Genomic DNA, 288358 nt, shown 5'->3' with positions numbered 1-288358 from the left:
TGGGGCCAGTTTTGCAGCATAGTGCAATATCAGCCCCTTGTAACAAAAGCAGTGAAACAGGAGTGTTGCTTTCCACTAGCACCTCCCTTCCCCGGGGGCCGGATGAGCTGTTTGCTAGGGCCGGTTTTGGTCGAAGAGGTACTCCTCCACCATCCAGTGTCAATCTGATGTCATCAGAGTTTGTGATAAGGGTTGTCACTGTCACCTGAGCTTGATAAAACTCAAATTGGGTGGAAAAAGTTTGGAGCTTCCTGCCTTTTCCGAGGTGTTGGCTGGTAATGGGAGGAAAAACATTGGATGGACATCATTTAGAATGAAAGGATCAGCAAAAGTTGTTTTTAGTGAAGGCCTCAGACTGTTGGAACCTCGGCAGTGCTAACAGAGCTGTTGGGATTATGGCACAGAACTTCTGTCAAAAATGTCGACATCTCTGGGGAAATAATCTAACGCCCCCATTAAAATAGCCCAGAAATAGAAAAGTCAGGTGATCAGGGTATACAGATCATATGGGTGAGATCAAACAGTGGTAGAGGCTCTATGAAAAGTACTTCTTTTTTTTTTTTAAATATCTTTATTCAGAAATTTCCCCCCCCCCTTTTTTTTTTCCCCGTTACAGCCAATATATTTTTATCATTACATAGTCTTTTACACCAAATACAGATTTGTGTTTTTAAATAATTATATGCAGATTATAACGCTAAACATAAATATGGTACATCATACATCATATCTAATAATCTTATATTCCATACAAATTTTTCAACTACTACCACAAATAGTGAAGAAAGCAAAATTTTTTAGGTTTTCCTGCTTTTCCATTGCTCAATGGGAAACCATATCTTGCCCCCCAGAGCTTTTGCCTTTCTTCCTTTTCTGTCATATATGGCCCTCTCTAAATTATATGTAGATAGTATTCTTGCTATCCAAATCTGAAACGACGGTGCTGATTTCTCCTTCCACGCTTTTGCAACTACTATCCTGTATACTGCTGTAACCATAAATAGGAATTCTGGATAAGTTGTATTTTCCTCTAAGCTTACCCCCAGAATTATCAACTCGTCCGTTAGTTTAGTTTTTATTCCCAGCGATTTTTCCAGAAACTCTTCTATTGCCAATTTTAAGGTGTATAGTTGCGGACATTGTGCGAACATATGTGTGATATTAGCATGTGTTGAGTTGCACCGTGGACAAATTATTCCAGTGGAGCCCCCCCATTTGGCGATTCTAGCAGGTGTGTAGTATAGTGAGTAAACTGTTTTGTAGTGTTGGGTTTGAAGTGTAGATGAGCACAAAATAGTTCGACCAAGATCTAAGGAAATTTGTAAGTCTTCCGGTCGTGCCTTTACTTGTTCTCTCCATTTATTACTATATTTCTCTCTGTCATCTGTTTTATAAACCTGTAGCTCTGCATACAACTGTCTTATTGAGCATAAAAGGCTGCTTCCCAGGTAATCCATTATCCTACAAGTTGCCATCCCTCCTGCACCCCCCACTTTTGTATGGAAGTAGCTCCTCACTTGTAGATATTTAAAGAAGCTATTCCCAGCTATTTTATACCTGTGCTGTATGTTTTGGAACGTTAAGAATGCTCCTCCTTCGTCCATTAAGTCCCCCAATTTCTTGATCCCTTTTTCGTCCCATTCTTTCATAACTGTGTCCCAAAAGATTTCCATAGGAAGATCATTGTTCATATAAAGTCTTAAATACCTGTTATACCTTCCCAGTCCCAATTTTTTCTTAATGCATTTCAGTCCCAAGGAGCAGAGGCATATCTAATGTTTCCAGCTAAGCTGAAGGTTATCGCAGCGGGTCGCACTAGAATGTTTTTCTCTGAAATTAAAGCGGGGGAATTTCTGACAGAGCTAAAAGAGCAAGGGGGGGCTAGAAGGAAATAGTCAGGGAAGGGAGCAGAAGAAGCTCAAAATCAAGTAGATACAAATGTTGGATAATTTACTAAGCCTGACAATTAGAAGTAATAGAAGATAAGATGGGAGGAGAGGGGGAGCGACTCTACAACGCTAAGCGGGCACGCATAGGTCAGGGATGACCTATTTGCCTGTCACAGGGGGGGAGGGACAGCAGGGGTGGGGGGGCTTAAAGGGGGGCTTAAAGGGGGGGGAGAAGGAAGGGAAGAAGTCACGGGTAGAAGGTGGTGGTGTAAAATGTTACAGATTTGTAAAGTTTGCAGTGAAACAGAAAAAGAATGTACAGAAAAAGATAAAAAAGTAGTTGAGGTGTTGGCAAAAGCAAAATTAAAATCATGGCAGTTAGGATAATGACGATCAATATCTGTGGTCTAAATAACAAGGAGAAAAGACAGAAGCTCTCCGCACTGTTGCGATTCTGGAGAATAGATATAACTTGCATACAGGAAACACACGTAGCAGCTGAAGATAAATTCTTGCTTGGTCAGATGGGACTTGAGGTTCTTGCTAGCACAGGACAAGAGGGGAGAAACAAGGGGGTGGCAGTTCTGGCTAGAAAAGGTGCTGTTAAAATTAAAAAGAAAAAAGAGGATTCTGAAGGGAGATGGGTGATACTAGACATAGAAACAGCCGCGGGAAGATGTACATTGTCCTCACTGTATGGTCCAAACGAAGATGAACCTGAACTATTAGAATTTATTGACAGGGAGTTAGCATTGTGGCCGGAGCCTGTGATTTGTTGCGGGGATTTTAATATCAACGGGTTGAATGGAGTAATAGGTGCGAGTGGAGGCGGGTATCAAGGAAGGAAAAAAAAGGTGCATAAAGCAGTACAAAATCTCGCTCGACATAATGCGCTGGTGGATATATGGCTGGAATTTAACCCCCTAGGTGTAGGTAGTACTTTCTATTCAGCACCACATCAAACAATAGCCCGACTGGACTATTTCTTTATCTCTAGTTCATTAGTTAGCAGGGCTAAAATAGAATGTCTCCCTAGAATAATGTCAGACCATAATCCGCTGGTGTTAAGCTTAGCAGCCTCACAAAAAGCAGAAAGAATAAATTCGACATGGACGTTTGAGAGAGGATTACTGAAGGAGGAGGAGTATATTATAAGGATGCAAGAATGGATAACCCAATTTTGGGATATAAATAGATACTCCGCCTCAGCAGACATGGTGTGGGACAGCTTTAAAGCAGGAGTAAGGGGAGAGACACTAAGCTACACCCTGGTAAGAAGTAAAAAGGAAAAGGAGAAGGTGGAAGAGGAGATCAGAAATCTGATGGGTTTGGAAAAAATGCTAGTAGATGCAATTGAAAGACAAGACCCTATTGAACAGATCTTAGTGGCTATAGAAGTGCAGAAGTCAGAAACAGGGATCACTTTGGCACAGAAAGCAGCAAGGAAATACTTAGCAAATAAAGAGAAATGCTACGAATGCAACGAGAGGGTGGGACATCTGCTCGCAGTTAGAACTAGGCAAACGCTAGCAGCAGGCGAGATTAAAGAAATCAAGGACTGTAATGGGGCAACTGTCAATAAAGTGGAGGAGGGGCAGGAGGTGTTCAGAAGATTCTATGAGAGGCTATATGAGCAAGATAAAAACAATGAAGAGATAGAGGCAAAAAGTCTGGAATACTTAAGGCAAGGCCTACAGGAGGGGTTGAGTATAGAAGAAAGGGATAAACTAGACACGCAGCTAACGGTCCAGGAGATAAGAGATGCGATATTTAGCTTACCATCTGGTAAAGCAACTGGACAAGACCAGATCCCGGTAGAATTCTACAAAACTTTTTGGGATGTACTAGCTAAAGATATTTGGATAATCTGCTGTTTGGCACAAGGGGGCAGAATAGTTCCTCAATCTTGGGCGGGTGCCGATATAATAGTGATCCTGAAAAAAGATAAACCCCCCACCGAGCCAGGCTCCTATAGACCGATTACATTGCTTAATGCCGATGCAAAGATATTCTCCAAGGCACTGGCCAACAGACTGAGTAAGGTGATAGAAAGGGTGGTCTCCCCTACACAACATGGATTCATACCAGGCAAAGGAACTACTGAACACACTAGACAGCTGATTACTATATTGGACGCTGCAGTGGCCTCAGGTGATCCTGTCGCGGCTATCTTTTTGGATGCCGAGAAGGCTTTCGACAGGGTCTCTTGGGTGTACTTATGGAAGGCTATGGAGTGGGCCGGTATAGGTCGAGGATATATAACAGCAATCCAAGCACTATACAAACACCCTAGTGCTAGGATACGTATTAACAGATCGTATTCCAATGCAGTACAGATCAGACGGGGGACCAGGCAGGGATGCCCAGCTTCACCTCTACTATTTGCGATATATCTAGATCCCTACCTGAGAAGGCTTACACAAAATAGGGGGATTACTCCAGTTATACTGTATGGGAAAGAGTATAAACTATTTGCCTATGCAGATGATGTGGCTGTTATAACGCCGACACCAGAGGAGTCACTGGTCGAAATAGAGCAGGAGGCAAGGAAATTCGGGGAGGTGTCCGGATATTTAATAAACAGGGGGAAAACACAGGTAGTTCAGAATAGACACACTACATTTGAAGATGCAAGAGTTGTCTCAGACACAAAGTATTTGGGTGTTAGGGTGACTGCAGATTTAGAAAAATTAGTAGAGATAAATCTGGAACCATTGCTAGCTAAGGTCAAAAGTAACCTGGAGAGGGTCAATAACTTACACCTGACTCTTATGGGCAGAATTAACTTTATTAAAATGGTTACTTTTCCGAAATTTTTATACTTGTTTAGGGCAATCCCACTCTTTATTGAAGGTATATGGTTTAACAAAATAGAATCAGTAGTAAATAAATTAATTTGGGCACAGGGGAAGAAACGTAGAGCGTATCGTTTTTTGACATTATCACGAGAGAGGGGAGGTTGGGGAGCACCTGATTTTAGATTCTACTATTGGGCAACAGCTCTACAATACTCCAAAGGATTATTAGGTGGAAGTGCTCAGCAGGAAGAGAGAAAAAGTCCGGCGAATGTATATGAAGCACTTTTAGGTAAGGCGGCAGAAAACGCCTTAGTAACAACTGTGGACTATGCATACTTTAAACATACAAGATTTAAGACTCTGAGTGCGATATATAAAGTCTGGAGAGCAATAAAGAAAAAATTATGAAAAGTACTTCTGATGGCTTTTTATTCAGTATGAAAAAAGAGTAGAGCTTATTGCTGAGTGCTTGTGATGGGAAAACAATTGGTTTAAGGAAGGGGGGTAGCTAAGAGGAAATATTTTTTTTAGAAATGGGTGCAGAGCAGATGCAGTCTCTTAAATATGTACAAAAAACAGTTCTACATGCTGAAAGATTAGAGTGATATTTGTCTTTATTTAGCTGGACTTACTTCTTGCAGCAGCTTTATTCTGGTTTCTTGCTGGCAGATATCTGGGTTCATTATGAGCCCCTCTGTAAATCTGATGAGACAAGAAACTAAACTTGCGTGGAGAGCTGCAGGAAGCCAAAGATCATCTAGGTTTCACTCAGAACTTGTGACATTCTGGAGAAGGAATGAGGAATTACCAGGAGAATCAGTTGTGATATTCCAGGTTCCCCATATATTTCCACCTGTCTAAGAAGACCATCTAGGCCTCACTTGTAATCCTACAATTCCCCACTTCGCCACACCTTTGGAGTTTGCAGTACCCCCAGTATCATTATTCCAAGGACAGAGAAATACTGGGACAAATAAAGGAAATACTGGGAATAAATCCCCTAATAGTAGCGGGCTCTGGTGATAATATTACACTTGAAGAGGAGGGGTCACTGGTTAAAATCACTGAAGGCATGCATGTGCACATGTTGAAACATTTATTACCAAGTAGATCAGTAAAGAAGTTAGGCATCCAGGTATATGAGTTAGGGCCCAACCAGGAGCTAGGCATTGATTGCTAAATTTGAGCCAGTGGTTTCCGGTGCTCCGCACCGGCACCTAATTGTCGAAACCGGCAACTCTGACAGTTTGCCAAATGGTGGCGCTGTCTGTCTTATTTAGAGATGAGGACAATAACAGTTGTTTGTTCTTACATTATACATTTAAATGACTAATAACTGTTGCCCAAGCCATTTTTATAGGTTTGGAGGCCTGGAAAAGTCTGAATTGTTACACTTGTATGAGTGCAATTGTTATTAATTGTGTTTGTGGTGTCATTGGTATCACAGGCAGAGGCCATTGGTAGTGCAAGCTGCAGTGGCCTCCTAACGAGGGCCCTGACACTTATGTTCTTTACAAATTAGGCACTGGAGCTACTGAATCTGTTCCTGGGTAGGTTCTGCTTATAAGGACAGACACAACCACAAAACATTCCACACAGAACCATGACAGTACATGACATCAAGACAAGAAATGAGGCAAGTGGCAGATACAAGTTACAAAACATCTCTCCTATCACAATGAAAAGAAAGAATAATGCACCTTACCCACCAAAGAAATACCAAACAACACAAATTACCATTTAACTCAAATAGTCCTGCCACTCAACTGCCACAACTAAAACCTTCTTACACAACAACCCTCTGACTCCATGTTGGAGAGCCCCACGCTGGATAACACTTTTTAAAGGGTGGGAACAGTTTGCCTGCCTAGCCTCAAGTGGAGATCTATCCCCCTAAGCAGCCTCCCTTAAATCCACACAACCACACTTCCTTCTGTCCTCAACTAGCTAATCACCATCCTGCAAGAACAGTCACAATAGGCACCACTGTTCAGCCCTCTGGCCCACACATGACAACCCAAGTAGTGCAGCAGAAAATGGATACAACAAGTGATCTCACCACTGACCAGCCAAACAGAAAGAAAAAATAACCAGCACATCCTACATAGCCCAGCGCTCCTTCCTACACATAAGCAATCGCCCTTACAACATGGCCCAAGGCTGCCTGCACTGCCGCTAGACAGCTTTTTTAGCCTCAGTGCTAGGGGAATCGCAGGGGTGCACCATATTTTTGCAAATACAGCGCGTTGCCATATTTGACGTAACACCACGCTCAGCATTTTTTTGTAAATATGCCGGGAAGCCTTAAACTCAACCTCCCTGAAGAATACCTGGGGAAAAAACAAACATTGGCAACCGAAACATCTATCGACATGCACACTTTTCTGTCCATTTGTCAAGAGATATGTACACAAGAAGAGAAGCAAGTATACACTTACAACTCACAATGTGCCACAAACACACATATAGCAGAGATCAATCATCAGTATGAATAACAGATGGGAACAGTAAACAATCTAAAACCATTTCTGCACAGGACAGAGCCACTCCACGCATTGCCTTATTCAACCGAGATATCTGCCCAGCATTGAACACCTCTCCACGCTGCACCATAGCCTGCCTGCCAATTTCCCAGGCACTGACCCTTCTTCTGCTAAGACAATGACCCACAGCCCTGGTGGGGATCATACCTTATTTAGGTCGAGCCTGGGCTGCGCATGCGCTGCTCAGTGAGGCATGCTGTATCCAGGTATGGACTTGAAGCTCCGCCCACTCTCCGTCCATATTTTTCTTCACAATTCCTGTAGCACATCCTTGTAGCCTGTCCTGCCTTTCACTTCCTCCTTAGGCTCTGGCAAATACCAGGGGGTGGAGAGCCTGAATGTCTTGAAGTGGGTTGCTTTAAGCAGGAGGATGCTGTCGATGGCTGCACAAATTGTGAATTGGTTTGTTCTAGCCCCTGGATCGGGTCCCTGGGTCCGGTCACAGTGAGACAGACAGTGAAAATTCATGCAATGTCTGAAAACTTGTTAACTTTTTTTATTAAATCAAACAAGAAACAAGTGATCAAATGGATTTTGTGTACAATTGTTTATTCAGCGAAGGAAGATCACTTTTGCCAACGGTTCCATGAAAATCAAAAATGTGTATTCCTGCTCCATGCGACAGATCATGTAAGCCTTCCCTTCAACATAAGCTGTCAACCCCCAGGTGAACTGCAGTCACAGATGCCCACACAACACAGCATTACATGAAAATCTAAAATAAAAGTATACAAACATGTCTCTGACATCCTTATTGTAGATAAGTTAAGACAGCACTAAGAGACTTCTTCTCTGCTGTAATACATTGTTGCAGTTGAGCTCTGAAACACAATGCTGTTTCTAGGGCCAGTAAACTGTCTAAATGGCTGGTTAGTAAATGGACTCTCAATGGCTGTTTACACAAGCCTTTGTGATGGCCGCCATTTTGGCTTTTGTAGTTTGAAAACGTATGTGTAAGATTGAGAAACACACTGAAGACATAGCACAGTAGCAGATGCTTACTTCTCACCAATAGAAAGGCTTGCATTGCTGCTGCCCATTCATAGGGTGCTATTGAAGCTCTGAAACTTGGTATATGCTGCATTAGTATAAATGTTTAGCACTATTTAATGGAGAGGTATGGGAAGGAGAGTAGGAGCCAAAGAGGAAAAGTAGCAGAGGTTCTTACGGATAAAGGGGATGAGCAGCATGAGGTTCAAGAGGGATTAACAGTGATAGGGGAGCAACACAGGCTACAGGGGAGCAGCTGGTAAGAGTTCAAAGAACCAGTAGGAGTAGCGCAGGGTAAAGCCTCTGTGTCTTTAATGCAATCTCGACTCTCTAGTGATTCCGGTATGAGAATCACAGTTTCACCATAAAACCAGGGTTTACCCTGATGCATGTTCAAAGACCCTTAAAGTTGCACATTCAATATGCTCCACTGGTTTCTTGTTGAATCTCTAAAACCTGCTCTCGTTTGACCAATCTGTGGCCATTGGAATCTCCTCCAATCTACCTTCTGAAAAGAGTACCTTTGATGCCATAGCCTCTCTCACAGAATGAGCCTCATATCTTGATAGATCTCCGCCAGTCTGCTGCATCACCATCTTTACCCATCTCACAATAGAAGGTGATGCCATTGGCTTGTAAGGTCTTATAAAACAAATGTAAAGCTATTCAACCCTGTCCCCTCTAATGCTAAAGTCTGTCACTCATAAATCTGCATACATTGCAACACACAACATTTTGAATACTTTTAAAACCTAGGATAGGATAATGATTTGGATGTTGGTTTTATCCTCTGCCAGATTTCGTAGCCTGCCTTTGTCAGTCTCTTTAGCCCTATCCCTTTCATAACCCTACAAATTAATATATCACAGCCAACTGATGTATTCTCAACCGACATGTGACCTGCCACTTCAGTCAACTGCCCTCATCGCACCCACGGATGACATCCACATGACTCTGGACAGAGGAGGCACTGCAGCCCTTATCCTCCTGGACCTCTCCTCATCTGTTGCCTACATGGCATCAAAATCCTAGTACATGCACTCCATTGGATCTTCTCCTCCTGACTGGAAGGACCCAGTCAATCAGCCTGTCATTGTGCACCTCGGACACCCTCAACATTATCTGCGGAGTTCCCAAAGGATCCTCCCTGAGCCCGAATCTCTTCAACGCATACATGATTGCTCTAGCCAGCATACTTCGCTCTCACGGTATCAATGTTCTCCAACAACATGCAAGTCATTCTCTCCCAAATGGAAAAGACAGCCAATACCCGGATCAAGTTCAGTGACTGCATGGCTGAAATCGCACAGTGGATGACAAACAACTGTGTAACACCAGCAAGAATGAAAACGTTATTGCCAGGAAAAGCACTCCACTTGGTGGCCAAAAGTGCTAGGACCAACCCCCATCCTCACCACCCATGCCAAGAACCTTGATGTCATCATCAACAGTAAACTCGACATGACCACCCAACTCAATGCCGATACCGCCTCATGCTTCAATACCCTGAATATTCTTTGAAGATTTTCAAATGGCTCCCAATCAACACCCATAAAACCAACATGCACGTCCTGAGCACAAGGAAGGTGGACTACAAAAAAAAACTCTATGCTGGAATCAACAACAAAAAACTCACCAGGGGGCTGCAGACCAATCAGAACTCGGAGGCCAAAATCACTCTCAGCCTCCCATGCTGCACTCACATCACACCATAACTGAAGGAGCTCCACTGTCTACCCATTCACAAACAAGCTCAAGTCAAACTCCTCACCCACACCTTCAAGGCACTACATAACACTGGTCCAGCTACCTCAACAATAACATCTGCTTTCATAAAACTTCCAGACACCTCTGCTAATCCAGACTCCTACTTGCACAAATCCTAGTCATACAGAAAACCAGATCTGTCGGTTGCGCCTTCTCCTATATCACACCTAAAGCATGGAACAGCCTGTCACTAAACATAAGAACCTCCTCCTCACTTTTTAAGTTTCACAACATGCTGAAGGCCTCCATTTTGAGTCATCTCATGAGGCCCTAGGTGTTTCTAGGCTCACACCTGCTCAGCACCAGGATACCCTCCTGGTGATAGTGCACACATTTGCATACCATGACATAACATAACAGTCAGAACCCCTTACAGAGGCCCAGGGGGAAAGAAGGGGTTACTGCACCCAACCATAAGGGTTGAGGTATTGTACTCCTGGTGTCCCAAGGCCCATCCTACTATGGAGAAGTGTGGCTCACTGGTTAGAGCAGGCAGACCCTGAAGCAAAGGTCAGACCCGGGACCAGGGTTCAATTCCTGACGCGGCAGGGTGCTGAGCTCAAATGTCCACGGACTCGATAATTCTCGCTTCGGTGCCTGACCTAATCATGGGTTCACACTCTGCAACTCTGGACATTAAGCTTGCTTAATCTCCACAATGGCCCCCTGCTGCGGGATGCCTGGCTTTCACCTTGGGGATGCCCTGTAGGGGCTATCTCACAAGGAAAAACCAGGACGGGTTCCCAAGGCAAGCGCGGAGATACCCCTTCGGGGGTCTATTCTGGCGCTATATAAGAAATATAATAATAATACTTTGAGCAACCGGGCCAAGTGCCCCTTCTACACTTGACTCTCAGGATAGCGTGGTCCAAGCAGGCCAAGGCTCTCTCGGGCATAGGTGGATATAGATTAGTAAACAAGGGCTCACAACTCAATATGTGTGCAGTAACAGCAATAAATCACTGCCAGCCAAATACTAATTTTTATGAAAAAAGAGAAGTCTTTTAATTGTACCGCTAACCACACAAAGGAAAAATACGACGTTCACAAACAATTCCACAGCCCTCCCTTGAGTTTGGGGTTCTAGTGTCTCTTTAGCTGTTCCCTGTCCCTCTCACTCCTCATGTTAGTGACCATCGTTATTCCTCATTCACTATTGGTAACATCCAGGGCATGCCCACTGGTAGTCCGAGTCTCAAGAGTCCAGTACGACTCGGATTTAAAGACAATAATGTTCCAGCGTAAAGGCGCTCAAATTAGCAGCAAATTTCCCCATAGGCAATCAGGCCCAAACAAGTCTTACCACCAGGTGTGGATTGCCCAGAGTTCCAAAGTGTGTCTTGCCCATGGGTGCTCACAGTGGCTGCAGCCAAGTTCCGGTAAGTCTGCCACACGCAGCCCGGCCCAGGCAGCTGCATTCAGCTGGTGCAGATTGTCTCACATGTGGTCACGCTCCTGAAGCAACCAAAGTGTCCTGCAGCTCCTTCTGCGGGGTAAGTATTTCTTTGACTCTTGATCGGGCGTGACTATGATGATCCTGTATTGAGTCCCTTGCCTAGGTGAAGGTGAACTGGTGCTCCCAATGTGTCCTCACTTCTCCGGTATGGGGGGGAAGAACAAGTCGCAGTCCTTTGTGTTCCAGGTGACCTGCTCCAACATATGGGGCCACCACAATGTACTGTCCAGGGGCTCTGGCCCAGTCAATACAGTGAATTTAGCCATGGTAGTCCCTACTGGCATCCGCGTTCACCACAGCGCTAGCACACATGCTTCAGCCCTTACAGCGCAGCATTTTTTCCTCTGCTGCCTCTCCTGGTACAAGCGATCGCTGCACCACTACCAGGCAAAGTTTTTACCATTACTGCACAGCAGTATTTAACACGTCTTTCTGTCCTGCAGCCCTCTCCTGGCATTTGGGGTCCACCTATAAAATTCTGCACACCAACAATGACCCAGTAGGTGCCACAGCCGTTTCTACACACTTCGCACCAGGAGTCTACTCCACAGGGCTCCCCACTGGACCTCACTCTCTCCCATGCTCCCCTCTTCCTCACAGGGCACACTGGTCTTGACAAGCATGCAGGCACTGGTGCTCCAGGCTCCAGGCTCCAGTGCAGGTGTTCATGGATTCCATGGGTAATGTCCCCTCACCCTGCAAGGAAACTAGCAGGTCTTCAGCCCCAATCCTTGTCACAGGCAGACGTTTTGCAGAGCTTCCCCTCCTCACACAACCAATCTGACAGCTCAGCAGATGAAAATGTTTGGGGCCTAAAACTCCACTTCTTATATTTCAATTCCAATACAGTGATCCACAAATCTGTCTGAATGGATCTCCCTACCTCCTCTCCACATTTCACCATGCAGGCCTGGGTATCCCAAAATGGAACCCAGGGCCCTCCATGTATTGTACCATCCACAAGCACACATAAACCCAACGCATGTATACAGCATACACACTGCGCAGTACTGTATCCTCCATGTGCTGTACCATTCAGGGATACACATGCATCTAGCACTTGCATTCAACATACGCAAACCTCCAAGCACTGTATCCTTTATATATTATACCACTCAATGGCACACATACATCCAGCATATGAATTTAACATGCACACACTGTACCCTTCATGCATTGTACCAATCACAGGCCCACATACACTCAGCCCATGCATTTATCCTGCACACACTGCACAACACTACATCCTTCAAGTACTGTATCACTCATAAGCACATTTACATCCAGCACATGCATACAATATGCATGTACTGCTCAGTACTACAGTATCCTTGTATTGTACCCTTCTCAAGCCCACATACACCCAGCACAGATACACCACTTCTGCACTGCACAGCACTTCACACCAATCTCATGTAGGCCAAGGGTAAGTTATGGACACAGCAGCAAAACTTTAAAAAGTGAGTGAGCCTGTACACCTCACTCCAGTGACACAGGTTAAAAAGGACCTGTTCACTCCTTCTGATCCCTACACGGTATGCTACCAACCCAGCACTTGTGCTGCTTTACTCCTGGTGGTCAAGTGTGCTACAGGCTGTAACATTTTACTGAAACAATATGGCACCAAAGAGGTCAAACAGTACACATGCAGACTGGTACACCAGTTTCCTTCATCTGACCTAAGGGAAAGCGTTTCTCTCCACTGGCATCAGAACAGTAAGCATCCTTTAGATCCAATTTCACTAGCAAATTGTCCTTCTGGAGAATATCCCTTAACAGATGTATCCACAAGTATCTTTATACCAGACAAAAACCCATCTCTCTTAGATTTATGACTGGACGCAAAGCCTTGTCCTTTGTTTCTTCTGAAAAGACTTAGGGGCATATGTAGGAAGGTGTTTGCAAATCACAAACGCTGTAATTCGCAGAATTCCGGCGTTTGCGAATCACAAATGGCCAAAAATTGCAATTCCTTATTTTGCTCAAGCATTTAAGGAATCGCAAGTTTGCGATTCCTTAAATGCTATGTAGGGGTGACTTTTAAAATGCGATTTTGGCTTAGGGAATCGCAAAATACCACCTACTCCAAGTAGATGGCATTTTGCGATTTCCTGTCAAAATGCTTTTTTAAAAAAAAATTCAAAGTGCCATGTGGTGCACAGACATGCTCTTAGGGCATGTATGTGCGCCACATGTACTTACAGGCACATTCCAGGGGTGCCACAGGTGTCCTTTGGACACCCTGGCACCCTTGGAATGGCGATTCTCAAATTGCGATTTTCTCATAGAAAATCACAATTTGAGAATGTATCCCCATTCATTCCTATGGGCCTCTTGGACCATAGGAATGAATGGGACACTCATTCCTTAATTGCGATTCTCAATTTGCTAATCGCAATTAAGGAATTTTAGGGATTCGCTAAAAAATTGCGATTTATTACCTACATTCCATTTTGCAATTCTCAAATAGCGATTCCTTAAAAATCACGATTTGAGAATCGCAAAATGTAAATTACCTACATATGCCCCTTAACTCACAACACACCTTTTCGGTATATGAAAATGTCCTTATAGCACACCTGCTCAATATCTCTTTTCATCTCTTCACCTACTATCCTCACTTTCTCCCCTGCCCAAACTAAACCATATATTTTGCGAAACTGCATTGTATCCCTCTGAATTCTATGGTGTAACTGATCCATAGGGTATACATACGTTGTTCATGGGTTATTATTGGATGATGCATTATCGTTAGGCATGTTTACACTTGTATTGTGGGAGCGAGGGTTAGAAAGTGCAGGGAGGATAAAAGGAGTAGGCAAATCTTTGTCAAGGCTATGAGAAAACTCCTTTGTTGAATGCACGGGAACAGAGATGCTAGATCCCTAATCCACCCTGGTATCAACCCAGAGCTCGATTTTAAAACGAGTCTCTAGATTGCTACCTCTGGGGCAAGGGGGAACATTGGATAAAATAACAAACAAGAAGAGACTTTCTTGGCTGGTTCCTCTCGTCTATCTGACCTGCAGACAGCTGGCGACGATGTAGAAACCTAAGGGGAAATCACACTATTAGACTAACCTGTTACTCTCTATTCTACTCCTGTTCTTTCAGCTTTTCTCTCTTACTTTAACCCACCGTTTATTTTATTTATTTATTTATTTATTTATTTATTTACTGACATTTATAGAGCGCGAACGAATACCCGTAGGCGTCTCGGCGCTAGACTACAGTAATGTCCCTCCCCAGTGATTGAAAGCTCATGCAGATTGATGTGCTATGTTATTGGTTGAATAGCCACGTCTTCAGTCTTTTTCGAAACTGCAGGAGTGAAGGACTGGTTTTTATGTGGTGTGGCAGAGTATTCCAGATCTTAGGAGCCGCAACTAAAAAGCGGCGGTCACCCCAGGAGACTGTTCTGGAACGTGGGACCACTAGTTGATTAAGGGATGTAGATCGGAGCTGTCTAACCGGGTTATAAAGAATAAGCTGGTCTTTGAGAAAGCGAGGTCCTTGGTCCTGCAGTACTTTATAAACTGTGCACAGAGATTTAAACTTAATCCTGTTTTGGATGGTCAACCAGTGGTAAGTCCTCAAGGTGTCAGAGATGGGCGCGAATTTAGATGTTCTGGACAGCAGGCGTGCCGCCGCGTTCTGTATAGTCTGCAGCTTTTTTGTGACTCGAGATTGTGCATTAAGAAAGAGTCCATTACAATAGTCTAAAGATGTTAAAACCAAAGAAGTAACCAGGGTCTTGGCGGCCGCGTACAGCAGAAAAGGAATGATTTTTCTTATCATTCTGAGTTTATAGTGGGCAGAGGCCCCTACCTTATTTGCATGTGCCATGAAATTGAGCTGGTCATCGAAGGTTACTCCTAGGTTCCTGACCTTAGAGGTAGGACATGGGGGGGTGCCAAAAGCTGGGGGCCACCAGGTTGCAGACCAGGCCGGGAAGAGAGTTCCGAAAATGACCACCTCCGTTTTATCGGAATTGAGCTTCAGGCAGTTGCCCGCCATCCACTCACCAATAGCAATCATTCCATTTTGAAAACGTTCTGCTACCTCCTGCCCATCACCCTTGATGGCCAACACCAATTACGTGTCATCTGCGTATGAGGTTAGGCTCATCCCATGTGCTTTGATGACCCTAGCAAGGTCCGACACATAGATGTTAAATAGTGTCGGACTTAGGGATGAGCCTTGGGGAACCCCACACGGTAATGACAATTTGGCCGATTGGTATGGTCCCAGTGTGACCGCCTGTGTTCTGTTGGCCAGGAAGGAAGCAAGCAGGTCTCTCGCAGTGAGCTGAACACCCATCCTTCCGACACGGTCGACCAAGGTCTTATGGTCGACCGTGTCGAAGGCTGCCGAGAGATCTAGGAGTACCAGTAGTGCGGTTCCTCCTTGGTCACGGATGATTCGGATATCGTCCGCTGCTTTGATAAGGGCGGTTTCCGTATCATGGTACTTACGGAAACCAAACTGAGTGTCATCAAGCAGATTATTTCTTTCTATATGTTCAGATAACTGCTGGTTCATGGCCTTTTCCGTCACTTTAGCTAAAAAAGGGAGACTCGCTATAGGCCGGTAATTTTTCAATTCCTCCTTATCTAGATTTGGTTTTTTGAGCAGAGGATTGATCAGCGTGTTTTTTAAAGAGTCAGGATAGGTCCCAGAACTCAATATCGTATTACAGACATGAGTAATAATTGGAATAGTTGTATCCGATACCATGGAGAGTACAGAGGTGGGACAGGGGTCCAGAGCTGATCCTGATTTGATAGACCTCACAATGGCCTTTGTTTGATCAGTGGTTAGGGTTTTAAAACTAGTCATGGTGTTTCCCAAGATGATAGGGGGAGTGGAGGCACTGCTGATGTTAGATTCTGAAGTAAAAGCTTGATATATGTTGTTTACCTTAGAGAAGAAGAACTCGGACAAAGCGTCGCATAATGATTGTGACGGGGGCAGATATAGGTCCGGTGTGTTACCAGATAGGGTTTTGGCAATGTCATACAATTGCTTGCTGGAATTTTTCGCTTTTTCTATATGTAGCGAGAAAAAGTGTTTTTTGGCTACAGTTATCATTATTTTGTAGGTGGCGAGTGCTTCTTTATATTTATTCTTACTTTCACTATCATAAGTTCTACGCCATTGCCTTTCCCTGTTCCTAGTTAGTTGTTTTGGGGTTTTTAACTCCTCTGTGTACCACTGAGCAGTCGGCGTACTCCTGTTCCTTGAGTGGGATTTGGTGGGTGCTAGTTGATTAGTAGCATCACCCAGCCATTCGTGGAAATGGCGAGTAAGCATGGGCAGAAAATCCGTTTCGCTCGCGGATTTTGCGGATTTTCGGTAAATTCGCATTCCGCGAGATTCGCGAATCTCCCGCAAAATCCGCAAATCCGCGAGCAGCGGATTTTATGGCTTGCTCGCACTGTTCGCGTGAGTTCGCGGCTTCCCAGTACAACTTCGCGCCCCGCGAATAAGCGCTAAATTGCAGAAATACGATCTTAGCAAAACTGAAACTACTTACCAGGTTCAAAAGTTCAGGCTCATCATTAGTAGCCATTTCCTGTAGTGCTTCCTGAGGGGCCCCTCCAGAGTTCAGTTGCCAGTTGCAACTATTATGTGACCCTGCTCTGAACCTCAGAATAGTTACACATATGCCACAAAGGTCCTGAATTACAGCTAAGGGAGACAAGCAGGAGCCAGGCTGGAAGTTCAAATCCATTAATCAGCCCCTAATTCATTATTGTCAGTTGGGGCAGGGCAGGTGTTGTAACTAATTTTGCATCAATGAAAGCACTTAGCAAGTGCAAAAGATCACTAATCAGGAAGCACTAAGGAAGCAGGTGCCAGCTAAAAAAATATTCTGTGACACATTAATCAGCCCCAAATTAATTCAGGTCACTTGAGGCAGGGAAGGTGTGCTTTGCTTTGCCACAATAATGTACACTGACTGGACAACCAGAGGGTGCTGTGATGAAACAGAGGGTGGCATGGGTGGGCCAGAGGGTGGCATGAGTAGTAAGAGAGTGGCAGTGGTGACAGAGAGTGGCAGTGATGAAGAAGAGTGTCCCAAACAGGCTGGACACGTAGAAACAACAAGTTCGCAAAACTTGCGACCCGACAGGTAAGTTCGCGTTTGCGAAATTGTACAAAACCCTGGCGACCTGGCAGAAACCCGCGCGAACACAAAAAAATAAATCCGCAAATTCGCGAGAATTCGCGGATTTTGCGGATTGCGAGTTCGCAAATCCGCAAAATTCGTGAACGCGAGATTCGCAAAATTCGCCCATGCTTATTGGCGAGTTGCGGTATTAGGTTCATTAGATAGGTCAGGACTAGTCTTGTTCAGGAGTATATTTAGATCATTATAGTTTATGTCCTTCCATGCTTTAAAAGCACCTGGCTTCGAGGATGAGACCTTCTTCCTCAATGATCCTTTAATAGTTAGGCTACTGAATATGGCAGAATGATCTGTCCAGGTCATGGGGAGAGTTTCGGTTACATGTAGACCTTCTACGTTGGAAAATATGCCATCCAGCGTGTGTCTTATGCCCATTATTTCTAGGTCTGATGTGAGGGAGATAGTGTACCTATCATTTTCTTGTTCTAAATAAAAATTAAAGTCACCCATAACTGTGGTGGACTCTTCGGTGGCTATTGATTCCGTTATGGTACTTAAATTGGTGAGAAAGGCTGCTCTAGTCCCAGGAGGGCGATATAGGAGCACTCCCTTAAAGTTAAAAAGAGGTGTGAATTTTATATTAAAATGTATTGCTTCACATGACGTGACAGGAATAGGTGATATGCGGACCTCAAATTGGTCTCTTGCTATAATGGCTAGACCTCCGCCTTTCTTTCTGGCCCTATCCTGCCGATAGGCGTTATAGCCAGGTGGGACTGCCGTTACGAGGTCGGGGGCGGATGCCTCATCAGTCCATGTTTCTGTAATATAGAGGGCATCTAAGTTGTGATCAGTAATAAGGTCCGCTATCTCTTGGCAGTGTTTGCCCAGGGATCGGGCATTGATGAGGGCCATCACAACGACCATCTCACTGACGCCTTTTGGTACTTTAGCAGGGGTACTGGAGGTATTAAAAGGAATTATACTGTCGCAGTGAGAGCATTTTGAGTTAATCTCCATGAGATTTTGAGATAAGTCATGTTTTATACAACGGGGGGAGGGGGTTGGGCGAAGCTCCATTAAAGCACTGCGGTTTTAAATAACCGTACAAACAGGGGTCATGGCCCTGGGCCCGGTCCAGGCGCGGACGGGCGCAGACGGGCGCAGACGGGCGCAGACGGGCTTGCCTTTGGCGCGCCACCGGCGCGCCCGCTGCGCCCGCCTGCTGCACGGACGGTAGTGCATCTCCTTATATCCGGTGTGAGGAGGGCGTGAAGCGTCCAGCAGCTGCAGCGCTACCCCTCCCTCACCAAAGATGGCCGAACCCCTTCTTTCCAGGCGCCAGGAAGTGTAAGTGCGCTCTGGGAGTCGGTTCAAGGGGGCAGTAACCCGTGCAGGAGCTTTTAAGATCAAAGTCCTACACAGTGCAAATATTGTTTTTAAAAGGTTATAGACACGTGCGGCGTTTTTTAAAATCAAACAATCCAACACAGTAAAATAACGATAATGAAAGTGCTAAGTGCAATGTTGTCATTAAAATGAGCTAAAGACAGCGCACCTGGCTTCCGCCTCAGGGGAAAGACATCGGTAGAGTCAGCGAGCAGCGCTGCTTACCGGATTAAGTAGTGTGGGAGGGCGGGGGGCGGGAAGCGGCCAACAGCTGCAGCGCTACCCCTCCCTCACCCAAGATGGCCGAACCCCTTCTCTCCAGGTGCCAGGAAGTGTAAGTGCGCTCTGGGAGTCGGTTCGAGGGGGCAGTAACCCGTGCAGGAGTTTTTAAGATCAACAGTCCTACACAGTGCAAATATTATTTTTAAAAGGTTATAGACACGTGAGGCATTTTTCAAAATCAAACAATCCAACACAGTAAAATAACGATAATGAAAGTGCTAAGTGCAATGTTGTCATTAAAATGAGCTAAAGACAGCGCCCCCGGCTTCCCCGCCTCAGGGGAAAGACATCGGTAGAGTCAGCGAGCAGCGCTGCTTACCGGATTAAGTAGTGTGGAAGGGCGGGAAGCGGCCAGCAGCTGCAGCGCTACCCCTCCCTCACCCAAGATGGCCGAACCCCTTCTCTCCAGGCGCCAGGAAGTGTAAGTTAATTAATTAATTGTGTGCTTATATAGCGCAGGAATCACTCCCGAAGGGGTACCTCCGCGCTTCGACCGCTGCGAAACCCTTCCTGGCTTCCCTGAGAGATGGTCCCTTAATGGGTATCTCCAGGGTGAGACCAGGCATCCCCGGCGGTCTGGTGGGGCCGTTAGTGAAGATGAGGCAAGCTAGTGCCCAGAGTTGCCGAGTGTGATCGCTGATCAGAGTGGGCACCGAGGCGAGAGAATTATCGAGTCTGCTGACCCTGGTCCAGAAACCTGCCACGTCGGGAATCGAACCCTGGTCCCGGGCCGTCCTCTGCCCCCTGGGTCTGCCGCCTCTAACCAGTGAGCCACACTACTTCACTCACCATAAGTGCGCTCTGGGAGTCGGTTCTAGGGGGCAGTAACCCGTGCAGGAGTTTTTAAGATCAACAGTCCTACACAGTGCAAATATTATTTTTAAAAGGTTATAGACACGTGCGGCGTTTTTTAAAAATCAAACAATCCAACACAGTAAAATAACGATAATGAAAGTGCTAAGTGCAATGTTGTCATTAAAATGAGCTAAAGACAGCGCCCCCGGCTTCCGCCTCAGGGGAAAGACATCAGTAGTTTACTTCCAAGAGTCTTGCTTTCTCTTCTATTTTTCTTTTGTTTGACGCTGGCTGTGGCATTTGACTTCCAACGTATTTCCTGCAATTCACAATGATATTCACTTTTTTAGTTTTATTTACTAGCTCCTATTCTCTAATGAACCCAATCTATTTATTACTCACTTCTTTGTATTTCTCCTGTTGTCTTTTTCTTTCTGCTTTTATTGTTTTCTACTGCCAACCTTTCCTATAAGTTAATGACACACCATTATGATTTTAGCCCAACCCCTTGTGTTGTCTACTGATATTAATTTTATTTTGCCTCCACTTACTAGTTAGCCTCTTAGTTGGTCTTGGGTTTTACCTTGCTTTTCTTATTGCAAAAACCACAGTTGATGTACAGAATGCAGAACAATGTCATACATTCACCCCAGTACAGAGATCTGGGCCTAAATTCATCGTTTTTTTGCACTCCACACCACCCCAGTTCAGACATGGCCATATGCAAATCAGTCTGACCCTGTGCCTCATGGGAACAGTCCAGCCCGAACTGACAACCCATGCCTTCCCTGGACCGGAAACAAGCTTCCGAGGATCGGTTTCTGGCATTCCAGCCGTCTTCAGCCCAGCTTGCTCGAATCCAGTGGTGTGGAGTGCATGGGACTCACGTCTGAGCATACCCATCCCACTCGGGGTGACAAATGCAAAAACCACAGTTGATGGACAGAATGCAGAACAATGTCATACATTCACCCCAGTACAGAGATCTGGGCCTAAATCCATCGTTTTTTTGCACTCCACACCACCCCAGTTCAGACATGGCCATATGCAAATCAGTCTGACCCTGTGCCTCATGGGAACAGTCCAGCCTGAATTGCCACGCCATGCCTTCCTTGGACCGGAAGCAAGCTTCCGAGGACCGGTTTCTGGCATTCCAGCCGTCTTCAGCCCGGCTTGCTCGAATCCAGTGGTGTGGATTGCATGGGACTCACGTCTGAGCATACCCATCCCACTCGGGGTGACAAATGCAAAACCACAGTTGAGGGACAGAATGCAGAACAATGTCATACATTCACCCCAGTACAGAGATCTGGGCCTAAATCCATCGTTTTTTTGCACTCCACACCACCCCAGTTCAGACATGGCCATATGCAAATCAGCCTTGACCCTGTACCTCATGGGAACTGTCCAGCCCGAACTGCCAAGCCATGTCTACTTGCTGCCTGACAACAGCATTATGCTGATCACGCAACTCTGGTATTTCAGTTTTGTACCGCTTTTGGCCGCCATAAGTGTGGCAGGGTATGCTCAGACGTGAGTCTCCTGCTCACTTTGCCACTGGATTCAAGCAAGCCGGGCTGAAGACGGCTGGAATGCCAGAAACCGGTCCTCGGAAGCTTGTTTCCGGTCCAGGGAAGACATGGCTTAGCAGTTCGGGCTGGACTGTTCCCATGAGGCACAGGGTCAGACTGATTTGCATATAGCCATGTCTGAACTGGGGTGGCAGAGTGGGCTAAAGAACGGTGATGGATTAAACCCAGATCTTTTGACTGGGTGTGAGTGTTTGATTGATTCAGATGCTCCGTCCATCACCATCCCCTTTTGTACCGCTTTTGGCCGCCATAAGTGTGGCAGGGTATGCTCAGACGTAAATCCCTTGCTCACTTTGCCACTGGATTCAAGCAAGCCGGGCTGAAGACGGCTGGAATGCCAGAAACCGGTCCTCGGAAGCTTGTTTCCGGTCCAGGGAAGACATGGCTTGGCAGTTCGCGCTGGACTGTTCCCATGAGGCACAGGGACAGACTGATTTGCATATAGCCATGTCTGAACTGGGGTGGCAGAGTGGGCTAAAGAACGGTGATGGATTAAACCCAGTTCTTTTGACTGGGTGTGAGTGTTTGATTCAGATACTCCGTCCATCACCACCCCCTTTTGTACCGCTTTTGGCCGCCATAAGTGTGGCAGGGTATGCTCAGACGTGAGTCCCTTGCTCACTTTGCCACTGGATTCAAGCAAGCCGGGCTGAAGACTGCTGGAATGCCAGAAACCGGTCCTCGGAAGCTTGTTTCCGGTCCAGGGAAGACATGGCTTGGCAGTTCGAGCTGGACTGTTCCCATGAGGCACAGGGTCAGACTGATTTGCATATAGCCATGTCTGAACTGGGGTGGCAGAGTGGGCTAAAGAACGGTGATGGATTAAACCCAGATCTTTTGACTGGGTGTGAGTGTTTGATTGATTCAGAGCTCCGTCCATCACCACCCCCTTTTGTACCGCTTGCTTTTCTTATTGTCTTTCTAGTTTAATTCTTGTTGACTCTTATCTTTTCTTTCCTAGGCTTTAAGCTGCTGTTCCAGTATTTCAACTTTGCAACCACGTAGTTCTGTTCACTTTCATAAACTCAGGTAAGTATTTATTACTGAAACTGTTCCATTTGCTCATTAACTATTTACTCATCTTTTGCAATAGTCACTTATCTCTGTACTCCGTTGTCTCTCTTTTCCAGCCGCTCCGCTCCTGCTTCGCTGCCTTCAGACTCTGGTGTTGGCTGGATGAGGTGAGACGAAATACCGCTTGTGTTGTTTCCGTTCTCTCGTCGGCTGTTGCTCAGTGTACTCGTTCTTCTCCGACCAAGTTCAGTCAGGAAAGATTTATCGATTCACTCTGACTCTAAATTAGGGCACTAACAGGTCGATACTCCTTATTACGTGCGACTTACTGTTTAAATAATAAGCGCTTCTCCTCAGGGTGACTCTAAGACTTATTACCACACGGACTCGGGAAATAGCCTCCTGCTACGAGTCGGAACTTCAGTGAAGTGCGCAGATTCAATTCAGCACGCGCTTCACCAGGACTCTGCAGCACCTGTGGCCACATACACTAGTCTGCAAACCTCAGTCTTAGAGCGGCGGCCATCTTGGAATTCCGGTCCCGTATTCTCTTGGACCAAGAACCCCGTATTGGCCTCAATGTTTCAGGGGAATGATCTTTGTATTGAACCAAAGCTACCTGTGGTCCTGACAGTGTTCAGCAGGATCAGTTGCTGGGAAAAAAACTCAGACCGTTGCTGGGTTTTTTATTTTTATTAAAGCTTTTAATATTGTATTTCATTAATAAGAAAACGAGCACAGGCAGAGAGTTGGTGCATCCAGAAGGGATTGAGTCATACTCAACAATTCATCTAAAATACATAATGGAACTAAAGATTTGATAAACAAAAACAAAAAATTACAGACCATATGAGCTGAATTCATATCATAGTAAATGTAAAAACAATACGAGACCACATAACTGATACATAGCTCAACAATTTGGGGCTGCATAACACAACATGTAAATGCACCACTGCAATCTCAAAGAAAAACAAATTTATAACTCTTCAAAGGATTAATTCAGCCCATCCATGTCATGCAGCCAATAACCAGTTCATTTTATCAAAAAGTGCTATACTCGTTCATGTACAAAACCCATAAAGTGCATAAATCGTGCATACATTTAGGGCCCGATGTAGGTGGCTCATTACCGGTCGGTAAACCTGAAAGTCGGTAAATTTCAGACGTACCGACCGGTATTGAGCCATTTGCTATGTAGGTGATGATTCGGTAAATACCGAAATCGGTATTTACCGATTCTGTATTTACTGAATCATTATTTACCGATTCGGTATTTACCGAATCTGTAAATGGCATGTAGGAAGCACATTTAAGAGTGCTTACTTATGTGCTTTAAGGATTCGTTACTTACCACCAACTCCAAGTTGGTGGTAAATACCAAATGCCTTTGAAAATGCAAATCTGTGCATTTTCAACCGTGCCATGTGGCAGACATACATGCCCTTAGGGCATGTATGTGTGCCACATGTGCACACAAGCACGATTATGGGGTGCAACACAGTGTCAAAGTGACACCCTGCCACCCTTCAATGTGTTCCCCCTTTTACCGAATCAGTATTTACCGATTCAGTAATTCACATTCATTCGGTAATTACAGAGTCTTACCTATTCGATAGTACTTGCCGAATAAATACCTACCTCCCATTTACCGATTCTAAAATACAGAATCTGTAAAATTCGGTATTTCAGAATCGGTAAATCTTCATTATCTACATCTGGCCCTTAGTCTCTATTGCAAATCATCCTATGGAGGAACCCGAGGCCAGCCGGCAGGCATGAACTCAGTCTGACAGGGGCCCCAGATTTTCTTCCTGTTCTGCCTGGCCTTCCTTCCATTGCACTCAGAAAGTGCAGATTCCCAGTTAAAGATAGACAAAAACCTCCCTTGCCATTGCTGAAATGAGGGGGACTGTAGGTCCAGCCAAACTCAAGCAATATACATTGGATATACTGCCATGGCTTGCCACATAAATTAAAGAGTCCCTCACAAATTAGGCAGAGCTTTGAGTATAGACTCCCTCCCTGTTGAATTGCCTGAAGGACCATGGAGGAAGTTGGAGTGGATATCATTGCTCCATTTGCAGTTTTGTCTAAGCAAGGGGCATTTGGCAAAGTCATTGTGGATTACTTTTCTAAATGTATTGAAAAAGATAGAGAGAAAGGGATATTTATCATAGTGAATATTCCAAGTCCCCTTGAGATAAGTACAATAAACAAATGAAGGAGTATACCCTGAAGAAAAAGATCAAAGAGATATGTAGAGGACGAAAAAAAAAGGAAAAAAAGATTATTTAAAAAAAAAAACCCTCACTCACCAACCTAGTTGGTGACATGCTTCCCCAATGGGGTCCCCCTCGAGTAGTCGTATGCCACCCGGGTGTGCTTCAACGCCTGATTGCAGCGGAGCAGGTTTTATTTGCAGTGATAGTGCAAGTGAGTGAGAAAATGGTTTAAATATGTCTTTATTGTACTCACTAAAGTTTAATATGGATCAATAAGACAAGATTAAAAACAAGGTGTGATACCTAAACAGGTTAAATTGACCTATGGTATCTATGTAAAGTGATGGTTGTGGTGGTCTACATGTTTCAACCTTTCATGGATACTACTAGGTTTTCATCCGGACCTATGCAACGACCTGGCGGTATACACACGCTAAGGTGCACCCGTCCCTGGGTCAAACATAAATTATTCCGTATACTCATATATGACACCTTTCAGCCGTCTGTGAAAGGGAAAAATGTGAGACTCGCTTCTGTCTAGCCCCATGGGAACAGTGTGGGGAGGGTGGGCGCTGGATGAGTCACACAGTCTTCAAACCATACCGCCCGCCTTAAAACCTAAGGAGACGACCTTCGTTGGATTAGATTTCAAGACTATGTTCTGAAGTGAATTATTCTGTTTTGTTTGCAGTTATTCAGATTTTCAGTTATTATCCTATCATTTTGTCTTGTTTTATTTAGGGGAAGATGTGTTACATAAGAAATACATAGGCTATTTTTGAATGATGCATTATCGTTAGCCATGTTTACATTTATTTTGTGAGACCGAGGGTTGGAATGTGCAGGGAGAATAAAGGGAGTGGGCGAATGTTCAATGGGACAGACTCAGACCGATGTTGGACTTTTATCTGAACCATTCAAACATTGTGGCTAGATTACCATTGCTCCCATGAGATTACTGAAGATGTTACACTTACCTCACACTTGCTCATGACTCAATCCAACACCCAAAAGGTCCTTTTGTGATTTCCTCCACCTTTCCTTTCACCTTTTCTAAGGAAGAACCTGTGCTAATCTGCAGAGAAGCAGCAGAACAAAGAGGAGGAATGCTGGAGATAGCCTGTTTCTATTGGACGGTTTGGACATTCTAGTTCTGTTCAGAGTGTTGAGTTGTCGCTAATGCTCTTGTAAATGCTGCAGAGGAGCAGCATTATAGAGATAATGCACAATGCTAGCTTCCGTGCCTTGCAGTGAAATTGTTGTGGAACTGTTGGGTCGAGGGCAAAGTGTAGGGTACTGTGAGGCAATGTAGGGTCGAAAGGGACAATCAGGGATCCAGGGTGAGTAACACAGGTTCCGGGGGGCTGGAGGGAGTAACAGAGAGCCTGTGGGAGAGTAGCAGAGGAGGATACAATGTTATAGCAGTTGAGAGTACTAAATGGGAAAGGGGGCCGGCAAGGGTCCAAAGAGTAGGGGTCCGAGCTGGAGCTGATGTTCAGTGCAGAGCCTCAGGGTAGCAGCACTGAGTTCAGAGGAATCGGTGTAAGGTCCAGGCGGGGTGAGCAGGTCAGCATTCTGGAGGAAGGCTCAGTACAAAGTCCAGGTGATGAGCTGCACAGGATCCCGGGCCAGGAGCTGCCTTGGGCCGGAGTTCAGTAACCATGCAGCATCAGGGTAACACTCGCCTCCTCCCAGACCAGGTGCAACAGAGCAGCAGTGCGGGCTTCTATTCTTCTCAGGAAATGTACATCTCTGACCACAACACGGAAAACTCCCCTCTCTCCCAGAACAGGTAAGCATGGCAAACAACTATAGGGATATGTCTGGATGAGAGAGCATGTGGTGGCTCTGACATAATGGTACACTGGTGGGGAAGCTGGGATTCTCATCTAGATTTTCTTACCAATCTCTAGAATCCCAGGTCCGGTCGACTGGATCTTTTTTCCTGTCTTAGAAGCGTATAGGGAAGATTTCTACAAACATTACTTTAAACAGCTTTACAACCCAATTCCAAATTAGACTCAAAAGGACCACTGACTATGAACTGAAAATTTGAAGATTTAGTACAAAGCCAAAAATAATTGAACATACAAACATCTCAGCAAGAGATTCAAGAAATAAACTGGCACTAATACAAACATAATCCTACGCAAAAGTCACAGACGAGTCGGAATAGAGATCAAAGTCAATTCAAGCAGCATTAGACATGCTACAATGGTCCCTACTGAAAGTTGGGACTGCATTTACAGAAAGGGAAAGAATTTGATTAGACTGTCCCTACTCTAACTCTAAAGTGACATCCCTACTTAACAATTTACCCAGCGAGAACAAAGGTGTCAGCAGTGAAGACTTCCTAAGAAGTACACTCACTTTCCCTTAAGTAACCTCAGTTACTGAGCTCGTTCTAAGATGCTTCTTCTTACACCTTACTCTGCCTTTAGTTCACAATCTACCTACATCTTGCCTTCCCCAAGCCCACTCTATAACTCCTAGTCTGCTCTCTGCTCCGGACTGGCTCTCCACCCTCGGGTGCTGTCTCTAATACAAAATCCCAGAAACAGTCAACACGCCCAAACGCACGCCCCTCTGGCAGGTACCGATCCATGGATTTTTCCAGCATGGCACCTCTCCATCAAGCGTCCGTTGTAGTGTCCTTGGGTCCCAGGCACCTTCTTCGCTGAAGGTTGCACTCCCAAATTCTTTGGCAGCTTTCCTGCACTCGCGTCTATTATGCTAACTTCTAAACAATGGATCCTTCTACCTAACGAGCCTTGTGGCCTTGCACCTGCAAACTGGAATACATGAGAACATCCTTGCAAACATTCGAAGTTACAATTCAATATTCGCTGAGGACTGCATTTCCCAAGAAGAAGAAATCATTTTCACTCCGACTAAGGCTAACCGGAGAAATTACAGTTACGCCTCTACTGATTTCAACATATTCCAGGCCCTTGCACGTTTAAATGCATTTCTAATATGGCAGAACATTACATTTCATCACTTTAAAGCATTAATTCTATTTTCAATGTAAATCATATATCTGACATATCAAAAGCCTATGTTAATTCACTCATTTATAAACAGATGTATATTTCAATAAGGCACATTTGCTAATACGACATTTCACATATGATTACATTTCTACATTATACAACAATTATCTCAAATCAAGGCACTACATTAGTCTACGATTAACTAAACACATCACTGCATATTGCACTGATTCTCGGTCTAATGTTACATTTCTAACCTATATTAGTAAACCCCTCTAAATATGTGGGTGCTGGCTACTCGGGATTATGATGCACCCCTACAAATCTTTCAAAATAACATGGCGCTCTCTCACTGTGTATCAAACCTCGATGTAGTAACATATAACCAGACCCACTGCCTCAGTTCACCCATGGAGTCTCTGTCTCATCTCGGATAGCTGAACGTGACGAACACATTTGTATTCTTGGGCAACATAACGCAAAGAGATGCTATAACAAGGTGTGTGAGGAGCAGACACCCTGGAGTGACACATGGAGGCCCAAGAGAGGTTGCAGTGCGTGCCAGACGTTTATCGTTACTGCGCATGCCTGTTGATCACTCATGTTATTCGCTGGTGGCTCGTGCTCAATGGTGCTCACTGAGTCTTGCCCTAAGGAACCCGGAGCTGCCAGATATTCAAGTGGTGCTCCCCACATCCCTCTCCTCGACAGATGCTGCGTCACTCCTGCGCGGACAGGACCAGCTTCCTGGTCGTGTACTTTCTGAATAATAAACTCAACCTTAAGAAGCCGAGCAGCTTGCCATCACCTGTCTGTCACAGGTGTTTGTGAGGGGAACAGAGACATAAGGAGGCGTAATTTATGCAGGGCTCAAAGAGGGAGTGAAGGGAAGTGTATGCAGCAGAAAAAAATAAACATTTGTATGCTGGTTTTCACATCTAGCTACAATACATTTCAGGCCAACTAAATAGTGCCACCTAGTGGTCGAGATGCGGAATCCTAACTAGAGGGTCACCGTTTGAATAAAGTCATCTATGGTACATTGGCGCAACAAAGGGGTGATAGGATTGGGGTGCGCCCGAAATTTCTGCCTCAAACATGCAAACATATTTACAACAAGGGGTGGTGAGGGACAGAGTCTCTGAATTAAGCAGAAAGCTCTCACCCAGTCAAGAGATCAGGGCTAGATCCAACACCGTTTTTTAGCTCACTGCACCATCCCAGTTTCAGAACCCGGCTGTATGCAAATTAGTCTGTTCCTGTCCCAGTGCATGATGGGAACAGGGCAAACCAAACTACAAAAGCCAATTCTTTCACTGGGAAGGAAACAAGCTCCCGGGCTCCCGGGCTCATTGCACCATCAGGATTCAAGCAAACCGGGCCGAAGACGGCTGTAATGCCAGAAACCGGTCCCCGGGAGCTTGTTTCCTTCCCAGTGTAAGAATTGGCTTGTGTAGTTTGGTTTGCCCTGTTCCCATCATGCACTGGGACAGGAACAGACTAATTTGCATACAGCCAGGTTCTGAAACTGGGATGGTGCAGTGAGCTAAAAAACGGTGTTGGATCTAGCCCTGATCTCTTGACTGGGTGAGAGCTTTCTGTTTAATTCAGAGACTCTGTCCCTCACCACCCCTTGTTGTAAATATTTTTGTCCACCCTAAGCGTGGAAGGGTATTCTCAGATGTGAGACCCTTGCTCATTGCACCATCAGGATTCAAGCAAACCGGGCCGAAGACGGCTGTAATGCCAGAAACCGGTCCCCGGGAGCTTGTTTCCTTCCCAGTGTAAGAATTGGCTTGTGTAGTTTGGTTTGCCCTGTTCCCATCATGCACTGGGACAGGAACAGACTAATTTGCATACAGCCAGGTTCTGAAACTGGGATGGTGCAGTGAGCTAAAAAACGGTGTTGGATCTAGCCCTGATCTCTTGACTGGGTGAGAGCTTTCTGTTTAATTCAGAGACTCTGTCCCTCACCACCCCTTGTTGTAAATATTTTTGTCCACCCTAAGCGTGGAAGGGTATTCTCAGATGTGAGACCCTTGCTCATTGCACCATCAGGATTCAAGCAAACCGGGCCGAAGACGGCTGTAATGCCAGAAACCGGTCCCCGGGAGCTTGTTTCCTTCCCAGTGTAAGAATTGGCTTGTGTAGTTTGGTTTGCCCTGTTCCCATCATGCACTGGGACAGGAACAGACTAATTTGCATACAGCCAGGTTCTGAAACTGGGATGGTGCAGTGAGCTAAAAAACGGTGTTGGATCTAGCCCTGATCTCTTGACTGGGTGAGAGCTTTCTGTTTAATTCAGAGACTCTGTCCCTCACCACCCCTTGTTGTAAATATTTTTGTCCACCCTAAGCGTGGAAGGGTATTCTCAGATGTGAGACCCTTGCTCATTGCACCATCAGGATTCAAGCAAACCGGGCCGAAGACGGCTGTAATGCCAGAAACCGGTCCCCGGGAGCTTGTTTCCTTCCCAGTGTAAGAATTGGCTTGTGTAGTTTGGTTTGCCCTGTTCCCATCATGCACTGGGACAGGAACAGACTAATTTGCATACAGCCAGGTTCTGAAACTGGGATGGTGCAGTGAGCTAAAAAACGGTGTTGGATCTAGCCCTGATCTCTTGACTGGGTGAGAGCTTTCTGTTTAATTCAGAGACTCTGTCCCTCACCACCCCTTGTTGTAAATATTTTTGTCCACCCTAAGCGTGGAAGGGTATTCTCAGATGTGAGACCCTTGCTCATTGCACCATCAGGATTCAAGCAAACCGGGCCGAAGACGGCTGTAATGCCAGAAACCGGTCCCCGGGAGCTTGTTTCCTTCCCAGTGTAAGAATTGGCTTGTGTAGTTTGGTTTGCCCTGTTCCCATCATGCACTGGGACAGGAACAGACTAATTTGCATACAGCCAGGTTCTGAAACTGGGATGGTGCAGTGAGCTAAAAAACGGTGTTGGATCTAGCCCTGATCTCTTGACTGGGTGAGAGATTTCTGTTTAATTCAGAGACTCTGTCCCTCACCACCCCTTGTTGTAAATATTTTTGTCCACCCTAAGCGTGGAAGGGTATTCTCAGATGTGAGACCCTTGCTCATTGCACCATCAGGATTCAAGCAAACCGGGCCGAAGACGGCTGTAATGCCAGAAACCGGTCCCCGGGAGCTTGTTTCCTTCCCAGTGTAAGAATTGGCTTGTGTAGTTTGGTTTGCCCTGTTCCCATCATGCACTGGGACAGGAACAGACTAATTTGCATACAGCCAGGTTCTGAAACTGGGATGGTGCAGTGAGCTAAAAAACGGTGTTGGATCTAGCCCTGATCTCTTGACTGGGTGAGAGCTTTCTGTTTAATTCAGAGACTCTGTCCCTCACCACCCCTTGTTGTAAATATTTTTGTCCACCCTAAGCGTGGAAGGGTATTCTCAGATGTGAGACCCTTGCTCATTGCACCATCAGGATTCAAGCAAACCGGGCCGAAGACGGCTGTAATGCCAGAAACCGGTCCCCGGGAGCTTGTTTCCTTCCCAGTGTAAGAATTGGCTTGTGTAGTTTGGTTTGCCCTGTTCCCATCATGCACTGGGACAGGAACAGACTAATTTGCATACAGCCAGGTTCTGAAACTGGGATGGTGCAGTGAGCTAAAAAACGGTGTTGGATCTAGCCCTGATCTCTTGACTGGGTGAGAGCTTTCTGTTTAATTCAGAGACTCTGTCCCTCACCACCCCTTGTTGTAAATATTTTTGTCCACCCTAAGCGTGGAAGGGTATTCTCAGATGTGAGACCCTTGCTCATTGCACCATCAGGATTCAAGCAAACCGGGCCGAAGACGGCTGTAATGCCAGAAACCGGTCCCCGGGAGCTTGTTTCCTTCCCAGTGTAAGAATTGGCTTGTGTAGTTTGGTTTGCCCTGTTCCCATCATGCACTGGGACAGGAACAGACTAATTTGCATACAGCCAGGTTCTGAAACTGGGATGGTGCAGTGAGCTAAAAAACGGTGTTGGATCTAGCCCTGATCTCTTGACTGGGTGAGAGCTTTCTGTTTAATTCAGAGACTCTGTCCCTCACCACCCCTTGTTGTAAATATTTTTGTCCACCCTAAGCGTGGAAGGGTATTCTCAGATGTGAGACCCTTGCTCATTGCACCATCAGGATTCAAGCAAACCGGGCCGAAGACGGCTGTAATGCCAGAAACCGGTCCCCGGGAGCTTGTTTCCTTCCCAGTGTAAGAATTGGCTTGTGTAGTTTGGTTTGCCCTGTTCCCATCATGCACTGGGACAGGAACAGATTAATTTGCATACAGCCAGGTTCTGAAACTGGGATGGTGCAGTGAGCTAAAAAACGGTGTTGGATCTAGCCCTGATCTCTTGACTGGGTGAGAGCTTTCTGTTTAATTCAGAGACTCTGTCCCTCACCACCCCTTGTTGTAAATATTTTTGTCCACCCTAAGCGTGGAAGGGTATTCTCAGATGTGAGACCCTTGCTCATTGCACCATCAGGATTCAAGCAAACCGGGCCGAAGACGGCTGTAATGCCAGAAACCGGTCCCCGGGAGCTTGTTTCCTTCCCAGTGTAAGAATTGGCTTGTGGAGTTTGGTTTGCCCTGTTCCCATCATGCACTGGGACAGGAACAGACTAATTTGCATACAGCCAGGTTCTGAAACTGGGATGGTGCAGTGAGCTAAAAAACGGTGTTGGATCTAGCCCTGATCTCTTGACTGGGTGAGAGCTTTCTGTTTAATTCAGAGACTCTGTCCCTCACCACCCCTTGTTGTAAATATTTTTGTCCACCCTAAGCGTGGAAGGGTATTCTCAGATGTGAGACCCTTGCTCATTGCACCATCAGGATTCAAGCAAACCGGGCCGAAGACGGCTGTAATGCCAGAAACCGGTCCCCGGGAGCTTGTTTCCTTCCCAGTGTAAGAATTGGCCTGTGTAGTTTGGTTTGCCCTGTTCCCATCATGCACTGGGACAGGAACAGACTAATTTGCATACAGCCAGGTTCTGAAACTGGGATGGTGCAGTGAGCTAAAAAACGGTGTTGGATCTAGCCCTGATCTCTTGACTGGGTGAGAGCTTTCTGTTTAATTCAGAGACTCTGTCCCTCACCACCCCTTGTTGTAAATATTTTTGTCCACCCTAAGCGTGGAAGGGTATTCTCAGATGTGAGACCCTTGCTCATTGCACCATCAGGATTCAAGCAAACCGGGCCGAAGACGGCTGTAATGCCAGAAACCGGTCCCCGGGAGCTTGTTTCCTTCCCAGTGTAAGAATTGGCTTGTGTAGTTTGGTTTGCCCTGTTCCCATCATGCACTGGGACAGGAACAGACTAATTTGCATACAGCCAGGTTCTGAAACTGGGATGGTGCAGTGAGCTAAAAAACGGTGTTGGATCTAGCCCTGATCTCTTGACTGGGTGAGAGCTTTCTGTTTAATTCAGAGACTCTGTCCCTCACCACCCCTTGTTGTAAATATTTTTGTCCACCCTAAGCGTGGAAGGGTATTCTCAGATGTGAGACCCTTGCTCATTGCACCATCAGGATTCAAGCAAACCAGGCCGAAGACGGCTGTAATGCCAGAAACCGGTCCCCGGGAGCTTGTTTCCTTCCCAGTGTAAGAATTGGCTTGTGTAGTTTGGTTTGCCCTGTTCCCATCATGCACTGGGACAGGAACAGACTAATTTGCATACAGCCAGGTTCTGAAACTGGGATGGTGCAGTGAGCTAAAAAACGGTGTTGGATCTAGCCCTGATCTCTTGACTGGGTGAGAGCTTTCTGTTTAATTCAGAGACTCTGTCCCAAACCACCCCTTGTTGTAAATATTTTTGTCCACCCTAAGCGTGGAAGGGTATTCTCAGATGTGAGACCCTTGCTCATTGCACCATCAGGATTCAAGCAAACCGGGCCGAAGACGGCTGTAATGCCAGAAACCGGTCCCCGGGAGCTTGTTTCCTTCCCAGTGTAAGAATTGGCTTGTGGAGTTTGGTTTGCCCTGTTCCCATCATGCACTGGGACAGGAACAGACTAATTTGCATACAGCCAGGTTCTGAAACTGGGATGGTGCAGTGAGCTAAAAAACGGTGTTGGATCTAGCCCTGATCTCTTGACTGGGTGAGAGCTTTCTGTTTAATTCAGAGACTCTGTCCCTCACCACCCCTTGTTGTAAATATTTTTGTCCACCCTAAGCGTGGAAGGGTATTCTCAGATGTGAGACCCTTGCTCATTGCACCATCAGGATTCAAGCAAACCGGGCCGAAGACGGCTGTAATGCCAGAAACCGGTCCCCGGGAGCTTGTTTCCTTCCCAGTGTAAGAATTGGCTTGTGTAGTTTGGTTTGCCCTGTTCCCATCATGCACTGGGACAGGAACAGACTAATTTGCATACAGCCAGGTTCTGAAACTGGGATGGTGCAGTGAGCTAAAAAACGGTGTTGGATCTAGCCCTGATCTCTTGACTGGGTGAGAGCTTTCTGTTTAATTCAGAGACTCTGTCCCTCACCACCCCTTGTTGTAAATATTTTTGTCCACCCTAAGCGTGGAAGGGTATTCTCAGATGTGAGACCCTTGCTCATTGCACCATCAGGATTCAAGCAAACCGGGCCGAAGACGGCTGTAATGCCAGAAACCGGTCCCCGGGAGCTTGTTTCCTTCCCAGTGTAAGAATTGGCTTGTGTAGTTTGGTTTGCCCTGTTCCCATCATGCACTGGGACAGGAACAGACTAATTTGCATACAGCCAGGTTCTGAAACTGGGATGGTGCAGTGAGCTAAAAAACGGTGTTGGATCTAGCCCTGATCTCTTGACTGGGTGAGAGCTTTCTGTTTAATTCAGAGACTCTGTCCCTCACCACCCCTTGTTGTAAATATTTTTGTCCACCCTAAGCGTGGAAGGGTATTCTCAGATGTGAGACCCTTGCTCATTGCACCATCAGGATTCAAGCAAACCGGGCCGAAGACGGCTGTAATGCCAGAAACCGGTCCCCGGGAGCTTGTTTCCTTCCCAGTGTAAGAATTGGCTTGTGTAGTTTGGTTTGCCCTGTTCCCATCATGCACTGGGACAGGAACAGACTAATTTGCATACAGCCAGGTTCTGAAACTGGGATGGTGCAGTGAGCTAAAAAACGGTGTTGGATCTAGCCCTGATCTCTTGACTGGGTGAGAGCTTTCTGTTTAATTCAGAGACTCTGTCCCTCACCACCCCTTGTTGTAAATATTTTTGTCCACCCTAAGCGTGGAAGGGTATTCTCAGATGTGAGACCCTTGCTCATTGCACCATCAGGATTCAAGCAAACCGGGCCGAAGACGGCTGTAATGCCAGAAACCGGTCCCCGGGAGCTTGTTTCCTTCCCAGTGTAAGAATTGGCTTGTGTAGTTTGGTTTGCCCTGTTCCCATCATGCACTGGGACAGGAACAGACTAATTTGCATACAGCCAGGTTCTGAAACTGGGATGGTGCAGTGAGCTAAAAAACGGTGTTGGATCTAGCCCTGATCTCTTGACTGGGTGAGAGCTTTCTGTTTAATTCAGAGACTCTGTCCCTCACCACCCCTTGTTGTAAATATTTTTGTCCACCCTAAGCGTGGAAGGGTATTCTCAGATGTGAGACCCTTGCTCATTGCACCATCAGGATTCAAGCAAACCGGGCCGAAGACGGCTGTAATGCCAGAAACCGGTCCCCGGGAGCTTGTTTCCTTCCCAGTGTAAGAATTGGCTTGTGTAGTTTGGTTTGCCCTGTTCCCATCATGCACTGGGACAGGAACAGACTAATTTGCATACAGCCAGGTTCTGAAACTGGGATGGTGCAGTGAGCTAAAAAACGGTGTTGGATCTAGCCCTGATCTCTTGACTGGGTGAGAGCTTTCTGTTTAATTCAGAGACTCTGTCCCTCACCACCCCTTGTTGTAAATATTTTTGTCCACCCTAAGCGTGGAAGGGTATTCTCAGATGTGAGACCCTTGCTCATTGCACCATCAGGATTCAAGCAAACCGGGCCGAAGACGGCTGTAATGCCAGAAACCGGTCCCCGGGAGCTTGTTTCCTTCCCAGTGTAAGAATTGGCTTGTGTAGTTTGGTTTGCCCTGTTCCCATCATGCACTGGGACAGGAACAGACTAATTTGCATACAGCCAGGTTCTGAAACTGGGATGGTGCAGTGAGCTAAAAAACGGTGTTGGATCTAGCCCTGATCTCTTGACTGGGTGAGAGCTTTCTGTTTAATTCAGAGACTCTGTCCCTCACCACCCCTTGTTGTAAATATTTTTGTCCACCCTAAGCGTGGAAGGGTATTCTCAGATGTGAGACCCTTGCTCATTGCACCATCAGGATTCAAGCAAACCGGGCCGAAGACGGCTGTAATGCCAGAAACCGGTCCCCGGGAGCTTGTTTCCTTCCCAGTGTAAGAATTGGCTTGTGTAGTTTGGTTTGCCCTGTTCCCATCATGCACTGGGACAGGAACAGACTAATTTGCATACAGCCAGGTTCTGAAACTGGGATGGTGCAGTGAGCTAAAAAACGGTGTTGGATCTAGCCCTGATCTCTTGACTGGGTGAGAGCTTTCTGTTTAATTCAGAGACTCTGTCCCTCACCACCCCTTGTTGTAAATATTTTTGTCCACCCTAAGCGTGGAAGGGTATTCTCAGATGTGAGACCCTTGCTCATTGCACCATCAGGATTCAAGCAAACCGGGCCGAAGACGGCTGTAATGCCAGAAACCGGTCCCCGGGAGCTTGTTTCCTTCCCAGTGTAAGAATTGGCTTGTGTAGTTTGGTTTGCCCTGTTCCCATCATGCACTGGGACAGGAACAGACTAATTTGCATACAGCCAGGTTCTGAAACTGGGATGGTGCAGTGAGCTAAAAAACGGTGTTGGATCTAGCCCTGATCTCTTGACTGGGTGAGAGCTTTCTGTTTAATTCAGAGACTCTGTCCCTCACCACCCCTTGTTGTAAATATTTTTGTCCACCCTAAGCGTGGAAGGGTATTCTCAGATGTGAGACCCTTGCTCATTGCACCATCAGGATTCAAGCAAACCGGGCCGAAGACGGCTGTAATGCCAGAAACCGGTCCCCGGGAGCTTGTTTCCTTCCCAGTGTAAGAATTGGCTTGTGTAGTTTGGTTTGCCCTGTTCCCATCATGCACTGGGACAGGAACAGACTAATTTGCATACAGCCAGGTTCTGAAACTGGGATGGTGCAGTGAGCTAAAAAACGGTGTTGGATCTAGCCCTGATCTCTTGACTGGGTGAGAGCTTTCTGTTTAATTCAGAGACTCTGTCCCTCACCACCCCTTGTTGTAAATATTTTTGTCCACCCTAAGCGTGGAAGGGTATTCTCAGATGTGAGACCCTTGCTCATTGCACCATCAGGATTCAAGCAAACCGGGCCGAAGACGGCTGTAATGCCAGAAACCGGTCCCCGGGAGCTTGTTTCCTTCCCAGTGTAAGAATTGGCTTGTGTAGTTTGGTTTGCCCTGTTCCCATCATGCACTGGGACAGGAACAGACTAATTTGCATACAGCCAGGTTCTGAAACTGGGATGGTGCAGTGAGCTAAAAAACGGTGTTGGATCTAGCCCTGATCTCTTGACTGGGTGAGAGCTTTCTGTTTAATTCAGAGACTCTGTCCCTCACCACCCCTTGTTGTAAATATTTTTGTCCACCCTAAGCGTGGAAGGGTATTCTCAGATGTGAGACCCTTGCTCATTGCACCATCAGGATTCAAGCAAACCGGGCCGAAGACGGCTGTAATGCCAGAAACCGGTCCCCGGGAGCTTGTTTCCTTCCCAGTGTAAGAATTGGCTTGTGTAGTTTGGTTTGCCCTGTTCCCATCATGCACTGGGACAGGAACAGACTAATTTGCATACAGCCAGGTTCTGAAACTGGGATGGTGCAGTGAGCTAAAAAACGGTGTTGGATCTAGCCCTGATCTCTTGACTGGGTGAGAGCTTTCTGTTTAATTCAGAGACTCTGTCCCTCACCACCCCTTGTTGTAAATATTTTTGTCCACCCTAAGCGTGGAAGGGTATTCTCAGATGTGAGACCCTTGCTCATTGCACCATCAGGATTCAAGCAAACCGGGCCGAAGACGGCTGTAATGCCAGAAACCGGTCCCCGGGAGCTTGTTTCCTTCCCAGTGTAAGAATTGGCTTGTGTAGTTTGGTTTGCCCTGTTCCCATCATGCACTGGGACAGGAACAGACTAATTTGCATACAGCCAGGTTCTGAAACTGGGATGGTGCAGTGAGCTAAAAAACGGTGTTGGATCTAGCCCTGATCTCTTGACTGGGTGAGAGCTTTCTGTTTAATTCAGAGACTCTGTCCCTCACCACCCCTTGTTGTAAATATTTTTGTCCACCCTAAGCGTGGAAGGGTATTCTCAGATGTGAGACCCTTGCTCATTGCACCATCAGGATTCAAGCAAACCGGGCCGAAGACGGCTGTAATGCCAGAAACCGGTCCCCGGGAGCTTGTTTCCTTCCCAGTGTAAGAATTGGCTTGTGTAGTTTGGTTTGCCCTGTTCCCATCATGCACTGGGACAGGAACAGACTAATTTGCATACAGCCAGGTTCTGAAACTGGGATGGTGCAGTGAGCTAAAAAACGGTGTTGGATCTAGCCCTGATCTCTTGACTGGGTGAGAGCTTTCTGTTTAATTCAGAGACTCTGTCCCTCACCACCCCTTGTTGTAAATATTTTTGTCCACCCTAAGCGTGGAAGGGTATTCTCAGATGTGAGACCCTTGCTCATTGCACCATCAGGATTCAAGCAAACCGGGCCGAAGACGGCTGTAATGCCAGAAACCGGTCCCCGGGAGCTTGTTTCCTTCCCAGTGTAAGAATTGGCTTGTGTAGTTTGGTTTGCCCTGTTCCCATCATGCACTGGGACAGGAACAGACTAATTTGCATACAGCCAGGTTCTGAAACTGGGATGGTGCAGTGAGCTAAAAAACGGTGTTGGATCTAGCCCTGATCTCTTGACTGGGTGAGAGCTTTCTGTTTAATTCAGAGACTCTGTCCCTCACCACCCCTTGTTGTAAATATTTTTGTCCACCCTAAGCGTGGAAGGGTATTCTCAGATGTGAGACCCTTGCTCATTGCACCATCAGGATTCAAGCAAACCGGGCCGAAGACGGCTGTAATGCCAGAAACCGGTCCCCGGGAGCTTGTTTCCTTCCCAGTGTAAGAATTGGCTTGTGTAGTTTGGTTTGCCCTGTTCCCATCATGCACTGGGACAGGAACAGACTAATTTGCATACAGCCAGGTTCTGAAACTGGGATGGTGCAGTGAGCTAAAAAACGGTGTTGGATCTAGCCCTGATCTCTTGACTGGGTGAGAGCTTTCTGTTTAATTCAGAGACTCTGTCCCTCACCACCCCTTGTTGTAAATATTTTTGTCCACCCTAAGCGTGGAAGGGTATTCTCAGATGTGAGACCCTTGCTCATTGCACCATCAGGATTCAAGCAAACCGGGCCGAAGACGGCTGTAATGCCAGAAACCGGTCCCCGGGAGCTTGTTTCCTTCCCAGTGTAAGAATTGGCTTGTGTAGTTTGGTTTGCCCTGTTCCCATCATGCACTGGGACAGGAACAGACTAATTTGCATACAGCCAGGTTCTGAAACTGGGATGGTGCAGTGAGCTAAAAAACGGTGTTGGATCTAGCCCTGATCTCTTGACTGGGTGAGAGCTTTCTGTTTAATTCAGAGACTCTGTCCCTCACCACCCCTTGTTGTAAATATTTTTGTCCACCCTAAGCGTGGAAGGGTATTCTCAGATGTGAGACCCTTGCTCATTGCACCATCAGGATTCAAGCAAACCGGGCCGAAGACGGCTGTAATGCCAGAAACCGGTCCCCGGGAGCTTGTTTCCTTCCCAGTGTAAGAATTGGCTTGTGTAGTTTGGTTTGCCCTGTTCCCATCATGCACTGGGACAGGAACAGACTAATTTGCATACAGCCAGGTTCTGAAACTGGGATGGTGCAGTGAGCTAAAAAACGGTGTTGGATCTAGCCCTGATCTCTTGACTGGGTGAGAGCTTTCTGTTTAATTCAGAGACTCTGTCCCTCACCACCCCTTGTTGTAAATATTTTTGTCCACCCTAAGCGTGGAAGGGTATTCTCAGATGTGAGACCCTTGCTCATTGCACCATCAGGATTCAAGCAAACCGGGCCGAAGACGGCTGTAATGCCAGAAACCGGTCCCCGGGAGCTTGTTTCCTTCCCAGTGTAAGAATTGGCTTGTGTAGTTTGGTTTGCCCTGTTCCCATCATGCACTGGGACAGGAACAGACTAATTTGCATACAGCCAGGTTCTGAAACTGGGATGGTGCAGTGAGCTAAAAAACGGTGTTGGATCTAGCCCTGATCTCTTGACTGGGTGAGAGCTTTCTGTTTAATTCAGAGACTCTGTCCCTCACCACCCCTTGTTGTAAATATTTTTGTCCACCCTAAGCGTGGAAGGGTATTCTCAGATGTGAGACCCTTGCTCATTGCACCATCAGGATTCAAGCAAACCGGGCCGAAGACGGCTGTAATGCCAGAAACCGGTCCCCGGGAGCTTGTTTCCTTCCCAGTGTAAGAATTGGCTTGTGTAGTTTGGTTTGCCCTGTTCCCATCATGCACTGGGACAGGAACAGACTAATTTGCATACAGCCAGGTTCTGAAACTGGGATGGTGCAGTGAGCTAAAAAACGGTGTTGGATCTAGCCCTGATCTCTTGACTGGGTGAGAGCTTTCTGTTTAATTCAGAGACTCTGTCCCTCACCACCCCTTGTTGTAAATATTTTTGTCCACCCTAAGCGTGGAAGGGTATTCTCAGATGTGAGACCCTTGCTCATTGCACCATCAGGATTCAAGCAAACCGGGCCGAAGACGGCTGTAATGCCAGAAACCGGTCCCCGGGAGCTTGTTTCCTTCCCAGTGTAAGAATTGGCTTGTGTAGTTTGGTTTGCCCTGTTCCCATCATGCACTGGGACAGGAACAGACTAATTTGCATACAGCCAGGTTCTGAAACTGGGATGGTGCAGTGAGCTAAAAAACGGTGTTGGATCTAGCCCTGATCTCTTGACTGGGTGAGAGCTTTCTGTTTAATTCAGAGACTCTGTCCCTCACCACCCCTTGTTGTAAATATTTTTGTCCACCCTAAGCGTGGAAGGGTATTCTCAGATGTGAGACCCTTGCTCATTGCACCATCAGGATTCAAGCAAACCGGGCCGAAGACGGCTGTAATGCCAGAAACCGGTCCCCGGGAGCTTGTTTCCTTCCCAGTGTAAGAATTGGCTTGTGTAGTTTGGTTTGCCCTGTTCCCATCATGCACTGGGACAGGAACAGACTAATTTGCATACAGCCAGGTTCTGAAACTGGGATGGTGCAGTGAGCTAAAAAACGGTGTTGGATCTAGCCCTGATCTCTTGACTGGGTGAGAGCTTTCTGTTTAATTCAGAGACTCTGTCCCTCACCACCCCTTGTTGTAAATATTTTTGTCCACCCTAAGCGTGGAAGGGTATTCTCAGATGTGAGACCCTTGCTCATTGCACCATCAGGATTCAAGCAAACCGGGCCGAAGACGGCTGTAATGCCAGAAACCGGTCCCCGGGAGCTTGTTTCCTTCCCAGTGTAAGAATTGGCTTGTGTAGTTTGGTTTGCCCTGTTCCCATCATGCACTGGGACAGGAACAGACTAATTTGCATACAGCCAGGTTCTGAAACTGGGATGGTGCAGTGAGCTAAAAAACGGTGTTGGATCTAGCCCTGATCTCTTGACTGGGTGAGAGCTTTCTGTTTAATTCAGAGACTCTGTCCCTCACCACCCCTTGTTGTAAATATTTTTGTCCACCCTAAGCGTGGAAGGGTATTCTCAGATGTGAGACCCTTGCTCATTGCACCATCAGGATTCAAGCAAACCGGGCCGAAGACGGCTGTAATGCCAGAAACCGGTCCCCGGGAGCTTGTTTCCTTCCCAGTGTAAGAATTGGCTTGTGTAGTTTGGTTTGCCCTGTTCCCATCATGCACTGGGACAGGAACAGACTAATTTGCATACAGCCAGGTTCTGAAACTGGGATGGTGCAGTGAGCTAAAAAACGGTGTTGGATCTAGCCCTGATCTCTTGACTGGGTGAGAGCTTTCTGTTTAATTCAGAGACTCTGTCCCTCACCACCCCTTGTTGTAAATATTTTTGTCCACCCTAAGCGTGGAAGGGTATTCTCAGATGTGAGACCCTTGCTCATTGCACCATCAGGATTCAAGCAAACCGGGCCGAAGACGGCTGTAATGCCAGAAACCGGTCCCCGGGAGCTTGTTTCCTTCCCAGTGTAAGAATTGGCTTGTGTAGTTTGGTTTGCCCTGTTCCCATCATGCACTGGGACAGGAACAGACTAATTTGCATACAGCCAGGTTCTGAAACTGGGATGGTGCAGTGAGCTAAAAAACGGTGTTGGATCTAGCCCTGATCTCTTGACTGGGTGAGAGCTTTCTGTTTAATTCAGAGACTCTGTCCCTCACCACCCCTTGTTGTAAATATCAAACATGCAAACAGACTCACACTACGGAGGCCAGTGGGGCACAGATATCAAGGGTGTGCCGCGTCACTTCACTAAGCCAGCCTCAGACTAATCCTCCAGGTGCCCATTGGCAGAGGTGTTCATCTAGTCTTGGTTTTGAGTTCTCCTCCTGGTAAATGCATTTTGATTTTCCAGTTACAAATCCAGGCGATTATAAATATCAGGAAGTAAAAATAAAACTGAATGAACTACTTAGGATGGCAAGAGATAACCTGGGAGCCCTGGCCACGAGCCTAGGTCAGCTGGGGATCCCAGGTCAGGTTAACCTCTACGGTAGAGGTTAACCTGACCTGGGATCCCCAGCTGACCTAGGCTCTACCTGCTGCCCTCCCACTGCAGAGGGTCTGACTGTCACTAAATACAAAATGCTGAACGTGTACATGAAAACTGCCACTGGGCATGGGAGGGGAGGGGGAAGGGGGCGAAGGCTGTGTGCTTGGTAGAATTGAAGTTCTTCCATATGAAGCATCAACAGCTTTTCCTGTCCTGCTTTTATTATTTTTGGGTTCCGGAGTAGCGTGCTACTCGCTGAAAGAGCGCTTCGACGCCTCGTCAAGGGCAGCAAGCACTATAAATGCAATTACAATTTTACTTTATTTATTTAAGTGCGTTCTGATACTCGTAGCCCAACCTGATGTTCCCTTCCATTCTGGTACGCATTGGCGGTTGGGTAGTTACGCAGACCTGGCACGGGGTTAACTTGTTATCTTGGTGACAGTCAATACTAAGGAAATGAAGATTCTTTCATTGCGCTCCCTTGCATCATCCTTGTTCTGTCATTTAAACCATCTTAGCTTGCCACGCGGGGGCACTCTCTGCTCAAGGGTCCTCGCACGTCTCTTGTAAATGCCACTGGTGCAGTCCTTCCTTCCTTAACAGCTGGTGGCTGATTCCAAATGAACACCTAAGTCAATAAATACTTATTGTCAATACCTCTTGTTTATTTAGACTCAATTATTTCTATCAGTGTTTTTAATCACTAGATTGCATTAAAATTCATAGCCATCTGTCTCATCAATGTCAAATTTCATGATCAGTGTATGCGTTAGGCGATTAGTCCCTGTGCATTTGAGACTTTGTTCTTCATTAGGGGATCAATGCTCACTGAAAGGCTGTAAATAGCAAAACATAAAAATCCTCAGCAACTTCTCGCTCAATCAAGGAAAAAAGGAAATATAAAAACACTGAATACAATCAGTACAATAAATTATTATCCAACTAAAATTGTAACAAGCATTTACAATGCAATGGTCTCGGCTTTATTAAAGTTAGAGCTATTGGCATTGCAAATGGCATTTTTTGTTTAAAAAAAAAAAAATGGTTTTGTCATTTACAATGGCAATAGGTGAGCATTAGAGAGTAGTAGAGAGTATTAGCGGACACAGAGCCACACACACACACACACACAGAGCCACACATACACACACACAGACAGAGCCACAGACAGAGCCACACACAGACAGAACCACACACACAGACAGAGCCCACACACACAGACAGAGCCCACACACAGACAGAGCCACACACACACACAGACAGAGCCACACACACACAAACACACACACAGACAGAGCCACACACACACACACAGAGCCACACACACAGAGCCGCACACACACACACAGAGCCACACACACAGAGCCACACACACAGCTCTCTGCCCAGTAACGCCCTTGGGAACAGAGGCACGAAAAACCGGATCACAAGCAGGCAACAGAGGCACGAAAAACCGGATCACAAGCAGGCAACAGAGGTACGAAAAACCGAATCACAAGCAGGGAACAGAGGCCCAAGCAGGGAACAGAGGCACAAGCAGGGAACAGAGGCACAAGCAGGGAACAGAGGCACAAGCAGGGATCAGAGGCACAGACAGGGAACAGAGGCACAGACAGGGAACAGAGGCACGAACAGGGAACAGAGGCACAAAAACCGGATCACAAGCAAGGAACAGAGGCACGAGCAGGGAACAGAGGCACGAGCAGGGAACAGAGGCACAAGCAGGGAACAGAGGCACAGGCAGGTAACAGAGGCACAAGCAGAGAACAGAGGCACAAGCAGAGAACAGAGGCACAAGCAGGGAACAGAGGCACAAGCAGGGAACAGAGGCACAAGCAGGGAACAGAGGCACAGAGGCACAAAAACCGGATCACAAGCAGGGAACAGAAGCACAAGCAGGGAACAGGGGCACGAAAACCAGATTACAAGCAGGGAACAGAGGTACAAAAAAAGCGGACCCGATTTTCTTTTTTACGATTTCACAGAGCTAATGGACACCGACAACAGACCCCATTCATTCCCTCACACCAAGGCCAAACACTGAGGTATCCTAGGTGAAGCCAGGCCACGCCCCCGGTACCACCTCTCCCCACAAAGATAGACATACCCTCTACGATTCCCCTAAACCTCGGCAGACCACCATTCTCTTTTCCCCCCAAAGATTTACCTGCACATCCTCATTCCGCAGCTCGTTGATCAGCACAGCAATGGGGTAAAGCGTCTCCGTCAGCATCAGCCATCTTGAACCAGAGAGAAAAGCAGACCACTTCCGGCCGCAAAGAGGAAGGTGCGGGGTCTCCGGGAGGAAGCGGCAGCTGGAGCAGGGGTGGAGAACTTTACCCGAAGGTATCAGAGCGCTTCTCAAAACCCGAAGCGTGAACAAGTAACGCTTTAAATGTTCATTCCGTTACAGTACACCTTTAAAGCCCGTTGATTTTCTGGAACATTCACTCATAACATGCTAGCACGGTTCAAACCTATCGGTGTTACGTACATTACTTTATATTTATACAGAACACGTAGATTAAACAGAGCCCTGCGATTAAAATGACCTTTCCACTCTTAATGGATGCGTTTGTATTTGAGGGTTTCCGTGCTGGACAGAACATCTACGTAAAGCCCCTGGCGGTACCAGGGCTTTGAAACCAGCTGCGCTGTAAGCACGCCTGTCCGAGTCTTGGCTGCTAACCGTGTCAGTGAAGCAGCTCTGCTCCGCCGCTCCCTGCTCCGCTTCAATCGGTTCATTCCTTTTCTATGGCGGTCGCTGCGGCTCACAGCAGCTCACCATCACCCGGTAAAACCGCGAGGATCCACTTGTCTCACGCCGGAGCTCTCCTTAATGCTCTGCCTACTACATCGGATAGAGTCTGCCCCCATCCCCTAGGTAAGTTCACCCGCTTTGAATGAATGACTCACTCGCGCTGCCACCGGGACTCCTTCCCGGCATCAGATCAGGACAAAGGCAGCATGTACCATGCAGGAATGTGTTCGGCTGGGCGGTCCTCGGGCTCGGACGGACCTGTGATGGCCAAACAGGGGAAGGCATTGTCTTCTTTGCGCTGCTGCTTTTACCCTGGGGTGCTCCGGTGCATGCCTCTACACCATTGTTAGTGTAACGCGGAGACAGGGTCAGGAAGAGGCAAAGAACAAGCAACGAGGGGGGGGGCAGGACAGTAAACACAACCAATGAGGGGGCAGGGGAGCAAGCACTAGCAATGAGGGAGCAGGACAGCAAGCATGAAAAACGAGGGGGCAAGACAGTAAGCACAAGCAACGAGGAGGGGCAAGACAGCAAGCACGAGCAGCGAGGGGGGCCAGGACAGCAAGCACTCACCTGAGGATGACTTCTTCCGGAACAGAGGCACGAACAGGGAACAGAGGCACAAAAACCGGATCACAAGCAAGGAACAGAGGCACTAGCAGGGAACAGAGGCACGAGCAGGGAACAGAGGCACGAGCAGGGAACAGAGGCACAAGCAGGGAACAGAGGCACAAGCAGGGAACAGAGGCACAAGCAGGGAACAGGGGCACGAAAACCAGATTACAAGCAGGGAACAGAGGCACAAAAAAAAACGGACCCGATTTTCTTTTTTACGGTTTCACAGAGCTAATGGACACAGACAACGGACCCCATTCATTCCCTCACACCAAGGCCAAACACTGAGGTATCCTAGGTGAAGCCAGGCCATGGCCCGGGTACCACCTCTCCCCCACCAAGATAGACATACCCTCTACGATGCCCCTAAACCTCGGCAGACCACCATTCTCTTTTCCCCCAAAAGATTTACCTGCACATCCTCATTCCGCAGCTCATTGATCAGCACGGCAATGGGGTAAAGCGTCTCCGTCATCATCAGCCATCTTGAACCAGAGAGAAAAGCAGACCACTTACGGCCGCAAAGAGAAAGGTGCGGGGTCTCCGGGAGGAAGCGGCAGCTGGAGCAGGGGCGGAGAACTTTACCCGAAGGTATCAGAGCGCTTCTCAAAACCCGAAGCGTGAACAAGTAACGCTTTAAATGTTCATTCCGTTACAGTACACCTTTAAAGCCCGTTGATTTTCTGGAACATTCACTCATAATATGCTTGCACGGTTCAAACCTATCGGTGTTACGTACATTACTTTATATTTATACAGAACACGTAGATTAAACAGAGCCCTGCGATTAAAATGACCTTTCCACTCTTAATGGATGCGTTTGTATTTGAGGGTTTCCGTGCTGGACAGAACATCTACGTAAAGCCCCTGGTGTTACCAGGGCTTTGAAACCAGCTGCGCTGTGCGCACGCCTGTCCGAGTCTTGGCTGCTAACCGTGTCAGTGAAGCAGCGCTGCTCCGCCGCTCCCTGCTCCGCTTCAATCGGTTCATTCCTTTTCTACGGCGGTCGCTGCGGCTCGCAGCAGCTCACCATCACCCGGTAAAACCGCGAGGATCCACTTGTCTCACGCCGGAGCTCTCCTTAATGCTCTGCCTACTACATCGGATAGAGTCTGCCCCCATCCCCTAGGTAAGTTCAGCCGCTTTGAATGAATGACTCACTCGCGCTGCCACCGGGACTTCTTCCCGGCATCAGATCAGGACAAAGGCAGCATGTACCATGCAGGAATGTGTTCGGCTGGGCAGTCCTCGGGCTCGGACGGACCTGTGATGGCCAAACAGGGGAAGGCATTGCCTTCTTTGCGCTGCTGCTGTTACCCTGGGGTGCTCCGGTGCATGCCTCTACACCATTGTTAGTGTAACGCGGAGACAGGGTCAGGAAGAGGCAAAGAACAAGCAATGAGGGGGGGCAGGACAGTAAACACAACCAACGAGGGGGCAGGGGGGCAGGGGGGCAGGGGAGCAAGAACTAGCAATGAGGGAGCAGGACAGCAAGCATGAAAAACGAGGGGGCAAGACAGTAAGCACAAGCAACGAGGAGGGGCAGGACACCAAGCACGAGCAGCGAGGGGGCAGGACAGCAAACACTCACCTGAGGATGACTTCTTCCGGCGGCGGTCGGGCTGAAATGGCTTCAGCAAAGCGCCGACATTTTCCGATTCGGGGGCGTGGTTTTCGTTCTCTCCTCTTCCCATTGGCTGGAAGGTAAAATTCCAGCCAATGGGAAGAGGAGAGAACGAAAACAAGAAAGAAGAGAAAAAACACACCCCGAATCCGGAAAAGACGGGGCTTGAACTAAGTGATGCCCCTCTCCTCCAATGGCTGGCCTCCGTTTAGGAAGCCAGCCAATGGAGAAGAGGGGCGGGTTCAAGCCCCCTACTAGGAGACAATAATTCTCGGCTGCGCGAGCACTGCTGCGCAGTGTAACACTAGTCCGAGACCTAAAAATGACTCATGAACCTACTGCCACTTCACATATCATGAGTCCTTGTTGATGTAAAGGGTGGCCATAGATCCAAAATCCGCTTAATGTTTACAAGTTCCCACTAACGTTTTGCATTGCTTACCCATAAGCACCAACTCGAAAACACTGCTCCAAAGTGTATGGCTGCAATTTTTTGTGTTTTGCGTCTGTGCTTTGAGCAGCTGTAAATGCGTTTCAGCATGTGTACATGGTCAAGAGGTAGATATAGCAATCCTTAGCAAATTCATGCTCAATGAAAGACACAAATCAAAAACATTACACAAAATTAATGAAATATATTACGGCCTACTATTGATAAAACAGAATTTCTCATCTTTGCTCAACGTTCCAACTTGCCCATCTTTGGGCTGAAAGGTGGCTATGGCTGCGAAACATACTAATGTAAAATTCATACCTCCAACTTTTTTTTGCAGTGTATGACCAGCAATGTTAACTAGTCATAAAAGTTCTAGAAAATGTACCTGACTCTTTGTATTACAATTCACACAAAAAGAGAGTCCGATGTCTATAACCCAGAGTGTTCCTCAATATATGAGCACTCCGAATCTAAAGTACTTAAAATATTTAAGCACGTCAGATGAAACCACAAGTTAAGCTAGAAAGTAGATACAAAATGCAAAAGAAAAACAAAAAAGGTCAAAAGCTAGATGACCTAAAGAAGAAGAACAGAGACAGACTCAGTCAGGGATCATTAGTGTCCCATCATTGCACAATGCGTGTCCAGTGTCATCATCTGGGATGCCAATCAACTATACTTCACCTTACCTCCAGCCAAGAGGAAGATAGAAGAAAATAGTTGTATCCTCTCTGTAGAGTTCTGTATGAGAGCAAAGTGGAAGAGGACAGGGCTCACTTCAATTGATAGTGCACTGCAAGAAAGAAGAACAAAATGTGAAGTTAAAAAAGGATAGACATCGGAGATCAAGAGTATCAGTGATTCTCGCAGGTATGGCCCCCTAGATGTCCTCCTATCTAAAAACAGTGAAAAAAATATTGAGATATCAAGAGCAGTTGAAATGTAGCACTGCTCTTCTGGTCGACATGTTTCAGCTTGTGGGCCAAAAAAACTCTAGCTTTCTTCAGGACCTTAATGCTATAGAATAGCTTTGTCACTGTCACCAAGTCATACTAAGTACATACTGTTTGATAGCGTAAATAATCCATTTTCAAATCCTCCATGTGGACATGATGTTTCTGACATCAATGCACCACGAGGACTAGGCCTCACCTCTCTTGGTACCAGCGTATGTCAAAAGAGACCCCGCTCTGTCCGGCGTTGCCTCCGGCATTGACACTGACCGAGTCTGTCTCTGTTCTTCTTCTTTAGGTCATCTAGCTTTTGACCTTTTCTTTTTCTTTTGCATTTCGTATCTACTTTCTAGCTTAACTTGTGGTTTCATCTGATGTGCTTAAATATTTTAAGTACTTTAGATTCGGAGTGCTCATATATTGAGGAACACTTCGGACTCTCTTTTTGTGTGAATGATAAATGGAAATAGGGGATTGAGTCAGCGAGTCTCTAAACAATCCCTTTGGCCCTCTCTTATGTTCTTTGTATTACAAGACAAGCTTTGCGATACAGCACGTGTAAATGAATGGACTAGGGTGTTGAACTGGAATCAGCAATCCACTCCAAGGAAGCAGTGCACCAGTGGCAACATCTTGTAAATTTAGAATCTGTAAAAAAATAGCTTTATCTTGGTGACAGAGGCACTTTTTCAGTTTATGCAATGGGGTACAATTCTGTAAAGTCAATTGTTTTTGTAATCTCCAGTAATTGATAGGCAAATTCAGGGGTAGATGTTCAAACATTTTGCGCTGGGTTAGAGTCACAAAAGTGACGCTTACCAGCACAAAATATTGTTGGGAAATTTGCTTTCCAGCCTTATACTTGCTTTGTGCTGGAAAGTACTCTAAAAGTAGCACAAAGCAGCATAAAGCACTACCTTTGCATTACTTAGCGCCAACAGGACATTACATGGGTGGTACATGGATGTTCCTAGGCCGCCCCCATGCCTTTTGACACAAAACCCTATCTACAAAGATTTGTAGATAGTGTTTAGCACCAAAAGTTAACGCCACTTCAAAGTAGGCCCTAACAGGAGAAATGTTTTTATTTCTCCTTTCTTTTCTAACTTTGCATGCCTGCTGCACAGTGCAGCACACAAACAAAGTTGGAAAATCTTCTAAATTTGTCTAAGCATGGTATTTGGTACAGGAAGGGTACCCTTCCGACCCAAAACCTATGTTAGACTCACGCACACACTTTAGCGATATGGCGCTTATGTGTATGTGTGGCACTAGGGAGAGGGAAGTAGAGAGAACCAGATATCTGTAGATATGGCACTCTCCTGCTCACTCACTGTTGCGTACTGCAGTACAGCCTCTTTGCGTATTACACTGCGTTGCATGTATTTTAAAAAAAAATCTTGTCCTCAGAGTTGTAGTTGGTGGCACAGTAGAAACATTAGCCCAGTTGATCCTAACCCCATCTTGTTACAAATTAGTAAAATGTCATCTTTTCTTTAAACAATGCAAACACACTGCTATACCAGTCTTGTATTCCTAAGTTAGGCCCATGTAGCGAAGGAGCTTTTTTCTTACATTTTCCTATTTTTCAGCAGTGATCTTTTGCACATATTTGAATGCACGACAACGTTGGATTAGTTTCCCCGAAACTAAACTAGTTTACACATCTACTTTCGCAGAACATTATCATTATGCCCTGAACATGATGTACAAATCTATTTTCACACTATGTACAAATGTCATCTCTATCTTCTTCCACGGGCAACAGGGCTATCTACATATCCATAACATAACTAATCTATACGCACATCGCAAGGCTACTTTCTATTATAAAAGATGAGCATCCCAATAAGGTGGAGAGGAGACACTTCAGCTGACACTGAGGGTCCTTGCATGCTGAGACTACACAACACAGCAGTCTAACATCCAATCAGGCAATGGGGTTGGATCGTCCCTTGGCGGGATTTTTGGCTCTACACCTACACACACTCTAGGTACACTTAGAGTTGGGTTTGCATCGTAGAAGTACATTCAATTACTGCCTTGTTTTATATGCTAGAAGAACAATGGATGGACAGAATGCTGCACAATGTCAAACAGTCAACCCAGTACACAGATCTGGGCCTAAATCCATCGTTTTTCTGCTCCCCATGCCATTCTAGATCGAACCCAGCCATACGCAAATCAGACCTGACCCTATTCCCCATGGTAACAGTCCAGCCCGCACTGCCAGGTCATCCATGTACTGGAAGAAAGCATCCTGGGACCGGTTTCGGGCATCACCCTTCATCAACCAGGCTAGCTTGACTCCAGTGGCATGGAAAGCATGGGACCCATGTCTCTCTGCATACCCTTTCCACTAGGTGTGACAAATGCAAAAAGAACAATTGATGGACAGAATGCTACACAATGTCAAACATTCACCCCAGTACAGAGATCTAATCCTAAATCCATCGTTTTTTTTTTGCTTCCCATGCCACTCCAGTTTAGACCTAGCCATATGCAAATCAGTCTTGACCCTGTTACCTATGGGAACAGTCCAGCCTGGACTGCCAGGCCTTCCATGTACAGGAAACAAGCACCATGACACCAGTTTTGGGGCACCATCCCATATCAGCCAGGCTGGCTTAACTCCAGTGGCAGAGAAAGCACTGACCCATGTCTGGACATAGTCTTCCCACTCGGAGTGACATAACCAAAAAGGACAATTAATCGAAAAGAATGCTACACAATGTCAAATATTCACCCCATTGCAAAGATCTGGGCTTAAATCCATCGGGAGGACCTGGCTTGGCAGTTTGGGCTGGACTGTTCACATGTGAAACTGGGTCAAGACTGATTTGCATATGGCTGGGTCCAAACTGGGGTGGCATGGTGAGCAAAAGAACGATGGATTAAACCCAGACCTTTGGGACTGGGGGTGAATGTTTGCATTGTTTCAGCATTCCTTCCATCATTTGTTCCTTTTGCTTTTGTCACCCTAAGTGGGAAAGGTATGCCCAGAGGTGGGTCCCGTGCTCACTGCGCCACTGGATTCAAGCTAGCCTGGTTGATGAGGGGTGATGCCCCGAAACCAGTCCCAGTATTCTTGTTTCTAGTCCTGGGAGGACCTGGCTTGGAAGTTTGGGCTGGACTGTTCGCATGTGGAATAAGGTCAACACTGATTTGCATGTGGCTGGGCCCAAACAGGGGTGCCGTGGTGAGCAAAAGAACGATGGATTAAACCCAGATCTTTGTGACGGGGTGTATGTTTGCATTGTTCCAGCATTCTGTCCATCATTTGCTCATTTTGTTTAATATGCCTGCATATATACACTCTTTTAGCCCCATGGTAGAACTATTTCTACTATTTACACTTTTGGTGCTTGTATTCACCTATCTCTGCTTCTGTCTATAAATCATTACTGCACGTGTATTTATTACAAGAATAACAGTGGTTCGATAAAACTTATTGAAAACATCCCACTGTCTATTCTCTATTTTTTTTTAAATAAAGTTTTATATAGCGCAAACTTGATCTCGAAGGATATCAGAGCGCTTTACAATCAGAGCGCTTTACAATTTGAGGCCACGGTAACAAATCAGAACATTAGTCTAACATGAGGAATGCTTGAGTCTGGGAGGTTAACCTTTCACTTTGGCTGCATTAACAAAGCAGCGAAGGCTGCATGTTTAAGACTAAATATCAATTCATTGTAGAATCCATCAGTATGGGATATCACGCCTGAACATTCAGATTCTTCATGCAGGTTGTACCTACTTACATGCAAAACCATGTCTGATTCCAACCTGGGATCATTACACATTCTATAACATTACTCAACCAGGCACCAGACCAGTCTCCATAATGTCACCTACAATGGATGAAAATTCTTACACATCCTAAAGGAATGAACTATTGCACTTGCGTCTGATATATTTCTTACTGGAACTGCAAATGTTACACAACCTCAAAATTGTCTTTGGTTGGCCTGACACATGCTCCAAAGTGACCTCATGATGGCAACAAAATTCAGCAAATTTGATTTGGGAAATTCTGTGCCAAATGTGATCCCAAATACAATTAAATCTGGCACCAAATTGTTGTCCATCTAGCCTTAAAAGTATTCCGCTCAGAGTTAAAAAAAAATTGTCAATGTGTCAACCCACAAGGTTGTCAGTCTGATCCAAAACGAGTTTATCTAGTTGTTCATTGTTCCCTCTGAGAATAAATGAGCACCAATGGCTGAACAAAATGTTTTATACGATCCCTGAGGGGTCGGGGTTGTCATGTTCAGGGGTTGCCAGAAACCATTCGCTCCCTGGTAAGGTTAGGTGGGCTTACGGTGGTACTGTGAGCTAGCTGGTCTGTAGGCCAACAAATCCTGTGGGGGGTGCCCGGGATCAGTCTTGGCACCAAGCCCCTAGTTTATGTTGTCCAAACAAACGTGCAGATCCTACGGATCCCCAATGTTGGTTGGGTTCTTATTTAACGGTCAGTCTGAATAGTTCAGTTGTGCTTTCTCAGAGACCCCATCTCACATATAACCAGAGACGTCCAAAGTGGTAAGGGAAAAAAATCCTCCTCAGGTGAATAGGTATACTCTATGTATTTGCTGTAAGTTGTTCAAGTTTGGAGGATTAGAATTTTCTGCATTGTGAATACCACATCTCCATAAAAATAATTTAAATAAAATACCTTTCCTCTCAACACAATGTCTGTAAACGAACAAGCAGGTGAGGACATCTAAGAGCAGGTAGTTGCTCTAAACATTACTGTAAATTGCAGACAGGCAGTTACTATGAAAGTACTATGAAAGTACTACAACATGGCCACCCGGCAATGAGTGGAGATGTTACCTTTGTGGTTGAGGCACAGGAAGCATTCAAAACAGAGGTATTCTACTCTTGGGTTAAATTCCCACCAGAAGATTCACGCACACAGTTGTTTCACACCTACATTGGAGATGAACCACCTATAGAATATTTTTCATACGTGGACATAGAATTCCTGTTAACTTACAAAGAGCATATTAATTGGTTTAGAGGTGCCCTACACCATACCACAGAAAACATGAGGCTTGGTCAGCTCAGTAAAGTGTTAGGTTCTTATAGATCGCATCCAGACATTGCTACTCTACCAGCAGCAGGAATGGGTACAGTGTATTGAGACTTAGTAAAAATGTTCAGGAATCTTTCACAATACATAATGAGAACCCTGACAGTTCAACCTGCTCAGGCTGCACAACCTCAATTGGCTACTACAGGTATTAGCCACCAAACACTGAACGCCATTATGGGAAGGATTCTCACCAGTAGGGATCCGTTCTGGATAGCGCAGAAAATAGCTAAGCTGAAGCAGTTTTCCCCATATGGGCCGCAGGAAAAAACAGTAGATTACAATTTGATTGCCGATGGGGATGGCTCTCCAATAGAAGACTGTGCCACTTGGGGTTCAATGTTTGCTGCCGTTTATAGCAGAACTCATGGTACCCCTTCAATAGCAGGTATACCAGATGTACTAAAACAAATGCAGAATGAGTATAGGGCAGAGCCTGCCTTGATCATGGGGATTAAACTAATGGGCAACTTTGCCCAAGTATCTGCAATTACGTTAACATAAAAGGGAAGGCAGCAGCAATGGTTACAAGCCAATGCCTGAGGGAGTGCACTCCTGCACAGCAGGTGCGAGAATTACCTAAGATTATTGAGGACGTATATGCTTCACTAGCTAGAGATAGTCTGGGAGCCAGACCTGGGTAACTCATAGTTAAGAGCAGTTCTGAAAAGGATAACTCTAAGCAAGCACCTGATTCTTCCAAGAAGAAATGGGATAATAAACAAAAATAAATAAACAAAACAAAACACAGTCATGGGGTGGGTCTCCTCAAAAGGAACACACAGAGTGAAAATACAATTTAAGAAACCGTAACATTATTAGAAAGCCTGACAAGTATAAGGATACTGACACATGTTCCTCTCGTTCCTTTCAGGAGTCATCCAAAAAACGTTCGGAGCGAGATGGACAGTAAGAACACAGATAAGACAAGCGAGTCAAACCAAAAATGGAGACAAATCGCACTTGGACTAAATCATTAAACAGGAAGGCAAACATAAGACTCCTAAACCTCAATTTAAGAAAAAGAAAATAGCCAGGATCAAAATTAAAAATGCACAGGCTACTGAAGACTCTGCTTCTGAACAGGGAATGGGCAATGAAGATGCTGGACAGCGCGGAATTAGTCACATTTAGGGCTCCCGGTTTCTGTTTACACGGATACAGATGGAAAACTATTTTTCCTTTGACTGTATTTATATTTAGAAACAGCAAAATACTAGTAAAACTGTGCATGGATGAGGTCACCTTCTGGCATGTGCTAATCAGTGAGGAAGCACACCTCGGGCGCACGTTAAGAATATTTCCTTCTCTATTACATTCTAGTCTCAGTTTGTGAACCAATCTAAAAATAGAGCTCCTCCTGCAGAATCGCATCACAGAGTTGGCCTGAAAGCATTACGAAAACCTTAAGGAGAAAGAAATAAAGATCAGACTTTGGAGGGCATCTGAGCCGTGGATCTGCAAAGCAGAAGCCACCGTCGCTGCTCGCAGTCGGAGTTAAATTGTTTACGGTAGTAGGCAGGGGAGCATTGTTAATGCATACTAATGCACCTCCATTGACTTGTTTCCCGTTTTCAGCAGCATCATTCCTTTTACGGACGCATTTTGTCCGTATTTCTGAGCATTTCAGCAAACTGAGCTGTTCCTCTGCGATAAGCCCCAGGAGTTAAAAAGTTTTTGAGGTCCGGCTCGCACTTCGCACTTCTCTTTGCAACTCCACGGGATGCAACAGCCCCTCTCAGACCTCGCACAGGCTGTGGACAGTCCATTGTCATTCTGACTTCAGATGATTATCACATTTAGAATGACAATGGGCCATCTGCCTTTAAAGTACATGAATCCTGGGGAGGGGTGGGTGGGGGGCGGAGGTGGCACCTTCCTTGTTGCCAGGGACTGTTTTACGGCATCCAGCAATTAAAAATCAGTGGGGGTTCAATGTTGAGAGCACATCCAGTTTAGGAGCCTTGTAGATTTTAGTACTTGCTCGGTGTGCTCAGGGCTGTTTGATTTTATTTTTAATCCAATGACAAGCACTTTAAAAGAGAACATGGGCCCTGAATGAACTATGGCTACCAAAGCATTGGTAAGGAAACATAAAAAAAAATTACTAAGAAAAATGCAGAAGTTTTTACTGTGGGAATGGCAACTAATATATGTAGCATGGCACTCGAAAGTTGGATCAATTAATACTGAGATACTAACAAACGCAATGCATTTCTTGTATATTATAGAAGTAGTGCAGCAGTAAGTTTACTCAATGCCTTCAACTTCAAGTGTTGAAAGGCATTATATTTTCACTGTTCTGTCAATTTAAATAAATGTGGAAAAATACCAGCTGTAGCGTAGTCTTTTGCCTGTGGCAAAAATAAATGTGTGTAAATACAGAAAAAATGCCCAAGAAATAAATATGGATAAATACAGACGGAAATGGCAAAAAAATAAATACCATAAAATCGGGAGCCCTAGTCACAATAGCTCGCCGGAACCTCATGGATTATCTGGTGGCAGTAATTCTGAGTGAGCATATCACAGTGGAAACACCGGATGCAAGGGTAAGCAACACACATTGTTTATATGAAATAATGCTCCAAATGGAGTGGGACATACCCAGACAAGTGAAGGGTCTCATTTGGGAGAACGTGACATATGGTTACAACAACATACTTTTGACTGAAAAAGATTGGCCACCTGAGTTTGTAATGGAGTGTCCCATGGGAGAAGAAGTTATTGTACCTGCCTTCCCTAACCTCATACAAGAATCAGTTAAAAATGTATACACGCAGGATTGGGAGTTAGCACTTGCTCCTACACTTTACCGCAATCATGTTGGGTGGGACCATGCGTCACCTCATCACTAAATCCCAATAAAATCCATTCCTCAACCACAGATGCAATACACAATAAAACGTAAAGCAAAAGTCCAGGAGATCCTAGATCAACTTGAATATCAGGGTGTGAGAGAGAACTGCACATCATCTGTGAATAATCCCTTGTTTCTGGTAATGAAACCTGATAATTCAAATAGTCTAGTCTTGAACTATAGACATTTGAACGCGTCTACACGTACATTTGCTATACAAAATGAACATAGTGCTGCACTAATGAATAAATCTGTGCAGAAAATATACAAAACAACATTCAACATCTGAAATGAATTTTTCTGCCAAAATAGATTGCCTGAGAGCAGATAACTGACAGCATTCTCAGTGCTAATTTCTGAATGCCAATCTTGTCAATTACCTCATGGGTATAACAATAGCCCCAGGCTGTTTTCAGCCAGGGTTACAGAGTTACTTCAAAGTTTTGATGAGGAGGCATTGTCCTATGTAGATGAAATCTGACAGTTTGTGCTCTATAAAACTTTATAAATAAATAAAACACTTGACTAGAGTGAAATACATAATCCTAGGGATTGTTCACCTGCGTTACAAATCAACATTGCTGACCTCAGTGTCCTATTTCTAGGATACGAGTTGTCAATTGAAGGCAAAATCCTTGCGACTCATTTGTTAGAAAAATGTGTACTGCTCCGACCTCTGACGACTCTGAAAATACTACAATCCATTTTAGGATTTTTACATTTTGGGAGGACTTACATTTTGTATTACGCAGAAAAAGTAAATCGTAGATTACAGATTTGACTCTACATTCCAAACACAAGGATTCTTGCAGTACGAACAAGAATATCCTCTGCAAATGAAATCATGCATCTCGATCGATATGAATGCATCATTTATACTGATGGTTCTGCCCAGCCAGCCATAGCAATGAAACAGCAATATTATGCAGCATGCGGGATTGTAAAAGGGCGGATGCATGATGGAAAGTTCTGTCCTGAGAAGACACACATACAGTCCCTAGGGGACTGCACAGTAAGGCTGGCAGAACGCACAGCCCTGATTTTGGCACTACAAAATACGGATAGTGAATTCCCCCACACTTATTGTCTGCGATTCATTTTACTGTGTCCAGTCCTATAATTAATATTTACACTATTGGGGCCAGAATGGATTTAGAGTTTCTAACTGTTGCACAGTAAAGCACAAGATGCTTTGGGAACAGAGGGTAAAGTTGAAAGAAGGTCTGCCACAGTCTAATGTTATTCATACATTGAGCCATCAACGTGTTGACATTCCCGTTGAAGGGAATTCCATGGCATATGAAGCCGCCAAGGCAAGCGTTCGTACTGCTGCCATTGCTGCAATGACTCGCTCAAGTACGAGGACAGATGAAACAACTATGGTGGCAGTTAATGCCACGCACAACAGATCAGCCCTGCCGATAGGCTTTCCACTCAAGTACTCCTCTATATTAGTTGCACAAAACATTCTGAATGCTCAGATTCCAGGAGTGGGAGGGATAGAGTAATATCAAAAATTGATCGGAGACTAGGACTGATTCTAGCTGCACATGAGGGTCTGGGTTGAGCTCACACGGGGATAATGGCTACAGTATCATTACTGAAGCATCTCTATTTGTGGTCAAGTATTACCAAACAGATCAAGGACTTTGTCCTTAAATAAAACGTCTGCCAGCAGATGAAAGGTTCCACCATAGCATATCCAGCACAGACACCTCTATTGTTCTCAGACAAGCCTTTGGCTTGTATTTATTTGGACCACTGTGGCCCCTTACAATCAGATGGGGCTTACAAGTATATCTTTGTGGCAGTGGAATCATGCTCCAGATTCTTGTGGGTTTGGCCACAGAGCTTGGCTGACACTGAAACTGTTATAAAGGATTTGCGAGTCTTTATTGGGCCAATGCAATTGGCACACTACATTCCGACTAGGGCCTGCATTTAGCTCTCAGGCTTACAAAGAAGCCTTGGAAGTTTGGGTGTGGCCTTGCGGTACCCCTCCCCATACCATCCCGAGGGAAATTCGATTGTTCAGAGGAAGAACTGTGACTTAAAGCAATCGTTAACAGCAAGGGTATTAGGCTCGGGTGGAAGTTGGGTCAATCATATATATGGGGTCCAGAGGGTACATAACGCATGCCAAGAAAATCCCTGGGGGGGTGTGCACCTTATGAACTCCTGTTTAGTGTGAGTACAAGAAAGACCCAGACAGTGTCAGCACAGTAACGGCGGAAACACCATTTGACATCAATGAACGTTTGGCTGTTTTACCAGAACTCAATGAAGTCTGGGCTTTACAAAGCAACGTCCAAGTAAAATGCACAGTCAGTGGGGAAGTAAAGGTAGTTCCGGCAAGACATGCTTGGGTCTCAACGATTGGGGACCTGGCCAGAGAGAACATAGGGGTTAAAAAAGAATTTGGGTTATCGTACAGAGCACCTATGCCTGTCCTGGCTGTTGAAGGTACCAGCACTGTGCTTCTTGCGCCTCTTGCAAGTCATCAAGACAAAAGGTTTGGCTCCATTGATCTGATCAAACCACACTATGTGGCTGATTTTCAATACTAGGCCATGTGGGCTCCTGAGTAGCCACAGCACTCCTCTCACTACTGTACAGGAAGTTCAGATGAAAGTTTTAATAACAACAGAAGATTTCACTCTCCAGAGTGAAGCTGTAAACAACAATGGAATTATACTTCTCCCTATTGAAACAACTACATCTGTACAATTGACAAGTACAGAATTCTGAATTTAAAAAATTGATGATGTCTATGTGAATATGCCACAGATTGAGTCATCTCCCAGTTCCACAAAACCTTTCAAAAATAGACCGGACGGCATCTGGCTACTTCGTACATTATGAAGACTCTTCATTGGATTCAAGTGAACCAGAGCTACCATGACCTCCCCTACCTTTCAAGCTTTGTGTGTATATGTTCTACTTTTGGCTGAAAAAGACTTACCTCATCCCATGCTGGTTACATCTATGGGTTGCAATAGGGTTACTTTTCCTGGTACTTTGGATTGATTTAGTGACTTTCTTTTTCCTACATCTGATTGGACACTTTCTCCCTGAACGCTCCGAAGTACATGGTTCTTAAGCCACATGCATCATCGTGCCATGAACTAAGAGATCTGTTCCTGGTGAACATTATAGGAGTTCCAGTTCCTGAAGGAATTGTATGGGACAGGGTATCGTATTATGTGTATGGACCTACTGAACTTTAGCAAATTGGTTTAAAATTTCTTTAAATGACATCATCACCTCTAGCACTTTCTCAGAGGATTGGGACATTGAAACTGTGCATAATTTGCTTGCAGATCTAGAGCAATCAGCTGCCTCTTCTAATGATGAATTGTGTGATGGTACATCTAACTTTGGAGACATGTTCTGCTACCAACATCATGGTGACCATTTTTTGCACAAACTTTGTATCCTTCCTGAGCCTTGTTTATAATTAAACACAATGGAAACACTGCCCAACACAGCCGAAAGGTTATTCAAAGACATTTGCACAAGCGTTTGCTTATTTTTCAGGTTTTGAAACATCAGAACCAGCCTTGTATTATTATAGGCTTGCACCTACACCTGCAAAGAAAAATATGCTTACAAACACCAAGCTGATATATTCTACTTTCCCAACTGTCTATACAGGGTTTCGGCATTTGGGAAGACACCATAGACACCAAATCTGTCTGGGGGACAAAAGATTGGCAGGTTCAGGGAACAGAAGTCTTGTTTAGAGCATTCTTCAAACCACATGAAATGAGTTTCCTGAACAAAACAGTGCAACAAACTTCTTGTCTTGGCACAGCAAAAAATAAGGATTTGAACACACTGTGTATTCCTGCGCTCTCACGATTTGAGAATTGGCAGCACTTAACAGACTTCAGTGAGGATACACTAGACACCATGATACGTAATGGTTCTTTTAATTCATTTGACCCCAATTGGAAGGAATGGTTGGCTTGGCCTACAGACACAAATAGGTGTCAATACAGATTCCTGGGCAACACCGAAGGGTTTAGTATCAATAGGCCTGACCTGCGATATGTGCATACAGAACACTCGGGTGGTGATGTCATAATTTTGGGAAGTTGTGCCTAGATTGACTAAAAACCTCAACATTTTCCCAGGTGAAGCAACACTTTTCCCTTCTATCTGATGACATGGATCACAGGGCTTTTTTATTAGGTCACTGTAATTCACGTCAAAAGCGCTTTTTGTATGGAATATACAAGGAGCTGTGCAAGATTTCTCAACAGGAAGATGCTCAGAGATTGCACGAGATCGATAGTGGTAATGGTATGACCACATTATCATCCAGGATTTATTCACTGGGCAAAATAGTGTCTTCAGCAATTTACATAATACAGCAAGACATGTCTATTTTACAGCATGGGCAGTCACAATTACGGTCCATAGTATTTCTGAGCTGGACGTTACAAACATTATATTCTGGCCACATGTCATGGCGTTGCATCAACAGTACTTGTCTGTTTTCTTAATATGATCTAATGGAGAGACTGATGGTAATGGCATGCAGAGATGCAAAGTTTACTATGTTGCACATTTAAAAATTAGACCAATTACCTTTCACTGTGGCTGAGACACCATCCACAGACTGGAAAGTAAAATCACCTTAACGGTCACGACTTTCCAATTCCATTACTGTCTCCAATACCAACAGGTAGGCGGATATGAAATGCTAGGTGAAGGTTATGTGCATGAGTATTGGGAATTATCATTCAGGTTTTGATGCAGGAATGAGGACACTGAGATTTTCTTTGGTGTTTCCGATTGTGAGGATGCTTTAAGCGGTGCCTTAGTCTGCAAGGACATTTCTCTCCACAGGCTTACATTGCTACAGTGGTGAACTTGTTCTGTTATCTGACGGGTTCCCAAGCTGCCTCGATTCATCCAGTGTTCAAGCGTATTTCGAATGGGAGCTAGTTGATTCTGAATGATCAATGTTGCTGGGAAATGGTACCGGGCATCACCTATCTAGTTACAGTTAATTCCATATTGACTTGTTGCACACAAGTACTGTTTCCACCTGCCCGCACAGTTAGGGAGGCAGCGCTATGGCTTTAATGTTTCTGACGTACAGTTTGATTCTTTGAGCAAACAGAAAGCCATGCTTTTTCTAAAGGATGTGGCCTTAACTTCAGCCATTAAGACGTTTGATTTCCAGGTTGCAAGCTCCTCGTCTGAGATACAGACACTACTCTACACTAACTTCCCGTCCCGCTGCATTTTGGTCCACCATATCTTTAACATGTCTGGTACAAAGGGAATAATGTAGTTTTTTTAAATGTATCAGCTCTGATCTGGTTAGCACCTTTCAGAGGATTATACATTTTTTTATAAACTCTGTGTTGCGAAGCATTTTTGAAGGGCTCTCGCTTGTCCTGCTGCTTGTGGCGGGAATGCCTGTTTAACATTTTTCTGCTCTGCAATGAACGTCCCAGTTCAACAAGGAATGGAGACAGCCCTGCTGGTGCTCCGTTGCTGTGAGCGCATGGTACACTGATTTGGCACCCCTCGGCTTCAAGAGCTAAATAGAGCACTGTTTCTTAACCTTCAGGCCGGTCTGGCTTGACTGTATACAACCTGCCTTCCGCTGTCTGCATTGCAGCCACAAATGCGTCCTGGATATATGTCTCGGATTACAGTTGATTGTGCAACCAGACATTGAAGTACTGATTAAAGGCCCATGTGTATTGTTGTCCCCAGCGTATTCCATTGATGATAAATGCATTCTTAGAGCCAGCCTGGGATGCTTCAACACCTAGTGATGTGAACAACGTCTCTTGGGGGGATACTTGGCTCTACACCTACAAACACTCTAGGTACATTTAGATCAGGGTTTGCATCATAGAAGTACGTTCGATTACTGCCTTGCTTTTATATGCCTGAATATATACACTGTTTTAGCACCATGGTAGTACTATATTGACTATTTACACTTATGATTCTTGTAATCACCTTTATCTGCTTCGGTCTGTTAATTATTGCAGCACAAGTATTTTATACAAGAATAATGTTGGTTCAATAAAACCTATGGAAAACGTCCCTCTGTGTATTCTCTGTATACTCTCTGGGAATAAGTGAGCATGAGTGACTGAACGAAAGGTTTTGTACTGTTTCCACAATCCCTGAGGGGTCAGGATTGTCATGTTCAGTGGTTGCCAGAAACCATTTGCTACCTGGTAAGGTTAGGGGGGCTTACGGTGGTACTGTGAGCTAGCAGGTCCATAGGCCATCAAATACTGTGGGGGTGTCTTAAATCAATCTAGGTACCAAGCCCCTAGATTATGTTGTCCAAACAAACACTCAGATCCTACCGATTAGTTAGAACTACATGACAACATGAATTGTTTTGTGTTTTAGCAGCATCAAGTCAGGCAGCTCCAGGAATTATACTAAATGGTGTTAAGAATGTTGACTGCAGCTGCACGCTTCACAATTGTCAGAAGTCTATTCCACATCACCTTACCCAAAGCAGAAAATCCTTAAATGCCTTTCTTATTATTTGCCTGTAGCAGTGGCAAGTCCCCAAATGGTCCCCCACTGAATGTGTGGTGCTGCACCCATGTTCTCCCCTCATTGAATTTGCGGTATTGCTCGTCACATGTGTGGTGCTTTGTAATTGAATAACTTCTAAGGCAGCCATCCAATAGCCAAGATGTTTAGGAGGCCACATGCGGTCCTGCGCATTGTCACACATTATATTCTGGCCAGTTTTGCGGGCCAGTCTGACTATAGGAGGAAAGAGGGTGGTGCAGCAAAGCAGCAGGTGTGCAAATAAGTGTTAGAGCATGGGCATAGCAGGAAATTACCTAGGGCCCCTGGCTTCCAAAATGTCTCCTGTTAAAATTATCTTTCCCGCTCTCTATCTCACCTTTGTCAATTTCCGCTCTCGGCCTACCTCTGCCTCACTCCCTACCAAGTGCCATTTTAAAGCATCTTGGGCCCCTTGGTAAGACATATTGCTTTGTTTTTGTGTGAAAATTTAAATGTAACAGAATATAGCCTTATAGCCCGCCGTAGAGGGATATACCGGCTATTAAAGGCCCTCTCCAGCGTTAAAGGCCCGAGCCGAAGGCGAGGGCCTTTAACAAGGGAGAGGGACTTTAATAGCCGGTATAGCCCAGCTACGGAGGGCTATAAGGCTATTAGAACATTCTGCCACTAGAGGGCAGAATGTTCTGACAAAAAAGAACAAAGCCTTATGGGAGCGTGAGAGGATTGGAATCCCCTCAGGCTCCTTGAAGCCTTTGTTCACAGCCCGAGCTGTGAACAAAGAAACATTGGAATGTTGGAGCTCCAGGCTTATACCAGCCATTATAAGCCCGGAGCACTCCATTGTTTTCAATAGAGCTCCCAACATTCCAATGTTCTAATATAGTGTTATAGCCCGCCGTAGCGGGCTATACTGGCTATTAAAGGCTCGCTGCATCGTTAAAGGCTTGAGCCGAAGGTGAGGGACTTTAACAAGGCAGCAGGACTTTAGTAGCTGCTATAGCCCTGCTACGAAGGGCTATAAGGCTATTAAAACATGCTGCCACTAGAGGGCAGAATGTTCTAACAAATAAAACAAAGCCTTCAGGGAATGCGAGGGGATTGAAATCCCCACAGGCTCCAAAAAACCTTTGTTCACAGACAGAGCTGTGAACAAAGAAACATTGGAATGTTGGAGCTCCAGGCTTAAACCAGCCATTATAAGCCTGGACCTACTCCATTGTTTTCAATGGAGCTTCCAACATTCCAATGTCCTAATACTGTTTAGCATCACGCAGGACTGTATCAGCAGAAAATGGGTAGTACAATTCAAACTTGTTCCGAATAGGGGGCCTCGAAATATGACTTGCCCGTACACCCAAAATCCTTAAGAGACAGATGACATTCCCCACAAAGTCGTTTCCTTCAGATCTTTAGGACACTTCTGAAGTGCTGTGTCTTGTTTGGCATATTAGGACTGTTGTGTCCATATCAGGATTCCATACTTGGAGTATGGTTTCCAATTAGGATGGCAACTCCTAGAGTTTGCCCCCATTTTTGGTGGCCTCGCCTGCAATATTGTGCTCAATTCTGGAATCCTCTTCTGAAGTATTGTATTAATTTCTCACAGCCTTGCCAGCATTATTGTGTTAATGTCTGGAGGCCTCGTAGGGATTATTACATTGAATTGTCGAGGCAACAACAGGAGTGTTATGACTTTTTTCAGTAAGCCCCATTTGGAATACTTTCTTCCTGTCTTGGAGGCTGCATCTTGGATTATGATTAAAGAATTAAACTATGTTAGGCTTAGGCAAAGTTTGCGGAGTCCTGCGTTGTGACAAAAAAACTCCACCGGACTCCACGGAGTTCCGCAAGCAGCAGAGTAAGGTAAATTGCATAGCTCATGCTGATTTTTAGTGTAGGGCGTTTGTCCCGCACCGTAACATCAGCTCAAATGGCACCATGCGTAGCGCAAGAGAGTGCAGCTTCTTTCTGCTGCTTGGGTAGATGTCCTTCTCAAGCAGCAGCTTCCTCAACGTAAGCAGCAGGTTTTTCAACATGAGCGGTGGTGACGTGCCGCCCAATTTGAGAAATCTCGCGAGGAGGTAGTCTAGCATTGGATTTTCCTTGCTTGCGCGAAAGGAAAACCTCTGCTCCACTCCGCTGAGTTTTTCAGAACTCCGAGCTCTAAGCGAAGTGGAAAAAACTATGCAAACTTCACGAGCAGAACGGAGTTTACCGCCCAGGGCTAAGCTTTATTAGAAATACTCCAGAAGCAGGCAAACAAATGTATGAATGCCCTAAACCCAAAGTGTTGTGTGCTGAAGAGGAGTAAACAAAACATGCATATATTGGTAGAACTGAAGGAAATTATCATTAATTCATTCATTATTAAACACCCTTGCATAAGAGTTTGGAAAGAAGCAATATTATGAAGGAGGGAGCTCGAAGGCCTGCACTATCTGAGAAAAGGCCCTATGGAGAAAAATTCAAGATCATGTCACCTTTGGAGGTGCCTGTGATATTGATTGAATAGGTTGTGTCTTCTAATGGGGGACAGTTGGGGTTGAATGATTAAGTCATCATAACTTCCTGTGCCTTAGTTCTTTTACTTTTGAAATAAGTGGAAGCTACTAAAAAACACATCTACACACCATAAAAATTACTTTTTTTAAAGAAACTAAGCGTCCTATTCACAAACTGCATGTTGCAGTATGCAAAGCAGTACTACAATAGTACTGTGGTATTCACAAACCTGGGCAGAGGCTTCCACCTCTCCTGTCTTTTCTGTGTGGGTAAACGTTTCAGTAGTAAATGTGGGAGGGACATCGGAGCGTGGCTGGAAAATAGTGAATACTTACTATTAAATGGGAAGGGTTTCTGGAGCGGCACGCTACTACAAACACATACGTACACATTAGTAAGACCATTTCTACACACAAACTACATTTCTAGCAACACAACAGCCCCAAACATATCAAAACAGGTGTACTCCAGCCCAGCATTGAAGTAAGTCAAGCACCACATATGGACCCTCACAAGTGCTCCAACAGACTCCCGTAGAAATCAATGGATGCATAGAAATAAAATAAAGTCTCATATGAGCTAATGTAAAACAATTACATTAATAGTCAAAATGTATATTTATATTTACGGTATTTTAATGTTAAAAATATATAAGTAATAAGGAAATAATGATTTTATTATTTTAAATATTATTATTAAATGTATTAAATGTATTTTAAAATCAAATTCAATGATTCAATGGTATTAATCAATTAAAAGTAATATAAATGAATTAAACACTAACTTTACTACATATAAAAATATAAAATGTTTGGGAGAGTGGTAATATTGTGATTTATTGTTTAAAGATCATCGTTTTTAAATTAAATATTAATTCTTTGATACACATTGACTGACTGAAGTTTTTATTAAGCGCTCGAATCCCGCGGCGTCTTGGCGCTGTAGAATAGAAGGTGATGTGAGACAGATCAGGGCAGGGAGAACAGCCATGTTTTCAGGGATTTTCTGAATCTCAGTTTGGAGGCTTGTGAGCGAAGTTCGACAGGCAATGAGTTCCAGAGTTTGGAGGCCTGATTAGAAAATGATTTTCCACCCCAACGCACTTTCCGGAGTCTTGGCACACAGGCCAGGTCTTGATTGGCCGATCTTAGAGTTCGGTTGGGCACATAGCGCGGGAGGAGTTTGGCCAGATCATCTGATCCTTTTCCGTGAACGGCTTTGTGGGCCAAACAGAGGGCTTTAAACTGGACTCTGCACTTAATTGGCAGCCAGTGCAGCTCTCAAATGGCCCGGGAGGTGGGGTGACGCTTTGGCAGGTTCAGGAGAACCCTGGCGGCCGCGTTCTGGATAGCCTGCAGCTTGATCAGTTGCTTCTCTCCCGTACCGAGATAGAGAGAGTTGCAATAATCAACCCAAGACATTACTAGGGCATTAATGACATTCTTTTTTAAGGTGGGTGGAATAAAGGGCAAGATCTTTCTAAGTACCTTCATCATATGAAAACAAGCTGAAGTGACTTGGTTCACATGCGCTGTGCAGGAGAGGTTTTTGTCCAGTAAGAATCCGAGGTTTCTGACCTTCTCGGCTGGGGTAGGACAACAGACGGCTTCCGGGGGCCACCATAGCTGACTCAATTAACAACAATTTATAAGCTTTATTCGACATTTTGTCATAAAAGCATTCACCTAACCCTATACAATAAATACTACTTATAAAAATACTTCTAAAAATACATAATAAACATTTGATGTCGAATAAGACGTAGTAAAAGGTCATAAAATTACAACACATTATTACAATTTAAAAGACACATTTCATAGGTTAAAAAACGTACAGTTTGTCGCAATAAAACAATTTATGGATATACATAATTTCATTGTGATACAGTAGCCAATAATGATCGGGTACGAATTAGCCACGACCATGCCAGATACTTTGCTACACCAACCACATATAATGTTGTACAATCTGATTCAAGTATCCTGAGGGCTTCGGCTTGGCTTCGGGTTCCCAACTTTAAGCACACCGGTTTTAACCACTTACGTCTGGGGGCCATATACAGTGGGCAACAAAACAAAAAGTGGGAGATGTGCTCAATTTCCTCATTACAATGGTGACAATGTTCATCCCATGTCTGGGACCAATGCTTCTTAAACGCATTTAAAGGTAATGTACCAATGCGAAATTGAAAATAAAGTTTTCTATCATACGGTTTTTCAATTAGGTCCCAAAAACATTCGTATGATGGATACATTTTTAAGTTTAAAAAGCGAGTTGTTAGCTTTGCACTTGTACTGTCACTAAACATTGCAAGATATATCATCTCCCAATAAAGATCTTTTAGCTTTTCCTTAGAGGGGAAGCAAGTTGGATCTTTGTTGTCCCATAGGTGGTCCAATTTCAATTCTGTAAGTAGACCCCGCAACTCCCTTAGCCATGGGATAGTATGGAAACGATCGAATTTGATGACATCCATCAATGCTGCTGCATAGTGGCCTAACTCTGGGGTCACCATAATTCGCCTCCAGTACAGGAGGGGCCGAAGCCTCGCTATATCCACAACTGATTTTCTGCCCAGGTCCAATTTTAACGGGATTATTGGGGTACTTTGGGGGACCATTGTGACCCCTCTTAGGAACCTATTTTCCGCTCGGCCCAGATCGCTAAAGTTTGAGAAACCCCATAATTCAGAACCATATAAACAAGCCCCCAGGACTTTCATAGAATAAATTTCCATGACACAGTTCAGAGGCTTTGTCAGAGAGGTACGGTGTTTTAACGAGATAGCACCTGATAACTGTCTAAATTTTAGAAGGGTTGTAGTTATGTGATGTTTCCAGCTCATGTTTTCTTGCAGAGTGATACCTAGGTATGAAAAAGAGTCCACTCTTTCTAGGGGTGTTCCTTTGTATTTTATTACACCCTTAAAGGAGGACTGTTGATTAAGGCACATGAATTTCGTTTTGGTAGTATTTAGTTCTAGGCCCTTATCATCACAATATACACCAAAGGCATCAACTACTTTTTGTAACCCACTAGGGGTGCGGGAGAGTAATAATGTATCGTCCGCAAACATGAGGACTGGTACACGGGAGCCGGCTATTACAGGGGCGTCACTAGCAATCTTCTCTAGATGTTCAACAATACCATTTATATAAATGGAGAAGAGGGTTGGCGCTAGGACACACCCTTGCCGCACCCCACGTTCAACCGGGAAGGAATCAGTTACCTCTCCTTGTTTGCCCCATCGTATCTTTGCGAAATTGTTTTCATGTAGGCGAACAAGGAGTGTGAGCAATTCCTGTTTTATGCCTGCATCCGCCAAGGTCTGCCAAAGTTTTTCCCTGGGGACTAAGTCGAAAGCGGCTTTTAGATCTACAAAAACTGCATACAATGTCCCCTTCTTCAAGGTGACATTTCTCCAATAAATTGTTAGAAAATGGAGAACTTGGTCGACGCTACTGGTTAGGGGCCTAAACCCAGCTTGGTAAGGTGACAATATGTTATTTACGTCGATCCATTGCTGCAGTTTATTTTGGACTAGTCGACCCATTAACTTTTGAGCTGTGTCGATTAAACTAATGGGTCTATAGTTTTTAGCCAGGGAACGGTCACCTTTTTTATATATGGGAATTATTTCTGCTCCCTTCCATGAGGCAGGCACTTTCCCTCCCATAGCCACTGCATTGGCCAACATTGTAAAGTAGGTGCACCAGGACTTCCGGTCAGATAGAAAAATGTCAGCCGGAATACCATCCATACCTGGTGCTTTCCCCCCTGCTATACAGTCTAATACAACACTCACATCCCTCTCAACAAATAGTGGTGTTTTGTAGTAGACTTGTAGAGGAAGGCTGACATTATTAAACATAGGATTACGGGCATACTGTGGTTGAAAATATTCTATCCAACTGTTCTTTGCGACATTATTAACGGGCTGGGGTGCTATGCCACCCTTTGCCCATTTTACTGAGGCCCAGAAGCGCTTTGAATCCTTGGAGGCACAGATCTCCTTAAGTTCTTGCCAACAATCCTCGTCCCAACGCTTCTTAGCCGATTTTTGAACCTGCCTATACTGATTTCTCGCCAGCCTTACTGCTTCAGGCCTTCCTAGTCTTAATTCCTTCCCGAGGTTATCTCGAGCTGCCCTGCAATTCTTATCATACCACCCCCTGGTTTCTTGTTGTTTCTTCATTTTACTTGTGGAGGTTTTTTTACGGAAAAAACTTTGGATTGTAGAAAAAAATATCTCATGGGCAGTCATCATGTAGTCGATAAAATTAGTCTGTCCAAAATGGGACTTAATCTTAGCAACTTCACCCACTACTACTTTCTTTAGAGTCTCTATTTTAGCGAGATCTTCTAGGAGCATACTCCACTTCAAGTAACGGGAGTTATTAGAACTTACTAGGTCCTGTGTGACCATGTGATCCTCTCTAGGATACTCAAATATGTCATGGTAGGTATGTAGTGTCAGGCACAATGGATTGTGGTCGCTTTCAATCTTAACCTTCACTTCCATATCTTCCAATTTATCCCAGAGCCTTACATCTAGGAGTATATAGTCTATCCTGCTGGCCGATCTACCATTATCAAAGGTATTTTTCCCCATAGAATCTGACACTGTCCGGCCATTCGCTGCTCTAAGTCCTCTTGAGAGACAAAAGCTTTTCAGTTGTATTGCTACCGTGCTCCAAGTCTTGATTACAGGGATATCTAGTTGGGGTATACCCCACTTGGTGTCCTCATCTTCAGCCAGGACTTTATCCTCCTCACCCAAGGGCTCGAAGGTAGTGTTAAAATCCCCGCCTATTATTATGTAAGAGGAGTCTGGTAGCTGTTCAATAATGTTCTCAAGGCACGATAGGGTCTCTGATGATTTACCCCTGGCTACTCCCCTTGAATACAAATTAAACAGGGCTAGTTGATGACCATTTTGCCAGGTAAAATCAAGTGCCAAAATATCGTTAGAGGGTATAGACCTTTGCTTAACCGAACAATTCAAAGTTTGGCGTACCCAAATTAGCAGGCCCCCCGAGGGACGTCCCACTCTATTGCTAATTGCCGGGACAAAGAAATTTAAATACCCTTGCCTAAAAATTGGTATAGTCGACCAAGTTTCTTGGAACATGATGATATCGTACTGGTTAATAAAATCAACCCAATCGGGAATGTTTAACTTATTAGCTATTCCGGCTATGTTCCATGAAATGATTGATAATTTTGGTTTAGCCTGTTGAGAGTACGTCTGGACAATGTCGGGAATAATTAATGTTTCTGCATGATCTACTCCTAGTAATACATTTTTGTTCAATCTCGATAACAACTCAACTTCCTCCAATGATTTTTCCTGTTCCACCTGGGCTCTATTTTGTTCTTCCGAGCCGGAAATACAAGATTCATCTGGGGCTGGTATAGATTCATCTAACATGGAAATCTTAACACGGCCTTGGCCCAACCACATATTCAGGGTAGCAGGAGAGACATATGCGAGTCAATCACACTCATTCAGATCCGTTAACACAGAATATTGATTATCCAAGCTTAGCCCCCACTCACATGCGGGATTGGTTCTAGCCCTTCTATTTCCCACTACTGTCCATTTAGTTCTTAGTATACTCGGCTTTGCTACTAGACCCCTTCTACTATAGAAGAAATCCAGTGTCAGTGGAACTATTTCAGCTGTCCTACGTTGTGGAGGGAGAATGTTCCGTAGGACATCGGGCAGAACATCGGGGCCCTTAAAGTTCAGGACCACACAATCCCCTTGAAATTTCTTTGGCTTAGTACCTATCCACCTAACTCTTCTTGCTGTGAGCAGATCGTCTGATAGTTTTTCCTTGCCCCAGGGGGATATATGCATGTTACTACTCAACCACTGGAGAGCCTTATTTCTTAGGGAATCAGGAGACTCGATCTGACCAGTTTTCAGCAAGGGTGTGTTAGCTAGTACTAAAATAAGGGGCGAGGCTTCAACAATTAATTCAACTGGGGCAGATTCTGGGTTTAGGGTCTCAGGAATGCTGTTGCCCACTAATTGGGCTGCCTCAGAAGGTAGAGTCATGTCGGAGGTAATATCATTCCTAAGACTGGCGTGTTGGACATGGTCTGAAGGAGCTTGTAAACCAGCATTCATGGTCACCCCTGTTGATTTTCCCACAGTCTCCATTTGGTCAATTTTTGAAGCAACTAGATTTGGTATTTCACCCACCCCCTCGTTGGTTTTCCTTAACAGGGACTCTAGCTTGTTGACCTTGGTAACTAATTGGTCAACCTTTGATATGAGGGGTTTCATTAAACCTAGTAGTTTGGACTCTAGTGTGCCCATGAGCTTAATTAAAAGGGTGTCCTCCCCTTCTTCATTTTCATACTCCTCCTCCCTTATCCCATCCTCTTTCTTTCTTTTTGCTCGTCTAGGTGGGGTTACGGGTTTGTTTTTAGAAGAGCGTAAGCCACCTCTTCTAGGTGGCGCCTTAGTGATCCCTTTTTTTGCTCTTGGAGCGGGGACAGGTGTTGCGGAGGTATTGGTTTCTATAGCTGACTCCTCAATTGTCACAGATTTATCTTGGTCTTCTAAGTTGATCAGATCTGTAAAGGGGTCAGATTGATGGTCCGTAGAAGTCATTGAACCATTAATTTCTAAGTGCTCAATTAGGACTTCACTAGGGTCGGAGACAATAAGATCATTAGTTACAGGCTGGGACACCCCTGATTGATTAATTTGGGCACAAGGTGGCGAATCCCCCATACCTAGGGAGGTCCTCCGGTTATTATTAATTTTTGTCACTACCTGAACTAAGTAGTTATGCATGGTGTTAGCCGGAGTGACAGGCGTTTTTTGTTTGGACATGATGAACAAACAATGGTTGGCAACAAGGGCCTAGCAATGAATAACAAACAATAGGCCAGTCACACAGTAGATGTAGAATTGTTTTACCTTGCCACTAGTCAATTTAGAGGGTGGGAGTAAGAGGGATGGCCCAGTCCAGTCTCTCACGGTCTAGAACGGGCTAAAACGGGCCCGCCCTTGGCCCGGGCTTCGCCCGGCGTCCCGCGTTGCGGGTGGACCCGACTTTTAAGGCGCCTCCTGGCGCTAGAAGATGACGCGCACAGCGTGCGCTGTTGCAGGTCCCCCTGGGGTACCGAGACCGCTCCGCTGCCGCTGGTGACTCCTGGCGCGGCGGTAGCTCGGTGTGGGGCGCGTTTCCCTCGTTCCGGATGGCGGAGGTGGCGCAGTAACACCAGGCAAGTCAGGGGAAGGAGAACCCTGGCGGCCGCGTTCTGGATAGCCTGCAGCTTGATCAATTGCTTCTCTCCCGTACCGAGATAGAGAGAGTTGCAATAATCAACCCAAGACATTACTAGGGCATTAATGACATTCTTTTTTAAGGTGGGTGGAATAAAGGGCAAGATCTTTCTAAGTACCTTCATCATATGAAAACAAGCTGAAGTGACTTGGTTCACATGCGCTGTGCAGGAGAGGTTTTTGTCCAGTAAGAATCCGAGGTTTCTGACCTTCTCGGCTGGGGTAGGACAACAGACGGCTTCCGGGGGCCACCATAGCTGACTCCATATCGAGGGCTTCTGACCGAATTCTATGATTTCAGTCTTCTCAGTATTTAATTTGAGAAAGTTTTGGCTCATCCAGTTTTTTACACTGAGAAGGCAATTCCTGAAACGGCCTGCGGTTGCTTCAATGGAATCGGAGACCGACACTATGATTTGCGTGTCGTCTGCATAAGACACTAATCTCAAGCCACGGGATTTTATCAGTTTCGCCAAGGGGGTGACATATAAATTGAACAAGGTTGGTGATAATGCCGACCCTTGTGGGACTCCTCTGGGAAGAGTAAATTCCTCTGATTTAAGTCCATCCCAGTGGACTTGTTGGATTCTGCCTGTCAGAAATGATGCTAAGAGGGCTAGAGCGGCATCGGAGATGCCCAGATTTTCCAAACGACTCAGTAGGACCGAGTGATTGACGGTGTTGAACGCCGCGGTTAAATCAAGTAATATGAGGGCCGTTCTTCCACCGTCGTCCATGGTCTTCCTGATATCCTCTGTTGCCAAGATAAGGGCTGACTCAGTTGAATGGCATGCTCGAAAGCCATGTTGTGTAGAGTCAAGAAGATTATTCTTCGTAAGGAAAGTCATCAGTTCTAAGTTCATGGCTTTCTCGAGGATTTTAGCTGGTAGAGGCAGACTGGAGATGGGCCGATAGTTTTTAGTTTCGGAGGGATTGAGTGAGTCTTTTTTCAGAATCGGGCGGATACAGGCCTTCTTCCAGATTGAGGGGGAAGGAGTTCGAGCATATAGCCTTGTTTAATAGAGAGGTCAATACTCCAGTTATAGCTAATGGAATAGAATGCAGAATGTGCGGAGGGCATGGATCCAATGGAGATCCTGATTTCATCTGTAGGAGAAGGTCCCCGACCTCCGACTCCTTTAGCATAGGAAACCTAGGAAAGACAGTTGTGATGTTGTGAGTTAAAGTGCTGTAATATTTTTATTAGTTCGACGTTAAACAGATATTTTTTTAATTAATTTACATGTTACAGTTTTAGCATTTTAAAAAGAATAATATACTTCAATAATTTTCCTTACAAGGGAAGTAAGTCTCTGCCAGAGGGCCAGAGATCTCCAGCTACATGTTTAAACTTACTAGTAGTAAATTTGCACTTGTAAATCCTGTTCTAGGAGCCCCCACCCCTGGTATGAGGAGGTAGAGACACATAACTCTTAACCTAGATGTAAATCTATACCCAGAAATGGCGAATAGCAAACATTTTAGCATTACACACCTGAGGCTGTACTACACCAAGTGCCCCAGGCGTGTAACAGGCAGTTGTGCCTGCTTTGCCTGACCCCGGAGCACCTTGGTATTACTGAGGGGGCCACAGATGCTTGCGCCGGCCCTTGTGTAATATTGAAAGTGCTGGCCCACATACAGCGCCAGCGCTTTCTCGAGAGGGAGTTCCGTTATTTGCATGGGGGCGTGGCCCCATTCAAATGAGGGAATCCCGTTGGCTCTGCGCGGCACTCGCCTGCAAGAGGATGTCTAATCCCCTTTAAAAAGTGCAGTCGAGTTGCTGCCTGCACAGTGAAACACGGAGCCGATGCTTCAAAGTGGCTCAATTTTTAACCTGAATGCCCTGCCACATTAGACAGCGCAAGTTCGTGCCTGCCCCGGGGGCAGCACATTCTATGTAATGGGGCGCGCTTTCCCTGTTTGCGCCTGGTGCACCTGTTTTAAGGAATGCCAGGTGCAAACAGGGAAAGGGCACCCTATGCATAATACGGCCCCAGGTGTACACCTATCCTCTGAAAAGGTGAATAGCAAAAAACTGTGGAGTTACATCCAGGTGTACTAGTAAATATGCATAAGTAAACATATATGTGCATAAGTAGCTTTGTGATGCCCCCTAAGTGTTTATATTTTCATCATTTTTGTAAGATATTTCATTCCTTACCTTCGTTTTCGTAAGCCTGCTTGTGTCTAAAAAATAAATACCGACTAGGTGGGGCCATTGGCTTTAATATCAGTTTCAGACAGTTTGCTATGAGTTTCAGACTTTTCCTGATTACTTTGCTCGGGACAGGCAGAAACTCAAGAAATTGGCACCAAAATGAGACGGAAATTGTTTTTCTGAGATTTCATTTTCCTTGGTATAATAAACCCCCTTCAAAGTAGGCATGGAATCACTCATGTCCAAGAAAGACTTTAATTGTAAATCAGACAGCCACGGATCACAAAAATGGACAAGGGCGTAGCTTGGTCAGTAATATTGCGGGAGGAGCTTCAGATTTTCAGACAATTAGGCTGGCATATAATGTTAAAATACATTATACCTCAAGCAGGGTTCACAAGAGGGGCCTATGAGGCAGTGGAAGGGGAGAGGAATGATGATTGGTAGGAGTACTAAGAGAGTAAAGTCAATATTTTGTAAAATAACTAACATTTGTGTGGACTTTCAAAACAGAGAGGGATTGTATGTGCGTTTTTGTCTGTGTGTATGTAAACATTCTGGGTGAAAACCAACTGACATCTCACAATACCCAACTGAAAGCGCCTGTACCCAACTATTTACCACAAAATATATACATTGGGAGGTTTAAATATTAAGGAAGATATTGCTGTATTATTTGTCCAGTCCCCAAAGATGTTTTTTCTATAGCCTTGCAGTTTTCATGACAAGCAGGCAGAGTAAAACTAACCGAGGAGAGCCTGGGTGGCATTAACAAATGAGAAGCTTCAAAAGATGGAACGCCACCTCTTTGAGGACAAGGGTCTTAACAGATTGCAGGCTGGTGTAGGCCCTAGAGCTCATAAAAAACAGTAGCCTACAGGTAAATTGGTAGAGTTGGCAAATGTTACTTACTCTACAGAAATGTAGGTGCAGACTAAGAGGAACTCTTTGTGGGGGCTGATAGGAACTATCTACTGGTGGTTTAATCTAAGCGGTGTTTGTGTGTGTATTGTGGAAAGTTTTTTGGGTGCACGGTAGCTCTGGTAGTGTATAAAGAGGATGTATGACGGTACAACGCGTGCTTTTACAACGCGTACCGTTACGACGCAAGTTTTACAACGCAAGTCATTACAACGACTTGCGTCGGGGGGCGCTAGATAGTGAATAGTTTAATTTATTATTCCAACTCCAGTCCCCGTGGATAGTAGGGAAGGTGTTGGATAGTAAATTAAACTATTACCTATCCTATCCTAGAGCGCCCTCCAGCGAAAGTCGTTGTAATGACTTTCATTGTTAAACCTGCATCGTAACGGTACTTTGTTGTAAAAGTTCCGTTGTAAAGGACGTTCCCCCTAATAAAGATGGTTGCACATTGGCCTTCAGTAGCCAGCATAGTAGTGTTCTGTGTTCTGGTACTGCTTTGCTCCCTTTTTTATCAACTTATTTGTTTGGTTGCCGTTTTAAAGTCTTGTGCTTTTATATCACTACAGTTATCACAATTAAAGATATATATGTATATATATTTAATTGTAATATTTGAAGTATATATCACTCCCCCATCATGCACTACTTATGGCCTCCCATATTACAGCATTGATGACATGTTCTATGACATCATTGATAACATCACTGGTGACATCCAAAATGACATAATTGATAACACTGTGCATGGCGAGGGCTTGATGTATAGTTACTTCAGTTAACTATAACTGTTGAATTTCCATGATGTTTAGAGTTTAAAACGTTTATGCTTTAACTGACATTTTCACTTAAATATAAATTTAACCTTTTCAGAGAAGGAGAGTATGTGTGTGGTGTGGGAGTTTGCATGCGTGTGTGTGCGCGCATGCACATGTGCGCGTGTGCAAGCGCGGGCGTGCACGTGTGTGTGTTTACACTTATTTAAAAGGTAGTCTAGCCAGCCTTCTTCTCATTCACATGTTTTTTTCCATCCAGTACAGCATGGGACAGTAGGTCAGCCCACTTCAGCAATTGCCTGGCTCACTGTGAGTTATGACATTCTGCCCGTTCACTGGGAGCACATAAAACCCATTAAGTAAAGAGTTATTCGTTCCAGTGCCAATAACTACTATGGCAATGTGCGTTTTTTGAGACCCTGACATTTTTTTTGCCCTTTGACTTTTTTTTCCAACAGCAAGGGCCTGTCATCTCCACCAACAACGTATTTACAAAAATCACGAGAAAATAAAATCAGTACTCCCAAAGTCAAAACGCTGAGAGCCAATGCCTACCTATTTGCCTATTTGCGTTCAATGTCTTAAATAACATTTTGTCAGTGTATATGCTGGAGAAAAAGTGAGGGGATCATGATGAGGCTTGAAAAGCAGCTAATTTGACAACCTGTGACTTTCATTCAGTCTCACGTGGTGAAATACCAGTTTTAGTGAAATTATATGGAGACGGAGTAGAATACTATGATTCAGTATTTTGGGTAATTTCAAGAAATATATATATATGTATTTTGTTTTTTCCACGAGCCCTCCTGAGCAGCGTCTGGCAAAAGGTCAGTGCCTTGCTGTGGAGACTCGGCGCCGAGGACAACGAACTTAAGACTTATCAAGGTCTTCAAGAATCCCTACCCCAGTAAGACAAGATTTACCTCCACGCAGCGAGTCGCACCCCCTCAACAAGACATACTTCTAGCAATGTCGTTTTGTTCTTCTAACACTCCACGAGGGACACAATAAAAGGAAGGTACATAGATGGAACCCACATCTGGAATAGCTCGCTGTGTTCAAGACATCCAATAGGTTTCGTACACAACAACGCTTCACACCCCTATCCTTTCGAACTCTAGACCTCTCCGACGCCAGATCAACATAGACTAACTAAGATAGCCTTGAAAAAGCCCTGGAGAGGGCGAAACACGTGTCGGCAGTGTAAAGCTGGGAAACTTTTAATATATTTTGATCAATAAAGAATTTGAAGCACAAGATTTGATTTTGGATCCATACTTTGAACTGCCATTGAACCATTGATTGATGTTGGTATAATAACCTTGGAAATAATACCACTATCCTACAGTTATGTTGGTTGAAAACTGACTTTGAAGAGGGTGCTTGTGCAACTTGGTTGTTCTCTTGATTCTTGGCAATTGCCATTAATGATCTCTTTTGCTCCAAGCTTGCAGATGGGGGTGTGCCGCACTGTCGCAGTGTGCTTCATTTCCCACCAGGCTGGGAGCTTAGTCTCTGCCCGCTGGGCATCACGATGATGGCAACCGAGGGTAGGGTGTCTCTTCCCCCTGTCAATGGAGTATGTCTGTCTTCCCTCTGGGGCTTCACGGTGATGGCAACCGAGGGTAGGATGTCTCTTCCCCCTGCCAAGAGAGAATGAGAGAATGTTGGTCTTCCCTCCAGGGCATCGCAATGATGGCAACCGAGGGTAGGGTCTCTTCCCTCTATCAAGAGAGAATGTCTGTCTTCCACCTGGGGCGTCACGATGTTGGCAACCGAGGGTAGGGTCTCTTCAGTCTATCAAAAGAGAATATCTCTCTTCCCTCTGGGGAGTCACAATGATGGCAACCGAGGGTAGAGTGTCTCTTACCTCTGTTAAGAGAGTATGGCTGTCTACCCTCTGGGTCATCACGATGATGGCAACAGAGGGTAGGGTGTCTCTTCCCTCTGTCAAAAGAGAATGTCTGTCTTCCCTCTGGGGCGTCACAGTGATGGCAACCAAGGGTGGGGTGTCTCTTCCCCCTGACAATAGAGAATGTCTGTCTTCCCTCTTGGGCTTCACGGTGATGGCAACAGAGGGTAGGGTGTCTCTTCCCCCTGCCAAGAGAGTATGAGAGAATGTCTGTCTTCCCTCAGGGGCGTCACGATGATGGCAAACGAGGGTAAGGTGTCTCTTCCCCCTGTCAATAGAGAATGTCTGTCTTCCCTCTGGGGCGTCACGATGATGGCAAATGAGGGTAGAGTGTCTCTTTCCCCAGGTAAATAGATAATACCTGTCTGTGAGAAGTTATCTGGCATATGATGTCCACTATTCCAGTCGGCACCTTGCACCAGTCTAAACGACCCTTATTGATGGTGGTTGTAAAGTCAACCTTATAGACAAGCTATCCTAGTGGTAGCACGGAGCAGCAGGCTTAGGCTAAACTCCAAAGAGCATGTGAAGCTGTTTGTTTTACCAATTATAATCCCTTGACTACCAAATGAAAGGACACCACACAAGGTATATATAAAATATATATGTATTTATTTCTAACACAACCCCTCTGACTTCTTTAGGAGGTCAGAGATCGAAGTACATCACAAGTTACTCAATTAGCATATGATAAGTTGCACAAATACAGTTTTGCCCTAGGGGCCTCACAAACCATATACTAAGTAAGTGGTATAAGAACCACTTCAGGAATAGGGAATAGGCCTAGGGTCTAGGGAATCGCTGGGGCTACACTAGTCAACCAAAGGTTAACAAGTAGGAGACCTAAGGGAGACGCGTGCAGTGTCTTCACACAGTCCCGAATTACCATTGACTTATAATGGAGAACGAAGAAGTTACAAAGTTACTGATTAAGGACATTCCGGGTGGACTACGTTGAAACCCCTTTTAACTAGGACACTTGAAGAGTCAATGCCCACGGGAGCACCGGAGTACTCGAGTTACCCCACCCAGGGAAGCTGGGTGCATAGGTGTCTGTTCGTGTCGGGTTTCGTTGATGCTTTCAATGGAGATCTGGAAAAGAAGTCCTGCAGGCGACCAGTGGAAGAGTGTCCCGGTGGATCCAAGAGTGGATAGAAGAAGTGAAGAACCTGAAAGCAGAGGGGACAGAGTCTGGGTCACTAGTCAGTGACCAGGAAGGAACCAGGCGATGTCGCGATGATCTCAGGTGAGGAGGTGAAGCTAGTCTCTGCAGCCACGAGCACCAGGAGGTGTCGACGACAACCAGGAGCTGGATTCCAGCTGTCCCACAAAGGATCTAGTTGACTGCAGTGTCGGTATCCGGATTGCACCCAACAAGCCTTGCCAAACGCAATCCACACAGGAAGTGCAGATTGGCTTCAGTTCAGACCAGCAAGGTTTGGGGAGCTTCTCCTTTGCAGGGAAGCTGGAGCAAGCCTGGAGCAACAAGGAAAGTGGTGTAGGTTCAAAATAAAGTCTTCGGAGGGCTAACTAGCCAGTGGTCTAGCAACCGGGAAGACGCATAAAGCTGAAATGCAGGAGCAGGCCCACGCGACACTCGTGGAGTGTGGAGGGCTAAGCTTTGGTGCAAATGGCGCGCGGGTCTGGGGCTTCTCATACCCCAATGCACAACTGCAAGGGTACCTCTGGAGTAGAGCAATTAGCAAAATGCAGGAAGTCCAGTGTATCCAGTCCCACATCTCTTGTGTCCGCCACGGGTCTCAGCTTTGCTGTGGATATGGATCGGAGTCTGAGAAGTCTGGAAGTCCAGTTCTTGAGTCGCTGAGTCTTTGGGTTCCGGCAGGAGCATCAACAAAGCAAACCGGCAAGTTACTGGTGGTGCCTGTTTGCACAGGGTGGTCACTCCTTGATCATAAGGGAGATGTCTTCAGTCTTCTAGCCAATGTAGAATGTCGAAGGTCCAAGAGTTTCATTTCAGAGTTTCTGTCCAGTATAATCTAAAGTCTCTAGACACAGCTCCTATCTTTATACTGATTTTAGGGGCTGGATTACCTGCTAGGTCCCTCCTATGGGTGGACCTGGGAAGGGGGTGGTTACACCCCTTTCCCTTTGTCCAGTTTCGCGCCAGAGCGGGCTGGAGTGCCCCAGCAACTGGTTTGAACTGGGCTATGCATGGAGCACCTTGTGTGCCCCAGGCAGTGTCTGGAAAAGCATCTTTCCATTCAACCCACCCTGCCCCAATACACTACAGGCTGTCTGGGGAGGTGCTAGCACCTCCCCTGACAGGAAACCTATTGTCCAGGCCTCCCTTGCTAGAGTTTCCTCCAGCAGCAGGAGGTCAGACTCGTGTCTGTGGCAGCAGCATCCATTTTGTGATGCTGAGGATCTGTTTAACTTTAACCGGGTAAACCAGTAACTACAGGTCTTCTCCCTCTAGAAGGTTGGAATGCTACCCCCGCCGCCAGGACTGGCGGGGGGGGGGGGTAGTATTCCAAAGTGTTTGACAACTTACACAACATGTTTTGATAAAGCCAAACCAAAGTTAGCATTAACCGCGAGGATTATAATGCACTTAAGAGTATATGGTATGGCTATATCATAGAACAGCTATAAGGAGATGGTTCCGAAAGGTGCAGAGGGGCTCAGCTTATGCTAGGGCACCCTCTCACATAAAACGAAGCACTCTGCCTCCAGTATTGTTAAGGCCTGTTATAGGAGTGACTTATAGGTTACTATGTGTCTATATATAAGGTCGATATAGAAATACTATATCTAAGTAAGGGGTGATTACACCACCTTACCCAAGCTGAGTGATCAGCCTGTAGTGTCAGTTTGGATGGCCAGCCAGGGGTGGCATAGTACATGCTGCAGCCCCTGGTAGGCCTTGGATGCACCTATGCCCTGGGTACCTATGGTACACTATGCAGGGGCTCACAAAGGTGACCCAATACCCAATCAGGTATGTACATGGAGTACATTTTATAAGGAGAGCAGATAGCCTGGGGTACTGAATAGCAGGATCCCAGGCCAACTAAGTCAAAAACCAGCTAAACACCAGGCAAAAAGTTGGGGTAACCATATAGTCAGATATCCACCTTCCTATACAACCTCCTCTCCCCCAAACGAAAGGAGGTAAGGCTATCCTTGACCAGGTAAGCCTACATTGCCTAAGTGGCCATATAAGGAAGTACCTTCACTAGCATGGTTACCCCATGTCTCATGGTCCACTAAGCAATCCTTCACCCTAAGGGTATCAGAGGGTCTCCACCATAGGGAATCTCTACCTGTGGTGTGTTTTGGCAAAGTAAAAGGCTGGTGCTGGGATGGAGTACTGAAGTGAGGCTCCACTAATGTAGGGCTCAGCTTCCTGCAATCACCTTCCACCATGTATGCCTTTCTTTCCATGACTGAGTTGCAATGTGCTCTCAGGGTCAGCCTCTGGTTGCCTACAGCTAGAGGCTGGGTCCCTTTTGTTGGACCACTGGAGGCACAGGTCAGGTCTGCGGCCACTAGGTCCTAGGTTTGCCTGTGCCCAACAGAATCCATCTGGGGGAGGCTCCTACCTAAGTGTAAGGGAGATCCCTCAGAGGTTTAAGGAATTTTCACCTGGCTAGAGCTGCTAGACTGGGTGCCCCTAATCTGCTGATGCGGGGGTTCCTTTGGCCAGGGTCCCTTTGGGGTCCACTGGCCTCCCTGACCTCTACAGCCCTGGCCTGACTGAGGCAGGGTAGAGAGGGACAGGTTACCTGCTCCAAACTGGGTACCACTTTGGAAGGGTCCACTGACATCAGGGGTGGTGCCAGGCCAGGCCTGACTACCTCTGGGGCAGTTCCTTCACAAGGGGTAGGGTCAGTTCCCTGAGGAGGCTGACCCTCACTTAATGTCAGGTGGGAGGGAGTCTTTTTTCCTCCCCAATGCTCTCTGTCTGAGTGGAGTGATCCATAGTTTCAGGCTTCACAACACAAAAATCTGTTTGAATTTGGGCTGTGACCATAACTGCCCTACCAACCTTTTCCGGAAGGCCTACCATTTTGGAATGGATTTCTTTTCTATCTCAGCCCAGGCTGAGATCTCTAGATAATTGCCCAGTAAACAATCCACAGGCAAGTTTGTAGACACTGCCACTCTCTTTGGGCCAGTGACACCTCCCCAGCTAAGATTTACTACTGCCACGGCATGATCTTACTGCACTCCATCAATATTGGTCACCTGGTATGTGAACCCAGGTAAAAGTTGTTCTGAGGGGACTAGTCTCTCAGTCACCATAGTGATGCTAGCCCCTGTGTCCTTATAGGCCTCAACTTTCTGACCATTGATGTGGGGCTCCTGTCTGTACTTGCCCAAGGTATTGGGACAAGCAGTAAAGTTGGAAAACCCCATGCCATTTTCACAGACTAGAGTTTCTGTAGTAGGGGACCTGGTTAGGCCAGAGTCCACCTGAGTTCCCCAAGTATACCCAGCCACAGTTTTGGGGGTACTCCCACCACCTGGGGGATTACTACTAGTAGTAACAGGAGGTTTTGGAGTATTACTTGGAGGACTATTTTCCTTATTGTTGGCTTTTGGGCAACTGCTGCCAGTTTTCCAATTGCTAGGTTGCTTACATATATGACAATAAGGTTTCTTAAAATTAGAGGAAGGAGTTTGGGACCCACCCCCCTCAGAGGAGTTTTGGGGCCCTGTAGTGGATTTGTCCTTAGATTTATCCCCACCTTTCTCTTGAGGCTTGGTAGAGTCTTTCTTCTGGTCACCACCGTGATTTCTTGGCCCAATCCTGGTTCTGGCCCATTTGTCTGCCTTCTTACGCAATTCTTGGGGAGAGATCAGATCAGAGTCCAATAGGGGCTGGTGTAGAAGCTGGTTTTGACAATTAGTAAGGATCTGCTCCCTCATAATCAAATTATACAATCCTGTATAGTCATGTACTTTGCTGCCCAATAACCAGCCCTCCAGAGCCTTAATAGTACAATCTACAAAATCAGTCCAGTCCTAAGTCTGTGTCTTCTGGGTGTCTCTGAACAGCAACCTATACTACTCGGTGGTTAAGCCAAACCCCTCTATTAGAGCACTCTTAAGGACAGTGTTGTTGTCAGCCTCCTTATCACCAATTGTGAGGACCGTATCTCTGCCTTTATCTGAAAAGGAGAGCCATAGTATAGCTGCCCATTGACTCTGGGGTACCTGTTGTACTTTACAGGCCCTCTCTAAAGCAGTTATCCACTTGTGGATGTCATCCCCACTCTGGTAGGGAGGGACAATCTTACTTAGGTTTCTATGGTCATAGGACCTTTCCCTATCTCTAGGAATATTGCTGCCACCAGTGGGTTCTAACCCACACAATTTTCTCTCTCTCTCTCTCTCAAGAGCCAGGGTCTCTTTTGCAAGGGTAATTTCTTTCCTCTTGATTCTAAGCTTGGATTCCCTCATCCTAACCTTATGCTCTCTTCTCTCAGGGGAAGTAATTCTCCCTAGAGCTAAGGCATGGGACCCTATTGAGTCAGCAGAATGGCATGAATCACTGGAAAGTGATCTCCTTCTGTGCCCATTGTTAGGCCTGCTTGGGGATCTGGTTTGGATTCTTCCATTCTCAGTCCCAAGTAGTCCTAGGTTAACCTGGTTCAGTTCTCTGACTTGTACCCGGTTGTCACCCACTACAGCATCAGGATCTCCCTGGTTGTTACCAGTGGGATCATCTCCTGAGGGATAGTCCTCCTCTATACTTCCTGATGAACCTGGCCTAGATGCTTTGTCCACATCATATTCCACTAATATGTCTATCAGGTACTGAGAGGTGGGGCTTTTTCGTTGGCTCAGTTTTCTGATTGTACATAAACTTCTCAACTCATGGAAAGTAAATGTGTCATACTTAGAAGGTACCCTTGGAGGGTCTTCTGTGGGGAAAGGCACACTAGGCTCTCCTCCTAAGGACATTTTCTAGTGAGGTGTGGTGTGTGCACCTACCTACACTAAATGTTATCTACTAGAACCTCTCTAGGAGTTGTAGTCAGGGTGTGCTAAGCCCTTTGCTCTACAACAACTAAGTTCAGTAGAACTTAAAATATTATAAGACTTGATTTATATGTACCTACTGGGACCTTAATGTGATCTTTAAAATGATATTACAAGATTATATTGTTAAAACAAATTCAAGCTCTTATCCCATCCACTGCACACCAAAGTGAGAAGTTAGCCTGGCATATGATGTCCACTATTCTAGTGGCACCTTGCACCAGTCTAAACGACCCTTGCTCATGGTGGTTGTAAAGTCAACCTTATAGACAAGCTATCCTAGTGGTAGAATGGACCAGCAGCTTTAGGCTAAACTCCAAAGATCATGTGAAGCTGTTTGTTTTACCAATTATAATCCCTTGAATACCAAATGAAAAGACACCACACTAGGTATATATAAAATATATATGTATTTATTTCTAACACAACCCCTCTGACTTCTATATGAGGTCAGAGATCGAAGTACATCACAAGTTACTCAATTAGCATACGATAATTTGCACAAATACAGTTTTGCCCTAGGGGCCTCACAAACTATATACTAAGTAAGTGGTATAAGAACCACTTAAGGAATATGGAATATGCCTAGGGAATCGCTGGGGCTACACTAAAAAATCAAAGGTTAGGAAGTAGGAGACCCACGGGAGACGCGTGCAGTGTCTAAACACAGTCGCGAGTTACCCTTGACTTATAATGGAGAACGAAGAAGTTACAAAGTTACTGATTAAGGACACTTCCGGGTGGACTACGGTGAAACCCCTTTTAACTAGGACACTTGAAGAGTCAATACCCACGGGACCTCACCCAGGGAAGCCGGGTGCATAGGTGTCTTTTCGTGTCGGGTTTCGTCAATGCTTTCAATGGAGATCTGCAAAAGAAGTGCTGCAGGCGGTCAGTGGAAGAGTGTCCGGGTGGATCCAAGAGTGGATCGAAGAAGTGAAGAACCTGGAAGCAGAGGGGACAGAGTCTGGGTCACTAGCCAGTGACCAGGAAGGAACCAGGAAGGAACCAGGCGATATCGCGATGATCTCAGGTGAGGAGGGGAAGCTTGTCTCTGCAGCCACGAGGACCATGAGGCGTGGACGACAACCAGGAGCTATATTCGAGCTGTCCCATGAAGGATCTAGTTGACTGCGGTGTCGGTATCCAGATTGAACCCAACAAGCCTTAGCAAACGTAATCCACACAGGAAGTGAAGATTGGCTTCAGTTCAAACCAGCAAGGTCTGGGGATCTTCTCCTTTGCAGGGAAGCTGGAGCAAGCCTGGAGCAACCAGGAAAGTGGTGTGGTTTCAAAAGAAAGTCTTCAGAGGGCTAACTAGCCAGCGGGCTAGCAACCAGGAAGATGCGTCAAGCTGAAATGCAGAAGCAGTCCCCACACGGCACACGTGGAGTGTGGAGGGCTGAGCTTTGGTGCAAATGACACTCGGGTTTGGGACTTCTCATACACCAATGCACAACTGTGAGGGTACCTCGGGAGACGAGCAGTTAGCAAAATGCAGGAAGTCCAGGGTGTCTGGTCCCACGTTTCTCGTGTCCACCACGGGTCTCAGTTTTGCTGTGGATGTGGATCGGAGTCGGAGAAGTCTGGAAGTCCAGTTCCTGAGTCGCTGAGTCTTAGGGTTCCAACAGGAGCATCGACAAAGCAAACTGGCAAGTTACTGGTGGTGCCTGTTTGCACAGTGTAGGAAGGTAGATCCTGACTATGGTTGCCCCCAACTTTTTGCCCTGTGTTTTAGCTGGTTTTGGACATAGTTGGCCTGGGACCCTGCCAATCAGGACCCCAGGCCTACTGCTCTCTCTGTAAAATGGATTCCATGTACCTTAGGTACATATCCAATTGGTACTGGGCCACCTTATCAGACCCTGTAACTCAGGGCATAGGTGTACCCAGGGCCTACCAGGGGCTGCAGCATGTACTATGCCACCCCTGGCTGGCCATCTAAATCTGACACAACTGGCTGCACGACAGCTGGGGCAAGGTGGTGTAATCACCCTTTGCTTTAGATATAGTATACTTATATCTAACCCTAAAATGGACACATAGATTCCTATCAGTCACTCCTATGGCAGGCCTTGACAATCCTGAAGGCAGAGTGCTTGGAATCATGTGAGATGGTGCTCTGGCATGAGCTGAGCCCGTTTGCAGCTTGCGGAACCAAGTCCTAATAGCTGTTCCATGATAACGCATACCATATACTCTTAAGTGCATTATAATCCTCGCGGTTATATGCCAACTCTGGTATCGCTTTATCAAAACATGTCGAGTAAGGTGTCATACGAATTGGAATACTAACCCCTCGCCAATTCTGGTGACGGGGTTAGCATTCCACCCTTCTAGAGGGACACGACATGTATGTAACTGTGAACCCCGGTTAAAGTTAACTCAAGCCTCAGCATCACAAAATGGATGCTGCCACCACAGACACCAGTTTGACCTCCTGCTGCTGGGAGTCCTTCCAGCGAGGGAGGCTTGGACAAAGGGTTTCCTGTCAGGGGCGGTGCTAGCACCATCCCAGACAGGGTTTTGTGTATCCTGGGTAGGCAGGGCTTTAGAGGAAGGTGACTGCAAGTGGCACCCCGGTGCTCACTGTGCATAGGCCGGCTAGAACAAGTTCCAGGGGCACACCAGCCCCTGGCCTGGGGAAAGTCCGGCATGGGAGAGGGGTGTAACCACCCCCCTTCCTGGTCCCACCCCTAGGGCAGGACCTAGTCAAGTACCCACCCCTTTCTTTAGGATAAAGGCAGGAGCGGGGACCCTTCCAAATTAGATCATCTTTGAATCAAGAAACTACTTTCTACGAAATGAACTCTCGACTTCTTCTCAAGATTTCTCCCATGTGGCTAAGGAGTAGTCACCCTGCTCCCGCAGGCACATCCAAGAACACTGCGGTTTGCTGCACGTCCTTCCTCCAGAATCCGACTGACCAGCACGACGAGACCCGGCTTCCCTGGCACCTCTGACCTCTACCTACCTCTACAGCTAAGCTGAGAACCGTAGGTGTGACGAGACCTCAAGGGACCGGCCATCATCAGAACTGCACGACTTCTATCCGGCACGACCGCCGAGGGATCCTCTGGTGAGTGCTTTGGGGTCCGAGAAGCCCCGACCCTGAGCAGCTCCAGCACCAAAGTCCAGCCCCCCAGCATCCACGAGATCTGCGTGGGGCCCTTCTGCTTTTTGCTGCTCACCGCGTTGTCTGGCTACTAGCCCGCTGGCTTGTGGCCTTCCCGACGACGACCGACGACAACAACACTGCTGGTCTGGTTGCTCCAGACTAGCCCTTGCTCCCTTCCAAAAGAGGAGCACCCCGGACCCTCCTGGTCCACTCCAGATGCCATTTTAGGTCCACTGCGTGGGCTTGAATTTGCCAAGACTTGTTGCCCCAATCCTGGGTCCAGCGACGTCGACAGCAGCAATCATCGTGGGACAGCTCGCACCTCCATCCTGGTTGCCGACAACGCCTCCTGGTCCGTGAGACTGCAGAGCCCAGCGTCGCCCACTCACCTGGTCGAGGTGACTTCAGCCGGTGCCATCCTGGTGCCCATCTAATCACTGGCTAGTGATTCAGAACTTGGTACCCTCTCTTACAGGTGTCTTGCATCTTCGATCCTTGCTTGGATCCACCGAACAATCTTCACTGGTCGCCTGCCAGCAACTTCTTCTTTCAGGCTCCATAGACTGCAACAAGGATTCCCGACGTCTTTTCAGACCTATGCAGCCACAGCCCCTGGGCTAGGTAACTTCGGCATTTCGGTGCCCCAGCATAGCCTCACTATCCAAGGGTCCAGATCCTTTTTCGTTTTCAGCCAACCTGGTCGGATTTGTCCGATATCCTTAACTTTGCTTTTACTAGCCTCCATAGACTTTGTCCCGCATCCCGCGTGAGAGTGCACACTCTGCACCCGAGTCCCCTAGGCCTCCTACTAGTAATCTGAAGGTTCAGTAACGTAGTCCTAGCGATTCCAAAGCCTATTAGTCCAGTACTTACCTGCTAGTAATTTCGCATTCCACTGTTGTAGTATATGGTTTTCCGTGCCCCTCGGGCATTTGTGTAAATTGTGCAACTTAAAGTATTTTCGTAAGAGTTTTGTTGTGTGCTTAGTACCCTGTCCTCATAAAGAGTACATGGCTGTTGTGATCTAAATAAATACATTGTTTATTTTCATAACACTTGTGTGGTGTCCTTTCACTTGGTGTTCAAGGGGTATATGTGATGGTATAACAGCTGGCTTAACACGCCCTCTAGAGTTTAGCCCAAAGACTGCTCGTATCCATGCTACTAGGATAGCTGGTCTATAAGGTTGACTTACAACCAATCATCAATAAGGGTTGTTTGGACTGATACATAGTGATCACTAGAATAGTGAGCACTGCAGATCAGGCCAACTTCTCACACACAGGGTGGTCACTCCTTGACCACAAGGGAGATGTCTTCAGTCTTCTAGTCAATGTAGAACGTTGAAGGTCCAAGAGTTTCATTTCAGAGTTTCAGTCCAGGATAATCTAAAGTCTCTAGACACAGCTCCTATCTTTATACTGATTTTAGGGACTGGATTACCTGCTAGGTCCCTCCTATGGGTGGACCTGGGAAGGTGGTGATTACACCCATTTCCCTTTGTCCAGTTTCGCGCCAGAGCGGGCTAGAGTGCCCCAGCAACTGGTTTGAACCAGGCTATGCATGGAGCATCTTGTGTGCCCCAGGCAGTGTCTGGAAAAGCATCTTTCTCTTCAACCCACCCTGCCCCAATACACTACAGGCTGTCTGGGGAGGTGCTAGCACCTCCCCTGACAGGAAACTTATTGTCCAGGCCTCCCTTGCAGGAGTTTCATCCAGCAGCAGGAGGTCAGACTCGTGTCTGTGGCAGCAGCATCCATTTTATGATGCTGAGGATCTGTTTAACTTTAAGCGGGTAAAGCAGTAACTACAGGTCTTCTCCCTCTAGAAGGGTGGAATGCTACCTCCGCCGCCAGGACTGGCGGGGGATAGTATTCCAAAGTGTCTGTCTTCCCTCTGGGGCATCACGATGATGGCAACTGAGGGTAGGGTGTCTCTTTCCCCTGGTCAAGAGAGAATGTCTGTCTTCCCTTTGGGGCATCATGATGATGGCAATCAAGGGTAGGGTGTCTCTTTCCCCTGGTCAAAAGAGAATGTCTGTCTTCCCTCTGGTGCGTCACGATGATGGCAAACGAGGGTAGGGTGTCTCTTCTCCTTGTCAATAGAGAATGTCTGTCTTCCCTCTGGGGCATCACAATGATGGCAACCTAGGGTAGGGTCTCTTCCCTCTGTCATGAGAGTATGTCTGTCTTTCCTCTAGGCCATCACAATGATGGCAACCGAGGATAGGGTCTCTTCCCTCTGTCAAGAGAGAATCTCTGTCTTTCCTCTGGGGCGTCACAATGATGGCAACCGAGAGTAGGGTCTCGTCCCTCTGTCAAGAGAGAATGTCTGTCTTTCCTCTGGGGCTTTACGATGATGACATCCGAGGGCTATGTGTGTGTGTGTGTAGGCTTGTGTTTGCATGAGTGTGTGCAAATATATATAGCAGTGCTATCAATTAATATATTTTACCCCATTATAGGAAATGTGTTACAGCCCTTTTCATATTGTCTTCACAGGCGGCAGCAGAAGCACTTCTATCTAACACAGCGCTTGAAGGCCCTATCTCCATTTCACCTGGGCAAATTTGCAGCTTCAGTACTCAGGATGGTGAGAATTATTCTATTGTTATGTAATCAAAAGGGTATTTTTTACTATAGAAAGTATGTGTGTTTGCGTGTGTGTGTGTTTTACTATCCTTGTGGGGACTTGGGTGTGATAACACACTCACGCTGCGGGGACTTGCTTGCACTGTAAATGTAAATGTAGTGTATTTTGTAAAGCGCACAACAATGCAGTGCCTTTATATTGCTTTGCCTTTGATTAAATTATAATCTGCACCATGGAATATGTTCTTCTAGATGAAGGCGGGGCATCCCGGTGCTGTATAACGCTGTGGAACCCTTCCTGGCTCTCCCTGTAAGATGCCCCTCCTGGGCACCCCCAAGGAGGGGCCAGGCATCCCAGTGTTGTAGGGGCCGTTGTGGATATTAAGCAAGCTATTGCCCAGAGTTGCAGCGTGGGACCCATGATTAGAGTAGGCGCCGAGGCGAGAATTATCGAGTCCGCGGACATTGAGCTCAAGACCCTGCCGCGTCGGGACTTGAACCCTGATCTCTGCTTCAGAGTCTGCCGCTCTAACCAGTGAGCCACACTTCTCCACTGTGGGGATTTGAACCCTGGTACCCACAAGGCAATGTCTTGTAAATGATTAAAAAAAAGGACTTCAGTAACATCTGCACCAATTTTTATAACTTTTTTTTTAATTGTCTTGTGGGGACCTGTGTTTTATTAAGTGTGTTTATATTTGTGCTCAGCTCTGCTCCTGACAGGAGGTGGTACTGCAGTCTTAAACACACACAGCATTTAAACCACTTTGCTCACCAGATACACACACTAGCAGCAGACAGAACAGATATTTCACGTTAAAAACTGCATATCCCTATGTTTTTTCAAATATTTTTTATTCAAACTATCCGCTGCTCTATTTATTAATACAAAACGTTATTCACAGTTTGACATGACGCTACTGAATTTAGACTTTTTGGGTCTAAAAATTCTTAGTGGTTAAAAGCTAAAAGCAATTTGAGTCAGTTTTGAATCTCAGATTACTTCACTATTGCCATTTGATCCATATTTGCAAATAAAGAATGATGGTGGATTACAATATAAACTGGTTTTATCATCTTTGGCAAGTAACTTAGAGGCATCAAAGGAAATTGTTCCAGTTTAATGTTTATGCCCGTAATGCAGTGCCTTTATATTGCTTTGCCTTTGATTAAATATTAATCTGCACCATGGAATATGTTCTTCTAGATGAAGGCTAAATGAGTGAGAGACTACCTTTTGTGGTACGGCTATATCTTCATAGGCAGTGAACTGAAGGAATGTTATTCCCACAGCATGGGGGAAGTTTATTTTTAACAGAAAAGGCATATGCTTGTAATAGCAAACTTCTTAGAAGATATATTTAAATATCACTATAATATGCAAGTACATTTAAAACATTTTAACTCCTTGAACTGTTCCTAAAGCTTTCCAAATTAAAACAGTGTATTGCCATTCCCAAGGGTGGGTGAGGAACCATCATAACAAGCATTGGCAAGCCAATAGCTCTTGCCTGTGCAAGAGCTCTTGGCTTTGCCAATGTGTTGCATCCATGTTGTACACCAGCATGACTGCTGTTCAACATTACTAAAAGTTAGTGGCATAGAGGAGAGTGGTGTGGAGTGCCATAGAGTGGAGTGCCATAAAGTGGAGAAGAGTGTGGTAGAGTGGAGTGGTACAGAGTGACGACAAGGCGTGTGTCATAGACTGGGGTGTTGAAGAGTAGAGTGGAGAGACGTGGGGTGTTGTAGAGTGCAGTAGAGTGGAGTAGTGTTGTGTAGAGTGGTGTAGAGTGGAGTAGAGTGGAGTAGAGTGGAGTAGAGTGGAGTAAATTGGAGTACAGTGGAGTTGTATGGAGTGGATTGGAGGAGAGTGGTGGGTTGTGGAGGGGCAGAAAGTGAAGAGAAGTGTTGTGGAGTGTCATGGAGTGTCGTGGAGTGGTGTAGAATGGAGGGGAATAGGGTGAAGTGGATAGTACCGGAGTGGCATAGAGTGGAGCGGAATGTTGTGGAGTGTCGTAGAGAGGAGTGTAATGGAGTGTAGTGGAATGGAGTGTCATGGACTGCAGTGAAATGTTGTTGAGTGGCGTAAGGTGTAGTGGAGTAAAGCGGTCAGGAGTAGAGCTGCGTGTTGTAGAGTGAAGTGGTATCGAGGGTCGTAGACTGAGGTGGCACAGAATTGAGTGGAGTAGATTTAAGTAGTATATCATAGAGTTGAGTGACGTAGAGTGAAGTGGTGTGGAGCACATATAGAGAGTTGCTTAGAGTGTATAAGAGTGTCCTACAGTGTTGTGGAGGGGCATAGAGTGGTGTGTCAGAGTGGAGAGTTGGAGATTGGAGGGGTAAAGAGTGATGAGGCGTAGAGTGTCATGGAGTACAGAGGCGTAGAGTGTCATGGAGTACAGTGTTGTAAAGTGGAGTGGCATGGAGTAGAGTGGCATCGAGTGAATTGTCAAAGTGTAATGTTGTAGAGTGGAGGAAAATGGAGTAAAGTGTGGTAGGGTGGAGCAAATTGTTGTAGAGTGGAGTAGAGCAGACTAGAGTGGGAAAGATTTGAGTAGAGTGGTGAACAGTTGAGTGGAGTAGAGAGTGGCGGCATAGAGTGGTGTACAGTAGAGTGGCATAGAGTGGAGTGGGCAGATTGGCTTGGAGTGGAGGGGCGTAGAGTGAAGGAGCATACTGTAGAGTGGAGCAAAGTGGGAGTGTTGTGGAGTGTCGTAGAGTGGGATAGAGTGAAGTGTTATAGAGTGGAGTATCATGGAGTGTCATAGATTGAAATGTCAGAGAGTGGAGCGGCATAGAGTGAAGTTGTGTAGCGCAGAGTGGAGTAAAGTGACATATAGTGGTGTAGACTGGAGTAGAGGGCAGGATATTGAGTGGAGGTGCATAGAGTGTTATAGAGTCGGTGGAGGGGAGTGTAACAGAGTGGAGTGGGATAGAGTGGAGTTTTGTAGGGTGGACTGTCAGAGAATACAGTCGTAGAGTAGAGTAAATTGTCATAGATTGGAGTGAAGCGTTATAGAGTGGAGTAAAATGCCGTAGAGTGTCTGAGTACAGTTGAGTACAATAGAATGGCAAATAGCTGAGTAGAGTGGTGAATAGCTGAGTAGAGTCGCAAATAGTTGAGTACAGTGGAGTAGAGTTGCATACAGTAGAGTATGGTGGAGTGGCTAAGAGGGGCATAGAGTGGAGGGATGCACAGTGGAGTGGTGTAGAGTGGAGTAAATTGTTGTAGAGAAGAGGGGCACAGAGTGGCATAGAGTGGGGTGGCATGGAGTGGATTAGAGTGTCAGAATGGAGTATTGTATAGTGGAGTGGGATAGAGTGGAGTGGGATAGAGTGAAGTGGGATAGAGTGAAGTGGGATAGAGTGTAGTGGGATAGAGTGTAGTGGGATAGAGTGGAGTGGGATAGAGTGGAGTGCCAATCAGTGTCATGTAGTGGAGTGCCGTAGAAAGCAGTGTCGTAGAGCGTCATGTCATAGATTAGAGTGGCCATAAAGAGGAGTGGTGTAATGTAAAGGGGAGTAAAGTATTGTAAAGTAGAGTAGAGTATAGTGGTGTAGAGTGGCTTAAAGTGGTGTAGCATAGCATAGGGTGCAGCACCACAGAGTGGAGGGATGTAGAGTGGAGGGGCTTAGAGTTGTGTGAGGTAAAATCACAGAGTGGAAGGACGTAGAGTGTCATAGAGTGGAGTCTCATAGAGGTGCATAGAGTAGAAAGGTGTAGAGTGGAGGGCCACAATGTGAATGCGTGTAGAGTGGAGGGGAGTAGAGTGGTGTGGAGAGTCATACAGCGAAGCATCATAGAATGGATTGTTGTAGAGTGGAGGGACGTAGAGTGGAGGGACATAGAGAGGTGGGTGTACAGTGTAGGGGTGTAGAGTGGGAGGGGTGTAGAGTGGAGGGGTGTAGAGTGGAGGGGTGTAGAGTGGAGGGGTGTAGAGTGGAGGGGTGTAGAATGGAGGGGTGTAGAGTGGAGAGGTGTAGAGTGGAGAGGTGTAGAGTGGAGGGGTGTAGAGTGGAGGGGTATAGAGTGGAGGGGTGTAAAGTGGAGGGGCACAGAGTGTAGTAAAGCACCTTAGACTTTAATAGATTGGAGGGAACTGGCATGGTGTGTCATGTAGAATGAGAAAGTGTTGTAAAGTAGAGTGTCAGAGTGGGGTGTGGTGGAGTAGAGTAGCGTGGCACAGAGCAGAGTGTCAGAGTGGAGTGATATAGAGTAGGGGGAGTAGAGTGGAGGGGCATAGATTGGCCTAGAGTGTTGTAGCATAGAATGTAGGTACATAGACTGTCGTAGAATAAAGTTCATAGAGTGAAGTATTGTGGAGTGGAGTTTCATGAAATGGGATAGAATGAAGTGAGATAGAATGGAGTGGGTACAGTGGAACAGAGTGGTGTGTCGAGGAGTAGAGTGGAGTGGCGTAGCATTAAGTTGATTAAAGTTTCATATAGTGAGTAAAATGTTGTGAAGTACAGTTGTGTAGAGTAAAGTGGAGTGTGGTAGCATGGAGTACAGGCCATAGAGTTGCATTGAGGGACACAGAGTGGCATTGAGTGGAGTGTGGCTGAGCAGAGGGGCATAGTGTGGAGGGATGTAGAGTGGTGGAGTGTAGAGTGGAGTGGCATTGAGTGGATTAGAGTGGAATGGATTAGAGTAGAGTGATGTGGAGTGTCACAGGGAGTCGTAGAGTGTCATGTAGTGGAGTGTCATAGCCGAGGAAGGAGTAGAGTGTTGTGGAACTTGGTAGAGTAGTGTGGAGTGCCATGGAGTGGAAGGTCATTGAGTGGAGTGTCGTAGAGCAGAAGGGTGCAGAGTGTAGTGGAGGGGCAAAGAGTAAGGTAGAGTGGAGTGTTGCAGAGTGGAGGGGTATAGTGTGCCGGGCATACTATGGAGAGGAGTAGAGGGCTCTAGAAGGGTGTTGAGTGGAGTGTTGTAGATCGGAGGGACGTAGAATGGATTAGAGTTGTATAGTGGCTTAGAGTGAAGTGGCATAGAGTGGAGGAGATTGGCCTTTGTGAAGTGGCATAGAGTGGTGTAGCATAGATTGGAGTAGAGTGTTGCAGAGTGGAGGGGCATAGAGTGCCATAAAGTGGAGTAATATAGAGTGGAGGGGCGAAGAGTGGCATAAAGTGGCATAGCATAATGTACTTTAAAGTGTTGTAGAATTGAGTAAAATGTTGTTGAGTGGAGTAGAGTGTAGTGCCATAGAGTGGAGTGGAGTAGAGTTGATTAGAGCCGAGTGGCATAGCAAAGAGTGGAGTAAAGTGTCATAGAAAGGAGCAGTGTAGTGTGGAGTGTCACAGAGTGGCATACAGTAGCATAGAATGTCACAGAGTGAAGTGTCAGTGTGGCCTAGAGTGGAATGGTGCAGTGTTGTAGAGTGAAGTGGCATAGAGCAGAGTGGAAGTGTAGTAGAGTGGAGTGGAGTGGGTAGCAGACAGTGGAGTGGTGTAGAGTGGAGAGGCATAGAGTAGAGCGGAGAGGCATAGAGTAAAGTGGCAGAGAGTGATGTAGAATGGCATAGAGTGGAGTTTCGGAGAGTGGCATAGAGTATTGTAGAGTGGAGTGGTGTAGGGTAGACTCGAGTAAAGTGTCATAGTAGAGTGGTGCTTCATGGTGGGTCATATAGTGGGGTAAAGTGGCATGGAGTGTAATAGTAATAGCGTGGAGTGGCATAGAGTACGGTAGCGTGGCATAAAGTGTGGTAGGGAGGCGTAGCACAGTGTGGAGTGTCATAGAGTGGATTATAGTGTCAGAGTGGATTATAGTGGCATAGAGTATAGCAGGGTGGAGTGGCGTAGAGTTGCATAGAGAAGAATAGTCAAGAGGGTTGCAGAGTGTAGTGTTGTAGAGTGACATAAGGAAGAGTGAAGAAGAGTGGAGTAAAGTACCATGGAGTGTGGTAGAGTGGAGTGGCATAGAGTGTCAGAGTAGCATTAAGTGGCATAGATTGGAGTGTCTGAGAGTGGCATGGAGGGGCATACAGGGGAGTATCAGAGTGGCATAGAGTGGAGTGTCAGAGTGAATTGTCATAGAGTGGATTGGTTTAGTGTAGAGGGGACTAAAGTGTCAGAGTGGCGTGGTCTAGAGAAAAGTAGAGTTGTATAGTGACTCAGAGTAGAGTGCCATAGAGTAGAGTAGAGTGGATGAGAGATAAGTAGCATAGAGTGGTGTAAAGTGGGTTAGAGTGGAATGTTAAAGAGTGGCGTGGAGTGGAGTGGAATAGTGTCACAGAGCAGATAAACGTAGAGTGGTGTCGTAGAGCGGCGCAGTGTAGTGTTGTAAAGTAATGTAGAGTTCAGTAAAGTGTTGTAGAGTGGTGTAATGTGCAGTGGGGTAGAGTGGAGTGCAGTAGAGTGGAAGACAACGCAAACCCAGTCATGGAACTCCTTAGTTTCAAACTCCAAACTGATGGCAAATCCACCATCAGAGGCATCCTTCCCGACAGACCTCAAAGACCCTGCCCCAGCTTCTGCAACACCATTCCAGACTTCCTCTCCCTGGTCGCCATAGACTGTAGGAACTACATCTTCCTCAGAGACCTACATTTCCACCTCAATGACCTCAACAACACTGCCTTCCTCCTCAAAAGCATGAACAAAATCAGCCTCACCCAATTAGTTATCAGACACATTCACAATGCAGGACACACACTTGACCCCATCTTCATAGCCAGCGACACAGTCAAATACAATCATATCACCGAGCTCACCTAGACAGACCACACAATTGTCCACTTCATCATTACAAGACCCTCCTGGCACTTCCACAAAGCCTCTTAGTGCCCCAACCTTGGCTGGATCCAAGAGTCAGGCAGACAGTAGACTGATGCCCTCAACAATTCCTACCCTGATACTGCAGCAAACTTAGAACACGCTGTCAAAAATGTCTTCGTCTAGAATGCTGACTGAGCCAACAGAGTTGCCCCCACCAAGCCCAGTAAATGCAAAAGATCCACCAAACAGGCACGTTGGTAAACCATGGAACTAACTTCCGTGAAAAGCAACTGTAAGCAACTAGAAAGGAAATGGCGCAAAATGGTGCATTAGAAAGAATTCCACAGACAGAGACACTTTCAAGACAGCCCTCAACCACTACCATCAGCTCCTGAAGGAGATGAAAAACAACACCCTGGTGGACTGCATCAAAGCCAGCCCAAACCACAGTAAAGGACTCTTCAACATCGTCAGAGAGTTCTCCAACCCCTCAGCCATCGAAATCATCCTCACCCCTTCCCAGGAACTTAGCAACACCCTGCAAACTTCTTCCATGACAAGATCTCTACCATCTACAAAAACTTAGAACCCTCATCAGCCACCTCGCTTCTAAAAATGCGAGCCCCGAACACCTACTCACCTCCTGTAACCAGCTTACCACAGAGAACACTGCAGCCCCCATGGACCACCACATCTTCAACCTCAAGAAAAAGAAAATCATCAGCAAGCGTACTAACATTTTCAATGCATCCATCACCACTGCCACCTTCCCCGAATAATGGAAGCATACAGAAGTCAAACCCCTTCCCAAGAAACCATCATTCGACTCCACCGAACTCAGGAACTACTTTCCCATCTCTCTGCTACTCTTTCCCAACAGAGTTCTCGAAAAAGCCATCAACTGCCAACGCGCAGAACACCTGGAGAACAGCAATCTTCTGGACACCTCCCAATATGAATTCCAAACCAACAACAGGACCAAAACGGCCCTGATTGCTGCCTCTGATGACATCAGAACCCTCCTTGACTGGGGAGAAATGGCAGCCCTGATCTTCCTAGACCTCTCTGTAGCATTTAACACTGCATCCCACCACACCCTAATCAAAAGACATTATCCCATCGGAATCCAAGGACAAGCCTTCAAATGGATCGCCTCTGTCCTCACTAGAAGTTCCCAGAGAATCCACCTGACTCCATTCACCCCGGAACCCAAGAACATCATCTGCGGCATCCCTCAAGGCTTGTCCTTCAGCCCCACACTGCTCAACACTTACATGACCCTTTTGGCCAACATCATCAGAGTCCATAGACTAAACATCATATCCTACGGAGACAACACCCAGGTCATCCTCTCCCTCTCAGAAGACCTCACCACCACGAGGGCCAACTTCTGCAGGTGCATGATGCGTGTCACTGACTGTATGAAAACAACTGCCTGAAATTCAACACAGCAACAACACCACCTTGTGGAAGGACTCCTCTTGACCCTCAAAACTAGGACCCTCACCCACTACAACCGACCATGCACAAATCTTCGGCATCATACTGGACAGCAAATTCACAGTGGAAAGCCAGTTCAACTCCGTTTCATCGACCTGCTTCCTCACTCTTCACATGCTCCAGAAAATCTTCAAACGGCTCCCCGTCAATACCAGATACCGCCACTCAAGCCCGAGTCATCAGCTGCTTGGACTATGGCAACACACTCCACGCATGAAACACTACTAATCTCCTGAAGACACTGCAAACCATACAGAACTCAGCGACGTGACTCAGCCTCTATCTCTACAAATAGACCCACATCACTCCTAACATCAAGAAACTCCACTGGCTCCCCATGCAGAAGAGAAGTCCATTCAAGATACTGATCCACACCTACAAATCCCTTGTCAACCAAGGACTAGCTTACATCGACCATTCCCTGAACATCCCCTGACTTTTCAGACACCTACGCTACTCGTACCTCTCACTTGCACACAACCCCTGCATCAACTGAAGCAACAGTGAAGGATGCTCCTTCTCCTACCTTGCTCTTAAATCCAAAAACGACCTCCCGCTTCACCTCCGGACCTTGAATTCTCTCCTAGAGTTCCGGAAGGAACTGGCTGTTCAACTGAACCCACCTGAAGCGGAAGCAGAAAGTCTCTCAGCATCTGTTTACACTCACAGGTGATTAACCACCCTTTATAAATATTGCTTGATTGACTGATTCATTGGCAATGATAAGCTAGAACTAAGCATGAGCGGATTTTGCGGATTGGCAATCCGCGAATTTGCGGATTTGCAAACTCGCAATCCGCAAAATCCGCGAATTCCCGCGAATTTGCGGATTTTTTTTTTTTTTTGTGTTCGCCCGTGTTTCTGCCAGTTCGCGAGGGTTTTTACAATTTCGCAATTTGCGAACTTACCTGTCGGGTCGCAAGTTTTGCGAACTTGTTGTTTCTACGTGTCCACACTCTTCTTCATCACTGCCACTCTCTGTCACCACTGCCACTCTCTGACTACTCATGCCACCCTCTGGCCCACCCATGCCACCCTCTGTTTCATCACCACACCCTCTGGTTGTCCAGTGTACATCATTTTTGGCAAAGCAAAGCACACCTTCCCTGCCTCAAGTGACCTGAATTAATTTGGGGCTGATTAATGTGTCACAGAATATTTTTTTAGCTGGCACCTGCTTCCTTAGTGCGCCCTGATTAGTGATCTTTTGCACTTGCTAAGTGCTTTCATTGTTGCAAAATTAGTTACAACACCTGCCCTGCCCCAACTGACAATAATGAATTAGGGGCTGATTAATGGATTTTAACTTCCAGCCTGGCTCCTGCTTGTCTCCCTTAGCTGTAATTCAGGACCTTTGTGGCATATGTGTAACTATTCTGAGGTTCAGAGCAGGGTCACATAATAGTTGCAACTGGCAACTGAACTCTGGAGGGGCCCCTCAGGAAGCACTACAGGAAATGGCTACTAATGATGAGCCTGAACTTTTGAACCTGGTAAGTAGTTACTTTCAGTTTTGCTAAAATCGTATTTCTGCAATTTCGCACTTATTCGCGGGGCGCAAACTCACGCGAACAGTGCGAGCAGTGCGAGCAAAATCCGCTGCTCGCGGATTTGCGGATTTTTCAGGAAATTCGCAAATCTCGCGGATTGCGGATTTCCCGAAAATCCGCAAAATCCGCGAGCGGAACGGATTTTCCGCCCATGCCTAGCTAGAACACCTCAGAATAGTGTGTAGGAAATGGGAGCCACTTTAAATTATTGACTCATTAACCTCCAAATCAAAAGAGAAAACTTGATTTTGAAAAATCTGATTAGTCACAAGAAATTGTATATAGTGATAAGGAACTGGAACACTATAGTGAACATGTTCGAGACTATAGGGGCACTAAAAGAAAGTATGGATTAATCCGAAAAGACGTATTTGTGGAACAATCTACTCTATCAAAGAAAGAGATCTTTCAAGCCTTTTCGGTGGAATATACAACAAAACTACATGGTGTTCATAGCAGCATAGCTTTTGTGCTTATATTTGACAGTTCAGTTCGTATTGCAATTGTGGTAACCAATTAAAAAGTGAGAGTGACTGCGCTAATTGATTAATGGAATTTTTCTAAAGCCGTAGGACCAGATGGCCTAAATAAATAACAATATGACACAAACTCGTATTTGGTGCACCACGGTCTTAGTGACACTTTTTCATGTCATCTGAGCAAGGCTTCCATGCACTGCAAGTGTGGAAGGGAGCACTATTGGTGCCTATATTTAAGGAGGATCAATAGGTTAATTCTTTGCATTACAGACTGCTTGTCCTGCTATGTCCACCTACTATAATATTTTCCAAGAACATCTGTTATGAATTACATACTTGGATGGCCATGAAGGAAATATACATAATAAATAGAAGAGCATGTTGATAATGTACACTGAAGTGGCAATAGCATTCATGGTTATCCAGAGCCTTATACAGAATGTTGTACAAATGCATAGTGTATTTGGCAACTTTTCTAGTGCTTTTGAGTGCGAGGCCCAAAAAACATTCTCTACTTGTGACTTGTCCACAAGAACTAAAATGAGCCCTACTGGGTCTGAAATATTACAAGGATGTGTCACTTCGATATGATCACACATCGCCCATATCCTGGAGTCCTTAAGGGTGCCAATGCTTGTTTGCATTCTGAGGCCTTCTGTCCTGCATTTGGAATCGGAAAAGTTATACACTACTAATTCTTTATTCTACAGAATAAAACCACAATTTCATAGTCTGCTCTCAGTGAGCCCAGCCTTTTTCAGTAAACGTCAGTTTTAATGAGAATCTTTCTACGATCCAGAGATGAAAAATCGCACATGTAGTACTTAATGGAACATCTTTAAAGCAAGGTCAGACATTTTTTTTAAATAAGATTCACATTGAAGCACAAGTGCAAGCACATTCTAGACACTTCACGGTATACATTTTGCACATAATTTTTCGTTGTAATAATGCAAGAGTAGAGTTTGTTTTGAATATTAACAGATTTAAAGTAGCCTGCCCTTTATTTTCACTTTAAATTATTTTAAGTTTTTTCCCCACATTGACGTGCAAACTATGTTTTTTAACAATTTCCAGGTCAGCCTTTCATGTCCTTCTCACAGGCCTAAGACTAGAAGCTCCCATGGCCGTCACTGTAAACCCTTTATGTAGCCATACGGCTAGAGCGGTGGACCTCGGACCTGGGGAACCGGGTTCAAGTCTCGTCACTGACGCTCACATTCTGGGATTCTGGGCAAATCGTTTAATCTCCCCGTGCCTAACAACAACAAACAAGCAGAGATATTTACTTTGCCTATGTCTTTAAGCTGTGCTGTACAGAAGTCTGCAGCATGCTGAAAATGTATAATAAAGAAGTGACAGAATCATTTTTGTTAACTACCAAGAAAGCATTATATACAACTGAACTACCATATTAAAAAAGTATTAACAATAAATAATGTCTTGAGTTTTTGTCCCAATGGTTGCTTGTTATGGTTTTTTTTGTTATGGGGGCATAAATAACAGGAGGGTGAGGTTGGGAAATAGTACCTGTATAACAGTCAGTGAGAGAGTCAGTCAGTTAGTCAGTCAGCCAGTGAGAGAGTCAGTTAGTTAGTCAGTGAAAGAGAGAGTGAGAGAGTTACTCAGTCAGTGAAAGAGTCAGTCAGTTAGTCAGTCAGCCAGTGAGAGAGTCAGTTAGTTAGTCAGTGAGAGAGAGAGAGAGTGAGAGTGAGAGAGTTACTCAGTCAGTGAGAGAGTCAGTCAGTCAGTAAGTCAGTCAGTGAGAGAGAGTTAGTCAGTCAGTTAGTCAATGACAAAGAGAGAGTCAGTTAGTGAGAGAGAGTGAGAGTCAGTGAGAGAGTCAGTTAGTGAGAGAGTCAGACAGTGAGAGAGAGTTGGACAGTGAGAGTGAGAGAGAGTTAGTGTTAATATGTTAATTGTAGATGATCAAATGGCCTCTGCTTGTGACAGCAATTAAATTGAAAAAGTTTTTACTCAGTATGTTCACCATACAAATCTTAGCATTTTATACATTGTGCAGAATGTGTTCTGCCAAGGTAAGAGCTCACGAGCCATCGCTCTGAACACCAAGTACATGGTGCTCTTCAAAAACCCTTGAGAAAAACTTCAAAGAATGACTCTAGCCAGACAGACGTAACCCTTTGAGGATGCCACTCAGGATGCCACTCAGAGACCCTAAGGGAAAAATTGTTCTTCTTCAGCTAGTCAGAATGCGCAGCCCCTCAAACGCTGATGCTGACATTAGAAAATCAGTCAAAGATCTGCTGTATACCAAGATGCAAGAAATTCTACAGCAAAGGGATTTACCTGTTCACGAAAAGGCAAAGCTTTATACCTCTATTTTTCAAAAGTATCTGAACTTTGTCCATCATGGTAAAATGGAAATAGAGGTCTGACATTATTCATGCCTGAAAGTCACGAGCCGCCCATTTCATCTGTTAGAGAACCAGAATCACTAGCCGTTAATGAAATCATTGGCAATGTTTACCCACGGCACAAAGAGAAAGCCATATTACTCCTTAATAACATTCAACAAAATAAAGACATAGCTTTCTGGAATGAAAAGGGGGAACTTCTTTATAAAGGTAATGTTATACATGGATAAACCTGCATGACTTGGTCAGAAGCGTAACGCAAACACACTCCTTTGCTAATAATAAAGTGCCTATCGGTTGGGGTGCTGTAATGGCTGACCTTTTGGCTCCTTTAAGAGGGAGAATGATGGAGAGTGACTCCAGCCTATCACCCTTATAGCATAGGGATTAGGACTATAGATAGGATCCCTGCCTTTTATGTAGTAGAGTATTTTCGTGTCCCTTTCTTTAGAGTAGGGCTTATGAATTTAAGCTAGGGGATAGATACATAAGTATTAATCATGATTTGCCTATTTGCTAACGTGTTAGGATATTTTCCATGGAGTTATGCACATTGCGGGCCCTGTAGGCCTTAAACGAGACAGACTCCATCTTGTCCTCTGCCTGGTAGCTCGAGAGGCCTTCTAGGTGAAGTGTAATGTTTTAGTTTCAAGCTGTTGTTCGCTTGGAGAGAACCGGCTCAGGCTGGCCCTTATCGAAGGAATGTATTTTTCTCCACTCCGAAGACACAACTTCAGGCCGGCCAGCTGGGAACGTGTCCTTGGTACGGGGAGGTACAAGAATTTGGTGGGCGGCAGGTTGCTGGCCGTAGCTTTCCATGAAGGAACAGGCTTTGATATTAGCGAAGGTGTTAGTTAGTCGACAGTCAGTCCGTAGGCGGCATCTAGCCGTTAGCATCTCTGCCATTAATCATTTCATGGCGGACAGTCGCCATCTTTGAAGTCCGAGAAAGATTTAAGACCGAAACTCTCTGAGAAAGACTGAAGGAGAATTAGCGCGGAGCGCACTGAGACAGAGAGAGAGAGAGAGAGACGGTAGCTAATAACCAGCAAGGTTCCAGTGGCCTGGAGGGAAGCAGACGAGGTTGAGCCTAGCGGTGCAGACGTGTACTTGTGACGGCTGGGGTGTGACTGCGAGACGAGCCAGGACACAGAGACGAGAAGGGAACCTAGATGACTGCAGAGTCCCGACTTCACGTTAACAAGGTGATATCCTCCCTCTTTATAATAAGCGCGCATTCTAATCTTTACCTTTTTCTTTGCATAATCCATGTTGCATAGTATTGTGTTATATGTTTATTGACAATAAATACCCTAGTTCTTAGTGAACGGATGTGTGCCGAGTATTCTTGTTCAATCTTGGTAAACGTGGCTTCTAGGTGGTTGTTGTTCATGTGAATAGATGAGTAACCCCAATCGGGTGAGTGGTGATCACATAAATAGGGAGCGAAGTGGACCTTTGATGCCAAGGATAAGGGGCACATTATACTATTTGGAAACCGTACTAAATTCTATTATTATAGTTTTATCCCAAGTAGACAAAGGAGAAATTGTTCTGATAGGTGCTCATAGGAATGTGGTCGTCGTTGATATACGGCGTTAGTGAGAGCACTGGGGTGGATGACCAGCGTGTATACCCACAGGATTGTGGCTTGTGTAAGTGAGAGTGCTGGGGTGGATTACCAGCGTGTAGGTTTGCCGGATTGTAAACCGTTTGGAAAAGAGAGCATTGGGTTCTGCAGGCCCATGTGTAGACGCACCGGATTGTGTGTCATATCTGCCCTGGGGTAGATCAGTCTGGGTCGGGGTGGCCGCGAGACTAACTGATGTGAATAAGATATAGTAGAAAACTTATGCATGTTTATTGCTATTTCCCCATCCTTAGGTACGACTTGTACATACATATACATATACCTATATCCATTGTGAATACGTTCTAAGGAGGGAGGTGAGTACGTTCTGGCTGGGTTATAGGGGCCCCTAGGGGCTGATCCCATCTAAGCGGAAAATCCGGCCATTACATCTGGCGTCACGAACTGTTTACGAAGCCTGTGTGCGCTGTATTGTTTTGATCTTGTTGGTTTGCGCTCGGCTCGTACGTATAATATTTTGTGTATAATTGTGTATATAATTTTTGTGTGTCAATATGTTTGCGAAAAAAATCTCCGTCGGTTTTTAAGCTGCCTATTCAGATTCCCGGCTGGGAGTCTACGCCTTACGAGGCTTTGGCCCGTGAGTGGGCCGATTCTACTGGTTTGAGTGAAAATTGGTCTTCTTGTTTGGAGCAGGCGGAGCCTGCTGATGTGGTATCATGCCTACAAAAAGCGCCAGTAGTAAAGGGTGATGAGCTTCCTATTTTAGGACGCAGAGGTTGGATTGTTCTTAATGCATACAGGATTCTTCATGAGCGGTTTGTTCAGCTGCAAAGGCAATTTAAGGACATGGAAGGACAGTGTGTTGAGTTGCAAAATGTGCATACTCTTTTGCGTTGTCAAAATAAATTGCTTGCCGACAAACTTGAAACATATCAGACCATAGCCGAAAGAGCTGCGGTCCGCATTGCACGATATAAGTACAAACATCGTCGTGGTCGTGTATCTACACGGAAAGTGCGTCTGGTTGTAGCAAAAGCCGGAATGGATTGGAACCCTGATGAGTGGGATGGTAATATCTGGGATTCAAATGCTTCAGACTCCTCGGCTGAGGAGGGTGATAAGCGTGAATCTTCTCGCTCCGGACGTGATTGTAAATCTACTTCTTATACTGATACGGTTACTCATAGCGACCGTGCTCGTTCTTCCCATTCGGATGACGTATCTTGTCCCGATTGTTCTGCTAAATCTAAGATGCGGGCTTCCTCGGAAGCTCTTCCTGAGGTTTCTGCTCATCCCGTGTTTCGTCGCAAATTACAACAAGCCCCTGGTAATCCAGCTGGTATTGCTCTGGATTGTATTGAAGACTTTACTCAACAGGAGGTTAGTGACATTTTACAACGATTTCGTCAACGGCCTGGTGAGGCCTTGCTTACTTGGATGGTGCGCCTTTATGAACTCGGCGCTGCCGGTATTATGCTTGATGCTGTTGATTGCTTACGTTTTTGCTCTTTGAGTTCTGATTCCACTATTCAAGATCATTTTCGGAACTATAATGGTGCTGGTCAAATTACTTTGCTCCAGCTTGCGTCTGATGGCTGTAATCATAAATATCCTACTGAATCTGATTGGCCTGTTAATGACAAGCCATGGTACACTTTGCGCGATGCGTCGCAACGTTTGAAGGAGGAAGTCATGAAAACTGCTATCTTTCTTAGTACTTTTGACAGATTGCTGGATGGTCTTTTAACATCTTCTGTGCGTAATCGCATTATCCGTTCTTCGCCTGTTGCTTACAAGCAGGTCATGATGACTTTGTTGATTAATCAAACTGGCAATCCTTTGTCTACTGTGCTTGAGTCTGTTCGTCAGCTTGGTGAGCTGGGTGAATGGTTTAAACCTGAAAGACAATCTCGACCTGAGGGTCGTACTGCTGGGGACTATAAGTTCTCTAGACGTGACATGTTTCTTGCTCTTATTGCTGATGGTGTCAAAAGGGAGGACATTGACGGTGAGCCTAACAATCGCTTATGGGACATGTTTCGTAAGCGTGGTTTGGATCGGAAGGAGGGTGCCCGTCGTGTGCGTAAGAATGAGTATGACCGTGGTTCGGATGACAGTGGTGATGAGAGACGACGTGTGGATTCTGATCGCCGTGATGATCGGCGTTATGAACGTGATGTATCCCCTCATCGTAATGGCGAGAGAGGGAGAGAGGGTGAACATGAAAGAGGGAGAGATGATCGTAGTTCCAACCGACATAGAGAGGAGAGTAGTTATTCCCCTGAAATAAAAAGACGGGAAGATCGTAACAGACTTTCTGACCGTAATTCACAATATTTTGAAAATGACAAAAATCCATTTCGTAATGGAGACGGATATGAACAAGACATTTTGATACCAAGGAAAACAGAGAGCATTTATCCTGATTTGTCTTGGTTGACAGAACGCAGGAAAAATGACTAGGAAATAGGTCAAGCTCCAGTACACAAGTGGGCTCACAGAGACAACAGACCCTATGTAGATATTGAGATTTTTTGGAAACATCGTAATATCCAAAGGGCCCGAGCACTAGTCGATACAGGAGCGGAGGCCACTTTAATTCATGGAAAATCAAAGAAATTCAAAGGACAGTTTTTCACGATTACTGGTTTAGGTGGAAAAGAAACCCCCGCAGTCCAAACTACACTTGAAATTAAAATTGGTAGGATTCCTTGTAGAGAATACTCTGTGTTAGTTGTGCCACTTTTGGAATATATAATTGGAATTGATATTTTAAAAGGAATGACTTTGCATCTGGATGATGGTTGTTATCAATTTGGAACTAGACAGTACATTTCGACCAGACCCGTACGGGTTGGCCGTTTGCGAATGCCCCCTATTAAAATTCCTTTAGCCACGAAGGTGGTTTCTCAGAAGCAATATCGTATCCCAGGTGGTCATGAAGAAATTAATGCTACAATTCAGGATTTGGTTGACGCGGGAGTCATAACTCCGGTCACGTCTGCTTGGAATAACCCTGTTTGGCCCGTGCGCAAAAGCGATAATTCTTGGCGCATGACTGTTGATTATCGAGAATTGAATAAACATACACCTAAATTGGCTGTTGCAGTACCGGACATTGTCACTTTGATTCAGAGAATTCAAAAGCATCCAGGTACGTGGTATGCTTCTATTGATATTGCTAATGCTTTCTTTTCAATTCCGATTGCCCCCGAGTGTCAGGAACAATTCAGTTTTACATGGAATGGACGTCAAATGACGTTCCGGAGTCTTCCTCAAGGTTATGTACACAGTCCCACGATCTGTCACCGGCTGGTGGCAGAGCATTTGTCTGAAGTGCCCGCTAATCCACAAGTACAGGTGTGTCATTATATTGATGACATTTTGATTCAAGGTGAGACGCAAGATCAGGTACAGTCCCATTTAGATCAGATCCTTGACTGTTTGCGAGCAAAAGGTTGGGAAATTAATCCTGATAAACTACAAGGTCCATCCCAAAATGTAAAGTTTTTAGGAATTAATTGGCATGAAGGTCACAGAGAGGTGATCCCACAGGTGAAGCGAAAAATCCTAGATTTTGCAGTTCCAAAGAACAGGAAAGAGGCTCAATGTTTCATTGGTTTGTTTGGCTTTTGGCGTCAACATATTCCCCATCTGAGTCAGATTTTGGCTCCATTATATCGAGTCACTCGTAAGAAGAATGCGTTTGAATGGGGTGAATCTCAACAGAACGCTTTTAATTTAGCGAAAGAGGCTATTCAATATGCTTTGGATTTGTGGCCGGTGGGCGAAGGTGATGTGGACTTGAATGTGTCCGTGGATGGTCTGTATGCCAATTGGAGTCTGTGGCAAAAGCAGGGCAGACAAAAAGTGCCATTAGGTTTTTGGACTAAAAAGTTACCTGAGGTTGGTGAGCGTTACTCACCTTTTGAGAAACAATTACTTGCTTGTTACTGGGCTCTGGTGGATACCGAGCAATTGACCCTAGGCCATGCTGTGGTGTTGAGGCCTGAAATTCCCATTATGCAGTGGGTTTTGAGTTCGCCGAAATCTCATCGAATTGGACATGCTCAAGAGGCGAGCGTGATTAAATGGAAATGGTACATTCAGAACAGGGCACGTGTGGGTCCGAAAGGTGTGGCAGTTTTACATGAGCGAGTGGCGCAGGCGCCCTCCAATGAGACTGGAAGTGATTGTTCCGTACCTGTTGTGCAGGAATCTCCCGTTAAGTGGGGTAAATCATTTGATGATCTGTCCGCGGAGGATAGAAAACACGTGTGGTTTACGGATGGTTCAGCGAAATTTATCGGTGAGAAAAGACATTGGAAAGCTGTCTCCTATAACCCAATCACGCAAAAATTATTGAGTACAACTGGTGATGGTAAGAGTAGTCAATATGCTGAACTCTATGCAGTTTACCAAGTTTTGAAACAGGAATTGCCTGGCACATGTCATATTTTCACTGATTCCTGGTCCACTGCTAATGGACTGGCGGTATGGTTACCAACATGGCATTCTCATAATTGGGAATTGCATTTAAAAGAACTGTGGGGAAAAGAATTATGGCAAGAAATTTGGGAGTTGCTCCCGCAGAGTACTGTAACAATCTTTCACGTGGATGCTCACACTCCAATAAACTCCCTTGACAAATTCTTTCATAACATTGCAGATGAGAAATCTAAAATTGCTGAGGCAGTGGTGGACATGCAAGATTCTGGTTTGGCAGGATTGGCGAAATGGGCCCACCAGAAAGCGGGACATTTTGGAGAAAAGGCCACTAGCAGGTGGGCTGCCGATAGGGGAATTCATATTCCTTTTTCTTTAATTAAAGATGTCATTCTGCATTGTCCCATTTGCCAGCATTCTAGAAAGAAGGAGGTGCCTCAAATTGTTCGGGCCAGTTGCATCGAGGTAAATTGCCCGCTCAGATTTGGCAAATTGACTACATTGGTCCGCTCCCTATGAGCAAGAATTGTCAGTATGTCTGTACAGTTGTTGACACTTATAGTGGCCTTCTGGTCGCTTTCCCTTGCAAGAACGCTACCCAAGTGAATACCATTAAGACCCTGGAGCTGCTTATTTTGTACTATGGTGTCCCATTCCAAATTCAATCTGACAATGCATCCCATTTTCGTGGAAGATTAGTACAGGAATTCTGTGTGGAAAATAACATTGAATGGGTGTTTCACATTCCATATTATCCACAGGCTTCGGGACTGATTGAGAGAATGAATGGTTTGCTAAAAGAACAATTACGTAAATTGACGGACGACCATTAAAAGAATTGGAAAGATTTTTTGTTCCAAGCATTATTGATTTTAAATAATCGCCCTTTATTACATGCTGAATCCCCTTTGATGCGTTTGTTTCCTCCACATGTGGATGTAAAGCCTAATTCCCTGTCCAACACTGTCATGTATTGGGAAATCACCCCCGGTGCTTTGGCTCCATGTAGAGCGACCCCAGGTTCCGCAGGCTTAGACCTGCATGCTTTAAATGATGCAAACTTACCTGGAAAAGACCGAATCATTGTTGAAACTGGCATTGGTGTCTGTATACCTGCCGGTAGTTTTGGATTAATTGCCCCCAGATCAGGCCTTGCCCTGAAAGGTATTCAAGTGCTCGGAGGGGTAATTGACAGTGACTATCAGGGAGAGATTAAGGTTCTCTTGCTTAATAGCAGTGAGACGGACTTATTGATCAAAAAGTCTGACCGTGTTGCTCAGTTATTGATTATGCCTGTCTTCAGTGGTGAGATCAAGAAAGGCTCTGCCCCAACGTTGCTAACTGTGCGAGGACAAAAAGGCTTCGGATCGTCTGATCTTCCTGGAGCTAAAATATGGGTGCAGTCGCCTAAACATCCCCCTGAACAGGCTGATATTATTGCGACCGGTCATGACAACACCGTTTTGGTGATGAAGCCAGGGAAAGATGGCTGGGAAGCTGTCCCAGCTGATAAATGTTACCTACGAGAATGATTAAGGCCTGTGTTTGTATTTTTTCAGATCATTCTCTGGACTGCTGCTGCAGGATGTGTCGCCGTTGGACTCCTTTAGGCCTGCTACGCCGGGAGAGGAGAGGATCCACCGACTTCCGTTGAATGGAAATCCTGAGTTCCGCGTTCTGCATGGACGTCGTCATCCAATTTTTGGATAACTTTGGCAAAGAGAGTGACGAACTCTCCACATTTCTGTCTTACCCCCATGAGGTCTGTGACTGACATTTTGGCGACCTGCCTGGTTGCCGTCCCAGCATCTACTGAGACTTTGCGGCCTATTTTTAATATTTCGAATGCCCGACCAAATGTTATTCTAGGCGATTTCGCGGCCCATGAATTTTGTCCCTTATGTACTGCTCTTCCTGACCTCGATATCCCTATTCATTCCCAAATCACTACTTTCAACATTACCCCAGGCGATTTATGTTTTATGATGACATGTGATCCCAAAGCTATCACCGAATGTCTTAGGCTAAAGATACAGGCTGCAACTTCTTTTTCAGCTCATCAACGATTGCTGTGTTTAAAGAGACTTCCGAATTCGTGTGTTTCTGTTAAAAACAATATGACATGTAAACGTTTATTAGTTGCCCCTAGTTATTACCGTTCCATGTTATTACCTTCTGGGTGGCTCTTTTCCTGCGGGAATTCGTCCTGGCCATATATTCCCGCAAATATTTCCGGTGGCCCATGTGCTATCACTAGATTGAGTTTATTAATGTTTTCCTCACATCCTAATTCACATTCCCGTATGGTACGAGATTCAATGTCATTACATGATGACTGTGATTCCTCCGTTCGTCTTTACTCCAAATCGGAATATCTTGGTTTAGCTTTTTCTATTATTGGAGTCCCTGCATTGGCCGTTTATAATGCCAAAACAATCGGCAAGATGGCCTGCTGGATGGTTAAATCCATCAACCAAACTTCTACTGTTTTATCTGATTTGTTATTAGATGCCCAGGGTGAACGTAGAGCTCTTTTACAGAATCGCGCTGCTATTGATTATCTTTTGTTAAAACATGGACATGAATGTTCTGATTTTGAGGGCCTATGCTGCTTTAATTTGTCCGATCATTCTAAATCGATCCAAGCCCATATTGACAAACTCCACGACTTGACTACAGAAATTAGACAACACATTGATCAGGGTTTCTTTGACTGGCTCTTTAATTGGTTACCTGACCTGCATTCTTTGCGACAGATTTTAGGGGGAGTTATCGTGGCCATTTGTATTTTAATAGCTGTTTGTTGCTTTATTCAGTGCATTCCTTCCCTGCTCCAGTTTTGTAGACTTAGCAAGAGACATAGGTCAGTTAATTTTGTTTCCTATTATTCTTCTACTGATGTGAGTTCTATATAGTTTGTGGTTGATAGACTGGAGTCAAGGGGTGTAATGTAATGGCTGACCTTTTGGCTCCTTTAAGAGGGAGAATGATGGAGAGTGACTCCAGCCTATCACCATTATAGCATAGGGATTAGGACTATAGATAGGATCCCTGCCTTTTATGTAGTAGAGTATTTTCGTGTCCCTTTCTTTAGAGTAGGGCGTATGAATTTAAGCTAGGGGATAGATACATAAGTATTAATCATGATTTGCCTATTTGCTAACGTGTTAGGATATTTTCCATGGAGTTATGCATATTGCGGGCCCTGTAGGACTTAAACGAGACAGACTCCATCTTGTCCTCTGCCTGGTAGCTCGAGAGGCCTTCTAGGTGAAGTGTAATGTTTTAGTTTCAAGCTGTTGTTCGCTTGGAGAGAACCGGCTCAGGCTGGCCCTTATCGAAGGAATGTATTTTTCTCCACTCCGAAGACACAACTTCAGGCCGGCCGGCTGGGAACGTGTCCTTGGTACGGGGAGGTACAAGAATTTGGTGGGCGGCAGGTTGCTGGCCGTAGCTTTCCATGAAGGAACAGGCTTTGATATTAGCGAAGGTGTTAGTTAGTCGACAGTCAGTCCGTAGGCGGCATCTAGCCGTTAGCATCTCTGCCATTAATCATTTCATGGCGGACAGTCGCCATCTTTGAAGTCCGAGAAAGATTTAAGACCGAAACTCTCTGAGAAAGACTGAAGGAGAATTAGCGCGGAGCGCACTGAGACAGAGAGAGAGAGAGAGACGGTAGCTAATAACCAGCAAGGTTCCAGTGGCCTGGAGGGAAGCAAACGAGGTTGAGCCTAGCGGTGCAGACGTGTACTTGTGACGGCTGGGGTGTGACTGCGAGACGAGCCAGGACACAGAGACGAGAAGGGAACCTAGATGACTGCCGAGTCCCGACTTCACGTTAACAAGGTGATATCCGCCCTCTTTATAATAAGCGCGCATTCTAATCTTTACCTTTTTCTTTGCATAATCCATGTTGCATAGTATTGTGTTATATGTTTATTGACAATAAATACCCTAGTTCTTAGTGAACGGATGTGTGCCGAGTATTCTTGTTCAATCTTGGTAAACGTGGCTTCTAGGTGGTTGTTGTTCATGTGAATGGATGAGTAACCCCAATCGGGTGAGTGGTGATCACATAAATAGGGAGCGAAGTGGACCTTTGATGCCAATGATAAGGGGCACATTATACTATTTGGAAACCGTACTAAATTCTATTATTATAGTTTTATCCCAAGTAGACAAAGGAAAAAAATTTCCGATAGGTGCTCATAGGAATGTGGTCGTCGTTGATATACGGCGTTAGTGAGAGCGCTGGGGTGGATGACCAGCGTGTATACCCACAGGATTGTGGCTTGTGTAAGTGAGAGCGCTGGGGTGGATTACCAGCGTGTAGGTTTGCCGGATTGTAAACCGTTTGGAAAAGAGAGCATTGGGTTCTGCAGGCCCATGTGTAGACGCACCGGATTGTGTGTCATATCTGCCCTGGGGTAGATCAGTCTGGGTCGGGGTGGCCGCGAGACTAACTGATGTGAATAAGATATAGTAGAAAACTTATGCATGTTTATTGCTATTTCCCCATCCTTAGGTACGACTTGTACATACATATACATATACCTATATCCATTGTGAATACGTTCTAAGGAGGGAGGGGAGTACGTTCTGGCTGGGTTATAGGGGCCCCTAGGGGCTGATCCCATCTAAGCGGAAAATCCGGCCATTACAGGTGCCTTCATGCAGATCCTAGCAGAACTGAACATTCCGGCATCGGTGTTAGGACATGGTGGTCATTGTATCTACTTAGAAAATGTAAAAAGTAGTGCTGTCGCCCCTTTTGTTATTCCTTCTCCCCCGCATCACCCTTTTCACATGATCTCAAAGAGCACCCATACATGACCGCTGAGTTATCGCTGATAACACTTGTGAACCCATACCCCACCCGGCCAAGCACTCCCTAAAAAAAAAATACATTTCAAGAGATTGCCTTGGTTGTCAGCTTAGCGCATACACAGATGTATAATAGAGATCTGTGTTTATTACTAGATAATAAAATAATCTATTGTTTCATGTAACCACTTCATTTGTATCACTCCCTTTAGTTTTGTATGATTTTATGACTGATGGTCATACTGTGTATTACTGGGTGATGATAATATGCTCTGGTTTCTTGATTTTTATGTACCTCATATTTTATTTACGATGTTGTTGATACTGTGATTTTATATGCCACGGTGCATAATGTATTTATTAACTACTGCTACTTATTATTCAACTGTAAGCTTGAATATGTGATTTTTATATTTATAAATGTATCATCGCTATCTGGGATTATTACTGGGTTACAACAATAAGCTGTGATGCCTCTTTTCATGTAACTTCCGCAGATTTGATGTTTGCTGTTAATACTGTGATTTATATGATGGGGCATAATGTAATTGACAACTATCACTACCTCATTATCAAACTATAGGGCGGAATTTCTTTTTCTATCGTCATTAAATGTTGTCAAGTATTTGTAATTCCACATAATGAAACTGTAATGACCTAAAACCGTGTTTTTCTATTATGTAAAAGTTGTTTTCAATTAATTTATAAATATTGTCTCAAAATAAAACTTCTCCAAGCTTGTTTTACATTTAATAAAATCAATTGTGTCTAAAACGCGTTATCATTCTATTCAATAATGTGATGATATGGAACTTACAAAATATTACAGCAATTCCTAGCTACATTCCCTATATTGGGTTTATAGAGCCCCATAAACACCCCCAAGACAAGATGTGCCCAGGTAAACACCTCAAAATCTATAGATTTGATCTTATCATACGCTTTTGATTTCATTACTGTATCATTTATAGACCTTGATTCACAAATGATCATGAACGTATAAAACAGCAAAAGGCGACAGTCTGATCAGATTATTATAAGGACCCATTAAAAACAGATGTGGACCGATTCCAATGTAGCTTGGGGAACAGGGAACTCCCTATAATACTTTCAGGTCTAGAGGAGGGAGTAACAGACCTACAGCAGAAAAAAGGGGGAACCTCTATACTGACCTATATTGCTTTACACCCGAGCATTAAAGTCTCTTCAAAATTGCATATAGGATGCTACATAAAACATGAAGTAATTCATTTAGACTCAGAATTTGTATGTAATTTCTTTCATTTATTTTATATTTTTTTCATAACAGTTTTATTTTTCTTATTTTCTAGTGATTGTTTTATCAAACTTGCTAAACAGTGACATGGTAACATATGTACAAATAAGTTTTAAAAATGCAAGGTTGAATCTTGTCTAACCAGAAACCCCTAAACAGTACATATAAAGTGACTTTTACTCATACCATCATTCATACATGCTTAAACTTACATACTGATTCTCCTAACATAACAACAAACAACAATGAAAAAAGTGAAAAACATATAAGATGTCCTCTGGTAGACTCCTCAGAATAAGGTTAGAACCCGTTGTGTTAAGTCTTCCTTTTTGTTTTTGTTTTGAGGGTTAATAGTCTTTAGTAACCCTATTTTTTCTTTCTTCAGATTTTGATTTTTTATCTAATTTAGCAATTTTGATAAAACAATCACTAGAAAATAAGAAAAATAAAACTGTTATGAAAAATATATAAAATAAATGAAAGAAATTACATACAAATTCTGAGTCTAAATGAATTACTTCATGTTTTATGTAGCATCCTATATGTAATTTTGAAGAGACTTTAATGCTCAGGTGTAAAGCAATATAGGTCAGTATAGAGGTTCCCCCCTTTTTCGACCGATTCCAATGTAGCCATGCGGACCAAAGGTGTGTGGCCACCTGTCACATCCAATTAGTTGGGGATGAGTAGTATACAACCTATGCTACTCAAAACTAAAACACTAATAGATGTGACTTTTACCAACATCCTTTTCCCATCATGTCCTACATTTGTAGTAATTACTGGCAGAACTGTCTAGAAAGTGCTATAGGATAATGACAAGAGGTAGGAAAGGCCTTTAGACAGGGTACGATTCGGGGGTACACACAGGTACACGGCGTGTACCCATTATTGTCACAGGGTGGACCCTGTACCCCTGCCAAGAAGTTAGGCCCTACAGAAATATGTTGAACTTGTCCCACTGTAATACACCGGAGACGTTCCGCAGCACCTGTACCTTGTCTGCTTTCTATTCCCAGCAGCAACAGGAAGTCTTTTTTCACCTCGAGCTGGGCCGAAGTTAAGGGGCCATCCGGCCTCATTTTAGTTGAATATGCTGACTGGGGGCCGTCTGGAACATCACACTTAAAAGTAAATACCACAGAGGGAAACAAAGGCACACAGCTTGCTTTCTCGTCACAGGTACTTAAGACAGACAGGCTTTTGCCTTTGTTTTGATCTTGTATATAAGTGTAGACACTGTAAGATTGTCAGATGGGTTGGTCTGTCCCAGAATTTACACAAATAATTTAAATAGCACTATTTTATTTATTTTACAGCGCTACATCATGACGTCATGTGCATTGATGGCACGCATCAAGATGTCATTTTTAGGTCTCGCCTGTCGATGCGCATGCGCATCGAGCAAGGCGAGAGTATTGGCACTTATCCGCTCTTTATCCACACTGCAAGGAATCGTGGCGATTCCTTGCAGTGCACGAGAAATTTAAGCTCAATGCGCATGCGCATTGAGCTTAAATGCGCGTGCACATGCCCCCAGCCGCCTGCCTTGCCTACTCTCTTCCACAGCCTCCCCCAGCTCCGCCCCCTCACTACTTGATTGCACGGCCGCTAGGCCGTGCCTCCCCTACTCTCCTCCCCCCTCCTCCTCTCCTCCCCTGCCTGCCTGCCGCTAGCCTTGTTTCCAATTATTTCTACACGCAGGCTCCATATCCAGTAGCGCTGCCTGTAAATATCGCGAGCGTTCCTCAGTCCGCCACTGCGGCTGTCCAGGTAAATAAATACAAAATGGTTGCTTGGGCGGGATCGTTAATGGGGCTGCATAGTACAGCCTGCATCTCTCCAATCCATGCATCTCTCCCCTTACCCAGTCTTCGGTTTCCAAACACGCCTCTACTGGTGCTTGCTTTTACTATTGTGCCGAAGATTATTGTGTCGCCGATTTCACGAAGCGCCTTCTGATTTGTTTTTAAGGGTCAGCATTCTAGTGTTGCCTGCTGTACCAGCACGCACGCACCATAGAGTCTGGCACTGCGTAGACTTGAATGCCCTGATCACGTGACCCGGAAATACCGAGCAATCTGGTTTGGCGCGCTCTGGCTTACCTATTTAAAAATAATCGGCCAAGACAAGCCCGTGTACACATCGAGGGAAGCGGGCAGACACTTTTGGTACCAGCGGCATGTAAGTAACCCTCCAGATTGTCCAGCTTGCTAATCTCCATTTTACTTTGAGGACATAGTGCGAAGCCGCATCACTCAGTTAAATTACCCGCTATTCGTTAACACCCTATCTTGGATGTATTTGAGTATATGATCTAGCTGCACTTATTGTTTGCGCCACGTCCCCACCACATTCCACTGCTTTACAAATATTGTGTTAATCTCCTATTGATTTGGTTCAAAATCAATTGGCGCTCCAATCTTATTAGTGATCTGGTCAATATTCCTCGGTGTTGTGCCTCGTTTTATTAACCAGCGTGCGTTAGAGGGGTGTTTCAGTCTGCCGTGACAGCTGGTGTTGTGTGTTTTCAGTGTCTATGGGTGCGCCTTGTTTTTCACGCGCCATTTGACCCGCGCAGTCTCTCTGGTCAATGGTTCCTAGAAGGGCTTCAACACGCAGTCGTCCGCGAGCCAGTCGCGGCCTGGCCTCTATGGCCGTAGCACCCTATGAGATATTACTGTGCACAGTCGCCGCATCTGCAATAGTCAACGTAGAATGTTTGGTGGTGTGGGCGCCCATCTTGGACGGTGCAAAGCCCAGGGCTACCCCTCGAGGCTGCGGCCTTGACCTCCGCAATGGAAAAGGCCTACTGTCTGTCACTCGGCTGCTTTCTAGTCTTTTACCATCTGGACCAAGTTCCGCACAGCTGCACGGATTTCTTGTGTGATAGAACATTTTTTCCATTCAGTGCTAAATGTTCCTTCCTATGAAACGCACAGACGCGCTTAATTTAGTCTGCGAGAAGAAATGCTCATGCAAAAGCACAAAAGGTGCCTTAATCTCTGCAAGCTGCTTGTTTTTCTACCCCAGGCTTGTCTATTTGGGTTTGAAAAGTCGTGTTTATTGAGGAGATGTTTCTGGGGTGTGACATTAAAATAATACACGGCTTTTCATGCTGGCTGCGGATTTTTTCAGTTAATCTGCAGGGATAGGTTTTATAGCTGTCAAAGCATGGCTGGTCCAGAATTTTTTTGCACTAATTAAAAATATATTGTTTACAGTGCTTTATCCTGTACCTTAGGATATCTAATTATGTTCAGTTCTCTGCTACCACATTATTTACTTTTGTTAATCATTTCTGCATATATATATGGTTGGAAGTTATTAGTTCACGTCATCCTGTTTTTGATTTTCATGATGGTAATTCTTTTTTTGGATGCTGGCTAAATATTCTGCTTATTAAGCGTTAAAATACCAGGTGCACCAAACATGTTTCATGTAAATTGGGAGGTTGTTTAGTGTATCAAATTGCACATTATTACACGTATACATGTGCATTTAGAAATAACTTCACGTTTCGAAGGTACTCGGTACTTAAAGATTGTAATTTTTTATTATGTACAGTGTATATCTGCCAGTGTTTTCACAAATATCTATTTTATACATACTGTGTCCTGCTATGCTATGGGCTTCAATGTGGGTGTGCAAGTGTATGTACTTTTAACTGATTCCAAAGTCATGTATGTTAGGATGTTTGTGTGTGCGTGTAACTATTTTCGTGTGTGTTGGAGAATGTGTGTATGAATAGAGGTCTAAGACTGCCGTGTGGCTTAAATGTGTTTGTTGGGATAGAAACATATACATTGGTCTGGCCCTGTCCTACCAAACTGTGACTTTGGACATATATTAGGGTGTTATCAGGGTCAATAGTACTTACTATCGACAATGGTTGTAATTTAAACAGTCTATAAGCAGTCCTCTGAAGTCATTAGATGTAGCTCACTCACCCTCACCCACACTCACCCTCACTCACCCTCAACCCCTCACTCACACTCACCCTCACTCACCCTCAACCCCTCACCCTCACTCACCCTCACCCACACTCACCCTCACCCACACTCACCCTCACCCTCACTCACCCTCACTCACCCTCAACCCCTCACTCACCCTCACTCACCCTCAACCCCTCACCTACCCTCACCCTCACTCACCCTCAACCCCTCACCCTCACCCTCACTCACCCTCAACACCTCACCCTCACTCACCCTCAACACCTCACCCTCACTCACCCTCAACCCCTCACCCTCACTCACCCTCAACCCCTCACCCTCAACCCCTCACTCACCCTCACTCTCACTCATCCTCACTCACCCTCAACCCCTCACCCTCACTCACCCTCAACCCCTCACCCTCACTCACCCTCACCCTCACCCTCACCTTCACTCACCCTCACTCACCCTCACCCTCACCTTCACTCACCCTCAACCCCTCACCCTCACTCACCCTCAACGCCTCACCCTCAACCCCTCACCCACCTTCACTCACCCTCACTCACCCTCACTCACACTCACCCTCACTCACCCTCACCCACCCTCAACCCCTCATCCTCACTCACCCTCAACCCCTCACCCACCCTCAACCCCTCACCCCCACTCACCCCCACTCACCCTCAACCCCTCACCCTCAACCCCTCACCCTCACTCACCCTCACTCACCCTCAACCCCTCACCCACCCTCAACCCCTCACCCTCAATCCCTCACCCTCACTCACCCACACTCACCCACACTCACCCTCACTCACCCTCACTCACCCTCACCCTCACTCACCTTCACCCTCACCTTCACCCTCACTCACCCTCAACCCCTCACCCTCACTCACCCCCACTCACCCTCAACCCCTCACCCTCAACCCCTCACCCTCCCTCACCCTCATTCACCCTCAACCCCTCACCCTCACTCACCCTCAACCCCTCACCCTCACTCACCCTCAACCCCTCACCCTCAATCCCTCACCCTCACCCACACTCACCCACACTCACCCACACTCACCCCCACTCACCCTCACACTCACCCTCACACTCACCCACCCTCACCCACCCTCACTCACCCTCACTCACCCTCACTCACCCTCACTCACCCTCACTCACCCTCACTCACCCACCCTCAACCTCATGCTAAAGATTTACAAAAAAAACCATTAACAATTCTAAAAGCACTAACTCTAATGCTGCGAGACCTATTGCATTTCTAATGCTTGTTATACGGTCTTACTTGGTCAGTCCCCCCACTTCTTTTTATAGGACTTGTGCCCTGTCTATAGAATAGAGATTTGGGGAGCAGCCGAACCTGGTGAGGTCTGCCTCCCGGGCAGATTGGGAGGGGGTAGGGGCGAGCTGAATAGCGGCCATTTTGTGGGTTTTGGCTACATGGAGATTAGCCCAATTGAAGCCCAATTTGAAAGATAGCCCAAAGGGTTCATGGGCGGGTTTCGAACTTCCCCAGCCACCATTTTAGGTTTGGTGACCTGGTGGCTGGGAGCGCTGTAGGTTTTAGCGGTTTCCCACCCTCCCTCCGTTTCTTTTGGGGTTTAGGGTTTTTTCCTATAGAACGGTTTTTGGAACACGTTCATAGGGGTGCTGGCTAAGTTGTATATCCGTCGCTTGGAACAGGTGCTGCTGGGGTTGTTAAAACTTGGCCAAGATTGACTTAAGTTTTTAGTTAAGTGTTGGTAGTTTGTGAGCAGGGGCAGGGAAAGGGTTAGCAGGTAGGCTAAGTTTAGGCTAGATGTTTGTTAGTTACAGTTGCACAAAGGCTGGTAGGGGTAAATGCAATGTTGTGCAATATAGTTGTTATGTAATGTTATTTTGCTATTGGCAAGGTGGGGGATTTGATGTGGGGGTCGTAGGGGGGAGGAAACAGGGGGTCAGATAATTTGTGTATAGTGAGGTTTTAGTTTTGTAAGGCGGTTGCCAGTGTTGTAATTGTGATATGCACCTGTTTCAATAAAGTGGCCTTTTACACACACAAAAATTGGTCTCGGTTTGGTTTGCCCCCTCCCTCCCAATTGCTACAACAATAGATCCCTGGTTCTGAACTATAACATAACCGGACAGATTGCATCAATTCAGCGAGAGGTGCACGTGTAACAGGTTGGTAGAGCTGCAGCTTTGCGTTCGGAAACAGTCGTGAAATGACCCGGCTACCCATTCACCTGGTCAACGGCGCTGTACGCAAAACAAACTAATAGCGGCGCAGGCAAATTGAAGGGCGTGACGCGGTTGACGGCCACGACCCCGAGAAGTCTATTGTTGACAATAGGGCAGTTAGATAGGGCAAGGGTCGTGACTCAGAGTTAGTTATTCTTCATAGACCCCGGTAACGCACAGATAAAAAGAAAGACCAGGGCAGAGACGACTAGCAGGGAGAGGGTAACTCGGTTGAGACAAATGAAAGAAATATGCACACGTTGTATTATACCAACTCCTGCTGGGTAGGAGCCGCTGCAAAGTGGCAGGATGTAATGTCCCGCGGTTAGAGTTTAATGAGACAGCACGTTGCATGCTGGGATATCAAGGCAAATACTTACAATGAGAACACTGGCACCGCTCCCAGAATGGTAAGTGTGGCTTGAGAGAAAGCCAGAGCTAGCTGAGAAAAACACACAGGGTATGGGGTTATTTACAACTACGACTCCCCTCTTCCCTTACTTCCTCACCCCAAATCCCTTCTCTGCCTCACCCTCTCATCCAAACTTTTCTCACCCTATTTGATATAGAAGAGGAAAGTCAGACTTGACAACCACTCGCCACAGATTCCAATTTGCCAAATTGACACGTCATTTGTGACACCTTAATCCAGACATGGCTAGTGGCCGAAAACAGCACTTTACAACCTGTGTATTTGTAAGCCCCTAAAATACCCGAAAAAGCGAAACTACAGGTCCCAGAATGCAACCCGCAGTTGGCTAAACGAGCAGGAATCCCTGAATGCGGCATACATGGCTTGTCAGTTATGATGAACTCACTCTGTAAAATGAAGGTTAGGAGTGCCTGGCTTCTAGCTCACCCCTTCACTCCTTTTTCGGGCCATGACCTAACTCCGTGTGAGACTAGTAATGTGAGCCAGATTGACTCAATCATCACTCCTACCTAACAGTCTAGAGGTCTTTTCTGACCCTCCCCAGCTCTCCTTTTTGGAAACCTTCGGAGTCCATAGTCCTTCACTCCTTCCACTACCCCTCCTCCGTCCGCCGTTGTCAGCGCACGTCGCTTGTATCCAGACTGACCTTTGAACCTTCTCTGTCACTGGGCTTTTGTAAACAGCGTGTCCCTGGAGGAGACGAGCAGCCGATACCAGCGGAACACAGAGATCCCCGTCTACAGCTCAGACACGGGGCGCGCTCTCCTCTCCCCCGCCCGGCCAGGCGCAGAGCACAGCCGGGAGCAGAGCGCACCTACCCCGCGGGGCACCGGGCTCGGCTCCTCTGCCCCGAGAGTTGCTTCCTCTGTCACTGATTACAGTCAGTGCCCCCGCTCACCATGCTGTCCTACCTGAAGTCTTTCCTGCCCAGCCTTCCCTGGGACATCTGGAGCTGCAGCCCCCTGGACTCCTTCCTGCAAGGTGAGGCGCGAGCCCTGCTGTTTTCTAGGGTAGGTGCAGGTGAGAGGGGCGCGGAGATGGCGGTGCTTTGAGGTTACAGAGGAGGTAGCCTACCTCAGGTAGGACTTCTTTAATCGTTGAACATAAAACACACCCTGGCCACCCTGTTGAGCGCAGGTAGAGCTGTCAGGCAGCCCAATGCCATGAATCGGGCCGGCAGCCAATAGCACTGACTGACGCTGAGCTGTTTTGGCCTACAAATCCCAGCATGCTCGATTGTTCTGGTTGCAGCAAAACATGGATTGGATGTAATTATTTCGCTTCACAAGCAGTCAGTGGACAGCTTAGTCCTAGCTGTCCATAGTTGCATAGGACAATGACCCATCCCCACCCCCACCACCACCTTGAAGAAAGCAATGAGGGCCCATCAGTCTCTCATGGCTCACAGATATTCACTGCTTGGCAATGGGCTGAATGACTGGAAGGGCCTGAAGGGCTGGCGGTCTCTCTGTGCTGCCGGGACCCGCGTTATTCCCCTGACTGTCCTCCGGAATGTATAGTCCTGCGAGCAGAATGTGCATTGTGTCCAGGAGCAGAAGGCATGACTTCCCCTGGGGCACGGGTTATCCAGGGTCGACATGGCTCCTGTCTGAGGTGCAGCGCGCGCACACACACACACACACACTAAGGCGTGCTGTTTGGCCACAGTGGCTCGATGCTAGAAGGGTGACCTTCAGTCAGTTGTTGTATTTCAGCCTACAGCACTGAGCATACTGCTGATTGTAAACCCAGGCCTGATGCACCTGTCTTTCATATATCTCCATTCACTCCAAGAATGAACTACAGGATGGCAGTAACGAGAGATGTCTGTGCCACCACCAAAACATTCCCCACATAGACTACACTCATAACCCACACCCTTTCAACCAGACACGAGAATTTATTATAAACTCATGTGTTCAATCCCACACTCAACTACCCACGTACCTATGTGTGTCAGTAGCTTTGCCAGTACGCCACTCCGCTCACTCACACACCGAAACACGTCCCCCATAGGCCACATTGCAAACAAACATGCTTCTAACCAACCACTACCACATGGTGTAATGTGCTATCTATCGTCTAAAGCGCTTCTTAAGCCATATGAAGCGCTTTAGAAATGCTATACAATACCGTACTTGTTCAGTGAAACTGCCTGGCCGCCCATGCTTGTTTCCCTAAGCAGCAAAACACAAGACTGGCTGAAAGGCGCCATAAATGTTTGGACCAGTTGGCGCAGTGCCGGTCCTAGGCCTTCTGAGGCCCTGGGCGAAAGGGAAGATATGAGGCCCCTCTAAGTGACATCACAGAAAGTGACTTCGCAAATTAATTGGTGAGAATGTACGGCAAATCACCAACATACTCAAGCATCACGTGGCACACACTGTCATCTTTTTCCTCACGCACCTAAAGCTACAAGCAAGGAGGTGTATTTATGACATTAGTGGCCTTGAGACACCTGCTCAGCACTCATCATGTTCCACAGTCAACTTTTACTCTACTTCATCTGCAAAGGATACACCATTCGAAACACCCAGTTGGTATATCATGCTACTCTATACATCATGACCTACTCTACATACTTCTGGGGTTTAGGACATGAGACAACCAACCATCCTGGGCAACAGTCAGATTTAGGCCATACACGTTGCAGCATCGATTAGGCCACTTAGGAGCTGACAGTGATATTTCATTTGCCAAAACAAAACCAGCCTATATAGTCTGATTTACAAAGGATATTCACAGAACAGCTGGGCTGCTGAATCCCACAGTGTCTACTTAGCACAGCACACTCTGCACCTGAGAGGTTTTACTTAAAAATAGAGAGATAGAAAGAGTTGTTTTTTCATACTTTGTTCTATTGGTCCATTGATTGTCACCATAGATGCCAATAAATCCCTGTGTTAGTTTATAAAGTCTTTTTGGTTTATTTCACAGTAGCTTTCGGGAGAGTTGTGATTTTAAAGTACTGAAAAATAGTAAGAGAATCTAAAAAAAATCCTCTGTTTTGTGCACTGCACTTACAGACAAGCTCCTGAAAAAGCAAAGTTTAGGATTCACGATTTATTTTTCTTTCCCCAAAGAGGTCATTAGGCACAGAAACCTCTTCGAAAAGGATCTGAAGTGTGCTGAAAAAGTAGATTTGCAGCACATTATTTAAACGAGTGTAAGAACGAAGTGTATTTTCAGTGCTCGCTTGAGAAGAGAGAGGCTACAGCTTTGGATCTGGAAATGATCTCAAGGAAAGGAAGCTGAGATGCTGACACCGGACACAGTCAATGACACCCTGACCAGGTCACCAACACTGGGTGAGTGACAGCATCTGCATAAAGCAAAGGATATCTCTAAACTGTACATACGTAACATTTGTGCAGAGAAACACTAACACTAGGGGCGTGGAGATCACAAAAAGACTGGGGAAACACAGGCACAGAGACAATGAAATTGACACAGGTCCATGGGGCCCTGGGCAAGGACGATACAGGGACTAACGAACACTGAAACGGAAAAAACAGAAACATTGGAAACTATACTAACACGGACACTAGAACATTGAGACATTTGGGGCAGTGTAATGCTTAGATACCATGAGGCATAATCGGAGACTTGAATTGAGATGTATACACACATCAGCAGTGCCAGTGAAGATTACATTTATACACACATGTATAAGATATACGAATTAAGCAAGCAGGTGACGCATGTCTCTTACCTTAAAGTAGAGAACTCAACAACGCGACGACCGACTCTCCTGCAGCAGGCCTGCCCACGCGGCCCGATCCGAGACGGTAGTGACTGACTGCTGCCTCACGTATGGCGCGTGTGCGCATGCTGAGTGCGTCACACTGAGCGGGGGCTGGCCATAAAATCATGTCCAGGGCCGTTATTGGTAGCACTTTCGCGCGCTACCAGATTGACGGCTCTGGGACCCACTGTCACCCGCATCATGGCAAGGCCGGCGTCACGTCACCACCACACTAAGGCACCACCACCACCAAGCTAGGTGGTGGGGTGCGTGCAGGTGTCACGGTCAGGTTTGCGTGCATGCGCAGACAGTGTTCAGTTCCCCCCTCTTTCCCTGCCTTAGTTACTGCCTGCAGCCCGGCCCCTGCACGAGCGCGACAAGAGTGCTGTGCGTACTGCGCAGCGCTTTTCCCCATGATTATTTATCATTCCCGCAACTGCGGGCCGGCGGCGGGGCCCCCCTGAGCACGAGGCCCTGGGCAGCTGCCCATACCGCCCATGGCTAGGACCGGCCCTGAGTTGGCGTCTATAGGCGAATAGACCTGGCAGCCGTCTGTACTGCATGGAGAACAGAGTGGTTCCTACATCTGGCTGAAGGTCATAAAGTAGCCAAATGCAAATACCCTTTAAAAAAAAATGTTTTCCAGGTGTACAGAGTACCGAGGAGGAAAATGGCACAGTGAACGCTATAGAACAGTGAACGCCCAATTGGCAAAATTACATTTTATCTGGGGATTCGAAACTCGAAACTCCTTGCCCCAGAGTTGACGACAGCTGTGGAGCTTGGACAGGTGCTCGAGGGATTCCTGATCATGAAAAGTTACTTAGATAAATTGGCTTCCGGAATGTGGGGTGGCCAGAAGCCCCTTTTTGTTTTCTTAGTGAAGGCTGGTGGGTTGGAGCTAATGTACCTTGCCTGGTTAGTTTTCTTGCACCTACGCCTTTCCCAAACCCTGTTTCTCGTTCCATGGAAGACAGTTCTTTGTTGAACCGCTTATCAGAGCCACGTCTGAGGGATATGAGAGAATCAATGGCCAAGGTGACTCATGCCTCCACTCTGGCAACACTTGGTTCTGTGCCAGAAACATGCTTATTATCAGGCGCTGTGAGGGTCAGATTTCCTCAGAGTTGGTGAGGGATTTGTTTCATTGAGGGCGAGAGGTGTTGTGATCTGACTATTTTACAGGGCGTATATTTAGTGGCAGAGGAACTAAAAATAGGTTGGCAAGATGGTTACTCCTGCCAATTGTCTATTGCTCCGCGAAGTGCTGGAGATCTGTTGCTAGGGGGCAGTGGCTGCAGGCTGCAAGAGAAGGTTCACTGGCTCGGTCCGGGCTGGGAGCACATAACGATTGGTCTCTTGGTGCCCTTATCCCCTACCCTAGAAACTACGTGGCAGAATCTGTGCATGTAAAGAGGCTGGAAAGAATAATGGAATTACATGTGTGTTTTACATTGCATACAATTAAATTGCAAGTTGATCCACATTCCAACTTCTGAAACATAGATTTGGAAGGTAAAACCAGGCAAGGTAGGACAGAGACGTCAAGAGGTAATAGTATTTTTCAGCGCATTTATTTCCCAACTATCCTGCGTATCATGCAAGTGCCTGCTGTCCCAGGCAGTGCCTTTATATGGGCGCGCTGGGCACAGTGGGGCAGTGCGTCTTATTCCAGTCGATGCGCGGTTCTCCGTGCAGGTGTGAAGTGCATTACTGAAAGGCGGACCAGCTCTTTGAAGCCACCCACCTCCTTTTCATCACATTTAAGGGGGATGAGGACAGGATCCTGGGTCCCCACATGGACCCCTCCGATGAGGCATTCTCAGGGGTCTTACCAACTGCGCCACCTGTTTGTGGCACAGCCAGTGCGCTTCCTGACAGCCTCTCTGCCTCCGCACCAGTGTCTATAATATGGCGCAGGCCCAAAGGCAATTGATTCCCTCAGTTACATTGGGCCACTGCCCTGTGGGTGCAAGAAGCGAGCACATACGCTTAATGCGTCCATTGGACATTAGGCAATAGAGCTCCAGATAATACCATTCCCAATAATGCATATATTGGGGATGAGAAGGTTGAGGAGGTAAGCAGTGAAAGCTCATCAACACAAATGAGGGGAGAGGGCCATTCTTGTTTAAACTCCACTACCCCAGGCCCCAAATACAATCCAATGTTCCCACAAAAGGGGTATGTAGAGTACACAAAGGAGACACAACAAAGGAAAATTTCCCAATTTGGAAAAACTGCCCTCACTCACATACCAAGGTATGTGACATGCTTCACCATAGGGCCTGATACAAACGTCCTGGTGTAACCACATCCAGGACAGAGCATTAGGGGGGGGGGGGGGGGGAATAATGAATTCTACACTACAAGACGTACGACCAAATATATCAATACGTACAACGAGTAACACATATGAGACGCAGAACGTGTAGTGAACACCCTGTGGCGTAACTGATAGTGCGCGACAAGAAAGTGCAGTAAGGATGTGATTAAAACTGATTAGGGGTGCCAATAGAAATGATTACTTTATTAGACACAGTTAGGTACCCCTACCAGGATTAAAAATAAGAAAAAGGGTGGGAAATGTCTTATTGAGAAAACAAGGTTCCTCAAGACTTCCCTCCTACCACTGCTGGAGTCAACATGTTTCGACCACTTGAATTGTGCCTAAAGAGGTCACCCCGGTCTTCGTCAGGACTGTCGCAATCAGACGCCGTCCGCCCTGCCGTAATTCGGTCACAGGCCTTCAGAGTAGAGTAGGTCTTCCAGATCCACTTTTGTGGGAACAAGCAGTGAAAGCTCCCACAAAAGTTGCACAGTGAGATGTGGGGGATTTCCAAATGAGCCAACGTGATAAAGTTCTATGGGGGTTTGGTTGGACCTGACCAATAAGGTTTCACACTCTGGTGCCACACAAGGTGGGACGACGTGCATGGTTCTTGTGGGTTACGGCATTCCCTTCAACCTTTTTTCTGCAGCAGCTTCATGTACTACTGGTTGATATCTGCCCTGTGCCAGGTGACTCTCATGAAGAGGAGGTCTAAGTACACTCATGATTTAATCCTGTACAGGAACCGTCTATTTGTGGGGGGAAAAAGTTACATTGATGAAAGTGCATTTAAGCATTCACCCTGTTGAATTATTTGTGGTGTTGTATAGCGTGAACCAGACGTATCGGAGTGCTTTATTTGTGAAATATATGCGTACACGAACAGTTGTTAACATGTGGAAGTGAGCGCTGTACATAGTAGTGCTCAAAGGTAAACAGAAGAATGTACTTGACAAACATGGAGGTGACACTAGCATACAGGGATGAACTCAATACATCGAAAAGCTTAGACTGAAATCTCATTTAGTGTCCACCTCGGTTAAACTGTGCTGTGCCTATGAGTTTCTAGGGGAGTGTGATCAAGGGAACCGAGTGACAGATTAAAGTTCCCGCCCGCAGCCTACCAGCAAATTGTGACATCTGCCTCTTTCATTGTATTTTTGTTGGCTCGAATTTTGTAATGGTTCATCACTATCACAAGTTCTCCATGGAATAACCAAAACAAGATACCGCCCAGCAATGCGGGAGAACTCGAGACACAATCGTGCTATGAGTGTTAGGTGGAGTTGGGAAGAGGACAAAAATCATGAGGAATGGTAACCAAACCTCAGTGCTAAAGAAGAAGCCGCATTACCAATGGTAATGCAATGTTGGATATCACTCGGGGATCCGATGCAACTGCAGTGTCACAGCATCAATACGCCCTTCCGCTCTCTAGGAAGAAGCGAGCTCGCATCCAATCATGGCATCCGACTGGTTTTAGAACCTATGAAACTATTTTTTGTAGCAGCCCTTTGTCATCTCCGTCATCCAGTTTCAATGCTTTGGAAGGTGTGCATCCTGAATATCAACCCAAGAAAATCAGTGGGAAACAATATAGAGGACCAAACATAAAAAAAATATGTCAACAGGTAAGTGAGTCTAGATGCTCTATACATAGCTACACATATATGCACCTAGTAGGTACATATGTCTTCAAGGTACGTAGATGTGAAGTTAGAAATAGTAAGTCTATGCTTCCTTATATGCACGTACCTTTCAATATTTTGTCCCTTGATAGTTTGTCCTCGATATTCTTGTACCACAATATTCTGGAGGTCGATATTCAGTCGTGCAGTCCCTTGAGAGCTTACCATTTCCACCATCTCCAAAATGCAAATCTTTGAAATTTACTGTTAAGTCACAATCTATTTTCTCTGGTGGCTTGTGACATCCTTGGTACCAAACACTTCATAGAGAATGTCCAACGATGCAGTCCTCCGAAAAACATAACCATTTGTCTCCTCTGTTCTAACCCGAACTCCACCGGTCCGTATCCTGTGTGGGACAAGACGGCAGGATGTGCAGCAGGTCACACTAAGCAGATGACATCTTCAGCTTAGTGCATCTCTTGTGAAGCCAGCTGATTGCAGACATGTAGGCATCCAAGGACAGCCCTATAGAATCTTAAAAACAGAAATACAGTATATCCTCATTGAGATCTTGACTTTATCATGTCAGCAGTACAGCCGATGTCTCTATGAGATATATCTTCAGGAAAGTGTTCCCCCTGTCTTATAACGCTTTCTAAAACTGATCAGAATGAAGAGCAGCAATCCACAGAGTCCTGAAACACGGCCCCGAATTTCCAAAGAACTTGTGACTTGGTGAGGATTGCAGCTTTCAGGATGGTTTTTCCTAAAGGACTCTTCAAACAGTGAGTTAGGTACAAGTACCTCCACCATTGTAGGGATACAAGGTAATATTCCACCTGCAGTCCTGAAAGGATAGTACGTGACCTTGATAAAAAAACATCCTGTATTTTAAGGATGCCCTGAGAGGATCACACAAAGACAGGTGTAGGGTAGTCCTACACCCAGGGTTAATCAGGATCCAGATAGGCTCTGTTCAAAGGAGACCAATTCACAAATATATGACCAGTAAAGTAGGCGTGGAGTGCGCCATTGAGAAATGCACGATTCACAGGGCCATAATGTAGAGACACACACTTCAGAAAAGTACAAATCAGAGGGATGGATGATTCTTATACTTTGCTCATGCAATTCGTTTGCGTCTCCATTTAGACAAAGTTTATATTTTCCAATATGTACATCCCCTAAATACATTTGACATTTCTAGATCTCGGTTCCTCAGATTACAATGAAATGTGTCCTGCTGGGCCGTGCCATCCAGGCAGCAGATATTATTCAGTGACTTTCAGGGGGTTTCAGGAGAAAGAGGCACTAGTGTAGATGCATAGAGGTTGATGTTGGATACTGGTCACATTGCTTAACATTCAGTCAGTTTCCATTTTTGCTGTAATAATCTACTGATTTTGGTCACACACTATCTCATAAAATATCTAACTTCCACCAGGAATAGAAACTAAGCAAAATGTCTCTCTCTTCATATAGACCAGGGGTCTCCAAACCGGCCCTGGAGGGCCGGATCCATGCCAGATTTTTGGGATATCCCCATTGAGATACATGTAGTTATTTTAAAAATCTGGCAAGGATCCGGCCCTCCAGGACCGGTTTGGAGACCCCTGATATAGACAAAGGCCCATATAACACGTTAGGGATAAACATGTGCATAGATTTGGGGTGATTTCTCTGGCCATGTTTACACCCTGTACAAGTTAAACTCCACAGAATTGGAAATAACTGCAGTCATGGTTTTAAGATACATAGAATTTCCAATTCTGTGGGGTTCATCACGCCAATTTGCTATCTCAAAGCGGGTGGTAATTTGAAGCAGGGGCTTCCGTGAGGGGAAGGGTGGTGGTAAGAAGGTTAGAAGTATACGAGAAGGAAAAGGAAGATTCGTTCTGGTGGGGGTGTATTGAAGGCTCCCCCTTTCCATAGAAAAATGCGACCTGGAGCGGTGGAACGAAGCTTGGCCGCTGAGCCAACGCCTCGTACTTTTTTACCCACCGGAATTACTGGCTGGTAAAGTGAGGGCTTTGCTCCTGCTCGAGTGAAACTAGGTGCAGAAACACCAGACCAGCAGTGCTCAGGTGGAGTGGTACCCCCGGGTGGGATACTAACTCTTAATCAGTTTCTGTATTCTGTATTAAAATATGTATTCTCCACGTTTCGAAATGTAACGTGATGATGCATCAAATGTCATTTTTGCTGAGACTAACGTTTTAACTAACATTATGTGGTTTACAATAACTAAACTTATATGACAAATGAAATTTTAAAAGTAAATAGTTTAATTGCCCAACCCTAATATCCTTAATCCATCCACATCCATATTCCTCTTTATCTAACTCCATGCTGATACAACCTAATTCACTTCCCAAAAATATTGTTATTGTCATCTTCAATTTTAACAACTAAATATTGATTAAAACCATTACACAACTTCACAATTGGTTGCAGCATATACTCCCCCACCCAGGTTGAATTTACACATTTTATTGAATCCATTGTCTTTTTTCCTCTAAGTGTCTCTTGTCCTTACTCCGGTGAACTGGACTTATTTGTGTTTAGCCCAGTACCACGTGGTGTTACTCACCAGTTCTGTCTGATTGAGACTTTAACTCTACGTAATGGGGAATAACAGAGGAGCTGGATTTACCAGACGGAATTCCTAATTCTGTCAGGTTTAAAGCTCACACGTTAGCTACCTTCTGAGAGCAGGGGATACATGTGGGCCAGGAGGGGTAGTGTGAGGCAAAAGTGGAGGAAAGGGAGTAGGGAAGAGGAACAAGGAAAGAGGCGTAAGTGGCCTGGAATGAGACATCCTATTTGCAATCAAAGGAGGGCGGGCATGTCCAAGGGTTAAGCCAAGCCTTCATTTGCAGCCCAAGTCGAAAGTGATTTTACTAAGCAGATTTACTGCGCATTTAAATCGAATCCGGGGTTCCCTCAGCCGGGGAAGCCCAGTGCGGGAATACCGGGCCAGTCGTTATCAGGTGGAGCAGTAATTCACCTGGGGATATTGCACAGCTCAATTTATAGTCGGGTCCTACTCTTAATTGTTATGTCACAATGCATTTTTACTGATGATTTAATATATATATATATATATATATATATATATATATATATATATATATATATATATATATATATATATATATTATTTTATATTGACCTAAAAATAAAATGTTTTATGACTTTTTGTCTTCATAGCCTGCTTATTATATTATTTTTATTTATGGACATTTTCTTTTCATAATAACATAATATACTGTAGCACACCTGCTAAATGCTCCGCTCTGGCAAGGAAATTCACAATGTTTGTGCCATGCATAATGCCATCTTTGGTGCATATTTGTTTGCCTCTCCTTAACAATAATTTCTGTCCAGTGTATTTAAGTTGGAAGCCAGAAAATCAACCAATTTTCCAAATTCAATTTTATAATGTGATTTATTCTGTTAAAGTGCTTCAGAATTTCAGTATTTGGCTTTTTAGTTGTGATACATTTATGTCTTTTCTTTTGTTTTTTGTTAGCCCAGGGCGGCTTCAAGAAGACCCATTTGTGTTTTTACAAAAAATGAAAATATGCAGAAATGCTTCATAAATATTCACTTTGACTCCTTGCTTGTAAGCATACCTGGAAACACAACCACCCTGTGTCTTTGGGATTCCCAAAGTGTTGGGGTGGCGACTCACGGGCCAAAAATAATTTGCAGAAAGAATGTTTAGGAGATCCCTCTTCTCATTCCCAACTTTATTTGGTTTCCTCACCTTGTTTCTGACCTCAGCTAAGGGTACAGACATAATCACTTTTTTCCAGATTCACTGGTCTTATGTGAAACCGTCTATCCCTGCTACATTTCCAACTTGGCTTTTTACTGGGGAGTGAAAGAGTCTTTTACAAAGCTCCTCCAAACCTGCAACATATCTTCATACTTCAGCAGCCCTGTGAAGTGTCACACATCTGGGGTTAGACTAACACTAATGTAAGAAATCGCCACATTGATGGGCTTTCTTAGTCATGTCAGCTCTATGAGCTGTGAGAACATGTGCATGTTGTTGTTTGCGATACCGGTATTGCCACCACTACAAATCCCAGCTCTGAGTTCTACATTCGACACACCTTTGAGCTCGGGGGCTAGATTCAAACACTACTCGCCGCATTTGGGAGTGTCGAGCCAGAGCAGGGCGGTCTTTATCGATAGAACCAGTTGGATGTTTCCATAAGATGGCGGTGCCTTTGTCAACACCTGGAGTGGCCTACAGTCAGCACCTGAGGTGGCCCGACATTAAACTTGACAGTGAGAGATAAAATCCAACATCTGCAGGTTAAAGGAAACGAATGACTTGCTTCTAACAGCACCCTTGATATAGTGAACAGGATGTTCTTAACTAACTTTGAGAATGTCATACCATTGACTGAAATCCATGGTTTCAGCTGTTGTTGTTTATTTTCATGTTGGAAATACTTGAACATTAGTTGTGTGATATGCCGGTATCCTCAATGCCCTTTAATTGATTTCTTGACTGCATATTCATTGATCTAACACAAATCCTTCAGGAACCCTTTCAGCCATTTCCAGCAGTGGGCCAACGCCACAAGCGTGGACATGGATTTTGAACTTTAGAGTCAACATCGTTCCAAGGTTTCACAACTCAAAGAGTAGCTGCTTTCATTGTTGCATACACATTAAAATTCGCAGGGGTAACAGTCCAGCTTGTTACTCTTCAAAGCCAAATATACCTTTCTGTTTCGTCAACCTCTATTGTAGGCTGATGCGTTTGCGTATAGTCAATTGAGGCTCACCCAATCTGAGGCTCGCTTGATCAATTGACCTAAGCAAAGAGAGGATATGCTACTCAGTGGTCTGTTTTCAGTGTTCTCCACTGAACTACTCAAGCATTCAGATGATTGACATGATGGAAACCGCCCTGCCTCACGTGACATAAATGTGATATTGGTACACAACAGGCAGAACAAACAATTAGAGTCCTTTCTGAAGCCAGAACACAGTACTGCTGAAAGATCCATGTACCACAGCCAGGAGGAATGAAAATTAAAAAAATATGATGGAATAACACATGTGGGAAGGTGTATATTTTCCAGGCTACGCCTCCGCCTGTGCGCAGGTATATAGGTCAAATCCCCCGGCCACTACTGTTAACAAGCAGCAATCAGAATTTGCATGCTGCTCTGTTTATCTCTTAACAGTGAGGCTTTGATCCAACAGTAAACATCTGTGCTAAAATCAAAGAGCTCGCAGACTTTGACCCATATTCAAAGATAAATGGGCAAACAGTCTGACTATAAAGGGAATGGCCTACTTCCGGGAGGTTATAGGAAGGAAGAAAACCATGCAAACTAGTAAAAGGTCCATGCCGGAAACACAGGGATGGGATTAGCTGGTTAACAGAAGAAGGAACTGCAGAGGTCTGTGCACCCAATTGCGAACCTTTTTTATTTATTTATTTTTTATTGTTTTTATTTAAAACAAATGTGCCATTTGATGGACGGTTAGTATCAGTATAGCCAGGGTTGATCTGTAAACTGCAGTCAGCCCAGTAAAAAAGCCTTTTTAACAGTACACACTTGGCCCAAGGTCATTAGAGCAATTTACATGAGCACCACATTATATACCACAAAGTCGGAATTTTTTTAGGTTTGGGAGATTGAGAGGTTGATGCCGGGATTCAAACCTGGTGCGCCCCAAAGTCGGCAGCTCTGCCACATCTCCTCTAGGTGATGCAGCTAGTTCAGATTAGCCCCAGGCTACATGAGGCTGGAGTATAACTGGGCAATTCGAGCTTTCATAGTTGGGACATTTTTTCTTTTTTTCAATTTGTATAGCGCCTATGTGACCTGAAGGTATTGTACAGCTCTATATGAGAACCAATTGTCTTACATAAGGTCACATTAATTTTTTAGGTCTTGCCTCTCAATGCGCATGCGCATTGAGCGGAGCAAGACTATAGGGGCTTAAACAAGACTTACCTAGACTGGCGATTTGATGCTGTGCCCGTGCGCTTTTAGGTCAATGCACAAGCACATTGACCAAAAATGCGCGTGCACATCATCAAATCGCCAGCCATCTGTTCCCCAGCAGCTCTTCCCGCTCCCCCCCACAAGCTTCCCCCAGCGTGCGCTCTGCCTTAGCAGCACTCCTCCCACACCTTTGAAGTGAAGCTTAGCTTCACTTCAAAGGTCCCTGCTGCTTTACACTATTCATGGCCGTAAGGCCGTGTCTCTCCCCCATCGCCGCTCTCCCTGCTCCGCCCCCTGCTGCGGTCGTGTCGCATTTCTCCTCCCCTCTCCCCACAGCAATGCCCTCCGTCTTGTTTTCTCTTCCCTCTGAACAGTGAGCTCAGCACAGCCCAGACTTTTAATAATGGGCGGCTGCGGGAACTTAATAGTAGCGACATTGTTTTAATATGAAACATTTGCCAGCATCTAATATGATTAATCATCCCACTCGGTCTGTCTCTGTTCTCTGGTGTTTGTATATGTCGCTCAGTGTCTCCACACTCCTTATGCGCCACTCGACTATGACTATTGGTGAGCAGTACTCTGCCTACTTCTCTTACACTCATTACTGCTGTGTAGCAGTCTGTCTTCCTACTCTCGCGTCTTTCTGTCGGCTTCCCCCCCATCAGCCTGCTCACCCATCCGCCCACCCACTCACCTATCAGCTCATCAATTTATTCATCCACCCACCTTTCCTCTCAATCCATTCGCCCATCAGTCCGACAAATGATTTTTTACTCGCTCTCGCCCTCGTTCTCCTCTCTCTGCCTTAATTCTTAATTTATCATGCACCTCGACTTTCCCTCCTTCTATTTCTCCGCCCCATCGCCCTGGCTTTTTCACTACTTCCCCCGGTCTCTAGATGTCCCCTTTGTATTACCTCCAAGTGGGCTTCTACCTCGTTCATCTCATTCCCTATTTTGTATGCTTGATCTCAATTTTGGTACTCTTACGTGTGCGCTTACGACATGAGCGTGCTTTTTTTATCTCAGTTGCTGTCTACTTTCTTCAGCGCCTATTTGCTTCAGCGGTTATTTTCTGCACTCTCATTTTATTTTGACTATAACTATTGGTGAGCAGTACTCTGCCTACTTCCTTCAGTTTTTTTAAGGTGTCTGTCATTTCCTCTTTAAATAGTAAAGTCGTAGGCATTTAAAAAAAAATACAGTTCAGAAATTGCATAAATTCGCTCCATGGCAAAATGGCTTATTTCCTGTGCGTGAACTGCCTGACCCCGTCTGTATATACAGTTGAAAGGAGAATAAAGGGGGCTGGGAGATGGATGGCTTGTCTTCACTTACCTCGAGCGGGAGGGAGGGAGGGCAGTTCCCCCCGCATTGCTGCGGTGGCAAATTATAGGCCTTAACAAAAGAGGCAAATGAAAGGAAACCCTCATCCCCCTCAAAACCCTCTCACCCTCACTCAGCCTCACACCCTCACCCTCACACACCCTCACACACCCTCACACACCCTCACCCTCACACCCTCACTCATCCTCACCCCATCATCCTCACACACCCTCACTCACCCTCACACCCTCACCCCCCCTCACAACCCTCTCACCCTCACTCAGCCTCACACCCTCACCCTCACACACCCTCACCCTCGCACCCTCTCACCATCACCCCCCCTCACCCTCACACACCCTTACCCTCATCCCCTCACCCTCACACACCCTCAGTCACCCTCACACCCTCACCCTCACACTTCCTAACCCACACCCTCACTCACCCTCACTCACCCTCACCCTCACACACCCTCACCCTCACACCCCCTCACTCACCCTCACCCTCACACACCCACTCACCCTTACCCTCACACCCCCTCACCCTCACACCCCTCACACCACTCAGTGCTACAACACATATTGTGTTACAATAGGTGTCACATTTGCGAAAGATAAAACTATTGGCATTGTAAATAACAAAGCTATTAATTTCGCTACTTTCAAAACAAGCACATAAATAAAAAATGTGTCCTTTACAATACCAATAGCTCAAACTTTCCTAATGCGAGACCTATTGCATTACTGTGCTTCTCTCCCCTGCTGCACTCTCCTGCTCTCTAGAGATGTGGCCTAACGACCAGAGCTGCCATCTAAGTCACGTAAATACAAAACATGTTGCATTCCAAATGCTATAGGTGTCACATTCGCAAAAGTTATAACTATTGGCGTTGTAAATGACAAAACTATCAATTTAGCTATTTTAAACAACCAACAAATAAATAAAATATTTGTCATTTACAAGACCAATAGCTCCAACTTTTCTAATGCGAGACCTATTGCATTTCCAATGCTTGTCTTTTTTTTATGCGCAGGGAGATTTAATGATTTCCCCAGAATCACAGGGTGTTGAGCTGACGCCGAGATTCTAACCTGGTTCCCCAGTTCCACATTTGGCAAGTCTGGCCTTATGCTACAAATGGGTTCGCCCCCCCCCTCCCCCCCATTTTTTGCACACCAGGTGGGCACTCATATTATAGAATGACCTGTTGAAACGTCTGAGGCCACCTCTATATTACTCACCTTACACAAGTGCACATTTTGAGCCAACTCTATCTCAAGGGCCGTTCCTTCATTTGTATTGGTTGTGCTTCTCCCTTTTTGCTCCTGTCACATTACTGAGGCAGGCGCTGGGGTAAACTGGATCTATGGAAGTGCACTGGCTGTGCACCTCATTGTAATTAGTCCCAGAGACACTGAAGCCATCTGTGGGGGAACCCTGTTCTCTTCAAAAGTAGGCCCTTTGATTCCAGTGAAAGACAGAGAGGCAGTGTAGATCCTTGTATTAATGTTACCTGGCCAGAGATCCATTTAGCCGCCTCTGCTAGGCTCGGTTAGTTTTCTTTGTTAGGTGAAGATCAAAGGGGTGAATGCCATGTGTATGTGCATGTGGTGGGTGCCACTAACCATTGAACTGAAGAACAGGATAATCATAAGGCACACAGCGCCTCCATTTGCATTTGCATTTTACTTGGTGGAATTTATGTGCTACACATTTGTCTCTCAGTGATTTTGGTATTTATGACCCTTTTGAGGAAGGAGTCCCACTTTTTTCCAAAATAGAGTGAGGCCCTTTGGATTTGAAATCGACATTCTTTGGTCTGATTAGCTGCTGGGCGAGCCAGCGAATCCATTGCAAACAACGCAGGGTATCAGCCTGAGCTCTAAAAGGAATGTATCTAAGATATCAGGGAAGCTTGGTGGAGACAAATCATTTCAATCCATTTCTGTTGACTATAAACACCTATATTTTGCTAAAGGATTTGGAGAAAGAACGACCCTTCATATCGCAAACTATGAAACTGTAACCCATATCCAGGCAGAAATATTTTACAATCATTGAGCCACCAATAATATATGTATACGAACAAAAGGCATCATATTCCAGATAAAGAAACAACATAGGGCGACATGAACATCAGAAGAAGAGAGAAAGGAAAAAGAGTAAAAGAGAAAACATGAAAAAGTGGATTGTCCGTTTTAACAACTCCAATCATATGTAATTCAAATGTAAATCCCTTCCCATTTATGTAACAAGTCCAGTTTCTTATAATATGCTTTTGGTAATTTGGATATAAGGGGAATTCCTAAATTACAGCTTTTTACTATGGGAACAGAATCCGACTAACTTACTCTCAATATTTGCTTTTTAGCCACAGCTAGAGCCTAAATGGCTCACAAAAGCTGGCTAAGTATAAAACTGTTTTTTAGTACCAACATAATGTAATGAGATCAATATACAATATCTATGTGATTTCTTACTAAGGATCTATTCTGCTCATTTCAACAACTCATTCCAAAATGAGACCGATTTCAGTGTCATCACTTACTAGAACTAGAAGCCAAATTGCGCTTCCAACATGTGTATATTCTGAAGTGCTACCATTGGATACTCGCACAGTCATGGGTCAATTACTTCCAGCAGGGCTATCATTGATATTTTTCTTTCATCAGTGAAACCTTGGGATGGGCAGTGAATTATTACCAACATCTTCACCCGACAGACCGATAACTGTGGGATAACCCTGAAGGAGGTTGCTTAGGCTTGTCCCGCAAAAGGCTCACCAAGATTTTTAAAGACAAGAGCCTGATTTCGCACGTGTGCGCCCCGAAAATTGGTACCCTTACCGAACAATTCTTGGCCACCAAAAGTTCCTTCTGCTTTGAAGGATACATGGACATTATATTCTCCATCACCACAAGGAAACTCTTTATCCAGTGGAGGTCCGGCACACTGCCCCTCAAATCCTTTACAAGCAAATGGACAACGTTGGCCAACAATATCTGCCCTGGGTGTAACCTGAATGTGGAGGACGATCTACACGTGCTGTTTTTCTGCCCTGCCTACAGTAAGCCGAGAAAGTACTGGCTAGTCCCGTTATGCAGGAATTGGGGCTTCAGAAACTATTTAGAATCGGACAGAATTCTGAAGACAAGCACTTTGCACTTTATTGTCTTTGCTGTAGCCAAGTACTTAATGGCCATGTGGCAGATAAGGGGAAAAATACTGAAAGGGTAACTTTTAACTCTCAACTGTGGAATGAACTGCACTGAACTGTAGCGAACTGGGTTTTATTTTCAGAGTCCATTATGAACTGATTCAATTAGTCCTTTGTTCCCCCGCACTGTGTTTTTTCCCATATATTCTATGTTTTTATCTGTTTTAAATGTTTTTATTGTATCTTTTATGGTCTAAAGGGCCGAAATAAAGAAATATTGGATTGTATTGGATTGGATTGGATAACGGATAACTGCAATTCTGTGGTGCACTCTCTATTAACAAATAAGGGTCCTGGGTCACATTTTACATCTAAGGGGTAAGACTTGGATTGCCAGATAATTCTATGTTACCTGGACACTTCCTTTCCATGCCTTGTGTTTTCTTTTAAAATCATTGATTTCAGCTATGTTATTCCCCTTGGTTGAACTGAATCACACCAATACCATAGCTCCCAAAATGCACTGTTTTGTCAATTGAAATCCCAACACTGGAATCACTGTGCCATGTTGACATGGAGTCACCGGGTGACCCTAGGCAGGACCATAATTTCAGGCCTGACAGGCAGGCAGTTTCATGCACAATGGGGCATTCCACTCCCACTGGCACTCACACTCACACATTCTACTCCTGCTCCCTCAAAAGGAGAAAGAATGTGGTAATCCTCATTAGGAAAGGATGGGGGATAGACTGACCAGCAGTAACTGAAAACACACTATTATCTTAAACACATAATCCCTCGGATGAGCCACACAGTATTATTCTATAAAAAGTGCATAGTCCAGATGGGTTTTTGCCAGGGTCTAATTGCACTTCATTTCTGGGTGTGAGCTGTATGTTCAAGGCGGGCATCACTAGATATTAAATACTGCTGCGTTGAATCATTTTTGGATGAGGTGGAACCCGCCTTGCCAGAACCCTGTACTTAAAGTTCTGCCTAGGGATCCTCCCAATTCAAACCTTTACCACTGCATGGAGGTCTGAGAACTTTGACAAAACATGCCTCTTCTGATCTGGGGTGAACTAAGCGGTTTTACATGTAATTCTATTTTGTCCAGCCTATCATGGTCCAAGGAAAAAGTGTATTTTGCCACTTTGTCGTAATTTGGGTATGAGGAATTACAGCATCGCCGTTGGAATACTCAGAAGTAATACAAGCCAGTCCAATGTCTTTGCAGTCTCAATGTATTTGATGTCTATGTGGAGGTTAAGGCAGAACATGGTGTCCCGCCTAATGCTGCTGTGTACTTAATGTTTTACCATATGTTATCCTGGTTTTACTGTAGTATATTTAGCCAGATCTTTTTTCTTTCTTTTATATGCTCTGTATTGTTATTTGCTTTCATATATTTTTTTATTTGTGTATTTATCTTGCTCTGGTATGGCCTTTTAGGCTGAAATAAAGAAATTGACATTTGACAAATATTAAATAATATATATTATTGACAGGAGGAGGTCATATGGGGGCAGGGGAGTGTAGCCATAGATTCGTTGGTGTAAATGAGAAGGTGTTCAACTTCCCACCATTTGTTTCCTCAGGTCTAGTGGCTGCCTGTGCTGTCTCAATCCTGTGTAGCTTCATGAAGGTGTACCTGTTCATCATGTGCCTCAAGTGAGTATCCATTCAGCACGTGTTTAAACATGGGTCTCAGTAGTACCTTCTCATCATGTGCCTCATGTGAGTATTTATTAATCAATTGTCTAATCTTGAGTCTCAGTATAATCTGCTTATCATGCGCCTCAAGTATTTATTCATCAAGAGTCTGTTCATGAATCCCAGTAGCAGATACTCATCATGAGTCTCAGGTAAGTATCAGGTGGAACCACGGGTGTCATTAGTACCTTTGTCAGGGGTGTAAACTTTAATCTTGGTGGTACCTGCTCGTGACGTGAACTGGTTCATTACAGGTGAAAGCCTAAGTCTCAGTAGTAACCACTCAACAATAAGTGAGTATCTATTCATTATGGTTGGACTCATGGGGTCTCAGTAGTACCTGGTCATCATGTGCCTCAGGTAAGTATTTATTGATTACAGGTTTAATCATGGGTCTTAGTAGTACCTGGTCATCATGTGCCATTGTTGAGGTGGAAGCATGGGTCTCGGTAGCACTTTCTCAGCATGTGCCTCAGGTAAGAATCAGTTCATTACAAGTGAAAGCCTTGGTCTCAGTAGTACCTGCTCATCATGTGCCTCAGGTGAGTATCTATTCATCAGGAGTCTAATCTTAAGTCTCGGTAGTACCGGCTTATCATGTGCCTCAGGTGTCTATTCCTCATGATTCCATTCATGGACCTCATTAGTACCTGCTCAGCATGTGCCTCAGGTAAGTATCTATTCATTACAGGTAGAATCATGGGTCTCCGCAGTATCTGATCATCATGTGCCATTGTTAAGGTGGAATTATGGGTCTCAGTTGCACTTGCTCATAATATGCCTTAGGTAAGGATCTGTTAATTAAGATGAAAGCATTGGTCTCAGAAGTACCTGACAATTCTGTGTCTCAGATGAATATTCATGATTTGTCTAAACTAGTGTCTTTGTAGTACCTGCTCATCACGTGCCTCAAGTTTCTATTCATATTGAGTCTAATCATGAGTCTCAGTTGTACCTGCTCATCATGGGCCTCAGGTGAGTATCTATTCATCCCAGGTGGAATCATGGGTCTCAGTAGTACCTGATGATCATATGCCTCAGGTGAGTATCTATTCATCAGGGAGACCATGAGACCATTGCCTGGTCATAAAAAAGGTTTTTGTCATTTTCCTTTTTCTGATTTTTAAACCAATCCCATTTTCTTTAAGGAAAATGGGCTGCATTAAAAAAAATGCTTTGTTTAAAAGCAATCGCAGGCATGGTGGTCTGCTGACCCCAGCAGGCCACCATGCTTGAGAATGTAGCCAAATGTAGGGGATCACAACATACGACCTACCTAATGCATACTAATGAGGTAGGTAGAATAATGACCTTCTATAGATCAGTAGTTTGAGAGCCAACCTATTAATACATAGGCCGGTTCTAAAAACCCAATGGATTAGTTAGAAGTAAGTGTACAAATTGCGACCACTTCAAACAAATTAATTTTCTACATTACATTTAAGTAATGGCAACTTGAGAATCATTATTTGTTGCAATTATATGATTCCTTACATTGAATTTTTGTACACGAGGGCCTTGGTGTTTACTTTTCTTACACTCGCTTCAAAGTGAGAGAATATATGTCAGTCACAATCTTGCTGTGAAACGGAAGGCATTTTTCTAGCATAGAACAACAAGCATTTACAATGCAATAGGTCTCGCAGCATTAAAGTTTGAGTTACTGGCATTGTAAATGACAATGCTTTGCATTAATTTCTTTTTTTTAATTTGTAATTGGTATATAAACATTGTTTGTGAATGGTTAGCTGTTGCTTATGCTAAGCAAAGTTGGAAGTAATATAGAGTGCTAGTCTTGCTTGTTATAAGCATGCTGATTTAAAGTGCTCCGATACCTGCGGGTAAAGTTTGCGCTATATAAAAGTGAAAACTAATAAATACATTTTAAAAAGCCTACCTGTACCTCGTCCGTTCTTCTTTTGAAGAAGTGGGTCTACGGAGGGGAGAGCTGGCACTCTTTGTATACCAGGCAAGATGGCATGGAAGAAGCTGGCATGGGCACCCAGTGGGCTCTGCCGTCGAGCCCAAAGCCCCTTGAGGCACCCTATAGACCAAGGTAGGCGTAATAAAGCTACTAGCCCCCACGTCACCAACTCCATCAACTCTAAATGATGAGAGGAGGGTGGGCAGTAATAGATACAAATGGGCGTTGGGCTTTTTCCCCCGAGAATACATGTTCTAGTGGGGGCAACACAGTTAAATTACTTGGGCCAAAAAATGCCACAACAAAATACTGCAGAGACAAAACAAAATCCGACTAATGCCTCGTCCGGGGTAGTAAGCATGATATAAATGCAATTACAATACAATACAATGTGATGCTTAGAGGGAGGTCTTTCCGGGCGGGTGAGGGGTAGTAACAATCCCAAACTCCCAGCGGTGATGAAAGGCAAAAAAAGGGGGCGACACTTTGAAAACTGTTGATAATGGACAGCCCCTCACTGACACAGGAAAGAGATTTACCCTGGAGATAATCTAGAGTCCGTAAATGGGGGCGCAGCCAACAGGCGAGTCAACAGTGAACACAGGGTGAGAAGTAAAAAAATAAAAAAAGTTTGATACAACGGTCTGGGGTGCTTCTGGACGTTGTTAACTTTGCAATCTTCTCTATATTAATGCCAAGTAGTTGAAACAGAGCTGCAAGTGGTCTGGTGTTTCAGACAGTTCTGGGGTTTTGTATTGTACAGCCCTCTGCATCCATGTAACCATATGCCCATAACTCCACATGCGAAAGCAAAACTACATGTCCAAGAAAGCACAGCATTTCTGGCGTAAAACCAGGAATGGCTGCCCAAGCGTGTCACATGTCGTGAGGATATGGATACCTGGCAGCTGTGTCGGGAGGAGCCAGTGGTAAGCATGAATTAATCAGTGTGTTCAGCAAGTAAAACAGAGTGTTGTTGGTAAATGTTTTGAGACACGTAGATGAACGTTATGGGAAATTCCGGGTTGCTTTAGTGCTAAAATAAGTGAGCCCAGAAGATCCGCGGGGTCCAGGGAGGGGCAAAGAGATGGCTGCAAACCAGTAACGGCCCGCTCTTCAGGGTGCTGCGGACACCGAGAGCCCCAGGGCTGGGTGTGGTGGGGAGGGGAGGGCAAGTAGGTCGTGAATTATTCATTCATAAGCGTAAATCACTATTCAGGAATGAGTCGTCGATCACAAGTCAGTGCAACATTACAATGTAACGTACCATCATCCACACAAGCATCACTGCGCTGCACTCACAATACTTTGGTGTTTTAGCAGCCATTTAATCTGGCATGATCAAAAGTGCTGCGACACCACAAAGCAGTTCTTCATCAGCGCTGCATCACTAACCAATAGAAACGCACCACGAGTGCAGCTGTAGAATGCACAGTGATGCACCATCAACTAACAGAACCCATCGTAATCACAAAGATGGGCAGTAAACAAAACAAACTTACAGCATCATCACCATCACTTTGTTTTTTCACTAAAGTGCCTACACCGAGTAACAAGCCAAAGCCCGCCCACGTTACCTTACTCACCAGCGCGGGTCCCATTCGTAGAAATTACAGCTGGCTTCGGACCTGAGTTTCGAGACCCCTCTTACAGATCCATTGGTCCAGAAGTTTGTGGAACTCGGAGTCGCTCAGTAACAAACACTACATCTCGGCACTCTGAGTCCATAAAACCTGGCCACAGGTGAAAGATGGACGCGTGCAGCAGCTTCACACCCAATGAACGGCGAGCTAACGTTCTCTCGCCCAATCCTAGCTCACAGTTCTGCTTCCGAGACCGGACAGCCAATCAAACAATTAGCAAGAGCTCACACAGCTACTCTTGGATCGCTGGGTGTGAAACCGAAACCGCGGTGGGAGCGCAAGAGACGCCGTCGCCGTGAGCGTGCACATCGGCTGCAAGCTGTGGATCGCGGAGAAGAAACGCCGAGCCTGCTACCACTGAGAGTGACCCGGTGCGGAGGAAGAGAGACATGCGAAAAGAGCCCGGTGAGTGAGGGGGGAGTGTGGGGGGTAGAGGGAGAGGAAGTGTGTGTATGTGTGTGTGTGCGCGCAGCGGCGGCGGGGGGCGGGGTGTTCTCTATTTGTGTGTGCGTGCATGTGTGTCTGGTTACAAGGAGCCAAGGGAGACAGGAGATTGTGAACGCACGCGCAACCTGATCCAATTTAGCAAGGTTGCGCGTGCACATCACTTGTCTCCTGTCTCCCTTGACTCCTTGAAAGCAGAACTGATTACAATAAAGACTCGCAGAGACGATCGCTTCGTGATCGGTTCGCAGGTGCGAGACCTGAAAATGAACTGTTCTGATATTCCAGAATATATTAAAATTCTCAAGTGTGTTGGAAACAAATATTTGAATACGATCAAAACACATTCATGCCCTAGGTTATGACATTAGCATTTGTGTGCAATAAAACTGTATGTCTGTGCAAATTAACACCTTCGCTGCTAGGTGTTTTCCCCTCCTGTGCTGAAGAATGCAGGATGCCAGTGTTTCATGACGAGCTCAGCTCGTCATCAGCACAGCTCAACCGTGCATCATGACGAGCTGAGCTCGTCATGAGCATGGAAAGGGTTAAATGGTAATTTCAACTGAAAAATGTGTTGTTTGTAATGGCGGTGCCGTACCACACCATGCATACTCCACACTACGCCACTCCACTCTACACCACTCCAATCTACAACACTCCACTCCACTCTTTGCCCCTCCACTCTGTCACACCACTTCGTTCTAAGGCACTGCCCTCCACTCTATGGCATGCCACTCCATTCTATGACATTCTACGTCACTCCAATCCACAGCACGCCACTCCTCTCTAAGACATGCCACTCACTCTATGCCCCTACACTCTAAGACACTCTACGCCACCCCACCCCACTCTACGCCATTCCACTCCATTATACGCCACTCTACTCTATGCCCTCCACTCCACACATCCCACTCCAATCTACCCCACTTCACTCCACCCCACTCCAATCCAATCTACTCTACCCAAATCCACTCAACTTCACTACAGTCTACCCCAATCTAACTCACTCCAATCCAATCTACCACACTCCACTCCAGTTTACCCTAATCCACCCCACCCCACTCCAATCTACCTCAATCTACCCCAGTCTATTTCACTCCAATCTACCCCACTCCACTCCAGTTTACCACAATCCACCTCACTCCAATCTACCTCAATCTACCCCAGTCTATTTCACTCCAATCTACCTCAATTCAGCAATCCACTTTACTACACTCCACTATACCCCAATCTACCCCACTCCAGCCTACCCCAGTAAACCCCACACCACACAAATCTACCCCACTCCAGTCTACCCCACTTTGCCCCAAGCAACCCCACCACACTCTATTTCACTTCAATCTACCCCACTCTACTCTAGCTCCATTCAATCTACCCTAGTTCACTCCAATGTAATCCACTTCACCCCATCTACCACACTTCACTCCAATCTTCAACACTCCACTCTACTCCAATCTACCCACCTATAATCTAACCAAATCCACGCCACTTTTTTCACTACAATGTACTCCACTCCTGTCTGACCCACTCCAGTCTACCCCATTCCACTTTACTCCACTCTACCCAACTCAACTCCACTCTACCTCACTCCATTCAGTCTACCCCACCTCACTCCAATCAAACCCACTCCGCCATACCCCAATCTACCCAAATCTGCCTGACTCCACTCCAGTCTACCACACTCCAATCTACCCCTCTCTAGACTACTCCACTGCAATACACCCAATCTGCTCTACTGTACCCCAGTCTACCCGTTCCACTGCAATCTACCCCAATATACCCCACTCCACTCCAATATACCCCAATCCAATGTACCCCACCCCACTGTGCCCCATTCCAATGTACCCCCCCCACTCCAGTGTATCCCAATCTACCCCACTCCAATCTACTCTACTCCACTCTACCCCAGTCTATCCCACTACACCCCAATATCCCTTACTCCACTATAACCTACCCATATCTACCCTGATCCACTCCACCCACCCTACCCAACTCTATCCCACCCCGCTCCTGTCTACCTCACTAGAGTGTACCCCACTCCAATCTATCCAACTCCACTTCAGTCTACCCCAATCCATCCCAATCCCCCCATGCCAATCTGCATCAATCTAACCCAATCCAATCTACTCCAGTGCAGTCTACCCAAATCTACCCCACTCCAGTCCTCTCCAATCTACCCCACTTCACTCTACCCCAATATACCCTACTCCAAACTACCACACTCCACCATAGTCTACCCCAATTCACCCTGGCCCAATTTAACCCACTCCACTTGTCCCCAATCCACTCTAGTCTACTCCACTCCACTTCAGTCTACCCAAATCCACCGACACCACTCCAATATGCACACTCCACCCTAATCTACCCAATTCGACTCCAATCTAACCTACACCAATATATACCACTTCAATCTACCCCACTCAAATCTACCTCAATCTATACCACTCCAATCTAACCACAATCTTCCGCAATCCAATCTACCCCACTGCAATCCACCCAATCTACTCCGCTCTACTCCAAATTGCCCACTCCACTGCAGTCTACCCCACTCTACTCAAATTTACTCCACCCCACTGCAACACAATTGACACCAATGTAGCTCAATTCATCCCACTCCACCCCACTCCAATCTTCCCTTTTCTACTCCACTTCAATCTACCACACTCCACCCCAATCTACCTTACCCCACGCCAATCTACCACAACCATTGGAGATTAAACAAGTAGTCAGTTGCGGTATCTTTGTATCGACTTCTGGCCCCTAAAGTGGGGTCAGGTGATGCTGTTCTCATGTGCACACAGTTTGGGGTGACCAAAAGCGCTGAGTGCTTCCTAATTGTTGTACACATATAGGAGTGTTTTTGTACATAAAATACGCATCACAGAGAGGGTGGGGATGATATCCTTATTATGTGCAAGTCTTCTCTGTCATGTTATCCATCTGATAAGTTTATAGACCATTGTGGCAGGGAGGTCTTGAAATACAATACTGCTCTGCTGTATCCTCACTCCAAAAATGCTGTGCAGCAACATGCTGAGGCTAGGTCAGAACACTCTGAAGTCCTCTCAGTTCTGTGCTCTATGGCGACCACGTCAGTCGGACATGTCCTAGGTGGATTCTGATCTCTTTTATATACAGCCATTTAGGTTACATCAATGATGCTGTGTGAGTGAGAATGCACACAAATCCACAGTTTGCAGGGGGTAACAGGCATACCAGACGACAAAAGAGAAAATTATGGAAATATACACTGGAGGGACAGATCTACGTGTATTTTCCTGGGCAATTAATATAAAAATGCCTTTCTGTGGAACTCCTTGTATCATTTGATTAATTCCATAATGGTATTAGTAGTATTTTTTTGTCCGCTCCGACTGCCAGGATTATGATGATGCTATATGACAGTGATTCGACCCCGACTGGTAGTATGTGGGTAATATTTAACATTTCTCAAAATGTTGCAGAACATGGACAAAAAAAGTTAACTTGATGAGCTCTTCACACATTGCATTGCGGAAATATGAGTACCAAGTAATAATGTTACACTGTGCATTACTTCTGCATTTAGAGTTTTGCAGAAATAAAGTACAATAAAGTTGCTGCACTTTTTTCTACAAGTATTTGAGGTTGGTTTCCATCAGTCCTTTACTAGCACATTTGGCTCATAGGATTTCCATCAAGTTATGACTTTACTATCATATTGTAATTCTGCGCTAATGAAAAAATCAGCAGTAATGCTGTATATTTTAACTGCTACAGCAGAATCCTAGGCAATGTATTTTTTATTTGGTTGCAGAGGTATTTTAGTACTTATATGTGACTGCAAGTGTGTGTGTGAGTTACTGGACTTTTAAGAATATTTGCCATTAACCAGATCAGTGGCGTGACCTTTGGTTGGGCTCTTTCCATCTGTGAGTTTTGGTGCAGTATCATGAATGATGATGTTGGTAACCTTGCAGAAAAAGTTAAAGGAAGCTCCCCCTATTGTCTGAATAATTTTTAAGAATGCAGTGCTATAATGTTACTATTAGTGTCAAAGCTTCCTTGTTAAAGAAATACACTTTTTTGAATTTTGAAGAGACTTTATCATATTTTCATTAAATAGCACAGAAGCCCATCCTTAGGTGTGTGTGGCCGTTCACCAGTGACACGTGAAGTAACAGTAGATGTTGTAGCACCCAGGGTAATGTGTTGCATGGCTAACTACTTAAAGGGCCCAAAGGCAAGGCCTGTTGGCTAAGCCAATGCTTGTGTTTTTTTAATGGTGGCCCGTGTTGTATGTGTTTTAGTACAGTGGATAACTTATCTCTTTCTTGAATGCTCTCCGTCCCTTCTGTCTCCCTCTCTCACAATATCTCACCATCATACTTCCTTGCACCGCCTCTCTTGCTGTGTGGTGTTCTCTAGGACTTATTTTCTCTCCTTTTGCACACATTTTTTCTTGCACTGTTTTCTCTCTTTTCCCTCCCTCGCTTTCTCTTTCCCCTCCCTATCTCCCTCTCCCTCTTGCTCTTTCTCTCACACTCTTGTTCCATTTTCCATTTGTAGTTTCTCTCACTCGTTAGGGGAAGCAATCTAACTTGAAGTGAGATGGTATCTTTCCACCCCTATTATGGATGTAAATTCTGTATGTCTTTTAGTGTCAAAGTTTACCTATCTGCTATCATGTGCGACTTTATTATCTTGCTACAGGTGGTTGTTTTTTCTTGCTTTTGATGACAACGTTGCGTGTCTTGTTGCCATGCTAGCCCGAGAAAAAATTCACAGTGGAGCCAATGATATCTTTCACTTGACCAATAGTTATCGGCGAGATCTAAATATATATTTTAAACTTAGGTCCGTACTTAGGACCAGATTTAATAAAAGCTTGTGTTGTCCTTCCCATTGCACGACGCAAGTCCTCATAAGGCAACACAAGTCCTTTATTTGGATTTACTAAGCCATGCAAATCCAGGTTGCGTGGCTCTGCGTGGTTTAAAAATCCAAAGTAACGCATGGCAGTGCATATTGCTGCCTTGTGTCACCGAACGGCAGGGAGGCATTCCACGGGTGGAGTATTATCATTCCCATGCTTAGACCTATGGATTTTGGCGCATTCCCAGATTTACAAAGAGTTGTAAACGTGGAGCACATCAAAATGGTATGCTTCCTAGACCCAAGCATAACTAGGAGAAATATCTTTCTTTCTCCTTGATGCTTCTTTTTAGGTCTTGACTGGCAGTAGCAGCGCGCATGCCCTGCTCTCGTCCTGACGAGGGCCTTTTGGAATCGATACGGATTCCAAAGCGTGCACGCGTTGAGACAGAAGAGACAGTAGATGTACATGCGGGGATTGGATGCCTTACTTCGCTGTCAGTAAAGCATCCAGTCCCCGCTGTTCTAAACATTGTGCATCGTGAGCACGGTCAGCCTGGGTCACTCTTGTTTATTTTTCTTGCGGACTTGCTTGGCTCGCGGGTAGTGGGAGGAGGGTGATTAATAATAGCGTGTCACTAAGAAAAGGGAGTGGAAACGATAACTCCGGCGTTGCCACCGCTCCGTGGTTGTAATCTGCGATGCTCTGTTTCCTCCTGAAAGGGAAGCAAATGTATTACAGTAACTAAGTCGACACACCACCATCCTTTGTGTGTTCATGGTTGCCAAAAAAGTGACCAAAGTAGAAACGGTAATCAAAAGATAATAATAGCAGGACTTAAAAGCCAACCTTTTTGAAAGCATGGTGTGTTCTCTTCCTATGATTGGTACAAATAATCTATTGAGGACAAGGAAATAATTTGTTTACTATACACATGCACTTCCAAACTCAATTTAGGTATTGTACATAAGCCTAGCTGGAACAGTGTTCTTTCTTAACCCCTAACGCCCCCTTCCCGAAAAAAAACTTGTAAGTGGTCTGTTGCCGTTCGCATGGACGGCATTACAGTCATGCAAGCCAGGCAAATCCTTAACGAGTCTAGTGCACATATACCTGTAAATCCATCATATTGCATGTCTGGTTAACCATATCCCTGGCATTGATGGGCAGAGGCAGCAGGTCGCACAGCTGAATTTTCTGCCAAGTTTCTGAGCTTCCTCGTTCGTGACCTTTTTATTATTATTGCGTATATATTAACAGGAAAGCCTTGAAAAGAAAAAGGATAATGGAATGCAAACATATTTAAAATTAAAACACAGGCACACTGAGGCTATACTTTGCTGTTGTTACTATTATATAGATTGTGTGTGTTCTAATACAAAATATACATTTGAAAATAGGGTGCGTTTACTGCATTTTTGGCCTCCGTAGTTACATGCTTTAAGTAGTGCAAGCAAGAAGAGTGTAGTTATTCTAATTGATCCTTTTATAATAAATGAAGATGTGACGTTGTATTTTTCCATAGTTCCTGCTAGATATTCCAAGTGGAAAATTATTAGCTCTCCTTCTGAAACTGACTTCTTAAAGAGCAATAACTGCATGATACCTTAGTTAACACCCCCGAACACATGAATTATCAAGTGGATTTTTCTCTCCAACAGTTGGTTGTCTGCAACAAATTGAAGACCGTCTAAATTATTTGTATCTGGTCGTTTGATTTGGAGCCCCAGGCCAAGTGATTGATCATTGCAGACTTACAGCTAACAGCTCCGCAAGGACTTCACACATTGCAACACAGGGCATCAAGAATGCTTGCCCCTTCCGAGATATTCTCATCTAAACTGACTGTTGAACTGCGTGTGGCTGTTCTAAAGTTATGTATGTTAATAACAACTTCTAAAGCGCACGGTCACCCGTAGGTTTCATGGCGCAAATCGTACAGAATGTCGCAGCAGGGTGACTATGCATATGCTTGCTCAAACAGCCAGGTCTTCAAAGCTTTCCTGGAGCCCAGGATATTGTCACAGCTCCTGAGTGTCCGGGGAAGGGAGTTCCAGAATTTAGGGGCAAGGTAGGAGAAATGGGAGCCACCTTGCTGCTTCCGTTTAAAGGAAGGGATGGTGAGCAAGTGGAGGTGGGCCGAACGGTGACTTCGTACTGGCGCATACTTTAAGATCATGCTATTGATGAATCTGGGGCTTTTGCCGTGTAGGGCCTTAAAGGCCAGGCAGCCGGTCTTGAAGGCAACACACTGGGCCATAGGAAGCCAATTGAGATTCGATAGCAGGGGTCTGGCTGAGAGCCATTTAGGTTGTTTATGGGTAAGTCTGGCCGCTTGATTTTGAACAATTTGCAGGCGTCTTCTTAGAAAAGCTGGTAGACCTAGTAGATAGAGTTAGAAAAATCAGGGCGTGAGAGTAGCAGAACTATCACCACCTGTATGATAGCGGAGTGGGTCAGCAAATGGCTGATTTTCTTGATTTTTTTGCAGTTGATGTAAGCTAGAGGAGATCACTGCTCCCACCTGTGCTCTAAGTGAAAGATAAGCATTAATGATTATCCCGAAACAAATCACAGAGGGAGAGGGAGTGGGAGGAGGCCCAAGTTCTATCGGCCAGTAGTGCGGGCCCCAACTGGTCTCGTCTTTCCCAGGAAGCACCAATTCCGTCTTGCCTGGGTTGAGTTTCAGGTGGTTCAAATACATCCACCGCTGGATGTGAAGCATGGTGGCCTGAAACTCAGCAACAGAGTCCGGGTAGTCCAGTGGAAATATCAGCTGCAGATCGTCGGCATTGTTAAAAATGGTGACCTTTCTGTTTTTTTAAACAGTGTAGCAAGGGCCTGAGGTAAAGGTTGAACAAGAGCGGGGACAGGGAGGAGCCTTGAGGGATCCCACAAGTGGAGGTGAGCTTGGGGGCGGTGAAATTGCCAAGCCTTACTGCTTGAGTGCGTTCGGTGAGAAAGGATTTGACCCAACTTAGTGCGGGTCCTCGTAGGCCGGCCTGTTCGACACGGTTCAGCAGGATGTTGTGGTCGACAGTGTTGAATGCTGCCGACAAATCCAGGAGCATGAGGGCCTGATGGATACCCCTGCCTGCGTTAGATCTGATGGTATCCAGGACTACAAGAATCACAGCCTCGGTTGAATGCATAGGTCAAAAGCCGGCTTGGTTAGGCTCCAAGTAATCTGATGATTCAATGAAGTTGGAGAGACACCTAGCCACATAGGTGTGAGAAGTTGGCCTGATATATGATGCTCACTAGTTCTAGTGATCACCTTGTATCAGTCCAAACAACCCTTATGGTGATTGGTTGTAAGTCAACCTTATAGACCAGCTATCCTAGTAGCGTGGACAAAAGCAGTCTTTAGGCTAAACTCTTTATGGCATGTGAAGCCAGCTGTTTTACCACATATAACCTTTGAATACCAAATGAAAAGGACACCACACAGGTTGTTATGAAAATAAACAGTTATTTATTAACTAACATACACCTCTGAACTCTTTATGAGGTCAGAGGGCTAAGGACATGACAAACTCTTAGGAAAAATAAGTTTAAGTTGCACGATTTACAATGGTGCCCTAGGGGCACGACAAACCATATACTAAGTAAGTGGAATGTGAAAGTCGATTAAAGGAATGGAGCTGTCCAGAGGTTGTAGGATCGCTGGGACCACATTATACTAACTTGAGGTAGGTAATAGGAGGCCCACGGAGCACGTGTGCAGAGTGTGAACTCACATGCGAGATGTGTAAAAACGTCTATGGACAGTACAGTTTAAAGAAAAGGTGAGTACGGACGTTCCTGACTAGATAGGACTGAAATGACAATGGAACTGGACACTAGGATAGTCAAGCTACCCTGGAGCACCGAAATGCTCGTGTTACCTCACCCACAGGCTGCGGGTGCATAGGTGCGAAGTTGTGTCGGGTTTCCGCGTCGAAGTCTATGGAGCCTTGAAGAAAGACCAGGAGGAAGATGTTCGGTGCAATCCAAGGGTGGATTGGTGAAGAGAAGAACCTGAAAGCAGAGGGGACAATGTTCAAAGTCAATAGCCAGTGACTGGAGTGGAACCAGGAGTGGAACCAGATGTTGTTGTCGCGATCAGGTGAAGGTGGACGCTTGTCTCAGCAGCCACGTGGACCAGGCGGTGTCTTAGACGACCAGGATGGAGGCACGAGCTGTCCCACGCAGGCTCTCGCTGTCGGCAGTGTCGTCTCCGGATTCGGGTTCAACAGGCCTTGGCAAAGGCAACCCACGCGGTGAGTGGAAACGGCGTCTGGAGTGGACCAGGAGAGTCCGGAGTGCTCCTCTTTTGGAAGGGAGAAAGGGCCAGTCGGGAGCAACCTGACCAGCAGCAAAGTTGTCGGTGTTCGTCGTCTAGGAGGCCACAAGCCAGCCGGCAAGTGACCAGACAACGTGTCGAGCAGCAGGCAAGCAGAAGGGCCCCACGCAGATCTAGTGGATGCTGGAGGGCTGATCTTCAGTGCAGGAGCTGCTCGGGGTCGGGGCTTCTCAGTCCCCAAAGCACTAGGATGAGGATACCTCAGGAGTCATGCTGGAGCGAAGTGCTGCTTCTTTCAAGATGGCCGGTCCCACGTGTCTCGTCGCACCCACGGGTCTCAGCTGTGCTGGAGTTGTAGGTAAAGGTCGGAGAGGTCTGGTAATCCGGGTCTCGTCGGGCTCTGAAGTCTGGATCCTTTGCAGGAAGATGACAAAGGGAAATCGTGGTAGGCTGATGGTGCCTGCAGATGCAAGGTGGACACTCCTTGCCCACAAGGGAGATTCCTTCTGTTTTCTGTGGAGCAGAACGTCGAGGTCCAGAGTTTCTTCTTGTGAAGTTGATCAGGATATTCTAATTTGGAATGGGACCAGCTCCTACCTTTATTCAGCTAAAGGGGGCTGCACTACGACTAGGTCCCTCCTCTGGGTGGGACCAGGAAGGGGGGTGGTTACACCCCCTTTCCTTTGTCCGGTCTTGCGCCAGCTCTGGGGCTGGAGTGCCCCAGGAACTGGTTTAGACCGGCATATGCACAGGGACACCTTGTGTGCCCCAGGCATGTCTCATTCCTTTCAGCCCTGGCCTACCTAATACACAAAATCCTGTCTGGGGTAGTGCTAGCACCTCCCGAAGCAGGAAACCCTTTGTCCGAGCTTCCTCGCTGGAAGGACTCCCAGCAGCAGGAGGTCAGACTTGTGTCTGTGGTGGCAGCATCCATTTTGTGATGCTGAGGCTCGAGTTAACTTTAACCGGGGTTCACAGTTACATACATGTTCTGTCCCTCTAGAAGGGTGGAATGCTACCCCCGTCGCCAGAATTGGCGAGGGGGTAGTATTCCAATTTGTATGACACCTTACTCGACATGTTTTGTTAATGCTATACCAAAGTTAGCATTTGACCTCGAGGTTCATAATGCACTTAAGAGTATATGGTATAGCGTTATCATGGAACAGCTATTAGGACTTGGTTCCGCAAGCTGCAAACGGGCTCAGCTCATGCCAGAGCACCATCTCACATAATTCCAAGCACTCTGCCTTCAGGATTGACAAGGCCTGCCATAGGAGTGACTGATAGGAATATAAGTGTCCATTTTAGGGTTAGATATAGAGATACTATACCTATAGCAAAGGGTGTTTACACCACCTTGCCCCAGCTGTCGTGCAGCCAGTTGTGTCAGATTTGGATAGCCAGCCAGGGGTGGCATAATACATCCTGCAGCCCCTGGTAGGCCCTGGATGCACCTATGCCCTGGGTACCTAAGGTACACTGTACAGGGGCTGATAAGGTGACTCAGTATCCAATTAGATATGTACCTAGAGTACATGGAATCCATTTTACAGAGAGAGCAGTGGGCCTGGGGTCCTGAATAGCAGGGCCCCAGGTCAACTAAGTCGAAAAACCAGCAAAACACCAGGCAAAAAGTTGGGGGCAACCATAGTCAGATATCCACCTTCCTACATAACCCCCCCCCCCCCCAAACTAAAGGAGATAAGGCTATCCTTGACCAGGTAAGCCTATATTGCCTGAGTGGCCATATGAGGTGGTATATGCACTGGCATGGTTACCCCCTATCTCATGGTCCACTAAGCAATCCCTTACTCTAAGGGTATCTGAGGGTCTCCACCATAGGGAATCTCTACCTGTGGTGTGTTTTGGCAAAGTAAAAGGCTGGTGTTGGGATGGAGTACTGAAGTGAGACTCCACTAATGTTGGGCTCAACTTCCTCTAATCACTATCCACCATATGTGCCTTTCTTTCCCGGACTGAGTTGCTGCGAGCTCTCAGGGTCAACCTCTGGCTACCTAAAGCTGGAGGCTGAGTCCCTCTGTTTGGCTTACTGGAGGGACAGGTCAGGTTTGGGGCTTTTAGGTCCCAGGTTTGGCTGTGCCCAATAGTGTCCATCTGTGGGAGGTCCCTAACTAAGTTTAAGGGGGATCCCTCAGGAGTGTTTTTTATTGTCACTTGGCTAGGACTACTAGCTTCAGTGCCCTTAATCTGCTGATTGGGGAGTTCTTTTGGACAGGGGCCCCTTTGGGGTCCACCACTGGCCTCCCTGACCTCTACAGCCCTGGGCTGACTGAGGCAGGGTAGAGAGGGGCAGGTTACCTGCTCCAGACTGGGCCCCACCTTGGAAGGGTCCACTGACATCAGGGGTTCTGCCAGGCTAGGCCTGACTACCTCTGGGGCAGTTTCTTCACAAGGGGTCAGATCAGTTCCCTGAGGAGGCTGATCATTTCCTAAAGTCTGGTGGGAGGGAGATTTCTCTTCCTCCTCAATGCTCTCTGTCTGAGTGGAGTGATCCATAGTTTCAGGCTTCACAACACTATTATCTGTCTGAGTTTGAGCTGTGGCCATCACAAAGCCACCAACCTTTTCAGGAAGGGACTCAGTTTGGGTATGGGCTGTTACCATTACAGCCTTGCCTACCTGTTCAGAGAAGGAATCTGTCTGAGATTGGGCTGTGACTGGCACAGCCCTCCTGACCTGTTCAGGGAGGACATCTTGGACTGGGGCTGTGGCTATCACTGCCCCACTAACCTTACCATGGAGGTTTACCATTTTAAAATGGGTTTCTTGCTCTACCTCAGCCCAGGCTGAGATCTCTAAATCATTCCCCAGTAGGCAATCAACAGGCAAGTTTGATGACACTGCCACTCTCTTGGGGCCAGTGACACCCCCCCCAGCTGAGATTGACCACTGCTATGGGATGATCTCTCTGCACTCCATCAATGTTGGTCACCTGGTATTTGGCTCCAGGTAAAAGTTGCCTTGAGGGGACTAGGCTCTCAGTCACCATGGTGATGCTAGCCCCTGTGTCTCTGTAGGCCTCAACTTTTGAACCATTGATGAGGGGCTCCTGTCTGTACTTGTCCAAAGTGTTGGGACAAGCTGTGAAGTTGGCAAACCCCATGCCAGTCTCACAGACAAGAGTATCTAAGTCAGGGGACCTTGCTAGGCCAGAGTCCCCAGGAACTCCCAAAGTAAATGCACCCAAATTCTTGGGGGCACTCCCACCACCTGGGGGATTACTACTAGTAGTAACAGGAGGCTGGGTCGTGTTACTTGGGGGTATGTTTTCCTTATTGTTGTTGGCCCTTGGGCAACTGCTGTCAGTTTTCTAATGGCCTACCTGTTTGCAGGTATGGCAATAAGGTTTCTTTTGGGTATTGGAAGGATTCTGGGACCCACCCTTTTCAGAAGATTTTTGGGGCCCTGATTTGGTTTGGTCAGAAAATTTATTCCCACCCTTCTCTTGAGGCTTGGTTGATTCTTTCTTTTGGTCACCACCGTGGTTCTTAGGCCTAATCCTGGTTCTGACCCATTTGTCTTCCCTCTTACCCAATTCTTGTGGAGAGGTCAGATCAGAGTCTACCAGGTGCTGGTGTAATAACTGGTTCTGACAATTATTTAAGACTTGCTCTCTCATAATAAGATTATACAATCCTGTGAAGTCAGTAACTTTACTACCCAGTAGCCAGCCTTCTAGAGCCTTAGTGGCGCAATCAACAAAGTCAGCCCAATTCTGAGACTGAGTTTTCTGGGTGTCCCTGAACAGCAACCTGTGCTGCTCAGTTGTTAAGCCAAACCCATCAATCAGTGTATTCTTCAGGACTTGGTAATTGTTAGCACCCTCAGCTCTAGTAGTGAGGAGCTTATCTCTACCTTTACCTTCAAAGGAGAGCCACAATATAGCTTCTAAGCATGGGCGGAAAATCCGTTTCGCTCGCGGATTTTGCGGATTTTCGGTAAATTCGCAATCCGCGAGATTCGCGAATCTCCCGCAAAATCCGCGAGCAGCGGATTTTATGGCTTGCTCGCACTGTTCGCGTGAGTTCGCGGCTTCCCAGTACAACTTCGCGCCTCGCGAATAAGCGCAAAATTGCAGAAATACGATCTTAGCAAAACTGAAACTACTTACCAGGTTCAAAAGTTCAGGCTCATCATTAGTAGCCATTTCCTGTAGTGCTTCCTGAGGGGCCCCTCCAGAGTTCAGTTGCCAGTTGCAACTATTATGTGACCCTGCTCTGAACCTCAGAATAGTTACACATATGCCACAAAGGTCCTGGATTACAGCTAAGGGAGACAAGCAGGAGCCAGGCTGGAAGTTCAAATCCATTAATCAGCCCCTAATTCATTATTGTCAGTTGGGGCAGGGCAGGTGTTGTAACTAATTTTGCAACAATGAAAGCACTTAGCAAGTGCAAAAGATCACTAATCAGGAAGCACTAAGGAAGCAGGTGCCAGCTAAAAAAATATTCTGTGACACATTAATCAGCCCCAAATTAATTCAGGTCACTTGAGGCAGGGAAGGTGTGCTTGCGTTGCCACAATAATGTACACTGACTGGACAACCAGAGGGTGCTGTGATGAAACAGAGGGTGGCATGGGTGGGCCAGAGGGTGGCATGAGTAGTCAGAGAGTGGCAGTGGTGACAGAGAGTGGCAGTGATGAAGAAGAGTGTCCCAAACAGGCTGGACACGTAGAAACAACAAGTTCGCGAAACTTGCGACCCGACAGGTAAGTTCGCGTTTTGCGAAATTGTACAAAACCCTCGCGAACTGGCAGAAACCCGCGCGAACACAAAAAAAAAAATTCGCGAGAATTCGCGGATTTTGCGGATTGCGAGTTCGCAAATCCGCAAAATTCGCGAACGCGAGATTCGCAAAATTCGCCCCTGCTTAATAGCTGCCCACTGACTCTGGGGGATGCACTGGACAGTGCAGGCCCTCTCCAAAGCAGTCATCCATTTGTGGATGTCATCCCCTTGTTTAAAGGGGGGCACTATTTTACTCAGGTGTCTAGTAACAAAGCTCCTATCTTTATCTCTAATGATAATGCTGCCACCAGTGGGGTCTGCCCCACTCAATTTCGGCTCTCTGGCAAAGGCAAGTCTTTCTTTGGCAAAGGCAAGTTCTTCCCTGTCAATCCTCAGATGGACTTCCCTCATCTTAGCTTCATGCTCTCTTCTCTGAGGGGATGTCATCCCTCTCTGAGAAGATGCCTGAGAGACATGGGTACGAACAGATCTGTTAGAGCCTCTGGAGTGAGACCTAACTCGTCTATTCCCAAAGTTAAGCCTACCTGAGGATAGGGCTGGGGGTCCCCCAGTCCCTTTCTCATGTATGCTTAAGTTGGTCCTGGTGAGCCTACTGACTACTACTGGACCTTTTTCTGCCTCATCCCCAGATAATTCATTTTCCTCTTCCTCCTCTTCACTTTCTGTTTCCTGGGGGTTAAGGTCAGGATCACCCAAGGTTCCCTCTAAGGGGGGCATGCTCCCATCTGGATTAGAGGGGCCTGTGTTAGAAGCCCTTCTGGCATCATATGTCTCTAAGAGACCTATCAGAAAAGGAGTGGTAGAGTTAGAACCCTGTTTTAGTTTCCTGGAGGTACACAATTGTCTCATCTCCTGGAAGCTAAGGGCTGCATATCTGGAAGTGACCTTTGGAGGGTCATCAACCACAAGGGGAGCCTCTGTGTTCCCTCCTGTGGTAGACATGCTTTTCTAGTGAGGTGTAAGTGGTGCACTTACCTACACTATGTGTTTACCTACTGATCCCTTGCTAAGAGTTGTAGTCAGGGTGTGCTACTCCCTTTCTACTACAACAGCTGGTTCAGTAGAACTCCGAGTATTTCTAAGCTTGTTATATGTACCTATAGTACCTTATTTGATTTTTCAAATGATATCTTAGATTATATTTGGTAAAAACAACGGCAAGCTCAAATCCCACCCGCTGCACACCAATGTGAGAAGTTGGCCTGATATATGATGCTCACTACTTCTAGTGACCAACTCTTATGGTGATTGGTTGTAAGTCAACCTTATAGACCACCTATCCTAGTAGCATGGACAAAAGCAGTCTTTAGGCTAAACTCTTTATGGCATGTGAAGCCAGCTGTTTTACCACATATAACCTTTGAATACCAAATGAAAAGGACACCACACAGGTTGTTATGAAAATAAACAGTTATTTATTAACTAACATACACCTCTGAACTCTTTATGAGGTCAGAGGGCTAAGCACATGACAAACTCTTAGGAAAAATACGTTTAAGTTGCACGATTTACAATGGTGCCCTAGGGGCACGACAAACCATATACTAAGTAAGTGGAATGTGAAAGTCGATTAAAGGAATGGAGCTGTCCAGAGGTTGTAGGATCGCTGGGACCACGCTATACTAACTTGAGGTAGGTTATAGGAGGCCCACGGAGCGCGTGTGCAGAGTGTGAACTCACACGCGAGATGCGTACAAACGTCTATGGACAGTACAGTTTAAAGAAAAGGTGAGTACGGACGTTCCTGACTAGATAGGACTGAAATGACAATGGAACTGGACACTAGGATAGTCAAGCTCCCTGTAGCACCGAAATGCTCGTGTTACCTCACCCACAGGTTGCGGGTGCATAGGTGCGAAGTTGTGTCAGGTTTCCGCGTCGAAGTCTATGGAGCCTTGAAGAAAGATGCTGCAGGCGACCAGGAGGAAGATGTCCGGTGCAATCCAAGGGTGGATTTGTGAAGAGAAGAACCTGAAAGCAGAGGGGACAATGTTCAAAGTCACTAGCCAGTGACTGGAGTAGAACCAGGAGTGGAACCAGATGTCGTCGTCGCGATCAGGGGAAGGTGGACGCTTGTCTCAGCAGCCACGTGGACCAGGCGGTGTCTTCGATGACCAGGATGGAGACACGAGCTGTCCCACGCAGGCTCTCGCTGTCGGCGGTGTCGTCTCCGGATTCGGGTTCAACAGGCCTTTGCAAAGGCAACCCACGCGGTGAGTGGAAACGGCGTCTGGAGTGGACCAGGGGGGTCCGGGGTGCTCCTCTTTTGGAAGGGAGCAAGGGCCAGTCTGGAGCAACCAGACCAGAAGCAAAGTTGTCAGTGTTCGTCGTCTAGGAGGCTACAAGCCAGCCGGCAAGTGACCAGACAACGCGTCGAGCAGCAGGCAAGCAGAAGGGCCCCACGCAGATCTCGTGGATGCTGGAGGGCTGATCTTCGGTGCAGGAGGAGCTGCTCGGGGTCAGGGCTTCTCAGTCCCCAGAGCACTAGGATGAGGATACCTCAGGAGTCGTGCTGGAGCAAAGTGCTGCTTCTTTCAAGATGGCCGGTCCCATGTGTCTCGTCGCACCCACAGGTCTCAGCTGTGCTGCAGTTGTAGGTAGAGGTCGGAGAGGTCTGGGAATCCGGGTCTCGTCGGGCTCTGAAGTCTAGATCCTTTGCAGGAAGACGACAAAGGGAAGTCGCGGTACGCTGATGGTGCCTGCAGATGCAGGGTGGACACTCCTTGCCCACAAGGGAGATTCCTTCTGTCTTCTGTGGAGCAGAACGTCGAGGTCCAGAGTTTCTTCTTGTGAAGTTGATCAGGATAATCTAATTTGGAATGGGACCAGCTCCTACCTTTATTCAGCTAAAGGGGGCTGCACTACGACTAGGTCCCTCCTCTGGGTGGGACCAGGAAGGGGGGTTTTTACACCCCCTTTCCTTTGTCCGGTCTTGCGCCAGCTCTGGGGCTGGAGTGCCCCAGGAACTGGTTTAGACCGGCATATGCACAGGGACACCTTGTGTGCCCCAGGCATGTCTCATTCCTTACAGCCTGGCCTACCTAATACACAAAATCCTGTCTGGGGTGGTGCTAGCACCTCCCAAGGCAGGAAACCCTTTGTCCGAGCCTCCCTCGCTGGAAGGACTCCGAGCAGCAGGAGGTCAGACTTGTGTCTGTGGTGGCAGCATCCATTTTTTGATGCTGAGGCTCGAGTTAACTTTAACCGGGGTTCACAGTTACATACATGTTGTGTCCCTCTAGAAGGGTGCAATACTACCCCCGTCGCCAGATTTGGCGAGGGGGTAGTATTCCAATTCGTATGCACCTTACTCGACATGTTTTGATAATGCTATACCAAAGTTAGCATTTGACCGCGAGGTTCATAATGCACTTAAGAGTATATGGTATAGCGTTATCATGGAACAGCTATTAGGACTTCGTTCCGCAAGCTGCAAACGGGCTCAGCTCATGCCAGAGCACCATCTCACATAATTCCAAGCACTCTGCCTTCAGGATTGACAAGGCCTGCCATAGGAGTGACTGATAGGAATATATGTGTCCATTTTAGGGTTAGATATAGAGATACTATACCTATAGCAAAGGGTGTTTACACCACCTTGCCCCAGCTGTCGTGCAGCCAGTTGTCAGATTTGGATAGCCAGCCAGGGGTGGCATAATACATCCTGCAGCCCCTGGTAGGCCATGGGTGCACCTATGCCCTGGGTACCTAAGGTACACTGTACAGGGGCTAATAAGGTGACTCAGTATCCAATTAGATATGTACCTAGAGTACATGTAATCCATTTTACAGAGAGAGCAGTGGGCCTGGGGTCCTGAATAGCAGGGCCCCAGGTCAACTAAGTCGAAAAACCAGCAAAACACCAGGCAAAAAGTTGGGGGCAACCATAGTCAGATATCCACCTTCCTACAATAGGCTCCCAGTATTTTTGCCCCAAAGGGGAGGACAGATATAGGGTGGTAGTTAGAGGAATTTGCGGCATCTGCCCCTGGTTTTTTAATGAGGAGAACAACCATTGCATTTTTGAAGGCGCAAGGGACCTTGCCCTGAGCGAGTGACTCGTTGAGGAGAGGGAGTGCACTATGAGGCATGACCGAAAATATGTTTTTTAAGACATGAGGTGGGCAGCAGTAATTGGGTGATCCAGATTTAACACAGGTCATTAGTTCATCTAGTGTACTGGGGCCAATAGGTGGGAGGAGGTCTAATGTGGAGAGGTTGCTGGACATGCCTTCCAGCGTTTCCGAGCTGGCACTATTGGGTATGCTGGCTTTAATAGTAGCGATTTTGTCCAGGAAGAAATCATTCAAGGAGTTGCAGAGCTCTTGGGTGGGTGCCTGAACAGATGCTGTTCTATCATCCTTACACAGATCATTCACTACCCTGAATATTTCCTTCGATTTGTTGTGAGCATTTAGTATTCTCGGGGAGAAATAAGCCGCTTCAGTATCCAATATGACTTTTTTATACTCTATTCAAACTATTGTATATTGCTCCTTGTCTTCAATGGAGTATCTGAGTCTCCATTTCCTCTCCATTTGGCGTAACTCCAGTTTTTGTTTTTTGAGGTTGGTGGAGAACCATTTGTGAGCGTCTGAGTGGCGGGCACGGGAGAATTTAGTAAGCGGGACATGTACATTCATTGCATGCTGACAATAGCCATTCGGAGAGCTTCTCTTCCATAGAATTGACGTCAAGGCTGAAGGTGGGTAATGAGCTGGCCAAGGTGTTAATGAAGTCCTGATTATTTAAGGATTTCCACTTCCTAGGCATGCCAGATGCCACCCGCAGAAGTGGTGGCCTTGGACTGGCCGCTAATGATGATCGAAAACTGTATTAAGTGGTGATCTGACCAGATACAAGGGGTGGTTATAGGTGTCGAAAAGGTGAGATTGTGGGACCATATTTGATCCAAAATGTGTCCCTTTTCATGAGTGGGCATGTGTAAATGCTGGGATAAATTCAAGTTTGAGAGGAGCTCGGAGAGTTCTATGGCATGGGGCCCGCCAAAGGCATCGTTAAACCATTAGTTCAGATCTCCGACGAGTAAGACCTTGGCATGATTTACAACTAGGGCGGCCATTTGCTCGCTTAGGGAGATCGGGAACGTACGCATTGCCTGAGGGGGTCGGTAGATAAGTACTAGCACTAAGGACCCTGTGTCTGAATCAAATTTGATAACTATATTCTCGACCTCCGGAAGGACCAAGGAGGTCATGGTGGTAACTTTATGGTCCTTGTGGACTAATGCTGCGACACCGCCCCCCAGCTTCCTGGAAGGCCGGTTTGCCGACAGTATGTAATAGTCGGAGGAGAGAGCTGCAAGGATATCGGGCAGTGAGTCATGAGTTAGCCAGGTTTCAGTAATAAGGACGTTAGGTTTGTCGGTGGTAAGGAGCGAATAGATGTCCAGCTGGTGCTTTACCAAAGAGCGTGTGTTAAGGTAAAGAAAGCGGAGGGTGGTCTAGCTTGCCGATGTGGACTTTGCGCAAGAGAGGGAATAGGAGTTAGGTGCGGTAGGGGTGACAGGCATCGCCTGAAAATGTAGGATGCCGTTAGCCACTAAGCGACTATGCATAAAGGGGTCAAAAGGGGGGCAGACTTGCGCTAATGATCTAAGCTCCAAGGAAGAGTAGGTGGTAGATTGGCCATAGTGCGTGGCCCCTGAGCCCGGTTGGGCGCAGACGGGCTTTCCTTTGGCGTGACTTCGGCGCGCCGTCGGCGAGCCCGCTGCGATAGAACTGGCATGATATACCTAGCCCGCCCCAAGCTCCTCCTCCTTGCGGCCGATTGGCTGAGGCCTCGGGGATGGAGAGCAGGGAAGGGGTGTGCCGTCTAAGCGGTGAGTTTTTCCGTAGTCCGCAACATTTCTACCATTCTTTGCTATTACAGTGTTTAGTACACACCAGTCAACTCTAAGCAGCAAAAAGAAGAACACATCCAGCTGGTAAATGTGCAGTTATTTGGGGGACTGTCGATGTCGCGAAGTCCTTGAGCTTCACTGACGTTCTGGAGTGAAGCCTAAAACTATACTGAATACCTCTTTCAGTTATAATGCTTGGATGGCTTGCCTGCTAATCAGCAGGTGCTACGATTTCCATGGTTGAAACAAGACCCATTTTTCTTCTCATTATCCTGTTTGCATCTAGTAACTTGCCCCCCCCCCCCTGTTAATGCAGGAGAGTGTTAAGGACTGCTGTCTGCTACAGTTGTGTTTTGAGTTTGGTTCTGAGTTAGACTTTGCATGATTAATTCTCTTCTTCATTATTCAATTGATTGTTTACCTTAAATACTGACAGGTTGCTTGTGATAATTTCTCCAAATGATGACTATTGTCTTCTTGTGGCAGGTCGTAGCCTTGGTGTCTGGCCTGGAATGACATCCAAAATGTCCTTCCCGGATGATGTTCTCGGTCTCCAGCCCCTGGCCTCCTTCATAGTGGTTGAGATAACCAGACCCATCAGTTCTAATTCACTCCATCATTGCTTCTTCCTCCTCACTTGCACTTCATTTATCAGTAGGATGGAAGATGGTAACTGCCCGATAAGGTACCATATCCTTGATATCCTGGCACAAAAAACGCATTGCTGGGGCTCAGATGATAAATATGTTTGGGGAGAACGCCATAGTCCCCTAAGAAATTTTTAAAAATGATTGTTCTATGCCCAATGCTTTATCCTAAGGAATGGTTTAATGCTGTAATGCAAGCCACTTATGTTCAATGTTACTCTTCGGGAGCTACCAATGTTATTAGTATTGTAACAGTGTCCACATCGGATAATGTTACATCAGTGGCTATCATTTGAAAGGTTACTACATGCGATCACCTCAGTACATCAGGCATAGTTGCCAGCAGCAAAGTAATTAAAAAAGGCTTTGTCAATATGGAATGCCTCTACATGGGTAATACATAACAGCCATAGTAGCAAGAACTGTGGTACCGAGGTAATAACATTTGTAAAAAAATCACCTCAGTACCGCATGATTTATCACTCAAATATTAGCTTTAAATATATTTTGAAAACTGAGCCATTTTGCTTTGAGTTCTAAAATAAACGAATTTTCATCTTTTAATACCCGCTCTCAATTTTGGTATACCTATATTAATTCAACAAAAAACTAAAGTTTCTAATTTAGTAGGGTTGGCTGCACACAGGAGAGCTACTTACAGGTAGCTGGAGAGCTACCTGTAGCTCAAGGAATACTCGTTGGAGAAGCCTGTTTTAATGAATCACCTCACGTTTTTCAATAGGTCTTGCCTTTTATTAAGTTAAAGCCATTTGCTGTGCTAGACAATACCATTAGCAAAGCAAATGGCTTTAACTTAATCAAAGGCGAGACCTGTTGCATTTTCAATGCTTGTTTGTCTATGCATGATGAATTCTGCATTACACATATAAAAAGGAAAATGTCTAAAGTTTTTTTTGTTTTTTTTGCAGGAATGTGTCCCTTCCTGCACAAAACAATCCTTACTGTAACGCAGGCACTCCCGCACCATGGTGAAAAGAAGTCTGCGCTGGTGCTAATTAGCACACAGTGCACCAGCGAAAGGATGCAACAGAAATGTGCCATATGTCAATGTGTCACATTTCTGATGCCTTCCTTTCACGCAACGCAACAAAGCAAGTTACCCTGCTTTGCTGTGTTGCATGAAATGTTAGTAAATCTGTCCTTAATGATAAAAACAGGTAACACCAATCCATCTGCCTCATTCTCGGCATTGTACTAGTTCCTTTCTTAAACTTGATAAATTAGAAATGGCAGTATAGATAGCGTTTTCCTGTCTAGTATCATCTTTGTGTGTTTCTGGTGTCATATTCTGTAATGACATTTCTTAAATTCTGTGGCTGGTGGCTGGGGAAACAAGTTCTTGTGTTACAGTGACACCTGCAGGCTGAGACTGGGAATACTCGTGAAGCTACAATTTCCTTAGGTCGCTTCAAAGCAAACTCAACTGCTTAACAGAGGCACAATAGTTTGCCAGAAAAATGTATTTATTTATACATTTTTATATAGTGCGGCAATAACCCAAAGGTGTTTGAGCGCTTTTCAGTAAAACAGGTTTCATGACGAGAGATTCAAAGTTACAAACAGATGCAGGTTACGATAATTACGAAAGGCAGAAAGTGGCGGGTCGAAACATTTGGACATTTGCTCGTTTTGGTTGTTACAAAGTCGGGCATTATATACTGATTATAAAAGGAGGTAGGTGGTGAAGGTAGTAAAAGCAAGGTTAGGTAAGGTGAGACAGGAGTAGCGCAGTTAGACTCAGTCTACGGTATATTATTAAATAGGGACGACAGTAGTACAAATACACATGGGATGAAGAAAAGAAAGGACGAACAAGACCATGTAGTATGAGCAACGGCGTAGGGACAGGGCATAGAAGTAAATTAGTGAAAGGATAGCTCACGTACCATGCAATAAATCCAAAAAGCGTACATAGTGAAGGGCAAGCAAGAGAAGTACTAGGTGGTATCAGCAGAGAGGTGCAGAAAGTCAGAGAAGGTAAGTGATCTTGGAAGAAACCAGGAAGTGGTAAAGAGTGAAATAAACCAAAGTAAGGACTATAACACTCAAAAAGCGGGGAGAGGGTTTAAATGGGAAGGAGAGGGTGGTATCCGAAGGGGCGAAACTGGTTATGCGACAGCTGGGCTTGAATATTAGAGGAATATATATTATTTTCAGCCTCAGTGAAAATATCTTTGAATCTGAGAATTTTAAGCTCCATTTTAAAAGTTGCAAGATAGAGAGTGGAACGTAGAGCTAGTGGAATTGAATTCAAAATCCTCATGACGCTGCCATAGGATGTTTACTTCGCAACCTTCTGTATTTTAGTGCAGGACCCTCGAGAAGTGATTCTGAAATCTGCATTCCTCGTTGACCACAAGAGAATTTCAGTTTGTAAGCCACATAGGAGAGTGGTGAGAAGTGTAGGGTCTTGTGTGATGGAGGCCATCTTAAATTGGGCTCTTGCATAAATGGGAAACTATTGTAGTGTTAAAAGAGCAGGAGTAAGTGGTCAAAGGCAGTGGGGTTGACATTTGGCTGAGCAGTGAGAAGATAATTCCCATAATCCAGCCACGATGGAACAAGCAGCTATACCATGGCTTTTAACTCTTATTCAGGAATAAACTGTTTGACACACCAAAGCAGGGGCATAGCTTGGTCAGTATGATTGAGTGTGTGAGCTTCAGATTTCCCAACAATCACGCTGGGACCTCTTATTAAAACACATTATATGAGAAGCATGACATGAGAGGGGCTTAAGGGGCACTGGAAAGAGAGAGGAGTGTGGATTGTTACGTGTATCTAAAAATGTTGATTAGTTTGAAAATATTGTGTATTAACGCCTTCAAGAGATAGAAGAGAAAGAAAGTGGGCACGTACAAATCCGAAGTGAAATCCGACAGACACTTCACCATACCCGACTGAAAGTATTTGTACCCAACTATTTCCTACAAAACCCCAAACAAAGCCCCCCCCACCCCCACCCCACCCCGCCCCTGGGAGCTACGCCCCTACCCCAAATCAACCTAAGTTGGTAACAAGAGCTCTTGGCTATAGCAAAAATGTGTGCTTTCAGGGTAAGTCTGTTGTTGAGATAAAACCTAGGGATTTGGTTTTATCCACAAAGCCAGTTTATGCTCCAAGAGAGTAGAGGAATAAGTCCACAATTGAGCTGGCAAGTTGGATTTTTGGAGGAGATTTACAGAAACTCTGTTTTTGAGGGGTCGAGTTTTAATTGATGATTAGACATCCATCTTTGGATGTTTTCCAGGATGTCATAGAGCAGAGAAATGTCATTCATGGATACCATGTTTATATAGACCTGGGTGTCATCAGTATATTGATTACAAAGTTACCTAGAATTCCTAAGGTTAGCCTAAGTGGTTCCAAATAAAGATACAACTGTGTATGTGATACGATGAAGTCTTGATGAATCCCTTCATGGAAACTTTCTAGATATAGATTTACATATTTTAATCATTTTGATTCAGATAGACAAAGAGGAGGTGGGCCGGTTTAACACTACACTACACTTCAATGCTCAGTCATTCTTTCACTCTGTTGATCAAAGAGATCTGATTGACCAGTTCAAAGGCAGCTGATATGTCTGGAAGCCCAAGTATATATGAGTTTTCAGATTCAAGAATGTGGAGAGCATCATCAACAACTTGTAGAAGAGCTATCTTCTAGCTCTAGTTCTGTCTGAACCCTGGATAGAATGTTCTATTGGAAATTCGTGGATTAGATGTGATGTAACAGTTTATTATCACCTTTCAAAGGAAAGGTAGTCCCTAAATACAGTAGATAATATTATGGTCATTAATATAAACTGAGCGTGTCCTCCAAAGGGGGGATTTTCCCAAACATGAACAATCCAAAATTGGGCAAATTCTGTGCTGCTGGTTGCACTGTACGATCTACACCTAAGCAATTCATTGGTCAATCTCCAAACTGCCATTAAATATACTTAGGCCAAGCAACTAATTCATCAGAGCAGTTCAGTAGGTCAGCATGTGTTAGGCGGTTTCTTACAAATGTTTTCAGGCACTGCATCAGTAAAGTGTTTGAGGGTTTTAGTTTGGTCATAATTTCCAGTAATTTTTACTCAGAGATTTGAGTAAAATAAAACCAGGCTGCTAGAGCTTTAGGGTTCGACTTGCAATCAACTACAATTTCAGACGTTGAAGGAAGTGAGAGTTTGATGGGCATACCTTCTTAGCAAAGAACTTCACAAAATCTTCACCTTTGGATTATAGGACATCAACACTGCCATCAGTTGTTGGGCTATTGGATTGTTCAACTAATTCAATGAGAGGCTTTTAGTTATTCTTGGAGTAATCCATTACTGATTTGGTATTTGAGGACTTTGACAATGTAATTGGGTAAATGTGATTTTTTTTAAAAATAACTTCTTCTGGTAGTCCCGTGCTAGGTCAAAGTAGAAGGAGTTGTGTCGCTCTATATTCTCTAGTCTTCGCTGGTATTGTCTTTCCTGTTATATTCCCTTCAAGAAACAGGGACCAGAGTGCTCTAGTTTTTCCATTTTACTTTTCAGACCAGACCAATCCCCAATAAAGTTCTTCATGCAAGTGTTGTGATTATGCGTGGAGCCATTGATGTCTTGATTAGTTCAAATGGGGATTGGGGGCATAAAGATTTCTCCCATGTGTGTCAATGTCAATATTATTGGTGTTTCAAACTCAATATTCTTGTGTTTTGAAATTACAGTTTTCTTTTTTTGATGACCAAATGGTTTTTAGTGGGCATAGGCTATCTTGAAAGGGATATGGAGTTGGTCAGCCCAATTAACTAGGATGAAGTCGTCACTGGCAGCAGGAAATCCTTTGGAATAAGTGGTCGCATACGGAGCCTTTGAAGTGCAAGCTTTTGGCAGTAATTGAGGAGCTTATTTTCAAAAAGGAACGCAGAGAGAAAATGATCAGTTATGTCATTAGCATCACCCAATGCAAACTGAAGTCTCCAAGAAAAATAGTGGAATTGGAGATTATCAGTTGGGTCATATATAATCCTAGAATTCCTCAGCAAATAGGTTATTATCACTTGGAGGGTGATAAATAACACTTAACCTAGCAGAGAAAGACATTGAAATGAGAGTGGTATTGATCATTGGCAATCCTACAAGGAATAGAATCCTAATGATTAACTCCTACCCACTGCGTGTCTACTCTTGCGGTTTGAGGTGCAGCACATGACGTGAGGGATCATTGAGACAGGTTTCTGTAACACCTAGGATTCCCAGGTTGTGGCTAACAATGGTGTCAGAAACCTCCAAACAATGCTTTATTGTTGATCAGTAGTTATGCAGCTAATATCGCTCAAAGGAGTAGATGGTTTTGGAGAACAGAATAACAAGAGATTTAATGGAACTTTAATAAGGTTACTATGGTCCACCTTTTTAGGTAAAGAAAAAAATACATTGTGACATGGGGTTGGTGATGGACGAGGCAAAGACATCAAGAGCTTGGTCTCAACTGAGGTTGCTACAAACCTTTGGTGATCATAACTTTCAACAAGTTCCAGTAGTTCCCCATCATCTACAGCGAATCTCAGTTTTATGGCTCTCAGCTATTCCTGGGCAGCCTAGCCCACCCATGATTGTCCTTCAGGGAGATTGCAATCCTTTTCTCAAAACCCCTTCTCCAACAGGGGCAACAGGGGCAGCTCTCAAGTACCCCGATGCGGGGTGGGCCAAAGTGGGAGGGGAAAAAAGATGCCCCGGGACAAAAGGTTCATAGCACTGAAGGGGTACTAAACAACTCCACAACGCCTGAGATGCCCGAGACAACTCCATCAAAGGGGGTAGATAAGGAGTTGGAGCATTCCGTGCACTCCGAGGAAATCATATCTGCGGCTCCCCTAGCACTTATAACATCGGCTCTGGATACCAGCCAAAGCCCCGAGCTGATCATGAAAACCGCTAGCCAAGAGTTAAGTCAAGAGCTAAGCCTGCATTCATCGCAAATATCAAAAGAGGATGACCTACTCTCCCTTCCTAACACCACAAAAACGAATTCCATTGAATTTCTGCTTGGAACTATCCTTCAGGAACTAAGAGATTTTAAAGAATCTCAGGCACAGGAGATTGCGCAATTACACACTAGGCTCACAAAAATGGAAGAGTGCTTTGGGAATCTTCCTTCAAAGATCATTGAGGCTGAGACTCGGATCTCATCCCTGGAGGATTCAATGTCAACAATGCAGAAAGATCTATCAGCGGCCAATAGGGAAAGAGCCCAGTTAGGGGAAAAAATGCAGGACCTCGAAAACTACAATCGGAGATCAAATTTACATCTGGTAGGTATACCAGAGGGAGTGGAAGACAAGGACGTAGTCAAGTGGTCGGAGTCTCTCCTGAAAACAGCCATACCGGAGCTCCAAGGCGACTTGACTATTACTAGGGCACACAGAGTCCCGGCATATAAACCCAATAACTTGAAATATCCGCGTACAATTCTACTTAACTTTTCAGATTTTAGGGTGAAGGAGAGAATTCTAAACACAGCATATTCCAAGAAATCATTCAATGCAGAAGGAATAAACAATTTTCGAATTTTCTCGGATATGTCAGCGGCTTCTGTCCACAGACGTCGAGACTTTGTCAAAATGATAGACTCTTTCAAAAGCAAGTGAGCCCAGGCTATGATTGTGCAACAGTCAAAACTCAAGGTCCTGGCTAAAGGGAGGTTCTTTATTTTTACAATTGTCCACGAAGCCCAGTCCTTCCTGGAAGGATTAGGAGGATAACCCAGCAGATCTCCAGCTGTATCATGCTCCTAACAGATTCAAGAGTTTAGTGTATAACAGCTCTGATCGTCATTGGGGGGGCTGCCCATAACAGGAAGCACAAAAAGGATGCAATGCAATGGCATCCAACAAGAAGAAACAGAAGGAAAGGACGGACGTGGAACACGGGGGGATCCGTCCAACTGAGGGGGGAGGAGGGGGGTCCGGGGTGGTGAAGGGAGGTGTTGCAAGAGGAAAAACGAGAGTTCAAATGCAATGTGTTTCTCTACATTTCTATGACTACAGTACGAGCAATGTTATTCTTTTTTATTTTTATTTATTTATTTTAATTTTTTTTATTTTGCACAAATAATTCTTTGCACTTGCCATTTTTGCCCGTATGGATTTTAATAAGTTGTCAAGTTTCTTCGAGTATATTTGCTTATTTTGCACTAGATGGCTCTTAATCCTTCAAGTCTGTTCTGCTATTTGTATCAGCCTGCTGATTAATTGCATATTTGCACAGTTGCTGCGCGTTTGCACATTTGTACATTGCAATTTAGATTTTTATGATTGTCTCTATCAATATCTGCTGCTGCTATTACATTATTATGTATCACCTATCGGTTATATACGTCGTTGTTGCTGTTTATATATTTATAGATTTGCACATTTGCACACTTCCTGAGGGCCTCGCCCATTATCTCGAGTATGCCCGTTTGCAGATTTGCACATCTAATCTCAGATTCTCTAGGAATATTTCTGTGAATATTTGCTGCTATTATGCTACCGGCCTATATTGTTATATACATTTATATTACCTATTGGTTATATTTGTTGCTGCTGTAGTTTTTTGTTTATTTGCAGATTTGCACACTTGCACATTGGCTGAGGGCCACGTTCAACATCTCGTATATGTTTGCTTGCATATTTCCACATTTAAATCCAGTCTCTTTACGAATACTTCTGTGAATATCCGCTCCTATTATGTTATGGGTCTAGACTGCTATATATATATATATATTATTTATTGATTATATGTGTTGTTGCTGTTGACTCTATTTTTGTAAATTTGCACACTAGCGTATTAGTTGAGGGTCACGCCCAACATCTCGAACATGAAATAATATGGTGAAATTTATTTCTTTAAACGTTAACGGATTGAATAACGCTCGTAAAAGGAATGCTATTGAGTGCTGGCTGAAAAACCTTTCACCAGATGTCATCTATTTACAAGAAACCCATCATAAAGACCATGCAGAGGCAGCTAAACTCTTCAAAAGCTGGGTGGGCTATAACATATCTGCCCCTGCTGGGATGGCTCAGAGAGGAGTTTCCATACTAATAGGGAGACATGTAGGGTTTAATCTTGAAGGGTCTTGCACGGACATTAGAGGTAGATGGGCAGTTGCACACGGTAAATTAAATAACGTCAGTGTTATTCTTGCTACAGTTTATGCACCAATTCTTGACGACCCTCAAGCTATTCTACAAGTAAAACAGGCAATAACTGGTCTGCCAGGGCCAATAATCTGGGGGGGAGATTTTAATCTATTGCAAAACCCGCGATTGGACTCGACTAAGAAAGATCGTCGTCAGAATAAACCCCAAGTTGCTTTAGCAGTCCAAAGTTGTAAAATAGATCTTGATCTTATTGACCATTGGCGAAAGTTAAATCCTATCAAGCGCGAGTACTCATGCCACTCAGCAAAATACAATTCAGCGTCAAGGTTAGATTTTTTTCTGTCATCCCATGATTTAGTATTATATAATTATGCCCATCTACCTAATGCTTTCTCAGACCATGCAGCTCTTTGTATGGAGGTCAATCTGGGGAATCATGAAATTAGATCTAAAAGTAGATGGTTTTTTAATAAACTTAATCTTCTTGACCAACAATGGTGCACAGATATTAATGAAAGGATTGAGCAATTTTTTATACAGAATAGAGGTTCAGCCCCATTAAATATAATCTGGGATGCTTTTAAAGCAACTCTTCGCGGAATAATTACATCTAAAGAAATCCCTAAACTGAGGGCAAAAAGGGAGGAGAAAATCAAACTCCAAACTGAACTCTCACAGGCAGCCCAAGAGCATTTTAGGGTCAGATCTAAGATCTCTGGTCACAAACTTAACGTGGCAAAATGCAAAATGAAGAACTTTTATTATGAATTAGGCGAGACAAATAGCAACCTATATGCACAAAAAATATATGAAGAGAGTGAATATACAGGAAAGCTTCTGGCCTGGCAATCTAAAGAAAAGCAGGTTCACAATAGAATAGATCAGCTATCAGATCCTATTACTAAAATACAAGTTAAGACCACTACCTCTATTGGCGATCTGTTTTTAAAACACTATGAGGGAATTTATCAAGTACCTGAAGGGGCTACATTTGACTCTACCTTGGAATTTTTTTTAGAACAACTTGAAATACCTAAATTAGATCCTGAGGGCATTAATTATCTTACTCAAGACTTCACATTATTGGAATTAGAGGAAGTGATAGTCTTTCCCCAACGGTAAGGCCAACGGTGAGGATGGCCTTCCCATCAAATTTTTTTAAAGATTTGAGGGAACACTACGCAAAGAACTTCTGAAATTAGTTAATAACTTACTCCAAGGTGGTCCCCCACCGGATTCCTTCCATATAGCGGTGGTGGTCAGTATTTTAAAAAAGGGAAAGAACAAGAAAAATATAAATTCATACCGCCCGATTAGCCTTCTGAATACAGATTATAAAATTTTTACAAAACTTTTAGCAAACCGATTAAACAAAATAATAGGATCCCTGGTAGCTCACGATCAGTGCGGTTTCATCGCAGGCAGACACCTTCATTCCAACACTACATTTTTATTGGAGGCACTAGATTATTTTAAAACTAATAAGGTGAAGGCTCAAATTTGGTTTTTAGATGCGGAGAAAGCCTTCGATCTAGTCTCTTGGGATTGCCTGTTTGCAATTTTACGTAGTTTTAATTTCCCGAATGTTTTTATTTTTCTCTTACGACAATTGTATGTGAATTCTAGGGCACAAATTATCATTAATAATACAAATATTGGGTCCTGTAACGTCACTAGAGGTACGCGACAGGGATGTCCCCTGTCGCCAATTTTATTTGCATTATTTATCGAACCTCTTGCAATCGCCATCAGGAATATTAAAGCTGACACAGCCCCAATATTAGGAATGACAAATATAAAACTGTATGCAGATGATATTGCCCTTTTTATAGATTCTAAACCCTCTAGTCAACGGAGGATTTTAAAAATCTTCTCTGATTTTCAAAAGCTGGGGGGTTATAAAATTAATGTAAACAAAACGGAAATTATTCTGGTGAACTGCACTATAGACACTTTAGCTCCGGAATTCAGGCGGATATATAACACAAATCCCAAAAGATATCTTGGAATATTTGTATCAGATAGCCTAGACGACCTTTTTGCACTAAATTTCTTACCTTTATTAAAAAAGGTGGGCTCACTTTTAGACCGGTGGAATTTGTTACCCCTGTCTATTATAGGACGGGCATCGCTAATTCGTATGTCGGTATTACCCCTCTTTAATTTCCTTTTTTGTGCAATTCCCTGCGCAATCCAGGCCTCTTTTTTTAAAAAAGTAGAAGCGCTGATTTCTTCTTTCCTATGGGCAAAAAAATCTCCCAGACGTGCACTGAGCACTTTGTATTTATCATCTACACAAGGAGGGTTGTCCCTCCCAAATATTAGAGAATATTATTTTGCGTCTTTTGCACATTATAGCCACAGGTTTTCTGTTTTAGATTTTCACGAGACGGATGATTTTTTTATCAAAAGGATGCTGCTGGAATTGAAAATTTATGACCCAGTAAGAATCACTAAAGATCCAAAAAAAGTACGCTATAAATCCCTGCAGTGGATCTTTAAGGTGAAAACTCAGTTTTTTAAATTCTATGGATTACCTAATTTTAGCAGCAAGACAAATTTAATGAATTTTAGCTTGGGAGACGCTGGATGTATGGACAAATATATATTAACTATTTGGAAGGAGAATGGCTTCGAGAAAATCGAAGACTTCCTCTTGGGTAACAGATGGAAATCCTGGGATGAAATCAATAGTCAGTTAATCCATTCGCACTGCATGCTGAACTGGTCCTTCTTCAAGATAAATCCAAAATTTAGAGAACTCACTGTAGGAAATCTATTCATGAAAGAAAATATTTCCACTATCCTTAACAACAAAACACAAAAGAAAATGAGTATTTGGATTAAAACACTAAGAGAAGGTAAAGATCAGGACCTCTACAGCAAGATTACTGAAAGATGGAAAAAGAAGGAAGATATTACAATTAATCAACAGGTATGGGACAAAATAAATAAGTTTAATAAAACCATTTTTCGAGGAGCAAATTTTAAACGCATGCAATTCTTTAACAAATGGTTGATATATAGAACTCCGTCCTTTTTGCATAATATCTTCCCCCAAATAGCTGACAAATGTTTCCGATGTGAAGGAAAAGGCACGTGGAAACACATTGTTAGGGAATGCCCCAAAATCCAGGTATTATGGAAGGAAATAGAAAAATATCTCTCAATTGTCCTTAAAACTAATATTGTCCTGGATGAATTGACTTCCGTCCTAGGTTGCTCTTCTATTCACACCCAACACGATGAGTCCCTTTTTATAGCTTCTTTAATAGCTAAATCCCTTATATTACAGTCCTGGAAAACAGACCTTGTCCCATCTTTCCAAGCATGGAAGATAAAATTACTCCGAATCCAGGATAGGGAAAGAAAATATGCTTTAAGATCAGGGGCTCTGAAAAAATATGATAAATTTTGGAGTGGTTTTGATCCTTAAATTTGCCTTACTGCTATTTAATCGGATTTAAAATTGGTTTATTGAGTTCGTTATGCATATGCACGATGCACTTTACAAATCTAGCTATGAAAAATTAATGGAGAAATCTTACAGGGAGTTTAAAGTTCCTATATTATTTAAATTCTAACAAAATCTTTTGATTATTAGTGAAAGTCTGTTGCCTGTTTGCTTTTACACAATTTTTGAACTCTATAATTTAAATGTTATAACTAAAAAACTGTATGGTTGTTTTCAATTTCAATATTCTTTTCTTCTAGACTGTATTAATTGGATTTCAAATATGTTATGTCTCTTGTACTGTACTGTATTGTTATATATGAACTCTCAATAAAAAAATAAATTTAAAAAAAGGGAGATTGCAATTCGGTTTATCAATGTTAAGTGACATTTGATGAACATGCTTTTTTAGGAAATAGTTTTCCTCAGTAAGTTGAGCAAAAGTTGCCATGTTTGATGAATTTGGAATTGAGTTAGTCTAGGGGTCAGTTAACCCGATCAACCCATTGAGGTTAGGAGTCTGGTCTTGTGGAGAGCCATTAGTGATGTCAGTCGTGGATTCATTGGTGAAGTAGGATGTGTAATAGACCAGACTCTCCATAAAGTTTAGGTTAGAACTGTTGAGTAGCAGATGGGTATCATGAGGAGGAGTTTGCCTAAAGTCATGTGTGGGCTGCAAGAATTCTGAAGATTGAGTTAAGGCTCTGGAGTGATTAGCAGTGGAACTCATGGAGGGAGACATATACCACTGTCAACTAAATGGTATATCAGTAATTAAAGAAATATTCAGAATCCTACAAAGAGTTTCTACCCAAAACCAATGCTGAGCATGAAAAAGTAATGGGTCTATTTTGGGGATTCTTTTCTGCCTGAAGTTTGTTCTGCTACCTGTATTCCAGTGGAATCTCTCCAAATATTATGTTTGATTTTAGGATGTGCCTTGCTACTCCCTATTAGGTCACAAGGCCTTCATAGTACTTTATTTGTCAACTGTAAAACATTTTACAAAAATAGACATATTTTTTAATTTCTTTTTTATTAAATAAGAAAACCAAGTAATAACAGTTGACAATAAAGTGATACAGTGCATGTGTATATTTACAATCATTTCATTTCCGCCGACCAACATGTTCCGTACATTACATATTGTCATCTCTACTTTGGTAACCACTTATTTTCAAAGATTCACTCATTCCTGCAGGGAAGGGGAATCATTAAACGGTATACACAATACAAAAATATTTTTTCCCAAAAATAATTACCAAATAATCAATGAGACAGAGTCCTTTTTAGAGTAACATTCACAAACACAAGCGTATTCAGGACTCTACACAAACCAACTTTCCATTACAGGTATGAGCCAGTTGATGTCTAAGTAGTGTATCGTTGGAGTAACCACATCAAATGCTGCTGCATCTTCCTGACATTACCTGTAGCTATGCAATGACATAACAGAGGATCAGAATAGACTCCATCCTCTTTTAAATTGAGAAGGTCACTCTTACATCTTTTTCTGGTCAATTTACATACCCTTGGGCTGATTTAGTTTGGATAATGGAGTAATGTCCATCAGGGTGACAGGGTAAATTAAAGGTGACTGCCTGCCCTGTGGATATCTCTTAATGTTGGCAGGAACCGCTGTCATCGCCATTCCGGTCAATTTTGAAAAAGTTTAACAGATAGCCCTGTTAAACATTATTGTGAAGAAACATCTCGCCCATGAGATATAGATTCTATTAATTAGTCAACAATAGTCTACTAATTACTATTGAATCACTTATGCTTGTTTATCCTGGTAATTTTTATAATTACGTCAAACGCCTACTGAAGATAGCTGTAAATCATTTTTTTCTTTCCATTTTCTATTGCAAAATAGTGCTCATACTATTCAAAGAATTACACAAAGTATACACTCTGTCCTCATATATTTTCATACAAAAGCAATGGTGGCCCACTTCTTATTTTTTATGCTGGGTGCGTCTAATAGGTCGTCCACTTGTGTATCCACTCAACAACTTTCCATAAACCATATGTATATATATTCTACATTGACTGGTGTTTCTGGTGTCAATATTTCTTTAAATTTCTTGTGGACTCCTTTAAGAAGAAGTTGATGTGTTCAGCCCGATAACTTTTGGCCTCCTCTGGACTATACAAGGCGAGCGCATCCTTCATTTGAAAACTTAAAATCAACAATAACCTACATGTGTATGGTTATTACTAAAAACAATGAATTATTAAGTGTGAAAATATATCAAGTGCTGGTGTGGTGCCGACAAAATTAAGAGTGCTCATTAAAAATATGCATGAGTGTTAGTTGCAAACAGCCATGCTCTTTTGTGCCCCAAGGTTGACAAGATCTGAGGTCCCGGAGGTGAAGAACCGTGTCAAATCACGAGCTAGAGTGATAAAGTGACTGCATGCTTCTCATGCATTGTGAACTGGAGGTTGTGTTCATTCTAACATCTCTCCCAAAGCATACAATTCAAGAATAGACATGTACCCAAAAAGGGAAAGGGTGGTGCTACTATTAAACATACGATATACACTTGCATGCTGCTTGGAGAGTGATACTCCAAAAACACCTCCTCTCCTGCCTTTTAATTTCATTACAAGACTGGAGGCTACCATTATGCACTATTCCTTTAATGCTACTCACACGCAGCACGTGAAAGAAGTTTACATCATAATACAAACAGTTTAGAATATAATATTCAGAACATATAATAAGTCCATGCCCCAAACAATCTGCCTCTTTAAAATGCTGCTCCTTGCAATAAGTACCTTTCTTTTTCTTATCTTTACAGTTACTGTTTAGCTTTGGTTTGTTGTTTTGCTATCTATGCGATATTTTTCAACTGTTTCCAAATTATGGAAATAATTTTCTTACAATTTATGCGTTCGCCCTTTCTTGGTCCCTTGAAAGTTATTATTATTTGAGGTATTAGCTTAGATTCCCTCAAAATATCGAACAAACCATGCAGCGTATTCTCACCCCTGACGGCTAGGACGGCTTTAATTGTAACGTATTTCGAGTTGAACGGTGCGCCACCCGCATCGCTCCCTCGCCGCAACAAAACCCTGGGGCCCAAACTGCAGAGGCTATCTCTCTGCGTGCCTCAGGCAACAGCTAGCCCCTGCAGCGTGTACTCTGGTTGAGGTAGCAGATTGATGGGTGCTCCGCTGGCCCACTCCAGTCCCTGGTGGACTCCCGTTGTAGGCCGCACCTGCCTGATACAATTCTGAGGAAAGGATTCGTTGGGCAGGTTTCAGAAGAAAGTGTTGGGCAACGGCTTTGTTGTCCCAATGTGCAGTGTCCCACTATATTTGTTTGGGTTTGCCCCATTGTTGCCAATTAGACTGGGCGGCTTTCTTAAGACACTGTAACGTCACGCTGGCAGTTGACTGCTGCAGTGTCTCCTCAAACAGATGATCGTCCAGTGTTTCTTTTACTAAACATTTTATCCTATTTACCATTCGGTTGCTTACAGAGCACAGCTCACTACCTAGGGGGACTTGTTGTTTAAAAAACTTTAATAAAGCTTTGCACTCCCTTTGTCATAGAATTCCTTTCAGGGTTCCTTCTGTTTTTTCTATAACCCCCTCCTCCCCACATTATTTTGTCAGATCAGGACAGAGAGTCCCCTGAGATTTCACAGGGGAAGATAAATGAAGAGCTGATAAAAAAAAACGAATACATCATGAAGTGCATACTTGTGTACGCTAAACAAGTGATCAGGTGATGGTTAAAAAAAGATTTAAGGGCTCTGATAATGACTACTGGTCTATCTTGTAGGGAGACTCCGAATGTGGGGTGAAATGAGGTAAGAGAAGGAGGAAATCTAAGCACATTGAGAGAGGAACTATACCCTTTAAGAGGATGGGAGGACCAAGCACCTCTAAAAAGGTGAAAGGTCCAAGCACCTCAAAAGGGATGGGAGGTCTAAGCACCTCAAAGGGGAATGGAGTCTGATGCGGCACAATGGAATCAGGTGACCTTAGTAGCATCTAAGAAACTGATTTGGGGGAGTGAGATGCCCTTGGACAAATATGTATTAGACCTCTATCAGGGGAATATTGATGGTGACGATCGCTGTACAGATGATGAGATACCTTCCACCTCCAAGGATGTAGTCAAAGACCCTCTAGGAGAGGAGATGTTTTCACCACACGACATTAAGCACCCCAGGAGTGCCAAGTGGTGGCCCCTTGACCATGTTGGCAAGTTTATCAAACAACAGATCAGGAATCCACTAGAGAAGGAAACCCAGAATGTTCTAAGGGCTGATGCTCAAGACCCGTTATGCATGATAAGGTGTGCCTTACCCCGAACCTGAACCCGGAGCTAATCATTTTCCTCTTTTAGATGGGTAGATACCCAAGGAAGGGGCTTGAGAGATCCCTCAAATCATGCTAGGGCTGCCTCCTTGACGTGGTCGGCACCTGGCAAGCATTATTGACATGGCCAAAGAGGCATATGTCAGCAAACTCCCATTGGATCTAGACCTCCTCAGGGGCTGGAGCCAAGGACCATGGTTCTTCTCGAAACTGCAAATGCAGGGCTGAATGCTGAAAGCATAAGCTAGTACTGATAAAGATAAATCCCAAGTTTGGGAATCTAGCGGACAAAGAAGCCTCAGTAAACCCCAAGAGGTTTCTCTTCGGCGAGGATATGTCACAACCTCGGCCATGCAGTATTCAGCCCAGGTGTTTTTGGACGGGCTAGCAGAAGGGGAATTTCTGCTGGCCGGGACTCCCAGAAGTCCTAGTTCTGATACTATATGCAAAGAGGCTTTGGCAGAGGCTACCAAACCTGAGCAACCCTGACCTTCTATCCCCAGAGAGGACGATTCCGTTGTACAAGAGGGAATAGGTCACAAGGACAAAGCCCAGCCGGATACCAAGGTGAATACAACAATTTTATCTTTTCTTCTTCCCCGGGAAGTCTGGGAGGCCACCTCAGACTTTTTACCCATGCCTGGGAAACAATTACAGAATATCCTTGGGTCTTAGAAACAGTTCAAGGTTTCAGAATAGACTTCCAAGTTGTCCCTCCACGAGACCTAAACCTGACCACAGATAAGCAGAAAGTGGTAAAAGAGGAGGTTAAACGTATGTTGGAGAAGGGTGCCATTTTGGAAGTAGGCTTAGGGTACAGAGTTTTCATAAATACACTCTTTCTAGTCAAAAGGAAAGACAAAGGGTGGAGGTCCATGATTAACTTAAGAAATCCGAACAGATTCCTAGTGTACAGGCATTACAAGATGGATGAGATCCATTTTTTAAGAGATATGTTGCTAACGAAAGATTGGTAGGTGAAGTTGGACCTAAAATATGCCTACTTTACCATTCCAGTGGTCAGTGAGCATCAACCTTACCTTCATTTCACCTAGGGGGTCGACTTTACCAATCCTGTTTGCTCCCCTTTGGCCTCTCATTGGCACCATGATGCTTTACCAAGGTAATGAGAGCTGCAGCTTCCTATCTCGGAGAGAGAGGCTTACATATGATGAACTATTTGGACAATATTCTCATCATGTTCAAATGGCAAGCACATGTTTTGAAGGACTGGGACATTGTCATGTCCGTTCTGGAGAGTTTGGGCTTCATAGTAATCAAGGAAAAATCAATTTTTACCCCCTCCAGGTCTCTAGAGTTCTTGGGCTCGCTTCACAATAGATAAAGTTAATGTGGTTCGGCTTTTGCCCTTTAAGATTACCAAAATTCGAAAAGGGATAAGGTATGCTCTCAAACAGGACTCTTTAACTCTTAGGGAACTAGCCTGGCTTTTAGGTCTACTGTCTTCTTCTATTCAAGCAATTTTTCTAGGGCTATGTCATGTAGTTCCTATAAATCTAAATAGGATCTGCACGTTTAGACAACATAAACTGTGGTAGTGGTGTCGAGACTGATTCCGGACACCCCCACCGGATATGCAAGCCTGTATACCAGCTAGCTCACAGTGCCACTATGAATCCCTTTTACAAAGGAGAGAATAGTTTCTTGCAACTATCGAACATGACAACTCTGACCCCTCAGGGACAGTGGAAACAGTACAGTACTTTTTGCTCAGTCATTCGTGCTCACTTTGTCTCAGAGGTATACACAGAATAAACAGTGGGGACATTTTCAATTAGCAATTATTGAACCAGCGTCATTCTAGTGTGCTGCCACAAGACAGAAGCAGGTTTAAACAATTACAAGTACCAGGAGAGTAAATGGATGGTAGATTTCTACCATAGTGCGAAAACAATGGCTATATGCAGGTATAAAGGGGCACATGCATCAAGCTAGGCAATTGTGAATCCTTATTAGCGATTGTTAAGGAATCGCTATTAAGGAATCACAATTGCCTATACATGTCGGTTTTGCTAAAATATTAGCGATTCCTACACATTCCTTAATTGCGAATCGCAAATTGTATTTCGCCATTAAGGAATGGCTTCCAGTTCATTCCTATGGGCCCAGAGGCCCATAGGAATAAATGGGATGGCATTCACAATTTGCGAGTACCAAATAGGTACTCACAAATTGCGCATTCAATTTGCAAGGGTGGTGAACAAAACACACAAAGAGGGTTGAGGCAATGATCCCGCACCTGTCACTTAAAGTGGCTCAGCAGTATGGTGATGGTGCTAGAAAACCAGGAAGTGCACCCTTCTCCACTTCCTGATGGGGTGATCCCCAAAAACGATCACAAAAAGGAGTGGAATCCGCACACATCAATTATAAATCTTATTTAAAGTTAATGAAACATCAGGTGTCCACAATGATTTGAAGAAAATGCCAGGTCCAGATTTTACTTATAATCTCAAAAAGTTTCTTTAATGATAAACTAGCAGCCCTTCCCGACGTTGGCCGGGTATGAATTACTGCCGGCCAGTAGTATATTGTTTTGTAGGATTTCGTTTTGATAGCATTTCTTATCTGTGACAGGCCTGTGAAACGCTCCAATTCACAGTGCACTGCTGATGCACTTAAGAGTGCGCGTTCAGTAGTGTGTGAACTCGAGTTTCCCTACATTATTTTTACTTGCAATATTATATAGCGCTAACTCGACAACATGGCATGAGCACAATTTACATTACAGAAGAACACATTAATTTGTGGTAGGCACGGGGAGACAATGCGATTTGCCTGGAATCACAGGATGTTGAGCCAATGCCGAGATTCGAACGTAGCTCCCCAGCTCTAAAGTTCGCAATTCTAGAACTTGTGGCGGAGGTGTGTCTAAAAGTGTATGTCTGTGCTGGCCATCAATGAGAGAGACCTGTGCATTTTTCAAATGGGTGGTGAAAAAATATGAGTATGTTGCTGGAGATGTGGTCCGCCGTGCCACCAATGTACTTACTGGGGGAGGGTAAACACCCATTATTCCGCAACTTTCTTTCCGCAAACCATGACTCCGCATACTTTCATTACGAAAGTACCATGACTCCGCAATGCCATTATAACGCATGGCATTACATTTTATATGCTTTTACCACGCATACACTTACAACGAAATTCGTTGTAAATGCATGAATGGTAAAAGCATGTTTTTTTTTTAATGTTTGGATTAGGCAAGTATGGGTATAGGGGTATATGTTTTGGGGTACTGAGGTATATGTTTTGGGGTGTTTGGGTATTTTAAGGGTTCAGATATAGTTTTAGGTTATGGAGTACAGGGGTAGTTTTAGGGATAGGTATGGGTTTTGGGGTACAGGGGTATTTTTAGGGTTCAGGGCTAGGTTTGGGTTTTGGGGTATAGGGGTATTTTTATGGTTCAGGGGTAGATTTAGGTTTTGGGGTATTTTAAGGGTTCAGGGCTAGGTTTGGGTTTGGGGTACAGTGGTATTTTTAGGGTTCAGGGCTAGATTTGGGTTTTGGGGTACAGGGGTATTTTAGGGTTCAGGGGTAGGTTTGGGTTTTGGGGTACAGGGGTATTTTTAGGGTTCAGGGCTAGGTTTGGGGGGGTACAGGGGTATTTTTAGGGTTCAGGGGTAGGTTTGGGTTTTGGGGTACGGGGTATTTTAAGGGTTCAGGGCTAGGTTTGGGTTTTGGGGTACAGGGGTATTTTAGGGTTCAGGGGTAGGTTTGGGTTTGGGGTACAGGGGTATTTTTAGGGTTCAGGGCTAGATTTGGGTTTTGGGGTACAGGGGTATTTTAGGGTTCAGGGGTAGGTTTGGGTTTTGGGGTACAGGGGTATTTTTAGGGTTCAGGGCTAGGTTTGGGGGGGTACAGGGGTATTTTTAGGGTTCAGGGGTAGGTTTGGGTTTTGGGGTACGGGGTATTTTAAGGGTTCAGGGCTAGGTTTGGGTTTTGGGGTACAGGGGTATTTTAGGGTTCAGGGGTAGGTTTGGGTTTTGGGGTACAGTGGTATTTTTAGGGTTCAGGGCTAGGTTTGGGTTTTGGGGTACAGGGGTATCTTTAGGGTTCAGGGGTAGGTTGGGGTTTTGCGGTACAGGGGTATTTATAGGGTTCAGGGCTAGGTTTGGGTTTTGGGGTACAGGGGTATTTTTAGGGTTTAGGGAAAAGGTTTGGGTTTTGGGTTACAGGGTATATTTATAGGGTTAAGATGGGTTAGTGTTTAAGGGTGTTGGGGTATTTTAAGGAGTAAGGGTGGGTTATGATTATGGGGTGCAGGGGTATTTAAAGGGAGCAGGGTGGGATTAGCACACAATATGAGACATGGCATGAAGGGCGGAACGTACCACACACCCCCAGCGTTTGTCATGCCCCCCAGCACACGCCCCCAACACAACGCAGAAACGCCCACAAGGGACTACTTTGCTGGCACGGTTCTTTTACCTTTTAAATGTATATGGTGGGCGTCTTCATAGCCTATGTCCTTCTGCTGCAACTGCCCTTTCCAACGCTGTATTGGGTGTTGTGATTGGTGCTGTGGTTCCTGAGATTACCCGCCTCAAAGGTTTGGGCTCTCTCTTTATTATATTAGTATGGATATGCGCAGTTGTTAAAATACAATATTAAAAAATTCATTTAGCCAACGCGTTTCGTCTCAAGAGAGAATTCTTCAGGGCTCAGAACTGCTTGAACGTTATATGCACGTATTCAAATAACAAATGGGTATTGTGCCAAGGCAATCATCTTAGTACGATAATAGTAGTACAGACGTTAACATTAAAAGGCAGGGTGGCCAACGGCAATAGTCTCAGCGTCCGTAATCAAAGTTTGAAAAAAAACTGAAGAAAGTCTCTCTTGAGATGAAACGTGGTGGCTAAATTAATTTTTTAATATTGGATTTTAACAACGGCACATATTTATAAATAATGAAAATTTATGAGATCATAAGAAAAATCTGGACCTGGCATTTTCTTTAAATCATCGTGGACACCTGATGTTTCATGAACTTTAAATAAGATTTCTACTTGGTGTGTGCTGATTCCATTCCTTTTTGTGAATTTGCAAGGGTGATAGGGCGTCAAAAGGACACCCTGATGCACCCCAATGCAGGTAAGTGTGCACATGTGGCACAGATACATGCCCTAAGGGCATGTGTATATGTGCCACATGGCACATCGAAAAATGCAAAAAAGTGAATCTTTCTAAGGACTTGCAAATTACCACCAACTTGAAGTTTAGCCATTAGCACTTTGCATGCTGGAAGTTTCAAACCTGTTACTATTATGGTAAAGAAAAAAAAATAGCCACAAAATGAAAAGCACTTTTTGGATTAGAAAGCACGGACTGCACATGCAGGACACAGTAAAATTGATGCTTCATGAAGGGCATTTTTGAGGAGCAGCTGAATGTGTTGCACATGCAGGATACAGTAAAAGTGATGCTTCATGAAGGGCATTTTTGAGGAGCAGCTGAATGTGTTGCATATGCAGGATACAGTAAAAGTGATGCTTCTTGAAGGGCATTTTTGAGGAGCAGCTGAATGTGTTGCACATGCAGGACACAGTAAAAGTGATGCTTCATGAAGGGCATTTTTGAGGAGCAGCTGAATGTGTTGCACATGCAGGATACAGTAAAAGTGATGCTTCATGAAGGGCATTTTTGAGGAGCAGCTGAATGTGTTGCACATGCAGGACACAGTAAAAGTGATGCTTCTTGAAGGGCATTTTTGAGGAGCAGCTGAATGTGTTGCATATGCAGGATACAGTAAAAGTGATGCTTCATGAAGGGCATTTTTGAGGAGCAGCAGTGTTTTTGTTTAAGTATTGATGTTTATCACATCCTGTTAAGGGTCGCCTCTGCTAATAGGCGTGACAAGCAGAAGAGTAGTCCTTGATAGTAACAAGCTGATCTTCTCTGCAGTTTGGCAGCAGAGTAGTAGTTGAAGAATGCACCTAGAATATCACGCTGGGCGTAGAGATCAGTTTCTGTGGGTGAAGTGATCTCAAGGATTGACCCAAAGTGGGAATCCTGGCGGATCAGTCATGCCAGAAGTCAACCAGATTGGTCCCCCTTTCAGTGCATCTTAGCCTCATACGATTTGAAATTGAGCAGAGCAGCTGCTCCAGGAGAGCCGCGTATTGGGTTTTGTCCTCTGTGAGTGCATCTCTCGTGGAGGCCTCCAGAGCCACTGCTTTGTCTAGGTCAGCTGCCTGGCATTCAGAATTTGCTATCTTTCTGACAGCCATTATTTCTTGTAGTCAGTATCCTCGGGTGACCACCTTAAAGGCGTCATGGGTGGAAATTAAGCAGCCCAGATGATCAGCTTGGTGTATGACATCTAGAAGGGAGGTTGAAAAAAAGATGCAGTCAAGGCACACATAAAAATTGTGACCTACTGAGTAGAAGAGGTTGACTCGCTTATGAGGTTGTAAGGATCTCCATGCATCTACTAACGACCATTGGTTAACCCATTTCCGGATGTGATTTGTCTGTGTGTAGGGAAGAAAGCGGGGAAGGGGTGGGCTGGAGCAGTGTTGGAAAATGTCCCTCCCAGAAGGGTCACCCCAAACTTTTTGCCTTCTTCCTCCTCTTTTTGCTGAATTCCTTCTGTTGGCTTTAGGACTCTAAGCACTTTACCACCGCTGACCAGTGCTAAAGTTCATGTGAACTCTCCTCTAAATATGATATAATTGGTTTACACCTGTTTGTAATATCTAATTTAATTGGAAGTTCCTTGTGGAAAAAGACCCCAAGCCTCCCCTCATCGGGGAGCTGCTGGGCAAGAGGCAATGGCAGGAATAGGGGAGGATTAGCAGAATAAAAGGTGGTTGACAATGTGGAGCTCTAGTAGAGAGCAACCGGCATGGTGATAAGTCTAACCACTCGCCTGAATGAAGTACCTAATCATGCTTTATATTGCATATTGTGTTACTGTTTGTTTACAAAATATGTTTCATGTTGCAAATTAAAAAATATGAGTGAAGTTGCAAAATGTGTATGCTGATGACCAGCGTTAAAGCTGGTACGTTTGGTTTTAGAACAGGAGGAAAGGTGGCAACATTACATTTAAATTTCAATAATTTTCTTACTCCAGGGTAGTCAATAACTGTCTGGAAGCGTGTTGCTCCTTGCCTAATATTGGTGTTACTCTTAAATGAACAGAATGACTCAAACAACATCTGGTCCGATTTTCAAACAAAGTAAAAACACTATGGATGGAGAGCTTCATCTCCACCTTGGTATATTTTTTTTGATTTTGTGGAGCGGGTAAATGATGGTCTATGTGTAGGTAAAATACACAGATTGAGACAAGATTATGATCACTCAGATTAGAGAACAAAGTTAGAGAGTCAGACAACGATGGGGCTAAAAACAAAGAGAACAAACTAAAATCAAAGATTGAACCACCTCCAGCAGTGTTTTTGTTTAAGTATTGATGTTCATCACAGCCTGTGAAGGGGTTCTTTTGTGTTTAAAATAATTTTATTGAAATTTTTCAAAATAGAAACAAGAAAGACAATACATAAAAATATTACATATCAATAAAAACCAATCAATTGATGAATACAATGGATAATTATTAACAAAATAGGTTATGAAGTCATAATAAGTAAAATAGTCAAATAAAGGGGAAAGGAAAAAGGGTACATATTAAATCATCTCATAAGGACCATCAGAGTTCCTATTAGCTTCAAAATATTGAATAAACAGCAAATTATGAATATAAACAGATAAAGAAAAACAATAAAAACTATTATGTTAATAACAAATATGAATCAATAGGTGACCAAAAGGATTGATAAGAAGGCTGGTTATGATTGATTCCATGTAATGACAATTGAGCACCTCGTCTTGTGAAAATGATCCAAGACCAACAGGCATTAACAGAAAGAGAAGAAGCGTCTTTCCAGCAAAAAGTAATGGATTTCAACGCTGCTGAAATTAGGAAATTGAACCATTTTCCTTCAGAATCTGGAAGGGGATGAAGGAGCACAATTGATTTACAAACCACCAATTTATAAGAAAGAGCATTGTGAATAGGTAAAATCTTCAGTAAAACATCCCAGACTTCAGACCAAAATTTTTAAATGATATGGCAATCAAATAACATGTGAGGCAAGGATCCAGGATGTAAATTACAGTGCCAACAAACATCAGATGGGAGTAATTTAGCCCGGTGGAGGCGTATTGGGGTCCATAAGGAATTAAACAAAATATGTGCATTGTAGACAAAAAGAATGATGGATTTGCTATTTTGATTCGCACATCAACCTTAGTTCTCAGTAATCATACACTAATACAATCTCACACACACTGAACAATATGGAGTGCTGCTTGGTGTTGGATGCACATCCACTTCGGGCAACAAATGGCGACCCCCTTCCCAAAATTCCGTTCGGAATGAAGGTCCCTACAATATGAAAAGAAACACCAGTGGACTTCCAAAACCGTCTCTTTGATCCCTTCGCTATTTTAGCGTTTCATCAATAATCCATGTCCTTGGTCAAGCAGAAATTTTTAGCCTTTATTTTTCACACTTTATGGTCCACATACGACGTGTGTTTTGCCCCCTTCGGGCTTTCTCAAGGCTTTGTATGGTGTAAAGATATGTTTCAGTTCCAGTATCTATGTACAATTTTTAGGATGAAATTCATGTGACCTTGTCCAACCAATCTTAGTCTGAGCATTCATTAATGTTGTTGCAGGATCCTAGTATTTTCTCAAGTCGTAGTGTCAGTTTTCCCAAATACAGTCATTGATGTGGAGCCATGCTACGTTCCACAATCTTAGCACGAGTCGTGATCCACTATGTACGCCGTCCCTGCAACCCGGCGGCATTTTCACAAAATATGTGCATTGGTCTGATAAAGCGATACCGGTAACCACCCAGAAATACTAATAAGCCAAACAGATTTCCAAGAGTCATCAGACGGATAAATGGAAAGTTCAGCGTTCCAAAATGAGGAAATTATATTAATGTTGGTACCTAATGAAGCAACAAATCGTTTATATAAAATAGATACAGCGTTTGATGAAGACGAAACAGAATGTCAATAAATTATCAAATCAGTCGTAACAGTAGAAGGAACACCATTTGGATAAGAGTCTAAAATGGAATTACATAGAGGTTGATATTTAAATAAATCCGTCTGAGGTAACTTAAATTGTGATTGTAAATTATCAAAAGGAATAAAGGCATCATCACAGAATATATCTTTAAGGTAAAATATGCCTGCCTTAATCCATGAATTCCAAAAATTGATATTTCTATTCAGCTTAATAACAGGACTATGCCATAACGATACATCCATAGTAGAGCTTAAAGGAGAAGCAAAGTTCTCATCCAAATCATTAAAAATTAACCTTGATGATTTTAGTATAGATGAACGATGTACAACAGTAGATTTATGAGACATTGTGAGTAAGGAAGGCAATGGAAAAGGAGCAACAATTGATTTTTCTATGTCAAACCAGATGGGAGGTTTAACTAGAGGAGAAACAGTGAACCACAAGGAACTTTGTTTTAATATGAATGCTTTATGATAGTGAAAGAAGTCAGGAAGGCCAAATCCTGCATTACATTTAGGGATTTTTAATTTTCTATAAGCAATTCGAGTCGGCTTGTGAAGCCATAAAAATGTAGACAACAATTTATCAACATCTTTATAAAATTTTAATGGAAATTGGGTGGGAATCATAGCAAGGGAATAAAATATTTTAGGAGCAATATTCATTTTTATAGATTCCATTCTTCCCCACCATGTAAGATGGAGAGAAGACCATTTAGAAGTTTTATTTTTAACGTAATCAAGTATAAAAGTACTGTTCAACTTTAACGTTGAAGGTAAGGAGGACGAAAATAAAATACTCAAATATTTCAGCTTGTCTTTTTGCCAAACAATATCAGATAAAGGTAAGTTATCAGACGTACAGAGAACATTTAAAGGGAAAAATTCTGTCTTATTAACATTAGGTTTGTAACCTGAAGTAGCAGAATATTTAGTTATAATATCTAACAATGAGGGAACGGATGAAATGGGATTACTAAGAAATAACAATACGGCATCTGCATACGCTAAAGTTTTAATAGTGACATCATTGATTGTAATACCTTGAATAGCATTGCAATTACGTATATAATTAAGAAAAGGTTCTATTCCTAACAGAAATAAAAGTGGTGAAAGGGGACAGCCCTGCCGAGTTCCTCTGAAAAGGGAAAATTGAGTCGAAATTTGGCCATTGATAAATAAACGAGCAGTGGGAGCATAATATAACACAGAAATCATACGAATAAAAGATGGACCAAAATTAAATGACAATAGGGTTTGAAATAAGAATTGCCAATGAATTTTATCAAAGGCTTTTTCTGCGTATAAAGCCATGACCCCAGCAGGTTCCAGTAGGGTAGAACTTTGTTCTATAACATGTAACAGGGTTCTAGTGTTATTAGCGGAATATCTATTTTTCATAAATCCAAATTGATCAGGGTGAATAATAGGGGCAAGTATTTTAGCATATAATTTACAATCTTGATATTATTAAGGATATAGGATGGTAATTGGAAATTAGGGTAGGATCTTTATCAGGTTTGGGAAGCACAACAATCAAAGCATCAGTAAAAGAGCCGGAAATGGTCCCAGAAGAGCTATAGTGGGAGAAAAGCTGGAATAAATAGGATAAAAGATGAGGTTGAAATTCTTTATAAAATTCCGCAGGGATACCATCAGGGCCTGGAGATGTATTCTTTTTAAGTGAGTGAATGGCTTTCAAAATTTCATCAGTAGTAGGGGGGAAATCTGTGGCAAATCACATGCATTCAAAAAAGTATCAATTAACGAATTGTCACAGATATCAGGTTTGTTATACAAGTTTGAATAAAAATCTAGAAACTCTTTAACAAGATCATTATGTGATCACGCAATCTTACCCTGGGGACCACGAATTGAAGTAATTTGTGTCTTATCTCTTTTAATGCACAGATAATTTGCAAGGAGTTTTCCAGATTTATTAGAATTGAAGCGAAATCTAGCATTTGAATTAGCAATCTGAATCCCAGCTTGTTTACTAAGCATAGAATTAAATTCAGAACGAAGTTTCTGTAATTCAGTTTTGTAGTGGAGATTATTAGAAGTACTAAATAACCTCTCAAACTTCGCTATTTGTTTCTCCAAGTGTTTAATATTAGCATTAAACAATTTATTCTCATGAGCCATAATAGAAATTGTAGCACCTCTAATATAAGCCTTAAATGCGTCCCATCTATTGATTACAGAAGTAGAGTGGTCTGGATTAAACAAAAAATAGTCTTGAATAGCCTGTAATAGTTTAGGTTTGTTATGGTCAAGAAGGGCAATACCAGTATTCATACGCCATCTGGTTTGTTTAGTAAAATTGGAGGAGATATTTAAAACAAAAGAAATTAAAGCATGATCCAATATATCAATATTACCAATAACTGAGGAAGTTGCAGTTTGAATAAGAGAAGGAGAAAGCAAAAAATAATCAATTCGTGAATGAGAATTATGGGGGTTGGAGAAAAAGGTAAAACATTTATCAGTAGGGAAGTGTAATCGCCATATGTCAACCAATTTAGTAGTTTGGGTAAACAATTTAAAGGCATGAAACACTTTAGGGGGACGAAATCTAGTTGCAGATAACCTGTCTAGCAATGGATCAGCAATAACATTAAAACCACCCCCAACAACCAGTGGAACATTACCCAACTTCAGAACTTCAGTAGTGATAGTAGACCAAAAAACGGGGTCATCCGCTGTGGGACCATAAATATTGAGTAAAAATAAGGTAGAATCATGAATTTTAATTTTAAATAATATATATCTACCCTCAGGATCTGAAATTTTATTCAAAACCTGACAATGTAGCCGTTTTTCAAAGAAAATAGCAACTCCATTTTTCTTTCCAGTAGCCGGAGAGGAAACAATAGAGTCTACCCATTTTTTATTCATATAATGTAAAACCTTATCTTCAACATGAGTCTCTTGAACAAAACAAATATCAGCTTTACAACTACCTGAATAGTCCAAAATTTTACTACGTTCAACTGGATGTCGCAAACCTTTCACATTAAGAGAAACAACTTTAATATTATGAACAGTAGCCATTTAGAAAAAGAAAAACAAGGAAAAAAGGCTTTGGAACAAGAAGAGATGGAGAAAAGCAGAAGTGAGAGACAGCTTAAAATAGTAACTCCATAAGTAGGAACAGAAAAGGAGGAAAAGAAAATAGGGAGAAAAGTACAAACAAAATACAGAAATAGAAACAGAGAAACGCACACACGTTCCACAAGCATGGCCAAAGCCGTTGAAGCCCAAAAGAAAGGAGTCATAAATGTGTCATTTAATTTCTGACTAGAAGGAGTCAAGTGTTGGGGTCATGAGTATCCATTGAAGGTGGAGATTGTTGCTCAATGAATTGCCTCAGCTCTTCAGGACGTTGAAAGGATTTGGAAAAGTTATCTTTCCATATGCGCATTGTAGAAGGATCAAATAGTCCATACTTGAAACCAAGGCTCCTAAGCTGTGGACAACAAGCAGAGAACTCCTTGCGGATAGCAACCGTCTCCTTAGCAAAGTCTTGGTGAATAAAAATGTTGTTACCATTCACCATAAGTGAAGGAATGTCTCTTGCAGCTTTCCTTATCAGTACAAGATGATGATGGCGCAGCACCTTGAATATCATTTGCATGGGTTTAGTAAGGCGAGGGCTACGATGAGAAGGTATTCTATGGGCTTTGTCCAATTCAAATTTTTCCGGAAACTTGATGTTCAAAAGACCAGGAAGCAAAGATTTCAAATATAATCGACAACTAGAACCTTCAACTTCTTCAGGCAAATTAAAAATGCGACGGTATATAATGCCTATTTCGATTTTCTAACTCCAAAAGTTGAGCATGCATTGGAAGAATTTTAGCTGCCAGAGGAGCAAGAGCATCTACTATATTCTTGTTATCCTGTATTTTGATGGAATTATGACAAATTTTAATTGACATAGAAGCCATATCTTTGCGCACACTTTTAATATCAGAGGCAATAGCTTCAGTATTAATTCTGAGTGCTTGAATTTCTTCCAAAATTAAGGAAAGAGAAGGCTCAGATGACTCCACCACTTTAGATTTAACTGGAGGAGGGGAGACTTGCTGCTTTCGTTTAGTGCTGACTGGATTTTTATTTTCCATTGTGAGAGGAAAAAATACACAGAAATTCGAAAATAAACCCAAAAGTGAGTTACAGGAGTAATAATATGAAGAAAGCAGTGAAAAACTCCAAAAAGTCTCTAGTGCAGCTGCTAAATTGGACTGTGGGCGTGGCTAGGCCCAAGTCAGGCCCTTTCCTAAGAAGCACTCCCCCCCCCCCCCCCGAGCATACCAAGCAGGCTCTACCTTGAAGAGAGGCTGGGAGCAGGAACCAGGAGGCAGAAAAACAGGCTTCCAACGAAGGGAACTGCAGGAAAATCGCCACACAGGTAAATAATCAAATCAGCAGACCAGAGCTCCCATTTTCTGAAAGTTTATGACAGAAATTCGTCGTATTTTGGCCAAAAGGGGCCCAAAACGGGCCAAGCTTCAGTCGGCGGCGGGCCATCTTGGTTGATGCGCTCGCGCGTCTCCGCCTGTGAAGGGGTTCTGATTAAAATACTCAATACAATAGAGACAATCAATGAGGGACTTCATTCAAAGTAATATATATATATATATATATCTATATATATATAGATATATATATATATATATATATACACACATATTACCTACTGGCGGTCGCCAGTAGGTATATATAGTTAGGACCTAGTTACCATAGGAAATTCCGAACATTCTATTGGGAATAACTTTGGCGCCGATTGAGGGATCTGCCTGTAACTTTCCTTAAATATGCCTCCGCTCCTTCCCTGAGAGTTTCGGGGGGATTCATCAAGGGGGGCCGAGAAGAAAGGGGGTCCCAAAACGTGTTTTCCCCATGTTAATTTCCTTAGGGACATTCTGACAAGGCTACAGCTCGAACAGCTGAACGGAATTATACTAGATTTGGCAAAATGATAGGGACTGGTATGCAGCAGTGCCTTTTGTATGTTTGGTGTAAATCCCTACAGTCGTTTTTGAGAAAATTGAAATTTTTCAAATGGCATTTTCTATTGGACCTTTAGAACACGGCTACAGCCCGAATGGCTGAACGGAATTACACCAAACTTGCCAAAATTGTAGGGACTGGTATGCAGTAGTGTCTTTTCTATATTTGGTGAAAATCCCTACAGTAGTTGTTGAGAAAATGAATTTGAGCAAATTATATATCTATATGTGCTCAACATTCTATTGGGAATAACTTTGGCGCCGATTGAGGAATCTGTGTGTAATTTCCAGAATTTTGGCCAGCTCCGCTCCGCTCCTTCCCTGAAAGTTTCGGGGGGATTTGTCAAGCGGGGGCCGAAAGGGGGTCCCAAAACGTGTTTTCCCCATGTTAATTTCCATAGGGACCTTTAGACACGGCTACAGCCCGAACGGATGAATGGAATTACACCAAACTTGGCAAAATGGTAGGCCTGGTATGCAGATGTGCCTTTGATATGTTTGGTGAAAATCCTTCCAGTAGTTCTTGAGAAAATTGAATTTGAAACTTTTCAAATGGCATTTTCTATAGGACCTTTAGACACGGCTACAGCCCGAACGGCTGAACGGAATTACACCAAACTTGGCAAAATGGTAGGGACAGGTATGCAGTAGTGCCTTTGCTATGTTTGGTGAAAATCCCTCCAGTAGTTGTTGAGAAAATTGTATTTGATCAAATTATATATCTATATGCGCTCACCGTACGCGCACCGTACACGTACAGTATGCGTACCGTACGTGCGCGTACTCTTACGTGCGCGAGCGAGTTTCTGATTGGCTGGCAGTCGACTGTCAACATTCCAAACTGTCCAAACCAGGAAGTGTTGGCCACCATCTTGTTTTTCAGGAGAACTGAGGCACAAGAGAGCCCAAAACAAGAGTGGAAAACACGAAAAGGGGGCAGGGTAGAGACCCCCCAACCCTCTAGCCCAGGGGTCTCCAAACCGGTCCTGGAGGGCCGGATCCATGCCAGATTTTTTGGATATCCCCATTGAAATACATGTAGTAATTTTAAAAATCTGGCATGGATCCGGCTCTCCAGGACCGGTTTGGAGACCCCTGCTGTAGCCCTCTCATGGGGTCCCAAAAGGACCCCCAAGGGCAAAAAAAAATAAAGAAATTTCGGGTTACGCGCACCGTACGCGTAGGGTACGCGTACTGTGCGTGAACCCCGCCATTTTAAAAAATGGGACCCCCTGAGAAGGGCTAGGGGGTCTCAACCCTGCCCCCTTTTCACGTTTTCCACTCTTGTTTTGTGCTCCCTTGTGCCTCACTTCTCCTGAGAAACAAGATGGCTGCTCAGGTGGTCCCAGAAGGATAATAACATATATAAACGTTATCCGCTAATAGAATTAGCATTTACAAAACCTTTGAAATTTATTGAAAAAAAATATAGGTTTCACGCTTGATATAGTTAGAAATTAGCATTTAAAAAACCTTGCAAATTCACTGAAAAAAACATAGATTTCAAGCCTTATATAGTTGGGAATTAGCATTTAAAAAACCTTGCAAATTCACTTAAAAAACCATAGGTTTCAGGACTTATATAGTTAGGAATTAGCATTTAAAAAACCTTGCAAATTCATTTAAAAAACCATAGGTTTCAGGCCTTCTATAGTTAGGAATTAGTATTTTAAAAACCTTGCAATACTTAAACAAAAAGTCACAATCGTCCCCGTGCCGTGCTTTACTAGAAAAAGAGTAGAGCCAGTTTAAAAACACAGTGTGTACTAAATTACACGCTGTGTTTTGAAACTGGCTCTACGCTTTTGTTAGTAAAGCTCAGGGACGGTTGTGGCCTTTTGTTTAAGTATTGATGCTAATCAGAGTCCCTTCACAGGCTGTGATGAACATCAATACTTAACCAAAAGGCCACAATCGCCCCACTCTCTGCAGCCACATCACCACAAGCCCACCAGCCCGCCAGGCCACAAGGTAGCCTTACATGCACTCGTCACGAGCATCAGGCCTCCTCTGGCACGCACACCGCATTCAAAAGTGCCATATTTTCGAGCCACTCGCTTCTTTAAAGCGGCGGCTCGACTCTCTCGCCCGACGTCCTGGCTGTGTGCGCGCTCCACACACGGCAGTGTGCGCTGATGTCAGGAGAGGTGCGCGCGCGCGCCTTAAAGGGAACGGTGGTCATGGGTCACAATTCATCTTCTCTCATGAATTATTAACTAAGTATGTCACAAATAGCCATCCCCTATGATTTCTTTCCATCACAGGGATGGTGGCTTGCGGGAGTAAGGAAACCACCATGTCTGTGATTGCTTTTAAATATAGTAATCCTTTTTTTTGTTATTGCAGCCTGTTTTCCTTAAAAGAAAATGGAATGTGTTAGAAAAAATAAATAAAAGTTTAACAAACATTTCTTAATACTACTCTCCAGAAGTGTTTTTTCAATATTCAGGAAGGGGAAAGGGTTCTTTGGGGCCCCCTTCCTTTCAGTAGGCAGTAAAATATTGATGATTTGTGATCGAATTTGGGTCACAAAACATTGACACTTCTCATTAGGAATCACTATTTGGAAGGGACACCCAAAACCACGCCCGACCAAAAAACAATTTGGTATGTAGTCGCATATCCAAATTGCAATTAGGTAACACATTATTTTGCAGCTGCAAATGTCCAATTCCCTTTGTGACCACAAAAGTCTTAGTGCATCTGGCCCTGTGTTACCTGCTAAAAAGATGGTGTTCTCACTTTACATTGCTTTGCTCTGCTGTGCAGTCCTGAGAGCTTTCTTTGTATACATAAACAAACATGGTGGCCCAGTTCCGAGTGTTTTCTAAGCATGCATGAAAAACGCAGGCCTGTTGTAATTCCCAACCCGTTACCTACAACCCACTCATAACTTTTTATTATGTCATTCTTACCTTCAGCAACCAGGCATTAACGATGATGAAAAGCACCCTTTCCATAACCTCTACTAAGTGACTGCCAGAAGCCTTTGTTCACACATTTGTTCACGCCTTTGTTTGTTTATTTCACAACCATGGTTTGCACCATCCAAGGAATCGCTTCCCACACCTTTTTAAGCAAACCTTGATTTATTGCCAGTGCTGACTCTATCCTCAGGAAAATGTAATCAAACTCTGGTTCACCAATCTACACTGCACCTTCACTTCTGGTCGATGGTTAATCTCTTGTTTGAAATTCACTTAGTTTACTTCCAGTAGATGGTTTATTTGTAGGGGCCCACCTTGCTTTCAGTTTACTGTCTTGTCTCCTTCTCAGTAATAGTGTCTGTAGAAGTGGTAACATGTTTATAATTATGACTGTCTGTATTCCTCTTGCTACTTGGAAGCAATATCCAGTTTATTATCCAGAGTATCCCTTTTTTTTTAAACATTTCCTTTTCCTTTGCTCCGTTTCTATGCAATACTGACTGATTCAGTATTTTCTTTATCTCTTCTAGACATTTCTTCCATTCCTTTTCCTTGGAATGTTGTATTTTTGTCTTAAAATGGGTAATCCTTTTTTTTCAAGATGTTCCAAGATGTTTGCAAATTCTTCTATTGTTAAAATATTGAGGACTAAAAAGTATTTTATTTAAAATGGCTTTCCAACTCATTATGAATCCTCTTTGGTCGCCATGTAGTGTAGGTTTCATATAAAGTCCAAGTTCTCGTGATATTTTGCCAGAGTTGTAACGTGCATTCTCCTATTTATTTAGTTACTCATTAAGGTTTCAAGATGTTGTCATTTTTGTTCAATGTTTATGACTGATTCCCTCCTATTTTCAGCAATGGTTTCTTTAAGCATTTACAATATTTTGTTTGCCTGTGTTTCAGCATGTACATTTATAGATGCTCTATCATCTGTCATTTGTTCAGTCTGGTCACCTGGTATTTTGGTGGGTGCTTGCACTCAAAATTGTGCCAGAAAAGTCAAAACCCCTATGACAAACTAGGGTCTAGCATAAGAACTCCTAATTTTAAGAGGTATTTTCCTCTGAATTCCATTATACAAACAGCAGTAATGTATACATGTACAACATCGAAATTATCTCACTATGAACTGGGCAAACAAGTTAATTATTAACATTTTCATAGGCAATTTGAAATGGTTTATACAGCAAGTTTTTATGTGCCACTAACATAATGGAACCTGACTCCTTCAATACTTATGCTGTATATCTTTATAGCATCAATCAAACCACTACCTTTTTTTGTTTGATTGGGTTATTAATAATATTAATAAATAACCCAATCAAACAAAAAAGGTAGTGGTTTGATTGATGCTATAAAGAGATAAAGCAGAAGTATTTTAGGAGTCAGGTACCCCCTCCTGTATTTCATCAGTATTACAACCCTACCTGACCCTTGTCCTATGGGCCTAACCCCTCTAGTGGTTATCACTAACATAATGGAAGGCATGATGCATGGTACAGTGATTAAATCTGGTATACAAGTAAACGTTTTCGCGATAATCGGCTGTTACCCATGAGTCGTATAATTTGAGTAAAATATGGCTCTTTGACTGAAAAGGAAGATTAGTGAAGCAAAGTTTGACTACATCATCCTGAAGGTAGAGCCATCAATATCAATGTAGCTCTGTGAACCAAAGATTGATTACACCATCCTAAGGGTAGAGACAGCTCTGGTAATAAATCAAGGTTTGAATAAAGAGGTTATGGCAAGACGTTCCTTGGATGGAGTAAAGCATGGTTGTGAGTTGCACTGGCGTGAGGAAAGGCTTCTGCCGGTCACTCTGCAGAGATTGGAGAAAGGGCAGTTCTCATTAAGTGGTAAGCTGGTTGCCGAAGGTAAGAACAACAGTTAAAAATCATGACGAGGCTGTAGGTAACAGGTTGGTGATGTAGCATAAATCGAAGTTTATTTATAGGGGTGCATTATAATCACATGTGTAGATTTCACCCGCATATAATCCTTTGTTGTCGTAACGTGAAGTGGCAGAATTTAGAAATGTAATAACATGAAACGTGATGTGTTTAGGCCATTGCATAGTAACCTGATTAATTAACATAGAAAGTGAATGTAAGTAGGTGAAAACATTATAGTGAAGAGTTCATATTGTGAAACTGACAATTATTCATTTATTAAATGTGTTTATAAATCATGCCATTTTAATGTAGGAAAATGCATTTATTTGAATATGCCTTATTTCCCTATGCAATATCATAAAGCTCACATGCCATTTTCTTATGTTAGCTGAATCTTGTAGACCTGAAATGCATTTCCCTGGAAACTCTCGCTTTAGAATTAATAGCTACATTTCATGTATGCTGTCCAATTTGTTCTTTCTCACGTTTTGTGATGCAAATGGAACAAGAACCCTTGTTAGCTAGAATAATGTCTTTATTTTATTAGTCAGTCAAGGAAAGAAGGAGTTACATCGTAAACTCAAATCAATAAAGGAAAGCTGTTGTGCTTCATGCTGGAGAAAGCCTGGGAATCCAGGTCAGCTTGTTGCAAATCAAAAACACTGTTATCCCATGGAAAACCATCTTTAAGATCGTACTCAGAGCAGATGGCATGACCCGTTGACTCTTAGGAAAGATACCTGTAATAATGCGATTTTGAGAGTAGGGAAAGTGCCCCACTTTTCTGCCTTCAGAGAGAGAGCATCTTAGAGCAAGCTCTGTCTCTGCAGCTTTATGCTACATGACCCATTTTTGTGGAGAGACTTCTTAGGGAGACTCCACAGGCTGACACCTTTGAACTTTCCTGTCTGAAGATGCTTAATTACGGATGTCATTTTAGAGTTAGCGCAGGGATAGATTAATGCTTTATATTCATTGTCCCACAATGCATGGCTTTCTAATAAAATAACTAATAATAAATTAACAATAATAATAAATTAACTAATATTATTAACGACTTTCTCCCCTCTACACTTACATTCTGCTAAAAAGAACCATCAGATTGTAATTCTAGAATAGGTCCAGAACGTATGGGCCTGGTCTTTTCAGTGGTAATAACAGGTCAGTGTTTATTTATGCACATAGAGAAAGCACTTGGGATTGAACCACTGTCTTTGTTTATTTGTACAGAGAAAGCTCTTGAGATTTGACAACCAAGCCAAGTTGTTTAGCCCCTTCGCAGCGGCGGTAATTCCCCCGCTGTGCTGGGGGGTGAGGGGGGCGCGATAGCGCCCCTATGCTCATGACGAGCTCAGCTCGTCATGAGGCACAGTGCTCGTGTGCTCATGACGAGCTCAGCTCGTCACAGCCACACCCGTTTGTGTGGAACGCTCAGCACAGCAGGGGAATTATCCCCGCGTGTGAGCGTTCCACGGCTCATGACGAGCTGAGCTCGTCATGAGCACACGAGCACTGTGCCTCATGACGAGCTGAGCTCGTCATGAGCATGGAAGGAGTTAAAATGAGAGAACCTTTTTTTGGCAGTTAACAAAGTTTCTAATTCTGGAAGAGTCCCCACAGGGCTCACATGGGCATATTGGCCTGGTGTTATTTTGAAACCAGATTGTACATGGTGTTACATTTTCAAGTACTTGTGGCGAGTGATATTGTACACATTTTGTTTATGGCAAAGGTGGTGGTAAAGTCTCCCATGCTGTACTCTGAATTAGGAGCTTGGATGGACATTTATGTCACTCACTACCCTGGTGTTGGTGAAGATTGTCGCACGCCCCAGCTGGTGTATTAAAACAATTGTGAATAAAAGATTCAAGATGTTTTTCTATTAGGGTTCATTGTTGTTTTTGTTAATAGACATTTACCTCAAATGGCGCAAATGCATTTGGTTAGGAATTCGAATGCGAATATATGTAGAATACCTATCATATTGTTTTGCGAAATAGTGAACTGATGTTTTTGCAATGTAAAAATAAACATGTATGATATAGATTGATACTGCAAACAAACTTTACAAAAGAATGAAACAATAACATATGGAGTAACAATAACACAGAATATATTTGGAATGTTTATTTGAAATATATTTTATCAGAAGAAAAGTGCAATTCTGCAATAGGTGTGCACAGGTACTCCTGTATAAATATACAGGTTCACGATTCCTGTATGCACCCTAGTGCACCCATGGGAAAATGGAAATGATAAATTACGTAGTGAATAATCGAAAGAAAAAAACTCAAAACATCAGGAGTGTTCAAGCCAGACCGCAGTGGGTCATTGTAGTTTTCATTTGCAGACCACCCCTGCCTTAGGTACAGCACCCATCTGTATTTAGATGTATTCATTTATTTGTAGAGTACAGCTACCACCATAATCATTATCTTGGTGCTAGAAGCAAAAGGGGGTAAGGCATGGGAGGGAAAGAACAAGCAGAAACCAATCAACAGAAAGGTGAGTGATTATGGCTTTTCTAAATTTAGAGTAACACTCAGTCAGGTGGAATCTTCACTACATATTGTGTCCGAGAGACTATCCTTCAGTGGATAGAACAGGAATTCTCTGTCCTGTGATCCCCACACCTTAGTACTTGTGCTAGGTAAATCACTCCCTTTACCAAGAACAGTGAAATATAAAGGCATCTGAGCAGGTAATGTTAATGAGATGTGTTCTGCTTCATGGTACAGGCACTAGTGGTATTGACACACAGTATTGGTTTTTGTTTCAGTGATCCAGATAAACGGTCAGAAAAGGAGAGGATACGGGGGCAAGGTCGCCTGATGGAGGAGCTGCACTTCTGTGTGCTCACCGCCATCTTCACTGTTGTGGGGTCCCGTGTGGCTGCCTTGGTGGTCCTGGAGTTCTCGCTGAGGGCTGTTTCCATGCTGCTATCCCAAAATCAGGTGTGTGTGTGCAGTGCCAGAAGGGGTAGAATCAGATCATGGGGTTCAGGGCTTATCTAAGGGTCTGTTTAATTAACGGGTTGGGGAGGGAGCTTATCTAAGGGTCTGGTCAGTTGACAGATGTTTCGCTGTGCTTCCATTCTATTGTCTTACAATGAGGCGTGTATGGCACCACAATGGACAGAGGCTCATCAAATAGCAAAGGTCCTAAAACATTGGGATATATTACTAGGGAGATACCATATTTAAATGTGGATGTTTTGCAGAAGATTTATGTTACAATATCAGATTAGGAATATTGTCCTGCCATAATATAGTATCCAGAATATTCACTATCAAAATACTGTGGTGGTTAGCATAGATTTACTATTCATAACACCACTTCTACGTATCTTTATAAATCCACATTTACTTGTATATACTTAATATCATGATCTTGGGGTGTCAGTATTCTGAATACGATATTGCTGCAAGTGGGTAGGTAAAACTCAATATTGTAGTAGGACACCTCATGTGGCCGTTATGTATCATTGTTACTTTCTATAGAACAGGCATTTCCAATGCCAGTAGATCTGATCCATAATTAAAAGTGCCTCTTCAGTCACTGGGGCGTTTAGGCACTCAGTACCTCGTTAAGCAAAAAGAAAAAATACTGCATCTTAACCATGGAAGGCAAGCACTTGCCATGGCAAAAACATGCAAAAAAACCTTACAGTGGGCTGTCATCTTGTAAGGATATGGTGCTTAGAATATAATTGCTGTAGCAATGACGGAAATGTTGCTTCTGAACAGGGCAGCCATCCTAGAACAGTAAAACAAGAATGCACTGTGGACTAGGGTGACCAACTGGCAAGGGTGCAAATTCAGGACAGTGAGTGTAAACATTCAGTACAAAGGGTCAAAATTCAGGACAAAAATTCAGGACAGGAGGTCAAAATTCAGGACAAAACTTCGGGACAAAGTAAGTTTTACAGGCACGTCAGAGGAGGTCGCACAATAGTATACACGCAAGTAAATAGACAACCACTTAAGTACAAGTCAAAAGAAGATTATATTTGTTTGATACAATCGTGCACTTCAAGGTTTTTCTGTATGCCCGCAGCTTCTTACCTTAGACTATTCAAAACTCGCATCTCGCTCCAGCAGATAATAGTCACCAGACAAAAGTGAACCACACCTGAATACAAGTGGGGCCGCTTTTATTCTTGATTGAAAACTACTGGATATACAAGGAACTTTGCAGTGCCAGCCCCCAGTCACAAACCGCCCACCTCCTTTCCAACCTCCCAGGGAAACCCCCCATTTCTACCACCCTCCAATGGTGCCCCTCATCTTCACATAGACCGTCTCTCATGTGTATTTAATTTCTTTTATAGTGCTACTCATCCCAAGTATGTAGGGCAGGGTGTCGCAGTGTGTTACATCACACACACATCATATAGAGACAATGACTCATATAAACGTGAAAGTCAATGTATAGGAAATGTTACTTAATATAATGGGTGCTACAAGGTGTAATCCTTCTTTTATCTATCATTAAGTCTTTCACCATTCATTCTGTCCTTTCAACTGTGTGCCCATCTATATCCAAACATATTCAACCATCTGCAAACCTATCCACCATGTATCCTTACATCGATCATTTCACTCATCCATCCCTCTATCCACTCTTTCACTCATCCATCCATTATTCATCCATCCACCCTTTCACCTCATCCATCTGTACAGTCACCCATCCACTCTTCCACCCATCCATCTATTCACTGATCCATCCAGCCATTTGCCCTTTCACCCATACAGCTATACTTTCACTTACTCATCCATCCACCCAGTCGCTTATCCTTCCACCCATTCACCCTTTCAGTCATTCATCCTCCCTTTCTCTCTCTCCATTGCCCTTTCACTTATCCATCCATCCTTCCACCCACCCATCTACTCATCCATCCATGAATCCATCGTTTGACCCTATTACTCATCCATCCTTTCACCCAACCATCCATCCGTTCTCTCATCCATCCACCCTTTCACTTCTTCACTCATCTATCCATCCTTTTGTCCATCTAACCCCCTTTAACTCACTCATAAATCCTTACATCCACCCTTTCACTCGTCCATCCATTCACCCTTTCACTTATCAATTCATCAATCCATCCATCCTTTCACTCATCCATCCACCTATCCACTTTACCATCATCTACCGTTTCACTCATCCATCCATCCTTTTACCATACATCCACCTATTTACCTTTTCTCACATCATCCTTCCACTCACTCACTCATCTATCCTATCTTTCATTATCAATCCATTCACCCTTTCATTCATCCATTCATCCTTTCACTAATCCATCCAGCCATTCACACATTCCTTCACTTATTTATTCGCCCACCTTTTCACTTTATGAGCTGAGCCTTTGTTTGCAGAATTGCAGATAGAAGAGGGCCATCAAGAACTTCACCTCGCTGTAGTTCCTAAAGCAAGGGGTGGGGGAGAGTTGAATATGCCTCTGCACGTAGGCAATCTGAAAACTTAGAAGTCATGCATGATGCACAGTGCCAGGACGTGAGGTGACAGTGACATGGTGTTGTTTCCAGTGCCTTAAGCGGGGTAAAAAAACTGAGGGGCCTCTTCAAAGGGCGTCTTCGATGTAAATAAGAGCGTAGCTTAAAACACCTAGGCTAAAAATATGTGCTTAGCATAGTTTTCCGACCTACTGGTATTATGTTGTTTCTGTCATTGCATCCAGATATATAATACAGCAAGTATCATTACACCAACAACAAGCCAAGGACTATTGGCTTTGTCAATGGTTGTTAGTTGCTTAAAATAAAAAAGCAGCAACCATGGCTTTGTTGAATATAATATTGAAAATGTGTCAGTTCTAAAATGGTGAGACAGTGAAAGAACTATAAACCGTTCTTTTTAACTTGTTTCACAGGCTTCTTTATATAAACTGTTGTCTCACGTTGCAGCTTGAGCGTTTTACCTTTCATAAGCTGTCATCAGTTAAACAGACCTGGACCAAAATCCTTAATAATTTGATCCAATCAATTAATCATTTAATTTTTTCTTTTGTTTTCGATTAGCTTCAATATATTTAGTACAAAAGAAGGACAGCACTTAACAAATTACACAATTTCCTTCACAAATTACAAAAATTCACATGATCAAATTCACATTAAACGCAGTAATACAATACAAAGTTCACACTGAGAGACAACTTGCAAAATTATAAACATCCAGACTTTAACACATATGTGCAAATTCAAATTGCTACCAGTCAACAATAGTACATCACAAAGGAAATCCTATAGAGCAAACTCAGGGTACCATCCAACAGGGATATTTTAGTTTTAGCAATAGAATATCATCAGATTTAGAATACATTTTGTCACTTGCTACTTAGTTTAAAAACGTAATCCCCTGTTGGTTAAATTAGTGCCAACGTGTTTCAAAGCCCATCTGAATCAAAGGACTACTCTTCAGGGCTGTGATTGGGTTCTGTAATTGTATTCGGGAGGCTCATAAACTTTGTTGAGGGCCCAATTTTTTACATGATTGCTTATTCCTTAGATTGATGGAAGCATTCAGGTGTTGCAACAGTTGCTGTTTGGTAGCCAAATTCGCCCAATGTGCAACCTGCCTCAAGAGGTGGAAATAATTCAAACCTCCACGTTGAAAGTTCTTCAAGCGTAGGGAGCGCACACAAAAAAAGATAGTTCAAGTAGTGTACGGGGCGGTGAAATCGACTTCACATCAAAGTTTGGTCTCAAAGACGATTTACAATTGAGACGCCGAGTTCAAGAGTTCCTCGAGCACTGTAGGGACGTTCCAAATCTATTAACAAGGTTAAACACAAGTTATTTTGTTCCTTATACACTGAGGCAGGAGGAGGCCCCCACATACTTTTACAGCCCGAGACTGCTTCATTGTCATTCTGTATGTGACAATCAGCCACATACAGAATGACAATGGGCGGGTGGGGCTGCTCTTGTGCTCCAGGAGGAGTGTGAGGCGCCCCAGCAGGGAGCAGAAGCCTCTCACAGGGGAACAGCTCTGATCCCTGCACCTCCCAAAATTATGGACAAAAGGCGTCCTTAAAAGGGATCCTCATAGACAACGGACGTGAGGTCCAAATTATGGACAGTCCGTGAAATTTACGGACGGTTGGTCACTCTACTGTGGACAACGCCAATCTAATCCGGCTGCCCAGTTTCGATGCAGTGGCTGTGCGGTATGCGTTGCCCCGTGGCAGGCGGTGCATTACAGACGAAAGGAGCATCAAGCAAGCGGAACAGTGGGGCTATGTAGGTAGTTGTTAGGGTGAAAAAAAAATTGAAAGAAAAAATAATTTCACTTAACCAAATAGCTGGTAAATCTGCAGGCATGCCATAGCATAATAACAATCGGCACTTACAGGTCTATGTCCTTTAATATATTATTTTCACGGACCTTCTGCTTTTATAATACATTTTCAAAATAAGCAGATCAGATCTATGGAATCTGGCATTTCACAATGAATCAATCAGGTCTATATACTGTATCTTTTGTCATTTTATCATATCCAACTCAGGGCTGCTGTACTCCTCCTATTGTTGCCCACAACGCAGCCATCAAGCATAAAGTCATAAAATAAGACATATGTACAAAATTACACTGGGCAAAACCATATACAGCCCCTCCTAATATGGCCAAACAAGGAATATCTCCAGTGCAAGTCTTCTACCACAAACGTTTGTCAGATGGGGGAACCAAACACCAAAACCATTGACAGCTACAGTGATCTGTGAGATTCCATGTAGTAAATACTTGCATATAGCCTTTGTCAATGTATAATAATAATACTCCTTAAAGACCTATTGGCTTTAACATATGCTTTTCACAATGAATATGTCGGGCCTTTGTTGTACCCCATCATAATGAACAGCCCATACCTATGGCTTCTTTCATATGACATCACTGACTTGTAGTAATAAGCAGTTTAGTCCTACTGTATTAAGCATAATCTTTGCCACAAGGTAAGAACTGTTTTTAACTTGAAGCACACAACGCCTGCCCAATCAAATGCTCTAGTTATGGTAATCAACATGTAGGCGGAGCCAAATACCTTCCTCATTAGCACTTCTTAAAACAGTTTTTCACTTGAACACATAACCTCATGTGACAGCTGTACTGGCACGCCAAACCTAAACAAGCATGTACAATGCAACGGGCTCGCCTTTGCAAAGGTTAGAGGTATTGGCATTGTAAATGACACATTTTTTATTTATGTGTTGGTTTTGAAAACAGATAAATAAATGGCATTGTCATTTACAATGCCAATCGCTTAATCTCTAGCGAATGCCACACACAAACACACAGACCCACACATACACAGAGCCCCACACACACACAGAGCCACACACACAGACACACACAGAGCCACACACACACACACACAGCCACACACACACACACAGCCACACACACACACACTGTCTCACACACACAGTGTCTCACACACACACAGTGTCATACACACACACAGTCTCATACACACACACACTGTCACACACACACGCGCTGTCTCACACACACAGAGTGTCTCACACACACACAGAGCCACACACAGTCTCACACACACACTGTCACATACACACACACAGTGTGTCACTCACACACACAGTGTGTCACTCACACACAGAGTGTCTCACACACAGAGTGTCTCACACACAGAGTGTCTCTCACACACACACAGTGTCACACACAAACAGTGTCTCACACACATAGTGTCCCACACATGACTCTCCGCTCTTGTCCCCCACCCCCCTGTTCCTACCCTGCCCCATCTACAGCCTTGCCCCTACCCGGATCTCTCGCTGCTCGGTGCCAGCCTGCTCCGCCTTGCTTCACTGCCAGCCCCCTCTCCCCCGCAGCGCCGCCAGTTATTTCTTTATATAGCGCTGTTACCAGCTAGTGGGGTAACTGTTGAGGGCGGCATAGAAGGGTGCACATACAAGCAACAGTAGGTTTATGGCACGTTACTGAAGCTTTACGCATTGGAGCTGTCATGTTTTGAAAGAGGTTAGACTGCGGGAGTTTGAGGCGTGCCTTAACCGGAGCCTGAATTCTGTTGAATACTATGTTATCTTTAGATACAGTATTCACGGACACAATGAATGCACGTAAGTCTAGGAATTATGTACTGCACAGCTGCTGTCCCCGAGAAACAGGAGAGCTGCACTGAAGATAAAATGTCCTCTCTGCTTGGCTTCACCTCTTGTAGATACTGGAATGCTCAGTAACAATACAACGTAGCCCGGCTCCTACAGGAAGGTCAAAGCGGAACTGAACGTTTGATGTTGTGACTGGATGGCGCAAGAATTGTTTAATAAATTAACCGATTGCACGCCCCTGGTTACTGGGTATCTCAGGAACCGACCGCTGTACCACTGCAGCTCTAGTTAAAGACCAGAAATTGTGCAGTGCCAGTGACCACACAAAGAAACTCTGAAGTGTGCTCTGCAGAGCTGCCCTGCCACTACCTCCGCAGTCAGATGCTGAGGGTTGTACGGAGCGGATCAAGAAGTGTTCACTGAAAGCCTGGGGCTAACTGGAGAACTGACTACACTCCTATAGCAACTGGGAAGCTTCGTATAGCCTAAATGCAATTTGATTCTTTAAAACGTAACTAGACAATCGTTATTCAAAACTACGGAACACTGCTTCAATTACTGAAGCAACCATTATGATGCCGAACGATTTAACACGAACCCTTGCAAGCACACGTGAGGCAACTTTCATGGCCTGGGCAGGGCAGGGTGCTCTTTTCCTCTTCGAAACTGTCAGCCAAGCCCATCCTTGAAAGCTTCTCCATCTTCAAGCAGCCCAGGCTGCACACACTGACACTCATAAACCCTCCCACAAACCACAGCAGCTAAACGCTATAAGGTGGGCGACAGACAAGTGGGTACTCACGAGCAACACGAGCAGCAGCATTTTTGCCTTACGGCACTCACTCCAGCAGTGCCTGAAAGGAACCATAATGCTGCTGCCACGTCTGAGCACGCATGCGCACTCTCACAGAGAGCGGGGGTTGAATAGGCGTGCCCCATTTCTTGCCGTGAATCGTAGTTCTCTTTCGGAATTCATCGCTTCGATACATAGGCTTGGGAGCGCAGAGGAACAACCGGAATCAAGCTGTGCACCGTGATAGGTTTTGTGAAAGGGAGGGAAAATAACTGCCATTTTTTTTTTGCTTGCAGTGTGGTCGAAGTGTGAAAGTCTATAATAAAATGGGGATGGGGACGGGGCTGCGGGAGGAACGGAGCGAGCACTCGCCATGTCGTTTTGTTTTCGCTGTAAGCCCCGTCCTTTTTAGACTGGGGTCGTGTTTTTCTAGAGAGAGAAAGAAACGAAAAAAACACGCCCCTCAATCCGAAAAGGATGGGGCTTACAGTGAAAACACAACGTCAGAGAGACCTCTTCTCCAATGGCTGGCCTCCGTTTAGGAAGGCAGCCAATGGAAAAGAGGGGCGGGTTCAAGCCCCACTCTAAGAGACATAAGATCTCGTCAGGCGAGACTGCGCAAGCTCAGCCCACGCAGGCCGAGACCTAAAGAGGGCACATAAGAAACATAGAGGCATTTGTCTGGGGGGGTATTTATCGCTATCAGTATGCCAGAACATAAAATGCACCACTAGGAGATTTTAAGTTCTTTTTGGAGATTTAGTATTTTCTTAGGGTGTTCAGGCTATTCTGCAAGAATATGGAGGTATTACAGCTAAGTGAGCACAACAGACGCAAAGGCAGCGGTTCTTGACCCTTTGAATTCTGTGCACCCCTGTTGAATCACTACTGGAAGCCGAAAACCCTGGCCGTAGCCATTTAAATGATTTGGACCCCAAAACAATACATAAAAATAGAGAAACAAGTATGCATCAGACAAATACCCAAATTGATAAATATTTTATTTTGTTCAGAAACCAAATGTATACAAAAAGTGAAATTTATATTTTACTAGGAAGGTTGAAGCGTTTGAAAATTAGATTTTATTTCTAAAACCCAAAGGGATAGGCTTGACTCTAGCATATCGCCTTATCTTTTTTTGCTCCTATGCCTGCTCTCATTTTGTTGGTTGTACTCCAGTGCTTTATTCGAGACTGTCATTCATCAAACTAGATTTGGTTTGCAGTAATTGTACTGCTCCAGTGAATTAAACAAAAGACATCAACTTAGGGCCAGATTTAAACCTTGACGGACAGTGCCCTGTCTGTCGGGGTGGTGGAGGACAATGACTCTGACACCCCGACAAACTGCCATTCACCAGCTTCAGAGATCACCACTGTCCCATGTTGTGCGCTTTTCTTCTTACAAACTCAGGGCACATAAAGCGTTATCTGATTAATCGAAATCTATGACTGAGGCGAGTCATCAAATCAATACATTTTAAAGTAATGTGTAGCACATTAGACTCCAAAAGTTAGACCGAGTTTTCAAATCTTCAAAAGTTTATTAAAGGTTAAAAGGTTTACAAATTCAAATCCTTCAAATTTGTATCAATCGATAATCAGTAAATAAATGCATGTAGTAATTATGAAGTTCAAATCGATTAAAGTTATATAAATGAGAGGACACATTAGTATAAAGTTGTTTCAAAAGAAAATGCTATTTACATCAGTTCTCCAATAAGGAGCCTTTGGAGCCCTGCTCAGCTCTGATCTGTCTCAAAGGGGAAACAACCTTTACAACACAACTTTTACAACGCACTACCATTACAATGAAACTTTTACAACGCAACATCCATTACAACGCATGCATTTACAACGCAACCATTACAACGCATGACACTACAACGCACACCACTACAATGCATGTCATTACAACTTGGTCATTACAACGCATACCATTACAACGCATAACATTACCATCCAACACTTGCCCTACTGTTGCACCCCCTGAAGTTAGAATAGTAATTTTTACCCCTACACTATTCAACACTTACCCTACTGTTGCACCCCCTGGAGTTAGAATAGTAAATGTTACCCCTACACTATCCCAATACTTACCAAACATGCAATGTAATGTAATGCGTTGTAATGGTATGCGTTGTAAAGGTAGTATGCGTTGTAATGGAATGCGTAGTAAATGTAGTTTTTAAAATGTTGTTGTAATGGCATGCGTTGTAATGGAATGCATTGTAATGGATGTTGCGTTGTAAAAAATGCGTTGTAAAGGTATGCGTTGTAAAAGTGTGCGTTGTAACATCATACATCAGTCTCAAAGTGCACACAAGCATGTCTGAGTTTTATTCTACTCTGTACTAGTTTAAAACGCACAATTCTAACGTTTGCTACACCCACACTGGTTCCCATTAAATGTTCCAGTCAGCTTAAAGTAGAAAGATACAATAGTTAGCTCATTCGTTTCTCAGGATCGTTCACAATGCACCTTCTCTAAGCATCCTTCAGACTTAGTTATCTCCAAACAACGAGATATATTGGCCCAGCCTTTACTCTGCAGGTGCTTAAAGCACGACAACAACTTCCATTCATCTTACATTTTCTTGGTTCTAAATCTTTTTGTTGCTTGGATTCTTTACCGGGGTTTAAGCCACAGCCACCGTCGCCTTTGTTATGTTGCATTAATCATCCAATAAGTTATAGTTGAATAAAGTTTTATTGGAACTCAAACCCCCAAACAGTGGGGAAGTGCGGGCACAGCCGCAGGAACCAGGTTTTTACATCCAATCATTCAAAACTCTAAACGACACATACAGAATATGAGAAGGCATTCAAACATAAATAAAACATACTTACAGTATGAAGTTCTCGAGCCTAGCATGAGACACGATACCAAGGTGCTCGAGCCTAGCTCGAGACACAACACACTGGAACAGCTCGTTAAAACATGCTGCAGTTATCAACTAAAGGAAAACATTTCCACTGGGATAGAAAACAAGGATACATCACAATTGAAAATGGGAGTTCAGATTCTTATTCAAACAAAAGGTTTACATGTGATATAATGCAAGATGGCAACCAGATCTAAGCCATTTTAAACGCAGACCTACATTAGCTATTGTCAGTCTAAACATTTGCCTGAGTACATATTGATGTTGATTTAGAAAACAATACAAAACATTTAATAGAAACAGTAACACCATCAATCCTTTCTTCCTCTGACAACTCCGAGAGTCACCAAACATTATGTCCATATTGCTTTCAAACTTCCCTTACACACTAGTTGTCAAATTTGTCAGCTTGCTCCTAGATTCCTCTAGATCCATCAAATTATCAAATATTTTAGCCTGTAGACCTTCAAGTTCCACATCTCATTTCCTTTTTCTACCACTCGATTCAGGCTGCTGTTTTGCTCCATTGAAATTAACCCCCCCCCCTTGCAGAAAATTATTTTTAACTCGCTCACAAAAATAAATGGACATATCACACAAATTATAATATTATAATGATTAATTTCGGATTTAGTATTTTGGCTAGTATGCAATTACCAATATAACGAAACCACTCACCAGTGTTAGAAAATCCTGTTCTTATTGCTTCCCAAGCACCTGTCTTCTGTTAACCCTTAACCTCACAAGAAATCTCTTACATGTTAGTTACAAACATGTTCATTTCATTACTGTTATCTGGAATGTAAATATAGCATTGCTGGACATGTAGCATGCAGCAGACTCCGTCCAGTTTCATAAGTAAGATATCTAAAACAAGCCAGTTCTGCAAAACCATTGTCCTTATAGCTACAAGCTCAGCTATATTAGCAGTTGAAGCTCCAGCTGTGTTAATTGCAAAACAATCTACCAAGGTCGACAGCTTTTGAACCTTGAAATAATTTAAAACTGTGCATACAGAAGGAATCGTAGCACCAAAGATATCACCTACTACTTTTAAAGCACCATGTTTAGCTCTTTTAAGAGTACTATACTCTTATTATATAGGCCACTTACCTGATACACTTTAGGAAACATTAAAGCTAAATAACAGCTGCCAATCCAGTTCCTTGGAAGTTGAAAGTAAGCATTTTTTTCTACACCTGTAATACACTAAATGTAAATTGATACTTGTGTAGCGCACTACTCACCCGCAAGGGTCTCAAGGCGCTTGTACGAATACCGCTGTGGAACCCATCCTGGCTTTCCCTGTGAGGCGTCCACTCCTGGGCACCCCCAAGGTGGAGGCCAGGCATCCTTAGCGTTGTGGGGGCCGGTGTGGAGATGAAGCAAGCTATTGCCCAGAGTTGCAGAGTGGGACTCCATGATTGGAATAGGCACGAGGCGAGAATTATCAGGTCCGTGGAATTTTGAGCCCAAGATGCGCTGAGGCGGGGAATTGAACCCTGGTCCCGGGCTAGACCTCTGCATCAGGGTCTGCCGCTCTAATCATTGAGCCACACTTCTCAATAATGATTTCCTCTCCCTTCAAAAAAGCATCTCACATAGGCTTGTAAGAAAATCACAATCACTCATATCACCAACTCTGAGTTTCGAACCTGTTCCAACCCCGCTGCCCATTTTCCCTGGCTGTACATAGTAGGGGTTCACTGTAGCCTATTGCAAGGCTCTGCACCCAAACTGCCTGCAGGCAGCCATCCCTCACTTTTCATGGCTTCCCAACTACCTGAGGACAGCCATCCCCAGCTAAGTATTGCCTTTGGCTGTGCTCAGCATGAATTGGCCTTATATCATGGCCTGATGCCAGGCACTGCACCCAGCTCAACACAGGCAAATAAACTCTTGGCGCACACAGCTTTTGGTTATGTGCTGTTGGCTTTTTTGACACTTGCCATAGGCATAGAACTTCTAGAATGCAAGCCCTGCGGATGAGGGTTGGCCCACAGAGGTTGGTGATTGGCCTGGTCTTATTTTGTGTTTTTCTTTTATGGGATTCACTGTTCCTAGTTAGGAACCATGAATCCTTAGCAAGCATTATACCTGCGTACCACCAACCCAATGTAAGCTTCTCTAAACCAGGCCACCATATGGGAGGTTCGCGGTTCTATTCCTGGAGCCACGAATCTGAAATTGGAGATATAACCGTTGGAGAAGCTTCCCCTGAATTTAGGTACCCAGGCAAGAAGCTTGGCTGGACTTTCTGTACCCTTTTGGGAATCAAGGATCCCCGACAGCTAGAGCGGCAGCCAGGCTCCACGGTATTGAGAAAGGTCCCTGGCTGCCATCTTAGGTCTTTGGGATCCACACTTCCCAGAAATATACCTTGGATTCCACAACTCATTTGGACATTTTTTTCCATTTGCTCCATGTGGAGCACTTTGAGGATTCCCTCACTATGGACCAGAGGTCAGGGTGTCGGTACCCTGCCCCCCAACATGGGCTTTTCTTTTCCAGGATACTAGGACAGTACCTCACATCCTGAAATAGCTTCCGGAAGAGAAATGTTTCTCTTGGGGCAGCCAGCAGGACCAGACTGCCTACCGGGCAGTTTGGAATGCTGCAGAGCTGGGGGCTGATTTCACTGCAGTGGGGGCTGATTTCGTTCATGGAGACCTGCGTGTGCTTCGAAATAATGAAAGCAAAACGAATTTCGTTTAGTACACGCAGGTCCCCATCAATGAAATCTGCCCCCAGCTCAGCGGCATTCCAAACTGCCCAGTAGCCAGTCCGGCCCTGGCAGCCAATCAGGTCACTCTGTTTGCACCTTGGAACTGTGGTTCTGAAATGGACAATGAGAGAAATTGGCTCGCTTAATCAATCAGATTCCTTTTTTTTTTTATTTCTAGACTTGCCATGGATCAGAGAATCCCAAACAGCAGAGATCTACTCTGCAACCTTTTAAAATGCTTGCATCTCAAAAGCTCCTGAAAGGATTTACACCAAACCATCAAAAGCCCACTTTCTGAGTAAAGTTTTACTTTCATAACAAGTTTGGTGTAAATTCCTTCAGCCGTTTCGACTGTATGCATGAGCAAAAATTCCTAGAGGAGCTTAAAAGGCAACAGACTTCTTGTCCACTTAACTCTCACCCTCCCGCCCCCTTACATTTTTCTCCTGCATAGATCTGTATGAATATTAGCATGCCAGACCTTAGCTGACCATGCCAAGCGATTGCTAAATTTCATGCAGATGTATCCACAAGCCAAAAGGGATAAGCAAATAAGAAAAATCCTTTTCAATGGAAGGTGTGGCTGAACTATAACTATACAGTGGCTTTTACCATTGTGTAATAGAGAGCAGAGCAATGGCCTTCATACTGACACATAATGGAATGGGAATGGGCATTGCATTACAAAAGGTGTGTGGGTTAAATAATTGGGTGATGATTTATCCAAAGGTAAAGACAGACTTCATCAATGCAACACCTGAAGGCAGGAGGCTTTGATGCAACTGTCCCTATGGTATTGGCCTGGTAAAGGTAGTAGGAGGGGAGGTATTGGCTGGCTATCGGCTGGCAACTGTTGTTCTGCCAGGTCTGTCAACAGCAACATATATTCTTTAAAGGCTAGAAGCTGGGTGGGGTGCACGTGCTGACTACTCACTCTCTCTGGGCTGGACATCACTGCAAGATGACCGGACCCCTCGGCCCCTCGGTCTGGTCATGAGGAAGGAGTCCTCAACCAGCACTGTACAGGGAAGGTAGCACTCCGACAACCCTCCTCACTTGTCATCATTTATTACAAGTGAGTAGTGAAGAAATGTTCATTTTACAGCTCATTCTGACTTCAGACTGCATTTGTAATAAAAAACAAATTGTAGCATTTTATTGGACGTAAAAAAAATTCAAGATAAGGTCTACAGGGGTGTAATAGTGGCTGCAGCACAAAACCTCAGAAGGAATGAAATTCACAAGTTAAAGTATCTTATTCACGTTTGCTTATGTACTTAACCACAACTTTCAACAACAACTAATGCGCTATCCAATATCAAACAAATTTTCTCTTTACAATGCCATATTACATAATATACAATAACACAAATTATGCTTACTAACAAAATGGATGAACATCAACAGGAACAAGGACTTCCAGCTTACAATGACTAACTGCCCTGTTCACATTTGAGAAAAGGGCAGTGGGACAGCTCTGAGCGGCCTCCTTCAATGTTGGAAAAAGACAGTGAAAAAGTCCAGAGCAGCTCCTAGGTGTTCTGCTGCCCTGTTCTTAAATTGCCAACAAAGCAGCGGTAAAGCTACGAGAAGCCTCCTCATCCTTTTTAGGTCTCGCCTGACCCAGCGCATGCGCTGGCCTGGCCGAGACATTTAGTCAGTGGCTTTTCAAAGTGCTACCAAAGGCTGCTTTTCCCGGCCACAAGCTTGCGATTACGCTCACAACCGCGAGTGCCTCGCTACACCTCTCCAATGCAGCGTGCCTCACTCCACCCCTACCCGACTACAGAGTGCGTCCCCGCGATCATGATCGATGTCTTCCTCGTGCACTTCTCTCCCCTGCATTTTTCGTTCGCCCGATGCTTCTCCCTATTGCCTCCGTAGCAGGCATACTCTTGCTCCCATCTCTAGTACACTCAACTCAGCTTCACTACACCTCAGCTAACCCACCTCGCTCCCACCTTCCACCCCATAACACCCTACCGAGCTGGCAGCGACAAAACGTGTTTTAAACTATGGTCTACTACTTGCAACCCTAGTGACAAACGACATGCCACACTCTCTTACAAACATTTTTTAATCCACATATTTTCAGTGTGATAAGATCAGATAAATGTTGTGCTCTTTTTGTAGAGCTGGAGCTGAAAGTTGTGTCCTTGAATTGCCCCTCGGCCTGTGTGTGTCCAGTTCTGAACTCCATAAATGCCTGGCAGATATTTTCTAAAGGGTCTTTGAGGGTTTACTTGTGGGGCATGCATGCAGCTGGCTGTCCAATCACATTTGTGTGAAGGACCGAAGGGGTGGGGCGCTTATAATTAAAGACAAGATAGCGCTGTTTTCCTTGGGAGCAGCGTCCCTTCAATGCACTCAATAGAACAATTTCTTCGGATTTATTCAATGAAAATTCCTCCAATTTGGTTCATATGTTGTATGTTTTATTCTTTGTAAGTGATTTTCATGCTTCACGTTATTAATTCATAACATGATCAAGCTTATTTTCCTTATCTGCCCAATGCATTTCGGGCATTTGCCCTTCATCAGGGGACTTGTTCCTGAAAGCAACCAAGTATAGCACATATTCAATGAATGATTATAAAAAATGCAAATTACATCATCATCTGTTAGCATAAAGCATATGACATTGTCTATCAATAATATAATGCGGAGGACGGTTTTCGGGCAGAATTAAAAAGGTCAACATTTGAGTACGAGAAGATGAGTTTCAGGGAAGAGAAAAGTGGCGAAAAGAAAAAGATTAGCCAAAAGAAAAAATAGATGGAAAGACCAATAGTCGACCTGGTGGAAAAAGTGATGGTGATCATTTGGTTCTAATAACCGTGTACACGTATTCTATGGTAATACTGAGTGCACTGTGTTCATCACAAAAGTGAAAACGTCACGTGGCGTGTAAATCATGCACTCATGCACTATGTTCCAACAGCGTGTATCAGACATGCGAATCTGACCTGTCACAAATGCGTGAGGGTTCGCTTTCAGAGGTGCAAAAGTATCAGAACTACCATCTGTGAAAAATTAAAAACAGTATGGCATTAGTACAATTTGGACGTCAATACTACGGTTGGCGATTTCCTTAGAGCGCAGCTCTAATTTAAGTGCTTACCACCGTTTCGTGATAGTGCTTCGTTCAGTGCGCTCAAGAAATTTTTGAACAACACAAAAACACCACCATCAAAAAATTCAAAGATCAAGGGTATCCCGGAACCACGTTACAACAGGCCGTTGACAGAGTACAAGAACTGAACAGAGACCAATTGTTACGTTCTTCACATGAAAAGGACGATCGTAGGGCAGTATTCGTCTCAAAATACTCGACCAGAAGTTTGCATTTTTTATAATCATTCATTGAATATGTGCTATACTTGGTTGCTTTCAGGAACAAGTCCCCTGATGAAGGGCAAATGCCCGAAATGCATTGGGCAGATAAGAAAAATAAGCTTGATCATGTTATGAATTAATAACGGGAAGCACGAAAATCACTTACAAAGAATAAAACATACAACGTATGAACCAAATTGAAGGAATTTTCATTGAATAAATCCGAAGAAATTGTTTTATTGAGTGCATTGAAGGGACGCTGCTCCCAAGGGAAACAACGCTATCTTGCATTTTCCACCCTGAGCACAGGGGGTTTCACTTCAAAGCAACACCCACCATATAAACGTACTTCAACCTAATCAAACTTGAGTGTGATTTCCACTTTCCACTTGTTGGATTCTGCGCTTATAATTAAAGCATATTATTCTTGAATTTAGTCAGTCACTGAAATCCCACCAGCAGGAGAGAATCGAAAGGCTGGTGCCTGGGAAGTGCCTGCGCCAGAACCAACGCATGGAAACCAGTGGATTGGTGATCAGCCTCGCGAGAGCTGTTTACATCCGAGATTCTGGGTCAGGAGATTGGGGGAGGTGGTCACCTTTACAGTGAACACCTTTATTTTGCATTTCTGAGCGTCCCACTAAACCATGACACAGTCTGTATACTCGTGGGCATAGAAAACATGGCGGAGAGCACAGGGCGCGTTGTAGATGTAGGCATTGGTGCTCGGAGGCTGTAGTAAGGAAGACACAGCGACACGTTTCTGCTGTGTTTTAAACTTATAATCTATTGGAGCTGCAGTCCAGGGGTCGTCCCTTGCTGGCCAGGAACAACTGACCATCTCAGAAGCTCCCACTTGAACAACATGGAGCCTCAAGGCGCTTCCATTCCAATCCAGTGCAGGAGACGTAAGCCATTATAACACATCCCCCTTCCATAAATATACACGAAATAATGATTCAATTATCTATAAACTAACAAAAATAAACAAGATAAACCTAAGCATGTGATAATATACAATTTTAAAACTATTTAAAAAGTGTACAAGGTCACCCCTCAATACTAGTTCAATTCCAGTGCATGGGACATAAGCCATGATAGCAGAGAGCTTTTTACAGAGATGAGACACGCACCAGACCTAACAAGCATTGGGATAGCCAATAGGTCTCGCATTTGGTACTTTATAGGTGTTGTTTAGCCATGCAACTGTTGGTGTTGTTGCACCAAGGATGTTCTGCTGCATAACTAAATACTTATAGGGTCCAAAAGGCGAGCCATATTGGCTATGCCAATACTTGTTACAAAGTTGAAGGAGACCCAGGACAGTTCACAACTGTCCCGCTGTCCTGTTTGCAATTTGACAGCAGGGCGGAAGAGTGTCAGAGCGCCAGTAGCCTCCGTGCCTAAATCTGAGCTGCAGAAGCAGCTAGGTGTGCATCTTTTATTTCTCTCTACCTCTCCTCTCCTCTCCTTGTCTCTCTCTCAAGGAAGGGAGGGGTATTAATTAATCCTCCTGGGAGGAGCTTCGCGCGCATCCGAGATGGCCGCGTGAGCACAGGGCTCCCGAGACCCTCGCCGCCTTCCGCATATATCCTGAACGATATCCTGATTACGAAGACAGGTTATTGGAGATGAAACTCAGCTGATGGACTAGCTGCTTTCAAAATTGATTCGGACTTCGGGAACCGCTACTATGACAACCTGAACTTTTGAGGCCCACCCCATGGCAACGCCTGGGGCTCGAGTCATTGAGACGCCTAGGCAGTAGTTGAACAACGACGGCCCGACGGGCTCGGCTCATTGCCTTGGAGTTAACTTTTGGTTTCGCTTTCAGGTCTTTGGCCTTATCCTTTCCCAAGATTGCCAGGTTACTCGAGGTCTCCCGAACTCTGTGAATCCACCGTGTGCCAACGGTCGCGAGCGTCTGTGTGCTGAGCTGCAGCTGCTGGCGCCTGCTTTTGAAGACTCCGGTGAGTTGACCGCGAAGGGCCATTTTCACCAGGTCTCACAGGCTCCTCGGGGGCACATTGCCCAACATGGCGGGCAGACCTGACAAAGAGAAGCGGAAAACCAAGACGCCTCTCCGGGGGGGAACTATTCAAACGAATGTCATGGTCGCCTGCAGGTTCTTCAAAATGCGGCAGCGCGGTTGGTCCTCAGACTCCCCAGGAGATCTTCCGCCAAGCCAGCCTTGCGAGCGCTCCATTGGCTCCCCATTGAGAGGAGAGTAAAGTTTAAGGCCCTTGCCACCGTATTTTGTATGGCAAGGCACCTCTCCCGCTCCAGAGCCTAGTAGCCTACTACGAGCCTACACGCAGTCTTCGGTCCTCGCAGGTCGGGCTGTTAAAAGTACCAAGAATATTTAAAGCTCGTATGGGAGGCAGGTCCTTCAGATACCTTGCTCCCAAATGCTGGAACAAACTGCCACTGGAACTTCGGCTTGAGCCCTCCGAAATCCAGTTTAGGAAAAAACTTAAAACTTATCTTTTTCAGTAGATAGCTGGGTTAGGAGGAGGGGGGACAGTCATTCCACTTATCATAGCGCGGGGACACGCCAGTGGCGTTACCAGGCGCTTAATAAATGTCCAATAAAAAAAAAATTTTAAAAAATGGATCGATATACTCAGCCTAAGGGGTACGAATAAGATTTTGGAGGAGGCAGGGGTGGACCCGGCTGCATCGACCAAATTGACTCTACAGGATGTCATGGGCGCCATTGCTGGTATTAAGTCTTCCATTGGTCAGCAGTATGAGTCTCTTGCCCTTAAGCTCGACACTGTGGCCATTGACGTCAATTTGATTAGAGCGGACTTATCGAAGACTAATGAGAAGGTCAAATCCTTAGATCTAAAGACCTCCAGCCTTACGACCGATGTGTCCGACTTACAGACGGAGGTCCGCAATCTGCGATCCTCCAATGATCTCATGGCTCGTCGACTTGAGGATTTTGAAAATAGGGCCAGACGCAATAATTTACGTATTATTGGGGTCCCTGAAAAAATAGAAAATCCTGCCGTTGATCTCCTTGTGGAGGACCTCATCCTAAATCTTTGCCGTGGAGCGTGCGCACCGAGTACCGGGTGGGAAGCCGAAGCCGGGTGCCCCTCCGAGGCCGATTATCGCCAGAATTTTCAACTTCAGAGACAGCGATGCTATCCTGCAGGCATCGCGGGTGGGAGGCCCCGTGAAGTTTGAAAACACAACGGTTATCTTCTACCCGGACTTTACCCAGTTGGTTCAGAGACAGAGGATGAGGTTTCAGGGGGTGAAGCGACGGTTGAGAGACATGGACTTGAAATACGCAATGCTATTTCCAACCAGGCTCCGTGTCGAATATGAGGACCGGACGTTTTTCTTTGATCGTCTAGAGAATGTGAGTGACTGGCTGGATACATTACCAAAGCGGAGCGTTCGAACGGAGCACTCGGGTGAAGCAGAGGGTGGCGTGCTGGAGCAAGAATGACAATGTGGTTCCTGATTTCCGAACAATTAACATACCATACAGCTCGGTTTGAGTTCTTCATACTTATGTGATCTATGGTGGAATACCCGAGGGTGGCGGGGGGAGTGGGACTCTTTTTCTCCTCTGGGTTTCTTTTTGTAGACTAGTTTAATGTTAGCGCGACAGGCACACTGCAAGTTGGGGATGTTTTAGAGTCTAACGCAGGGGTGCAGGGTGGGGGGGTACTGTAACGGGATCATGTTGGGGAGTGGAAGGGGGAGTTTGGGCATGTTTTACTTTTCCTCAAGGCAACGTATTGTTTTATTCTTGTATCTGGGTACTGTATTCGCTATGGGGTGGATTCTGCACTCATTTCCGGGTTGGGGGGTAGTGGGTTGAAAATACTGTGTTGGAATGTCAATGGGTTGGGGGATAGGATAAAGCGGGGAGTAGTGTTGCAACTGTTGAGACGCCTCTCCCCTGATGTTGTGTTGTTGCAGGAGACGCACTTGATTGGAAACACTTCTCACGCCATGAATCGGCGAGGATACCGTCTTGCTGTACACTCTGGGTTCAATACTGGTTCTCGGGGCGTGGGCATCCTAGTCAAGAACTCTCTCCCTTTGGAAATAGACAACATGATTTTTGATGACCGGGGGTGCTACGCTGCTCTCACAGGAAGGTTGGAGGGGAGGACTGTCTCGCTGGTTTCTGTATATGTCCCGCCTGGTCTACAGACCTCGACTTTTGCTGATCTTGGGCATGTGGTACTGGGGCTTCCGGATGGAATCCTGGTGATGGGCGAAGATTTCAATTCAGTTGTCTCCGATAGTATAGATCGCTACCCCCCAGAGACCTCACCAGGTCACAGTCTTGGTTAGGTGGGTTTTTAGATACACTGGGTTTGGTAGACTGTTGGAGGCTGATGCATCCGGGACAGGTACAATACACCTTCCACTCTGGGGCCCACAGCAGTCTCTCCAGACTTGACTATGTTTTGATGCCGGCGGTGCAGGCCTCCTCTGTCAGGGAGATTAGACATCTGGCCCGGGGTATATCAGATCACTCCCCATTGTGGCTCCAGAGTGGCACTAGTGTGAGTGTCGAGGGACGGGTTGCCCCGATCAGTCCCTGGTATCTTCGCAACCCCAAAACTCGTGCTGAGTTGATTAAGTCCCTGGATCAGTACTTTGCCGAGAAAGAGGGGTCTGTGTCCTCCTCTGTGTCATTGTGGGAGGCATTTAAGACGGTCATCCGAGGACAGGCATTATTGTTAATCGCTGGTGCCAAGAAAAGTAAGAATGAGGAGGTGGTCCGTTTAGAGACTGAAATAACTGAGCTAGAAAGGGATTTGGAACTGGGTGTGACTCGTAGCAAGCTTCATGCTCTCAGCCTCAAACAACTGGATTATAAGGCCCTGGTGACAGATGCCGCTAAACTCATGAGTAGAGAGCAGCAGGGCAGACTGTATGATGTGGGTGATAAGGCTGGGAAACTGATTGCTTGGCTGGATAAAAAGGAGAGGGCGAGTCGTGTGGTTCCTGTGATTGAGAAACTTGATGGAGTGTGTGTGACTGATCCGACTGAGATTGTCGAGTGTTTCGCTGAACATTTCCGAAATGTGTATTCCCCAGTCTCCTATAGACCGGAGGAAGACTCCCACCTTTTGCTACGTGACATTGCATTGCCTCGCCTGTCAGACTCAGATAGGGACTTAATGGACGCGGTATTTTCAGCTGACGAGGTGGCCCTCGCTATTCGTTCTGTGCGCTCGGGCAAAGCTATGGGCCCTAATGGTCTGCCCATCGAACTCTACAAGTTGCGTCCTGACAAAATGGCGCCGTATCTCCGTGATATGTTTTTAGAGTCGCGAGACATCGGCTCCCTTCCTCGTGATCAGCGTCTTGCTACCATTGTGGTGATTCATAAGGAGGGGAAACCGCGTGATCGCTGTGCGTCCTACAGGCCCATTTCGCTCTTAAACGCCGAACCAAAGATTCTCGCTAAGTTGCTGGCAAATCGCTTGATAAAAGTAATTAGTGACTTGGTTCATCCGGATCAGTCCGGTTTCATCCCACACCGCAATACAGCACTCAACCTGAGGCGCTTGCACTGTTGGTCTCGTGAGGGCGGCGGCGCTGCGTGAGCCTGCCATTTTGGTTTCCTTGGACGCTACAATGGCTTTTGATACGGTGGAGTGGCCGTACCTCTGGGCCGCTCTTGCGAAATTTGGGTTTGGTCCTGGTTTCATTGGTTGGGTGAAACTTTGGTATGAGGAGCCATTGGCACAGGTGGTAGTGAATGGTCGAGTATCTAAGCCCTTTATTCTTGGGAGGGGTACGCGGAAGGGCTGTCCATTGTCCCCGCTTCTTTACGCCCTTGCCTTGGAGCCCCTGGCTGCCTGGCTGCGATGGGAGCCTTCGATGAAGGGTATTCAGTGGACCCCGGAATTCGAGGATGGCATATCGCTCTATGCTGGCGACATTTTGTTGTACCTCACGTCCCCTCGTAAGTCGTTGAATGTATTATTTGATGTGCTCACCTCGTTTGGAAGGAACTCCGGCCTTTTGATCAATTGGACCAAGTCCTGTGTGTATGTGCTTTTAGGTGATACCCCCCCTCTACCGCGCCGTTGTCCCATCCAGGTGTCGCAGTCGGGATTTAAGTACTTGGGGATTTTCATAACTTTAGATCCCGTGGCTCGGTATGATCGTAATCTGCTCCCTCCTCTTCAGAGGTTAAAATCTGACGTTGTGGGCTGGCTCAGGCTAACACTTTCACCACTTGGGTGCGCAGCTCTTTTCAAAATGATGTCCTTACCGCGATTTCTATATGCGCTCCAGAATACGTTTGATGTTATTCCGGCCAGTTATTTTCGGGAGGTGGAGAGTTTGCAGAGACGATTGATCTGGGATGGACGCTCGCGTATTGCCCTCGCCAAACTCACGCTTCCTTGGTATGACGGAGGTATTGCACTTCCGGATATCAAGCGATATTATTGGGCCTCTCAGTTGGGAGCGATTAATCATGGAATGTATGGACCAGCCTCCAACCCTGCATTTGAGATGGATAAGTACTTGTTACCGGGTGGAGACTATGACAGAGCCCTTTATTCCAAGGCAGTGGGAAGGGAACTGTCGGGACCTACCAAGATAGCGGTACGAGTGTGGCATGATGCGAATGCGGCAATGGGATGGAAGGATCGACTGACCCGTGCGACTCCGCTTTATGCATCTGAAAGACTGGGCTGCCAGTGGAAAACAAAAGGATTTGAAAAGTGGGATATGATTGGTATCAGTAGGGTGAGTGATCTATGGGTCAAGGGTAAAATCAAGACCTTTGAGGCACTGAAGGTAGAGTATGAGCTGAGTGATAGAGAATTCTTCCATTATGCACAGATTACCCACGCGTTGAATTCGGTTATTCCCAAGGGTATTGACATCCCCGAATCCTCCCCTCTAGAAGATCGGGTGCTTGACGGCCACGTGCCCGACAGCACTATTTATTTGATATATAAGAAATTGATTCATATGGGTTATTCAGTGGATGGGTTATGTAAGCGTGGTTGTGGACTGGTTGGAACCTTCCTCCATATAATTTGGGAGTGCCCGGGGGTGGCGGCGTTCTGGAATCGTGTACATGCTGTGATGGAAAGAGTCACAGGTGTGGCGAGGCGTTGCCTGTTGAAATTCTGGGAACCAAATGACTATGATGTGGCACAGATGCAGTGGGCGACCCTTGGTAATATGATTGCTAAGAGAGACATTGCGCAGCGGTGGGGTTCCCAGCGGCCGCCCACGGTCTTGGCATGGAAGGAGAATATGGACTGGTGTATGTTCAGGGAGAAGACGGTGTATGTGGCACGGGGTAAACCCAGGAAATGGAATAAAATTTGGAGCCAATGGAACTCCTACCGTGGAAATATATGCACGCCTCCATTCGTGGAGACCCCGAGGTTCCCCTTTCCCCCTGACCTGACATTCCAAGTCTTGTGTAGCTTTTATGATCATTGATCTTGTCTCCTCACTGACACCCCCCCTGCATCAATGATGTTTGTATTGTATTGTACTGCAGTTTCCTTCCTCTTTGAACACATGTCCGACTGTTTTGTCTTATTGCCTTGTGTATAAGTTCTTTTTCTTAATAAAATAAAAATTATACCAAAAAAAACCAACCCTCCTGGCACCAGTGGCAAGGCTGGGCAGGGACCATTGAAAAATCTTCTTCCCTTGGGCAAGGTAGGTTTGTGTTAATCCTTCCACACTTGGTTAATGTGGGGGTGAGAGTGACACAGGGCATCTTACATTTTCCCAAAGGCTTAGAATTTATTTGAAAAAATCCCACCTGGTCTCTGGCAATGTGGAGCAAGGATGAAAGAAAATACCCTCCTTGAATTTGGCAACATGTGAGGGGTTGAGGGGAGAGTGATAACAAGGCAGCACACATTGCTCTCTTGTTAATGCTTTGAGGCTTAGGGGTGCAAGCCATTGCGCTTTAGATGTTCGTCGCTGTGTTACTATGTTACTTTCGATATACACCCTTGTCTGGCAACACTGGAATTAGTTTGTAAACCATCACCCTCCAGTCTTTTCGAGGCAAAAAGGGGAATTGGTGGTAAAAAGTAAAGGGCCTTTTTAGATAGAAGCATGCCAGAAAGTGCATCTACCTGTTGCAAAAGACATATTGGAGACATCTTTACAGCTGACCAAGAGAGCAGCTCCTCCCATTGCTTTCTATTGCCTTTTTGTTTTGTCACTCCTATGTTTGTTTGCTTTCTATTCAATGGCTTTATTTGTTTTAGTCCTTACATCTAGTCTTCATTCCTACTGTGGGCCAAAGCCTCTTTACCATCTCTCTGATTGGCTACTTTATCCTTCCACATGTGGCCAAACTTTCAGAAAAAAGATTTTCTTTCCTATAAGCACTCTATGAAAGTGCATGTATGAGTGGGTGGGTGTGGTTGTGTGGGTGTGTGAGTGGATGTGTGAGTACTTGTATGGGGTTGTAAGTGGGTGTGAAAATGGTTTTCTAGGTCTGTGACTGGGTGTATGAGTGTGTAGGTGAGTGAGTGGGTGGGTGTCTGAGTGCCTATATGGAAGAATGAGTGGGTGAATCCGTGGCTGTATGTGTGAGTGAATACGTCTGAGTGCGCCTGTATGGGTGAGTGACTGCATGTGTTAGGAGCTGTATGGATGAGTGAGTGGGTGTGTGAGTAGTTGTTTGGGTCTGTGAATGGGTATGTGACTGGTGTGTGGACATGTGAGTGGGTGAATGAGAGGATACATGGGGGTGTGAGTGGGTATCTGAGGGGTATTTCGATGATATCATCGGTGATGTAATTTGATTGATGTCACTGACCATGTCATGAGTGATATAATATGTGAGGTCGTAAGAGGAACATTACTGGGGTGTATGTTCTAATTAGCTCAGGTAACTATAACTGCTGAATTTCACTAGTTTTGTATGAGTGAAATCTGAGCCTAACTATAACATCCCTGTAACCTTTTTTCTGTGAATTTCTAGAGTTTTTTAACGCTAAGTAAGATGCCCATCGCAGTGCACGTGGTGGGGTTGCAGGGCCTGGCTTGGCATGGTGTTGCCCTCACCCAAGCCTACTGCTCCTGCCCCCTCGTTCTTGCCACCCCTGCTCCCTCATTACAGCCCTATATGGCCATTGTTCGGACAGTTCGCGTATTGCCCCATACACATCCTCCCTACCCTCAGTTGTCTGAATCCATGCACCAGATCCCTACCTCCTGACCTGCATGCTCCGATGTGCTGCCATTGCCCTTCATTTACCTTGATGTACCTGCCCATTCCTCCTACCCTCCATTGCCCATTTATATGCACATCATTGCCCTCCTTATTAGCCTCTGTGCCTAGCTTGCTGCCCCTACTCTCCTTCCTCCAGCCCTCCTACATCTGTGTGCATGCCCCTGCTCCCTCCTTTTTGGTCACCATATTCCATGGACCTTCTACTGCCCCTTCTATCTACTCTGAGTATTCTGTTGAGCTACCACTGCCCTTCCCACATGCCTAGCATGGTCAGATGGCTGCCACCTCCACCCTGCCTGTCCGGGTTCCGTGCCTCTATCCCCTCCCTCCTGTCCCCCATGGTCCATTTTGCCACCACTCCCTTCTGCCCTCCATGCTCTATTGTGCTACAACTGCTCCTCCTGCCTGCCCTGCGTGGTCTGTTGTGAAGCACCTCTCTTGTCAGTGTCCAGCACCAACCCCTCCCTTCTGTCCTCCATGGTCCTTTGTGCATGCCCCTGCCTCTTCCCTCTTGCCCACCATGGCTGTTATGCTGCCACTAGCCCGCCCGATTGACATGCATTACCTCCTGTGCTGCCACAGCCCTTCCTACCTGCCCTGTTTGGTCAGCATGCTGCCCCTGCCCCCCCCACCTTCCCTCCATTGTCTTTGTGTATGCCATTATAGTCTCACTGTTGGCCACCATGGTGTGTAGTGTTTCCAATGCCCATCCTGCCTGCCCACCATGGTTAGCCTGCCCTGCCTCTTTGCCCTCTGCCCTCCGTTTTCTAATTGCAGACCCCTATCCCCTTCCTCGCCCCTGCCCAGTCTGGCTAGTTGTCGGGCCCATGCCCACTTCCTCCTGCCTTCATGGTCTTTTTGCTGCGACTATCCATCCTGTCTGTCCAGTATGGTCAGCTTTCTACCCATAACTCTTTCCCCTCTGCCCTCTCTATGTCCGCATGCATGGTCGTGTTCCATACCTATTGCTTTCCATGGTTCGTTGTGCTGTACTCCTGTCCCTCTTGCCCTTTGTGCTGTATTGTGCTGCTGCAACGGCTGCACTGTAAGGTCAGGTTTTTGCCCCTGTCCATCTCCCTCCTGCCCCCTGTTATCTGAGTCCATGTCCCTGCCCCATTCCTCCTGCCCAGTGTACCATTCTTTTGAACTTGGTAAAAGGGAGATTTTGAAATAAAAACTGGGGAAGTGATTTTCCCCATTGACTCACATTGGACAAGTGGAGATTTTAGGCGGGAGACAGATAAAATAAAGCCCTTTTGGCATATAAAAACACCGGGAGTCTCCTGCCTGAATAGGGTCTGTTTGCATGTATGGTTGTACTGCCACGACCTCTTCTTTTTGCCATTAGTGATCTGTTATATTGCCACAGCCTCTCTTACCTGTCCTGCAAGGTTAATTTGTTGCCCCTGCCCCCTTTCCTCTGCCCTTTATTGTTTGTTGTGCTGCCGCTTTCCCTCCCACCTACCGAGTGTTGCCAACTTGTTGCCTCTGCACCCTCCTACTTGCCCTCAATTATCCGAGTCTGTGCCACTTCTAATGAACAACTAGGGTGCTCACATTTCATAATTATTACATAAGTGTGGCACGCCTGACATCTTCTTGATGTAATCAAAATGTAATACCTATAGATATTCCTTTAGAAATTATAAAAATGAAAGGTTCTTATTCCCATAGAAATAATAGTTAGTGCTCTAAAAAACAAAAATGAGGACATATTTTCTGAGTTCTCAAATAGCGACAATGCACTTTTAAATTAAAGACTGGTTCAAGTTTCGACCTCAGCTCGACATCCTAAAAGTGCCCAGGTTAGGCACAAGTAGCGAAGCAGCTCATTTCTTACATTTACCCATTTTTCAAAATAATATTTCTGGCGTGACATTTTGCACATATTTGCGTGCACAATAATGTTGGATAAGTTTCTCTGAAACTTCTTTGTTTATACATCTGGCTTCGTACAACATTATCACAATGCCTCGAACATCATGTACAAGGCACTTCTACGCACTATGTACAAATGTCGTTCTATCTTCATCCATGAAGCGACAGGGCTATCTACATATCCATACCATCACTAATCTTTACGCACATCGCAAGGCTGCTTTCTATTACAAATAAAGAGCATCCCAATAGAGTAGCAGAGGAGGCACTTTAGCTTAACACTGAGGGTCCCTGCATGCTGAGACTTCACCACGCAGCAGTCTGACATCTCTGTAAGGGGTGTCAAGTTTGTGACCAAGACTGGGTTCTATATTTTCTCCCACCAGGTAATGGGGTTGGATCTTTCCTTGGGGGGATTCTTGGCTACATATCTACACACACTCTAGTTACACTCTGAGAAGGGTTCGCATAGTAGGAGTACCCCTGATTACTGCCTTGTATCATGTGCCTGCATATATACACTGTTTTAGCACCATGGTAGAACTGTATCTACTATTTACTCTTTTGGTGCTCATAATCACTTTAATCTGCTTCTGTTTACTGATTATTGCAGCACATTTGTTCTATACAATAATAATGTTTGTTCAATAAATATATTTAAAATGTCCTTTGTATTCTCTGTATATTTCTCTGAGCACAAGTAAGCACGAGTGACTGAGCAAACGGTCCTGATCTGTTTCCACAATCCCTGAGGGGTCAGGGTTGTTATGTTCAGTGGTTGCCAGAAACCATTCGCTCCCTTGTAAGGCTAGGGGAGCTTATGGTGGCACTGTGTGGTAGCTCGTCTCTAGGCCAACATATCCTGGGGCTACACGGAATCAGTCTAGGCACCTGATCCAAAGTTTGTTGTCCGACAAACATGCATGTCCTACGGAATAGTGGGAATGACACAGCACTGTGATTCAGGGCAAAATCACTTAATCTCCCAATGCATAAAACCAAAATGAATGTATCCTTGTGTAATTTAACTGATTCTCATGTAAAGCACTCCCAATACCTTTGGGTCAAGTGTACGCTATATAAAACTGCAAAACAAAACATTGTGTTTTGCACACTTCTGTCATTGGGCTATACCTAGGCTATATTTGGGTGAATTGTGTGCTACAGTTGGACTTTTTTTCTGTTGCCCATCCTGGGAGACTTAGTTGTTATGAAGCTCCCTAATTTACTGCAGTATCCTCAGTAGAAAATGCTTTCAGTTTTCCACTTCGATTCCATCAAGATGATGTTCATATGTGCCACACTTTTGGCATAAATTCAGAATGTTAGCACACTAGTTGATCATTAGAACACTGCAGTAAAGCCCGAACTGCAAAGCCAGGTCCTCCATGGACCACAAAAAAGCATCCTGGGACCGGTCTCGGGGTTTCACCCCTCATCAGCCAGGCTAGCTTGAATCCAGTGGCACAGTGAGCCTGGGACCAACGTCTGGGCATACCTGGTGCGCTTAGAGTGAGAAAGTAAAAGACACACAAATGATGGACGGAATGTGGAACAAATCAAAACATTCAACCCCAGTCGAGAGATTTGGGTTAAATCCATTGTTCTTTTTCTCACCATGCCAACCCACTTTAGACCCAGCCATATAACAGTGTTCCTCACACCATATGGTAGTTTTCAGTTAATTAGAATGCCGTTTGGACTAGCGTCAGTGTTTCAGAGCTTGATAGTTGAGATCTTGAAGGGAATTGATGGAGTCCTGTATTTTCGAGGTGACATTCTGATAATGGAAAAAAGAAGGAAAGAGTATGATGAAAGGTTAAGGAAGGTCATGAGAGTGTTGGAGTCAAAAGTACTTACTGTGGAGTAAGGAAATGTACATTTGCAAAAAAAAACAAGTCACTTATTTGGGGCATGTCATTAGTGGGGAAGGAATTTCGCCTAAAAAGAGTTGAGGGAGGCAATAAAGGAAGCCCCAGCACCTCAGAAAAAAAGATGTTACGTTCATTTTAGGGTTTGCAGAGTATAACTCCAAATTTGTTAGTAGGTTTGCAGAAGAAATGTATGGCATGAGACAGATGTTGAAGAATCTGTGTAAATTTGAATGGAATAAAGAGAGTGTAAGATCATTCCAGAGCATAAAAGAGGACATTAGCAAGGCTACGCCCACACAAAGCTATGATCCAGGATTGTGCAGCATCATAACTGTGGATACTAGCAATAAGGGATTTGGTGCTGTATTGATGCAAAAAGATAAACAAGGAGGAGAATGTGTGATTAGATTTGCTTCGTGCAGTCTCACACCTGCGGAAATAGCCTATTCTGCCATTGAAAGAGAAACACTTGGTTGTGTGTGGAGCATGTAACATTTCAGCTGTTTTGTATGTGGTATGGAATTTGATGTGAGGACTGATCATAAACCACTGGTGAACCTATTCACTACTGGAGGGTTCTTGGAGGCATTGGCGTAAATTGTAAGATTACCGATGAGGCTGCAGGATTATAATTATTGTATAAGATCAGTACCGGGTGTTCAAAATAAAGTAGCGGACTGTTTAAGTCGCATGCCCTTCCCTATCAAGGAACTGCCAGGGTGGGATGATTTCCAGGTGGCTTGTGCAGATGAGGAGGGTTTGAACTCTATTCAGAAATTAGAATGGAGAGAAGCTTATGAGAAGGATGTTGAGCTGGCTATGGTAAAGAAATATATACCGGGAGGTTGAGTGGACAAGAAAAGTTGTCCGGATGTGATAAAAGGTTTTTTAGAAGTCAGAAACGAGTTAGAGGTTGTAATGGATTTTGTAATGAGGGGAGAAAGAATTGTGCTTACCCAGTGCTTAAAAACTAGTGTTGAATGATGTCATGAAGGACATTTTGGAATAGTTAGAGCAAATAAAAAGAGTGAAATCCTCATATTGGTGGCCAGTTATGGGTCTGGACATAGAGAGAGTTGTAAGGAATTATGTGCAATGTGCTGGGTTGGATAAAAGTGAGACTGAAGTTGATGCCTATAGAGTTTTCGAAAGTGATTTGGAAACTGTTGGTGGTGAATTTTGTTTAGACGATTCAGACTGTAATGGATGCTATATCATTGTACTGATAAACTATCTCAGTAAGTGGGTAGAGCTGGAGGTGGTACAAAAATCCAGGGCGGCTCCTCCGCTGTGGTAGAGGAGTGTCCCCCACTGCTTTTAAGCATTGGGAAGCAAAAACTTAAAATGATAACTTTTTGTTATCATTTTAGGCTGCTTTGCGAGTGGGTGAGTAGGCGGGGCTCCTCTGCTCTTGGAGTAGGGCACAGAAGGAGTGGTTTGCCCACTCCTACGTGTGCAATGACTGTTTGGGCGGGCTTCTCGGGATGTCCAAATCAGTCATGTGCACTTTCACTTTCTCCATGAACATGCCCAACCCTACAGCCCCTGGCTGAGAGCTGTGTCACAGAGCTCATTGCAGCGTTGTGATTGGCTTAGAGGAGGGAGCCTGGCTGCCTGTTTCCTGTTCCTGTCAGATACGGTTTTTGGTCCCCTAACCCCCCACCCCACACATGACATCATCTCCTAACCCTCCACACCAGCCTCACAACCCACGACCCATGCCAGCGGCCACTGCAAAAATCTGATGCAGAGACAGTAGTGACACTTTTGTATGCTGTATTTTTGAGAGAAGGTTAGCCTAAAAAATATTAACTGACAATGGACCCCAGTTTAAGGCAGCAGTGGTGGAGGAGTTGGTCATAAGGAATGGTGTCACACATTTAAATACCCCAGTTCATCATTGAGCTGCCAAAGGTGCTGTTGTGCCCTTTAATCTGGTGCTAAAAGTTACTATTCGGATAGCTGGTACTAATGGTAATGAATGGAAGGTTGAGACAAAGATGTTTTGGGCATATCACTTAACCACTTCACTCACAGGGTATACTGTAAACCAAGGATAATTTGAGTTGGATGGATAGCACAAGGAAAATAGAACGGGCTCCTGAAAAAGTGAAACAAAACATTCTAAAAGCATAGAGGGTCTACAAAGATAATTGTGATGATAAGAGGCCAAGGAGGAGAAATTGGTGGAAGATATATAAACACAATTATGGGAATGGATCAGTTAATCTAAAGAGTCTATCTTGCACAATTTGATTCAATAGATAATATTGAAGATTTTAGATCACAAAAGTACTCTGAAAATTGAAAATAGGATGAAAGAATAAGCAGATAAGATATATATTATGATGGGATAATATATATTACATTACAAATTTATATAAATTAGTAGAAAAAAATTATTCGGTATTGAGAATTTGTTGACAATTGTGAAAACACATGTTAAAATTATTAAGGTGGATTATAAACATTGGTTGAATTAGCAGATGTATTATGCTTATGTGTTGACATATTAGTCAAAAGCACCCAGAATAGACCCCTTTTAACTTTCTTATGAATATAGCAAGTATTACATATGTGTACTCTATGGTTTGCTCATATAGCGTTCCACCAAGATACACCAGATAACTTAGAAGCGTCTTTGCGGCATGCTATTTTTGGTGGAATGCAATGTCTATTAGTGATCTAATTTTTTTTAAACTATTACAAAAGAAGCGCCCTTTTCAAAATTATGGTCATCCCCGTTTTCTGTAAAAAAATTCCTTTCACCTCCCGGCGACCTGGTTTCGAGAGTTTGATGGGGTTCTTACCCGTTTATTGTGGGGGGCGGGAGATCGTGGCTGTCCTTGACAAACTGCCGAATACCTCCTTATGACAGAGGTATGGGAGTCACCAATCTTCATCTTTATTAACTTGCCACAAAACGTATTGTGGTTCACGACTGGTTCACTGGCGGCTGGTCCGACCCGGCGTACCAAGTGGAACTTCAGGTGATGGACTTTCCGAGACTCTAGGCCTATTTGTATGGAACCCTCGTGCCACGAGACCTGCCCCCCATCACTCGTTCAGTCCTCCTGGCTTGGCGCACCGCTTTGAGCCACATGAGATGGGATCGGACACTCACCAGGCAGACCCCCCTGTGGTGTTTTAGGAGACAAAGGTCCTTAGCATTTGTGAAAGTGAAGAGCAATTATTATATAGAACACAATAGGCTGCTATATATTTAACTTCCTTGTCCAGCCGGACAGGGAATTTATTTATCAAAAGATAAAAGATAATCGGTTACAATACATTTCTACCAGCAGTAGGATCTGGGACGCCGGCATACTCCACGGCAGCATCCAACAACTCGCGGATCATTCACGGCAGTGACCGCACCGCGGCGACGGCCATCAAGCCCTCCCCGCCCAATTCCGTATTGACTCCCATTCGGAGCTATAATTATCCCAAGGGCGGTCATAACCCAGGCAAAACTATTATTTAAGTCCTGAAGATGATCCCCTTTATTAATTGAGCGAGGGATCGAAACGTCGACACCTATGAGTGGCCATACATGAAAACAATTTGTATTTTAAGCTGTATGTACTACTCCAGGCGATACTGTTAAACTCCTGATTCGCAACAGTACCCTGCCTGCTCTTTTCCTTTGCCTGAAACACCTCTTTCACTCTTTTCTATTTTTCTTTTCCTCCCGGTACGGCACAGGAGTGTGTCTTACTGCAATGTACTATTGCTGTAGAAATGTATTGTAACCAATTATCTTTTATATTTTGATAAATAAATTCCCTGTCCGGCTGGACAAGGAAGTTAAATATATAGCAGCCTATTGTGTTCTATATAATAATTGCTCTTCACTTTCACAAATGCTAAGGACCTTTGTCTCCTAAAATGTAACTGATACCCATGGTCCATAGCTACCCGCTGGGTCCCCCTTGTTTCTTAAAACCCCCTGTGGTGTGGCACGTGGTTGCAGGAGACCTCATCCCTCCGGGATTTCCACCGATGGGACTACATGGGGATCTCGCTTCTTGGGGACATTTGGGTGGGGGACCATATCGGAACCTTCGGAGACCTCCAGCAGTGCTACTTTCTCCACCTCTCCCAATTCTACAAGTACCTGCAGCTTAAGCACGCCCTGGGGGTGCACCTACCCTCTCCCTCCTCCCTTCCAGAGTTTAGTCCTCTTGAGGCCCAGTTGATGATGGGGAATCTGGGCAGGGGCTCCCGGATATACCGTTCCTTGTCAACAATACCCCCGCGACCTTAGACGCATTGCAAGCTCGTTGGGAGGAATGGCTAGGCCCCTTGCAGGGGGCGGATTGGAGGGACGCCCTTATGGCCCCTAAGACCCTGACGGCCTCGTGGAAGCAAAGACCAACTTTACTACTTGCACAGGGCTTATCTCATCCCGGAGCGCCTACATAAAACCCAATTGCGCCCGTCCCCAGCCTGCGGATGCTGCGACCAAGCCCGTGGATTCCTGTCATATGGTGTGGCAAAGCCCTGCCCTGGCTCCATTCTGGGCGGGTGTGGAAGTGGAGCTCTCACAGACCCTGGGGTGGGCCATTCCACATGACCCTTTGCACCTGATTTTAGGTGTGTTTAATGGCCTAGACGGGTCTCGGGCCGGCAAGCGTTTCCTTGGGACGGCGGTGGCAGTGGCACAGCGGGACATAGTGGCGCTGTGGTCCCAGGCCAAGCCCCCCACTGTGCGGAGGTGGAGGCGGGGGGTGGAATCAGGAGGAACTCCTCTTCGAAGCCCGGCGCTGCCCTGAACTTTTTCAAAAGACGTGGGGCAAATGGTTCAAACTGTGCTCCTGAGGAGTGGATACGGACTGCTTGTCTTCTGGGTTAACCCTCTGTATGAACTTCCCTGTTATTGATTCGCTGATCTTTGTCGCTTTGCGCATGTATGTACTGCATGATACTCTGCTTAATTGTGATGCCTTTATGAATTTGTGCTAAAAAATTTCAATAAATTTGATTAGCAAAAAAAACTATTACAAAGAGTAGCATCGAGTCAAAATAACAAACCTAAGAAAATGAACCCAAACGTTAGAGCCAAAAGATGTCGGATCTGACTTGCACCTTTTTATGAGTGACTTTTTTTCAAAGAAATAATCATAATCAGGAAGAGCGGATACCTTTAGATTGCTAAATCATTTTTTAGCCTTTAAAGTCCACATAGACACACTTCTTCATTTAGCTACTGCAGTCCGATGTCTCTTCCTCAGGCAGTCAACTGTCTGAGGAAGGGCTTCACATGATCCTCAAAGCCAGCACCATAAGATTGTAGTCAGAGTTATAAATCTACAGTTTGTGTAAGATCATACTTTGTTTTATTTTTTAAATGCGCCATTTGCCCTACTGACATGGTATCCCTCCTACTCTATGATGAGTTCCAATAACAAACAAGCATTTACAATGCAATGGTCTCGTCCTTTTTAAAGTTAGAGCTATTGGCATTGCTCATGACATTATTTTTGTTTTTAAAACATATAAATAAATGGCATTGTCATTTACAATGCCAATAGCTTAATCTCTCGCAAATGCGAGACCTATTGCATTTGCACCCACACACACACACAGAGCCACACGCACCCACACACACAGAGCCACACGCGCCCACACACAGAGCAACATACACACAGAGCCACACACACACAGAGCCACACACACACAGAGCCACACACACACACACAGAGCCACCACACACACACAGAGCCCACCACACACACAGAGCCCACAACACACACAGAGCCCATCACACACACACACAGAGCCCACCACACACACACAGAGCCCACCACACACAGAGCCCACCACACACACACAGAGCCACACACAGAGCCACACACAGAGCTCACCACACACACACAGAGCCCACCACACACACACACAGAGCCCACAACACACACACACACAGAGCCCACAACACACACACACAGAGCCCACCACACACACAGAGCCCACCACACACACAGAGCCCACCACACACACACAGAGCCCACCACACACACACAGAGCCCACCACACACACACACAGAGCCCACCACACTCACACACAGAGCCCACCACACACACACAGAGCCCCCCCCCCCCCCCCCACACACACAGAGCCATTTGTCAGTTACATAAAGGAGAAAATTATATCAAGTACGCGATTATGACTGTTAAACCTTGTCTCACCTATTTATATTCTAGTTTAGATGAGTTTATAAGTCGTTTCCGGAAAATAACTTTTCAGAAAATGGGATTCTTAGATCACCCGATGTCAAATTCTGTGACCACTTAAAAGCCAACGGATATGTGTGACACAATTTATTGAGCTTTTTAGAAAAGCCTGGCAGCAATTGCAAAGTAAAGTTATGTATTCCAATAATGTGGATTGGATTGGATTGGATTGGATTGGATTGGATGCGGATTTATAAATGGTGGTTACCCTGGGGCGTCCCAGCGCTGCAGAACCCAGACTACTGAAAACAGAACGTGGAATTAAAGGCCCTGAGGAAACAAAGAAGTTTTTAGGAGCTTACGAAAACGAAGAAGGTTAGGTTCAGCTCGGAGCTTAAGCGGTAGAAAGTTCCACAAGGTTGCTGCATTAATGGAGAACCGCCGTCCGCCTGTTCGCGCCTTTTTCGCTCTGTGGACTTTGGCTCGACACTCATGGTCTGAGCGAAGGGGCCTATTAGCTTTGTAGGGGAGCACTAAGTCCTTCAAGATAGGGGGACCCTTGCCTTGTAAAGATTTGTGAGCAATGTATTGGACATGAACGGTTATACTGAACAGGGTGGAAGCGTTAGGTCTGTTAATATGCGTCATTAAACTATTATTTGTTTTACGAGGAACTATTTTAATCTTGTTCTTGTATTAGTAATTGTTCCACTTTTCTGCACGTAGCACCTGTGACAGTAAAAAAATTAATTGCACACAAAGCGGCTCGTCGCCCGTCAGCCTTGATGTTGAGGCCAGTCTCATTTAATCAGAGCAAGAGCAATAATCACAACAAGGACCAGTATATCCTTGCGACCAAGCCCTTTCACTGTGCATCTGTCTACTGTTCACTGCGTTTCTTCAATCATTCCTTCTTATAATCGCATCAAACAACCGCCAAGTGTTTTTGACAAGACATATTTGAGTGAGTCAAGCTTATTTTAGAAAGGTTCTGTCGGTGGCTCGCCCACCGTCTTAAAATTTTAATAAATGGGAGAAGGAGCGGCTCCGAACAGCCCGAGCATCCCTCAACAACCCCAGCATCCCTCCACAGCCCCAGCATCCCTCCACAGCCCCAGCATCCCTCCACAGCCCCAGCATCCCTCCACAGCCCCAGCATCCCTCCACAGCCCCAGCATCCCTCCACAGCCCAGCATCCCTTCACAGCCCCCAGCATCCCTTCACAGCCCCCAGCATCTCTTCACAGCCCCCGCATCCCTCCACAGCCCCAGCATCCCTCCACAGCCCCAGCATCCCTCCACAGCCCCAGCATCCCTCCACAGCCCCAGCATCCCTCCACAGCCCCAGCATCCCTCCACAGCCCCAGCATCCCTTCACAGCCCCAGCATCCCTCCACAGCCCCAGCATCCCTTCACAGCTCCCAGCATCTCTTCACAGCCCCCAGCATCTCTCCACAGCCCAGTATTTTTCCACAGACCCATTGTCACCCCACATCCCTAGCACTTATTCTTAGCCCTACATTTTCTTCACATTCCAGTGTGACTCCACATCCCCAGCGTTTCTTTCAGACCCCCCCACACCCCCCACCCCCTTCTCTTCGCAGCACATCAGCTCTCCTGGATCCACGGATCTCTTCGCCCTTCTACAGCCCCGACATCACAGCACGTAGGATGAATGGTTCATAGCACACATTTTTCCTAAACTAGGTTTATATTCGTAGAGGATGAGGGGCACTGGGGCAATGACAGCTAAGCAGACACGAGGATGAATGACGGGGGCCTCTTCTAAGAGTCGATAAAGGGGGGGTTTGTCCGTTTCCCGCCCACCCCTATCTCTCGCCTCAAGGGTCAATCCGACCTGAACCCGGTTTAGCTGGTCTGGGGTCGCCCGATTATCCCCTGCCGCCCCGTTGGCTGAGAAGGCGCATTGATGGCCCCTTCACACCTCTTCAGCACCTGAGAAGTGCCCGCCCAGGTGCGCCCGGCGCCTCGAGGCTGAATGACGGCTTCTGGCCGCTGACATTTCTAGCAGGGGGTGCGGTGACCGCGGTGCGACCCTCGCAGTGGGCGCCAGCCTGGCTCAACCAGAGCCCTTTACAGCTGGCACCTTCACGGGGGCACACTCAGTGATATTAAAGAGTTCCTGGCGCTGCCGCAGCGTCTTACTTTATTTGATGATTCTGTGCCCTAAAAATGTATGGGCAGATTATGTTAGTAAACGTATATCCTCTGGTGTTGTTACAGAGACGCCTCCTTTAACGTCCCTGCTGCACTCAACATCCCCAAAGAAAGAATTGAATATTCCTCGGCTCCAATAGCGTGGCTAGGACTTGGTGCAGCGGCTGCAGTGGCACCGGTGCCCAATGAACCTGGGCAATGCTTTAGTTACTGCCCCAACTGCAGTCAAAGGGAGCATTTTCCTTGCTTATTCCCTGGACCCCTGGGCACGCATCCCTGCTCCCCTAATGCTCGCCCCTCTCTGTGCATTTTATGTATAGCTCTGCAACCTCCGGCTAGTGTTCTGTAAGTACTAAGTAAAGGCAGGAGTGAGTGGGTTAATGGGGAGGCTCTCCTCATTTCTAATCAAATACCTCTTTCAGGGGATGCTCCGAGTGTCCAGGCGGCAGGCCTCCGAGGGTCTTAGTGGAGGGCGCCCATAGGTTCTGTGTTTGGGGGTTAACACCCCGCACCAGCTGCAGCCCCCCTTCGCCTCTGAGCCCCAAACACAGGGGAAGCTCGGGCAGTGTCTGCTTCCCGGGTTCAAAGCCCCGGCACCGCCTTTCATCCTGTGTAACTCAAGGTTTGCCGCCCTCTACCCCGGTGGGATGAAAAAACTGGAGGCTCTCAAAGGGGTGGGGTCTATGGAAACAAGGGTGTGGCTTAAAAACACGAGCTAAAAATCTGCTTGTGAGCCGCCGGGTGGGGTTTTGCTGCTTCTGCCTCTGTGTACAGATATATCATGCAACAAGTAACATTATACCTACAGCAAAGCCTGGCTGTGTCAATGGTTGTTTGTTGCATAAGAAATGAGTAACAACTCCAGGCTTCGCTGTGTAAAGCGCTGAGAATAACCCTCAGACCGCTGGAGAGAGAGTGGCCTGAGGGCCAGAGCTGCGGACTTTAGCGCATGAGAGGCTGGTTCGATCCTTGCTGTGGCCTCAACATCCTGTAAAAATAAATATGTCCTTTAGTAATTTAGAAAACTAAAAAATATTTGAAACAAGCACTCAGCTGGGGGGGAGGACTCGGCGACTTCTTCCGGCGGCAGTCCGGGGAAAATGGCAGAACAAAAGCGATGCCATTTTTGCGATTCGGGGGCGTGTATTTAGCAGTTGAGTGAGGGATGACGTCACGGCTTAAAAGCTGCAAAAAATACGCCCCCGAATCGCAAAAAGACGGGGCTTGAACTGAGTGATGCCCCTCTCCTCCAATGGCTGGCCTCCATTTAGGAAGCCAGCCAATGGAGAAGAGGGGCGGGTTCAAGCCCCCATACTGTCAAATCAAAAAATCTCGGACTCCGCCCACTGCTTACGCAGTACGACGCTAGCCCGAGACCTAAAAATGAGCATTGTATTAGCTTCTCACAACACAGGGAACAGAAAAGAAACAAAGATAGTTTCCAAATATCTATAAGAGATGTGCTAGATAAAGCTTAGCTTTCTATAGATCTTATAAAACACAATTTGTCCAAAATGTTCTTAGGTGTATTAAGACAATCATAAAGCAATTGTAAGCGTGCCCACTGAGGAAGCACAATTAATACTCATTGGTTGTTTTTCTCTTTCTTTGTCTTCCTCTAATCTTAGGCAACACAGAGCAGTAGCCAATTGTTCCTCCTGTGCCAGTACTCCCTGGGGTGTGGCATCACCTGTGGCCTAGACTTTCTCCATGAGGGGGCTCCGCATCGCACCTGGAACCTAGTGCTGGCTGTGGGGCTGGCTAGTCTGATCATGTATTACTCGCGACGACTGTGCAGGCATACGTGTACCATGTACGAGCTCCACAGCAGCGAGCGTTACTGTGGAGCCTGCATCTCTCTTCTGACCACCTGGCACAGCATCCCCAAGGGCCTCTGCAATGCCCTAAAAATCACCTTCATTGTAGCTGACGTGGCTGCCATCTCGCTCATCAACAAAGACTTCCTCACCACCTCGGAGGCGGTCCGCTTCTGGACTCCGCTCACCATCTGCTATACCCTGCTAGTGATCTACATGCAAGGTAAGGATGGGCTTATTCACAGCCATTCAGACCACTTTATAAATGTCAATATTGTGGCAATGGCTGCAGGTGTACTGGTGCGTTGGTTGCAGGTGTCGCCAATGTATGTAAATAGAGAGGGGGCTTAATGTAAGGTTTTCAAGTGGGAACATTTTGCTACCTAAATTTAGGGTGTAAAAGAAATTTCTCTTTCCTTATATGGGTATCTTCAAGCATATAAAAAAATATATATTTTCAAAATATTAACATTTTGGGCCCTGTTCTGAAAACTCATGCTTCTTTAAATTCACATAAATTAAAGGATATATTATTCACCTAACAGACGTTCTTTAGATCATGCACTACAAAGAGCAGGAGCCCTTCCTTTGGGACGTCAGTGTTGATGCCACTGATCTGGACATATTCTTAGAGAAGTGCAGGTGGAAGCTTGGGTAGAGTTCTGTGTATCTTTTACTCCCTATTTATTTCCATTGTGATTATTTCCTAATTAAATGGGAAAAACAGGCCAAGATAATATTTGCAAGTGGATAGACTGTGTGTGACTGTAGCTGTCTAGGGCAGTAGGGAGGTAGACAGGAGTGTCTTCTGTGTATGTGACAGGGATGGACATGGAACACCAGTGAATCTTCTGTTTGTTTCCACCAGAGGAGCAGCAGCAGAATCCCAGCGAGCAGATGGTCTACCAGACGGTGTGTGTGCGCATGGGCGGCCTCCTGATCCTCATGTTGACGGTAGGCAGGTGGGCTGACATCCTGCACATCTTCATCTCCCTGGTCGCAGAGCTGTGGTGTGTGATTCGTGCTGGAGTAATGCTGGATATCTGCCGGGAACAGGTAAGAGAAAGAGTGAGATATATGACTCGATAGAAGTGAACAACATTGGACAGCTAAGCGATAGAATGTGATCAGCAGTGGACAGAGATCTGTGGGGGAGGAACAGTGGCATCAGAAATAAACCAGCAACCTCCTATGTTCTTCCAAGCCACATGTATACCACAGTACTTAAACACGTAGCCAGGAGATATTGTGGAGGGCACAGCTGTGGTTAGAGTGGCTAGTTGCAGAAAGCAGAAGGATCCACAGCTGAAAGAAGATGCACAGATATGGGTTAGTTTATCTAATCACCCATTTCCGTTATCCTTGGCATTTGCTATAGACATTCTAGGTGCATGCATAGTTGGCTAAATATGTTTCTAAAGTCCTTAAATATGTGGCTGGTTTGGATTGTTTTACTTTTGACAATAGGTCGCATTGTCTTAAGTTGTACAATATCACTGGAATTAATGGGTGACTGAATGGGCGGCACTATGGTGGACCCTAATCTGGTAACAGCAGATAATTCCTGAAAGAGTCAACTCTGTAAGTTGATCACATCTCCAACTGGAATTATCTTATCATAGGGCCTTTCTTCAATTGGATGTTGAGCAGATACTTCTACATCCTACCTTTCTCTTTATTATTTGTCATTTTCCTTGAAATCATACCTTACTATTTCCTTGCTGTTCCATCTTTTCTAACTATTTAAAAAATGTAAATAATGTAAAACAATTTCCACAGTAAAATTAGACAGACACGGAAATGCGTGTATGTGTTCTACTTTCACCAACAGTTTAAAGTATGATGTGCTACATGGTGAAAATGAATATAAATGACCCAATAAAAAAAGCGCAATATTCTATTTCAAGAATGAAGGATCTGGATTCATATCAATGAACAGTAATTGTGAATGGCTCAAGTGACAGATATAAAAACTAGTCCAAGCTAAACGTATGCCTATGATATGAAATCAGTAGTCAGGGGGATTAAGTGAAAGGGATTTCAAAGCAGCAACATAAGGGCTTGCAATTGGTACCTCTAGAATTCCTAAATAGATCCTATGGCTAATTGACAACTAATCACTGCAGTGTTTATTGAATGTATTACAGCATTAACTCCAATCCTGTAATTAACCCCATAAATGTTCATTTATATTTCTGGAGTAAAGACACATTGTTGAACTTTCACCGTCATCCTTTACCTCACTTGTCATTGAATCTGACTTCGTGGTCCTGTATGAATTCTATGTCTATGCAAAAAGAGATTTTAAATTAAGGGGTGATGACAATTTTTGCTGTCATTCAGAGGATGGCTATTTTCGACGTAAACATTTTACATGGATATTCTTACAAATATTCACTACTCATTCCATGATACCATATTTGTGAATGTTACTTTCAAGTGTCCTCACTAAAAGCTTTATATTGTGACACCTGATTCTATATATATATAAATATATATAATGCTCTCTTTGTTCCTTCTACAAATTTAAATGATTCTCTAATATCAGTCCTGTTATCGAACATAATTCCATGTGGGCACAATAAAAAAAAAGATTTTTAGCATAACTGCCAAGAATGTAAGTTAGTTGCATTTACATAAGCTCATTTCATGTGGATGTTCTGAAAATCTGTGCCACCTGGAACTACCTATGCATCTATAATCTATTAGTCATCTAGTCGTGAGACCACTATTAAAAAATGTTCACCATTTTAATGGCTTATCGCCAAACATTTGTAATTCTTCTTAAAATAGTTTTATGTATAGGCAGTAAGTACAATAAATCTATATATAGCCAATAGCTATGTAAATATATGAATATATCTTGAACATCAAAAGAAAAATGACTTTGATACTACATGTCATATAACAGTGTACAACTGCTATTGGCCAATGACTCCATAAAATAAATTTATATAAACTATCTGCAACCACACTACTATATTCCAGCTCATTACCTCCAACATCTTTGATCTTCATTGGGTCCTCTTGACCCATCCGTTATGTGCTGGCATGCAAACAATCCAAAATATAACATTTAAGCTGCTTCACCTACATCGTCCCCCTATTAACACTGATTTCCAGCACTTGGAATCAGCCTTCTGGTGCTTTAGGCTTCACACAACTAAAAGCATTAAAATGTGTCGAACATCTTCTATCCTTACTCTAAACCCATTCTTTTGCTTTCTTTTAGCCGGATGGATAGTATTTTAATATTTATTTTCAGTCTTTCTGTACATTAAGTATGCACTTAAATTATTTATAGTTTATATATCTAATATTTATAATATGCTTGTATAGCCAACCGGGCATCAATGAATGAAACAGGCAAGCTCAAGGCGTGTAAGAGTTGTTGGTGAGGTTAGATTGCTCAAGTAATTGTTTCATATTGATTGGTATTCCTTGATTTTATTCTTCAACTTGATATTCTAGAACATGGATCTTGTATATAAGTCCTGTTGAGCTTAAAAGAGATTTAACTCTCATGGTATCTTGTTTTCAGGACTTCTCCCTGAGGCAGACCCGACCCCCAGCTAGGAGACCAACTGTTCGGAAAATGCACATAGAAGACAAAGATGACTGAGTCCAAACTCTTGGAGGAAGAACAAGATAATCTTTTTGCAACAATCTCTGATTGGGGTCTTTAATCCTCAGTAAACAGTGACTGGTCGTGAGGACAAGCAGCAGATACAAACATGGAGAAATGTTTCAAGACCTAAGTTTGATCATCTCTCTGGGCACAAGGAAAGGGGCAAGGGGTTTGTGTCTACCAGTGAGGGGCAATTCCTCGGGCTCAGTGTGCCTTACCCTCCATACTTTCTGGCACCGATATTACAAACATATCCATAGTGGAAGCCTTTCTCTACTAGGTGTCGATCTACTTAAAAAAATAATGTTTGCGTGCTTTGTAAATACACGTGCCACAGCAGTCACAGTTTCCCTCACTGTGCATACACTTTTCTCCCATAGTCACAATATTGGCAATGTGTGAATGCGCAACTTCACACCCTCTCAGGTAATTATATACACATTTCTCCTTTCAATAAGAATTGATGTCTCCTGCATAAGCATGTTTGGGCAAAACTCGGTGGTGACAAACCATTAGTCATCATACCACAATGACTTTTTCTAGTATATAAGAGGGTTGTTTTCATATCATAAAATTATGAATTATGTTGATTAATTTAATGAGGGCTGTTATTGTATGAGCAGCTATAGTTGTTGAAGGCTAAAGTGTAATGCTCTAGAGACAATGAAAATGCCAAAGAGGAGGATACTGTTTAAAACAGGTGAGTTATGAAGGTCTTCGGAACACAAAATGACTCCAATAAATGGTATATACAACAGTGTCAACACATTCCTCCAAATGTCCAAGGGGCATACTTCACTTGGAAAGTAGGTTGAATAATTTTAATGCACAACTTGGATTTTATCATTCCACATATAATGTGTAACCAATTACGTTTCTACTGTTTAGCAAAAATGGTTTCTCTAAACCTTTTTTCTTTTTCTTTGAAGGTGACTTTGAAGTGCGTTTTCAGTCCCTGCTAAAAGGAGACGTGGAGAGGAAATAACCAGTGATTAAGGGGCTGATTATGATGGAGGAAGGACCGCCACCACAGGGCTGGCGGTGGCAACCCCCAGCCCTGCGGTGGCGGTCCTTCCTCCATCGAACGGATATTTATCACCGCCAGATTAGGATGGCGTGGGAAATTGAATGCGTCCGTAGCAGGCGCAAAGACCGTCCGCCAACAGCAATCATCCTGATTGCCTGGTGGACGGTCCAGGGAGCCCACAATGGTGGCGGTGCCTAGCGGGCACTATCCATCAGATTAGGAAGCCAGTTTTAACTGGCCTTTCCATGGCGGCGATGCCGCCATGGAAAAGCATACAGTGTTTTGCCACGGGAGTGGATGGCTACGCTTGGGGGGGTACCTGTGGTACCCCCCTACATTGCCATGCTAAAGGTGGCAGGCACCGCGCGGTGCCTGCCATGTTGCGCATCGCAATGCCAAACATGGTATTTTAACATTGCATGAGGTGCTGCAGCCAGCAGCACCATCCACAATGTTAACCTACCACGATGTGCCCGCCAGTGTGGGGGCGCATCCTAATAGGGCGGGCGGGACCGGCGCACCTATGGCGGATGGTCCCAGCTCCACAGGGATAGAGGGCGGACGTAAGTCCGCCCGCCATTCTAATAGCCCCCTAAATACATATTTTATTATTAATATCCCTAAGAGAAAAAGAAAATAAAAAACAACCCTTAGTTAATCCTAAATTTGCACTTGAGGTGCAGTTATAAAGTGAACATAACTGAGGGCCATGGATGATCTAACTGGCCACCAAAATCCTCTGCAAAAATAAAATCAGAAAAATCTTGCCTGGCCAGCACAGACACATTCATGTAGAAAATTCTACCTTCACTAACAATTTGTGGTTTTCTGGTAATGTGACAGAAATTAAAGAAGGCAACACCAAGAGTTGCAGCACTTTAATGAATGGGCATGTGATTCTGTTTCACCACTGACTATACGTAATGTCACCTTGCCTGTTTCCTGCATTGTAAGCACTGATCTCTCAGGAGGTCCTAGGGCGCTCCATGTCTGTGGTCAGATGTCCAGACAGCACTGGCTATTTAGCTTAGATCAGTTGACGTTTTGGTCCTTGTGGTCTTGTGTTTACAACACCAGAAGCATAGTTAAGCCTTTCGCTGCTAGGCCTTTTCTCCCCTGGTGCTAACCCTTTTTTGGGCTATTTGTGCTAGCTTGCGCTTAGCCCCCTGTAACCTTTTGCCCACATAACGTATCCACACCAAATGTCTGTTCTTTTCTTCTAACATCATGGGGATTTTAAAGGTACCCAAGGTGTGTGGATTCCCCGGGAGGGGACCCAGAAAGTTGCCAAAATACAGCTAATTTGTTTTTGTTTTTTAAATGGGGAAATAATGATGCAGAAGAAAGCATCTATTTTTCCCCTGCAAATGTTATCAACAAAGGGTTTGTGGTGCTGAAATCACCATCTTCCTAGCTTTCATGGACAAACCGACCTTTGTCAGAAAACTAAAATATTTTACACAGTTTGGGAATTTTACTGGGACCTAGCCCTTTTTGCTACTTTTTGTGCTTTCAACCACCTTCCAATTAGTGGTAGAAATGGGTGTGAAAGCAATATTGGATCCTGGAAAGCTGTACATTTTTGAAAAGTAGACAACATTCTGAATTCAGCAAGGGGTCATTTGTTTAGATTCTTCAAGGATGTTTATAGAAACAAACCGTTGAAAATAAAAAACATTGAAAAGTTGAAGGTGAAAAAAACAGCCATTTGTGCCAATGTTTTCACCTGTAACTTCTTCTAAGTATGACAGATTTTTTAAAGCAATATACCATTACATCTGCTGGACCATTTTGGTTGTGGGGATATATAGGACTTGTAGATTCACCAAGAATCCGAGGAACCCAGAGCCAATAACAGAGTTGCGTCTTGCAATGATTTTTCATTGTGTACGGAGTATATAGTAATTTATTTGGTATAATATAAAGAGTGAAAAATAGGTATCAAGGACACCTATTTATTTCCGTCATGGAAAAAATATAGAGTTTAGAAGCAGTAGCTATTTGCACATCTCCGAAATTGTGAGTATCTATACTAGCCTGACACACCACATTTTTACTGTGAAAACTGACCCTTTTTTGCAAAATGCCTAGCTGTAGATTTTGAACTCTAACTCTGCCAGCACCTAGGAAAACCTAGTAAATCTACACATTTTTGCAAACTGGGTTTGCAGGGGAATCTGGCCATGGAAACTTTGGGGGATCCATGCAAGCCATACCTCCCTGGACTCCCCAGGGTGTCTAGTTTTCAGAAATGTGTGGGTTTCCCTAGATGGCCGCCGAGCCCAGGGCCAAAAACCCAGGTGCCCCCTCCCTCTTGCAAAACCAGTTTGTTTTGTGATAGGTCATTTTGATGTCTCCACAATATGTTTTGGCCCCTTGCCTGTCGCGGTTAGTTGGCCCACCCACACGAGTGAGGTTCCATTTTTATTGGGAGACCTGGGGGAATGCTGGGCGGTAGGACATTTGTGTCAGCCCGGTGATCCTACAACTTTCTACACAGAAATTTGAGAAAAAGTTACTTTTTTAAGCTAAATTTGAGGTTGCAGGGGATTCTGGGTAGGAAAACATGGGGGGTCCGCACAAGCCATACATTCCTGAACTCCCCTGGTTGTCTAGTTTTCAAAGATTCCTGGGTTTGGTACGTTTTCCTAGAGGCCGGCAAGCGCATGGCCAAAAACCTATGTGAGCCTCTTTGTAAAACCAGGTCGTTTTGTGATAGGTAATTTTGATGTCGCCACAATAAGTTTTCAGCCCTTCCGTGCCACAGGCACTTAAACCACCCACACAAGTGAGGTACCGTTTTTGTTAGGAGACTTTGGAGAATGTGGGGTGTGTGGAAGTTTGTGGACCCATGCAGATTTCAGAACTTTCCATCACAGAAATGTGGGGGAAATGTGTTTTTTTTTATACAAAGTTTGAGGTTTGCAAGGGATTCTGGGTAACAGAACCTGGTGAGAGCGACACAAGTCACCCCATCCTGGATTCCCATGCATGTCTAGTTTTCAAAAATGTATAGGTTTCGCTAGGTGCCAGAAGAGCTAGGGTTCAAAGTCCACAGCTAGTCACTTTTAAAACAAGCATTTGCAATGCAATAGGTCTCGCTTTATTAAAGTTTGAGCTATTGGCATTGCTAAATAATGCAACACTAATAGCTCAAACTCTAATAATGCAAGACCTATTGCAGTGCAAATGCTTGTTTTTATGTTACTCTTGACAGAAGTGCAGGATTGCATTGCCCTGGACACGCTGTGGTAAATATAATTACCGGGACTATTTTTCTATACATTAATAACAATTAAGATAGCTCATAAAATGAGAGGCAGAGTCCGTGGTGTCCGAGTTCAAAAGGGCTTTATTTCAATGGCTCGAGCCAGGGGAGAATCGGGTTCCATCACCACTAAGGTTCAGGAAGGGATATCTAACATTTTATTAACATCACACATTATATATAGTAAAATCACATAATTGCAATGAATACAGTAGGCGGAACACTCCAGGCGGAGCAAGTGAAAAGAGGAGATAAGAGCACATGGGCGTAAAAGAAGGCGTGTAAGGAGGCTTATACATGGGTGTTCACTTGATGAGTCATAGGAGTGTCACAGGTGGGTGGATGCATAGAGGAGGTCTGCAGGGTCAGCAGAAACCTTTGCCCTGCATGTGCACGTAACTGATCATGACGTGAAATTGATGTGTAACTGGGGAGAGCTGGGGGTTGACTTTAGCACTAGTAGAGGAGTCTGGAGTCTGGGATGTCAGAACGACCTGCACCTTTGGCATATCTGATATCTTGGGTTTGGAGGATATATTGTCTGAAGTAAAAGTCTCTCGAACAGAGGCCGTTCATCATTAAATGCTAGTGTGTGCATATATTTCTACGTGCATTGCGCGGGGGCCATGGGCCTACTATGGCAACGGGTTCAGTAAATCACTTATATGGAGACAGGAAGGCTAGGCCCTATGCTCTGCAGGCGGGAATATGTTTACCTATTTCACTAGACTGGAATGTGTTTCTGCGGAGGCTGAGCAGATAACGGTAGGCAAAATACCGTCTTGGCAGGCAGGCCAGGCCGGGCACCTCTCGGCTGGGCAGGGAGTAAGGAAGAGGTCAGGGATGCATACCTAAACTGGAGCTTTCAGAGTCAGAAGAGGCTCGGAGCCTGAATTCAGGGCCTGGCTCGGCTGGGCCATAAAAACGTGTGCTTCTCGATATTTAAACGTGTACCATGTAAATGCATTGGCAACGTAGGCCTCAGTGCAGAATTAACGTGTCATTCATGGAAAACCTAATAACTGACATGCTAACATTAGACGGAAATGCAGAGGCATTATTATGACAGGCACGGGAAGGGAATAACATGATAATATGGACATACATGGGGCATAGGTACGTGGATAGGGTGCCAGGGGGACACACACTGACTACCTAAAATTTCAGTTTCCTCATTCCCTCCTTGTCCCCTACTGCGCCCTTTAGGATATATCTATTTTCATGAGACCATCTATTTGTTCATATAGCATCATTTGCTCGTCTTTATTCATTCGAGCACGGGAACGGGATTGTGGACGGGGAATACAAGCAGTGGCACACAAGCCGCAAATCGCTGGGCCACATTGCAGACAGAGACAACAACTAAATACTGTGAGCAGGACTATCCCTAGAAATGACAGCACTTTCCAACCCCAGGCTGATATCACACTCCAGAGCCAACCGGACCAAGTCCAGGTGCCAGGATTCTGGTGTATCTGGTGAGCTATCTTATGGAGCCTTGTTATTGCTGCATACACTGATGGTGCGTTATTAGGAATAAACACACAACAACTGGAGCCGATCACTCTACAAGCCCCGCCCCTATCGGCCAGGATGACGTCAAGAACAAGGCGGTTCTGAAGAACAACAAGTCTCATAGCAGACTGCTCTTCGGTCAGGTTTCCTAAGGCAGAAGTAGTCTCATTCACTACTGCTTCCAAAGTTCTTGTTAATCTACGTATTAATTTACTATTTTGAATGGGACCTATGAAAAAAAAGAATCCTTTATTGAAATCTGTATATTGTTCCAGAGTTGTCTCAGTCTGATCGACAATTGGAGACTCGATCTCCCTCTTATGTCTTACATTTACGAGTTGGGAATCTCGGTGATAATGGGATGGGGCTAGAAAAACAGGTGGCAGTAGGAACGCAATATAACACGTTCCTCCCCAGTCTAAGGGCAGACGTACATAAGCTGTCTGACCACAAATGAAATAGGAATGGCGGGAAGCTTTGAAAGTAGACTTTCCTTTATCATTAAATTCGACCACAGTATTACAATCACTGTGTCCTAGGTGCACTGAACCATTTTTCCTAACGCATAATTCACCTTTCACTGGTAAGACTGTTATAAATGGGAAGTCTGTATTGGTCTCGGACTGGACGTTCAGAACCATGAGGCTACGGGAAACATTCCCTAATTCGTACACTTCATTTTCTAGATCGGTCCCTTTCCTTTGGGGAAGACCGTCTCTGTCTGGGAAACATGCCCTATTCATAACTGTATTCAGATCTCCCCATATCCAATCGCCCTGGGAAACTGTGGACTTACTGTCTAGTGATGACATTAAAGCAAACCATGCTCCGCACGAACCATTGTGCGAAAACGGATACGGAAAGAGAGCAGAGCTCCCTTCATTTTCTGATAGGGTGGGAGTCGGCCACATACCCAGCAATTTGTTACATTGCTGGTCTGGTGAGAATGGTGTAACATACGAATAAAAGTGTTGTTGCGCAGTGCTAGTCGATAGGATAGTTCGTGAGGTGGCAGGTCACTGAATGTGTGCTCTACAGTGTCATTGAAAGAAGAATGTACATGTGAACCAAGAGGAGGAAAAAAAACATGTAGCGTCAAGCTTATACATATAATCGATACACTCAGAAAAAACATAATGATCAGAGTTACTATGCATCTGCTGCGTAAGTTCTTGCAGTATTTGTCTTTCTTTTGGTTTCGCCTATCTCTCTCACTATTTGGGTCTACGATCTTGTACATGTCAGGAACCTGTCTAACCGCTTCACCCGAGGGGGACTTAAACAATTAAACGCTGTCTGACTTACTAGACAGTAACTTAGACCTGTACTCCTGTTGCGGAGTTTTTTCTAGCAAAGGGAGTTTAGTGTCAGTATCAAACAGTTCTCAGGAACCTTCGCGAAACAGTCCTTAGAATCCTTTACCGGGCCAAGTCCATGGAATCGCTTGACGTGGTGGGCGTGGAACCAGCCCTTGCGGCCCTCGACCTTGACGGCGGTCCTCGTGGTTAATAACACTAACTTCGGCTCACGCCAGAGGGCTTGAGCGGTCAATGTTGCGGATGCAAACCAGGTCTCCTGGAACGATTTCGTGGCTCTTCACCTGGGTGTTGTCGGGGAAGGCAGCTGCAACCTGTGAACGACAAGAAAGTAGTGCAGACATCAAGAAAGCCAGGTAATCTGTCAGCATGTTACTGTCAACATCAGTGATTCTGCGTGGCATAGGCGTACTCCACATATTCGGCGGTCTACCAAAAACCACCTCATATGGGGATAGTCCGGTTCTGGAATGAGCTACCATACGCATGTAAAAGAGGGCAACCGGCAAGGCTATCATCCAGTCTAAGCCTTTTTCTTTACAGACCTTCGCTAGTCGTGTTTTTAGAGTCTGATTGTGTCTCTCGACGAGTCCTGCTGCCTCTGGGTGTCGTACGCAATGGAATTTCCACTGGTACCCTAACAGGAGAGATACTTGTTTCATCAATTCAGAAGAGAATGGCTGTCCATTATCTGAATACACGACACGGGGCAAGCCGTATCGCGGGAAGAATTCACGAACCAACTGCTTGGCAGTGGTCACAGCAGTGTAATCTGGAACTGGGTACGCTTCTGTCCATCTAGATAGAGCACATACAACTACGAGGACATACTTGAATCCTCGACATCTGTCCATCTGGATATAATCCATTTGGAGGACTTCAAAAGGGTGGTCAGGAGGATGAAATCCACCTTGTTCCACGGGAATGCCTTTGCCTGGATTGAACTGGCAACAGATCATGCAGGTACGCACTTTCTGTTTCACTGCTGCACGTAAATGCTTGTTGAACCAGATGTTCTGTATACCGTCTAACATGGCTTTTTCTCCTAAATGTGCTGGACTATGTGCTGTATTTATGATAACTTGAACCATGGAATCGGGGAGAAACCATGTGGCTTTGTCTTTTGTCATCCATCCCTGATCGGTTTGGACCCCTCCTTGTTCAGTCCATTTCTTGATTTCGTCTGGAGTGGCATGTATCTGTATGTCGAGTACATCTTGTGAGGGATCCCTGACTGTCATGCAATTCGTCAGTGATGATACATCAGTCTTTGTCGTGTCAGCTGGAATGTCTGTATGAGTCTGCGCTGTAAGTTTGGCTGTTCGATCTGCCAGGTCGTTACCCTGGGAAATAGTGTCAGTGAGTTTAGTATGTGCTTTGCACTTCATGATGGCTATGGCTGTAGGCAAGTGTATTGCATCTAACAGAGCTTGAATAAGGGGACCATGCTGTATTTTGGCTCCATGGGAGGTCAGAAAACCTCTCTCTTGCCAGAGGACACCAAAATCGTGAACGACTCCGAATGTATACTGTGAATCTGTGTATATGTTTACTTTCAGTTTCTTGGCTCGTATGCAGGCTTGGGTCAGAGCAATGAGCTCTGCTGCTTGGGTAGACAAAGTGTCAATACGTTGTGTTTCTATGACTTCAGAATCGGTGGTCACGGCATATGCGGCCACTAACTCTCCTGTGCTTGTTCTCATACATGAACCATCCACATAAAGTGTCAGGTCTGGGTCGGGCAATGCAATGTCTGTCAAGTCTTGTCAGGGCTTCGTCACTGTGTTAATGACTTCCACACAGTCATGCGGTGCAGGGTCTGTTGTGATCGAGGGTAAAAGCGTAGCTGGGTTTAAAATATTGCAACGTCTGATCTCTATGTGTGGCTGGAACAGTGTCAGTTCATATCCTGTCAGTCTAGCTATGGTCAAGTGTTGTGTCTGTGTCCTGTTCAAGAGAACTTCCACTGAGTGTGGAACCTGTACCATCAGGGGGTGTCCTAACACTATGGAGTCGCTTTGTCTGATTGCTAGAGCTGTTGCTGCAACTGATTTGAGGCACGCAGGCAGAGCCTGGGCCACTGGATCCAATGTACTAGAAAAGTAAGCACAAGGCTTGTGTTTTCCTGCCTGATCTTGTGTGAGGACAGATAATGCTGTGCCATTGCGTTCAGTGACAAAAAGAGTAGAGTAAAAGGTTTGCTGTAACATGGTGTCGCTAAAACTGGTGCTTGACATAGAGCTTTCTTCAGTTCATCAAAAGCAAGTGTATGTTCCTGAGTCCAAGGGAGGACAGTCGAAGTCGCTGCCTCCTGTGTTGTCAACTGTATGAGTGGTTTGGCTAGATATGCATACTGGGGAATCCATTGTCTACAGTAAGAAGTGAGGCCAATGAAGGCCCGTACTTCTTTTTGTGTCTTGGGCTGTGGAAGGTGTGCAATTAACTGAATACGGTCAGGTATCAACTGTCTACCCCTCTTGGACAGCAAGTGTCCCAGGTAGACCACTTGCTGGGCACAGAATTGTAACTTTGAAGGGGACACCTTGTGTCCTTTGTCTGCTAGGAAGTATAAGACTGTCAGTGATGCACGCTCGCAGTCTCTTTCTCTCCGCGCTGTGATCAATAGATCATCAACGTATTGGAGCAGTGCAGTGTCAGTAGGCATGTGAATACTGTCTAGTTGTCGTTTCAATGCTTGGCTGTAAATACTGGGGCTTTCTGTGAACCCTTGAGGAGCTCTCGCAAATTTGAAGCTTCGGCCATTTAAACAGAATCCGAAAAGGTACTGGCTTTCCGGATGGATTGGGACACTAAAGAAGGCGTTCTTGAGATCTATGACAGTAAAGAACGCTGCTTCGGAATCAATTGCAGTCAATAGTGAAGAAATGTCTGGGACCACTGGGTACTGGGGTATTATGCATTTGTTCAGTTCTCGGAGGTCAATCACTAATCTGTAAACCGGTGGTGCATTTGGGTCAGTTCGTTTGAGAATCGGAATGATAGGAGAATTACATACATTGGAGTCAGTTTCTACAACCACTCCTTGTGCAATGAGTTCGTCAACAATTTTCAGTAAGGCCACTACAGCCTCAGGTAGTAACTTGTATTGTCAGATTCGTGGCAGTACAACTCCTCGTTTGAGTGTGACACGGTATGGTGTAATGTGCATGTAACCTACATCAGTCGGACCTTGTGCCCATAAATGCTATGGTACATTCTGAAGTCTGAGATCAAAATCTCTCAATACATAATGTCCTTTAAAATCACGTAAAAACAATCTCACTCCTTCCGGAGAACAACAAATCACTGCTCCTAGTTCTTTTAACGTTTTTATACCAAGCAAGTTCTCTGGACATGATTTCGTGAGCAACAAGTCTGTAGTACGGGACAATGGACCAACTTCTAGGGAAACTGGCTTTGACACTTCGTTAACAATAGGCTTTCCTGAAAATCCCAGGGAAATATTCTGTGAGCCTGAGAGGGGTGCCCCTGGAACCTCGTCATGACTGATGGTAGTTCTGCTCACCCCTGTGTCAATCAGAAATTTTCTGTCTTTCCCCAATACATGACTATGCACATAGGGACCCTCTTGATCTACAGGAACCTCAATAAGGGGCAAGCCAACCTCCCTCTCTAGGCCGTTTCATGAATACTATTGATAATCTGGGTAATCTGACTGTGCATACTGGTACATTTGTTGTGTGACATGTTGTGTGGCAGCAATGGGTTGGGGTACGGCTACTGTCTGTTGCGTGTTCTGTGGAGTTTGCGTGTTCTGCGGGATGTGTTCCTGTCTAGGAGGACGCGGTCTTTCTTTCGTCTTGCCTGTAGCTATATTGTGTTTCAGGACAGCACATTCATTTATATAATGACCTGGCTGTTTGCAGTAGTTGCAGTTCCCTTTGACAGGTGCCGCGCCCTTTCTCTGGCCATCGGCGTCTGGAACTGATTGTGCGACTAGTACTTTCATTTTCGTGTCTTTCATGCGTCTCTTTTCATGTTCCTGTTCTTCTCTAATTCGGTTCTGGTGGTACTGTAACATTTGTAACATTTGGGAGGGGCTATTAGCTTGCCAGGTACTCTCAACCTTCAGTACTCTATTTTTAATCTGCGGTAAGGAATTCTCTACTAATTTGGTCACAAAAAGATGTGGGTACGATTCACTACTTGTCTTCAGGCCACTATTAATAAGGAAACATTTTTCAAATCTAGAATAAAAATCACTAGTGTCTTCATCTTGTTTCTGTTTGCAGGCTGAAATAGCATCCCAATCTTCCTTTTTGGTAGTCAATAATCTCGGCAAAACCTGTATCAATAGCTCGGGTAATTCTTTAACTTTATCCCCAAGACCAGTACCAGGGGTTCGTGTATTATCTTCGTCTTCTAATTCTGTCCAGCTAATCTTTTTCTCTCCCACCTCCCACTCTTTTTCTTTCAGTTTTTCGTAAATGCCTGCAGGTAACTGGACTTTCAATATTTTAATCGTATCAGCGTATGTATACTCCCCCATGCGGAGCATGTCTTTTAATTCACGGTGGAACCCTGCTGGGTCTTTATCGTGGCAGGGTAGTAATTTTTTAATTTCCAATAATTACATTTTCGTTGACGGTGTGTAAACGTATACTCGTTGAAGCACACCCGCGTCAGTTCTAACGGGATGAACCTCTCGTAGGGGATTCTGTCTGTCTATGTAAAAGGTCTTTCTTTCTCGGTGTGGAACAGGAATCAAGTGTGGGGTCAGGAATGTCATGTACTTATGTCGTTGTTCTAGAATGACGTTAATTAATTCAGTGCCTAGACCTCTCCATCTTGCTAGGAGTAAATCGTCCAATAATTTATACAGGGGACCTGGATCAGGATGCTGATTCTCGTACAGTGTGATGAGATGTTGAATCATGTACATACCAGCTAAACGCTGTTCTTCCGGAGGAAGACTCAAAAATGTTTGCGCTACTATGTCATCCTTATATATGTTAGAATTTCCAGCCCATTAAACTGCTGACCGGGCTAGTTCCTGTTCATGCATAGTACTAAGTTCGCTACTCCCTACTCGTTTTTTCAGTGTTTGGTCGGTGGCTTGGAATATGTGTTCAAGGGAATATTGTTCTGGTATGGGAGAGAGAGAACGTTTACAGTATTCTAGGCATATGGGTCTATCAAACGGTCTGGCCCTACCTACGTAGTGTATTTTATTCATTTCCCCTGTTACTATATCATCGTCCTCTGAGACTTCATCGTCTTCTTTCTCAGCTTCCTTTTCGGCTTGTTCTTTCTTGTGTATATCAAGAATTTCTTTACGAATTTTCCTGTACATACTTTCTACACAACTCTGTTTATCATGTTTACCCATAGCTATATTGTCACTCCAGTTTGTCATGACTTTAGTTACTTCTTTATCTGGCTGGTCTCGTTCCCTGATCAAACAATTAATCAAAAACTGTAAGAGCATACGTTGAACTCTGCTATAATTGCTGCCTTTCTGGAACCCATTACTGCGTCTCATTAGATCTTGTTTCGCTCAGAACAAGCTCCATATACAAAGCCTCCGCATGTTTTCATTTAGAGCTCCGTAAACGCCATTTTATCAGAGCAGCTCTTAGTCTAAGGTTAGCCGGGCACTTTCATTGAGAGAGGATTGGCGGCAGATTCACACACAGGGCAGCCCCGGTGCTTGTTTAACCGAGGACCCTGGACTGTATGCCCCCCCTCCCCCCACCCAACCCTTGTTAGTGAACCCTTTCAAGAAAGTGGCAGAGCATGGGCAGGAAATTGCAGAGAGCAGATATCAATCAAACTAGATAAGAGCCGGGTTGGACAAAGAAGGCTCGGCCGGTCCCAGGGTGGCGAGAGGCCACCTAGATAGGAAAGTGGCGAAGTGAATGAGCAGTGTCCCAGAAGTGGGTGCCGCACTGAGTATTTCCAAAGATGGACGGATAGTTCTAATGTCTGCTCCTTCTCTCTCAGCACTCCCGATTCTTCCCCCGCCCTCTCCTGCTCTGGGGTGAGGTTACAGGCGAAGTGCCTGGAGTAAGTCTGGATTACAGGGGAAAGCAGTGGCGCAGACAGTGCTGCTTAAAATATGTGGAGCAGACATTGCGCTGAAAACATTGCTGGGGAAAGGGGGCACCTGAGAGAGTTTGTGAAGAAAATCGAGGGGTGTAACTGTTGAAGAGAAGCCGAGAGGTGACCGGGAATGGAACCATAATGGTGACAAGAGAAATTCTGAAGTCACCATGAAAAATGAATCCACGAGTAACTGAAAAATAAAATCGATGTTTAAGTGGAAAAGAAATCAACAAGTGACGCATTGTGAAAGGGAAATAGTATGGCGACATCCATCACCACCCCCTTTTGTACCGCTTAGTATGGCGACATGGACAGGAAATCAGTTTGGTGTATGTGACGCTGTAATAACAAGATGAATGGAATAAGACAAAGACCAAGATGAAGAAACCGTACCCTGGAAAAGTGAGTTATTTTAAAACTCACTGCAAGCCACGGACACCATGCGCGCAGCAGTGATAAAGCATGCAGCTGTTACCTAAGCAGACTGGAGAAATTGGGACACACTGCAAGCTTTGCGCCACAGACACTCGTCCTCACCTCAAACAAAGGAGAAAAAACTAACTTGATGGACTTTAAATGTTTTACGTAAACCCTATTTACCCAACAAGCAGAGCTCGGTACGACTTGTCGACTTGTGGAACGATGGTCTGTGACTAAAGTATTACATTTAAAAATACGGCGGCCGTATGCCCCTTCGCCTGTGAGCACGGCAGTCAAGGGTGACTGGCCTGTGAAAAGTCCGGAGGATGGGGCACGGTCAGTCAACATCTAATTGCGCGAATCTCATCGACATCGGTTTCATTACAGTTCGGCTCAGCTGCTTATTTTGTATTAACAAACACCACAACATGCGTGTTCCACTGCCACCCTCGAGCGCGGAAAGATCACCTGTTGCACGGGTCCTGTAAGAAGGCTGGCGCAAGCTCGTCCGGTGCCGGCAAAGAGCACATTGTATCCTTCCCTTTCACGTTTGCCCTTGCGTGCAAAAACAGATAAAACCTGGCTGTCACCGGGGCCTCTTCACTGCCAAACAAGCAGGAAACAACTTTAAAACAAGAAACTGTGTGGGGGAGGGTAGATTAGATGGAGGAGGAAGGCGATCGCAAAACAGAAAGCAATCGGAAAAACAAAGCTGTGTTGCGCGCGTGCCCATATGCTTTCAATTATCGCGCCCAAGTCTGGCCACGATAATTGAAAGCATATGGCAGGAAATACGCGTAATAGACTCCAATAGGCCAGGGGCAGAGCTATGCGCCCGCCCCATGCCTATTGGTGTCTATTTTACAAAACAACACGCAGGGAAAGGCCAATAGCAGGCCGCAAATGGAAAATCACACGCACAAGCTTGTGCATTTTCCAGGTCCATTTTCAAAACCCGGACAAAAGGACTCTCACTGTGCGAACACTGCTGCGCAGTGTATCGCTAGGCGCCAGACCTAAAAAGGGTCCATTTTCACTGTAAAAATGAGGTGTTCACATTGTGTTTTGGGCGGTTTCCTGTCACAGGCACTAGGCCTACCCACACAAGTGAGGTACCATTATTATCAGAAGACTTTGAGGAATTTGGCGTGGGTAGAAGTTTGTGGATCCACGCAGATTACAGAACTTTCCATCACAGAAATTTGAGTTAAATGGTTTTCTTTTACAAAATGTTCGGTTTGCAAGGGATTCTTGGTAACAACCTGGTGGGAGGTACACAAGTCACCTCATCCGGGTTCCCCTTTATGTCTAGTTTTAAAAAATGTACTAGTTTGCTAGGTTTCCCCAGGTGCCGGCTGCGCTAGGGCCCAACATCCACAGCTAGGCACATTGTGAAAAAAAGGTCAGTGCCTAGTGGGCTTTCTGCCGCACGTGGGGAGGACAGATCAGGGGTGATTTTCCTGATAAGCCTCCAAGAGGAGCAGAAAGACTGTTGCTATTTTTGTGGGGTGGGGGCATTGGTATGCCCATTCAGGGCAGCCCCCACCCCTATGTATAAAAAAGCCAGCGACATCGCTGGCATCTAGTGGGTTCTCTGCCCCCCTCCAGGGGGGAAAGGACTCGTGGGCTATAGCCCATATCAGCCTCCTGAGGAGCAGAAAGACTGTGGCAATTTTCCGGGTGGGGGGGGGGGCGGTGGGGGGGGGGGGGGGCGGGGGTTGGCATGCTCATTCTGAGCAGACCTGACCCCTGAACTTTGAAAAATAAAATCCCTGGTGCCTATTGTGTTTCTGCTCCCATCTGCCTCTTCCGGGGGCGGGCAGGGAGGCTGTGGCAATTTATTTTTGGGATGAGGCATTGGCTATAGGTTATAGACACGCTTTTAGGAAGGGATGCCCTTGGAAACACCCCTTCCTAATAGCGGGTTGCTAAATTTATTATGCGAATCACTAATTGATTAGCGACTCGCAAATTGAGCTTACCTATTTTGTAGTCACAAAGGGGCTGAAATCCCCTTTGCGACCGCTAAATACGGTCGTACATCAGGCCCTATCTGTCTGGAAAAAAATATTACGACATGCAACAACAATAAAAGGTTGCAGGCGATGGATAACAATAAATGTGAATCAGAGAATTTGCACTCAATGCATGAATTTATGTCAGCATTCATACTATTGAGTTTGAAAGTCAATTAATTCTGATTCAAAATTAGAACCTTATTTACATTCCCCCCATGATCACTGCTTTTGTACAGTCTCAAGGATAAGGCATCTGATTTGGTTTTGTAACGATCTGAGGCCTGCACTTGTATCTTGGCACTCGACAAGCGCAGAACCGGACCCCAATGTTCATGTTACACATTTAATGTACAAGTTCTATGCCAGTAATGAGGGTAACTTCAACATAATCAAGCGTTATCATAACCCCTGAAGAAGGGTTCAGTGTGAACCCGAAATGCATTGGGTTGTTTGTGTTTAATTAACAGACAGTTGAACATTATTTTAACAAGAAATGTTATGTTATATTTGGATTTCATGCATCAATGAGAATGAACTTCTTTTATATTAATGTTTTGAAATTATGATGTTCTAGTAAAGAAATGAATATACAAGAAAAACATGAATAAATGTTTGTTCAAAGAATGAGTTAAAAGTTTATAGGCTTTCTTGCCTGATAGCTGTGCACAGCATAGTCCTTGGTTTCCAGGGGCTCATTTGATACATTATACATAGTGGGGGGGGGGGGTGGGGGTGGTACCCCTTCCCATTGCTTCGCACGCACACACGTAGATAACATTCACTAATCACAGTTTACCATAGGTGTGCAGACCCACCCACATTTCACAGTAATGAGGGTAAGCCAGGAGCTCCCCTGCTCAGATAGTGGGTTTTTTAACAGGGGGGGGGGGGGGGGGGGGGAGCCTGACATGATCTGTATCTACAACAGCGCCTCCCCCTTAACAAACATGGAAGTGACGTACCCTGAACTGCCAGGCTGTATGAGTGTTTAGAGGAAGGAAAGGGTGGTGCGTGCGGAGAGTTGGCTCCACTGGGAGAGAAGCATGTGTTTGCTGGATGGCCCATGCAAGATGCATGTGTATAATCAAAGAAACTACATGTACCATGAAGCTAAAGGACTCTTAGGAGGCTTGCAAGTGGGGGAGCTTTCTTGAAGTCGCTGCATATAAGTTCCTAACTGTCCAGAGCGTCCATGCGAGGCACTCGAGACATTGTTGCTGCAGCAAGGACCTTGTTGTCAGAGTAAAAGAAAACTTTGGAAATGTTTTATGATCATCTTTTGGAATCAATGGACGGCTGAACTGAATACTGGGTGTTTATAGAGGCAAATTCTATTTCCTGTGTCCGGATTCAGAACTATTCCTTATGGATTATAAACTTGTATTTTTGCACAGTTTGTTATTTGACTTGATGGAGAATCTAGGAGCCTCATCACTTCAAGGACGTTGATACCTGTTTTATTTTGATGCATGAAGTGTATTATGGTAGTGATACAGTTTGAGGAAATGATTCCTTGTTTCTTTCGGTATCTTTCTAATCCTAATGTGTTTGTTACACTGCAGTTTATGAAACCACTACCTTGAATGTATTTTCGAATCCGGAAGTGTGTTCTCTTAAGCCAGGAGTGCGCAGAAGAATTAATCAGGAATTTTGTTCTCCTAAAACCAAAGTTAGATGGAAAATTCTCAATATTTTTTTAGTTCCATTTTATACATTTTAATTGTGTTTCGATTTTAAGAAAACTACTAGTTCCATCACAATTTAGAGAGTTAGACATACAGATTTTTTCTGAAGGTTTATCAAATGTGATAGAAGATATTAGATGATGTAGCAAAGGTGATCAGATCACTCGCTTTGGATCCAGACTTTAGGGTAAATGCTTCTTTCTGGTTAACATTGTAGTTTCTCTCAATAAAATGGAACACTAACAGTGCATATTTAATGGTAGTCTGTACCCATACGTGAGGTTTACTGGTATGTGTTTGACTGGTCATGTTTTCCCATATGCATCACATTACACTGACCGAAAATAGCATATTTTATGGGTTTGTGATTACAGTCGGTATGGTCCTTTAAATTACACGAAATAGTCTCAGGCTGGAACAATTGTTCTTCAGTAGCTATATCACAATCATTAGAGTTACCACAGTTTAATTGACTAAATAAGTTATCAAAAGCACACAACACTGGGAGAGAGTCAATATTGCGATGGCTAATGGTAGTACATGTTTAGCAGTATATAATTTAAGATGATATTTCTCTGATAAGGATACGTTTTTCTAGTGCATTTTAGTTTCTAGAGTTGCCCATATAGAACAATATTGTAAATCAATGTATTTTGTTTCACTCTGGTGTTTTAGGGTAACACTGGGCTGCCTTTTTACATTTAAGTGCGAACTTTTGATTAGGAGCAGGAAGGAAAGCCATGTTTTGTGTCTGAGAAATTGTAACGTTAAATCCTCTTTAATGCTAAAATTGGATTTTAAGTTTTAAAATGCCTCTTTTAGAAAGCTGGCATTTTCATGCCCTAACTATATGGTATCTGCAGCCTGTTCCTAGGTCACATGACTTGGTGTAGTTGCCAGTTGGTCTTTGTATATTCCTCCGAGACAGTAACACAATAGAGGGACTAGGTGTGCCTCAATCTGCCATCACTGGCAGGATAGAGCCGTACGTCCTCACTTGCAAGTCAATAGGCTGCGTCCTGCCTTCACTCAAAGAACTTCACACTAGCTCATTCTGCATGTAGCCTGACTAGAGTCAGGGCAGGGAGGTGGGAACTTCTAAGCACTTTTCAAATTGCCATATTAACCAAGGAGCCCCATCACATCCTCTTTTATCTCGAAAAGGGTCCCGGACGGCATGGTAACCGGTAAAAAAGTAGTAGCCGTGCTACTTTTTTACTGATTACCTTGCCGTCAGGCCGGCATAGTGTCCGTAGGACAATCTAAGATTTTAACATTGACGCTTTGAAGGAGTGGACTGCACTAGAGAACTTATTGGATTGTACATTTGAAAAGATCCCAGTTGGAGACGTTGCACGCTGATGATCATCGGTTTTGCACTTAGGCTATACATGTCCCGATACATCACGAGTAAGCCCTGACGAAGTTCCCGTGGCACTAGGGAACGAAACGCGTTGGCTGTGTGCCGGTTTTAACCAAACTACATAAACAAAGAGAAGATTTTTGAATAAATGCATGTTTTCCGACTGACTTCACTTGGAATGCACCTTTCTTTGTTGTAGATAGAAAAACATTGGTTCGCTGGGACATTAATCACAATGAAAGAACATTATGTCATCAATCATTAGAGACACAACATCAATTGCCCAAGGAAACAGAAGAAGACAGGCAATCAATACTGTATAGCAATTGGCTGAACAATTGACAACCTGACTTCATCACAGTAACACCCAAATTGATTATCTGGATGTCACAGTGAAAATATCAGTGAACCAACTATATGCCTCCCTGTTCCGTAAGCCAAATTCAAGGAACACATTACTTCATTATTCTAGTTCCGAACCAAGTGCCCTTAAAGATGGCCTACCCTATGAGCAATTCTTGTGCATTCGCCACAATGGCAAGTTCCCGGCAGATTTTTTCCAGAAAGGCTGAGACACTTCCCAATAAACTGATGCACAAGGGGGTACCCCAGAAGCCTTGTGAAACGTTCACTAAAACATGCCTGGGATTCACATAGGGAACAACTACTAAAACCAATAGACAAAACGCCAATGAATAAAATTACCCATTGTACCACTTTTTGCCAAATTAGCAACAGATTCACTAAGAGTATTAAAAACACTGGGGGCAGATTTACAAGCCCCTTCCGCCACTTTAGGGTCACTTTTCCCATGTTAAAAATTATGCCAAAGTGGCGCAAGGGGCTTGTAAATATGGCCCTGGAACATTTTATCCACCATCTAGCCCTAGAGCTACCTCTGTTCTCATTCAAACAAGGACATAACATCAAAGACAACCTTGTTATAGCACACAAACCAAAAGGAGTTGACAATACTCTACATTTTCTACTGAACCTGAAGGAACTGACCCGAAAAAGGTCACCCGGGTCACTCGTGACCTCCTCTCGGCCTTTCAAACAAATGAAGAGTACATCAGACAGTAGAGCAGAGGTCTTCAAACGTTTTTGCTCAAAGCCCCCCCCAAATAAAACACTTTGACGCCGGGGCCCCCCTCCAAACCTTAATGACAAGGATCAGGGGAGGGACAGGGTTGAGCACAGGGGCGGGGCTTATGGAATCATTTCTGGGAGATGTTTTCTATGCCATATATTTTCTGGGAAAAATGGGGCCCCTGCCTAATCGGATAAACCCTAGCAAGGTAAAGTATTTTTTTGGAAAAAAGAGCGTGCACACCGGGTTATGTGTACTAATAATTCATGAGTAACTTAGACAAGTATGTTATAATAAATCATTCTCCACCCATGGAATTCTGATCAAGGTTATTTATTTTTTGTATATATTTGATATTTAGTCTTTGTTGTTTTGTTTCCTTTTTATCCTTTTTTTCTTTTTTTACCTTATATATACTCTTACTTATTTTGTTACAAAAAACATTTTTACATACAAAACATTAGGATGGTTTCACATTAAAACTGCTTTTTTAAAACAACATCATCACTATTTGAGACTTAATATAAATGCAGAATTAATTCCTTCAACGCATTTCGGCCAGTTGCCTTCCTCAGGAAATCTGCCTTGTTCTCTGTTATGATAGCTGTAGCTTTTTTGTTGGAGCGTCGTGGCTTCTAATAGATTTATTTCTACCCTTGTACCCGATTTATCGGGGGACCTGTTCTTCGTTTCTTGAATGATGGTTATCTTTAACAGTGCTTAGCTGTCTGTCCGTCTTGATCCCCAGATGGCAAGACTGATACTTTTGTATCAAAGCCAGTGCAAATGATATAAATGTTATTACCTGCAGATTGTAAATTTGCTCCTCTACGCTTGCCGGTTGACCAAGTTGTTTCTATTTTGATAGTCTGTACTCTAGATAGCCGTGGTTTGTGACCTGAAGCAGATCTTCAGAGTCTTTCACTCTTACTGTTATTGTCGACTCTTAGGTTTAACTTCTTACTGACCACTTGCTGTTGCTTCTTTACGTTTTGCCATACATCTGATGTGTTTTCTGGTGAGCCCTTCGATATTCCTCCGGTTCGGGTCCCGGAAGTTAAACCTAAGAGTCGACAATAACAGTAAGAGTCTTGCCATCTGGGGATCAAGACGGACAGACAGCTAAGCACTGTTAAAGATAACCATCATTCAAGAAACGAAGAACAGGTCCCCCGATAAATCGGGTACAAGTGTAGAAATAAATCTATTAGAAGCCACGACGCTCCAACAAAAAAGCTACAGTTATCATAACAGAGAACAAGGCAGATTTCCTGAGGAAGGCAACTGGCCGAAACGCGTTGAAGGAATTAATTCTGCATTTATATTAAGTCTCAAATAGTGATGATGTTGTTTTAAAAAAGCAGTTTTAATGTGAAACCATCCTAATGTTTTGTATGTAAAAATGTTTTTGTAACAAAATAAGTAAGAGTATATATAAGGTAAAAAAAGAAAAAAAGGATAAAAAGGAAACAAAACAACAAAGACTAAATATCAAATATATACAAAAAATAAATAACCTTGATCAGAATTCCATGGGTGGAGAATGATTTATTATAACCTACTTGTCTAAGTTACTCATGAATTATTAGTACACATAACCCGGTGTGCACGCTCTTTTTTCCAAAAAAATTCTATGCCATATATTCCACAATAAATGTAAGACTTACAAAATAGCAAATTCATAAAGCAAAAACATGAATTAACCAAGAAAAGCTCTGCTCCCCATAATTTGGTGTCTGTGATCCTATCACACTCCTCAGATCAATGCAACTGCTATAGTAATGATAACCATGGCCCTGAGCAGCAAGAAACATACTCCAATTACATTACCGAAGGTGAGATTTTGTAAGACTTAGAAAATTTAAGTGATTCACCAAGAACTACAGGATGTTGAGCAAAAGCTGGGACTTGAACCTAGTTCCCCTGTTCCAAATTGAGCATCTCTCATAATAAGGCCACATTTCCTCCCCCAGAAAAACATGAGCTCCCATGTGTTGCCTCCCTTTTTGCAGCAAAGGTGCCTGTGGTCCTAATGCTAGCAAGGTAAATTAGCTCACATACCTTTTTATTTTTAAAAAGACATAACTGTAATACAGTGGGCCCCCTAGAACAGTGAACCCTGGTGCTGCTGCACCCACTTCACCATTGATCAGTACTGCCTCACCAAGTTGGATGTCTCCTCTGCCCTTCGTTAAAAACATGAGGACAATTTTACCTTCACATATCCTTTTCACATCACTGTCACAAAAACCTGCTCCGCAGTAACCTGGCGTTGTAGCACACCAGGGAAGCATTCGGCTTCTCCTGGTGGGCCCGATGATGAAGCATGTCACCACCCAGGGTGGTGAGTGAGGGCTTCTAATAATTCCCTGCAAGACTTCCAATGCGAACCTTATAGGAAGATCTTCATCTCTGAACCTATGCTAATTCTGTGTGTTATTTTTTGACATTCTCTCTGATGACCCCAGAAAGGTGTCTCCTCTGCTACAATTTTCCCACCCTTAGATCATTACTCAGAGGCACAAAGCAACTCTGCCAAAGCAAGTGGCCATGGGACCATACTGTAATAATAATCTAATAGTACGAATAGTAAAACAGACATGGGGTTTAGCTGGCCCACTGGGACCTGGTGCCACAGCACCTGCTGTACTAATCGGATCCACACATCTGATTATATAAAAATGTGTCATATTGTGTGTGTGTACATATATGTATATGTATGTATATATCATAGTCCAAAACAACATAAATTAGAAATACTGTGCACATTGTGCAATTACTGACATGATACTCGTTATCCTGACTGTTATGGTATCAAAAAATACTTGCATGGAAAATGCATTAGCTTGATTATAAGGAGAATACCGAAATCCCTATATCACTATTAGATCACACGATCTCAACATAAACACAGAGTAAGCAGCGTACTGGTGCTCCTATTAGTTATATGGCCATTGAGTATCCCCACACAGGGCACAGAGGCTCCAGCGCTTTAAAAGTTGGTAATATGGGAATTTAGTAGTTCACCATGAGGATTGCTTTGGCCATTGAATTTGGTGCTGTTTCATCGTGACCTCAGAGACTGTGAACTCGTTAATTTCTCCCGCTCTGCGAGGAGCATAGTGCAAAAACACTGGGACTCTTGCAGCTTTAGGCTGAGAGATACAAAGGGGTGAAAAGCAAGGAAGCCTCATTAACAAGCAAATGGTCTTTTAAAGGCCTGTGAAGTATTGGGGTGGGCCTGTGTGTGCCGGGAAAGCTGTCTCACACGACGGGGGAGGGGGGCTGAAGCCCTTTGAGCTCACATACCAGTATTGTGCGTGCAGGAGTGTGCTCTCTTAAACCCCTTGTCACGATCAGCTCACACACTTCGACAAAGAGCTGCTTCGTTTAGAGCTGCCTTGCAAGGGGGCTTCTTTAGCGGCTGGCGACAATGTCACACACAGAGGGATGGTGCCTCCGAGTGGCACTCTACTGTAGGACTGTTGCACGTTGTGCCTTCCCTGCCTGGGGGCCACACTGAAGGACGCACTGAAGGACGCACACACTGCCACTCCATTTATAAGGCGGGGGTGGGTGGAGACTCTGTTGTTGTAACTTGAAACCAGGTTCTCCCCAGCAAAGCGCTAGACACACTGTGTGACAAATAGCAAATAGTTGAAGACGCATTCACGCCCCCCTGGGAATGTAGCCACGGACCCCCAGGGGGGCACGCTCCACAGTTTGAATACCACTGCAGTAGAGAATATAAAACCAAGTTATTTTTTAGTATTGCGCTGCCCAGTCTGACCAGCCTCACAAAATAGCTGCAGAGGAGACTAACTCCCTCCAGCAGAACATTGGATATATACATTTCCAAATCCCTAAGAACACGCCCAGGCTGGAAAATTCCAGTCCAGGCACCAGCAAACAAAGGAGGCACAGAAGGATGAGCTACAGTCCCTTGACCGGGTAAATGTTCTCTTCGCTCCAGGTTACTTTGCCCATGCACGCCGTTCGAGAAGGTGGGAATGAGCCTATCTAACTTAACACAGAATAAAACACGAGCAATGGGACAGTAACATTTTCAATTCTAACAGACCCTCCTTTTAGCATTCATTGTTAAATATATTATTGCCATCAGGTAAGGGCCTTACAATTCTAAAGAGAAGGATAAGAAGGCTCAAGCATAGGCAACATGTGTTAACTCATTTGGCTGTCCGCAAAAGCTAAAACTCTGAGCAATATGCAATGGACACATTACAAGGCTAGGTATACATCATTAATATTCAAAAATGCCCTTGTCAATACACATCATATCCTGAATGTCCTGCATCATCATGGTCTTGTTCTTAGGGTCATGTCCTGAGTGTTTGTGGCGAGGTGTCAGCATACCTATACAGCAGTTAGGAAGGCAGTGGATGCATAGACAACATGCCAAAATGATACCAGTTATGGCAACCAGGAAAATGATAATCTTCCAACACCAAGACGCGAATAGGCCCCAAAACCACCCTGTGAGAGACCACGAGCCATTCTCCTTGTGTATCCCAGAAGCAAGCCTATGGTACTTCTGTATATCGGCATAAACATTTGGAGCATGGTCCTTTATGTATACACAGCAGCTACTTCCGATAACGCGACAAGTCCTACCCCTATCAGCAAGGATGACATCTAGCACCATCCGGTTTTGAAGGGCAACAAGTCTCAGAGTCTGGAGCTCAGCTATAATATAATATTAGTCAGGATACCAGCAGTCGCATTTATCATTCCTTCTACCACCCGAGTGAGTCTACGAATATTTAGGCTATTGGACATAGGGCCCCAAAAGGGTATAATACCTTTCATGGCATCAGTGAACTGCTGCAGACTGGTGTCTGTCTGATCTACATCTTCAGTGTTAATAACCCTACTAGGGACAGGTATGTGTTCCTTCGTTGTAATTGATGGTCTTTATGGTAATAGGGTGGTGCAATATATGTGGTAAATATTTGATTTACCGTCCTAATTTCTATGCAGGTAGGTACTTAATCAATAATAACTCAATCGGAAAGAAAGAGGCAGAGTCCGTGGTGTTAGAGTTCTTAGGGGTTTTATTCCTTAAAAAGGAATGGTCAAGACCGGATATCTTGTTCCTGCCACCACTGGGGTGCAGGAAGGGATAGAGCAATATTTTATTGACAATACATAGCTTATATACTTAAGTCACATTATAGAAACCAATACAGTAGGCGTAACAGCTGAGAGAAACAAGATAAAACACACACGTGGTAGTGATACGTAATTAGAAGGCGTGAACTAGGCGTGAACATAGAGGTGTGTGCTAGAAACGTCACAGGTAGGTGTCACAAGTGGGTGGCACAAAGCAGAATGTTGCAATGTCAGCAGAAATCTGAGGCCTGGATGCGCGCGCAGCTGCATGACGTGTGATTGACGTGAAACCAGAGGGTGCCGGGGACTTGACATTTACACTGGCGGAAAGAGACAGAAGTCTGGCATGTCAGATCAACTCGTACTCTATCATATCTGATATCTGATGTTTAGGAACTACATTATCTAAACGGAAAAGGTCTCTGGGGCAGAAGCTATTCTATACTGACTGTGAGTGCGTGTATAAGCGCCTAAGTGTCTACATGAGAATGCGAGGGGCATGGGCCTACCATGGTAACAGAGGCTATGAATTACTTGCACGGAGACAGTGAGGCCGGGCCCTTTGCTCTGCAGCTGGGGGGATGTTTACTTAAACTAGTAGGCAGGAATGCATTTTCGAGGAGCGGAACAGATAATTCGAAGGTTGAAGTCAGTCTTGGCAGGCAGCAGGCTGAGCTAAGCGCCATGAGCCGCACAGGGAGTAAGGCAGAGGTCACGGGTACAGAGACAGCCTGGGCTGAGGCTTTCAGAGTCAGAAGGCAGGAAAAAGGCTCGATGGCAGAATTCAGGGCCTACTTCGCCAGAGCTGAAAAACGTGTAAAGTACACCACAAAAAGACGTTGGCATAGCATACTTAGAAACGGAATATTCAACCCATTCAGGGTGGGTCTGAAAGAGGACATGTTAACGTTGGACGCAAATGTATTTGCGTCTTCATAGCTGGCACAGGAGGGAAGTTACATGCACTTTAAGCTGGTACATGGAGACGGTGGGGTACACGTTAGGGAACATTACTTGACCATAAAATTTATATTTCCTCATTCCCTCCTTGTTCCCTACGGACCCTTCATGATATATCGATCCTCATGAATCGATCAGTCTGTTCTTGTAACATCATTTGTTCTTCTTTCTTTCTCTCACGTTTTGAGAGAAAACTGGAATGTTCAATGCATGATGTGGCACACAGTCCACAAATCGCTGGCCCACACTGTAGGCACAGGCAGCAACTGAATACTATGACAAGGGCAATGCCCAGGAAGGATAGGATCTTCCATCCCCAAGCGGTTAACGTTGTCCAGAACCAACCGGACCAAGTCCAGGTGCCTGGATTCTGATGTATCTGATTTGCAATTTTATGAAGACGTGTAATAGCTTGGTATACCGTTGGCGCGTTTTCTGGAATGAAAACACAGCAACTTGACCCGATGACCTTACAAGCTCCGCCTCTATCTGCCAAGATGACGTCAATAACAAGACGATTCTGAAGAACAACAACCCACATGGCGGACTGCTCCTCTGTTAAGTTACCTAGGGCGGAGGCAGTTTCATTTACTACTGCTTCAAGTGTTCTAGTTAATCTGCGTATTAGTTTACTATTTTGGACGGGGCCTGTGAAGAAAAAGAATCCTTTATTGAAATCTGTGTATTGCTCCCATGCCGTTTCAGTATAGTCGACAATCGGGAGATCTCTTCGGAGCCTATTCTTTACTAGATTTGTATTTCTGTGATAATCAGGAGGGGCTAGAAAAACAGGGGGCAGAAGGAATGCAATGTAACAGGTACCATCCCAATCTGGAGGCAAGCGTATGTATGCGGTATGGCCACAAACAAAATAGGAATGACGAGTAGCTCTAAAGGAAGATTTGCCTTGGTCACTGAATTCGACTACAGTAGTACATTTACTATGACCTAAGTGTACTGAACCTTTCTTACTGACACATAAATCACCAGTGACTGGTAATACTGACATAGCAGGGAGAACTGGTGCAGCTTCGGATTCAACAGTAAGAATCATAAGGTTAATTGTGTAATTACCTAATCCATATACTTCATTTTCTAGATCAGTTCCTATTCTAGTGGGGAGTCCCTTCTTGTCAGGATAACAGGCATTAAGCAGAACTAAGTTCAAGTTTCCCCAAACCCAGTTCCCTTTAAAAACAGCGACATCAGGATCTAAGGAATTGATTATTCTAAACCATGCACCACAGGAGCCATTGTGAGTGAACGGGTACGGAAAGAGGGGCAGAACTCCCTTGTATTTCTTGTAGGGAGGGAGTCGGCCACATATCCAGCAGTTTGTAGCGTTGTTAGTCTGATGGGAGTGATGTAACATACTAATGAATGTGTTGTTGCGCAGCACGAGTCTGTAAGAAAGTTCGTGGGGAGGTATTCACTAAAAGAATGTTCAGCAGTGACATTGTAAGCAGATTGTTCACGTTTGAAGATAGGGTAGTATATGGGAAGCAATATACTAGCAACAATAATCAGAAGACTTAGAAAAAACATAATCAATAATGTCACTATACAGTGACTACGGAGTGATTTGCAATATGTACGTTTCTTGAGTTGTCTCTCTCTCTCTCTATCTCGATCTAGGGGATACATGTCAGAGACTATTTAACCGATTCACCTAGGGGAGGACTTAAACAATTAAACTGTCTGACTTGCTAGATCGAAGTTTCAATCTGTACTCCTCTTGGGGAGTTTTCTCTTGTTTCGGAACTTTAAAGTCACTAGGTTCGATACAGTCTTTGGAGGGGGTGGACGAGTCTTTTTCTGGCATCAGTTCGTTACACTTTTTTATATGACTCGTATGGATCCACCCCTTTCGGCCTTCCACGTTGATAGCGGTCCGTGTTGTAAGAAGGACGGTCTTCGGCTCTTTCCAGCGGGGCTCCAGCGGACTTTTCCTGTCGAAGTTCCTAATTAACACCAGATCTCCGGGACGGACATCATGCGGCTTTACATCAGTGTTGTCAGGGAAGGCTGCGGCAACCTGTGAACGACATGATTGGAGTGCAGACATCAAGGAGGCAAGGTAATCTGTCAACATATTACAATCGACATCGGTAATTTTCTTAGGAATGGGCGTCCCCCACATATTCGGTGGTCTGCCAAAGACCACTTCATACGGGGATAGTCCTGATCTCGAATGGGCAACCATTCTCATGTAGAACAATGCAACTGGCAGGGCGACTATCCAGTCGACCCCTTTCTCTTTACATATTTTAGCAAGGCGGGTCTTTAGTGTCTGGTTATGCCTTTCTACAAGGCCAGCGGCTTCGGGATGTCGGACACAATGGAATTTCCACTGATATCCTAGCAGCAGGGAAACCTGTTTCATGAGTTCGGATGAGAATGGCTGTCCGTTATCTGAGTACACGACACGAGGCAAGCCGTACCGTGGGAAGAATTCTCGAACCAGCTGCCTGGCAGTGGTCGGAGCAGTGTAATCTGGGACTGGATATGCTTCGGTCCAACGGGAAAGTGCACAAACAATTACGAGGACATATTTGAATCCTCGACAACGGTCCATCTGGATATAATCCATCTGGAGGACTTCAAAAGGGTGATCGGGAGGATGAAATCCACCTTGCTCTACAGGGACGCTTTTTCCTGGATTGAACTGACAACAGATCATGCAAGTACGCACTTTCTGTTTTGCTGCTGCTCGTAAGTGTTTGTTGTACCAGAGATTCTGTAAACTGTCTAACATCGCTTTCTCTCCTAGATGTGCTGGGCTATGTGCTGTATTGATTATGACTTGAACCATAGAGTCGGGGAGAAACCATGTAGATTTTCCCTTCGTCATCCAACCTTGATCTGTCTGGATCCCTCCTAGTTCGGTCCATTTCTTTATTTCATCTGTAGTAGCATGTGTCTGAATATCGACTACATCTAGTGTGGGATCCCTGACTGTCATACAATGTGTCGGTACTATTGTCTTTGTCACATCAGTTGTCTGGGTGTGAGTCAATGCTGTATGTTTTGCTATCTGGTCTGCCAGGTCGTTACCCTGGGAAACAGAATCTGTAACTTTAGTATGTGCTTTACACTTCATGACGGATATGCCTGAAGGCAGATGTATTGCTTCTAACAGTGCTTGAATGAGGGGACCGTGTTGAATCTTGGCACCATGAGAGGTCAAGAAACCTCGTTCTTGCCATAACATTCCGAAGTCGTGTACAACTCCGAACGCATAACGGGAATCAGTGTATATGTTAACATTTCTGTTCTTGGCTAGTATACAGGCTTGGGTCAGAGCGATGAGCTCCGCCGCTTGAGCAGACAGTGTGTCAATACGATGTGTTTCTTTAACTTCAGTTTCAGTGGTCACTGCATACGCGGCCACTAATTCTCCTGTACTTGTTCTCATACATGAACCATCCACGTAAAGTGTCAGGTCTGGATTTGTCAGTGGGACATCTGTTAAGTCTCGTCGGGGCTTTGTTACTGTATTAATGATCTCTATACAATCATGCGGGCTGGATCTGTCATAATTGAAGGTAACAATGTTGCGGGGTTTAGAATGCTGCAGCGTCTGATTTCTATGTGTGGCTGGAATAGCGTTAATTCATAACCTGTCAGTCGTGCTATAGTCAAGTGTTGAGTCTGGGTTCTGTTTAAAAGAACCTCTACAGAGTGTGGAACTTGTACTGTTATTTGATGTCCTAAAACAATTGAGTCGCTCTGTCTGATTGCTAGTGCTGTTGCTGCTACTGACTTCAAGCACGCAGGGAGTGCCTGGGCTACTGAATCCAATGTACTTGAAAAATAAACGCAAGGCTTATGTGAACCTGCTTGGTCTTGAGTGAGGACAGACAATGCTGTACCATCACGTTCTGTAACAAAAAGTGTAAAAGGTTTGCTGTAACATGGTGTCGCTAAAACTGGTGCTTGGCATAAAGCTTTCTTTAATTCTTCAAAGGCTTGTGTGTGTTCCTGAGTCCAAGGAAGGGCAGTCGAAATCGCTGCCTCCTGTGTTGTTAACTGAATGAGTGGTTTAGCTAGAAATGCATATTGAGGAATCCATTGTCTGCAGTACGAGGTGAGGCCTATAAAGGCCCGCACTTCCTTTTGTGTCTGGGGTTGTGGCATATTTACGATTAACTGAATGCGATCAGGAGTGAGCTGTCTCCCCACTTTGGACAGCAAGTGACCCAAGTACACAACTTGCTGAACACAGAATTGTAGCTTCGAAGGGGACACCTTGTGTCCCTTGTCGGCCAGAAAATGTAAAACTGTCAGTGATGCTTGTTCACATTCGGGTTCACTTCGTGCGGTGATCAGCAGATCATCGACGTATTGCAGTAAAGCGGTGTTAACTGGCATTTGAATACAATCTAGTTGTCTTTTCAGTGCTTGACTATAGATGCTGGGGCTTTCTGTGAATCCTTGAGGTGAGCGTGAAAATTTGAAACTTCGTCCATTTAAACTGAATCCGAAGAGGTATTGGCTCTCTGGGTCAATAGGCACACTGAAGAAGGCGTTCTTGAGGTCAATTACAGGAAAGAACGTTGCTTCTGAATCAATAGCAGTCAATAGGGAAGAGATGTCGGGAACCACAGGGTACTGTGGTACAATGCATTTATTCAGTTCTCGCAAATCAATCACCAGCCGATATACTGGCGGTGCATTGGGATCAGTACGTTTAAGAATCGGAATGATAGGGGAATTACAGATATTGGAGTCGGTCTCTACGACCACTCCTTGGGCAATGAGCTCTTCAATGATTTCCAGTAAAGCCACTACAGCATCGGGTGGTAACTTGTATTGTCTGATTCGTGGTAAAACAACACCTGGTTTCAGTGTAACATGGTATGGTGTATTGTGCATGCAGCCTACGTCGGTTGGGCCTTGTGCCCACAGGTGATCCGGTACATTTTTCAATCTGACATCAAACTCTCGTAATACATAGTGACCCTTGAAATCTCGCAAAAACAGTCTAACTCCCTCCGGAGAACAACATATCACTGCTCCTAGAGCCTTCAATGTTTTGATACCTAACAGATTTTCTGGACATGATTTCGTAAGTAACAAGTCTGTAACACGTGATAACGGACCCACAGCCAGGGGGACGGGTTTCAATACCTCATTTACAATAGGTTGTCCTGAAAAACCAAGGGAAACATTCTGTGAGCCTGAGAGGGGTGCCCCTGGGACTTCATCATGGCTGATTGTGGTGCGACTTGCCCCTGTGTCAATTAAAAACTTTCTGTCTTTTCCCAATACTTGACTGTGTACATAAGGACCCTCTTGATCTACAGGAATTTCAATAAGAGGCAAGCCAACCTCCCTCTCTAGGCTGTTTCATGTGTATCGTGGATAATCGGGGTAATCAGATTGGGCATACTGGTACATCTGTTGTGAAACTTGCTGAGTCGCGGCAATGGGCTGTGGCTGTGACTGTGATACCGCTGCGTTTTGTCTCGTATGTGGTGGAGCATGCATAGGCTGTGTATTCTGCATGGGTTGTATATTCTGTGAAGTCTGTTGCTGAACCTGGTCTTGTCTAGGCGGATGCGGTCTTTCCTTAGTTTTACCTGTTGCTATATTATGTTTCAGGACTGGGCATTCATGTACGTAGTGACCTGGCTGCTTGCAATAGTTGCATGTCCCTTTAACGGGAGCTGCGGCGTGACCTGTCTGGGTCGTACCCTTTCTCTGGCCGTCGGCTGGAACCGATTGGGCCACTAACATTTTCATTTTCGTGTCTTTCATACGTTTCTGTTCATGATCCTGTTCTTCTCTAATTCTGTTCTGATGGTATTGTAACATTTGTAACATCTGGGATGGCGTATTTGCTTGCCATGTACTCTCAACCTTGTATACACGGGCTTTAACTGCTGCCAGGGAGTTCTCGACTAACTTTGATACAAAAAGATGCGGGTACGACTCGCTACTTGGTTTAAGACCACTATTAATAATGAAACATTTCTCGAATCTTGAATAGAAGTCACTAGTATCTTCATCTTGTTTCTGTTTACAGGCCGAAATTGCGTCCCAGTCTTCCTTTCTAGTTGTCAGTAATCTTGGTAGAACCTGTACTATTAAACCTGGTAATGCTTTAGTTTTCTCCCCAAGGCCTAGCCCTGGGGTACGAAGTTTCTCCTCGTCTTCTATTTCTGCCCATATAATCTTTTTGTCTCCCACCTCCCATTCTCTTTCCTTGAGTTTCTCATAGATGCCGGTGGGCAGCAGTACCTTTAACATTTTCATGATATCTTCATATGTGTAATCTCCCATCAGTAACATGTCTTTAAGTTCTCTGTGAAAACCTGCAGGGTCTTTGTCGTGACAGGGTACTAGTTTCTTCATTTCCAATAGTTCTAACTTGGTCAGAGGTGTGTGTACATACACATGTTTCAAAGTATTATCGGTACCCATAACTGGATGTACTTCTCGTAAGGGGTTCTGACTTTCAATGCCATGCAGACGCTCCATATGGTACATTTTCCTTTCTGGGGGCGGAGCGGGAACATATTCGGAACTTAAGAAAGTGTTGTATCTGTGCCGTTGTTCTAGAATTATTTGAATTAACTTGGTACTTAGGCCTCTCCATCTATCCATGAGTAGTGCTTCTAATGTATCGTGTAAGGGACCTGGATCAGAATGTTGGTTTCTGTATAACGTGAGGAGGTGCTGAATCATGTATACACCTGCTAATTTCTGTTCATCTGGGGATAGGTTCAGAAATGTCTGTGCTACTGTGTCATCATTGTATATGTTCGGATTGTCAGCCCATAGTACTGCTGACCGGGCTAGTTCTTGTTCATCCATAGAATTGAGTACATGGTACCCCATTTGTTCTCGAAGCCTTTTATCAGTCTCTTGGAACTGATGTTCAGGAGAATTCGGTTTTGATATGCCAGAGAGAAAAACTCTCTTGCTTTCCAGACGAATGCCTTTCCTAAGGTAAGTTCCCTTACCTACATACGCTATCGTATCTGTAGTCTTTTCTGGTTCTTCAGGTTCTTCCTCCTCCTCGGAGGAAGCTTTTTCTTTCTCTTTTTCGTGTATTTCTATCACTGCTTTTCTTATTTTCTTGTACATACTGGCTATGCAACCCCCTTTATCATGTTTTCCTTCGGATATATTTTGACCCCACTTGTTGAGTCCCTCTAATTCATCCTGTTCTGTCTCAGGCCTGTCTCGTTCTCTTATTAAACAATTTATGAAAAAGCGTAGTATATATGCTTGAGTATCAACTTTCTGATGTGCCATGGCCTCCTTAATACTGTCAGGGTCTTCCCCAGTCTGGACAAAATGATATATTCTATCTAGGTGCTCTTTCATTCCTGAGAAAAACAGTAGGTAATCTGTAGCTTGTCGTAAGCGTAGTGATGCTAAAAACATCCTATCGTCTTTACCGGGTACTGGATCGTATCTGCAAACTTGAAGCGGTTCTTTGAGTATGTCGAGACGGGGTGATTGGAGTGTAAAATGCTTCTGCATGTCCCTAAGGTGTAATCTGTGTGTTGCTGGCGGGGTCTGGTGACCCCCGGTCGCACCTCCTGAGGCGGAGGCTTGAGCATTATCTCTCTGTGGAGTCTGTATCTGTACTTGAACTTGTCTTTTAGTGGGATCAGGCGTAAACGGATTTGGTATCTTAACCTTAGGTGAGGGAAGTGGTGGGGGTGGAGGAGCAGGCTGTCGGACGGGGGAACCTTGTTGCGGTAATGGCGGGATATGGTCTGGAGGCGGGTTGCCACCCCCGTCACCGTCAGTAGGCGGGACGCGGGCAGGTAGATTGGTGTAAGCGGGTGCTACATCCTCTAGATAGGAATTCAGAAATATGTCTTTAGTGGTCCTGTGAGTTACTTTAGTTGGAACCAATGGTGGCGGCAGATTTTTCGGCATTTCTGAAGTGGCCTCAGGCGAACCCTCGGCCATTAAGTACATACCATTTACAAGATTGTTTCGTGCGCGGTCTATTTGTTCTGATTTTACTCGGATCCCTTCAGTAACTAATTCGTTTTCTCGGGCTTTATCTAATTCTTTAAGTCTGTCTTCTCTACGGAGTGCTTTTTCAGCACGTTTATGTGATTCCTTACGCCAAAATTCTATGGCGTCTTTCTGAGATTGTCTGGCTTTCTTTTTCCATAGTGCTTCTTCTACCTTCATGATGCACTCGGCATCCCATGTTCCGGTAACAGGCCATCTGTGTCTCTCGTCTAGATGCTTAGTATAATCGGCCCATAAATCTAGATACAATATGGCATCTAAGCCATGCTTGTGGTACATGAAATTTCCAGGAGTGTCCCTAGGGGGGATAGGAATTTCTTCCTCTAGTATCCCTTTCCTAGTTCCTATCTGCTTTAACTTATTGAAAAACGGCATCTTGTTTACTTAGTACTGAATGCTCAATCCTTGCTACTTAACTCTGAACACGGCTAGTTACACAAAAACACAATAATGCACATTAAAAACAGTCACTCATACCACGACATTAATCACATGAAAAACATTTGAGACATATATGACTACCCCCTTATACTGGATGTACTGCTAAACAGCACAGATACACTGTCTGAGACAATGCAAGAATTTGAACAATCGGATATACTGCTAAACAGTACAGATACACTGTCTAAAACAGTGCAGACCGAATTTGTGTACCCAAACCCGTCTTTACCGGATACATAATAATGCACCCGTCTAGATACGTCCCAGCAATGGTACTCACCGGGAAGCACGGAAACAGAAGGCCTCGGAAAAACTCGACTGGACCGGACTGGACTCGACTCGACTCGACACGTGGCTACTTCGGAAACTGGTGGGCCTCTTGACACCTCGGACCTTGCTTCTTTCGGCTAGGCTCTGGTCGGGATCCTCCGCACTCCTCACCGCCTCGTCTGGGTGCTGATTGCAGTCTTCGTCACCTCCGTGGGCCAGAGGGAGATACAGGAAATCCTGCCAGTACGCGTAGTTCCGTCTAACTGATGGCAGGGGACAGAGCTTGCAATGCACCAACCGGCGCGTGGGGTGGGGGAGGGGTCCCTATTCGGGCGCCAAAATAATGTGGTAAATATTTGATTTACCGTCCTAATTTCTATGCAGGTATACTTAAGTCACATTATAGAAACCAATACAGTAGGCGTAACAGCTGAGAGAAACAAGATAAAACACACACGTGGTAGTGATACGTAATTAGAAGGCGTGAACTAGGCGTGAACATAGAGGTGTGTGCTAGAAACGTCACAGGTAGGTGTCACAAGTGGGTGGCACAAAGCAGAATGTTGCAATGTCAGCAGAAATCTGAGGCCTGGATGCGCGCGCAGCTGCATGACGTGTGATTGACGTGAAACCAGAGGGTGCAGGGGACTTGACATTTACACTGGCGGAAAGAGACAGAAGTCTGGCATGTCAGATCAACTCGTACTCTATCATATCTGATATCTGATGTTTAGGAACTACATTATCTAAACGGAAAAGGTCTCTGGGCAGAAGCTATTCTATACTGACTGTGAGTGCGTGTATAAGCGCCTAAGTGTCTACATGAGAATGCGAGGGGCATGGGCCTACCATGGTAACAGAGGCTATGAATTACTTGCACGGAGACAGTGAGGCCGGGCCCTTTGCTCTGCAGCTGGGGGGATGTTTACTTAAACTAGTAGGCAGGAATGCATTTTCGAGGAGCGGAACAGATAATTCGAAGGTTGAAGTCAGTCTTGGCAGGCAGCAGGCTGAGCTAAGCGCCATGAGCCGCACAGGGAGTAAGGCAGAGGTCACGGGTACAGAGAAAGCCTGGGCTGAGGCTTTCAGAGTCAGAAGGCAGGAAAAAGGCTCGATGGCAGAATTCAGGGCCTACTTCGCCAGAGCTGAAAAACGTGTAAAGTACACCACAAAAAGACGTTGGCATAGCATACTTAGAAACGGAATATTCAACCCATTCAGGGTGGGTCTGAAAGAGGACATGTTAACGTTGGACGCAAATGTATTTGCGTCTTCATAGCTGGCACAGGAGGGAAGTTACATGCACTTTAAGTTGGTACATGGAGACGGTGGGGTACACGTTAGGGAACATTACTTGACCATAAAATGTATATTTCCTCATATATACAGGAGGTAAGAGGTAAGAGAGATAGCACCACCCGACCATCCCTCAGGGAGCCAAACATAACTCTGTGACCCACAAATGAAGTAGGCACTAGGGGGTAGCACTAGGGGTGGACTGTCTGTTGCTCTCTGCTTACATGTAATGTTGCACCTGCTCTCCCCTACCTCTATCTTCCCACTCCCCTGGACACAGAAAGCAGCTGTAGTGTTAACCACTGACAGCAGCATTGGCTTATCCTCAGTGACTTTAAGAGCCTGAAAGGACTGAAAATATTCTGACGTGTTGAACCCCAAGAAATCTTCTTTTTCCATACAAGACCATGTTCCATTTCTTACCCCTTTGTATGTATGAATGAATGAATGAATGAATCTTTATTGTGTGGTTACTTAAAACCATTACATTAAGACCAAGGTATAAAATTACGAAAGTTAAAAAACCACAAAATTTCTGTAAGCGGGCGTTTGTTAAAAAGTTCCCAAAGTTCATAAGGACGAAAAACCACAGAATTTTTGATGACAAGCGTTTATAAGAAGTTCCCAAAGTTCATACGGGCACACGCGGTGAAATGCCTTTGAGGGCCGCCGGGGGTCCTACGGCAAGGTCTCTATTCCTGCGTGGCCTTTGCGGCTATCAACTCCAGCCGAGTCTGATGTATAAATTTTCCGAATGAGGCCATCTGTTTAACTACGCTCAGGGTATATAGATGAAGAATTTCTTCCTTGGCTGTGCGTGTCCCAGCGTCCCTAAGAATGGGCCTAAGGTAGAGGGTGCGGGGAGCGCGTAGAGCGGGGCAGCAAAACAGTAAGTGGGCTAGTGACTCTCGTTTGTAGTTGCAGAGTCTGCAATACCGAACTCCTGTGCCTGCATTTTCCGGATGATGTAGTTCATTGAGCGGCAAGGGATGCAATCTGTAGGCGAGAATTTTGTGGAGGGCTGGGAGGCCCACGGCCTGCGTGAGGTGGTTTCGGGGGTTGTGCATGGTGTGTGGCAAGCGTAAAGACTCATGGAGGGCTCTTTTCCTGAGGGACTCCAAGTCCAGCTCCCGGGAACATGCGCGCACTTGCCTCTTTATCACGTGTTTGATGGTCGTGTAGTTGACAAGATCTGGTTCCACGACTCGATCGCCAGGTTCAATTGCGTCGTGGCAGCTTCGATGGTAGTTGACCAGGGGTTCCCTGGTTCAGTAAAAATGTGTTTCAGGACGGCCTTTAGTGTGTTATCGCGTGCCGCTGTTGTGAGGTAATAATATTTACTTAGGGCTGCCATCTCTTCCAGGATTTGTTGGTTAAGGGCGAATTCCAGACGGATTAGAGTGTTTCTTGTGCATTTCGGCAAGTGATACAATCTCTTGTATGCCCCACATTGGATTTTTTCCAGCTCCTTATTTAGTTTGCCTGGGTACGCCTGTTGTGCGTAGTTAAGGGCAGGCATTAGCTTGGCCTTGAGGACTCTTTGAATGGCCGTTGCTGATGGACTGTGTATAAGGGCTTGTAGTTTGCATAGGGCAAAGGTGATGGATTTACCTTTACCCTGAATTTTCTTTAAGTGGGTGCCGCACAACCCTGATTCGTGGAAGGAGACCCCTAAGTATAGGTATTTCTGGGTACTGTCCAAGGTTAAGTGGCCAAGGCTCCATTTTGCTCTTTGTTTTTTGGGGTAGTGCCCAAAAATGACTATTTTTGATTTAGTCGGGTTTGCTACCAGCCTGTTTTTGTTGTTATATGTAGCCAGAGCGGTGAGTGCTTTTTGGAGTCCTGTTTTTGTGTGGTCCAGAATTACGAGGTCATCCGCATACTGCATAAGATGTATTTTGGTTGCCCCGATCTTTGGTGTTACTAAGGTGGCCCCCAGCAGGGCTGTCTCCATGTCTGCTGTATATAAGTTGAACAGTAGGGGCGCCAACACGCACCCTTGTTTTAGACCGCGGTTCGTGGCTATCTTGTCAGTTGCGGAGTCGTTTGAAAGTTTAATTCTTACCCAGGTGTTTTCATACAGGGATTGTATCGCTCTTAACAGGGAAGGGTCAATGTTCCAGTGGACCAGCTTTCTCCATAAGATGGTTCGGTCTACCCCGTTGAACGCAACAGAGTAGTCGATGAAGCTGGCAAATAAAGGGAGGCTTTTGCGCAGCCGTGCTCGATTGATTAGGTAAGAGAGTGCTGTGATATTATCCACGGTGGAGGACCCAGGTCTGAAACCGGTTTGGCAGAATGGCAGGAGATTTTCTTCGCTTGCCCAGTCTGTAAGGTCTTTCAGGATGGCACTTGCGTAAGCTTTACCCTCAAAGTCCAACAGGGCGATCATGCGGTAGTTTGTTGGGTCAGATTTGGACCCTTTTTTATGAATTGGATGCAGAAGCGACCCTCGCCATGAGTCAGGCACAGCCCCCGACAGCCAACAGTCAGAAAATAGGTGGGTCAGGTTTTTAGACCAGAATTCGATGTTTGATTTGAATAAGTGGCCTGGTAGGTCATTGGGGCCCGGTGCGCCATTAGCTCTGATTTTTTTTTATATTTTGGACACTACTGCTTTTCCGGGAGGGGATGTTGTGTTAGTGGTTAAGGTCGGGTCCAGTTTTTGTGATGTCATGTTGTGAGGCTTGGTGGTTAATCCTTCTTCCTTGTAAAGCGCTTTTACATGGCAGACCCAGACAGATGCCTCAAGGGAGTTTTCTCTATGATTTGTGCCTCGACCGAGGTGACTAATATAACTCCAGAACTCTTGTGTTTTTCCAGGGCTCAATAGATCGAAGATTTTCAGCCACCGTGCCTCGCAATGGTTGCGCTTTGCGGCCCACACTTTTATGGAGTGGCTCTCTGCGGCCTCTTGCAGTTGGATTTTGTTTTTAATTGTGCGCTTCTTACTGTAAGCTTTACGTTTTTTGTTTAAGTCCTTTGCACTGGTTTTAATTTCTGCATTGAATCCGAGTTTGGTCGGGGGGTGCCAGCAGATTGCCCTTGGTTTATCTCCACCTCCCCTAAGTTCTGCCGCTAGAGTCAAGGTGATTCCTTCCCATGTTGCTATTGTCTCCTGGTTATGTTTGCACGGGGGCCAGCCTGCCCACGTGTTTGCCCAGTTGTTAAAGGTTGTTGTGGCTGCCTGCCCCCATTTTATTCTTCTTGGCAGTGTTGTTAATTCTTGGCCGTCCGATGCCCCCACGCATATCGGCTGATGTCGTGATTGCACCGATAAGTTCATGGTTATTGTTAGGGCAGCGTGATCGCTATCATTACGTTGGTGAACCATGAAGTTTATCATTTTGTCTTGCAGGTTATCGCTTAAGATGATGTAATCGATCGTCGTTTGGTTGTTATACGTATGACCGATCAAGGCTCCCGGGGTGTTCTTTAAGAGCAATGTGTGGGCCGTCGCCAGTTTGTGGGAGTTTAAGAATTCATTCAGTGCTTCGGTCCCCCCGCGGTGTTGTTTTAGCTTGGTCGAAACCCCTATGTTATGAATGTTGAAGTCGCCAAGGATAATGCAGTCTAATAGTGGATAGCCTAGCAGTAAAGTTTCTAATTGATTTGCGAGTATGAGCGAGTTAGATGTGTTCTCCTGCGAATTGTGATAGATATTGATCAGTAGTATTGGTGGGATTCCGTTGGTGGAGTTGGGGAATTTCAGAATGCCCGCCTGTAAAGTGTCTGGTAGATTATGTAGTTCCAAGAATTCTATGTTCAAGGCATGTTTTATGTAGACGCACTTTCCCCCTGAAGGTCTTCCGAATATGTTGGTCTTTTTAGCTGCTTGACTGTATTCTGCATATACTCTTAGCGAGAGTGGTTGAGTCAGCCAGGTTTCCTGTGTGCAAATAATGTCTGCTTTCTCCAGGAATTTCACCGCAGCTGGGCTTAGTAGCAGCTTTTTGAGTCCTGAGACATTCCACGTTAATATTTTTATACTCTCGGTGGATTTCTCTTTTTTCTTTAGATTTTTTTCTCGCTCGCTAGCAGCGTGCTGAAATGTTCGAGCTGAGCTGTCTTTGTATGTATTCATGCAGGAGCTTAGGAACATCCTAACCAGCTACTAATATAGGAAAACGGCATGGACAATAAGTTCTCACTTTTATGAGTCACTGAGGGAAGTAGTCCACAAACCCAACAGTTTATCGTGTTAGAAGCATTATGTGTCTGGTGCAACATTTGTATAAAGGCATTATCCTTATAAGACTTTCGGTGCTCCCCTTTGTGAGGTGTCAAGGTTACAAAGATATGTGCAGGGGGAGAAGGTATTGTACCAATTAAGGAATGCACAGGGTGTTTTTCTTCAAGAAACCACATTATTTCAAGCATTGCTATGAAAGAAATCAGGACAATTAGTAAAAAAAAACATTTTACTCTTTCTTGACCAACCGTTCCAGCCAACCTTATTTTCCTCCCAGCGTGGTGCTGCAAAAGGCTGTTCCTCCTCAGCAATTGGGCAGCCAAAGGGATACATAGTGGTCAAAAAGAAAAGAAAACACAATGCAATAGGGTTGGTGATGGAGTTAGTGGCAAGGAAACAAGAGAATGGGTGAAGAGTTTCCAGCGTCCTTCAGGGCCTCGCTGGGAGACTCCTATTGTTCATCTACGGTGGTGCTACCTAGCACAGCGGTGGGGCAGCGCGATTGCGGCCCGTTGAAGAAATCTCTCACTGTCTAGGATAGGGCACACCCTCTTTTTTGTGGAGACACCCTCAACTTATCCCATTCAATGTCTTGGACAATGCACCACTCTCCCTTTCCCTAAGCTATTGTTGGTACCACAGACAGGGTACATACACCCTATTCTTCATCCATGCAGTCTATCTCTACTAATCTGACTTTTCCTTTGGTGCACTGTCCCTCCGTCGGAGCACAAATTGTACCATAGCAACTCTGGGAACAGAGTAGTCAGTGGACAAGAGCTCAAATTCTAAGGGGCCAAGAGACTGGTACTCAAGCACTTGTGGGTCAGATGGAGGAGTATCCTGGGAGGTCCTTTCTTCTCGGGGGACCGCTTCATTCAGCACAGTATGACAAGCGCGGAGAATCAAGCCGCGCGCACTTAGGACCCGGCTTCTCTGGACCCCGCCCGCTCCTGGTCTCTGGTGGTTGGTCGGGCGGACGGCCCAATCGGCGTCCGGCCGACCCATTTCCGGTCCGGCGATATCTCGTGACCTGAGGGTCAGGGGGTGGAGACTCTGGGCCTATTTAGGGTCAACTCCCTGCGATTGGGGTCTCTGTTCCCGCTATCACTCCTGGATACCTGACTGCTCACACCGGCACCTGGCCATTCTCGTGATCCGGGCCGGCTTTCCGAAACTATAAAAGCAGAAGGATCAAGCATTGTTCGTGTAGCCAGGTAAGGGGTCGAGTGCCTCGGAGGGCCTTGTGGGCAGCCGTGAGTCACGGTGGGTGCTGCGAAAGGATAGGAGTGTCGCTGGCTTACAGCTGTGTGCGGGGTTCCTCGTG

The 288358-nt window shown here is 44.7% G+C and overlaps 1 protein-coding gene across 1 annotated transcript; it reads left to right on the top strand.

Moving 5' to 3' along the window:
• Positions 1-122838: 122838 nt before the first annotated feature.
• TMEM82 (transmembrane protein 82) lies at positions 122839-247727 on the top strand. The gene is made up of 6 exons (XM_086921696.1): positions 122839-123162; positions 141951-142023; positions 204140-204314; positions 243154-243565; positions 244211-244398; positions 246884-247727. The coding sequence occupies exons 1-6, from the start codon at positions 123081-123083 to the stop codon at positions 246962-246964; spliced, it is 1011 nt and encodes a 336-aa protein (XP_086777822.1). The 5' UTR covers positions 122839-123080; the 3' UTR covers positions 246965-247727.
• The last annotated feature ends 40631 nt before the right edge of the window (positions 247728-288358 follow it).

Source organism: Lissotriton vulgaris, chromosome 5, assembly GCF_964263255.1.
Source record: "Lissotriton vulgaris chromosome 5, aLisVul1.2, whole genome shotgun sequence".
NCBI lineage: Eukaryota > Metazoa > Chordata > Amphibia > Caudata > Salamandridae > Lissotriton > Lissotriton vulgaris.
The sequence above is the reverse complement of the archived record's forward strand: the minus strand, read 5'-3'. Positions and strand labels throughout refer to the sequence as shown.

What these genes read in the sequence shown, in the direction of transcription:
- TMEM82 (XM_086921696.1), top strand. Translation starts at nt 123,081, where the DNA reads ATGCTGTCCTACCTGAAGTCTTTCCTGCCCAGCCTTCCCTGGGACATC. An exon ending in CCTGGACTCCTTCCTGCAAG is followed by an intron (nt 123,163 to 141,950) that starts GTGAGGCGCGAG and finishes TTGTTTCCTCAG; the next exon opens with GTCTAGTGGCTGCCTGTGCT. An exon ending in CTGTTCATCATGTGCCTCAA is followed by an intron (nt 142,024 to 204,139) that starts GTGAGTATCCAT and finishes TTTTTGTTTCAG; the next exon opens with TGATCCAGATAAACGGTCAG.